This window comes from Delphinapterus leucas, chromosome 3 (genome assembly GCF_059928025.1).
Source record: "Delphinapterus leucas isolate spDelLeu-1000000601 "Yukka" chromosome 3, BTC_Dleu_Yukka2, whole genome shotgun sequence".
Lineage (NCBI taxonomy): Eukaryota > Metazoa > Chordata > Mammalia > Artiodactyla > Monodontidae > Delphinapterus > Delphinapterus leucas.
The window spans coordinates 25,793,930-26,082,287 of record NC_143131.1 but is presented as its reverse complement, the minus strand read 5'-3'; the positions used below and the strand labels follow the sequence as shown (position 1 = coordinate 26,082,287).

The 288,358-nt window shown below is 35.5% G+C and overlaps 1 long non-coding RNA gene across 1 annotated transcript; it reads left to right on the top strand.

Moving 5' to 3' along the window:
• Positions 1-73,224: 73,224 nt before the first annotated feature.
• LOC149749517 (uncharacterized) lies at positions 73,225-284,599 on the top strand. Its single transcript, XR_016392605.1, has 4 exons — positions 73,225-74,307; positions 153,316-153,488; positions 258,853-258,965; positions 262,994-284,599. It is a non-coding gene; the product is annotated as an uncharacterized LOC149749517 (long non-coding RNA).
• Positions 284,600-288,358: the final 3,759 nt, after the last annotated feature.

The window sequence follows — 288,358 nt, the reverse complement described above, 5'->3', positions numbered from 1 at the left end:
GGTCCATCCACCTCACTACAAATAATTCAATTTCGCTTCTTTTTATGGCTGAGTAATATTCCATTGTATATATGTGCCACATCTTCTTTACCCATTCATCTGTCGATGGACACTTAGGTTGCTTCCATGTCCTGGCTATTGTAAATAGAGGTGCAGTGAACATTGTGGTACATATCATATTTGTTTATACTCCTTTCTCTGACTCTAATCCTGCACAAAAGGTTTTATTATAGGCCTTTCCCCTTTGCTTATTTGTAACCTTTTTCTCTGATAGTGAACAGCCTGGCTCCCATCATTTATTTAAAATTGATTTACTTATTCATTCAACTCTGGTATACATCTAGAGATGTTTCAGAATGACTAAACCATAATCCAGTGAGGAACAGATTTGCCAACTAGAGTACAGTGTTTATATACAATTCCTTTTGTCTTTAGCCTTTTAAAAAATCCAGTTAAAACACTGCTTCCAAAGTAACTTCTGTGAATTCCTTTACCCCCACCTCTTTCAGTGAGGTTGCCTAATGCATTTGTAAGACAAATATAATTTGTCACCATCTGCATTCAATTCTGGGATCCCCTGATATTCTGGTTGATTTTTTAATTGAAATATTACATTCACTCTTTGTGGTGTAAAATCATACAGGTTTTGAAAAATGCATACAATCATGCATACAGTACCACAGAGACATTTCCATCACCCTAAAAATCTAATTGTGCGGCTTCTTTTTAGCAAACACCTCTTAACCTTCCTCCCATCTTAATTATAGTCTCTTTTACAACTGTACTTTTGCTTTTTCCAGAATTCCATATAAATGGAATTGTACAATATGTTAGCCTTGAGGTTCTGGCTTCTTTCACATAGCTAAATGTAACTCATGCATAGGTTGTGTGAATCAGTGGTTCTTTTAATTTTAATTACAGTTGTCCCTCAGTATCCAAGCGGGGGATTGGTTTCAGCACCATGGATTGGTACCAAAATCCACAAATACTCAAGTCTCATATATAAATAGCATAGTATTTGCATATAGTCTACCCACATCTTCCCATTTTAATTCCTCTCTAGTATACTTATAATACCTAATACACTGCAGATGCTATATAAATAGTTCCTGGCATACAGCAGTTTCAAGTTATACTCTGGAACTTTCTGGAATTTTTTTTCAATATTTTCAATCCACAATTGGTTGAACCCACAGACACGGAAGGCTGACTGTACTACATTGCAGTACATTGTATGGCTTACCATAGTTAATCTGTTGACATGTTGGCCATGTGACTGTATAACTTTTTGCTCTCAGTTTGAGGCAATTATGAAAAACATTGCCTATACACATTCTAACATAGATTTTGGTGTGAATATGTTTTCAACTCGGGTAAGTATCTAAAAGTAGGAATTCTAGGTCATATGGTAAGTCTATGTTTATGAGAAAATATCAAACTCTTTTCCAAATTGTGGAAATTTCATTTTCACCAGAAATGGCTGACAGTTCCTCTTGCTCTGCATACTCTCAGGAATTCATACTTTTATCTTTTTATCTTTTTTAAAATATTTTTTCTTCATTGCCCTTTTTTTTTTAACATCTTTATTGGGGTATAATTGCTTTACAATGGTGTGTTAGTTTCTGCTTTATAGCAAAGTGAATCAGTTATACATATACATATGTTCCCATATCTCTTCCCTCTTGCGTCTCCCTCCCTCCCACCCTCCCTATCCCACCCCTCCAGGCGGTCACAAAGCACCGAGCCGATATCCCTGTGCCATGTGGCTGCTTCCCACTAGCTATCTACCTTACGTTTCTAAGTGTATATATGTCCATGCCTCTCTCTCGCCCTGTCACAGCTCACCCTTCCCCCTCCCCATATCCTCAGGTCCATTCTCTAGTAGGTCTGTGTCTTTACTCCTGTCTTACCCCTAGGTTCTTCATGACATATTTTTCTTCTTAAATTCCATGTATATGTGTTAGCATATGGTATTTGTCTTTTTCTTTCTGACTTACTTCACTCTGTATGACAGACTCTAGGTCTATCCACCTCATTACAAATAGCTCAATTTCGTTTCTTTTTATGGCTGAGTAATATTCCATTGTATATATGTACCACATCTTCTTTATCCATTCATCCAATGATGGGCACTTAGGTTGTTTCCATCTCCGGGCTATTGTAAATAGAGCTGCAATGAACATTTTGGTACATGACTCTTTTTGAATTTTGGTTTTCTCAGGGTATATGCCCAATAGTGGGATTGCTGGGTCATATGGTAGTTCTATTTGTAGTTTTTTAAGGAACCTCCATAATGTTCTCCATAGTGGCTGAACCAATTCACATTCCCACCAGCAGTGCAAGAGTGTTCCCTTTTCTCCACACCCTCTCCAGCATTTGTTTCTAGATTTTTTAATGGTGGCCGTTCTGACTGGTGTGAGATGATATCTCATTGTAGTTTTGATTTGCATTTCTCTAATGATTAATGATGTTGAGCATTCTTTCATGTGTTTGTTGGCAGTCTGTATATCTTCTTTGGAGAAATGTCTATTTAGGCCTTCTGCCCATTTTTGGATTGTGTTGCTTGTTTTTTTGTTATTGAGCTGCATGAGCTGCTTGTAAATTTTGGAGATTAATCGTTTGTCAGTTGCTTCATTTGCAAATATTTTCTCCTATTCTGAGGGTTGTCTTTTGGTCTTGTTTATGATTTCCTTTGCTGTGCAAAAGCTTTGACGTTTCATTACGTCCCATTTGTTTATTTTTGTTTTTATTTCCATTTCTCTAGGAGGTGGGTCAAAAAGGATCTTGCTGTGATTTATGTCATAGAGTGTTCTGCCTATGTTTTCCTCTAAGAGTTTGATAGTTTCTGGCCTTACATTTAGGTCTTTAATCCATTTTGAGCTTATTTTTGTGTATGGTGTTAGAGAGTGATATAATCTCATACTTTTACATGTACCTGTCCAGTTTTCCCAGCACCACTTATTGAAGAGACTGTCCTTTCTCCACTGTACATTCCTGGCACCTTTATCAAAGATAAGGTGTCCATATGTGTGTGGGTTTATCTCTGGGCTTTCTATCCTGTTCCATTGGTCTATCTTTCTGTTTTTGTGCCAGTACCATACTGTCTTGATTACTGTAGCTTTGTAGTATAGTCTGAAGTCAGGGAGCCTGATTCCTCCAGCTGCGTTTTTCGTTCTCAGGATTGCTTTGGCTATTCGGGGTCTTTTGTGTTTCCATACAAATTGTGAAGTTTTTTGTTCTAGTTCTGTGAAAAATGCCAGTGGTAGTTTGATAGGGATTGCATTGAATCTATAGATTGCTTTGGGTAGTAGAGTCATTTTCACAATGTTGATTCTTCCAATCCAAGAACATGGTATATCTCTCCATCTATTTGTATCATCTTTAATTTCTTTCATCAGTGTCTTATAATTTTCTGCATACAGGTCTTTTGTCTCCTTAGGTAGGTTTATTCCTAGATATTTTATTCTTTTTGTTGCAATGGTAAATGGGAGTGTTTTCTTGATTTCACTTTCAGATTTTTCATCATTAGTATATAGGAATGCCAGAGATTTCTGTGCATTAATTTTGTATCCTGCTACTTTACCAAATTCATTGATTAGCTCTAGTAGTTTTCTGGTAGCATCTTTGGGATTCTCTATGTATAGTATCATGTCATCTGCAAACAGTGACAGCTTTACTTCTTTTCCGATTTGGATTCCTTTTATTTCCTTTTCTTCTCTGATTGCTGTGGCTAAAACTTCCAAAACTATGTTGAATAAGAGTGGTGAGAGTGGGCAACCTTGTCTTGTTCCTGATCTTAGTGGAAATGCTTTCAGTTTTTCACCATTGAGGATGATGTTGGTTGTGGGCTTGTCATATATGGCCTTTATTATGTTGAGGAAAGTTCCCTCTATGCCTACTTTCTGCAGGGTTTTTATCATAAACGGGTGTTGAATTTTGTCAAAAGCTTTCTCTGCATCTATTGAGATGATCATATGGTTTTTCTCCTTCAATTTGTTAATATGGTTTATCACATTGATAGATTTGCGTATATTGAAGAATCCTTACATCCCTGGAATAAACCCCACTTGCTCATGGTGTATGATCCTTTTAATGTGCTGTTGGATTCTGTTTGCTAGTATTTTGTTGAGGATTTTTGCATCTATGTTCATCAGTGACATTGGCCTGTAGTTTTCTTTCTTTGTGACATCCTTGTCTGGTTTTGGTATCAAGGTGATGGTGGCCTCGTAGAAGGAATTTGGGAGTGTTCCTCCCTCTGCTATATTTTGGAAGAGTTTGAGAAGGATAGTTGTTAGCTGTTCTCTAAATGTTTGATAGAATTCGCCTGTGAAGCCATCTGGTCCTGGGCTTTTGTTTGTTGGAAAATTTTTAATCACAGTCTCAATTTCAGTGCTTGTGATTTGTCTGTTCATATTTTCTATTTCTTCCTGATTCAGTCTTGGCAGGTTGTGCATTCCTAAGAATTTGTCCATTTCTTCCAGATTGTCCATTTTATTGGCATAGAGTTGCTTGTAGTAATCTCTCATGATCTTTTTTATTTCTGCAGTGTCAGTTGTTACTTCTCCTTTTTCATTTCTAATTCTATTGATTTGAGTCTTCTCCCTTTTTTTCTTGATGAGTCTGGCTAATGGTTTATCTATTTTGTTTATCTTCTCAAAGAACCAGCTTTTAGTTTTATTGATCTTTGCTATTGTTTCATTCATTTCTTTTTCATTTATTTCTGATCTGATTTTTATGATTTCTTTCCTTCTGCTAGCTTTGGGGTTTTTGTTCTTCTTTCTCTAATTGCTTGAGGTGCAAGGTTAGGTTGTTTATTCGAGATGTTTCCTGCTTCTTAAGGTGGGCTTGTATTGCTATAAACTTCCCTCTTAGAACTGCTTTTGCTGCATTCCATAGGTTTTGGGTCATTGTGTTTCCATTGTCATTTGTTTCTAGGTATTTTTTGATTTCCCCTTTGATTTCTTCAGTGATCACTTCGTTATTAAGTAGTATATTGTTTAGTCTCCATGTGTTTGTATTTTTTACAGATCTTTTCCTGTAATTGATATCTAGTCTTATGGCATTGTGGTCGGAAAAGATACTTGATACAATTTCAATTTTCTTAAATTTACCAAGGCTTAATTTGTGACCCAAGGTATGATCTATCCTGGAGAATGTTCCATGAGCACTTGAGAAAAATGTGTATTCTGTTTTTTTTGGATGGAATGTCCTATAAATATCAATTAAGTCCATCTTGTTTAATGTGTCATTTAAAGCTTGTGTTTCCTTATTTATTTTCATTTTGGATGATCTGTCCATTGGTGAAAGTGGGGTGTTAAAATCCCCTGCTATGAATGTGTTACTGTCGATTTCCCCTTTTATGGCTGTTAGTTTTTGCCTGATGTATTGAGGTGCTCCTATATTGGGTGCATAAATATTTACAAGTGTTATATCTTCTTCTTGGATCAATCCCTTGATCATTATGTAGTGTCCTTCTTTGTCTCTTCTAATAGTCTTTATTTTAAAGTCTATTTTGTCTGATATGAGAATTGCTACTGCAGCTTTCTTTTGGTTTCCATTTGCACGGAATATCTTTTTCCATCCCCTTACTTTCAGTCTGTATGTGTCTCTAGGTCTGAAGTGGGTCCCTTGTAGACAGAATATATAAGGGTTTTGTTTTTGTATCCATTCAGCCAGTCTGTGTCTTTTGGTGGGAGCATTTAGTCCATTTACATTTAAGGTAATTATCAATATGTATGTTCCTATTCCGATTTTCTAAATTGTTTTGGGATCGTTATTATAGGTCTTTTCCTTCTCTTGTGTTTCTTGTCTAGAGAAGTTCCTTTAGCATTTGTCGTAAAGCTGGTTTGGTGGTGCTGAACTCTCTCAGCTTTTGCTTGTCTGTAAAGGTTTTAATTTCTGCATCAAATCTGAATGAGATCTTTGTGGGGTAGAGTAATCTTGGTTGCAGGTTTTTCTCCTTCATCACTTTCAGTATGTCCTGCCACTCCCTTCTGGCTTGCAGGGTTTCTGCTGAGAGATCAGCTGTTAACCTTATGGGGATTCCATTGTGTGTTATTTGTTGTTTTACCTTTGCTGCTTTTAATATACTTTCTTTGTATTTAATTTTTGACAGTTTGATTAATATGTGTCTTGGCATATTTCTTCTTGGATTTATCCTGTATGGGACTCTCTGTGCTTCCTGACTTGATTAACTATTTCCTTTCCCATATTAGGGAAGTTTTCAACTATAATCTCTTCAAATATTTTCTCAGTCCCTTTCTTTTTCTCTCCTTCTTCTAGAACCCCTATAATTCGAATGTTGGTGCGTTTAATGTTGTCCCAGAGGTCTCTGAGACTGTCCTCAGTTCTTTTCATTCTTTTTTCTTTATTCTGCTCTGCAGTAGTTATTTCCACTATTTTTTTTTTTTTTTTTTTTGCGGTACGCGGGCCTCTCACTGTTGTGGCCTCACCCGTTGCAGAGCACAGGCTCCGGATGCGCAGGCTCAGCGGCCATGGCTCACGGGCCTAGCCACTCCGCGGCATGTGGGATCTTCCTGGACTGGGCCACGAACCCGCGTCCCCTGCATCGGCAGGCGGACTCCCAACCACTGCGCCACCGGGGAAGCCCTATTTCCCCTATTTTATCTTCCAGGTCACTTATCCGTTCTTCTGCCTCAGTTATTCTGCTATTGATCCCATCTAGAGTACTTTTAATTTCATTTATTGTGTTATTCATCGTTGCTTGTTTCATCTTTATTTCTTCTAGGTCCTTGTTAACTGTTTCTTGCATTTTGTCCATTCTGTTTCCAAGATTTTGGATCATCCTTACTATCATTATTCTGAATTCTTTTTCAGGTAGACTGCCTATTTCCTCTTCATTTGTTAGGTCTCGTGCATTTTTATCCTGCCCCTTATCTGCTGTGTGTTTTTCTATCTTCTCATTTTGCTTATCTTACTGTGTTTGGGGTCTCCTTTTTGTGGGCTGCAGGTTCGTAGTTCCCATTGTTTTTGATGTCTGTCTCCAGTGGCTAAGGTTGGTTCAGTGGGTTGTGTAGGCTTCCTGGTGGAGGGGACTAGTGCTTGTGTTGTGGTGGATGAGGCTGGATCTTTTCTTACTGGTGGGCAGGTCCACGTCTGGTGGTGTGTTTTGGGGTGTCCATGGACTTATTATGATTTTAGGCAGCCTCTCTGCTAATGGGTGGGGTTGTGTTCCTGTTTTGCTAGTTGTTTGGCATAGGTTGTCCAGCACTGTAGCTTGCTGGTCGTTGAGTGAAGCTGGGTCCTGGTGTTAAGATGGAGGTCTCTGGGAGATTTTCGCCATTTGATATTATGTGGAGCTGGGAGGTCTCTTGTTGACCAGTGTCCTGAAGTTGGCTCTCCCACCTCAGAGGCAGAGCCCTGACTCCTGGCTGGAGCACCAAGAGCCTTTCATCCACACGGCTCAGAATAAAAGGGAGAAAAAGTAGAGAGAATTAGTAGAAGTATAAAGAAGGAAAGGAAGAAAGAGAGAAAGAAAGGAGGGAAGGAAGGAAGGAAGAAAGAAAGAAGAAAAGAAGGAAAGAAAGGAGGGAGGACGGGAGGGAGGAAGGAAGGAAGGAGGGAAGGAAGGAAAAAAGATGGAAAGAAAGGAGATACAGTAAAATAAAATAAAGTATAATAAAGTTATTTAATTAAAAAATAATTATTTAGAAAAAAAAAGGGACAGGTAGAACCTTAGGACAAATGTTGGAAGCAAAGCTATAAAGACAAAATCTTACACAGAAGCATACACATACACCCTCACAAAAAGAGGTAAAGGGGAAAAAATCATAAATCTTGCTCTCAAAGTCCACCTTCTCAATTTGGGATGATTCGTTGTCTAAAGGAGGGAATGAAGGGAGGGAGGGAGGGAGGGAGGGAGGGAGGAAGGAAAGAAAGAAAGAAGGTAAAGTATAATAAAGTTATTTAAATTAATTATTAAGAAAAAAATTAAAAAAAAAACAATGGACGGATAGAGCCCTAGGACAAATGGTGGAAGCAAAGCTATACAGACAAGATCTCACACAGAAGCATACACATACACATTCACAAAAAGAGGAAAAGGGGAGAAAATCATAGATCTTGCTCTCGAAGTCCACCTCCTCAATTTGGGATGATTCGTTGTCTATTCATGTATTCCACAGGTGCAGGGTACGTCAAGTTGATTGTGGAGCTTTAATCCGCTGTTTCTGAGGCTGCTGGGAGACATTTCCCTTTCTCTTGTTTGTTTTCACAGCTCACAGGGGCTCAGCTTTGGATTTGGCCCTGCCTCTGAGTGTAGGTCGCTGGAGGGCGTCTGTTTTTTGCTCAGACAGGACGGGGTTAAAGGAGCCGCTAATTCGGGTGCTCTGGCGCACTCAGGCCAGGGGGAGGGAGGGGCACGGCGTGCGGGGCGGGCCTGCAGCGGCAGAGGCTGACGTGACGTTGCACCAGCCTGAGGCGCGCCGTGCGTTCTCCCGGGGAAGTTTTCCCTGCATCCCGGGAACCTGGCAGTGGCGGGCTCCGCAGGCTCCCTGGAAGAAGGGTGTGGATAGTGACCTGTGCTCGCACACAGGCCCCTTGGTGGCGGCAGCAGCAGCCTTAGCGTCTCCCGCCCGTCTCTGGGATCCGCGCTTTTAGCCGCGGCTTGCGCCCTTCCCTGGGGTCCGTGATTTTGGCCGTGGCTCGCGCCCGTCTCTGGGGTTCGCGCCTTTAGCCGCGGCTCGCACCCGTCTCTGGAGTTCCTTTAAGCAGCGCTCTTAAACCCCTCTCCTCACGCACCGGGAAACAAAGAGGGAAGAACGTCTCTTGCCTTTTCGGCAGGTGCAGACTTTTCCCCGGACTCCCTCCCGGCTAGCCGTGGTGCACTAACCCCTTCAGGCTATGTTCAAGCCGCCAACGCCAGTCCTCTCCCTGCGCTCTGACCGAAACCGAGCCTCACCTCGCAGACCCGCCCGCCCTGGCGGGTGAGCAGGCAAGCCTCTCGGGCTGGTGAGTGGCGGTCGGCACAGATCCTCTGTGCAGGAATCTCCCCGCTTTGCCATCCACACCCCTGTTGCTGTGCTCTCCTCCGTGGCCCCGAAGCTCCCCCCTCCGCCTCCCGCAGTCTCCGCCCGCGAAGGGGCTTCCTAGTGTGTGGAAACTTCACAGCTCCCTCCCACTGGTGCAGGTGCCATCCCTATTCTTTTGTCTCTGTTTTTTCTTTTTTTCTTTTGCCCTATCCAGGTACGTGGGGAGTTTCTTGCCTTTTGCGAGGTCTGAGGTCTTTTGCCAGCCTTTAGTAGGTGTTCTGTAGGAGTTGTTCCACGTGTAGATGTATTTCTGGTGTATCTGTGGGGAGGAAGCTGATCTCCGCATCTTACTCTTCCGCCATCTTCCCAGCACCCCCCTTCATTGCCCTTTTAATAGGTAGGTAGTGGTCTATCTTTGTAGGTTTAACTTCTGTTTCCCTAAAGACTAATATCATTAAGTATGTTTTATCATGTTTGGTGAAGTATCTGTTCAGATATTTCTCTGCTCATTTTTCAATTAGGTTGTTTTCAGTTTTAATTTTGTTGAGTTTTCAGTGTTCTTTATATATCTCAGATATAAGTCCTTTACCAGATATTTGAATCACAAATATTTCCTTCTAGTCTGTGCCTTGCATTTTCCTTCCCTTAATGTTGTCTTTTAAAGGATAAACGTTTTTTTAAATTTCTGATAAAGTCCAATTTATCATTTTCTCTTCTACAAATTATCATTGTAGTGTCATATATAAAAATATGTCGCCCAACTCACAGTCATGAAGATTTTCTCCAGTGTTTTCTTCTTAAGTTTTATAGTTTTACTTGTTAAATTTAGGGCAATGATCCATTTGGGTTAATTCTAATGTAAGATGTGAGACATATATTCAAGTTACTTTTGTTTTTCCTATATGGACGTCTAAATTGTTCTGGTATCCTTCTTAACAATACTGTCTATTCTCCACTGAATTTTCTTTAAAAGTTTTAAAATGATCAGTCTATATCTGTGTAGTCTTTATCTGCGCTCTCTAGTCTGTTCCAATGAGCTATCTGTCTATCCCTTAGCCAGTACAACAATCTTAGTTACTAAAGCTTTATATAGTAAGTCTTGAAATCAAGAAGTGTGAGTCCTCCAAATTTGTGTGTGTGTTTCAAGAATAATTTTGGCTATTCTAATTCCTTTGCCTTTTTCATCTTAATTTTAGAATCAGCTTGTTAAAAAATCTGGTATCTACAAAAGAGTTTGCTGGGATTTGGATTTGGATTGCACAGTATCTATAGATCCAGTTGCAGAGAGTGAACATCTTAACACTATTGTCTTCCAATCCATTAGGTTTTATTGATTTCTTGCATTAGTGTTTTGTAGTTATGAACATACAGATTATGTACATATTTTGGTAGATTTATACCTAAGTATTCATATTCTGTTTGGGGAGTGCTATTTTAAATGCATTGTTGTTGCTGTTTGTGTGAGTGTGTGTCTGTTAATAGACACTATTTTATTAGCACTTTTAGGTTCCCAGCAAGGTTGAGCAGAAAGTACACAAAATTCACATTACCCTCTGCCTTCACAAACACACAGCCGCCTCTATCAACATCCTGTGCCGCAGTGGTACACTTATTACAGTCGATGAACCAACGTTGGCGTATCATTATCAACCAAAGCCCATGGTTTACATTTGGGTTCATTCTTGATATTGTACATTCTGTAGGTTTTGACAAATGTATAATGACATATATCCAAAATTTTCATATCATGCATAATAGTTTCACTGACCTAAAATTCCTCTGTGCTCTGCCTGTTCACCTCTGCCTACCTCTGAACCCCTGGCAACCATTGATTTTACTGTCATAATAGTTTTGCCTTTTCCAGAATATCATTTACTTAGGATCATATGGTATGAAGCCTTTGCAAATTGCCCTTTTTTCACTTAGCAGTATACATTCCGTATCTTTTATATCTTTTATCAACTTAATAGCTCATTTATTTTCAATGTTGAATAATATTGTATGGGTATACCATTGTTTGTTTATCCGTTCATCTCCTGAAGAGCATTTTGGTTGCTTCAGAGTCTTAGCAATTATGAATGAAGCTGCTATAAACATTCATGTGCATATTTTTGTATGAACTGAATCTTTTTATTTCAAATTCTAATTGTACTCTTCTGGCATATAGGAATATGATTGAGATTTGTATGTTGATCTTGAATCCTGTAATCTTATTCAACTTGTTCGTTAATTCTAGCAATTCTTCTTAAATTTGTTAAGATTAAATTTTATTTTACTCATTTCTTTTCAATCTATATGCATTGTGTTTTCTTTCCTTTTGCACTGGCTCGCTCTACCTTTGTCATGTTGAATAGGAGTCATAAGTAAGAACATTTTGGTTCTGTTCCTTCTCTTGGAAAAAGCAATCAGTCTCTCACCAATAAAGTCAACTGTATCTTTATTCAAGATCATTCTGGCTAAAAATGAATCAATATTACTGGCCTTTTCAAAGAACTAGCTTTTGTTTTCATTGATTTCCCCTATTTTTCTGTTTTTAATTTCACTGATTTCTGTTCTAAACTTCATTATTTCTTACTTTTGCTTGCTTTATGTTTAATGTGCTTTTCTTTCTTAAGTTTCTCAGTAACACAAGCAACTTTTGTTACAGATTTTAGATCTTTTTTCAAATATAAAAATTTAATGCTATATATTTTCTTCTAATCACTGATTTACCTGCACCCCACAAATTGTGATATGTTGTATTTTATTATATTTTTACTTCAAAATATTTTAGAATTTCCTCTAGATTATCTTTTTAGTCTATGGGTTATTTAGAAGGATTGTTTTTAAATTTTCAAATATTTGGGAATTTTCCAGATATCTTTCTATTATTGTGTTCAGGTTTAATTATATTACATTTTAGGAACATATATAATGTACATTATTTTAAATTTGTTCAAGTGTGAATTATGGCCTTTCTTTCTGAATATTCCATTTGCACTGAAGAAGAATGTATATTCTGTTGTTGTTGGGTAGACTATTATACAAATGTCAATTAGAATAAGTTGGTCATTAGTGTTTTGCAGGTCATCTATATCTAAACTGATTTTCTGCCTGATTGGTCTCTCAGTTGCTGTGAGAGGAGTGTTGAAGTCTCCAATTATAATTGTGGATTTATCTATTTCTCTTTTCATACTTATCTATTTTTATCTCATGTGTTTTAAAGTTCTATTGTATATTACATACATAATTAGGATTGTTATACTCTTGAAAATTGAGCATCAGGCAATGACTCTCTTCAACCCTAACAATATATCAATCTTGTTTTCCCCAGGTTTTCAATGATTATTTTGGGTTTACAACATACATTCTGAAGTAATCTAAATCCACTTTTAATAATATTATGTGGCTTGGCTTACAGTGTAAGAATTTTATTATTTTCCCAATTAATCCCTCCCATCCTTTGTGCTGTTGTAATCAAACCTTTCATTTTTTCTCATGCTATGAACATAATACATTGTTCTAACTTTTGCTGCAAAAGTTAGTCTTCTTTTAGAGCAAAATTAAAACATTTTATTTTCATTAATTTCATTTCTGAAGCTCATCATCTCTTTATAGAGATCCATGTTTTGACTAAATTTTACTCTTTCTGGCTAAATAATTTATCCCCATCTTCTCTGTGGTAATCATGCAGGGAAAACCTGTAACAGGTTACAACTCCATACGCCTGCAGACCTCGGAGGCTTCACACTATTTCAGTATCCAACACTTGGCTTTTAGCACTTTGTTAAACATTTCTAGCTTAATCATTTTACTTATATGGCATTCCACAGTATTTGCCCCAAGAAAGCAAATCCTGGGGTTTTGTTTCTCTCAACAAACTCCTCTCGCCAGATTTAGAGTTAGTTGTTTGCCCTGTTAGGTCAGTTCACCCATGGCTTCAAAAAAAGATAATTTACAATTTTCTTAGCACTTTTTTTTTTCTTATAAGGATAGGAACAACAGTCACTCCAACTCTACATCTCTCACCTGAAACCAGAAGTTCGGTAATTTTGTTTTGAATATAGATATAAGAAAAAGTCAGTTTACTTCAAAGATAACAATATCTGTTTATAAAATGTAGGTTCACATATTGAGCCTTTCTACAATATAGTAAAATTTCCCTATAATTATCATAATCAGAAAAATATTATTAAAATTATAGGATTATGAATACAGTGTAGTGAATATTAAAGAAGAGGAATTAGAATGGAGGTTTGTAGGGGAAAATAGTATATTTGAGAATAAGTATTTTAAAATATGGTTATGAGAAACCATAGGAAAAAATGTACTTATTTCTAGCTGTTGCTATTTCAAAAAATTATTAGTATAAACACACATTAGTATAAAAAGCACATTTAGACAAATAGTGTCTGCTTTTTTTTTTTTTTTTTCTTTTTTGCTGGCATAAGAGCAAGAGAAATTTGGGCTTCACTGACAGCATTTTAGATTCTGTTTATGTTGTTTTCCCATGGTTCCAGCTCATACTTGTGGAAATGGGTCTCAAGAGACTTTAGAACCTTGGTTTTGTCAGTGACTTCTTGGAGTGATCTAGGGAGAAAAATCACTTAACCTTCCTTTCAGTCTTCTTTTTTATCTGCAAAAGGAGAATGGCAATAACTTTTTGTGTCTTCCAAGTCTGTTTTGATGACTGATGATATGGCATTCTATATTCTTTGGAGGCAGAATGATAGGTAAAAGTGCATGTGTGATAGAGTAAGATTATATGTAAAGTTTAAACACAAACAAAATTGGAAAAGTGTAAATAACTTCAGTATGAGTGCTTCAGCCCACTATTCAAACTCACTTTGATTTAACTCTGTAAATTGACTTTATCTCCCTTACCTACAACAATTACAGTTCTTACAACCACAGCTTGTCTCACACTAAGTAAACCTCAGAGGGACTGTTTTGCTGGTCCATCCACTGTCACAAGCTGACTGAGCATTAAAACTTCCACCTGCTGTGGAACAGCATGCTCCCAAGTCCAACTGCCAGAGTATAGAAAACCAGTGACACTGAATGGCACCAAGGGGAGCCTTTCTTCACCTGCTTACCTCCTAGAACCCTTGAGAAGGTCTGGGTTTAAACCCTCTTCAGAAAGACAACTAGAAAAGTAGGCATGTTTAATTTCAATTCAATCAGTTCTGTGTTCCTGAAGTTATGGAGATACTATACCATGATCTGTTTTATACTTTAATTGGTTGTACATTTTAATTATTGACTCTCGTGATACAGATTCTAACAATATTTTGTGCTGTTCGAAATTCCACTACCTTTTTATTATCTAATATAGTTCTTATTCTATTCTACAGCAATTGGGGAAGTTTCCAAGTAATTTTTTTTTGTAATAAATAAGGCAGCTTGGTCCTAGAAAGTGGGCAGAAGAGATGTGATGACAGCAGCTGGTTATTTTATGTTTTATTTTGTTTTGTCTCTCTATTGAGTTTAGTTGGTAGGACCACATCACTTGTTAACTGTTGACATCTCATGGGGAGTATGACTAAAGGAAAAAACAATTAATGCAATGTCAGGACAAGAAATGGGAACCAAGACTAAAATCTGAAACCAAGGAAAAATATATATAGAAAAAGCCATACAGTAAAGTGATCCTTGTCATAATGGAAGAAAAATGGTGCTATGAGATTATTTTAAACATAATGGTGTTTAATTAGTGTATGTGTATAAACAGCAACAATTTATTGTAAGCCAGATCTGCCAATATCAAACATGAAAAACATCATATTTTCTTATGGATCCTTTAGGCAATACTGATCATATAATTTATGTGTAATTTCACTTTTTTGGGTAGAAAATAGCAAGAAAAGCAAATATATTTCAAGTATATTAAGTGAATTTTTAAAAGTAATTTTAAATGAAAATAATTTGCATAATTTTAAATAAAGCATTAGTGATACACAGTTTAAAACATAAAAGATCAGTCCTATGTGCACTGGCTTCCCCACATTCAAGCCTCTCTCCCCAGCAAAGACTTGCAGTTTTTCAGTTGTTTCTTCTGATAGCACATGTTCCGATCCTCCCTCTAATATCATATATCCCTTCTCAATATTCTTTGCTGCCTTCATCTTCCTTTCATAGCTTTTTGATGTTAAAAAGCTCTTGTTACCTTAACACATCTGTTTTAAGATACTCTTGAAAATCCCTGTGTATTAGTCAGGGTTCTCCAGAGAAACAGAACCAATAGGATATATACCGTACAGGCATACCTCAGAGATATTGCAGATCTGGTTCCAGATGACCAAAATAAAGTGAATATCACAATAAAGTGAGTTACACAATTATTTTGGTTTCTAGGGCACATAAAAGTAATGTTTACACTAAACTGTAGTTTCTGAAGTGTGTGACAGATAGCATGATGTATAAAAATATCCATACATTAAAAAATATAAAACAAAAACAATTACAGTTGTAACTTCAAAGATCACTAATCACAGATCACCATAGCAAACATAATAATAATAATGAAAAAGTTTGAAATATTGCTAGAGTTACCAAACTCTGACACGGACACATGAAGTGAGCAAATGCTAATGGAAAAATGGTGCTGAAAGACTTGCAAGGTTTCCACAAATCTTCAATTTGTAAAAAAAACACAGTATCTGTGAAGCATGACAAAATGAGGTATGCCTCTATGTAGATATATAAGAAGGGATGTACTATAAGAATTGGTTCCTGTGATTATGGAAGCTGAGTTCCAAGATCTGTCTGAAAGCTGGAGAATCAGGAAAGTCAGTGGTGTAATTCAGTCCCAGTCCAAAGGCCTAAGAACCAAAGCAACCCTTGGTATAAGTCCTCATCTGAAAATTATGGGGAGGGTCGATAGTGTAAGTCCTGGTCCAAGTCCGGAGACCCGAGAACCAGGAATGCTGTTGTCTGAGGGCAGGAGAAGATAGATGTCCCAGCTCAAGTAAAAAGAGCCAGTTCTTCCTCACTGTGCCTTTTTGTTCTATTCAGGCCCTCAACAGATCAAATTATGTCCACTGTGTGGGTCAAGGTGATCTTCTTGACTTAGTCTACTGATTTAAATGCTAATCTCCTCTGGAAAACCCTCACAGACACACTTAGAAATAATGTTTTACCAGCTATCTGGGCATCTCTTAGCCCAGTCAAGTTGACACATAAAATTAAGCATTCACACTCTGCCTTACAGAACCAAACGCTAAGTCATTTGTCATGTGACAATGATTCCTTGCTCTGTAAAAAGAGGTTCATGACAAACTGTAACCTGTCTTTCTAGATCATGATATTCCAATGCCTTGACCACTTGTTTTCTGTCTTCCATCATCCCAATATTCAGTGTGAAGTTATTTGTGCATATCATCACTGTCAATTATATTGGCACTAAAAGAAGTAAAGTCACTTACCATTGAGAAGCAAGAATCTGTTCATACAAATCATGGTAGTAATTTGTAATTTGGGTTTTCCTCGTTTTCCTAGATATGAGAAATATATAATGTTGATCTTGTTCTTAAAGACTCAGGTAATATACAATTGAAAACTAAGTTCTCTGATTGGTAGTATTTTTATTTTTATAATATTACTTTTATAATTAAATGTGTCTTGCAAACTCAGTGGTATAGGACAGGTATAAGTTTGACTGAGGTACTCCGAAATCCTATAACTTAACTTGTCTTGTGCTTTTGTGTCAGATTATAAAGTCTGAATCTCTACTGCACTGACAAATAGTAAGATAAACAATACAGGCACAAAACATTGTCTACAGTCTTCTTTCAGCTGCTTAATGACCAAAGAATAAAAATGAGAGGAGTAGGAACAGAAGTAAATGAAGGCCCTCTGGACTCATTCTATTAGATAAAGCAACTTAACAGGGAGAAAAGTGATCACTTTAAGGTGAAGATAAACTTCTTGCAGCAAGTTTGATAAATTGTTATCATTCCAGGCAATTTGAGATAATGCAATCTCCATGTCCGAGTGGCGTAATTACTGTATACATTGTCAGCTGTCAGGAAATCAAGAGATCAGTCACCCAAAGACTTGGCTGGATCCACATGTATTATTTGAACCTGGGGTAAAAATCACAAAAACAAGAACAACAAAGATTAAAAAATAATAAAAAAGAAAAGAAGGGAGGTTAAATAATGAATATAGATGCTCAATTTCTGGCATTTAACCAGAAAAATGTTCAAATTCATAAATATAACCAAAAATCATTGTGAGGTTTATTTTTATATAACCCTATGGCATAAAATAAGAATGTAAAAAATATGAATGCTGTTTTTATAATTTAATATACAAATTAATTTGAATCAAAAGTTTTTATACTTTTGATGCAAATTAGTCTGGATTTTAACTTTTTTTAAGAAGTTACTTAATAGATAATGTCAAATATAAGAATCAAGAGAGGGGCTCTTTGGTGGGGCTAATTGCAGACTCTGGGAGGGCTCACGCCAAGGAGTACTTCCCAGAACTTCTGCTGCCAGTGTCCTTGTCCTCACGGTGAGACAGAGCCACCACCCAACTCTGCAGGAGACCCACCAACACTAGCAGATTCTTTCCTGATGTTGGTTATCACAGAATATTCAGTAGAGTTCCCTGTGCTACGCAATGGCAGAAGAGTAAGACGCGGAGATCACCTTCCTCCCTCCAGATACATCAGAAATACATCTACACATGGAACAACTCCTACAGAACACCCACTGAACGCTGGCATAAGACCTCAGACCTCCCAAAAGGAGAGGGGATTAAGAGTGCTGCTTGAAGGAGCTCCAGAGATGGGCGCAAGGCACGGCTATCAGCGCAGACCCCAGAGACGGGCATGAGACGCTAAGGCCGCTGCTGGCACCACCAAGAAGCCTGTGTGCGAGCACAGGTCACTCTCCACACCTCCCCTCCTGGGAGCCTGTGCAGTCTGCCACTGCCAGGGTCCCGTGATCCACGGACACTTCCCCGGGAGAATGCACGGCGTGCCTCAGGCTGGTGCAACGTCACGCCGGCCTCTGCTGCCGCAGGTTCACCCCGCATCCGTACCCCTTGCTCCCCCCGGCCTGACTGAGCCAGAGCCCCCGAATCAGCTGCTCCTTTAGCCCCGTCCTGTCTGAGAGAAGAACAGATGCCCTCTGGCGACCTAAACGCAGAGGTGGGGCCAAATCCAAAGCTGAGCCCCGGGAGCTGTGCAAACAAAGAAGAGAAAGGGAAATCTCTCCCAGCAGCCTCAGGAGCAGCGGATTAAAGCTCCACAATCAACTTGATGTACCCTGCATCACAGGAATACCTGAATAGACAACGAATCATCCCAAATTGAGGAAGTGGACTTTGAGAGCAAGATATATTATTTTTTCCCCTTTTCCTCTTTTTGTCAGTGTGTATGTGTATGCTTCTGTGAGATTTTGTCTGTATAGCTTTGCTTTCACCATTTGTCCTAGGGTTCTGTCCGTCCGTTTTTCGTTTGTTTTACTTGAAAAATTTTTTTTCTTAATAATTATTTTTTATTTTAATAACTTTACTTTATCTTACTTTATTTTATTTTATCCTCTTTCTTTCTTTCTTTCTTTCTACTTTTTCTCCCTTTTATCCCGAGCCGTGTGTATGAAAGGCTCTTTGTGCTGCAGCCAGGAGTCAGTGCTGTGCCTCTGAGGTGGAAGAGCCAACTTCAGGACACTGGTCCAAAAGAGACCCCACAGCTACACATAATATCAAACGGTGAATATCTCCCAGAGATCTCCATCTCAGCACCAACACCCAGCTTCACTCAACGACCAGCAAGCTACAGTGCTGGACACCCCATGCCAAACAACTAGCAAGACAGGAGCACCACCCCACCCATTAGCAGAGAGGCTGCCTAAAATCATAAGTCCACAGACACCCCAAAACACACCACCAGACGTGCCCCTGCCCACCAGAGAGACAAGATCCACCCTCATCCACCAGAACACAGGCACTAGTCCCCTCCACAAGGAAGCCTACACAACCCACTGAACCAACTTTAGCCCCTGGGGACAGACACCAAAAACAAAGGGAACTATGAATCTGCAGCCTGCAAAAAGGAGACCCCAAACACAGTAAGATAAGCAAAATGAGAAGACAGAAAAGCACACAGCAGATGAAGAAGCAAGATAAAAACCCACTAGACCTAACAAATGAAGAGGAAATAGGCAGTCTACCTGAAAAAGAATTCAGAATAATGATAGTAAAGATGATCCAAAATCTTGGAAATAGAATAGAGAAAATGCAAGAAACATTTAACAAGGACCTAGAAGAACTAAAGAGGAAACAAGCAACAATGAACAACACAATAAATGAAAAATACTCTAGAAGGGATCCATAGCAGAATAACTGAGACAGAAGAACGGGTAAGTGACCTGGAAGATAAAATAGTGGAAATAACTACTGCAGAGAAGAATAAAGAAAACAGAATGAAAAGAACTGAGGACAGTCTCACAGACCTCTGGGACAACATTAAACGCACCAACATTCGAATTATAGGGGTTCTAGAAGAAGAAGAGAAAAAGAAAGGGACTGAGAAAATATCTGAAGAGATTATAGTTGAAAACTTCCCTAATATGGGAAAGGAAATAGTTAATCAAGTCCAGGAAGCACAGAGAGTCCCATACAGGATAAATCCAAGGAGAAACACGCGAAGACACATATTATTCAAACTGTCTAAAATTAAATACAAAGAAAACATATTAAAAGCAGCAAGGGAAAAAAACAAGTGACACACAAGGGAATTCCCATTAGGTTAACAGCTGATCTTTCAGCAGAAACTCTGCAAGCCAGAAGGGAGTGGCAGGACATATTTAAAGGGATGAAGGAGAAAAACCTGCAACCAAGATTACTCTACCCAGCAAGGATCATATTCAGATTCAATGGAGAAATTAAAACCTTTACAGACAGGCAAAAGCTGAGAGTGCTCAGCACCACCAAACCAGCTTTATAACAACTGCTAAAGGAACTTCTCTAGACAAGAAACACAAAAGAAGAAAAAGACCTACAATAACAAACCCAAAGCAATTAAGAAAATGGGAATAGGAACATACATATGGATAATTACCTTAAATGTAAATGGACTAAATGCTCCCACAAAAAGACACAGATTGGCTGAATGGATACAAAAACAAGACCCATATATATGCTGTCTACAAGAGACCCACTTCAGACCTAGGGGCACATACAGACTGAAAGTGAGGGGATGGAAAAAGAGATTCCATGCAAATGGAAATCAAAAGAAAGCTGGAGTAGCAATTCTCATATCAGACAAAATAGACTTTAAAATAAAGACTATTATAAGAGACAAAGAAGGACACTACATAATGATCAAGGGATCGATCCAAGAAGAAGATATAACAATTGTAAATGTCTATGCACCCAACATAGGAGCACCTCAATACATAAGGCAAATACTAACAGCCATAAAAGGGGAAATTGACAGTAACACATTCATAGTAGCAGACCTTAACACCCCACTTTCACCAATGGACAGATCAGCCAAAGTGAAAATAAATAAGGAAACACAAGCTTTAAATAATACATTAAACAAGATGGACTTAATTGATATTTATAGGACTTTACATCCAAAAACAACAGAATACACATTTTTCTCAGGTGCTCATGGAACATTCTCCAGGATAGATCATGTCTTGGGTCACAAATCAAGCCTTGGTAAATTTAAGAAAATTGAAATTGTATCAAGTACCTTGTCCAACCACAACACTATGAGACTAGATATCAATTACAGGAAGAGATCTGTAAAAATACAAGTTCTTGGAAGCTAAACACTACTTAATAACGAAGTGATCACTGAAGAAATCAAAGGGGAAATCAAAAAATACCTAGAAACAAATGACAATGGAGACACAACGACCCAAAACCTATGGGATGCAGCAGAAGCAGTTCTAAGAGGGAAGTTTATAGCAATACAATCCTACCTTAAGAAACAGGAAACATCTCGAATAAACAACCTAACCTTGCACCTAAAGCAATTAGAGAAAGAAGAACAAAAAAAACACCAAAGTTAGTGGAAGGAAAGAAATCATAAAGATCAGATCAGAAATAAATGAAAAAGAAATGAATGAAACGATAGCAAAGATCAATAAAACTAAAAGCTGGTTCTTTGTGAAGATAAACAAAATTGATAAACCATTAGCCAGACTCATCAAGAAAAAAAGGTACAAGACTCAACTCAGTAGAATTAGAAATGAAAAAGGAGAAGTAACAACTGACACTGCAGAAATACAAAAGGTCATGAGAGATTACTACAAGAAACTCTATGCCAATAATATAGACAACCTGGAAGAAATGAACAAGTTCTTAGAAATGCACAACATGCCAAGTCTGAACCAGGAAGAAATAGAAAATATGAACAGAGCAATCACAAGCACTGAAATTGAGACTGTGATTAAAAATCTTCCAATAAACAAAAGCCCAGGACCAGATGGCTTCACAGGCGAATTCTATCAAACATTTAGAGAAGAGCTAACACCTATCCTTCTCAAACTCTTCCAAAATATAGCAGAGGGAGGAACACTCCCACACTCATTCTGCAAGGCCACCATCGCCCTGATACCAAAACCAAACAAAGGTGTCACAAAGAAAGAAAACTACAAGCCAGTATCACTAATGAACATAGATGCAAACATCCTCAACAAAATACTAGCAAACTGAATCCAGCAGCACATTAAAAGGATCATACACCATGATCAAGTAGGGTTTATTCCAGGAATGCAAGGATTCTTCAATATATTAAATCCATTAAGTGATACACCATATTAACAAATTGAAGGAGAAAAACCATATGATCATCTCAACAGATGCAGAGAAAACTTTCGACAAAGTTCAACACCCATTTATGATAAAAACCCTGCAGAAAGTAGGCATAGAGGGAACTTTCCTCAACATAATAAAGGCCATATATGACAGACCCACAGCCAACATCATCCTCAATGGTGAAAAACTGAAGCCATTTCCACTAAGATCAGGAACAAGACAAGCTTGCCCACTCTCACCACTCTTATTCAACATAGTTTTGGAAGTTTTAGCCACAGCAATCAGAGAAGAAAAAGAAATAAAACGAATCCAAATCAGAAAAGAAGAAGTAAAGCTGTCACTGTTTGCAGATGACATGATACTATACATAGAGAATCCCAAAGATGCTACCAGAAAACTACTAGAGCTAATCAATGAATTTGGTAAAGTAGCAGGATACAAAATTAATGCACAGAAATCTCTGGCATTCCTATACACTAATGATGAAAAATCTGAAAATGAAATAAAAAAAACATTCCCATTTACTATTTCAACAAAAGAATAAAATATCTAGGAATAAACCTACCTAAGGAGACTAATGACCTCTATGTAGAAAATAATAAGACACTGATGAAAAAAATTAAAGATGATACAAATAGATGGATAGATATACCATGTTCTTGGATTGGAAGAATCAACATTGTGAAAATGACTCTACTACCCAAAGCAATCTACAGATTCAATGCAATCCCTATCAAACTACCAAAGGTATTTTTCACAGAATTAGAACAGAAAATTTCACAATTTGTATGAAAGCACTAAAGACCCCAAATAGCTAAAGCAAACTTGAGAACGAAAAATGGAGCTGGAGGAACCAGACTCCCTGACTTCAGACTATACTACAAAGCTACAGTAATCAAGACAGTATGGTACTGGCACAAAAACAGAAATGCAGATTAATGGAACGGGATAGAAAGCCCAGAGATAAACCCACACACATATGGTCACCTTGCCTTTGATAAAGGAGGCAAGAATATGCAGTGGAGAAAAGACATCCTCTTCAATAAGTGGTGCTGGGAAAACTGGACAAGTACATGTAAAAGTATGAGATTAGATCCCTCCCTAGCACCATACACAAAAATAAGCTCAAAATGGATTAAAGATCTAAATGTAAGGCCAGAAACTATCAAGCTCTTAGAGCAAAACATAGGCAGAACACTCTATGACATAAATCACAGCAAGATCCTTTTTGACCCACCTCCTAGAGAAATGGAAATAAAAACAAAAATAAACAAATGGGATGTAATGAAACTTCAAAGCTTTTGCACAGCAAAGGAAACCATAAACAAGACCAAAAGACAGCCCTCAGAATGGGAGAAAATATTTGCAAATGAAGCAACTGACAAAGGATTAATCTCCAAAATTTACAAGCAGCTTATGCAGCTCAATAACAAAGAAACAAACAGCCCAATCCAAAAATGGACAGAAGACCTAAATAGACATTTCTTCAAAGAATATATACAGATTGCCAACAAACACATGAAAGAATGCTCAACATCATTAATTGTTAGAGAAATGCAAATCAAAACTACAATGAGATATCATCTCACACGAGTTAGAATGGCCATCATCAAAAAATCTAAAAACAATAAATGCTGGAGAGGGTGTGGAGAAAAGGGAACACTCTTGCACTGTTGGTGGGAATATAAATTGATACAGCCACTATGGAGAACAGTATGGAGGTTCCTTAAAAAACTACAAATAGAACTACCATATGACCCAGCAATCCCACTACTGAGCATATACCCTGAGAAAACCATAATTCGAAAATAGTCATGTACCAAAATGTTCATTGCAGCTCTATTTACAATAGCCAGGAGATGGAAACAACCTAAGTGCCCATCATCAGATGAATGGATAAAGAAGATGTGGCACATATATACAATGGAATATTACTCAGCCATAAAAAGAAACGAAATTGAGCTATTTGTAATAAGGTGGATGGACCTAGAGTCTGTCATACAGAGTGAAGTAAGTCAGAAAGAGAAAAACAAATACTGTGTGCTAACACATATATATGGAATCTAAGGAAAAAAAAAAAGAGGTCATGAGGAATCTAGGGGTAAGACGGGAATAAAGACACAGACCTACTAGAGAATGGACTTGAGGATATGGAGAGGGGGAAGGGTGAGCTGTGACAAAGTGAGAGAATGGCATGGACATATATACACTACCAAACGTAAAATAGATAGCTAGTGGGAAGCAGCCACATGGCACAAGGAGATCAGCTCGGTGCTTTGTGACCACCTAGAGGGGTAGGATAGGGAGGATGGGAGGGAGGGAGACGCAAGAGGGAAGAGATATTGGGATGTATGTATATGTATATTTGATTCACTTTGTTATAAAGCAGAAACTAACACACCATTGTAAAGCAATTATACTCTAATAAAGATGTTAAAAAAAAAGAATCAAGAGAAAAGAACATGGAATTTATGTCTAACCTTTATATATTTTTATATTTCTAACAGGTAAGTAGATGAGGATGATGTATAAAGGATTTAGTCATCTCTGATGATGCTATATGAAAGAGTACCAAGTCACTAAGATACTTTGTTTATAATGGTTAAGCTAGAAAATGTACAAGAAACAAAGTATCATTTGACTACCCAAAGATATCTTCTATATGTGGTAAATGAAAAAAAACAAAACAAAACAGAAAACCACTATCCATTACAAATGGGAACATTAAATACTGCATTATGACTTCATTTCACATGAATAACTTTCTCTAATCATTTAGGAAATTTTTAGAGGAAAGATATTATGCTCATAAAGAATGTGTTTTACTTGCTGAACAGACTCAATCTTCTCCTTACATGGAACAACCAAGTTTAAATGTTTCATCAGCAATTCAGTATAATTCAACAAGAACTAAATTCATCATCGTCTTCCCAGTAGTCCTGATCCATCTTCATGCTTCCTGTTTTGTTTAATGGTATCATCACTCACCCAATCAACAATTTCAAGATCTTGAACTCTTCATTAATTTTCCTTCTTTCTCATCATGTCAGCAAATCCCATTGGTTTGATCTTGACAAAGTATTTAACTTTCTTTTTCCATCAAAACAGCAATGTCTGGGCCAATGTTAAAACGTGTTTATATTGTCCCAGTATTTTCTTATAGACCAACTTATTTTGAAACATCCCTTTTTCTAATCTACCCTTAACATTGATGCCTTAGCAAAATTTTTCTGTTTCATCTGTATTAGTTAAGGTTGAAATTCAGCTTTGTGTCACAGAACCCTATAATATTTTTTAATGGGTATAGAAGTTTCTCTTTATAATGGTGTGGTGTGATGACATTTTCTCAGTTATCCTTGGACCTTTCCTCCTCCTATCTTCTTTCTCCACTCTCCCTTACATTATTGGAGGTGATTTGCTACTGTGAACATGATGCAAACTGAGGATGGAGAAAGGGGTTAAGGGTAGGGGCAAGCATTGCAGTCATGACTTTACTTCATATCCCTTTAGTTAAATCTTAGTTATATGGGCATACTTAAAGTTACAGATGACTGTGTAGTTGTACCAGCCTTGAGAATGCACCACTTGTATTTCCCTTTAAGAGAGAAATGTCTGGTGGTTCTCACTTGCCACACATTTGGGGGCTACCACAGTGTCCAAACAAAAGCCAAGCTTTTCCTGGGCTATTTGTAGCTAATGACTTAGCAATAAGGGCATCCTAGAGCTTGGCATTCCTGCCCAACATGAGACTTCTCTAAAAGACAGCCTTTGATCTGGGGCTTTCTGTCACCCTGGGGAGGTATTTTTTAGAGCTGCACTGCAGTCCTAAGTTCTTCCTACTCAGTCCTTCTTCTTTCTCTTAGTTCATAAATGTCAAACCTAAATCTCCATCTCAAGGCTCTCTGGCTACTTAGGTTCCCTCTCCCCTTTATCATTCACAGGCATTTCCCCAATAAATCTTTTGCACAGAAAATATATCTTGTCATCTGCTTTTCAGAGCACAAAAATTAGCCAGCAATAGCTGAACTTAAATCAGGAGTTCTAATATTATGAGAACAGGGGAGACCAATGCTGTCTTTGCTGTAAATAAGAAGTCTTCACTAGATTTCTAGATGCTACAATAAAGGTTTTTTTTAATAGCTTCAGATGAATACTAATTGTTGGAGCAGTAGTAGTTCATACATAAGAAAAAAAATTCTCACTAAAGCTCTATAAATATTAACACATAAGCAGCTCTGCTTTGGGTACCTCTTGAGTATGTATGGCACAATATAAAGTATTCTAAGTAAATAGATCCTGATATTAAATAAGCATTCATTCAAATGTCAAGTCTGCAATTGATTCCATGTGGGATTTTGAACAAGTTACTAAAGTTCCCTAAAACTGTTTCTGGATCCATTAAAAGTAGATATGAATAGTTCTCCTCCATTAATGTTATTATAAAGTATAATGAGATAATGAAGAATATAAAGGGCTTAGCAGATTGTCTAACACAGAGAAAGAATTTCTCCCTCCACCCACTATTGCAATAGTATTATTGTTCTTGCTGATGTTGTTATTATTATTATTTTCTGCAGCATCCTGAGCTATTTTTTTAATATGAAATAAAATCAGTTTTTAATATGAAGTTAATTAGAATTTGAAAACTGAAAGAGGCTATTTTCGTACAAGGTTGACTTTGACTAGGTACTAACATCAAATAAGCCATTAAGAAAACATTTTCTGCCCACAGTTTTTACTGAAGCCTGAGCAGTAGTTAAACAACAAAATCAAAGTGGATGACAGTTCCACTGGAGGACCGTTTCTGAGCTCCTCATGTATCCATTCACTCACAATAATTCATTTCACGAACATTCTTGAGTACCCAGCCCTTAAGGTGACAATCCCTGCTGCTGATTCTTCTACAACTCTGAGATGGAAAGTGGAGACCCTCAGGGGTGTAATGTCCATTTTCATCGCTAAAGTGGTTGAAGAAGAGGACAGTGGCATGGCTGGCCTGAGGTCACATTTGCCACTGAGCAGATACTAGGTCTCTTGATGAGTGGGTTCAGTGAATCATTTCCATGTAGCTTCTTTCCAGTGTAAGTCAGAAATGAATGTGATATTGTGCCTTCCTTCTGAAGACTGCTAGATTCTGTGAAACTCAAAGTGGGAAAATTGTAGAAAACCACTCTTGATCGCAGCTCTAAACTTTCACATGTAATTGCTGATAATGTTTTTCTTTGCCAAGTGACTTATATGTCACTTCAAGAATATTTGACCCTCAAACTAACACAACAAAGTCTTCCTTTTATTTCATGGGAAAATATAGCATGGAGAGTAGGAGTGTTTTTGTTCTTGTGAATGGTTTTGCCTACTGTTTTTGAATTGGTCGCATTATTGATTTGTCCATCAATGACTTAATGTAAGCATGTTTAGCTTAAATATTTTAACTTTAGAAATGGGTGTCACATAACATAAGCTTATACTAAGACTCCCAGAGCTGACATAATTCATGAAAGTGGCTGTAGAACAAGGGTTGTCAAGCTACAGCCATAGGCCAAATCTAGCCTGTTGCCTGTTTTCATACAGCTTACAAGCTAAGAATGCTTTTTGCTTAAAAAAACAATGAGCAGGACATTCATTGAGGATTGATATTGGGCTGCCAAAGGGATGAGAAGGAAGTAGGATGGGGCAGAGGGGGAAATTGAACTATAATGCCATCCTCTGTTGACCCCATGACGAGCTCTGGAGCTGGGATGGCCTTTCAGAGTTTTCTTGAGCAGGGATGAGTAGCTGTGAATGTGAGCTGACTCTGAAGGAGGTATAAATTTGAGCAGGGTAGCTTTCTTAGCTAAGGCAATCCTCAAAGAGCGATGATGCTTGAAGATCATCTGTCAGCCTCTCAGCAACTGAGGAACAAATTCTTCTCTCTCCTGAGGGGGCTCCAGACTGGTCTAGGACCTTTCTTAACAGTTGACCCAACACAATTCTGGTGCCTGTTTTCTAGCTCTGCCCTGTAGCTCCCTAGTTTCATGACATGGGGCAGCATGGAAAGAAAGACCCAAGGAAGAAAACAGCTAAAATGAGAAGGAAAAAACATTTCTCAGGAGAGCCAAATCTAAGCTAGATCCTCTCTAGAGCTAGAATATGACCAGATCTGCTCAGGGTGGGGATTGATTGTCAGTCTCAAGAGTGGAAGAGTCAAAAAGAGAGCAGACCCTCAGAGAGCACAGTGTACGGCCTCATATGCTTCCCTGATCATGTTAAGTATTCCACCCTTGGCAGAAGGGCTCTGTTAATGCCTGACCCTGTATCTCACTGGGTAAAGTAATGTAGTAGCAAGGAAGGGGAAGTCTGGAACTCCCTGTTAAAGTGGACCACCATTTTCTCTGTGTTAACACTAAATCTCTTTGATTAACCCCATTATTTCTACCCTACATTTCTTTTACTAATATAAGGAACTTTTCTCATTTGTTGGCAACTTTTTCCTCTTCTGCACAACTCACTTCACAGTTCATCTCATCTGGTAAGTGGTCAAGATCAAGGTTACTCTCACACTACTACTGGACTGACTGGTATCATCTCCTACCCGCTTGGAGTTTATGGTGTAAGTTTACAAAGGTAGAGCTAACTCTGAGGCAGCTGTGTTATCTTACCTTCAGGGATTGTGCTTTGTGTGTAATAAGCAGTCAGTTAATATTGAACCAGTACAACAAATAGATTCACAGAAAGATGAATGACTCAGTGACATTGCATGAATAGAGTGATCCATACAGGTGAACCAGAGATCTGGTTCAATACATTCTTCAACAACACCTAGTTATATGCTTTTATTATTATTATTGATTTCTTTCATTCTTTTATCTTTTTAAAGTCTAGAGCATGCCCTTACCAGAACATAGATATCAACATCAATTTTATCTAGAAAACTTGTACTATAGTGCCTATGTTTCTAGTTATTATTTAATATTTAAAATATAGCATTCTTACAGTCATTTTTGATCAGTCTAAATTTTTATAGAAATTATAACATCTGGATGGAGAAGGAGATAAGAAAGAGGGTTGACTTGAAGTTTGAAGTTGTTTATACTTATGGCTCCTCTGTAAAGGCTATTACTCCTCTTTTTTTTCCAACAGTTCTAGCATTTATTTTTTTAATTGAATGAAAATTCTTTAGTGCTTTACAGTTTTCAAAAGTTTCACACACATGATTTCATATAATCCCATAATAATGCATTTTTCCCCTACCCCTATATTGGCCCTCCCCCCTTCCCTCTCTCAACTGGTAACTACTAGTTTGTTCTCTATATCTGTGAGTCTGCTTCCTTCTTGTTTTATTCACTAGTTTGTTGTATTTTTTAGATTCCATATATAAGTGATGTCATACATTATTTGTCTTTCTCTGTCTGACTTATTTCACTTAACATAATGCCCTCCAAGTCCATCCATGTTGCTGCAAGTGGCAAAATTTTGTTCTTTTTTATGGCTGAATAGTATTCCATTGTGTGTGTGTGCATGCACATATGTGTGTGTGTGTATACCACATCTTCTTTATCCATTCATCTGTTGATGGATAGTTAGGTTGCTTCCATATCTTGGCAATTGTAAATAATGCTGCTGTGAACCTTAGGGTGCATGTAACTTCTTGAATTAGTGTTTTTGTTTTTTTTGGATATACACACAGGAGTGGAATTCCTGGGTCATATCATAGTTCTATTTTTAGTTTTTTGAGAAACCTCCATACTGTTTTCCACAGTGACTGCACTGATTTACATTCCCACCAACAGATTCCCTAACACAGAGGAAAAGTTTCTTCCTCCCACTGACACACTATTGCTATTGTATTATTGTTCTTGCTGATGTTGTTATTGTTATTATCATTATTTTCTACAGCACCTTGAGCTCTTTCTTTAGTCTGAAAATCCAAGTGCCTGGGAGAATGATCCCCCATGCACTTAGCCTGTGTAAAATTAGTGTTTGTAGCCTAGGAGAATAAAATCATGTTTGAGGCTTTATGAAAATTTTATGAGAATTTCCAGATACACTAGGAGCAACAGCTTTATTGAGATCCCTGAAGTTGTGTATTAGGAAATGTGAACAAGAACTAGAAAAATGAGGCTTGTCATTTATCATGTACAATCACCTCCAATGTGTTTTACAGACTGTTGAAGTCTTTTAGAGCTTAAATAACTTTTTTGATTCCTACCTTAGGTTGCTGGGAATCTGAATGAAACTCACTTTTTTACCTCATCATTGGCATTCCTGAATAAAACCAAGAGGGAAGCCTCAGAAGAACCAGTTGCTCGATGAATGGGACTGTAGGTAGTGAGAGCTGATCCTTGTGATACCAGAATGAAATAAAAGAGGCAAGGCATTTTTGATTCTTTGGGCACATTACCTAATACCTTTGTGCCTCAGTCCTCTTCTGTTAAATTAGGCTCATAATAATATTAATGGTAGTAGTAGTAATTCATAGGCTTGTTGTGAAATTATGTATTTAGACTGCTTATCCCCATGCCTGTTACATAGTAAGAGGCATTAAAGTGTCTGTCCCTGGACAAGATTTGAATGAAAATTAATTCTATACAATTTTATGTGTTATTTAAACTAGGAAGATGACCAAAATTTCTCTTGATAATTCTAGACAAGGGCTCTGTAACTTATCATTTAGGAATAACCTTTTCCTTCTCTGTAACTTTGAGGGGACTAGCTATGCTTAGATTGAACAGTAGTCCTTATCTTATTATAGATATATAGATATCTAATGCCTCAACAACTAAACTCATGTTCTGGTAAAGGCAGTTCAGCAAGCACCAAGCTCATGACAGAAGCCACATAATGTCAGTAACTGCAAGTTGTTTTCTAGATGCGTGTTACTAAACTTCTAAAGAGGAGGGCTTTTAATGGGGGCCAGACCAAGGCACTGAGATGTTATAACTGTGGCAGTTTCTTGAGGCAGAAAGAGAAGGCAAATGATAGCAGTTCTCCAGGGCCTTGAGCTCAAAGCCTCTGTGTTTTCCAACCTAAAGCTCACTGCTAAAGAGCATTTAGACAACTATTTCATAACATGGAGAGCAACCAGAAATAATGTCATATGTTGGCATATATACATCAGAAGAAATGATGGACACTTATTTTTTGTTTTAGGATAATTAATGGAGGCGCATAAATTGTCAGTGTGCAGGTCAGTTAATTAAGAAATAAAACATTATTAAAAACTGGAGAAGTTTGTACCATTTTTCTAGATTTCACATATATGTGTTAATATACGATATTTGTTTTTCTCTTCCTGACTTCCTTCACTCTGTATGACAGTCTCCAGGTCCATCCGCATCCCTGCAAATGACCCAATTTTGTTCCTTTTTAAGGCTGAGTAATATGGCAGAAATAGAGACACAGATGTAGAGAACAAGCGTATGGACACCAGTGGGGGGAAACAGGGTGGGGTGGTGGTGGTGGTGGTGGTGGTATGAATTGGGAAATTGGGATTGACATACATACACTAATATGTGTAAAATAGATAACTTATAAGAACCTGCCGTATAAAAAATAAATAAAATTTAAAAAAAACACAGAAGTGCTTCCTGTCTCCCTCTGCAATCATTGTCTCTGGTAGGTAACACTACCCTGCAATTCTATAATCTCAAAATTAAAAGTTAAATAAGAGGTATGTGGCAAATACTTTTTTAAAAAAAGGTTTGCCAAAATTATTATCATAAAAATTAAACTTAAAATCAAATATTAGTAGTAGTGATAAAATAGACCATGACCTGATAAAAGGAGCAATTCATCCCAAATTTAAAATAAAAGCTGTAGGGCTTCCATGGTGGTGCAGTGGTTGAGAGTCCGCCTGCCGATGCAGGGGATGTGGGTTCGTGCCCCAGTCCGGGAAGATCCCACATGCCGCGGAGCAGCTGGGCCCATAAGCTGTGGCCGCTGGGCCTGTGCGTCCGGAACCTGTGCTCCGCGGTGTGGGGGGAGGGCAGGCCACAACAGTGAGAGGCCCGCGTACCACACAAAAAAAATAAATAAATAAAAACACAAATAAAAAAATAAAAGCTATAATCTTATATGCCTAGCCACACAGCCTCAAAATAAATGACAAAGATTGACATGATTATCAATAAATTGACAAAGCCAAAACTATATAATTTCCTGTATTTAACTTCTTATTTTGGAAGTAGAAAGAGATGATTTTTGTTCATTTGTTTCTTTTTTTAATTTTCATTGAGTGGGGAGTGCTGATCACTCACTGTTATAAACCACTAGTATAAAATTTCTATCACTTGTAGATAGACCATAAAATTTACTAAAAGTTATTATTTGATTTTCTTCACAGAGCACCTTAAATCGTTAAAGTTTGTTAATATTTCCTACTCATCAGGAATATATATTAACTATTGCCTATAGTAATGATTTCAGAACATATGCTCCTGGAGTGTTGCCTAATTTGAAATAATACCCATTCATAGGGAGGGGGAAGGGTAAGCTGGGATGAAGTGAGAGAGTGACATGGACATATATACACTATCAAATGTAAAATAGATAGCTAGGGGGAAGCAGCCACATAGCACAGGGAGATCAGCTTGGTGCTTTGTATCCACCTTGAGGGGTGGGATAGGGAGGGTGGGAGGGAGACACAAGAGGAAGGAGATATGGGGATATATGTATACATATAGCTGATTCACTTTGTTATACAGCAGAAACTAACACACCATTGTAAAGCAATTATACTCCAATAAAGATGTTAAAAAAAAAGAAAGAAATAATACCTATACAGACACAATTCAGTAAGAATGTTACTTACCTTTTGACTCTGCAAATGTTGTTCAATCGGTTCAACTCCAATAAGTTTTCTTGAAACTACTTGAAGATATTCCTGCAATGTGGAACTTTTAAAGAACTACATATGATTTGATAAGTTTGGAACATATATATATATATATATTTTTTTTTTTTTTGCGGTACGCGGGCCTCTCACTGCCGCGGCCTCTCCCGTTGCGGAGCACAGGCTCCGGACGTGCAGGCTCAGCGGCCATGACTCACGGGCCCAGCCACTCCGCGGCATGTGGGATCTTCCCAGACCGCGGCACGAACCCGTGTCCCCTGCATGGGCAGGCGGACTCGCAACCACCGCGCCACCAGGGAAGCCCTGGAACATATATTAATGACTAAATTGTATTTATCCACCTACCTATCAAACATCTACCTGTCATCAATCTATTATCTATCTATGATTTATCCATAAAATTTCCTTATGCCTTGGTAAGTGTAAGTATAGCTATAGCTTGTTTTTTTATTTATTAATCAAGCATTTATTGATAAGTTACTGATGAAATTCTAGGCACTGAGGACAAAACAATGAACAATGAGTTACATGTCCATGTTATGGCTTTATGATTAACTATAAAACTTTGAGTTTACTGTGGTGCAGACTCTTTGGGTTCAGAACATGTCTTATGGTTCTTCTTCATGTACTTTTAAGTCCCTTGTTCTTCTGTAGCCAAGTATGGCCCAGAGTATTTTTGATGCAGTTGTCCCAAGTTGATACACTGATTTTTGCTGAATTCTTTAATCTCTTTATTTGTGTTTGCTCCAGTGTCAAACTTTGAAGGCTGATGCTTTCTATTGCAAGTGTACACACTTTATTAACTATGTTTATTGATCTACCTATTTCTATTCATATTCACTATTTTATAAAACATGAGAGAAATTTTATTGCTACTTACCTTCAGTATCAATGCATTCCTCATTATATCTTCTGTCTATAAGGATTGGGATATTACCTTCTACAAAATTTCTTTTGAATATATTATGTAAATAGTTTTAAGAACCTTTCTGGCATTTGGGAAAAAATAACACACCCATAGACTCATAATGAAAATGGCATGAACCATACATTTTTGTTATTCTTTTTCTATTGTTGTATTTCTTATTGTTATAAGTTGTTTCATTTCACCATTGTCAAACAACCCTCTATTTCCATTGCTGCAGCTAAAATTAAAAGCTCAGAGTTTCTCTCTTCAACTGTGTCATGTCCACAGATAAATAACATAATATTTATTAAGTCAATATACTTGAGATTCAGTGTCTTATTTTATTTTTTATTTTTTTTATTTTTTTGCGGTACGCGGGCCTCTCACTGTTGTGGCGTCTCCTGTTGCGGAGCACAGGCTCCAGACGCGCAGGCTCAGTGGCCATGGCTCACGGGCCCAGGCACTCCACGGCATGTGGGATCTTCCTGGACCGGAGCACGAACCCGTGTTCCCTGCATCGGCAGGCGGACTCTCAACCACTGTGCCACCAGGGAAGCCCCTCAGTGTCTTATTAACAAAAGATAACATAAGTCCTTTTAGAAATTTACTGAGATTAGTATTCCTAAATATACTGGAAAAAAAAAAAGGCAAAAATTGTTAAATTTTTCTGTGAAAAAATTATTTTTATTAAAACATTATATTATCTTTTAAATACTTTATATTTAAAATGAGGTCATTTTTTAAAGAAGTGAGTTAGATCTTATTTAATAAAACTTGTGGTAAACATATTTATTTAAAGAGGTCTCTGGCCTATTATGTCTCCTTAGGGGATAATTTTTTATTATTTTTCCCAATCTCCAGCTTTAGTAAGTATTGTCAAGGCATTTAGATTTTACAAATCTAGCTACATATAAGCTTTTATAAATAAAGTAAAACTGCACATTAATTAAGCTAATTACTCAGTGGGTTTTATAATAATGAGGGCTGTATTTTAATTCTTACATGGTTGAGAGAGACAGCAAATGTTTTCATCGGAGTATGAGGACATAATTTGATCTACTCTACATAATAGTTGCTATATTATGAAGAAGAGGTTTTAAATAAAGCTTTCTGTAAAATAAGTATACATTATACAGTGAGGGTACTAACTGCAATTTATTTGGGGAAATGCTGAAATATAACATGATGGTAAAGTAGAATGATATCTCAGAGTCTCAAAATACATGTAAAATTATTTATATCCATTTGTTTTTCCATTTACCTCTCTTTCCATTACAAGTTATTTACACTAACTCATAAGTTTTCAAAAATTAACAAGATATAATACATTAGATATGCAAGAAGAATGTAGTGAATAGAAATTCAGAATGGTAATTTAAAATAGTGACAGAATACAGTGCCAGAATTTTGACAAAGCCTGTCAAAATCCATTTTATAGTTTTGAAAAGAATAGATAAAGAACCCCAGGGAAAAAAGGACAAACAGTATGCAAAAGTAAAAGTAAGTATAATATGCTTAGTGAAATAAGTCAGACAGAGAAAGACAAATACTGTATGGTATTACATGTGAAATCTAAAAAATAATACAAATGAATGTATATGCAAAACAGAAGCAGATTCAGAGATAAAGAAAACAAACTTGTGGTTACCGAAGAGGAGAGGGAAGGAGGGGAGGGACAAATTAGGGGTATGGGACTAATAGATACAAACTACTATATATAAAATAGATAAGCAACAAGGATATACTGTATAGCACAGGGAGTTATAGCCATTATCTTGTAATAACTTATAGTGGAGCATAATCTGCAAAAATACTGAATCACTATGCTGTACACCTGAAACTAATATAATATTGTAAGTCAACTATACTTCAATTTAAAAAGTAAATCAAATGAATTAGAAAACAAGGGTCTTACTCAATATATCTAAAAAATATAGAATAAAACTGATAAACCGTTGGCAAATATAATCAAGAAAGGTTAAAATAAGAAAGAAGGAGGAAGAGAGGGAGACCCAAAAAGAGGAAAGGAATTCAAGGATAAAGGAACTCAAGTGAATACATTAGCACAGTCTCTTACTCAAAACCGTGAGCCCAGATGTATTTTGATATCAGAACTTTTGAGAATTTAGAAGTGGAATGTAGTGCATGTATTGTTATTGCATTTCTAACAAGAATCAAATGATTCATCATTTGATGATGAATATTATCCATAGACTGTAAAACCAGGCAACATTACACGTTATTTTAATAACCTATTATAACTTTGATACAAGTGATGCACATAAGGAAAATTCTTGCCAAATCCCACTGCTAAAACTAAATTCAGAATAATAATCAATTTCATTTTCATATAATATAATTATACCCCATGATCAAGTAAATATGTTTTAGGAATGCAAATGTAGTTCAGTATTAAAATATACAATTGATTCAGTAAGAAAATAAAATTTTTCAGTTAGTCTGTGGCAAAATATTTCTTGATAAAGTCACTGTAAGTTTATAAATAAATATGTTATCTTTGGCATGGTGAAGAGTATAAAATTCCAGATGACTTTTTAGCTTCTACAATATAGCAATAAGAGTTCCCTCATTAGAGTTAAAAACAAAGAAGTGTGATCAGTGATTGCTCTGCTTTCATTAAACTTTGTTTGAACATTTAAGCCGTGGAAGTACTGAGAATAGAAATTAAAATTCTAAGTAAAGGAAAGAAGGGTCAAATATTATTTTCTAAATTTGTAGATGGTATCTTTATAAAATTTAATATGATAAGTTAGGGGAGAGGAATGCAGTTATTCTTACACATAGAAGAGGTAACTGCTTTTTACCATAATCAAGAGTTGTTTTTTTTAACACAATCATGACAGTTAAAAAATATATCATATAAACATAATCCATTTATAAAACCAACAAAAGCATAAAACCCCTAGGAATTAACTTAACAATAAGCTTGAAGGATATGTAATACTTTTACACCAAATTAATTGATATTTTTAATTGATTTCAAAACTTCATAAGCATATATTTTAAATTATTCCTATTATCATCTTACTTGACATTGTGAAAAATCCAATTCAATTTGCATAAACAATTTATGAGAAGCTACACCAAGCTATAATATAAAATATGTAATGATAAGCAGGAACAGGAAAAAATGTTAATTGCAAAGTGAAAAAAACTCAGGGTATATAAATATATATATATAATGATGACAATTTTCAAAAAACATATATATGTTTTTATGTTTCTTATATATATTTTATATATGCTTGTGTATATATTACATAGGAACATATTTATATGGTGTTTTGTACGTTTGTGAGTGTATAAATTTAATATTAAATATATGCCACCCAAATTAAAGGCAAAGAAAACATACCAATGTATCAACATACTTGTCTTTGTGAGTTGGGATTATACATATTTTCAACTTTTTTTCCACTTTTTTGACAAAACATAATTTGTCTACAACAATCAAAATTGCTTATGTAAAATACTTAAAAGTTAATGCACATACAAAGTCATGGGCATAAAAAAATTCCATGCTAAAATATGTTTTATCCTTATTAAATATTATTTTTCCACATGGCTCTAACTTTCATGAAAGCTAATATAAATAAGTAATAATAACCAGTCTTTAATAATCACATTCATAGTGTTTTATTCAGGAAAAACACATCTATTAGTCACGTTGAAATTAGAAAAAGATTTTCCCTGAGGAAGCTCATAGAAAGCTTCCCCTGTAATTTCATTAATTGCATCTTTGCAAATCTTTACATAAAGTGACAATTTTCATGTGATTTTTTAAAGTAATGTTCCAAATAGTGTGGTATCATCTTCCAGTTTAATTCAGCAAAAGCAATTACAAGCTTGGCCAATCTAGCAAGGTCCAAATACATAGTTAACTGATGGTTAAAGTTAATCCAGGGATAGATTTATTAAAAGCATAATTGGTATATAAATACTATTTTATTGTAAATATGCCAATAATGTAGAAGGAGATAAATTAGAAATTGGAATTTTCTTTTTAAACTGATAAACATTTCCCTGAATACCATACCCTTTCCCAGTGGTAACCTGTCTTCAAGGTTTGCTGAGTGTGTCATTCTTGAAATTTTCTATGCATTTATCTGGTTTACTCACTAAATATATATAACATTTTGTTCAGTTTTTTACACTATATGTTTACCTCTAGCCCTATTTACTGATCTCTTTTGTCAAGAATTGCTATCATATTTTGCAAGTGCTTTTGCATTATCTCTCAAGATGGCCTTGTTGTTTTATTTTTTAATCTGTTAATATGTGGAATTGTATTGATATATGTGTTAATTATCCTCAAATTCTTGGATTAACCCTATTTGGTTATGTTGAATTAATTCTTTAAAACACTGCTGGAATTTATTTTCTAATGTTTTAGCTGGAAACTTTTAATCTGTCTTTGTAAGTGAAATTGGCTTGCACAATGGGGGTGTGTGTGTTGGTATCTGACTTATTTGGATAGCATGCAAATAATATCCTCATAGAATGAACCAGCAAAGATATTATATTTTCCACATTCTAAAATAGTTTATATGGCATGCAGTTATTTTTTCCCTGAAGATTAGTTTAAAAATATTTCACATATAAATTTTTAAAGAGTGATGATTTTAATAACATTTATCACAGTTACTGTAAACTAGTAAGAAAAAAGGAGGCTTTTGGTCCTGAAATGATTGGCTTTCTGTTTTGTCTTTAATCTTTCTACCCCACACGTATGTGCCATCCTGACCCTTCCTGACAGGAAGATGATAAAAGGAAAAATATAATTTAAAAAGATATATCTAGCTTAAGGTACTAGTAAGTGATGGCATTTTTACCTGGGGACTAACTTGTATTTTAAAATAAACAGAAGTTACACTTTTCATCACTTAGATGACTAGTTGTCCAGATCTGCCTTACTCTTCTCTAGCCATCATTGCCTGACAGGTTCTCATTGGCCCAGAGACTGTCTGTATCTATTTGTACTAAGTAAGTGAAGATAAAAATTTGACATGACTTTTTTTTCAAGAATGCATTCTCGTTTAATGAAAAATATTGGATTGTTGAGTACTCACGGACTAAATCTGAAGGACATTTTGATCAAACCATCCAAACTTCATTATAATCAAGTGGAACGTTTACTTCATTATTTCCTTTCCATAAAATGCACTGTTTTCAAATGCAAAGAAAGTTCAATGCTGCAACATTACTAGCAATTAATAAAGGCCTCATAAATTTCATAGTATCTATCATGACAATAGAGAAATTCCTACAAGTCTTCACATTCTCACTGTTGCCAATAGTGTAATTAAAGAGACAATGGAGCCTTTTATTAAAAAAAAATGAATTTCATAGTCAAGGACCAAACTGGTAGCTTAGCTGATTTTAGCAACCTTTATGTCTTATAAAAGTTCAAAGCACTGTCCTTTTTTCTCCATTGGTTTTATTGAATATTTTATGAAGGTAATTTTAAGCAAGTATCAATATGTATTTCACTCAGTGCATGCCTACAGATGCTGTGAGAGAGAAAATTCCGCTTCCTCCGTCTTCCAAAGCTGATATTATATTTGAATCTTTGTCAGAAACATCCATTGCCAATGATATATAAGTAATGTTGTGGTATAACTTGATGATACTTGAGTAACATTAATTTTTTCATCAGAATTTTTGTATTTTAAGCAAAAGTAATATTTCTCACTTGATTTTAACACACTTACTGTGTTGGTTCCTAGCAGAAAATATGCTTGGGCAAATTTTGAGTTGAAGAATGTACTTCCTTTTAAAAAATACTTAGAAAATAAGACATTTCTTTGAAATTAAAAAAGTATGAATTCAGTACTATATGACTAATTTGGAAGCTATGTAGAAAGCATTGGGTGTAGTGGATTTGAATTTCAGAGAAATACACAAAATGTATTTTGCGTTGTAATATGCTATGAGCATTTATAGCCCAAAACCCATGATGGAACTGTAGAAACAATGCATTGGCATTAAAACTTTATTTTCAGAGATTATAAAAAAGAAGAAACACTTACTTTCATATTCTTAATAGATAGAATTATGCATTCATCTCATCTACACATGTTATCAAGTAATTAAGATAAGAGGAACAGCAAATACAGCTGTTTCATTCAACTGAAAATTATATTCTGAATAGTTTAAACATTATTCTAATTAACCTATGTCTTAATGTCATGGTAAATATTATCAAATAGTACTGCACAATGTTCTATTTTATAATTGTCAATTAAAGGTTATTCATAAAAAAATGAAAGCAAAATTCAGTGAGGTGGATAGTTAAGACACCAAAACTTCTAAATATAAACATAGAACAATGCTGAAGGACTTGAATTTTACTTAAATTGAGTAGAATTGCTGTTAGTGTGAAACCAGTAATAACTGGTTATTAACCTTGAAGACTGGGTGAACAGAGGGTTGACTGTACAGGGCCTTTTGCTACTGAGCTGCAAAGTGTTACCAATTACCCTTCTGCTTCTTAGTGAAATTTAAAGTATAGATTTTATTTCTAAATTCTGATATGGTTTGGGATTTAGTTACCTTGGAGACTGCTTCTCTACCCTTGCCAGAAAAAGGATCATTTGAGGGTTCCCATTGTTTCCAGCTTAGAACAATTGAGAAATTACAGCATTTCTTTTGAAAGATACTCATAGTTTAAAATTTCCACTATTAAATGCATCAGCAGTATAAATTCCATATCATCAGTAACTGTGTACCACTGTTCATGTAATAGCCTACATCATTGAATGCATATTTGTGACTGGCACTGTCCTAAGGCTCTACATAGATAATCTCACTTAATTTCACAAGAGAATACTGGATTTGTTCATTAGTGCTAGCATTGTTTTGGTGGAGCCTTTAGGATTTTCTATATACAAGATCATATCATCAGCAAACAGAGATAACTACACACACACACATACACACAAATTCTATTGGTTGTGTTTCTTTGAGATCCCTGATTTATACATATGTCTTCTTTCTATTTTAACAGTTTTTATCTGTGCTGTAAATTTTTGATTGATTGCATGGGATGTGATTCTATTTATTATTTTATCCCCTTGAAAGAAAAGAATGTGGTTTGCTTTTAAAGCCTAACACAAAGATTACAATTCTGGGCTTGATTTTGAAGGAAACACATCCAGGGTGACGAAGATGAAAAAAAGGGAATAAAAGGAAAATGAGGCTAGAAAAGATACATAGCAGTAATCCATAAACAGAAACACCAAATTATTTAGTAGATGTTTGTTGCACTAGGCACATGAGACTAACTTATCTTAGAATTACTCATGGAAGAGAGAATTAAGGGAGAAGTGATATGCTTAGCTTTCTTTCTCTTATTACTGATTCATCAATATTAATTACAAAGGGATGCAACAACCCCAGACTTTATGGTTGCAATATATGTCTAATCAGGAAGCCATATTTGCTGCCCTATAGTGTAGTATTTTGTCCAAGAATGGATTTGAGATCCCATGAAAATGCAACCTCAAAGAAAAGAACAAAGAAGACATTCAGAGGAATTGAAGAAGTAACAGAGACACACATAACCTTGCCCAATTCAGTCCACTCATTGTGCCACTTAAATATTTTATGACTTCCCATTTTATCTTAGTTCTATATTCTCCATTTTTCCCTCATGTTAATACATCATCCCTACTTTATAAATCCAGGAGAAGTACGAGTCTAATTAGTCAGTCTCCTCCAAAATACCAGCTAATTATTGGGTTGGCCAAGCAGTTCATTCATTTTTTTCCATAAGAGGGCTCTAGTAGTGCTTAGTTGTTTTTAACTTCATTCGAAACAATTTTCTTAGATTGTATTATGACAGCTGTCATATCAGTGCATTTTTAAAAACTTATCAAAGTTGGTGAATTTTTGTGTAGCCATTTTAATATTGAAGATGGAAGAATAAAAGCAACATTTTCGGCATATTATACTTTATTATTTCAAGAAGGGTAAAAACACAACTGAAACGTAAAAAAAGATTCGTGCAGTATATGGAGAAGGTGCTGTGACTGATCAAAAGTGTCAAAAGTGGTTTGCGAAGTTTCGTGATGGAGATTTCTCACTGGACAATGCTCCACGGTTGGTAGACCAGTTGAAGTTGGTAGCGATCAAATGGAGACATTAATTGAGAACAATCAACGTTATACCACGTGGGAGATAGCAGACATACTCAAAATATCCAAATCAAGCGTTGAAAATCATTTGCACCAGCTTGCTTATGTTAATCACTTTGATGTTTGGGTTCCACATAAGTTAAGCAAAAAAAACCTTCTTGACCATATTTCCGCATGCGATTCTCTATTGAAACATAACAAAAAGTTCCGTTTTTAAAACAAATTGTGATGGGTGATGAAAAGTGGATACTGTACAATAATGTGGGACGGCAGAGATCATGGGGCAAGTGAAATGAACCACCACCAACCACACCAAAGGCTGGTCTTCATCCAAAGAAGGTGATGTTGCGTATATGGTGAGATTGGAAGGGAGTCCTCTATTATGAGCTTCTTCTGGAAAACGAAATGATTCATGCCAACAAGTACTGCTCCCAATTAGACCAACTGAAAGCAGCACTCGATGAAAAGCACCAGGAATTAGTCAACAGAAAACACATAATCTTCCATCAGGATAATGCCAGACCACATGTTTCTTTGATGACCAGGCAAAAACTGTCACAGCTTGGCTGGGAAGTTCTGATTCATCAGCTGTATTCACCAGATACTGCACCTTTGGATTTCCATTTATTTTGGTTTTAACAAAATTCTCTTAATGGAAGACTGTAAAAGGCACTTGGAATAGTTCTTTGCTCAAAAAATAAGAAGTGTTGGGAAGATGGAATTATGAAGTTGCCTGAAAAATGGCAGAACGTAGTGGAACAAAAAAGTGAATATGTTGTTCAATAAAGTTCTTGGTGAAAATGAAGAATGTGTCTTTTATTATTACTTAAAAACCAAAGGAACTTTTTGGCCAACCCAGTATCATTGCTTAGAAGTAAAATAGGCTCATCATTAGCTATCACTTTGGCTAGTCTGGCTTATTTGTTTAGAAGAGGGACCAAGGTTGTCATTCCCAAGGAGTCTGGTCTGTTAAATGCTATGTCCTTATTAGACAGTCGTTTTAGTTGTACCTTGATAGTCATTACCATATATGACACTATGTTTCATGTCATATTATAGTTATAATTATATAATATATAATTATAATTATAGTCATATGTTTTGGATTGATTTTTCTAGCCAATATAATAATTCCTATTTGGCCTATAAGACTAGTGACATGAAATTAAAGTCCCTAATTGGTAATACAATTTCCAATTTAGTAGAAGATCCTGTTGTATTCCTCTAGCAGAAATGTTTCCCATTTCTGATTTGAAGGAACCAGAAATTCTAACCCAGAAGAATATAATATTAGGGGGACAGAATCAAATTTTATAAATGAATCTCTGGGTATTATTTTAAGGGAGATAATTTCTACTCTTCACACATTCCCTTGGCTTCCAGAGGTGTGTATTATAGCTTTAGCAAGCAATTTTATACATTGGATTTTGGTTCAAGGTGTATACCAGGTCAAAGAGGACAGTGCCAGAGCCTGTGCCTTGGATGAGGTTTCACCACTGTGTTCCAATATTCTATCAGGTTGACTGTTTCCAAGAGATAGGGTTCAATGCTATGCATTGGTTCCAGGCAATATTTGTATGATACCACGTTGATACAATGGGTGTTTGAAGGCAACAGACTCTGATGCTGGTATGGATACTGTGAACAGGGAGGGTAAACCCTCATCTGGAGTATATGTCAAGCCCAGTAAAGACAAATTACTGCTTCCTCCAAGTTGGAAATAGTCCAATATAAATGACAGCCTTCAGGTGGCCAAAATAATAGTGCTATTTTGAGGCCCAATATCTGTCTCTGCTATCATTTTAAACATTCAGCAATGGCAGTAACTGAATCAGCCTCACTGAGAGAAATTCCATGTTATTGGACATATGAATATATTCCATCTCTGCCACCATGATCCCTCTGTTCATGGGATTTGGGGGCGCTCAATAGAGGAGTTGTCTGACACGCAGAATATGGGTGATCCTGACACATGATACTGTAGAAGATGGTGATTTCTGGCAGGTATTATTGTGACATGAAAAATCCTCATAGTTCATGTCCCTCCCATAGGTCCATCACGTATTTCTTCCCTGAAACTTGTTTTTAGTGATCCTGTCTTATTTAGTTCAGGTCCTGATGAAATGACCCTGAAATTATCCACAGTCCAGAAATTCATGTATGTAAAAACCCCAGACTACCTCTAATCCACAGGAAGTGGATAGAAAGGTATACTCCTCACTGCTCTCCTCACTGTGAAGATTTTCCTTCACTATTATATCTTCGAGGCATCCTTAAATGTGGCTCTTATATGTCTCCACTATTCATCTGACTACTGCCAATATATTGTGGAAACCCATCTGTGAATCAGTCCCAAGTCCCTTCTTTTTTATCAGTTGGCTGTAGGAAGGTTTTCATAAAGCCACAGATTTGCATTAAGGATGAGCAACAATACAGCAGAGGTAGTTGTCATGGGACTCTGTTCATGTAATTTACTTGTGCTTTCTAGACCTGATTAAGTCTGGTTTAACTAAAGGATGGCTGCAGGACACACATGACTTATTAACATGGTTGAGCTCATGGTGAGCATAAAAGTATCGATTAATTTGTGGTCCTGCTTAGGAAATCTTTCACTTCTAGGACGTGGTAGCATCCCAGGTGCTATAAACAAATAAAGAGTAGTTCTATGACAAAGAATGCATATTCTTTCCCCCAAACCTTAGAAATTATTGCTACTCTCATATTAGGGCTTGATATATATCATCTAGCATCCTTACTTTTCTTGGTATATCACTGAATATGCTACAGTGTACAACACAAGAAAAAGAAAAAGTTTACCATAGCCTGGAAATGTGGCTTTTTCCCTCTGGAACTTACTTTAATTTAGCAAACTTTCAGGTAACCCAGTGAATAGGTTGGAACAGTTTTCCAAGTGTAGTCATTGTTTTTCAAAATCTAGAGTTGTCAATCAATACCTGGGTCTTTTACTTAGTGGTTGGAGGTACAAGGATAAAGATCTTATCCATGTAAAAGGATAGTGAATATGTAATGAGAATATATATGTATCTTACATGGCATCTAGGGAACTTGACACTTCCAGCTCAACAGATCAATTTAACTTGATGTAATCAATATAGCAAATTACTGGTATCTTCTATGGATTATTGAGATCATAAATGCCCTATATACAGTATTATGTAGAAAGCAAGAGAGTTGATGTAATACTTACATAAAACCATGAAGGTGGAACTATCGTCCTTGGTCCTTACCATATAAACACACACACACTTAATGGAGATTGAAAATTTACTTATTTATTATTTTCCAAACCAATAGATGCACACCTAAATCTCCAATGATAATGTCTATAATAAGCTTTCCTAGTCAGGGTATCACATGTAGACATAGCAGTTTCAATTCAAAATCAGGCTACCACCTGTTAAATATACAGGAGTCCACGTTTATGTGCCATGATCCGTCACTGTTGTGCTAAAGCCATGTAAGCAAATTAAATGCCGATATCTAGGAATCACAACTACTACATTTTTCGTATCTTTGACAGTAATACACATCTCTTCAATAATTCCAGAAATGCAGTATTGCTGTTGATTTCATGCTTGTTGGAATGGGAGACAAGTTCAGTTCAGTTTCATTTGGCTCTCCTACACAAATTTGAAAAGCAAGACAAGGGGTGCTCTATCACTAACTGTGTTTTTTCCACTTATATATCAGGAACGGGATAAATATCCACAAATTTCATTATGAACCAGTGAGCACACTGTGAGTTGGGCTTGGGTCAGAACTCAGTTTATCACCTGACCTCCATATCTCTCATGCTAACAACTTGAGAGGGTATCATTTCTGTTTAATAGATGTTATTGATACCTCAGACCACTTATCTAGATGTTTTTGAAGTGTCTGAATGTTACACCAGGTCAGTGTCAGATTCAATAATTCTGTTGCTGATTCAAGACTCTTATAAGATACACGTATGCATGTGCACGTGCACACACACACACACACATTCATTCATTCATCTGTCATCTACCTATCTATATCTATAAATATTTTTTGACATAGCATTAAGTGAAAGAAGTGTGAGAACATTTCCCAGTTTGTGTATTTTCAATTTTCCCTTGTGAAGATTGATTTGCTATATTTATAGAAGCTTGAGAAGCTGGAGTTACTAGGTCTTCTTAATGATTCATACATTTTATCATAGTAAATATCTTTTAATCCCTGATAGTATTTTTGACTTCTTTTTCTGATATTATTATAACTAAATCCATTTCTTTTTGATCAGTATTCTCCCCTTAGATTCTTTCTGTCACTTATACTTCAGGCTTTCTATGTCCTGTTAAATTGGGTATGTCATAAATAAATAATAATAATTGTCTATTTAGCTAAATTAAATCTTACGTTTAATGTATTTATAGTGATTTTAATTTTAACATTTTTCTTTCTTAAGAACTGCATTGGATATTTTGCAAATAGATATAGACTTTTTCTTGATTTTGTCTTTATTTTATAAAATAATTTTATATAATTTCTTTACATTTAGAACTGATTTTTCAAAAATCACTGGATTTATTGAAGGATATGGTATGTCTATCAGTTCCTCTTTTTTTTAGCTGACTTTTTTTTATGTTTGACTTCATTTCATCTATAGTTCGTCTTTGATATTGAGGTCTTTTTTTTTTTCAATTTAGTTTGTTGAAATTCTGAAAGCTTAAGTAGAGAATAATTTCATCTAAAATAGGTTTAAATGTGCTTCTTCTGGGTTCCAAGGAACACTATTAACCTGGGAAACTATCTTGAACTTAGCTTCAATTTATCAATATATGATTTTTATGATTAGAGATCTACTTCTAATTTGAACTTCAGACCCAAGTGAGATCTGTAATTGCAAACGTGCAGGGTATATTATTATTAACCCCCAGCCACAGCATAAAAATATGATTTCTTACAGCCTTCCATTAGTGATAGGCACCTTTTTGTACCCTCCTGTTTTAGCCCCCAGTGAGACTCTACACTTAATATACAGGTGTAAGATTCATCGCCAACTTAGCAAAAGTCCATGATTTAGTCAGTTTTTCCTAAACTGATACTGAATTTGCTTCTAAGACAGTCTCAGATTTCTTTGACTAAAATCACTTCTCTGATTACAAGTCATCTTTTGTTGTTTTTATTGTTTTGTGTTTTATCTCTTTGGTGGGAGAACTTAATTGCCTGCCTTATCTTCTTACAATCTCAGCAATGTATTAACTTTTATGTTATTTTATCCTCTCTCTAGTAATACTGTGGACTGGTATTCTTTTTAAAGCCTACACTAATACACTTATTTATATATTTTGTAAAAGGTATGTTTATATTCTTAATATCATTTTTTTTTCTTTTTAGCACCTTGGTAAAATCCACCATGTACAGACAGACATAAGGAAGACCAGGAGTTTATTCATCATCAGAAACTCATCCTATTAGAAGCACCATGTGTTGGATAATGCGATAATATCTAATTGACCCAATCAGATTCTGTAGCAGATAGAATTCCCTTGGAAACAGACTCTAAGAATCTGAGATTTGTATGTAGTAGAGCTATTAATGTGTGTTCTTGGGAACAATATCTGTTAATAATACAGTAAAACAATGCAGGAAGAAATACAACATAGTTCTCCAAAGAAAATACATCTAAATTTAGTTGAATTTCCCTAATGTCTTGTAATCATGAAAAACTATATATGGAGTCCCTATGATTACTGTACTTACCTATGGGGTAGTACTGCTCTTATATTTCCATCAGTTCTATCAATCTTCATGTCCTAAGCCTTAATACATTTTTTTATCAAGAAATCCAGTAATTTCCTAGCGTCCTTACAGTAGATATGGTTGTTTGCTTAAGCCATAGCATTGCTTCCTTTTACTTACAACTCTGATTTTGATTAGATATCAACCTTCCCACAGGTAGCTTGGATATCCATAGGCTGTGGATGACACAATGGAAACCAATAATGTGCCATTCATCAAACATTCAGGTTAAGCTGTCATTCTACTTGTCAGTGATCTTTTTTTTTTTTTTCAGGAATAGAAATGCAGTGAAATTCAGATCACAGAGAATCATAAAGAAATTTGCTTTTGGAAAAATCATTTCTCTGTAATTAGCAATGATTTCCAGAAACATTTCTTCTTCTATCACTGATGTGAAGGAAAATGCAGGTAATCATGATCATTCTTGGCAGTAATTCTACAAGTATGTACAGAACCAATTTTAGGGTGGCATCAATACTGTGGCCAGGAGAGCTGAGAGATAGTAAAACTTGAGCCTTTATGAGCTCCTAAATTGATAAATTCTGAAGATTGTCTTTCTCCTAGACTTCTTCTGTATCAGCTTATTCATAGCAATCATATTTAAGCTGTTTGAATCAGAGTTCCTTGAGTCAGCATCCTAAATGAATAAAATATTTGTGTTAGAAATGGAAATCTGAAAATAACATTCTAAAATATGGAATTGAGTAAAATTGATACAAGGCAATAAGGATAATATTTTTCTGTCACAGGAATCTTAAAATACTAGTTATTCTACAGAAAAGTTCTGTTTAACTATTGCCTATTGTATATTGAGATGTATCAACTTTTGATGATGGCTGAGTCATCATGAATCCTAGTAGGAAATATTTATGAGATTGAACTAGGTTGAATCTTTTCTTTCACATTAGATAACACCTTAAAATATGGAGAAAACTTTTGTCTGCAAGTGACTCATATGAAATCTGAGTGAGAAAAATATGTCTCTGCTAAGAGAGGTCATCTTCACTTATGGATTATAATCAAAACAATTGGCAGTTTAGTAATCAGGGGCCTGGATGATTTAGAAAAACCTAAGGCTTGTAAGAACGATACTCTAAACGTTTGGGAATTTGAGAGAAAATAAGATTAGAACAAAACACTTGTCCCCCCAAACCTCTTCCAAGCACCTCCTGTAAAGCATTGTGTGACTGATGAAGGGCACAGTCTGATTATTGTGAAGATACAGCTGTCTAAAGCAGCGATATTCGTGCCAGAGGCAGTTGGTTAAATCATCTGGTAACTGAGACCAAGAGGAAAGGAAAGTGTTACATTAAGGTCTCATGGCACAGACAGAGCACAGAGCTTGTTATTATAAACCAGAGACTTCCAGATTCATAGGCCCAAATAATTGCTGATTGTGTATTAATGTAGTCATGCAGTTAATTGAAAACAAGTAGACTGTATAACTAGTTTTAAAAGAAATGTATACCAAAGTGACCCCAAGCCTGGTTAGAGTATATGATTGCTAAACCTTCTAAAGTAAACACTAGTCCCAAGAATTTTCACCTACAGAAAGTACGTTGCTAAAGCGGTGCAGACCCAGAAAAGAAATTTTACACTGTCCACTCTAAGGTCACAGAGACAACAGACATGGCTATACTCTGAGGGAGGAGGATAAAATCTCTCTGATTCACAAGCTATGAAAATCACTTCACTGACAGAACAGGAAGTTTTTTGTATCCCTGTCCAACAAGTAAAGTATATTATAGACAACTGCATATTTTCCCGTTGTCCACCTTTACAAAAGGGAGTTTTTTATTGTAATTATCATGCTTTTTACCACTTTGTGTACAGTTAAGGAAGATAAATCACTTTATCACTGGACCATTGGGAGCCATGTCAGAGGACTGAACACTGCCCAGAGATCTTGTACTTCAGAATAAATGCAGTAATTGACTTTGGATTTTCTCCCTTTGGGAAGGAATTAAGACATATTTCAAGTGGGCATGAATTTTTTTTAATGTATTGTAGAATGTGTGGAATGAAAATATGTATGTGGAATAAGTTCTTGGATAGCCAAAGAGCTTGTAATATTGGATTTTAACTGTTGCTTATCCATTTATATTCCATATGCCCCCTTCATTTCCCTACTAGAAACTGAATTCATTTTCCCCAAATATCCAGTTCATTCTATGAAGCTTATATAACTTAGTAGAGACTGAGTGGGCTCTGTTTAGTCTAAACCAATCACAATATTTATCTTTACACCTATCAGTGATTGGTTGGAAAATAGACATGGAATTTACTGAGAATTAAAAGAATTGGGAAGTCAGCTAAGGGCTTCTGGGAAAGTTCTTCTTTGCTCTTCAGTCAGGAACAGGAATAAGCCTCTAAAACTGATTGCTACTGGCAGTCACCTTGTAACCCTGAGGGCAACCAGTCTTAGCATAAAGCCAAGCTGAGGACAAAAGAGATAAAAGACAGATAAAACCAATGACTCTGATGACCTCATTAAGTCATGTATTCAGTGAGCTTAGAAATCTGCTCCAACTTCCAGTTTTATGAGACAATAGATGATCTCATTGTTTTAGCAAGTTTATAAAAAATTCCTATTAATTAATCCGAAAGCATTCTAAATAATATAATATTCCCCATCTATTCCTTCTGGAAAACCTAGAGGGTGCTTGTGAAGAGATTCTATATAGGACAGTTTTCCAGGGGTAACCACAGTAATTCCATACATCAAGCATCTCTGTGGCCTAGTTTTACAGAAAACTAAGTGCTTTTTACTCCATCTGTCCTCTTTTATGATAACCCCCTGTAAGACAAAATGGTCTATATATGACTGTACTCCATTTCTGGACTATTCAGGTACTTAGCCATGTGACTTCAGGTTTCCTTGAAGAGCAAAAAATTACACTGGGTATTTATTTCAGTGTCTGGACAGCTCATGATAAGAATATTCTATTTCATTTTAGTTTTGTCAATAGGGAGGGTTGTGTGCCCAGAGGAAAATGATAACCAAAACAGTATAATGTTTTCTCATGCTTGAGAATACTAATGCTGTTAAATATTTCTTCTGAAACACTATGTGTAATGAATGACTGGAATTCAATCCTAGGTGTAAACTTTAATTTACTCCATCTTTCCCCAATTTTTATACTTACATATTTTGTTGTCCTTTGCTTTTGTAAGTAATGCCTCTATAAGTATTTTTATACAAAATCAGTATTATTCAATAGAAGTATTTTTGAATTCCTATCTTGAGCAAGATGCTTATGTATTTCAAATTTAGTACTAGGTGTTCATTAGGAAATTTGATTCTTGATATCATGGAGCTTACAAAGTACTGAGGAGAGAGATGCGAAATAAAATCTCACAATAACATATTTTTCCGTGATGAATACTATCCAAAAAACGTATAGTATTTTATGAGACTAAGAGTGAAAGAACAAATGTGTTTTCCATTAAGAAAAAATCTGAGAGAGACCTTCAAGATTGCAGAGGAGTAACACGTGGAGATCACCTTCCTCCCCACAAATACATCAAAAGTACTTCTACATGTGGAACAACTCCTACAGAACACCTACTGAACGCTGGCAGAAGACCTCAGACTTCCCAAAAGGCAAGAAAATCCCCATGTACCTGGAGAGGGCAAAGAAAAAACAGAGACAAAAGAATGAGAACAGGACCTGCACCTCTGGGAGGGAGCTGTGAAGGAGGAAAAGTTTCCACACACTAGGAAGCCACTTCACTGACGGAGACGGGGATGGGGTGTGTGTGGGGGAAGCTTCAGAGCCACGGAGGAGAGTGCAGCAATGGGTGCAGAGAGCAAAGCGGAGAGATTCCTGCAAAGAGGCTCAGTACTGACCAGCACTCACCAGCCTGAGACGCTTTGCTCACCCGCCGGGGGGCTGGGGACTGGGAGCTGAGGATCGGGCTTCCGAGGTCAGATCCCAGGGAGAGGACTGGGGTTGGCAGCGTGAAGACAGCGTGAAGGGGTTAGTGCACCACAGCTAGCTGGGAGGGAGTCCAGGAAAAGTCTGGACCTGCCTAAGAGGATGCGCAAGGAGAGGCACTTCCTGCTCTGTGTGCCCACAGACGGCAGAGTACAGCCTAAGCAAGCTCCAGAGATGGGCATGAGCTGCAGCTATCATCTCAGACCCCAGAGTCAGGCACGGACCACTAATGCTGCCGCCACTGCCACCAAAAATCCTGTGTGCAAGCACAGGACACTACCACATTCCCCCAGGAGCCTGTGTAGCCCACCACTGCCAGTGTCCCATGATCCAGGGACAACTCCTCCAGGAGAACACAAGGCATGCCTCAGGCTGTTGCAATGTCAGGTCAGCTTCTCCCCCTGCAGGCTCACCCCGCATTCCAATTATGACTATCATACCTTTCCTCCTCTCAGACCTGAGTGATCAAGAGAGCCCTAATAAGCTGCTACTTTAATCCTTTCCTGTCTGGGCGGGAAACAGATGCCTGAGGGTGGCCTACACACAGAGGCAGGGCCAAAACCAAAGCTGAACCCCAGGAGCTGTGCGAGCAGAGGTTAGAAAGGGAAATTTCTCCATGCATCCTCAGGAGCAGCGGATTAAATCCCTGCAATCGACGTGATAAACCCTGCATCTGTGGAATACCTGAATAGACAATGAACGTTCCCAAAATTGTGGTGGTGGACTTTGGGAGCAACTGTAGATTTGGGGTTTGCTTTCTGCATCTGATTTGTTTTTGGTTTTATGTTTAACTTACTTTAATTTTTAGTGCTTGTTATCATTGGTGGATTTGTTTATGGGTTTAGTTGCTCTTTCTTTTTTTTTTTTTCTTTTAATGAGTGTGTGTGTGTGTATGTTTCTTTGTGTGATTTTGTCTGTTTAGGTTTACTTTTACCTAGGGTTCTGTCTGTTCGCTTTTCTGTTTTTTTTTTTTGTTTGCTTGTTTGTCTTCTCTTTTAATGAGTGTGTGTGTCTGTATGTTTCTTTGATTTTATCTGTTTAGTTTTGCTTTTACCATTTGTTTTGGGGTTCTATCTGTTTGTTTTTTTCTTCCTTTTATTTCAAAGCATGTGGATGGCAGGGTCTTGGTGATACAGCCAGGTGTTGGGCCTGGGCTTCTGAGGAGGGACAGCCGAGTCCAGGACATTGGAAAACCAGAGACCTCCCAGCCCCATGTAGTATTAATTGGCGAGAGCTCTCCCAGAGATCTCCATCTCAACACTAAGACCTAACTCCACCCAATAGCCAGCAAGCTCCAGTGCTGGATGCCCCATGCCAAACAACTAGCAAGACAGGAACACAACCCCACCCATTAGCAGAGACGCTGCCTAAAGTCATACTAAGTTCACTGACACCACAAAACACACCACCGGATGGAGCCCTGCCCACCAGAAGGACAAGATCCAGCCCCATCCACCAAAACACAGGCTCCAGTCCCCTCCACCAGGAAGCCTACACAGCCACTGAACCACCCTCACCCACTGGAGATAAACACAAAAATAGCAGGAATGACAAACCTGCAGCCTGCGCAAAGGAGACCCCAAACAGAGTAACTTAAACAAAACAAGAAGACAGAGAAATATGTAGCAGATGAAGAAGCAAGGTAAAAACCCACCAGACCAAACAAATGAAAGGGACATAGGCAGTATACCTGAAAAAGTATTCAGAGTAATGATAGTAAAGATCCAAAATCTCAGAAATAGAATGGAGAAAATACAAGAAATGTTTAACAAGGACCTAGAAGAACTAAAGAGCAAACAAACGATGATGAACAACAAAAGAAATGAAATTTAAAATTCTCTACAGGGAATCAATAGCAGAATAACTGAGGCAGAGGAATGGATAAGTGACCTGGAACATAGAATGGTGGAAATAACTGCCACAGAGCAGAATAAAGAGAAAAGAATGAAAAGAATTGAGAACAGTCTCAGAGAACTCTGGGACAACATTAAACACACCAACATTCAAATTACAGTGGTCCCAGAAGAAGGAGAGAAAAAGAAAGTGTCTGAGAAAATATATGAGATTACAGCTGAAAATTTCCCTGACATGTGAAAGGAAATAATCAAGTCCAGGAAGCACAGAGAGTCCCATACAGGATAAATGCAAGGAAAAACATGTCAAGACACATATTAATCAAACTATCAAAAATTAAATACAAAGAAAAAATATTAAAATCAACAAGGGAAAAGCAAGAAATAAATACAAGGGAATGCCCATAAGGTTAACAGCTGATCTTCCAGCAGAAACACTGCAAGGCAGAAGGGAGTGACAGGACATATTTAAAGTGCTGAAAGGGAAAAACCTACAACCAAGATTCCTCTACCCAGCAAGGATCTCATTCAGATTCAACAGAGAAATTAAAAGCTTTACAGACAAGCAAAAGTTAAGAAAATTCAGCATTACCAAACCAGCTTTACAAGAAATGCTAAAGGAACTTCTCTAGGCAGGAAACACAAGAAAAGGAAAAGACCTGCAATAACAAACCCAAAACAATTAAGAAAATGGTAATAGGAACATACATATCAATAATTACCTTAAATGTAAATGGATTAAATGCTCCAACCAAAAGACACAGACTGTCTGAATGGATACAAAAACAAGACCAATATATGTGCTGTCTATAAGAGACCCACTTCAGACCTAGGGACACATACAGACTGAAAGTGAGGGGATGGAAAAAGATACACCATGTAAACAGAAATCAAAACAAAGCTGGAGTAGCAATTCTTAAATCAGATAAAATAGACTTTAAAATAAAGACTATCAAGGGATCAATCCAAGAAGAAGATATAACAATTGTAAATATTTATGCACCCAACATAGGAGCACCTCAATACATAAGGCAAATGCTAACAGCCATACAATGGGAAATCGACAGTAACACAGGAATAGTAGGGGACTTTAACACCCCACTTTCACCAATGGACAGATCATCCAAAATGAAAATAAATAAGGAAACACAAGCTTTAAATAACAAATTAGACCAGATACACTTAATTGATATTTATAAGACATTCCGACCAAAAACAACAGAATACACTTTCCTCTGAAGTGCACATGGAACATTCTCCAGGATAGATCATAACTTGGGTCACAAATCAAGCCTTGGTAAATTTAAGAAAATTGAAATTGTATCAGGTATCTTTCCTTATCACAAAACTATGAGACTAGATATCAATTACAGGAAAAAAATCTGTAAAAATACAAATGCATGGAAGCTAAATTATACGCTACTAAATAACCAAGAAATCACTAAAGAGATCAAAGAGGAAATAAAAAAATACCTAGAGACAAATGAAAATGAAAACATAATGGCCGAAAACCTATGGGATGCAACGAAATCAATTCTAAGAGGGAAGTTTATAACAATGCAATCCTACCTTAAGAAACAAGAAAAATCCAAACAACCTAACCTTACACCTAAAGCAATTAGAGAAATGGGAAAAAAAAAAAACACCCAAAATTAGCAGAAGGAAATAAATCATAAAGATCAGATAAGAAAGAAGTGAAAAAGAAATGAAGGAAACAATAGCAAAGATCAATAAAACTAGAAGCTAGCCAAACTCATCAGGAAAAAAAGGGAGAAGACTCAAATCTACAGAATTAGAAATGAAAAAGGAAAAATAACAACTGACACTGCAGAAATACAAAAGGTCATGAGAGATTACTACAAGCAACTCTATGCCAATAAAATGGACAACGTGGAAGAAATGGACAAAATTCTTAGAAAAGTACAACCTTCCAAGACTGAACCAGGAAGATATAGAAAATATGAACAGACCAATCACAAGCTCTGAAATTGAAACTGTGATTAAAAATCCTCCAACAAACAAAAGCCCAGGACCAGATGGCTTCACAGGTGAATTCTATCAAACATTTAGAGGAGAGCTAACACATATCCCTCTCAAACGTTTCCAAAATAGAGCAGAGGGAGGAGCACTCCCAAACTCATTCTACGAAGCCACCATCAGCCTGCTACCAAAACGAGAAAAGATGTCACAAAAAAACAAAATTACTTGCCAATATCACTGATGAACATAGATGCAAAAATATTCAACAAAATTCTAGCAAACAGAATCCAACAGCACATTAAAAGGATTATGTAGCATGATCAGGTGGGGGTTATCCCAGGAAGGCAAGGATTCTTCAATATATGCAAATCACTCAATGTGATGCATCATATTAACAAATTGAAACATAAAAACCATATGATAATCTCAATAGATGCAGAAAAAGCTTTTGACAAAATTCAACACCCATTTATGATAAAAACTTTCTAGAAAGTGGCCATAGAGGCAACCTACCTCAACATAATAAAGACCGTATATGACAAACCCACAGCCAACATCATCCTCAATGGTGAGAAACTGAAACCATTTCCTCTAAGATCAGGAACAAGACAAGGTTGCCCACTCTCACCACTGTTATTCAACATAGTTTCGGAAGTTTTAGCCACAGCAATCAGAAAAGAAAAAGAAATAAAAGGAATCCAAATTGGAAAAGAAGAAGTAAAGCTGTCACTGTTTGCAGATGACATGATACTATACATAGAGAATCCTACAGAAGCTACCAGAAAACTACTAGAGCTAATCAATGAATTTGGTAAAGTAGCAGGATACAAAATTAATGCAAAGAAATCTCTTGCATTCCTATACACTAATGATGAAAAATGTGAAAGAGAAATTAAGGAAACACTCCCATTTACCATTGCAACAAAAAGAATAAAATACCTAGGAATAAACCTACCTAAGGAGACAAAAGGCCTGTTTGCAGAAAACTGTAAGATACTGATGGAAGAAATTAAAGATGATACAAACACATGGAGAGATATACCATGTTCTTGGATTGGAAGAATCAACATTGTGAAAATGACTCTACTACCCAAAATAATCTACAGATTCAATGCAATCCCTATGAAACTACCAATGGCATTTTTCACAGAAGTAGAAACAAAAATTTTACAATTTATATGGAAACACAAAAACCCTGAATAGCCAAAGCAATCTTGAGAAAGAAAAACAGAGCTGGAGGAATCAGGCTTCCTGACTTGAGACTATACTACAAAGCTACAGTAATCAAGACATTATGATACTGGCACAAAAACAGAAATATAGATCAATGGAACAGGATAGAAAGCCCAGAGATAAACCCATTCACATATGGTCATCTTATTTTTGATAAGGGAGGCAAGAATAGACAATGAAGCAAAGACAGCATCTTCAATAAGTGGTGCTGGGAAAACTGGACAGCTACATGTAAAAGAATGAAATTAGAACACTTCTTAACACCATACACAAAAATAAACTCAAAATGGATTAAATACCTAAATGTAATTCCAGACACTGTAAAACTCTTAGAGGAAAACATAGGCAGAACACTCTGTGACATAAATCACAGCAAGATCCTTTTGGACCCACCTCCTAGAGAAATAGCACTAAAAACAAATGGGACCCAAATGAAACTTAAGAGCTTTTGCACAGCAAAGGATACCATAAGCAAGATGGAAAGTCAACCCTCAGAATGGGAGAAAATGTTTGCAATCGAAGCAACTGACAAAGGATTAATCTCCAAAATGTACAATCAGCTAATGCAGCTCTATATCAGAAAAATAACCCAATCCAAAAATGGGTAGAAGACCTAAATAGACATTTCTCCAAAGAAGATATACAGATTACCAACAAACACATGAAAGGATGCGCAACATCACTAATCATCAGAGAAATGTAAATCAAAACCACAATGAGATATCACCTCACACTCGTCACGATGGCCATCATCAAAAAATCTACAAACAAATCCTGGAGAGGCTGTAGAGAAAAGGGAACCCTTTTGCACTGTTGGTGGGAATGTAAACTGATACAGCCACTATGGAGAACAGTATGGAGGTTCTTTAAAAAACTAAAAATAGAACTACCATATGACCCAGCAATCCCACTACTAGGCATATACCCTGAAAACCCATAATTTAGAAAAAGAGATGTACCACAGTGTTCATTGCAGCACCATTTACAATAGCCAGGACATGGCAGCAACCTAACTGTCCATCGACAGATGAATGGATAAGGAAGATGTGGCACATATATACAATGGAATATTACTCAGCCATAAAAAGAAATGAAATTGAGTTATTTGTAGTGAGATGGATCAACTAGAGTGTGTCATACAGAGTGAAGTAATTCAGAAATAGAAAAACAAGTACCATATGCTAACACGTATATATGGAATCAGGAAAAAAATGGCTCTGATGAACCTAGGATCAGAACAGGAATAAAGACGCAGACATAGAGAATGGACTTGGGGACATGGTGGGGGGAGGTTAAGCTGGGATTAAGTGAAAGAGTGGCCTTGACATATATACACTACCAAATGTAAAATAGATAGCTAGTGGGAAGCAGCTGCATAGCACAGGGAAATCAGCTCGGTGCTTTGTAACCACCTAGAGGGCTGGGATAGGGAGGTTGGGAAGGAGGTGCAAGAGGGAGGGGATATGGGGATATATGTATACATATACATATATGTATACATATAGCTGATTCACTTTGTTATACAGCAGAAACTAACACAACATTGTAAAGCAATTATACTCCAATAAAAGTGTAAAAAAAATTAAATAAAATGAAATAAAAATTAACAAAAAAAATCCTTTGAGAGGGACTAATGTTTTTACTGAAGTTTGAGTGCGTTGTTGAGGAGAGTGGGCTTTTCAGGGAGAAGAAACATCTTTCAATGATGTCTAAGTGTCGGAAAGAGCTTTCTGCACTAGAGAAGGTTGAAGAAATATACTGTGCTTGAAGAGGCAAGAAAGTATACAAGATAAAGGTGAAGAATTGGAAGGAACTAGAATATGCAAATCTCAGATTATGTGAGGAATATACTGGTGTAGCAATTACAGATTGCTTAATATAATAACTGTTTTACATACTTAAAAATATCTGGTGTAGGGAATTAGAATTTTACACAGTATTATTCTTAGTTACCAAGACATAATGTAACTCAACATCATTTGTCTAAGAAATTTATAAATAATAGATTGGCTGCAGTGTGTAGGGGGAGAATGTACCCAAAAGGAGCCCAGGTTTCTGATGTGTATAACTGGATAGGAAAAGCAGAGAAATGGTTGTTACAAAGAAATTAAGCATTTGATTTTGAAGAAAGAAAATGAAATGTGGTATAATATTTAGTATAGAGAAAAACAGAAGAGCCTTGTGTGTTGATACAGTTATGGTCTACTGGAAAATTCCAAGTGAAGAAACTAAAATACAATAAAGTAATAATGATTAGATTTTCTATGTATTTCTTTATAATAGCTCAGCAAACATTTTTCATAAAGGGCCAGAAAATAAATATTTTAGGTTTTGAAGCCATATGGTTTCTATCTCAACTCTAGAAATCTACCATTGTAGAATTGAAGTAAGCATAGTCTATAGGTAAAAGAATGAGACAAAACTCCACAGATGGATTGAAATTTAATTACGAAGTGTTATCTGGAACTCTATTTCAATAAATTTGAAAACATAATAATTTATGTGTAAAATACCAATCTTTATTTTAAATTAATTAGGATACTTGAATAGATCAATCACCTTAGAAAAGAGATGCAGAAAAAGATTTTGCATCTTTTTTTCAACATTCATTCATAATAAAACCTTTCAACAAAGTGTAGAAGGAACTTACCTCAACACAATAAATGTTGTATATGAGAAGCCCACAGCTAATATAATAATTAATGGTGGAAAATGGAAAGCTTTTGTTCTAAGATCTGGCACATGGCAAGGATGCCCTCCCTTGCCAATTCTATTTAACATAGTACTGGAATTTCTAGCCAGAGAAAGTAGATAAGAAAAAGGAATAAAAATCATCCAAATAAGAAAGAAAAAATAAAATAATCTCTGTTTTCAGATAATACAGTCATATCTGTAGAAAAATCTAAGGATTCAATAAAAAAATCTGTTAGTATAATAAACAAATCCAGTAAATTGCAGGGTACAAAATCACTGTACAGAAATCAGTCACATTTTCCACAGTCAATAATAATGTATTGCATATTTAAAAGTTGCTAAGAGAGTAGATCTTAAAAGTTCTAATCACAAGAAAAAAATTTTTTAACTTTGTATGGTGATGGATGTTAACTAGACTTATGGTGATGAGCTTTCTGCAATATATACAAATATCGAATTATTACATTGTACACCTGAAACTAATATAGTGTTATATGTCCATCATAACTGAAAAAAAATCAGTCATATTTCTACACATAAACAATAAACTGTTCAAAAAGAAAATTAAGAAAAATTTCCCATTCACAGTAACAACCAAAAGGATAAAATACTTGAGGATAAACTTAACCAAAGAGGTGAGACACAGTCAAATGGAAAGATATCCAGCGTTTGTAGATTGAAAGAATTAATACTGTTGAAATGTTTGTACTACCCAAAGAGATCTACAGATTCAATGCAATCCCTCTCAAAATCCCAATGACGCTCTTTGTAGAAATAGAAAAAACAATACCAAAATTCATATGGAACTACAAAAAACCCCAAATAGCCAAAGCAGTCTTGAGCAAGAAGTGTAAAGCTGGAAGAATGACACTTCCTGATTTCAAAATACATTACAAAGCTACAGTAATAAAAACAGTATGGAACTAGCATGAAAACAGATATGTAGAACAAAGGAACAGAGTAGAGAGGCCAGAAATAAATCCAGGTTTCTAAGGACAACTGATCTTCAACAAAGCTGCCAAGAACCCACAATGAGGAAATGATAGTTTTCTTTAATGAGTAATGCTAATAAAACTGAATATTAACATGCTGGAGAATAAAATTGGACACTTATACCACATATAAAAGTCAACTCAAAATAGATTAAAGTATTAAATGTAAACGTGGATCTATAAAATTACAATAATAAAACATAAGGAAAAAGCTTCCTGAAATGGGTCTTGGCAATGAGTTTTGGGATATGACACCAAAAGCACAGGCAACTAAATCAAAATAGACAAACAGGACTACATCAAACTAAAAAGCTTTGGCGCAGCAAGAGAATCACCAGAATGAACTGGCAACCTAAGAATGGGAGAAAATATTGCAAATCTTATATCTGATAAGGAGCTAATATCCAAAATAGGTAAGGAACTCATACAAATCAATAGCAAAAACACAGACCAATTTAAAAAATGGACCAAGGGCCTGAATAGACCTTTGTCAAAAGAAGACATCAGAATGGCCAAAAGTTACATTAAATGCTGCTCAATGTCACTAATCAAGGAAATTCAAATTTAAACCTCAATGAGTTGTCACCTCATACCTGTTAGAATGACTGTCATCAAAAAAGACAAAGAATAACACGTATTGGAAGGATATGGAGAAAAAGAACCTTTGTCCACTGTATGTAGGAATGTAAATTCATATAGCGATTATGGAAAACAATAAGGAGGTTCCTCAAAAGATTAAAAATGGGAGTACCTTATGATCTAGCAATCCCACTTCTACCTATACAGCATATCCAAAAGAAATGAAATCAGTATCTCAAGAAGATCTGCACCCCTATGTTTGTTGCAGTATTATTCACAACAGCCAAATAAGGAAACAACCTAAATGCTCATCAATGGATGAATGGGTAAAGAAAATGTAGATATATAATAGATTATTCGGCCTTAAAAAAAAGAATGAAATCCTGACACTTGTGACAACATTGAGGAACCTGGAGGACATTATGCTAAATAAAATAATCCAGATTCAGAAAGACGAGTACTGTGTGATCTCACTTAATATGTGGAATCTAAAATAGTCATGGAACTCATGGAAACAGAGAGTATAATGGTGAGTTCCAGGAGGCAGGGTGGGAGGAGGAAAGGGGGAGATGTTGGTCAAGGGGTACATAGTTTTAGTCATGTAAGATGAATAATTTCTAATGAACAGCAGTGTGACTATAGTTAACAATATTGTATTGTATACTTGAAATTTTCTGAGAGGGTAAATCTTAAGGGTTCATACCAGGTGCACACACACAAAAGCAAATGATAACTATGCAAGGTGATAGATATGTTAATTAGCTTAAGTGTAGTGATTATTTCACAATGTTTACATATATCAAAACAAAGCTGTACACTTTAAATATAAATAATTTTTATTTGTCAGTTATGCCTTAGTAAAGCTGGAAAAAATAACAGAAAAAGGAAATGAAGTAAAGATATTTGGACAGTTAATTTGTCTACAAACTTTATTTATTTTTTTTATTTGCTGTACGCGGGCCTCTCACTGTTGTGGCCTCTCCCTTTGTGGAGCGCAGGCTCTGGACGCGCAGGCTCAGCGGCCACGGCTCACGGGCCCAGCCGCTCCGCGGCATATGGGATCTCCCCGGACCGGGGCACGAACCCGTGTCCTCTGCATCGGCAGGCGGACTCTCAACCACTGCGCCACTAGGGAAGCCCCGTCTACAAACTTTAAATGGTAAGTAACTTTAATGATATTGAACCCATTTCAGTCATGAAATAAAATGTAAAACTTTTTTATTCATTTTGTAAAATAAAAATATAGCAACATAAAAAGATTAAGGTTAAAGCCCAGTTCTATATCAAATGTAATTGATATGTTTATATATACAACATAAATAATATAATAAACAGTGTACTGAAAGCATAATATGATAAACTAGAATATATTGCAAGACTGACAATTTAGCTCAATAACAGTAATACTATCAATACATCTCATAATATCCATAAAATAAAACATTAATATTTTCTCTAATATCCAGGCAAATTTCTTGGTATCATTTGAAATTTGTTTTTAATAAAATCTCCAAGCAAAATGGAAATTGTAATCAAAATCATTTATCAAATTTTAATAGCAAGCAACACTTTAGATAACAGGTCTCTAAATCTTCAGCATAGAGAAACCAGGATTAAGACAGAGAGGGATAGCATCCACATTATTATGCAATATTATTATAAATTTTCAGTTACAACCAATAAGATAACATGAAATAATCTTTATAAATTTTTAAAATGAAGAGATAAAATATATCTCTTTGATGATGTATTTTTGTACCTACCAAAACTAAGAGACAAGTAAATTCTTAAAAAAACTATTAAGGGATCTAGGAAAATTGAAGGGATGTAAAATATAATTTATAACTAGGTCTTGACTATTAGAAGTAGTAATAGGATTTTTTAATAATCCATTCAACACAGTAGAAAAGCTATGATACTTTGGAATAAACTTAAAGGGAAAGTACCCAACTTTTATGAAGAAAGTAATACAGTTTTATTGAAGGACATAAAACAAGACCAGAACAAAGGGACGGGGAAGGAATGTACCATATTGTTTGATGGAAACATAACATGTTTATGAAATCGTCTATTTTTCCAAAATTATATTAAAATTCAATGTGATTCCAATTTGAAATCAATTTTTAGAGTTATGCTGTGACCTTTATGCCAATGTGAAAGTTTTTCCTTGGTTGTTTGTTTACAAACTTGGAACTATTTATTGATTGTGAGGAGAAACTTATGTACAAACAAGGCATGAGGAGAAGGGGGAAACTGTCCAGTGCTGGCAAAGGTAGTGGGGACTGGAGAGTGGGCCTGACAATACACCAGAATCAGGAGAAGTTTTCTGAAAACTAGCTCAACTGCTAAACATGCTTCATGGGAACTAGGCTTCAGGACACAGTCCATGTGGAAGGGGGCAGACAAGGTTGGTTCTAGAAGCCAAGAAGTTTAACTCCAGTGGAGTCCCTTCAGTGGAGTCTGATCCACTGTGGTAGGGACATAACCCCCTCCGAGATCTACTTTCAATCATAGCTCCCTCTGTAATTTTATTACAAGGGACCTCCAGTCTTTGAGCCCGGGATGTTGGCGGTGGGTCAGAGCACCTTAACTAGCCACCAAAATTATTCAGAGAATGGTTAGGCGAGAATCTTCTAGATTTTAATGTGTAATATAGCTTAAAACAACTAACAAACCAAACTCAGAATCTACAGAGAAAATATCCAATCATAATGAGGATAAAGAAAGACAAAATCAGGAAAACTGAAGCTGAGAGAATTTCTGGCCAGTAGAATGGTATTAAAGGAAATACTAAAGGATGTTTTTCAGGCTGAAGGGAAACACCACCCATTGGAACTCATGTATAGACGAAATGAAAACAGAAATTTTTGTTATTAAAAAAAAAAAAAACAGCATTTTTCCTGCTCTTAATTTAGTTGAAGAACAACTATCTGTATTAAGCCAAAATAATTACAGTATATGGTATAACTGTCCCAGGCAATACAAAATAAATAAATAAATAGTGAGAAAAGAAATCAGTGAAATAAAAAAAAATACTCAACATAAATACAATTAATAGAGACAAAAGTTGTTTTTCCTGAAAAAAGTTAATAAAATTGATAGACTCCGAACGACTATTTAAGGAAAGGGAGAGACGGTGATCGTGATTACCAATATTAGGACGTAAAAGTATTTATTACTACAATCGTGAAGGATTGGAAGAAGAAGGCAGCCCAGGGCTTGTGTTGAACTAGAAATCAGAGTGGGGTTTGAGAAAAATCAAGTACTGACATTTCTGGTAAGACATTGATGATGAAGTTATCCTTAGATTTGGCAACGTGGCGTTTGGTGGGGTCCTCCAAAGACCACTTTTAATAGAGTAAGAGGAGCGATGTCAAACTGCAGTTGATTAGTTGAGTAGTGTTTAGGTGATCCTTTGAAAAAAAAATTATATGCAGATAGTTCCGTCAATAAGTTTGGCTGTGGAGTAGAAGAAAATACAGTCTACCTGGAAAGGAACATATAGTCAATATGAATTTTTTCCTTCTTTCTTTTAATTTTTTTTATTTAAAAGTAAACTAATGTTTACTCAACAGCAAGGAAATTGGCCAGCAGAACAAAAGAACATTAGTTCCTCTGCTCTGTAAAAGATATTTGGAGATAAATGACATCAGTTGTTTTTATTGTCTGAAAACCTTGCTGCAAAGAACCAATAATCTTGGTTAAATGTAAAAATATAATGTTATTTGTTGTGTGTTCACCTTCCTTTCAATAATAAGAAGGCTCTTAAGGATTTATAATTGTAGCTTATTGAATGTAACATTCACAGTGGAACTGACGGCCAGTTAGTCAAGGATCTGTTGAATTAAGTAAAACTGCAATTTACATGCTGTAAATAAAATGAAAGGGGAAAAAGCAGCATTAGTTAAGAGAAAAAGATTTTAAAATCTTGTAGGCAACTGACCTCTGCTTCAGATGAATGCATTTATGTACATGCAGATACATTTAAGTTTAGTAAATGTATCTTGAATTCCATGGATAAAATGGCCCAAAGTCTATAATTATGTTGTTCATTGTGTTAGGCAATTATTGTCAATTTTAATGCTTTGCCACTGTATCATGCCTTAGGCAAATACTCTCCATGTTCATGAATATTGGAGAGAGCAAGTCATAAATCTGTAAACTGAACATAAGCATCTTTCAAGCTGTCGGACCTCTTGCAGTGCTTGCAAAGCTTAACATATTTTAATCTGTGCAGTGCTGTTATTATTTGCTGCCTTCCGTCTTTCTGTCCATCTTCCTGCCTCCTGTCTATCCATCGATCCATCATTTTTTCCAATTAAGGGCAAGCTCGATGACAGACATGACAGGCACTCACTCTCCAATGCCACAGATTCTAAGTAGAAGTAATTACTGTGTATGAAGCAGAAGCTGTGCACCAATGTTGCTACCACAGGTTCCTATGACAGTCAACTTACTTGTTGAGTAATAGGCTTGGGTATGAAGTGAAGGGTGGGGAATACTGAATGCATTCTCAGCAAAGATTATGACAATCCTTTTCTATTTTTACCAAGTGAAAGTGAAATTTACGTTTCTCTGAATTGATAATTGAGGAGCTCATTTGATAATGGATACTGGGATACTCTGAATAAGGCAGCCCTGGAGGGGAAGAGTTTTGGAAAAATGCTACACGTTTTATGTACAGAAATATCCTTGACTTTCTCTTGTTATAGGACTTGTCATTAGAAATAAGAAAACTGTAACTTGCAGCTAAGCCATGATAATATCTATTTATTCAGCCATAAGTAAATTATGTATAAAATACTAGACACACATAATTTGTATATATCACCACATATGATTTGTCTATATTTAGTAAACTCAGAAGGTATTTTTCTGTTTGTAACCCTATTATAGAAGATGTACTAGTTTTTAAACCAATGTAGTAATCCTTGGCTCTTAAAAATAAAAATAGTGAGTTGGGTATCTGGTTAGAAATGCAAGTTTTCTGAGAGTCAAAAGAAAAATACATCCAAATTATATTTACTAATACAATTATATCAGAGTAGACTGCAGGCAATCATTTTACTTGGTCTGGTGTGATATAATTTGAAATATAATTTTTGTAAAGAAGCAGGAGATGCCACTTTTTACAGTGATATAATACCCAATGACAAGATTGTTGTCTGTAATATAATGTACCCAATTAAGGGGGCCTGGGATTTGCTTGGGGGAAATGACTGGTTCTGTGTTTGAGGCAGGAAATGTATAAGATGAATCTAACACATATTAAAACACCAGAAAAATTGGCTACTCAAAACTAATGGGGTCATGTCAAGAGGACCCAAGGGTCAGTCAGCTTGAATAGAATCTTTAAGCCAATGATAAGATAGTTAAAAAAAATTTTTTTTAATGACCTCACAGTTGATTAAAACTCTAAATGTAGAAAATGAGTTCATAGAGATAGTGATAAAAAGAAGAAAAAAGTAACATATCAAAATGATAAAATCATTAGAGTTTGCTTAAACATCAACTCATTACTCTCAAAATAGATAATGGTAAGGAAATACACATTTTACTATCTTTATGGTAGGAACTGTATTTTAGATAGTCAAATAGCTCTGAGGGTCACTGTTCTTAAAAATGAATTCTATCTCAAAAATGGAGAAGAAATGATCAAATTTAAATAGCTTTTTGCAATCTATATTGAAATAATGGATTTAGGCAACAGTCATGATGGTTACCATTGTACTAAGGTGGAATGCTAATGGGAAGAATTATAAAGAAGGAGTTATGTCATGACTGGAATGCAGTAATCAATCTTAGTATCAGAAGCAGGTTACCATGAAGGTAATTAAGCTTCAGCTTCAGGTTCCCTTATTTGCATATGTCACTTTCAAGCTCTGGGAGGGGCCAGAACAGTGTATGATGTTTGAAGAAATTAGTTAGGTTTTATGAATTTTAATTTTTGTGTCTGTAATTTCTTTACTATTCTAACTAAACATTTATATTTGTCACTTTTTTTGGAATTCTGTAGCCTTTTTGTTAAAGAAGAGACTTCAAATTGTAAAAGCTTCAGGCCTTAACTAATCTAAACTTACTCCTGATTAGAATCACTAGTCCTGAGACAAACATACTATGCTTCTCCATGTTATGCAACTGAATCACCCAAAATTATCTACACAGTATTCTTTTTTTTTTAATAATTCTTTATTTATTTATTTATTTTTGGCTGTGTTGAGTCTTCATTTCTGTGCGAGGGCGTTCTCCAGTTGTGGCAAGCAGGGGCCACTCTTCATTGCAGTGTGTGCGCCTCTCACTATCGTGGCCTCTCTTGTTGTGGAGCACAGGCTCCAGACATGCAGGCTCAGTAGTTGTGGCTCACGGGCCTAGTTGCTCCACAGCATGTGGGATCTGCCCAGACCAGGGCTCGAACCCGTGTCCCCTGCATTGGCAGGCAGATTCTCAACCACTGCGCTACCAAGGAAGCCCTACACAGTATTCTTGACAAAATTTTTGAAGTTTAATATATTCAAACTTTTATATCTAACTAAAATATTCAGAAAATATGGAGAAGGGAAAAAGTTAAACTACCTCATAAGGAAGCAATCAATAAAATCCAAAATTTGGAGTGTACTATAGAATAATTGCCTACATTTCTTTAAAATTTTAATAGAATTGAAAAACAAAAAATTAAAATGGAGGATTTTGCGTGATTTTTAAAAATTCTGATGTGATCAAAAACTGTGAAAATACATTTTTTAGAAGGTAAAGGAAATTGATTATGAATTGAATATTATTATATAACATTAGTAAATAAATTTGTAACAAGTGCTAATGTGATTGTGTTTATGTAAGAAATATTTTTATTACTATTTTTGAGATTCATATTAACTTTAAAGTTGTTTGGTTTAAAGAACACATATTAGGGGATAGATTTAAAACATGTTTTTTTTTTAAGCTAGATGATGTATTCATAAGATTTATTGACCTTTCTTCTCTGGTAAATATTTGAAAATTTTTATAATTTAAAAATATTTGTTAAATTTCCCCATAAACATTCTGTTTACTTACACCATGACCAAGTGGGATTTATTCCTGGAATGCAAGGGTGGTTCAGCATATGAAAATCAATGTAATATTGATACATCACATTAGCAGAAAAAACCAAACCAAACCAGAACAAAGCACATGATCATCTCAATGGATTAAGAAAGAGCATTTGACAAAATTTAACACATTTCATGATAAAAACACTCTAAAAACTAGGAATAGAAGGAAATCACCTCAACATAATAAAGGCCGTATATGAAAAACTCATAGCTAACTTCATACTCAATGATAAAAGATTGAAAACTTTTTCTCTTAATATCAAGAACAAAACAAGAATGTTCTTTTTCAACACTAATATTCAACATAGTCCTGGAAGTCAACCTGGGCAGTTAGACAAGAAAAAGAAATTTAAACGTTCCAAATCAGAAAGGAAGAATTAATCTTATCTCTGTTCACAGATGACATGACATTATATGTAGAAAACCAAAACAATTACACCCCCAAAAAGAGAAAAAATGAACTCAGCAAAGTTATAGGATACAAAATCAACAACGAAAATTAGTTGCATTTCTGTATGCTAACGATGAACAATCAAAAAGGAAATTAAGAAAACCATTCAATTTACAATAGCGTCAAAAAGAATAAAATACTTAGGAATAAACTTAACCAAGTAGAAAAAATATTTACACTGAAATTAAAGAAACAAATTTTGAAAAGACACAAATAAATGACGAGATGTTCCATATTCATTGATTGGAATATTCAATATTGTTAAAATGTCAACACTACCCAGAGTAAACTACAGATTCAATGCAATACCGATTAAAATCACAATGATTTTTTTTTTTTTTTGCAGAAATAGAAAAACCCATCCTAATGTTAACATGGAATTTAAAGGGACCTCAAGTAGTCAACTGGTTTTTGACAAGGATGCCAAGACTATTCAATGGGGAAAGAAACATCTTTTCAACAAGTGGTTTTGGGAGAAGTAGATTATCTGCATGCATTAAGAAAGGAAGTTATGCTCTTAACATATATAAAAGTTAACTGAAAATGGATCAAAGACCTAAATGTAAAAGCTAAAGCTATCAAACTCTTAGAAGAAAACATGGCAAAATTTCATGACATTGGATTTGATCATGCTTTATTGGATATGACACCGAAAGCTCAGGCAGCAAGAGAAAAAATAGATAAGTTGGACTTCATCAAAATTTAAAACTTTTGTGCATCCAAGGACACTATCAACAGAGTGAAGATGTAATCTACAGAATGGGAGAAAATATTTGCAAATCATATACTGCATAAGGGATTGATACCCAGAATACCAAAAGATGTCCTACACCTCAGTAATAAAAATACAGGGCAGTCCAATTAAATATAAGGGAATTGAGTGGACATTTCTCCAAAGAGGATGTATGGGTAGTGCGTGAGCATATGAGAGGATATTAAATATCACTAATCTTTAGGGAAATTCAGACTGAGAGCAGGATGGCATGTCACCTCACACACTTGGGACGGCTGTTGTTGAAACAAAACACAATAGCAGGTGTTGGCAAAGATACGCAGAAATTGGAGTCCTTGTGCTTTGCTGATGGGAATATGAAATGGTACAGTGGCTCTGGAGGACTGTCTGGTCCTCAAAAATTGTACACCAATTGCCATGTCATCCAGCAGTTACACTTCTGGGTATATACCCAAAAGAGGTTGGAGTAGGGACTTGAACAGCCACTTGTACACCTATGTTCTGGCAGCATTTTTAACAGTAGCCAGGAGGTGGGGGTAACCCAGGTGTCTATCCAAGGAAGAAAGGATAAACAGAATGTAGTTTATGCATACTGTTGACTATTGTTCAGACTTGAACGAGAAGGAAATCCTGGTATGTGCTACAGCAAGGATGAACCTTGAAGATGTTATGCTAGAAGAAGTAGGCCAGTCACAGAAGGATAAATGTTGCAACATCCCACTTGTGTGGGAATAGCTAGGGTGCTTAGGTTCATGGAGACAGATACTGTTACTTGGGGCTGTGGGGAGGAGGAAATTGGGAGTTGGTATCTAATGGGTATAGAATTTCAGTTGGGGAGCATGGAGAGGTTCTAGAGATGGATGGTGGTGATGGTTGCGCAGCAATGTGGGTACGCTTAATGCCACAGAGCTGAAGTGATAAGAATTGTGGATTTTGCCACAATAGAAAAAAATGAAAAAGTAACTATTAATGAAATATTTTTTAATTAAAAATACACAAAAGATATATAAAAATACTGTGTTTACCAAGAGGCATGCATTACTTCATATTTATCCTTTCACAGTTACAAACTCAACCTTTCTCAGTAATTTCTGGTGGTAAATATGGATTGATGCTTTTCACACTCATTAATCAATAATGTAGACTCCTGTGGGGACCTCCTTGAATTTTCACATGTACAGTATTACATCAGAAACAAGCACTACTGAAAGAAAAAATGAGGAAGAAACAAAAATAAAATCTTTATCATCTGTCCTTGCCACAGGTATATGCACTTACATTGGTAGCCAGCAAATTTTTCTTTAAAACTCCAAAGAGTAAATATTTTAGACTTTTCAGACCATACAGAGTTTTTTGTAACTACATAACTCTTCTGTTGTTGTATAAAGGCAGCCATAAACAATACATAAAGGAGTGAGCATGGCTGATTCCAAGAAAACTTTACCTACAGGAACAGTCATGGGCCAGCCCTGGGTAATTTGCTGACTGTAATCTTTACCATGTAGTAGTTTGATTGCCAAGAGCTCCAGCTTTTCTTTTGGCACTCAGCTGAAGCTAATGGCTAGAATAAATTTAACATAGGTATGCCTGTGAAGTGCACTGGGAGGCCTCCTCAATAATTGTAGCACTTATGATTGGTGTTGGAATCATCCCAGGTTTATTCCTCTTCCATTATCTTTAAATTAAGAATTGCCATGTGATTTGCTTTGGCCAGTGAAATGTGAACAGAGTATTATATGGATTTCCAATTGGAAAAATTGAAATACAGGTGCAACTTGCCATCTAACCTTTTGCCTGCTGCAATGGTTGTAGAATTACGTGTCCAGAATGAGTCTGTATCACCCTAGATTCCTGAGTGACAGTTATAAGCAGAAAGCCCCTGCAGTACCTCAATAGATATGCTTAACTGTCAAGAAATAAATTGTGACTGTGTTAATCCAGTGAGATTTTGTGGTTGTAAATTATCACAGCATAATTTAATCCATCCTGCTTGATAGTACACTATTTGATTAATAATTGTGTAATTTTAAATTTTCACTAATTGTAAATCATGATTTGCCAATATCTGAAGCAGCGATTAAAGGAGTTTTATGTGAAAGGGCATCGACAGACTCGTATCTGCATTGTAATTAGGGATTACAATGCATATTTTATAGTGCTGAAGAATTCTGGAAATCTACTATGTCTTTCTGAAGCTGACCTAAGCAGTATGACATAGGCTCTTTCAGCTCACAGCCCATATTTGATGTTTATTTGGAGTACCATAAATCTATATCAGTGCAATTCTTATAACTTCTGTTAAATCTTGACTATCAGTATGAAAATTAGGGATTACAATGAATATTTTATAATGCTGATTTTAATACTGAGGCATGTCAAAATAAAGTGATTTTCCTTTACACATAGAAGAAAATAAAGATGTCAGTCACATTCCTTCCCTCTGCCTATTGAGAAAGCTCATCCCAATTATAAAACATCATGCTTTTTATTATAGCTCTGTTTAACTGTATTTAAATAGAAAAACTCTAATGTATAAATTGATAAACATAACATGAATTCTAAAAATCAGGATCAAAGAATAAGTTGTATTGTGCATATTGCTAATTCATGTAGTTCCTTTCATTAGAATGTATACCTGACTTTATAATATTGAACTTATAACCCTTTATCATGAACATTTTTAAAATAAAATCCAAATATCTACAGCATGCCAGTTGGGTCTCTGAATTTTATGTACCTGATCATTCTGATACACAGCATTTGTCACCTTAGTTTAATGTGCAAAAAGCACTGAGAGCATCTTATTCCATTTTCCTTGCCACAGGTATAGACAAATGATGACAAGCTGTGAATCTAAAAACTGTCTTTAACGGTCTATTAGAACAGCTTGAATATTGAGAGTGAAAACATTTACTGATAAAATTTCTAACTCATGCCTTATTGGGGAATGGATGACAGAGGGAACGGACTCCTGGCAATCAGCACACACCAGAGAAAACATAAACAATGAATGTCTTTGCAACCTTTGTCATCTCCTATTTGCTTTACATTTGTCATTGGTTTTTAGTGAATAAGAGCTGTGTTCCAAGAAATCTCTGCAGGTTTCTTCAACTTCTCTCGTCTCTGAGCTTCCGCAACCAACACGTCTGCTTGAACCCATCAGCTGTGGTAAGTGTACATTTAGAGTCTTAAGGGAATCTGCAACTTGAGTGCAGGCAGCACCAAAGTAAAGATCCCACATGGCTTTAATACATTTATACATTTTTAAAATCCCATTCTAGGTAAATTTGTCCCTGAGATCAGTGTATGTGAAATCTCAAGTAAAGCCTTAAACATGTGCTTGAGACACTGGCAACAGATGTGACAATCCAGGGTGAGTCATTCAGTGCCAATTTAGTCAGAGACTGGGAATATCAATGATGTTATGCTTTAATTCAAGTAAATATATTATCTGAGTTACTTTTTCTTAGCAAAGTATCTGTTCAGCTTTTATATAGTTTACTTTGGCTTTAATTTTACAGCCTCCACTCAGTTCCACAGTTACTTAGGTCAACACCATTTTCCCCAAAACTTCTTAAGTGAAGTTATTTCATACTTGTAATATAGTTAGATGTTTTGTCACATTCTGTGTTCCATTGTGGATTCTCCAGAATATCTAAATGAATGTTTTTTTTAATTATGCATATTAAGGTTCACTCTTCGTGCTGTAAATTTCTGTGGGTTTTAACAGATGCACAGTATCATGTATCCACCACTACAGTATCATACAGGGTAGTTTCACTACCCTAAACAATCCTCTGTACTTCACCTATTTAACACTTCTCAGTCCCCAAACACCTGGCAACCACTGACTTTTTAAAATTATCTCTATAGATTTGCCTTTTCCAGAGTGTCATACAATCTTTCATGATTCTTTTTAGACTGGCTCCTTTCACTTAGCAATATGCATTTATAATTTATCCATATCTTTTCATGTTTGGTACCACATTTCTTTTTCTCATGGAATGACATCTCATTGTTGGGATGTACCACACCTGTTTATTCACACCTGTTAAAAGGAGATCTTGGTTGCTTCTGATTTTTGACAATTATGAGTAAAGCTGCTATAAACATTTGCATGAAGGTGTCTTTTAGGATCTTTATCTTTGATTTTCTATAGTTTGAAAATGATATGCCTACATGTAATCTTTTGATATTTATTCTGTTGGATGTTCTCTGAGCTTCCTGGATCTGTGATTTGGTGACTGACACTAATTTGGGGGAAATTCTCAGTCATTATTGTTTAAAACATTTCTTCTGTTATTTTCTGTTGTCTCCTTGTGGTATTCTTATACGTGTATGTTACACCTTTTGTAGTTGTCCCACAGACCTTGGATATTCTAGAGATTCTTTCTTCTGTCATGTCTAGTCTACTAATAACCCCATCAAAGGCTTTCTTCCCATCTCTGTTGCAGTGTTTTGCATTTCTAGTGTTTCTTTTGGGTTCTTTCTTAGGATTTCCATCTCTCTGCTGACATTATCCATCTGTTCCTGCATGCTGTTTATCCATTAGAGCTCTTAACATATTAATTATAGTTCTTTCAAAATCCTGGTATGATCATTCCCAATCCCTGCGATGTGTGGTTCCTTCTATCTCTTGTGTTTTCTTTGCCTTTTACTATGCCTTGTAATTTTTCCTGACAGCCAGATTTGAACAAAGAACTGCTGTAAACAGGCCGTTAGTAATGTGGTGGTAAGGTATGGGGGAAGGGGAAGTGTTCTATAATTCTATACCTATAATTCTGTAATCTCTACTAACTAGTTCTCAGTTGTTTAGTGGGTCAGTGCCTTTGGAGCTTCACGAGTGTTTTTCAGTTTTTGTCTCTCTCCTTAGGTGAATGAGGAAGGCTCAAGTGGGCTAGAGCTGTGTATTCCCCCTCTCCTATGTGGAAGGCTACAGCTGGCTACAGTTGGGTATTTCCCTTCTCCCAGGTGAGCTAGGCTCTGCTAATATAGCAGCCAATTAGACTCTGGTTAATTAATTTCTCCTGAGCGTTGGCCTTGTCAAGTAGAAGAGCCTGCTCTCTGGCATATTTCAAAATGGCTCCTCTTCCCTTCCGGCTGCTGACAGCACAAGGGGATTTTTCTCTGATACTTACTGTGAGAATCCAGTTGAGCTCCTGGAGGTAAAACTCACTAAAGTGTGGGAGCCCCACTATGACTGGGCTCCCCTGGAGTTTTTAACCGTCAGGATTGTCCACACTGAGCCTCCAGCAATTAGACAATTCCAGTTCAGGTTTTCCTGCTCCGGCACTGGTTCCCTTGCCAGTTTCTGCCCGCCAGACTCTGCTCAGGTGAGTCATGACTCTCTGTATTCACTTGTCTGACTTTCCAGTCCTGGAGACAGCAGTTTGCACTGTGTCCTCCCCCTCTGTTATGAATTCAAGAAGAGTTGTTGATTTTCCAGTCTGTTCAGCGTTTTACTGGTTGTTAGGACAGGGTGGTGACTTCCAAGCTTCTTTCATGTAGATCAAAAACCTGAAGTCTGCAGGGGTTTTGTGAATATGTTTTAAAATAAGTTGAGTAAATATCTAGGAGCATGACTGCTGGATTGTGTGGTAAGAGTATGTTTAGCTTTGTAAGAAATTGCCAACTGTCTTCCAAAGTGGCTGAACCTTTTGCATTCTTGCCGTCAGTAAATGAGAGTTCCTGTTGCTCTGCATCCATGTCAGCAATTGGTACTGTTAAAATTTTGTATTTTAAATCTTTCTAATGGTTGTGTAGTGGTATCTATTTGTTGTTTTAATTTGCAGTTCCCTAATGACAAATAATTTTCAGCATATTCCTGTTTATTTGCCATCTGAATGTCCTTTTTGGTGAGGTATCCAGATATTTTGCCTTAATTTTTTTTTTTTTATTGTTGAGTTTTAAAATTTCTTTCTGTATTTTGCCTACAATACCTTTATCAGACATGGGTTTTCCAAATAGCTTATCCCAATCTATGGCTTGTCTTTCTATTCCCTTAAAAGTTTACTTCAGAGCTTAGACATTTTTAATTTTAAAAATCCAACCTACCAAGTTTTTCTTTCATGGAATGCGCTTTTGGTATTGTGTCTAAAAATGTGTCACCAAGTTCAAGGTCACATAGATTGTTCCTTACTTTACTTTCATACTGGTACACCTCAGCATCTTCTTATTTGCAAACTTCCTTTTTAAGCATTGCAATTCAGTAAAAGCCCCCAAACCTGAAGATTTTTAACCTCCTAATTATCTAATCTTTAATTATTGGTTTTTCAGTCTGAACATGATATAATCAAAATATAAAGGACTTTCTACCAAAATAGTTCTATGTTTTTAAACACACTTAAGTTGTTTATAAAGCTTCTCTTCAAAAGCTTAAATATTGATATTTGAAGAGAGGTAGCAAAGAGAAAATTCACACTGCCATGTGGGAACTTTTATTTTATTATTTTGCTGTTCTAGTTTCCCATTAGTAAATTTCACTTTGGTAAATTTTTAAAACCACCACTTATTTTCTTTTCCAGTTTTATTGAGAAATAATTGATGTATATTACTGTATAAGTTTAAGGCACACAGCATGATGGTCTGAATTACATGTATTCTGAAATGATTATCACAGTGGTTTCAGCTGATATCCATCATCTCATATAGCTACAATAAAAAGAAAAGAAATAAGAAAAAAATTCTCATTGTGATAAGAACTCTTAGAATTTACTCTTTTAACAACTCTGAGATATCATACAGCAGTGTTAACTGCTATTAATTTTTTAATAAACATCTCTGTTAATTGAGATGAAGTTTAACACATTCCTGGACACAAGGTGCTGACACAACTTGGAATCCATGTGTCTTTTACATTGACTCTCGTTTCCAAAGGAATTTAACATACGAAAATTCTTATACATTTTGAGTTTGATGTTTTTTAATACGTTATAGATAAATAGACATAATAGATAAATTTTGATAAAAATTGAAGAATCAAAGAAACCCATGTATTCAGTACCCTAGAAACCTCAAACCAAAAGGAAATAGTAAACATGATCACAAAAGGAAATAATATGGAAGGAAAGCACAGGCTTTTATAAGTTGTCCTAGAATCATCTTCTCTTACATTATAACTTTAATGACTTTAAACTCATTTAATCTACATGTATTTAGTCAGCTTTTTTCAGTGATTATAGAACAATCTCTTAAATGATTTATGATTAAAATTGACTAATCTGGACAGGAAAATCTCTTTATATAATAAAAAAGTTCCATGTGAAATACTCTATTTAAATTAAGAGGAACAGTTATGGAAAATTCCTACCACGTAGTGACCTGGCACAATGAAAGTACTCAAATATGTTTACTGAATAAGTTATAAAATGATAATAAAAAGTTAGCAGAGCAAATAAAGATGAATAAATTAGATCCACATTTTTGAGTCTAGATTGACAAGATTATTAATATTTGCTTAATATCATTAGGTACTTGCTGTGTTTCAAGCTTTATTCTAATTACTCCTCCCAACACCCTTATGAGATAGTTGTACTTTATAAGAGCTTTGCCACTTCTGATAAATGTTTGCTTTCTATTTGATTCATATGTATTTCTAAGTTTGACTACAAGCCTATCAATATTTAAGATACTCATACCCATTGCATTGAATTAAAGGATTTGGGTGGCTAATCAAGGACAAGACATATGCTAGGAGGTGGCAGTAGCACACAAGGAGCTGCACTGTGGGCAGCACTCAGACAGGATGCATGTGAGGGGAAATCCCTCACAGCAGGAGACCTCTTAGACACAGCAGCCTAGGCCCACCATCCATAAAGGGAAGAGGACAAATAAATGACTGGGGAAGAGAGCTGGAGAGGAGGCTTAAGTGTCTAGGTGATGCCTGGGTCAGAGAGCTTTCAAAGCCAGCAGGGGCTTGGGATCTTTAAAGGGCCATGGTTTCCCTTATTTATGGCTAGTAGATGTTGGGTGCAGTTTCTTGGGGTTTGCAGAGAAGACTGGCTTCTAAATGACTAAAAGTAGGCCTATTGGGGCTATATTTAAAGCAATTGGATGTGTAAGAATTTGAGTTTAGCACCAGTAGGCTTTTGAGCTAACAGTCTAGACTGCTGTGATGAAGTAAAAACATGGGGGCCACAATAAACAGGGGACATCTTTGGCTCATTTGTATAACACCTATAGAGTAATATCTATTCATTCTTAAATATACAAAATAAAAAAGCATACATATTGCTGATTTTAAGTTGCTTGGGGTATATGTGTGTGTATATACATATAAATGTATATATTGCATGAGCTGTATTTTCAAGCACACGCACACACACACACATGCACGCATAAACCCTAAAACTATTAAATATGTGAACAAAGCTTTCTGCACACACTATCAAGTTTTCCTTAGGGGATTTTTTCCTTGTGTCTTTAGGGTTTAGGCAGTGGTATTAGGCAACTAGGGATGTCATAACAAAATGCCATAGAGTGGATGACTTAAACAACAGAAATGTATTTTCTCACAGTTCTGGAGGCTAGAGGTCAAGGTGATGGCAAGTTTGGCTTCTCCCTGAGACCTCTCTCCTTGGCTTCCTGCCTTCTGTGTCTTCATATGACCTTTTATTTGGTTTCTCTTCTTCTAATAAGAACACCAGTCTTATTGGATTAGGGCCCCATCCTTATGATCTCATTTAACCTTAATTATCTCCATAAAGTCCCTAGTTCCAAATGCAGGCACATTGGATGTTAGGACATCAATGTGTGGATTTAGGGGAGACATAATTCTGTCTATAAGTACACTTTACCTCTGGATTGCAATTTTGTATGATATATGTATTTAGATATAGAGCCAATAATATATGCCCTGCACGATTTCACTATTTTAATTGCATGTGTATTATATACCACATTTTTATTTAAACTTGGACAAGAATTGCAGGTTCATTTGGCTTATGAAATTCAGTTCATTTATAACCTGTTTCACACAGCACTTCAGAACAGAAAATTAACTTTCTTAGCTGAATAAAACCAAAATGGAAACAAAATTTTAGTTCCTAAAAGAGCTTTGTAAATGATTTTGTATTGCACATTTCATTTAATTTATTCCAACCAGGATTAAAATATGTTAAATACTCTTTTTGGTTGTGAAGATATTCACAACTATGAAATGAAGTGGCCATTGTATTCTTAAGAGCTCAACATAATTAAGACTATACTTTATTGAGATCAACCAATTCCATTAAAATATCACTAGAAATGAATAAATTGAAAGGATCCTCAGCGAAATGAGAAGGAATGATTATGAGTTACTGAAATTTGAGCTCTATGAAGGCAGTATTTTGTTGCTGTGGTTTTGTTCATCTATACAAATAGGAGCAAAATCTGGTAGCATTACATTGAAAAATAACTCTATATTAAGTTTACACTTCCCCACAAATATTTGGCAATGTTTAACATTGAATCTTCATGCCAGGAACTTTTCTAGGATTTAGGAATAGATCTCTTAATAAAATAAACTCCCTGCCCTCATAGAACTTCATTCTAGCATAGAGACAGAAAATGATCAAACACTTCCTTTAATTTGGGTTTCCGCTTTAGAGCTAGCCAGTGACCCTGACAGAAGTTTTTAAGTATTCAGTGTATAAAAGTATATCTATAATGTCTGAACTGTAAAGTTCACATACAATAATTGTACCTACAGTTGCTACATTTCAGGGCACTATCATGTCGACCTACTCTATATGACTAAAATAATCAGCAATACAGTTCAGTTGTAGTTTCTAAATGTACTAGTGGTGAACAGAGGACCAAAATGCAAGATGTCATATAAAAGAGTGGTAAAGAAATTAGTTTTTTGCTCTGTTTGACTCAGTTTTCTGCTGCGTACTTACTATGATATGAGACAATGTATTCTCTCTCTACAAAACTCAGGTGTTTCCTTTGTGAAATGAGAGAAATAATTAAAGGATGGCTCTGAGTATTATAGAAGATAATATGTGCATTGTACTTAACATGATACCTGGTATGTAAAATTCATTGAAATTCATGGTAGCTATTACTATTGCTAAAATGCAGATGTGTTGAAGGGGGCAAAAAGATGAGCTTTTTTTTCCATTTGGAGCAAATTTCTTAGATTTCACAACATGGATTAATTATTTTTAAATCAAACATTCCATTAGATATGGGAAATTTCCCATGACTACTATTATGATAGTAATCACCCTAGAAACTGATAACTTAATCTTAGCTGTTTATGTTCAGAAAAAAAAATTGAGAATATTTTGATGTATTGTTTGTTGGGGAGGTTTTTAGTAATTTCAGTTTTCTTGATACATTTGTATTCTCCATGTTTTATATGTGTTATTTTTGAAAAGTAAGAATGTAATTGGAGTGGCAGTTTACAGATAAGCAAGGAAAGGAGGCAGTTAAAAGTTTTTAAATAGTAAAAACTTTATAGTGGAAAAATTGGACAAACACTACCTCAGCCAGGTGGTCAAGGTCAACATCAACAGTGCTAAGTCATGTTCATAATATGTACCCTTGATATGACATGAAAGTGTCACTTTACTTCTATAGTTTTCCTTCCCAAAAATCCCAAACTCCAGTCTAATGAGAAAACATCAGTCAACTCTCAATTTAGGAACAGTCTACAAAATACCTGAACAGTTTTCAAATCTGTCAAGGTCTCCAAAATATACAAACAGCTCACATAGCTCAATATCAAAAAAGAAAAAAAATCAAAAAATGGGCAGAAGACCTAAATAAAAATTTCTCCAAGGAAGACACATAGATGGCCAAAAAGTGCATGAGAAAATGTTCAACATTGCTAATTATTAGAGAAATGCAAATCAAAACTACAATGAGGTATCACCTCACACCAGTCAGGATGGCCATCATCAAAAATTTTACAAACAATAAATGCTGGAGAGGGTATGGACAAAAAGGAACCATTCTACACTCTTGTTTGGAAGGTAAATTGGTACAGCCACTATGGAGAACAGTATGGAGGTTTCTTAAAAAACTAAAAATAGAGTTACCTTATGAGCCTGCAATCCCACTCCTGGGCATATATCCAGAGAAAACTATAATTCAAAAAGAACCAAGCACCCCGATGTTCATTGTAGAACTATTTACAGTAATCAAGACATGGGAGCAATCTAATGTCCACTGACAGATGAATGGATAATGAAGATATGGTGTATATACAATGGAATATTACTCAGCCATAAAAAGAATGAAATAACGCCATTTGCAACAACATGGATGGATTAAATATCATCATACTTAGTGAAGTAAGCCAGACAGAGAAAGACAGTTATCATATGATATTGCTTGTATGTGGAATCTGAAAAAACAAAGATACAATTGAGCTTATTTACAAATGAGAAATAGACCCATAGACATAGAAAACAAATTTATGGTTACCAAAGAGGAAAGGTGAGGAAGAGGAATAAATTAGGAGGTTGGGATTAACATATACATAGTTATATATTTTATATATAAAATAGATAACCAACAAAGACCTAGTGTATAGCACAGGGAGCTATACTCAATATTTTGTAATAACCTATATGGCCAAAGAATCTGAAAAACTATATATATATATATATATATAAGCTTCAGTTTATGTATGTATATAAACTGAATCACTGTTATGTATACCTGAAACTAACATGACATTGTAAATCAACTACACTTCAATAAAATTTTTAAAAATTAAAAAATAAACTTTCAAGGTCATCAGAAGTCAATAAAAGTATGATAATCTGTCACAGCTAAGAGGAGCCTAAGGTGACATTACAACTAAATGTAATGTGGTATCCTCAGTGAGTTCCTGGAAGAGAGAAAAGACATTAAGTAAAAATTAAGCAAATCTGATTAAAGTTTGGAACTTGTTAATAATTATTTAATAATTAACAATTTGGCTTCATTAATTGTGACAAGTGTACCATATTAATGTATGATGCTTTGATAGAGGCTACTGAATATGAACTATTTGGGAACTTTCTGTACCAGCTTCACAATTTTTCTGTAAAACTGTTCTAAAAAATAAAGTTTACTAATATATAATCAAAAAAATTTTTAATTCACATAGTTTGGATAGTTCAATGACAAAATGGTGGTGTTCAAAGAAGAAGTCTTGGAAATAAACACAAAATTAAAAGTCTACTTACAAAATGGATGGAACTATGCATGTAATTTTTCTTTGTAAAAATATCAAAATTTTGGAAATATTTACACAGTCAAAATAAAGGCAAAAGAAAATAAAAGTAAAAGCAGAAGATTTTTAAAAGTCATATCAAATGGATACTGTTGTCTACACTTGGCCAAAATTTTGCATCAAAATTAGTATTTTTATCTTGTGATTTTCTAAATATGTAACAACTGGTAGAACTTAGACCTGGCAAATAAGAGCAGACAGTAGTAAACAGTGCTCATAACTATATAACACCTAAATGTTAGAGTGGTATTTCTAAAACAGAATGTCAGCTCAGCCCAAAGACAAAATGTTTAGATTGAGTACCTGAAGTCTTGCTATGTTACACAATGGGAAGAAAATTATATTACAAAAACAGATACAATGCAAGTTTCCCAGACCAGATAATCTCAACAACTATAAAGCCCTAAATCTATACCAGCCATAAATGTAAAGGAAGGAAGGAAGGAGGGAGGGAGGGGCATCACAGCTCTTCCTGGCCTCACTACCTCACTTGCTGTCACTTGGGACTCCCCTTGCTCTTTGACTATGAAATGTGGTACATACATCTCCTCCTTTGGATAGCTTCCCATGCATCCTTCAAGACCTACTCAAAAATCACTTTTGCCAAGAAGTCTTTCATGAAACTACCAGAAAGAGTTAGCTGTCCCTCATCTGAGCCCCCATAGTATTGTGTTCATTTTGTCACTCCTTCAACAGATACTTAGCAATTACCTACTGTATTCCAGGCCTGTATTTGTATCTCTGTACCATCATTTCCTGAACTCTGACAGCCATGTCTGATTCCCCTGCTAGACTCAGACTAGTGCTTGGTGGTCTCCTCCTAAAATGAATGAGAAAATGGAATCAGCAGTTACTCCTCACAGCCTGCCTTGTTTGAGGTGTGTCCTGTTATAAACCATACGTTACAAATGTGAAAAATGAGACACAAGCATGCAAGGTAACATGTCTGAGGTAATACTGCTGCAAATTTTCTTCTTTAGCCTTTTGATACAATGGATTACATTGATTATTGAATGTTTAGACAGCTTTGAGTACCTGGGATAATCCTAGTTGGTTATGGAGTACATTCTTTCTATACATCTTTGGATGCAGTGAGCTATAATTTTGGTTAGGATTTTTGCAGCTACCCATGAGATATATCAGACTGTAGTTTTCTTGTCTTTTTCTGGTTTTGTTATTGGGGTAATTCTGGTCTCAAAGAATGAGTGAGGAAGTGTGCCCTCTGTTTTCTGGAGGATACTAAAGAGATTTGGGATCATTTCTTTCTTAAATGATTGGTAGAGTTCACTAGTGAAAAAATCTGGGCCTGGTGCTTTCTCTTCTGGAAGGATAATTATTGTTTGAATTTCTGTAATAGATATGGGCCTATTAAGATGACCTATTTCTCCTTGTGTCAGTTTTGGTATGATGTGTCTTTCAAGCATTAGTCCATTTCATTCAAATTGTCAAATTTGGGATCATACAGTTTTTCATAATAGTCTATTATATTTTTAAATGATGGTCCCTCTTTCATTTCTGGTGTTGGTAACTTATGTCTTTATATTTATTCTTAGCCTGGCTCGAAGTTTATAGATTATATTAATGTTTTCAAAGAACCACCTTTTTGTTTCATTAATTTTCTCATTGTCTCTATTGATATTTCTCTATTTCTTATTTTAAAATTCATTAATATCTGCTTTAAGTTTGTTATTTTTTCTTTCTTTTGGTTTATACTGCTCTTCTTTCTCTAGTATCCTAAGGTGAAAGCTTACATTTTTGGTTTTAGATCTTTATTTTTCTAAAAAATATCCATTCAATGCTATAAATTTCCCTCTAAGCATTGCTTTCACTGCATCTCATAAATTTTGATAGGTTTTATTTGAATGTTCACTAAGTTCAAATTATTTTTAATATCTCTTGGCATTTCTTTTTTGACCCATGTGTTATTTACAAATGTGTTGTTTGTTTAATCTCCAAATACTTTGGGATTCTCTAGCCACTTTTCTGTTACTGATTTCTAGTTTAGTTCCATTGTGTTCTGAGAGCATACTTTGGATGATTTCAATTCTTTTAAATGTGTTTGAGGTGTGTTTCATGTCCCTGAATGTGATGTATCTTGGTGAATGTTCCATGTGAACTTGAGAGGAATGTGCAGTTGACTCTTAAATAACATGGGTTTGAACTGGGCAGGTCCACTCATACCTGGATTGTTTTTAAGAAATATATAGTCAGCCCTTCAAATTCTTGGGTTTCGCATCTGTGGATTCAATCAACTTGGATTAAAATTTCCACTCATTTTACTACTACATTTTATATGAGGGACTTGAGCATCAGCAGATTTTGGTATATGCAGGGTCTCCTGGGACCAAACCCCCTCAGATACCAAGGGATGACTGTATTCTTCTGCTGTTGGGTAAGTATTTTATAAATGTCAATTAGATACAGTTGATAATGATGGTGGTTCAGTTCAACTGTACGCTCACTGATTTTCTGTAAGCAGAATCTGTCAATTACTGATAGAGGTCTGTTGAGATCTCCAACTATAATAATAGAGTTGTTTATTTCATCTTGCTATTCTGTTTTTGCCTCACTTATTTTGGTACTTTGCTGTTATGCACATACACATTAAGGATTAAGTCTTCTTAAAAAATTGACCCCTTTATCGTTATGTAATGCCTCTCTCTATCCCTGATAATTTTCCTTGTTTGAAGTCTGCTTTGCCTGAAATTGATATAGCTACTCCAGCTTTCCCTTCATTAGTGTTAGTGTGGTATAGTTTTCTTCATCACTTTACTTATAATCTATGTCTTTCTTTTTAAAGTGGGTTTCTTGCAGACAACATATAGTCAGTTGTTTTTTTATCCCTTCTGTCATTTTCTGTTTTAATTTTTTATAGTTGCATTTAATCCATTCACATTTAAAGTGATTATGTGTATAGTTGGATTAATCTCTCCCCTTTCTGTACTGTTCTCTATTCATTGCACTTATTTCTTTTTTTTTTTTAATATTCTATCCTTTTTCTGCCTTATCTGGTTTAATTAGGCATTTTAGATGATTCTGTTTTCTCTCATTTCTTAACAAATCAGTTATACTTCTTTTTAAAAAATGATTTTAGTGGTTGTCCTAAGGATGGCAACATGTATTTACAACATGTATTTATAAGTCCACTTCCGAATAGGTCTATATTATTTTATGAGTGTGTAGGTACCTTAAAATATTTCATATTCATCCCTTCTAACATTGATGTCACTCATTTCACTTATCAATAAGCTATACTCACCCAATATATTGTTGCTGTTGTTAGTTTGAACACTTATATATTAAATCAAGTAAGAAAAAGAAAAATAAAAGGGTTTATTTTACCTTTATGTGTTCCCTCTCTAATGCTCTTCATTTCTTTACGTAGATCTCAGTTTCTAACCTGCATCATTTTCTTTCTCTAAACTTAAAAAAAATTAAACTTCTTTAAACATTTTTTGAAAGGCAGATCAGATCTACTGGTAAAAAATTCCTCATTTTTGTTCATAAGTCTTTATTTCGCTTTTTTTTTTTTAACATCTTTATTGGGGTATAATTGCTTTACAATGGTGTGTTAGTTTCTGCTTTATAACAAAGTGAATCAGTTATACATTTACATATGTCCCCATATCTCTTCCCTCTTGCGTCTCCCTCCCTCCCACCCTCCCTATCCCACCCCTCCAGGCGGTCACAAAGCACACAGCCAATATCCCTGTGCCATGCGGCTGCTTCCCACTAGCTATCTACCTTACGTTTGTTAGTGTATATATGTCCATGCCTCTCTCTCGCCCTGTCACAGCTCGCCCTTCCCCCTCCCCATATCCTCAGGTCCGTTCTCCAGTAGGTCTGTGTCTTTATTCCTGTCTTACCCCTAGGTTCTTTATGACATTTTTTTGGTTAAATTCCATATATATGTGTTAGCATACAGTATTTGTCTTTCTCTTTCTGACTTACTTCACTCTGTATGACAGACTCTAGATCTATCCACCTCATTACAAATAGTTCAATTTTGTTTCTTTTTATGGCTGAGTAATATTCCATTGTATATATGTGCCACATCTTCTTTATCCATTCATCCAGTGATGGGCACTTAGGTTGTTTCCATCTCCGAGCTATTGTAAACAGAGCTGCAATGAACATTTTGGTACATGACTCTTTTTGAATTTTGGTTTTCTCAGGGTATATGCCCAGTAGTGGGATTGCTGGGTCATATGGTAGTTCTATTTGTAGTTTTTTAAGGAACCTCCATACTGTTCTCCATAGTGGCTGAACCAATTCACATTCCCACCAGCAGTGCAAGAGTGTTCCCTTTTCTCCACACCCTCTCCAGCATTTATTGTTTCTAGATTTTTTGATGATGGCCATTCTGACTGGTGTGAGAAGATATCTCATGGTAGTTTTGATTTGCATTTCTCTAATGATTAATGACATTGAGCATTCTTTCATGTGTTTGTTGGAAATCTGTATATTTTCTTTGGAGAAATGTCTCTTTAGGTCTTCTGCCCATTTTTGGGTTGGGTTGTTTGTTTAATTGGTATTAAGCTGCATGAGCTGCTTGTAAATTTTGGAGACTACTCCTTTGTCAGTTGCATCAATTGCACATATTTTCTCCCATTCTCACGGTTGTCTTTTCGTCTTCTTTATGGTTTCTTTTGCTGTGCAAAATATTTTAAGTTTCATTAGGTCCCATTTGTTTATTTTTGTTTTTATTTCCATTACTCTAGGAGGTGGGTCTAAAAGGATCTTGCTGTGATTTATGTCATAGAGTGTTCTCTCTCTGTTTTCCTCTAAGAGTTTTATAGTTTCTGGCCTTACATTTAGGTCTTTAATCCATTTTGAGTTTATTTTTGTGTATGGTGTAAGGGAGTTTTCTACTTTCATTCTTTTACATGTAGCTGTCCAGTTTTCCCAGCACTACTTATTGAAGAGGCTGTCTTTTCTCCATTGTATATTCTTGCCTCCTTTATCAGAAATAAGGTGACTATATGTGCATGGGTCACCTCTGGGCTTTCTATCCTGTTCCATTGATCTTGATTTCTGTTTTCGTGCCAGTACCATACTGTCTTGACTACTGTAACTTTGAGTATTGTCTGAAGAAGGGAGCCTGATTCCTCCAGCTCCATTATTCTTTCTCAAGGTTGCTTTGGCTATTTGGGGTCTTTTGTGTTTCCATATAAATTGTGAAATTTTTTGTTCTAGTTCTGTGAAAAATACCATTAGTAGTTTGATAGGGATTACATTGAATCTGTAGATTGCTTTGAGTAGTAGAGTCATTTTCGCAATGTTGATTCTTCCAATCTAAGAACATGGTTTATCTCTCCAACAGTTTGTATCATCTTTAATTTCTTTCATCAGTGTCTTATAGTTTTCTTCATACAGCTCTTTTGTTTCCTTAGGTAGGTTTTTTCCTAGGTATTTTATTCTTTTTGTTGCAGTGGTAATTGGGAATGTTTCCTTAATTTCACTTACAGATTTTCTATCATTAGTGTATAGGAATGCAAGAGATTTCTGAGCATTAATTTTGTATCCTGCTACTTTACCAAACTCATTGATTAGCTCTAGTAGTTTTCTGGTAGCATCTTTAGGGTTCTCTGTGTATAGTATAATGTCATCTGCAAACAGTGACAGTTTTACTGCTTCTTTTCCAATTTGGATTCCTTTTATTTCTTTTTCTTCTTAGATTGCTCTGGTTAAAACTTCCAAAACTATGTTGAATAAGAGTGGTAAGAGTGGGCAACCTTGTCTTGTTCCTGATCTTAGTGGAAATGCTTTCAGGTTTTCACCATTGAGGACAATGTTGGCTGTGGGTTTTTCATATATGGCCTTTAATATTTTGAGGTAAGTTCCCTCTATGCCTGCTTTCTGCAGGGTTTTTTATCGTAAATGGGTGTTGAATTTTGTCAAAGGCTTTTCTGCATCTATTGAGGTGATCCTACTTTTTTTCCCTCATTTTGTTAATATGATTTATCACATTGATTGATTTGCGTACATTGAAGAATCCTTGCATCCCACTCGATCATGCTTTATGATCCTTTTAATGTGCTGTTGGATTCTGATTGCTAGTATTTTGTTGAGGATTTTTGCATCTAAATTCCTTAGTGGTATTGGCCTGTAGTTTTCTTTTTTTGTGAAATCTTTGTCTGGTTTTGGTATCAGGGTGATGGTGGCCTCATAGAATGAGTTTAGGAGTGTTCCTCCTTCTGCTATATTTTGGAAGAGTTTGAGAAGGAGAGGTGTTAGCTCTTCTCTAAATGTTTGATAGAATTCGCCTGTGAAGCCATCTGGTCCTGGGCTTTTGTTTGTTGGAAGATTTTTAATCACAGTTTCAATTTCAGTGTTTGTGATTGGTCTGTTTATATTTTCTATTTCTTCCTGGTTCAGTCTCAGAAGGTTGTGCTTTTCTAAGAATTTGTCCATTTCTTCCAGGTTGTCCATTTTATTGGCATATAGTAGCTTCTAGTAATCTCTCATGATCCTTTATATTTCTGCAGTGTCAGTTGTTACTTCTCCTTTTTCATTTCTAATTCTATTGATTTGAGTCTTTTCCCTTTTCTTTCTTCATGAGTCTGGCTATTGTTGATCAATTTTGTTTATCTTCCCAAAGAACAAGGTTTTTTGTTTTATTGATCATTTTAATTGATCTATTGTTTCCTTCATTTTTTTTTCATTTACTTCTGATTTGATCTTTATGATTTCTTTCCTTCTGCTAACTTTGGGGTTTTTTTTTTTTTGTTCTTCCTTCTCTAATTTCTTTAGGTGTAAGTTTAGGTTTCTTATTTGAGATGTTTCTTCTTTCTTGTGGTAGGATTGTATTGCTATAAGCTTCCCTCTTAGAACTGCTTTTGCTACATCCCATAGGTTTTAGGTCATCGTGTTTTCATTGTCATTTGTTTCTAGGTATTTTTTTATTTCCTCTTTGATTTCTTCAGTGATCTCTTGTTTAGTTAGTAGTGTATTGTTTAGCCTCCAAGTGTTTGTATTTTTTATAGATTTTTTTCCTGTAATTGATATCTAGTCTCATAGCATTGTGGTTAGAACAGATACTTGATATGATTTCAATTTTCTTAAATTTACCAACGCTTGATTTGTGACCCAAGATATGATCTATCTTGGAGAATGTTCCCTGAGCACTTGAGAAGAAAGTGTATTCTGTGGTTTCTGGATGGAATGTCCTATAAATATCAATTAAGTCCATCTTGTTTAATGTATCATTTAAGGCTTGTGTTTCATTCATTATTTATTTTCATTTTGGATCATCTGTCCATTTGTGAAAGTGGGGTGTTAAAGTGCCCTACTTTTATTGTGTTACTGTCGATTTTCCCTCTTATGGCTGTTAACATTTGCCTTATGTATTGAGGTGCTCCTATGTTGGGTGCATAAATATTTACAATTGTTATATCTTCTTGTTGGATTCATCCCTTGATCATTATGTAGTGTGCTTCTTTGTCTCTTGTAATAGTCTTTATTTTAAAGTCTATTTTGTCTGATATGAGAACTGCTACTCCAGCTTTCTTTTGATTTCCATTTGCATGGAATATCTTTTTCCATCCCCTCACTTTCAGTCTGTACGTGTCCCTCAGTCTGAAGTGGGTCTCTTGTAGACAGCATATATATGGGTCCTGTTTTTGTATACATTCAGCCAGTCTAAGTCTTTTGGTTGGAGCATTTAAACCATTTACATTTAAGGTAGTTATTGATATGTATGTTCCTATTACCATTTTCTTAATTGTTTTGGGTTTGTTATTGTAGGTGTTTTCCTTCTCTTGTGTTTCTTGCCTAGAGAAGTTCCTTTCACATTTTTTGTAAAGCTGGTTTGTTGGTGCTGGATTCTCTTAGATTTTGGTGGTCTGTAAAGGTTTTAATTTCTACATTAAATCTGAATGAGATTCTTGCTGGGTAGAGTAATCTTGGTTGTATGTTTTTCCCTTCCATCACTTTAAATATGTCATACCACTCCCATCTGGCTTGCAGAGTTTCTGCTGAAAGATCAGCTGTTAACCTTATGGGGATTCCCTTGTATTTATTTGTTGCTTTTCCCTTCCTGCTTTTAATATATTTTCTTTGTATTTAATTTTTGATAGTTTAATTAATATGTGTCTTGGCGTGTTTCTCCAATAGTAAACTATCAGACTCTCTGTGCTTCCTGGACTTGACTATTTCCTTTCCCATATTAGGGAAATTTTAAACTATAATCTCTTCAAATATTTTCTCAGTCCCTTTCTTTTTCTCTTCTTCTTCCAGGACTCCTATAATTCAAATGTTGGGGCATTTAATATCCCACAGGTCTCTGAGACTGTCCTCAATTCTTTCCATTTTTTTTCTTTTTTCTGCTCTGCAGTAGTTATTTCCACTGTTTTATCTTCTGGGTCACTTATCTGTTATTCTTCCTCAGTTATTCTACTATGAATTCCTTCTAGAGAATTTTATTCTCATTTATTGTGTTGTTCATCATTGTTTGGTCTTTAGTTCTTCCAGGTCCTTGTTAAGTGTTTCTTGTGTTTTCTGCATTCTATTTCCAAGATTTTGGATCATCTTTGCTGTCATTACTCTGAATTGTTTTTCAGGTAAACTGCCTATTTCCTTTTCCTTTGTTTGGTCTGGTGGGTTTTTACCTTGCTCCTTCACCTGCCTCGTATTTCTGTGTCTCCTCATTTTGCTTAACTTACTGTTTGCGATCTCCTTTTCACAGGCTGCACGTTCGTAGTTCCTTTTGTTTTTGGTGTCTGCCCCCAGTGGGTAAGGTTAGTTCAGTAGATTGTGTAGGCTTCCTGGTAGATGTTACTGGTGCCTGTGTTCTGGTGTATGAGGCCGAATCTTGTCTTTCTGGTGGGTAGGACCACATCCAGTGGTGTGTTTTGGTGTCTTATATAAGACCTTATTATAATTTTAGGCAGCCTCTGTGCTAATGGGTGGGGTTGTGTTTCTGTCTTGCTAGTTGTTTGTCATAGGGAGGCCAGCACTGTAGCTTGCTGGTTGTTGAATGGATCTAGGTCTTAGCATTGAGATGGAGATCTCTGACAGCTTTCGCCATTTGATATTACATGGAGCCGGGAGGTCTCTCGTGGACCAGTGTCCTGAACTCGGCTCTTCCACCTCAGAGGCTCAGGCCTGACACCCAGCCAGAGCACCAAGACCCTGTCAGCCACACATCTGAGAAGAAAAGGGAGGGAGGGAGGGAGGGAGGGAGGGAGGGAGGGAGAGAGGGAGAGAGGGAGAGAGGGAGAGAGGGAGAGAGGGAGAGAGAGAGAGAGAGAGAGAGAGAGAGAGAGAGAGAGAGATATCCATCTCTTATTGGTTCTCTTACTCTGGAGAACCCTGAATAATACAGTAGGTTTTTGTAGTAGGAGCTTCTTCTGTAGGAGTTTTGATGAACTTCATGCTCAAGGATGTCCTTGTCTGTCATTACTGTTTAGTATTCAAAACATGACCTCTTTGTGTGGCCGTGGCTCTACATCTCAGGTTTAGTGTGATTGTAACTCTGTTGTCCTGCATGCTATAGGCCTTGCCTTCTGAAGTAACGATTCACTTTTAATACTATGCTATTTTGGAATATTGTTTTCTGAGATCTATTTACTTTGGATCCATTTACCCCTGGCATCTAAGCAATCTTTCTGTGGGATTCCTAGTGCCTCTATCTTCTCAGCATGGATTATGTCCTCAGCAGCTTTCCTTCAGGGTAGGTCTTTGTCTTTCTGAAAAAGACTATTCGTAGTACATTGAGTGATTCCTGGGGATTTAGGCTGTCATGGTTTGATTTCCTCTTTGCCCCAGTGTGCTTCCCTGGGTCTTTTTTTTTTTACATGTGTCAGAAACCTGGAGCCTGCAAGTTCTTCTTACAGTATTGAAGATTGTTTTAGATTCTTTTGAAATCAAGTTTTTGTTTGTTAATTCTGGGTTCCATGACCTGTATAGTCCCTCAGTGTTCACCTATGTCTTCTCTGCTACCACTGGGCAGCAGCTGACCAAGCAGGGATCTGATGCTGTGGAACAGTCTGGCCACACATTCACCCTCAGTGGTTCTTAGAGGATCTGGCCATATAGCTTCAGTGAATGTGTCATCTGTGAATTACTTATTTTTCTATCTCTTTTGATCTTTTATAAAAAGGTTTGGGGGGATTTAAAGATTGCTGCAGTGATGGTGCTGTTGTCAGTGGCTTATAAATAATTTTAGATCTCTTTTGATAATATTGACGTTATTCATTTTAGAAAATCCATGAAATTTATTATATATTTATATAGATTATATATAAACTTAGGCATATATTTATAAATTGTCATATGTTAGTTATGAATTATATATTATACAGTATGCATCATTCATAATACAACATTTTGTTAAATGTTAAATAATTTAACACACAACCTATGTTAAATAATTTAAATATGATTAATAATATCCAATAGCATTTTATACAATTTTATATTGACCTTACAATAATGTAATATATTTAATATCTGCACTCCCTCATTAGGCCATAAGCCATTTGAGAACTGAAATTTTATTTTATGAATCTTTATAACAAGTGACTAAAAACAATACTTGGTATGTATTAGCAATTAAAATATAATTTTTAAAGTGTTACAGTTCAAATTTGGAACATCTTATTACTTAAACATCACATTTTTCAACTGTCAACCTAAAACCTAAGAATAAATCAACAGTCATGTGCTGGAAAAATGAGTAATAAAAAAATTACAGGGAACACCATCAAAACATATTACATAAAAATAAATATTCAGATTTCACATATGAATCCCCATAGTTGAATTGATTTTGTATATATGCCCATGATATTTAATCACTCCTGTATATAAGACTAAAGTTTTCTGAAGAATTTCTAAAATAGCATATGAGATCAAAACATCTAAACTTTCATAGAGCAATTTTTTGCACAGATATTTACTTGCTAAGATACAGTAGCAGAGGAAATGTGACACTCATTGTTCTCTCCAAATTTTCACTTTAAATATATTTTGGGGGCTTCCCTGGTGGCGCAGTGGTTGAGAGTTCGTCTGCCGATGCAGGGGACACGGGTTCGTGCCCCAGTCCAGGAAGATCCCACATGCCGCGGAGCGGCTAGGCCCATGAGCCATGGCCACTGAGCCTGCGTGTCCAGAGCCTATGCTCCGCAATGGGAGAGGCCAAAACAGTGAGAGGCCCACGTACTGCAAAAAAAAAAATAATAATAATAATAATAAAAGTAAATATATTTTGGGGGTGGTGGTGGTAGAAAATAAATGTTTAACTTAGTGAAATATTTTCCTGTATATCATGTTACACCCAGTAAATTTGTAACACATTAGCCGAAGCTTCCTTAACGGAGTGCAGTTTGGGGAAGATGATATTTTGATAGAAAAAACATCCTGTATCTTACACAAAATTGATATTTTCTTCTAATTGATTACTAATATTTTTCTCAGTGTATATGGTAAATCAGTCCCTTAAATCCTATAATCTATATTAAATTTTTTCCTGAGGAAATTATACTTTACATAACCATTTTAATGTGTTCCTTCACATCTTTGAAAGTGTATATCAGATTCGACTTTCCACTTCTGTAGTTCCCCACTATCTGATAGCTGTTTTTTTCCAGCATCACACCATATTATTCTAATCCAGAAAGTTTGAAAGAAACATTTATAAATAGAACTCTCTTGAATATGTTTGCAATTTTTAGTACAAGTACTTTTGAAATTTACAGGTAAAAACTTCTGTAGACAAGTCTTTCCCATTCTTGGAGGACAAACCCTAGCACATTTTCAACAATTTATTTGACTTTCACTGCCTATTTTTTCCAAGCAGTCAATTTCTCTTTTTCTGCAGAGTCTGTGAATAGGACTACATTGTCAATTGAGAGGTGGCACAGATTTCCCTGGTTAGCTGCCCCCTTGCTCTTTTTCCAGTGCTGTCTCCAGAGAGAAATGACTCTAGGCCTCAGTAAAGAAAACACTCTCTGACAAATTGTTCCATCCACGTAGGAAGAGGACGGTAAGTGTCCATATGCAAACCTCCATTCGACTTCCTTCTACCTAATCGAGTTTGTGCTTTGTGTGACTGCACAAACCATTCTAGAATTCACAGAAGTATTTGAAAGAGAATGAACTTTCAGGGGCCAAAAGGATGGCCATTGGCTTCTATATGTGAAATTTGTTGGGCAGATGAAGATCATCTTTGGTACTCTGGTGTTAATTATTTCAAATTATATTTGTGGAACTTTGTTTTTTCTTTTCTTTCTCTCCATTTTGTGCATGCCTAAATGTCCAGGCAATATCAAAATATATCCTAATGAAAGAAGAGCAATAGTTACTTAGTAGAGAGAGGTAAGAAGTAATATAGAAACATCAATTTAAAAGAAAAGTCCTAGGGCCCATTTTGCTCAAAGCTAAGCCTATGTGAGTCTTTCTCTGTCATTTATCTCTCTCACAGAGGCTTACCTGTCTGTGAACAGGCACTGAGCATACTTAATGTAAACACAAGGTATTGTGTGACCTTCCCTGGTGGGTTTTTATTTTATATATCATTATAAATGAGCAATAAAATATATTGCTATTTAAAACACTAAGAATAGTGAATTTACAATGGGGCACTTGCAAAAGAAGAGGGCATCAATTCTCCAAACCCACCTATAAAATCTGTTAGTAACGACAGCCTTGATAATAGAAGTACATCAGAGGTTTTTGCTACTCAGGATTGTTGTTGAGTTGGTCTTTTTGGTAGAGTCTCATGGTTTGTGTTTCACATCAGTGTCTTAGTTTTTGTTCCTCGATAGTACACAAGAGAAATATATGTGTCTAAGGATTATACCCTTGCTTCAGATTCGATCTGCTCAATTTTCCACTGCTAGTATTGAAATTTCTGGGCTTTCTCTGATGGTTTAAGATGAGTACTTCATGCTTCTTAAATGTATATAAAGCATCTGCAGTATATTTCTCTAATATTGTGGTCTTTTTTTGAACCTATCACTATTAGAAAATACATAGCATGTTATAATTATATAATAACTAACATTTTTGATCCCGTGGTATTTGGCTTTGAGTTTTAGGAGATCATAAAATGCTTTGAAACAGGAGTAGATTTTCTTGTTTGTCATTAAGGTTTGATGGTTATTGACAAAGCAAACTTTATATTGTAAATTCTCTTGAAAGTGACAAACAACAAAATTTAGGTTTATAAATTCAGAGTAATCAACTCTCATCTTAAAGCAACACCACTGTTGACTAGCTAACAAATATGCTAAAGCACCCTCACAAAATCCCATATTCATTATTCCTCCTGGAAATCGCTTGGGTGATATTCATTTGGCCGATTTAAGAGTTTACTTACATGATTTTTGAGTCAAATGATTTTTATTTTGTTAAAAGTATTATGAACAGAGTGGTAAAAGTCATCTAGGACCTATAATGGTAAATGTATATATCAAATAATATTGTTTTACTGGAAAAACAATCTATACAGAATAGCTGTGGACCCAAGAATCTCATTTTTATGTACATAAAGAAGGTCTAACAATTTCTCACCATTTTACTGTAGGAAGCATGGTAACTTACACATGTCTTTATGTTAACTGGATCTACTTTTAGAAGAAATTAAAAACCAACCCATTTATCCAGTTTAAATGCTAACAACGCCCTCATTGGACATCATTATTATAGTACACCTGAATCCTACTGACACAGTATAAACCTATACGTCCTTGATAAGTGTTTCATATTCAGTCTTCTATACTTCTTGAAAGTATAAAAGTGGCTACACATAAGACAAATAAAAGTATCTATTACTCCAGGAATATTCTTAAAGCAATGGTTCCATGTATGTGGGTCAGTCTACTGAGTTTAAATTTTGATTTCACCCATTATTAAGTGTGTCATCTTGGAAAATTCACATGACTTCTTAAAATATCAGCTTCTTAATCTATAAAATTAGGTAAATCTAGTACTTAATTCCTGCATTATTGTAAAGGTTAAATATGGTAGAGTATATAACATTATTAGAACAAATCTAAGTGCATGGAGAACACACAATAAGTAATAATTTCTGAGCTTGTTCAGGCATTGGCTATGCTTTTCTTTCCAGGACCAAGACAATTACCAAATGGGACTCAAAGCTCTGTTATTTTTTAGAGCTAAGAAAAATTCTAGTAGAGATTTGCTGAAAAGATAGTGTCAGAAGCTCATTTTACCATTTTGGTATCATTTCTTTGGCACAGGGAAGTTGATTCTTTCCTCACATGCACCTAACATACCTTGTTTGCCTTTTGAACATTTATGCTGCTATTAAACATCAAAAATTCTATCACATGAAAATGCCTTCCTGGGAGGGTGTGCTGTTACTGTTGAATCATCTGTCTGTGGTATCATTAGGTACAAAAGCTTTGAAGTAAGACCTACAGCCAAAATTCTCACAGATGTTGCATGAAAACAGATTTCAAAAAGGATCTCTGTGCTCTTTCACAGGCAGGTAAACATCTGTGAGAGAGAAAAAAGAAAGCAGGAGAGACAGAGAGAAACTCACTTAAAGGCTTAACTTTGAACAAAACAGGCCTTAGGCCTTTTCTTTCAAATTGATGTCTCTATTTATATGACTTCCTGCCCCTCTACTAGGTAACAATTGAAGTCTCACTTTGTGGAGTAATTTACATTGACCTCTTCCTTAGCCCTCAATAGTTCTTTTTAAAGTGAGGTTTGTTTTCCCTAATGAGGATCAGCTGTGAGCAGGGGCGGCCAAAATAAAATAAATTCCCTTTAACAAGCTGTGCCTCTGCTTAGGCTGAAATTTGGAGAAGAGGAGAGGCCAAGAATACATAAAAGATATCGAGCCTGCTGGTCAACATTGAAGATCCTATAAATGCAATGTATTTAGACTCACCACATTTTTCTTTATTAAGGAATTATTATATTCCAAACACTAGAGCTACAAAATGAGGATAAACAAAGCCATGAAAAGAATGACTATCTTTGGTAGCTCTTGGGCCATAAATTAAACTTTCTCTATTTTTAATAAGTGTACAAAATTTAGATCAAGGTTCACTTTATTAAAATTATTTGTTTTTCTTTGTCTTTTCGTTTTATCAACTAGTGGTTTAGAAGTACTCATGCCATCACAAAATGAAGAACAAGAAAACAAAACTACAAATTAGAAAGGGTCAATCTATCAGGATTATAGCTTGATCTCTCAAAGCCTAGAGCTTACTAAAACCTCAAAATAATTTCATCAAACAATGTTATAACTGGAGATAAACAGCCCAGTTTTCTTTAAGTTTTCAAGTCTCTTGTCTTCTATTATTAGTCATATGATTTATTTTTCAAAAAACAAGGATCTATCAAATTGTGCCACTAAATCTCTTCTCTACTTTGATCTTCATTTATGCTTTAAGGCAAAACAGCCTATGTGATGCTCAGCTTTATGGAATGTAGATTCTTTACTCTTCATGTATAAGCCAAGCTTCCCTCACCTCCAAGCATTCTGGAACTGATTGATGGCAAGCCTACCTCAAAAAGTCTTTTCTTATCCTCGGTAAGAATATAACAATAAATAGGAAGAAATGATGATGCTACTGAAGCCTGTGAGCACAGCTGCTCATTTCATCAGTTCTGCTGTTACCTCTGGCTCAGAGGTTCCATTTTCTCTGCGTCTATGGGATGTGTCAGGACTGCTCTGACAGCAAGCCCCATAGGCACATGGCATAAAGCTTCTTGCTTTTAAAGCCGGCTTTTACTGGCTCACCAGTTGAGTGTAGTAGCAGTTCTAATGATAACTGGGGAGCTAGTAGAATAATCCAAAAAGTGCTGCCCTCAAATTCTGAGTTAATGAAAAGAAAACAAACTTAGAGTAAACACATCATACTCAAGATAAAAGAAAACATACTCTTCTAGTTAACACTAATTATAAGAATATTATTATCGTATTCTTTTTTCTTAAAAGCTCATGAGCTTTGGGTCAAAAAAATGTGGGTAGAAGTCCTGACTTTACAACCTATGAGCATTATGACTAGAGAAATTAGAATAATCCTATAATGTCCTTGAAATTCTTGAACTCAGCTACAAACCACTTGGTCTAATCATATGCCGATTAAGATTTTGTGATGTTTAAATAACATAATATGTATTCATGACTAGGATTATGAGGGACACAGAAGTAATCACTCAGCATGGATTTTTTTTGTCTTTAAAAACAAAAAAACATTAAAACTCTTTCTCTCTGCCAGGTTAAATATACCTACCTTAAAAGCAGGGGGTTCCCTGACTTCTTTCTCTATTTCTATAGATTTTGGTGTTTTATTGGCCATACTGAATTGAATCATGGCCCCCAAAATATAGGTCCATGCCCTTATATTCAGAATGTCTGAATTATTCCTAGTATGGCAAAAGATGTGATTAAGTTAAGAATCTTGAGAGGAAAAACTTATCTTGGATTAACCAGGAGGGCCCTAAATGCAATCACATTTATCTTTATGAGAAAGAAACAGTTTTGAGACAGACAGAAAAGGAGAAACACAAACACAGGAGGAGGAAGCTGTGTGACCCAGAGAGACTGGAGCAGTATAGCCACAAGCCAAGGAACACGTGGAGTCACCAGAAGTTGGAAGTGGCAAAAATAGATGCTCCGCTCTAGCTTTGGGAGGGAATGTAGCCCTGCCAACACGTTGATTTAGGACTTTTGGCCTCTAAAACTGTGAGACAATAAATTTCTATAGATTTAAGGCACCGGTTTCTGATGTTTTTATAGGAACCACAGGAAACTAATGCATTGCCATTTTATCACTTTGCGCATTCCAAGTGTATCTTGGCAACTTATCGATAGACTGTTACGACCTTGAAAGTGGAAATCACATCTTACTCCTCTTTGTGTAGAATTCAGTACCTCGCCCAAGTCTTTACACTTAGCAAGGTCTAGAACAAAATTCCCAAATGGATTAATAAATGCCACCATCAGTGAGAGAATTATTCTAGACCCAGTTCCTAAATACAATGATTAAGAATACTGATTTGGTGAAAAGTCAGCAAAATTGAACAATTATCTAGATATACCTTTTGGGGAAAGGATAAAATGAAACATGCATTTTAACACTGAAAAAATTTAAAAGTCACATAGTAAATAACTGTGATTGACCTATCTAAGAGATGAACTGACAATCTAAGAGAAAAATTCGTAAAAGGATTTTTGTATATTGTGTTGATTGTACTTCTGGTTTTTAGTCCAAATTTAATGAGCCTGAAAGTTGTTACTTGCTTCCTCACAACAGGAAAAGTGATGAATAAACTGAAAAGCAGCAACTCTTTTTAGAGTCATCAGGGAGCTAAAGCCACAAGGCAAACTGCTGCCCCTAAACCTGGAAAAATAGAATACAGAGAATCACAGCTTATTGGGAATATAAACCCAGAAGTGGAACAGAATCCCATCACTGGTGCCAATCCCAGTAGGAACACAAACTGTATTGACAGAGTGCTAGAGGCTCAGTGTGCACTAGCTTGAGAGTTAAAATCTCCATGTGGCCCCAATCTTTTATACATTTTACCTCTAGGAGTCCCATTAGATTCTTACTGTGAAGAATAGAGGAAAAATTCTCTCATACTTCTAGCAGGGGGAGGGGAAAAGTCACTATTCTGAAATATGCCCACATGTCCCTGTTCTTAACAAAGTGCACCCTCAAGGGAGACTTTTACCAGAGCCAAACAGTTTGGAATTTATCTAAGCCTAACCTCACTGGCAGAAGAGGAATACCCAACTCCAGCCCTCCAGCTCTTTGAAAGAGAAGAAAATCGTAGATGATATGTTTGAATACATGTTCAGGAAGTAGAAATACAATGAAAGAGTAATAACTGTTACAGCTGGTCAGAGAAGTTACCACCCAGAGTGACTGTTTAAGGCATCCTGGCCATTACCCAGTCAATTTGATAAAGAATCCAAGAAAGATTCAACACCAAGACCCAAGATAATTACTGAGGGATGGACTCCAACAATGTTACTGAGTTAAAAACAGGAAAGCATGAAGATCAGGAAACAAGGGATGGGACGTAGTGGAGGAAGTCCTAAGTTGAAGATGAATGGAAGTTCAAGGAAGAAGACTGCTGCATGAGTGGAGAACAGCCAGTTCAAAGTGTAACAGAAGAACCATCTGCAAGAAAATATTATAGTTGGGAAAAAGTCTAATTCTAGAAGGAGAATAGATCTCTGGATCATTTGGGGAAAAGTTTAAAATAGTTACAGAAAACAAGACAAAGGAAGCACTGAAGTATTTTCTCCAGGAAAACACAGGAGTGTACAGCAAAGACATTCAACTGTGTGCACAACTGGGTCATGCAGTGAACACACTTTACATGTTTTTTTTTTATATATATGTGTATTTATTTGTTAATTTTATTAAGCAAAGAGAAGAAAAGAGCTATTCTTGTTTCATAGGGGTGAATTTGTTTTTTAAAAAATAATATTCATAAAAATACATACTGCAGAGGTTTCAGCTTGATTGATAGTGATTTGCAGATATATCTAATCTACTGAACAATCTCAGAATTTCATAAACTTTTACTTGTGAAGAAACATTGTACATAAAACGGCCCTTTGTTAAATTTTGGCTTAGCCAGTTTTTGGTTTTTGCAGCAAAATTATTTGGTTAACGTATTAAAATACAACTATATGGTTTCTTTTTCAATTCTCTTTATCTAATCTTATGTTTTTTTCCCTTCAGTCTTCTACCTCATTACACTTTCCTCCTTTTATAATCTCATCCCTTTTTAAAATATGGAACTGATTCTCTTCTAAATAATACACAGTGAATATGTGCATAGATGGAAATTAATTGGGAGAGGTATTACTTCTAAAAGAGGGAAAGGAAAATAGGATAACAACATAGACATGTGCTTCCTGAACTGCCTTTTGTGTAATCTTTCTCTTCCATTATGGCACAACTATTTTTTTTTTCCTCTTCACTGTGTATACCTACATTCTGTATCATTTCAAATCCATTTTTTCTGGCACATTATGTTCCAACATAGTGCCATTTTTTTGTTCTTAAACAGATTACTTATTTCTTATATCTTCTTGGGTCTCACTTTGTTTCTTCCTCTGATGGGGAACAAAACACTTCAAGAAATCCATCACTGTGCTCTTAGAGTGGTTTTCCTTAGGCATTGTTTGAAGTTCTCAGTTTAACATGAAAAAAAAAATGATTCATATAAGTTATGCACATTGTTACATAAAAAATGCAAACTAAACATGAATATAGTATATTATACCTTCAGAATTCTCAGCTCAATCATGTAACGTTTATAAAGATATTATATATCAATCTTTCTTGTAAAATATATTGTCTAAGAAGTTCCACATCAATAATAATCAATTTATTACTAATAACTGACAAATAAATACATACCACTATTCTTTGAGGTCTATATTATTTTTTAAATATTTATTTGGTTGCACCAGTTCTTAGTTGCAGCAGGTAGCCTTCTTAGTTGTGGCAGGCGGGCTCCTTTGTTGCAGCACATAGGCTCCTTAGTTGCAGCAGGAGGGCTCCTTTGTTGTGGCATGTGAACTCTTAGTTGTGGCATGCATGTGGGATCTAGTTCCCTGACCAGGGATTGAACCCAGGCCCCCTGCATTGGGAGCATGGAGTCTTATCCACTGCACCACCAGAGAAGCCCCTGAGGCCTGTATTATTACATGCAATTTACATATGAGGAAATAGAGAGTTTAGAGATATGAGTAGTTGCTCTAGATGACACAGTTCATAAATAAGAAATGGTACTGAAATTTAAACATATAAATATTTAAACCCACACATATTTAAATCCAAATTTGGTGTATATATTAAATATTGATAGATATTGTAAATATTGATAAATATTGGTGGTAATCTATTACATTTCATGATAATTTACATTCTATAATATTTATTTGATTTTGACCATTTTTTAGCCTCACAATAGGCTGGCTGAAAGGAAATAAAGAAGATATCTTTTCTATTAGAATAAAATTCTAGTTTTTTAATCCATGATATGGAGTTGAAAACTAAAATTCAAAAGATCAATAATGTATGCATAATAATGGGTAATATTGGCTTCTTAAATTGTCAAAAGTAAATATGTCAGGATAAGCCCGTGTAAGATTTAATTATAGGCTCAAATAGATCCATCCCTACAAGCAGGGTAAAGCATTTTCACTGACAGACCAGGGAGTCCCTGTTATTGAATTCTGCTCAATACTAAAGAAACAGTCATCAGGTTGGTGACTTAAACGTTTAATTTTCTAAAGACACAAGAGTGAACACCCAGTGGAATGAGAATTGTGCACGCAATTACAATTTGTATTGTAGACAACAACCAAACACGGCAAAGTGACATAAAATAAGGTTTGCATGGACTGAGATATTTAACATGCTTTTGACTGAGAATGTCTAACAATGTAAATATATTACTTTTCCCTTGTGGATGTATACGTATAATAAAATTTAATGAAAAATCTCAATGGGTATTATGAAACTTAATTAAATAATTTAAAAATTAGTCTGGAGAGGAAGTTTAGGATCATTTACCATACTTCCCCCTTTTGTGGTCCAAGTCCCCACAATGCCTGCTCTTCTTTACTGGGATTTCCAGTCCATTCACATTTCGACTTCCTTCCATCATCTTCTCATTTCTGTTTCTATATTTTAAATCCCTTGGCTTCTGATTCCAACCTCTCTTTTCCTAGTGCTTGAGAAATTGTTTTGCCTGTTCTTCTTTCACAGCCTCAGCCCAGTTACACTTACTTCTGGACATATTCTTTAAACTGACTTCTCCAGGCCTACGCCAGCTGTAGGATTATAGGGAGAAAATCGAACATCCAGGTGGCTACACTTGTGAACTGCCTGCCTCCAATTGTTTGGCAAAACCACAGTCTCCTTCTGCTCACTCAACCTCACAATCACTGGGGAAGGATCTAAGTTTTTTAATCCTTCCAGGCCTTCATTCCAAAGCCTCATTTCTCCTTTTTTTTTTTTTTAAACATTTTTATTGGAGTGTAATTGCTTTACAATGGTATGTTTCTGCTTTTTAAAAAAGTGAATCAGCTATACATATATATATATATATATATATATATATATATATCTCCCCACATATCTCCTCCCTCTTCAGTTTCCCTCCCACACTGCCTATCCCAGCCCTCTGCGTAGACACAAAGCACAGAGCTGATGTCCCTGTGCTATGCAGCTGCTTCCCACTAGCTATCTATTTTATATTTGGTAGTGTATATATGTCCATGCCACTCTCTCACTTTGTCCCAGCTTACCACTTCCCTCTCCCCATGTCCTCAAGTCCATTCTCTACGTCTGCATCTTTATTTCTGTCCTGCCCTTAGGTTCTTCAGAACAAATTTTTTTTTTCTTTTAGATTCCATATATACGTTTTAGCATATGGTATTTGTTTTTCTCTGTCTGACTTCACTCTGTATGACAGTCTCTAAGTCCACCTACCTCACTACAAATAACTCAGTTTCATTCCTTTTTATGGCTGAGTAATATTCCATTATGTATATGTGCCACATCTTCCTTATCCATTCGTCTGTTGATGGGCACTTAGGTTGCTTCCATGTCCTGGCTATTGTAAATAGAGCTGCAATGAGTATTGTGGTACATGAATCTTTTTGAATTATGGTTTTCTCAGTGTATATACCTAGCAGTGGAATTGCTGGGTCGTATGGTAGTTCTATTTTTACTTTTTTAAGGAACCTCCACAGTGTTCTCCATAGTGGCTGTATCAATTTACATTCCCACCAACAGTGCAAGAGGGTTCCCTTTTCTCCACACCCTCTCCAGCATTTATTGTTTATAGATTTTTTGATGATGGCCATTCTGACTGGTGTGAGGTGATACTTCATTGTAGTTTTCATACTTCATTGTAGCATTTCTCTAATGATTAGTGATGTTGAGCATCCTATCATGTGTTTGTTGGCAATCTGTATATCTTCTTTGGAGAAATGTCTATCTAGATCTTCTACCCAATTTGGACTGGGTTGTTTGATTTCTTGATTATTGAGCTGCATGAGCTACTTATACATTTTGGAGATTAATCCTTTGTCAGTTGCTTCATTTGCAAATATTTTCTCCCATTCTGAGTGTTGTCTTTTCATCTTGTTTATGATTTCCTTTGCTGTACAAAGCCTTTTAAGTTTCATTAGGTCCCATTTGTTTGTTTTTATTTCCATTTCTCTACGAGGTGGGTCAAAAAGGATTTTGCTGTGATTTATGTCATAGAGTGTTCTATGTTTTCCTCTAAGAGTTTTACAGGGTCTGGCATTGCATTTAGGTCTTTAATCCATTTTGAGTTTATTTTTGTGTATGGTATTAGGGAGTGTCCTAATTTCATTCTTTTACATGTACCTGTCCAGTGTTCCCAGCACCATTTATCGAAGAGGCTGTCTTTTCTCCATTGTATATTCTTGCCTCTTTTATCAAAAATAGGTGACCATATGTGCGTGGGTTTATCTCTGGGCTTTCTATTCTGTTCCATTGATCTTGATTTCTGTTTTTGTGCCAGTACCATACTGTCTTGATTACTGTAGCTTTGTAGTATAGTCTGAAGTCAGGGAGCCTGATTCCTCCAGCTCCCTGTTTCCTTCTCAGGCTTGCTTTGGCTATTTGGGGTCTTTTGTGTTTCCATACAAATTGTGAAATTTTTTGTTCTAGTTCTGTGGAAAATGACATTGGTCGTTTGATAGTGATTGCATTGAATTTGTAGAGTACTTTGGGTAGTATAGTTATTTTCACAATGTTGATTCTTCCAATCCAAGAACATGGTATATGTCTCCATCTGTTTGTATCATCTTTAATTTCTTTCATCAGTGTTTTATAATTTTTTTTTTTTTTTTTTTGCGGTATGAGGGCCTCTCATTGTTGTGGCCTCTCCCATTGCGGAGCACAGGCACCGGACGCGCAGGCTCAGCGGCCATGGCTCACGGGCCTAGCTGCTCCGCGGCATGTGGGATCTTCCCGGACCAGGGCACAAACCTGTGTCCCCTGCATCGGCAGGAGGACTCTCAACCACTGCGCCACCATGGAAGCCCTCTTATACTTTTTTGTATACAGGTCTTTTGTCTCATTACATAGGGTTATTCCTAGGTATTTTATTCTTTTTGTTGCAGTGGTAATTGGGAGTGTTTCCTTAATTTATCTTTCAGATATTTCATCATTAGTGTATAGGAATGCAAGGGATTTCTGTGCATTAATTTTGTATCCTGCTACTTTACCAAATTCATTGATTAGCTCTAGTAGTTTTCTGGTAGCATCTTTAGGATTCTCTATGTATAGTATAATGTCATCTGCAAACAATGACAGTTTTACTGCTTCTTTTCCAATTTGGATTCCTTTTATTTCTTTTTCTTCTCTGATTGCTCTGGTTAAAACTTCCAAAACTATGTTGAATAATAGTGGTGAGAATGGGCAAACTTGTCTTGTTGCTGATCTTCATGGAAATAGTTTGTTTTTCACCATTGAGCACGATGTTGGCTGTGGGTTTGCCATATATGGCCTTTATTATTTTGAGGTAAGTTCCCTCTATGCCTACTTTCTGCAGAGATTTTATCATAAATGGGTGTTGAATTTTGTCAAAAGCTTTTTCTGCATCTATTGAGATGATCATATGGTTTTTATTCTTCAATTTGTTAATATGGTTTATCACACTGATTTGAGTATATTGAAGAATCCTTGCATTCCTGGGCTAACCCCCACTTGATTATGATGTATGATCCTTTTAATATGCTGTTAGATTCTGTTTGCTAGTATTGTGTTGAGGATTTTTGCATCTATGTTCATCAGTGTTATTGGCCTGTAGTTTTCTTTTTTTGTGAAATCTTTGTCTGGTTTTGGTATTATGGTAACGGTGGCCTTGTAGAATGAGTTTGGGAGTGTTCCTCCTTCTGCTATATTTTGGGGCAGTTTGAGAAGAATAGGTGTTAGGTTTTCTCTAAATATTTGATAGAATTCGCCTGTGAAGCCATCTGGTCCTGGTCTGTTGTTTGTTGGAAGATTTTTAATCACAGTTTCAATTTCTGTGCTTGAGATTGGTCTGTTTATATTTTCTATATCTTCCTGGTTCAGTTTCGGAAGGTTGTGCTTTTCTAAGAATTTGTCCATGTCTTCCAGGTTGTCCATTTTATTGGCATATAGTTGCTTATAGTAATCTCTTATGATCCTTCGTATTTCTGCAGTGTCAGTTGTTACTTTACCTTTTTCATTTCTAATCCTTTTGATTTGAGTCTTCTCCCTTTCTTCTTTGATGACTCTGGCTAATGGTTTATCAATTTTGTTTATCTTCTCAAAAAACCACCTTTTAGTTTTATTGATCTTGGCTATCATTTCCTTCATTTCTTTTTCATTTATTCCTGATCTGTTCTTTATGATTTCTTTCCTTCTGCTAACTTTGGGGTTTTTTGTTCTTCTTTCTCTAATTGCTTTAGGTGTAAGTTTAGGTTGTTTATTTGAGTTGTTTCTTGTTTCTTGAGGTAGGATTGTATTTCTATAAACTTCCCTCTTAGAACTGCTTTTGCTGCATCCCATAAATTTTGGGTCATTGTGTTTTCATTGTCATTTGTTTCTAGGTATTTTTTGATTTCCTCTTTGATTTCTTCAGTGATCTCTTGGTTATTTTGTAGTGTATTGTTTAGCCTCCCTGTGTTTGTATATTTTAGTTCTTTTTCCTGTAATTCTTATGTAGTCTCATAGCATTGTAGTCAGAAAAGATACTTGATACAATTTCAATTTTCTTAACATATACCAAGGCTTGATTTGTGACCCAAGATATGATCTATCCTGGAGCATGTTCCATGAGCACTTGAGAAGAAAGTGTATTTTGTTTTTGGATGCAGTGTCCTATAAATGTCAATTAAGTCCATTTTGTTTAATGTATTTAAATATCAATTAAGTCCATCTTATTTAATATATCATTTAAAGCCTGTGTTTCCTTATATATTTTCATTTTGGATGATCTGTCCATTGGTGAAAGTGGGGTGTTAATGTCCCCTACTATTATTGTGTTACTGTCGATTTCCCCTTTTATGGCTGTTAACATTTGCCTTATGTATTGAGGTGCTCCTATGTTGGGTGCATAAATATTTACAATTGCTATATCATCTTCTTGGATTGATCCCTTTATAGCTTTTATTTTAACGTCTATTTTTTCTGATATGAGAATTGCTACTCCAGCTTTCTTTTGATTTCCATTTGCATGGAATATCTTTTTCCATCCCCTCACTTTCAGTCTGTATGTGTCCCTAGGTCTGAAGTGGGTCTCTTGTAGACAGCATATATATGGGTCTTGTTTTTGTATATATTCAACCAATCTATGTCTTTTGGTTGGAGCATTTAATCCATTTACCTTTAAGGTAGTTACTGATATGTATGTTCCTATTACCAGTTTCTTACTTGTTTTGGGTTTGTTATTGTAAGTCTTTTCCTTCTCTTGTGTTTCCTGCCTAGAGAAGTTCCTTTAGCATTTGTTGCAAAGCTGGTTTGGTGGTACTGAATTCTCTTAGTTTTGCTTGTCTGTAACGGTTTTAATTTCTCCGTTGAATCTGAGTGAGATCTTTGCTGAGTAGAGTAATCTTGGTTGTAGGTTTTTCCCTTTCGTCACTTTAAGTATGTCCTGTCACTCCCTTCTGGCTTGCAGAGTTTCTGCTGAAAGATCAGCTGTTAACCTTATGGGGATTCCCTTGTGTGTTATTTGTCATTTTTCCCTTGCTGCTTTTAGTATTTTTTCTTTGTATTTACTTTTTGATAGTTTGATTAATATGTATCTTGGCATGTTTCTCCTTGGATTTATCCTGTATGGGACTCTCTATGCTTCCTGGACTTGATTGACTAATTCCATTCCCATATTAGGGAAATTTTCAACTATAATCTCTTCAAATATTTTCTCAGTCCCTTTCTTTTTCTCTTCCTCTTCTGGGACCCCTATAATTCAAATGTTGGTGCATTTAATGTTGTCCCAGAGGTCTCTGAGACTGTCCTCAATTCTTTTCATTCTTTTTTCTTTATTCTGCTCTGCAGTAGTTATTTCCATTATTTTATCTTCCAGGTCACTTATCCATTCTTCTGCCTCAGTTATTCTACTATTGCTTCCTTCTAGAGAATTTTTAATTTCATTTTTTGTGTTGTTCATCATTGTTTGTTTGCTCTTCAGTTCTTCTAGGTCTTTGTTAAACGTTTCTTGTATTTTCTCCATTCTATTTCTAAGATTTTGGATCATGTTTACTGTCATTACTCTGAATTCGTTTACAGCTAGACTGTTTATTTCCTCTTCATTTGTTTGGTCTCATGGGTTTTTACCTTGCTCCTTCATCTGCTGTGTGTTTCTGTCTTCTTATTTTGCTTAACTTACTATGTTTGGGGTCTCCTTTTTGCAGGCTGCAGGTTTGTAGTTCCCATTGTTTTTGGTGTCTGCTCCCAGTACCTAAGGGTGGTTCAGTGGGTTGTGTAGGCTTCCTGGTGGAAGGGACTGGTGCCTGTATTCTGGTGGATGAGTCTGGATCTTGTGTTTCTGGTGGGCGGGACTGCATCCAGTGGTGTGTTTTGGTGTGTCTGTGACCTTATTATGATTTTAGGCAGCCTCTCTGCTAATGGGTGGGGTTGTGTTCCTGTCTTGCTAGTTGTTTGTCATAGGGTGTCCAGCACTGTAGTTTGCTGATCGTTGAGTGGAGCTGGGTCTTAGCATTGAGATGGTGATCTCTGGGAGAGCTTTCACTCTTTGATATTATGTGGAGCCAGGAGGTCTCTGGTGGACCAATGTCCTGAACTCAGCTGTCTCAACTCAGAGCACAGGCCTGATACCTGGCCATAGCATGAAGACCCTGTAAGCCACACAGCTCAGAAAATAAGGGAGAACGAAAGTGAGAAGGAAAGAAAGAAAGAAAGAAAGAAAGAAGGAAAGAAAGGAGGAAAGAAAGAAAGAAAGGAGGAAAGGAGGAAAGAAAGAGAAAAGGAAGGATGGAAGGAAGGAAGGAAAGAAGGAAATAAAGTTATTAAAATAAAAATTAAAATAATTAAAAAGTAATTAAAAAAGAAAAAGAAGAAAGCGGAGAGCAACCAAATGAAAACACATATCCACCAATGATAACAATTGCTAAAAACTATACTATAAAAAAAAGAAAAAGGAAAAGAAAATAAAACAGACAGGCAGAACTCCAGGATAAATGGTAAAATCAAAGCTATACAGACAAAATCACAGAAAGAAGCATACACATGCACAATCAAAAAAAGAGAAAAAGATAAAAAATATATATCTATTTTAAAAAAAACGGAAGAGAGCAACCAAATCAATAAACAAATCTACCAATGATAATAAACTCTAAATACTAAACTGAGATAAACATAAGACTAGAAACATAGATGCAGAAAGCAAACCCCAGGTCTACAGTTCTTCCAAAGTCCACATCCTATTTTGGGATGATTCCTTGTCTATTCAGGTATTCCAGAGATGCTGGGTACATCAAGTTGACTGTGGAGATTTAATCTGCTGCTCCTGAGGTTGCTGGGAGAGATTTCCCTTTCTCTACTTTGTTCTCGCAGCTCCTGGGGTTCAGCTTTGGATTTGGCCCTGCCTCTGTGTGTAGGTTGTCTGAGGGCGTCTGTTCTTCACTCAGACAGGACAGGGTTAAAGAAGCGGCTGATTAGGGGGCTCTGGCTCACTCTGGCCATGGGGAGGGAGGGGTGCGGAGTGCATGGCGAGCCTGCAGCGGCAGAGGCCGGCATAACGGCATAACGTTGCAACAGCCTGAGGTGCACCATTTGTTCTCCCAGAGTAGTTGTCCCTGGATCATGGGCCCCTGGCAGTGGTGGGCTGCACAGGCTCTCGGGAGGGAAGGTGTGGATAGTGACCTGTGCTTGCAGACAGGATTCTTGGTGGCTGCAGCAGCAGCCTTAGCATTTCATGCCCGTCTCTGGGGTCCACGCTGATAACTGCAGATCATGCCCGTCTCTGGAGCTCGTTTAGGTGGTGCTCTGAATCCCCTCTCCTGATGCACCCTGAAACAATGGTCTCTTGCCTCTTTGCCAGGTCCAGACTTTTTCCTGGACTCCATCCCAGCTAGCTGTGTGGCACTAGCCCCCTTCAGGCTGTGTCCACGCAGCCAACCCCAGTCCTTTCCTTGGGCTCTGACCTCCGAAGCCCAAGCCTCAGCTCCCAGCCCCCACCTGCCCAGGCGGGTGAGCAGACAAGCTTCTCGGGCTGGTGAGTGCTAGTTGACACCGATCCTCTGTGCGGGAATCTCTCCGCTTTGCCCTCCTCACCCCTGTTGCTCTGCTCTCCTCCGTGGCTCCAAAGCTTCCCCCCCCACGACCCCCCGTCTCCACCAGTGAAGGGGCTTCCTAGTGTGTGGAAACCTTTCCTCCTTCACAGCTTCCTCCCACTGCTGCAGGTCCTGTCCCTATTCTTTTGTCTCTGTTTTTTCTTTTTTCTGTTGCCCTACCCAGGTACGTGGGGAGTTTCTTGTCTTTTGGGAGGTCTGAAGTCTTCTGCCAGCATTCAGTAAGTGTTCCGTAGGAGTTGTTCCACATGTAGATGTATTTCTGATGTATTTGTGGGGTGGAAGGTGATCTCCACATCTTACTCCTCCACCATCTTGAATGTCTCTCATTTCCCCTTTACTTCAAGGTGACAAGATTATTCCACCTACTTCACACAGAAAAATAGAATACATTAGGAGATAACCTCTTTAAACTCATCGCACTAAATTTCCAAATAGGAACTAAATAATTTTAGGAACTAACTAACTAAATCCCACATAGAAACTCATAATTTTTACACCTCTCCCATAATTACACATTGAAGGCCATCTTCTCTATTAGTGCACTGAATGAGGTAGTATTTTCAGGAAGCTCATACTATCCATTACTTATTATCTTACATGAATTGCCTAACCCTGCCTGTCTGTTACGTACTTTCAACAGCTTTTAAAAATGCTCTTCATATATCTCTCACAAAGAACATGTTTTTTCAAAAAACCCTCAGAATATATATGGTAACCCTCTGTACTCTCTGTGCAACTCTTCTCTAAGTCTACAATTCTCTCAAAATAAAAAGTTGAAGAGAATTTTACCTCCTCTTATCAATATTGTCCTAATTCTCCATACTTTTTCATAGACAAACTTTGTGAAGTTTTTTCTCAACTCCTTTCATTTCCAAACTATTCTGGATTTTATGGTTAATGCCCCAGGGACCACACCAGGGATTTCCATCCAGTAAATCTAATCAGCAATTTTATTTATTTATTGTTTTTTTTAAGCTTTTATTATAAACAAAATACAGATACAGAAAATTTTCTGTACAGAAGCTACAAAACATTACTGTTGATATATTACTAGTCAACCATTATTTATTTATTTTTTTTTAACATCTTTATTGGAGTATAATTGCTTTACAATGGTGTGTTACTTTCTGCTTTATAACTATAACTAATTATAATTGACAAGTTTCATTTATTTTTTTTCCTGATTTAGCTAAACATCTTGATGCAGTGAAGTTTTGTTCAAATTTGAAAAAAAAAGACCGTTGTTTCTTTAAATGTGTTTGTAATTTTTATGCCCCTCCCACTGTTTTTCTTGGTCTCCAGTTATATGTATGTCATACTGCTTCATATTTTCCCACAGATCAGTTAGGCTTTTTTTTTTTTTTTTTTTTGGCCTTTCAAGGCTTCAGTTAGAATAGTTTATTTGTTATATCTCTTTAGTAATCATTTTTTCTACCATTCAATCATATAAAAATGACATCCCATTAAAAATTCAATTTATTTTATTTTTTATCACTCTTAATTTCTTCTGGTTCTTTTAATTTCTTCCATTTCTCTCTTCATTATGTCCCTGATTTTCTTCACATCCTTATGTATATGGAGTATGTTTATGATGCTATTTTAAAGTCTTTCTCTGCTAATTCCATCATTTATGCTATTTCTATTCACTGATTTTTACCTTGGTTATGTGTCACATTTCCCTGCTTCATGCATGTCTAGTAATTTTTTATTGGCTATCAAACAATTTATATGACTGATTATGGGATTTTGTTGTATCGTCAAAGAGTTGTAGACTTCTTTTCTGATTGGCTGTTAACTTATTTACAAAACAGATTGATTTTCTGAAGGCTTGCTTCTAAGAACTTTTCTTGCAAGTCTAGAGTACCCTTTACCTTTGAGCTAATATACTCTACCTCTAAGGTGTTGTACTTAATAGATTCACTATTGAATGCCCTGTTTATTTCATAAGATCTTTCTGCTCTAGATCCTAGGAACTCAAAACAATTTCTTGCTTTGTGTGATATCTAGATTTAATTTCTCACTTGCTGAAAATTGTCTTCCTGGCTTCTGTGACTCACCTTATACATCTTCAGATAAATACTCAGCTGAAGATTCAAGAAGACTTCCATAAAGACTTTGGGAACTCTTTCCCTTCCTATCTTCCTTCATTTGAATACCCTTCTTTGTGAATTTTAGCAACTTTTCTTCCTCAAATTTTGATCTCTGTTACTGGAACTCAACCAAATTTTAGGGCTCTATGTTTATTGTTTAGTACGTTCTTTATATGCGTGTGATTTAGTCAAACTACAACTTGGCTGATTGCCATAAATAAATACTTAGTCTTCTTTATGATATTCTTTTCTATGGTATAAAACAAATTTTAATCATTACATTTTAATATTTTCTTATCAATTTATACTTACATTGCATAATGATCAAATATTTTAAGAGCTTTTAAGAAACATTATCTTAGTTTTTCATAAATTAGTGTTTTCTGAGCTTTTTAAAGAATATTTTTCAGTTTTAACTGACTTTTTTGGCATGGGTTGATATACCCTCCTGCTAAGAGACACAGACTAAATAATAACAATGAGGGGTATGCTAATGATTATAAAAATTATGATAGTGATAATAATAACACAATGTTTAAAAATATTATACAACTATTTTATAAATTTTTTAGATTTTGGAAAAACGTTCATATTTCAAGTTTTCCATAAATTTCATAAATTGAAATTTTAGAAATGGAAAATGATTATTAAATTATTCTTATTGGATAACTTTACCCCCCCAAATTTGAGAGTCACATAAATTTTGTAATTATTATATTTATTTAAAGGCATTTCTAATCTCTTCTATCTTTACCTTTCATTGTTAGATCTTTTATATAATAACTTCTTCACATCTGGAATTTATATTTATGATTTTCATGGTTTGGAGGGGTGTTTCTGTGAGATTTTTGTAAAAAGAAACTTCAAATGTACATTTGAAAATATCTTTTAATTGCATCCACACGTGAATACCTGATGAATAATGTAGTTTTTTTCATCTTATTATTTTCCATTTATTCACAGTTGATGTCCATTTTTATGGAGAGCATCTTGTAGAAATCCTCAGTGTTACTTCAGTCTCTTTCTCCTTATTAATCTGCTTAGCTTGTTTAGTTTTTTTCATTACTCTTAAACAATTTTTTTTCCTTTTATATATGTATTTTAAGTCTTTATTGGAGTATAATAGCTTTACAATGGTGTGTTAATTTCTGCTTTATAAAAAAGTGAATCGGTTATACATATACATATGTTCCCATATCTCTTCCCTCTTGCGTCTCCCTCCCTCTCATCTTCCCTATCCCACCCCTCTAGGTGGTCACAAAGCACCAAGCTGATCTCCCTGTGCTATGTGGCTGCTTCCTACTAGCTATCTATTTTACGTTTGGTAGTGTATATATGTCCATGCCACTCTCTCACTTTGTCACAGCTTACCCTTCCCCCTCCCCATATCCTCAAGTCCATTCTCTAGTAGGTCTGTGTCTTTATTCCTGTCTTACCCCTAGGTTCTTCATGACATTTCTTTTTTTCCCTTCATTCCATATATATGTGTTAGCATACGGTATTTGTCTTTCTCTTTCTGACTTACTTCACTCTATATGACAGACTGTAGGTCCATCCACCTCACCACAAATAACTCAATTTTGTTTCTTTTTAATGGCTGAGTAATATTCCATTGTATATATGTGCCACATCATCTTTATCCATTCATCAATGATGGACACTTATGTTGCTTCCATCTCCTGGCTATTGTAAATAGAGCTGCAATGAACATTTTGGTACATGACTCTTTTTGAATTTTGGTTTTCTAAGGGTATATGCCCAGTAGTGGGATTGCTGGGTCGTATGGTAGTTCTATTTGTAGTTTTTTAATGAACCTCCATACTGTTCTCCTTCGTGGCTGTACCAATTCACCTTCCCACCAGCAGTGCAAGAGGGTTCCCTTTTCTCCCCACCCTCTCCAGCATTTATTGTTTCTAGATATTTTGATGATGGCCATTCTGACCGGTACAAGATGCTATCTCATTGTAGTTTTGATTTGCATTTCTCTAATGATTAATGATGTTGAGCATTCTTGCATGTGTTTGTTGGAAATCTGTGTATCTTCTTTGGAGAAAAGTCTATTTAGGTATTCTGCCCGTTTTTCAGTTGGGTTGTTTATTTTTTTATCATTGAGCTGCATGAGCTGCGTGTAAATTTTGGAGATTAATCCTTTGTCAGTTTTTGCATTTGCACATATTTTCTCCCATTCTGAGGGTTATCTTTTGGTCTTGTTTATGGTTTCCTTTGCTGTGCAAAAGCTTTTAAATTTCATTAGGTCCCATTTGTTTATTTTTGTTTTTATTTCCATTTTTCTAGGAGGTGGGTCAAAAAGGATCTTGCTGTGATTTATGTCATAGAGTGTTCTGCCTATGTTTTCCTCTAAGTGTTTCAAAGTTTCTGGCCTTAAATTTAGATTTTTAATCCATTTTGAGTTTATTTTTGTGTATGGTGTTAGGGAGTGTTCTAATCTCACACTTTTGTATGTACCTGTCCAGTTTTCCGAGCACCACTTATTGAAGAGGCTGTCCTTTCTCCACTGTACATTCCTGCCTCCTTTATCAAAGATAAGGTGACCATATGTGCGTGGGTTTATCTCTGGCCTTTGTATCCTGTTCAATTGATCTCTAGTTCTGTTTTTGTGCCAGTACCATACTGTCTTGATTACTGTAGCTTTGTAGTATAGTCTGAAGTCAGGGAGCCTGATTACTCCAGCTCTGTTTTTCGTTCTCAAGATTGCTTTGGCTATTCGGGATCTTTTGTGTTTCCATACAAATTGTGAAATTTTTTGTTCTAGTTCTGTGAAAAATGTCAGTGGTAGTTTGATAGGGATTGCATTGAATCTCTAGATTGCTTTCGGTAGTAGAGTCATTTTCACAATGTTGATTCTTCCAATGAAAGAACATGGTATATCTCTCCATCTATTCATATCATCTTTAATTTCTTTCATCAATGTCATGATTTTTTGTATACAGGTCTTTTGTCTCCTTAGGTAGGTTTATTCCTAGATATTTTATTCTTTTTGTTGCAGTGGTAAATGGGAGTGTTTTCTTGATTTCACTTTCAGATTTTTCATCATTAGTGTATAGGAATGCCAGAGATTTCTGTGCATTAATTTTGTATCCTGCTACTTTAACAAATTCATTGATTAGCTCTAGTAGTTTTCTGGTAGCATCTTTAGGATTCCTTATGTATAGTATCAAGTCATCTGCAAACAGTGACAGCTTTACTTCTTCTTTTCCGATTTGGATTCATTTTATTTTGTTTTCTTCTCTGATTGCTGTGGCTAAACCTTCCAACATTATGTTGTATAAGAGTGGTGAGACTGGTCAAACTTGTCTTGTTCCTGATTTAGTGGAAATGCTTTCAGTTTTTCACCATTGAGCATGATGTTGGCTGTGGGTTTGTCATATATGGCCTTTATTATGTTGAGGAAAATTTGCTTTATGCCTACTTTCTGCAGGGTTTTTATCATAAATGGGTGTTGAATTTTGTCGAAAGTTTCTCTGCATCTATTGAGATGATCATATGGTTTTTCTCCTTCAATTTGTTAATATGGTGTATCACGTTGATTGATTTACGTATATTGAAGAATCCTTGCATTCCTGGAATACACCCCACTTGATTGTGGTGTATGATCCTTTTAATGTGCTGTTGGATTCTGTTTACTAGTATTGTGTTGAGGATTTTTGCATCTATGTTCATCAGTGATATTGGCCTGTAGTTTCCTTTCTTTGTGAAATCTTTGTCTGGTTTTGGTATCAGGGTGATGGTGGCCTCATAGAATGAGTTTGGGAGTGTTCCTCCCTCTGCTCTATTTTGGAAGAGTTTGAGAAGGATAGGTGTTAGCTCTTCTCTAAATGTTTGATAGAATTCGCCTGTGAAGCCACCTGGTCCTGGGCTTTTGTTTGTTGGAAGACTTTTAATCACAGTTTCAATTTTAGTGCTTGTGATTGGTCTGTTCATATTTTCTATTTCTTCCTAATTCAGTCTCAGCACATTGTGCATTTCAAAGAATTTGTTCATTTCTTCCAGGTTGTCCATTTTATTGGCATAGAGTTGCTTGTATTAATCCCTCATGATCTTTTGTGTTTCTGCAGTGTCAGTTGTTATTTCTCCTTTTTCATTTCTAATTCTGTTGATTTGAGTCTTCTCCCTTTTTTCTTGATGAGTGTGGCTAATGGTTTATCAATTTTGTTTATCTTTCAAAGAACCAGCTTTTGTTTTATTGATCTTTGCTATTGTTTTCTTTGTTTCTATTTCATTTATATTTGCTCTGATCTTTATGATTTCTTTCCTTCTGCTAGCGTTGGGGTTTTTTTTTTCTTCTTTCTCTTATTGCTTTAGGTGCAAGGTTCGGTAGTTTCTTCGAGATGTTTCCTGTTTCTTAAGGTAGGATTGTATTGCTATAAACTTCCCTCTTAGAACTGCTTCTGCTGCCTTCCATAAGTTTTGGGTCGTAGTGTCTCCATTGTCATTTGTTTCTAGGTATTTTTTGATTTCCTCTTTGATTTCTTCAGTGATCCATTCATTATTAAGTAGTGTATTGTTTCGCCTCCATGTGTTTGTAGTTTTTACAGATCTTTTCCTTTAATTGATATCTAGTCTCATAGTGTTGTGGTTGGAAAAGATACTTGATAAAATTTCAATTTTCTTAAATTTACCAAGGCTTGATTTGTGACCTATGTTTGATCTATCCTGGAGAATATTCCATGAGCACTTGAGAAAAATGTGTAATCTGTTGTTTTTGGATGGAATGTCCTATAAATATCAATTAAGTCCATCTTGTTTAATGTATCATTTAAAGCTTGTGTTTCCTTATTTATTTTCATTTTGGATGATCTGTCCATTGGTGAAAGTGGGGTGTTAAGTCCCCTACTATGAATGTGTTACTGTCGATTTCCCCTTTTATGGCTGTTAGTATTTGCCTTATGTATTGAGGTGCTCCTATGTTGGGTGCATAAATATTTACAATTGATATATCTTCTTCTTGGATCGATCCCTTGATCATTATGTAGTGTTCTTCTTTGTCTCTTTTAGTAGTCTTTATTTTAAAGTCTATTTTGTCTGATATGAGAATTGCTACTCCATCTTTCTTTTGGTTTCCATTTTCATGGAATATATTTTTCCATCCCCTCACTTTCAGTCTGTATGTGTCCCTAGGCCTGAAGTGGGTCTCTTGTAGACGGCATATATATGGGTTTTGTTTTTGTATCCATTCAGCCAATCTGTGTCTTTTGGTGGGAGCATTTAATCCATTTACATTTAAGATAATTATCAATATGTATGTTCCTATTCCTATTTTCTTAATTGTTTTGGGCTTGTTATTGCAGGTGTTTTCCTTCTCTTGTGTTTCTTGCCTAGAGAAGTTCCTTTAGCGTTTGTTGTAAAGCTGGTTTGGTTGTGCTTAACTCTCTCAGCTTTTGCTTGTCTGTAAAGGTTTTAATTTCTCCATGAAATCTGAATGAGATCCTTGCTGGGTAGAGTAATCTTGGTTGTAGGTTTTTCTCCTTCATCACTTTAAGTATGTCCTGCCTGTCCCTTCTGGCTTGCAGAGTCTCTGCTGAAAGATCAGCTGTTAACCTTATGGGGATTCCCTTGTGTGTTATTTGTTGTTTTTCCCTTGCTGCTTTTAATATGTTTTCTTTGTATTTAATTTTTGACAGTTTGATTAATATGTGTCTTGGCATGTTTATCCTTGGATTTATCCTGTATGGGATTCTCTGTGCTTCCTGGGCTTGGTTAACTATTTCCTTTCCCATATTAGGGAAGTTTTCTACTATAATCTCTTCAAATATTTTCTCAGTCCCTTTCTTTTTCTCTTCTTTCTCTGGGACCCCTATAATTCGAATGTTGGTGCATTTAATGTTGTCCCAGAGGTCTCTGAGACTGTCCTCAATTCTTTTCATTCTTTTTTCTTTATTCTGCTCTGCAGTAGTTATTTCCACTATTTTATCTTCCAGGTCACTTATCTGTTCTTCTGCCTCAGTTATTCTGCTATTGATCCTTTCTAGCGTATTTTTAATTTCATTTATTGTGTTGTTCATCGGTGCTTATTTCCTCTTTATTTCTTCTGGGTCCTTGGTAAATGTTTCTTGCATTTTGTCTATTCTATTTCCAATATTTTGGATCATCTTTACTATCATTATTCTGAATTATTTTCCAGGTAGACTGCCTATTTCCTCTTCATTTGTTAGGACTGGTGGGTTTTTATCTTGCTCCTTCATCTGCTGTGTGTTTTTCTGTCTTCTCATTTTGCTTATCTTACTGTGTTTGGGGTCTCCTTTTCACAGGCTGCAGGTTCATAGTTCCCATTGTTTTTGGTGTCTGTCCCCGGTGGCTAAAGTTGGTTCAGTGGGATGTGTAGGCTTCCTGGTGGAGGGGACTAGTGCCTTTGTTCTGGTGGCTGAGGCTGGATCTTGTCTCTCTGGTGGGCAGGGGCATGTCTGGTGGTGTGTTTTGGGGTGTCTGTGGATTTATTATGATTTTAGGAAGCCTCTCTGCTAATGGGTGGTGTTATGTTCCTATCTTGCTAGTTGTTTGGCATAGGGTGTCCAGCACTGTAGCTCACTGGTTGTTGAGTGAAGCTGGATGTTGGTGGTGAGATGGAGATCTCTGGGAGATTTTTGCCATTTGATATTACGTGGAGCTGTGAGGTCTCTTGTGGACCAGTGTCCTGAAGTTGGCTGTCCCACGTCAGAGGCACAGCACTCACTTCTGGCCGCAGCACCAAGAGCGTTTCATCCACACGGCTCAGAATAAAAGGGAGAAAAAGTAGAAAGAAAAAAGAAACAAAGAGCATAAAGTAAAATAACATAAGATAAAATAAAATAAAGTTATTAAAATAAAAACTAATTATTAAGAAAAAAAAATTTTTTTAGTAAAACAAAAACAAACAAACAAAAATGGACGGCAGAACCCTAGGGCAAATGGTGAAAGCAAAGCTCTACAGACAAAATCTCACACAGAAGCATACACATACACACTCACAAAAAGAAGAAAAGGGGAAAAAATAATAAATCTTGCTCTCCAAGTCCACCTCCTCAATTTGGGATGATTCATAGTCAATTCAGTTATTCTACCAATGCAGGGTACATCAAGTTGACTGTGGAGATTTAATCCACTGCTTCTGAGGCTGCTGGGAGAGATTTCCCTTTCTCTTCTTTGTTTGCACAGCTCCCGGGGCTCAGCTTTGGATTTGGGCCCACCCCTGCCTGTAGGTCGGAGGAGGTCGTCTGTTCTTCACTCAGACAGGACGGGGTTAAAGGAGCAGCTGATTCAGGGGCTCTGGCTCACTCAGGCCAGGGGGAGGGAGGGGCACAGAATGTGGGGCGAGACTGTGGTGGCAGAGGCCAGTGGGATGTTGCGCCAGCCTGAGGCGCGCTGTGACTTCTCCTGGGGAAATTGTCCTTGGATCCCAGGACACTGGCAGTGGCTTGCTGCACAGGCTCCCTGGAAGGGAGGTGTGGAGAGTGACCTGTGCTCGCACACAGGCTTCTTGGTGGTGGCAGCAGCAACCTTAGTGTCTCATGCCCCTCTTTTGGGTTCGCGCTGTTAGCCACGGTTCGTGCCCATCTCTGGAGCTCCTTTAAGCAGCGCTCTTAATCCCCTCTCCTCGCCCACCAGGAAACAAAGAGGGAAGAAAACGTCTCTTGCCTCTTCGGCAAGTCCAGACTTTTCCCCAGACTCCCTCCCGGCTAGCCTTGGTGCACTAACCCCTTTAGGCTGTGTTCACGCCACCAGTCCTCTCCCTGCAATACAACCGAGGCCTGAGCCCTTAAACATTTTTAAAACTAGAATATATCTAGGTTTTAATAACTTTTCACCAAATTCTTGTCTACAGCTAATCATGAGAGTTAATTTTTTCTTTTATCATTGTTTTTGTCCTCTGTCAGCTCTGTTTATTCCAAGTGTAGTTCTGATTATATCTAAGTGGGATCTCATATATACTTCACCATATTCAAGTATCACAATTGTTGAACAGGCAATCCAACTTAAAAGAAGCAATAGGTTTTTAATATAATACTTTGTTTATGTGGCTTGTAAAAAGAAACTGAACAGAAAATACAGCATGCTCAGCATCTTCATCTCATCACTTGACCCTGGAGCTACCTGTGTGTATAGGTTTCTATACTCTTCATTAAAATGGGGGCACATGGCTCTGCTGACATGAGAGTTAAGGTGTATGCAAATCACTTTGACACACAAAAACCACAGTCTAAGTTTCCAACAGATTATTTTTTATGAGGTTCTAACATGCACACATTGTATGGCCTCATGCCTGCTCACAGTAACCCATGGCCAGATGCATTTCTATAGATCAGGGATTTTACAGCAAGCAAGGCAGTTTTGATATTTCATATTTGTCTTAATTTTTAAATTTCCAAACAAACATTATTTTGAAAAGATTATTGTGAAAAACAGACCCAGATGTTATTGTCCCAGGTAGTTCTAGGTCAAGTCAAACCGGATTTCATTCCATTACTTTCAGATGTTATTTTCTCCCACTTCATACTTCTCTTTTTACTGCTATGGTGAAATTTATTAATTTTGTATGATGTTACCATCTTCATAAACCCTTTGGATATATTCCATCTTTATGCTTCTTGCTCTAATTTCATGGCTGTTAAATCATGTTGAGAACCCACATTTTTTTTTCAATAATTGTCCCATCTCATTGTAAACTATCTTTAAGGACTTATTCTCATTCACCCTTTAATTGTAGTATTTTTTAATTATATGCTTATCCAGTTGTCTGCACTTTTACAGATCCAAGTTTATTTTTTCTTTGGTGGAAATTGATATAAAACATCCCTTGACTCTTTCAGATAATTAGAAAGGAAAAGAAGGATTTAAATTAACTATAGTTTTCTTTCATGGGTTTATAGATTTATATATCTGAGAGAAATATATGCAGAACCAAATCTTAAAGCAGGGCACATAAAGTCCTTTATAAAATTTATTGAACTCAAAAAAGTTATAACACATACCTGGAACTAACTGCTAAAAAATCTACTATATAACATAAACACACCTCCTTTTTTATTGAAATATAGTTGATATACTTTATTATATATAGCTTTAGATGTACAGCACAGTGATCCAATATTTTTATAGATTATACTCCTTTTAATGTTATCATAAAATATTGGCTATTTTCCCTGTGCTATACAATATATCCTTGTATCTTATTTATTTTATACTTAATAGTTTGTACCTCTTAATGTCCTACCCCTATCTTGTCCCCTCCAACCTTCCCTCTGCCCACTGGTAACCACTAATTTATTCTCTATACCTGTAAATTTATTTGTTTGTTTATACTCATTCATTGGTTTCATTTTGTAGATTCTACATACAAGTGATAACAGTATTTGTCTTTCTCTGCTGTCTTAATTCACTAAGCATAACACCCTCCAAGTCCATGCATGTTGTTGCAAACAGCAAATTTTATTTATGGTTATTATTCCATACTCTGTGTGTGTGTGTGTGTGTGTGTGTGTGTGTGTGTGTGTGTGTGTGTGTGTGTCTATCACTTCTTATTTATCCAATCATCTGTTAATGGACACTTAAGTTGCTTCCATATCTTGGCTATTGTAAATAATGCTGCTGTGAACATTAGGGTAAATGTAACTTTTCAAATTAGTGTTTTTGTTATCTTTGGATATATACCTAGGAGTGGAATTGCTGGTCACATGGTAGTTCTATTGTTAGTGTTTCGAGGAAACTCCAAACTGTTTTCATAGTGGCTGTACCAATTTACATGCCCACCAAAGGGGTACAAGGGTACCCTTTTCTCCACATCCTCACCAATATTTGCTATTTCTAGACTTTTTGATGATAGCCATTCTGACAGGTGTGAGGTGATATCTTATTGTGGTTTACAATTGCATTTCTCTGCTGATTAGCAATGTTGAGCGTCTTTTCATGTACCTGCTGCCACCTGTATGTAGTCTTTGGAAAAATATCTATTCAGGTCTTCTGCCCATTTCTTAGTTGGCTTTTTTGTTGTTGTTGTTACTGACTTGTGTGTAGTATTTATATATTTTTGATATAAAATCGTTATCAGTCATATTATTTGCAAATACTTTCTCCTATTCAGTAGTTTGTCTTTTTGTTTTGTTGATGTTTTCCTATGCTTTTAAGTTTAATTAGTTCCCAATTGATTATTTTTACTTTAGTTTCCTTTGTTCCAGAAGACAGATTCAGAAACATATTGCTACAATTTATGTCAAAAATGTTCTGCCTACGTTTTCTTCTCGGAGTTTTATGGTGTCTGGTCTTAGATTTACGTTTTTAATCCATTTTGAGTTTATTTTTGTACATGGTGTGAAAAAATATTCTAATTTCTTTCTTTTCCATGTAGCTGTCTGGTTTTCCCAGCACCACTTATTGAAGAGACTGTCTTTCCCCATTGTATGTTTTTGCCTCCTTTGTCATAAATTAACTGACCAGAAGTGCGTGGGTTTATTTCTTGGCTCTCTATTCTGTTCCCTTGATTTACTTGCCTATTTTTATGCTAGTATCATGCTGCTTTGATTACTGTAGCTTTGTAATATGGTCTGAAGTCAGGGAGCATGGCCACTTGAGCTTTGTACATTTTTCTCAAAATTCGTTTGGCGATTTGGGGTCTTTTGTGGTTCCATATAAGTTTTAGGATTATTTGGTCTAGTTTGGTGAAAAATGTCATGGGTATTTTGATAGGGATAGCATTAAATCTGTAGACTGTGTTGGGTAATATGGACATTTTAACAATATTAATTCATGCAGTCCATGAACAAGGTATCTCTTTCCATTTCTTTACATCATCTGTCATTTCCTTTATCAGTATTTATTAGTTTACAGAGTATAGGTCTTTTCTCTCCTTGGTTAAGTTTATTCCCATGTATTTTATTTTATTTTTTGATGTGATTTTAAATGAGATTGTTTTCTTGCTGTATCCTCCTGATTGTTCATTATTAATGTATGGAAAAGCAAAAGATTCTTATGTATTAATCTTATATTCCGTAACTTTACTGAATTCATTTATTACTTCTAATAATTTTTGAGTAGAGACTTTATGGTTTTCTATATACAGTAGCATGTCATCTGCAATTAGTGAGTTTTACTTCTTTCCTTCTAATATGGATGCTTTTTATTTCTTTTTCTTTTTTGATTGCTGTGGCTAGGACTTCCAATACTGTATTAAATAGAAGTGTCAAGAGTGGGCATCCTTGTCTTACTCCTGATTTTAGAAAAACACTTTCAGCTTTTCCCATTGAGTATGATATTAGCTGTGGGTTTGTCATAAATGGCCTTTATTCTGTTGAGATATGTTTTGTCTATAGCAACTTTGATGAGAGTTTTTATCATGGGTGGGTGGGAGGTAGAGCTGGAGATGAATGGTCTAGACAGAGCCAGATGTGAGCCTGGATTTCTCCTATACTTAGTGGCCATCAGTCACCTATCAGGGATGGGTGCAGGTCCCAAGTTGCTGGAGCAGAAGCCCTGAGGGTCAGGTCCAAGCTGGCTCCGTTCCCTCAAAGTGTGTACTCTCCCTGGCAACAGCGCCTTTGCCCAGAAGCAGCACTGAAGCAAGAGGGGCTGGAGTGGGTGCCTGGTGCAAGCCCGGGCACATACTGGGCTAGTTCCAGCTCACCATTCAGAGCTCCAGATAGCTCCCAATCCACCATCTCTGCGAGTGTCACCAATGGCTGCCCTTGCCCTTTCAGATGCAGTGCCATGTCCAAGGAGGCTCTGTGCCCCCAAGTGGGCACTCCTCCATAATGGCAGCATTTGCCCTAGTGGGGAGCTGTGCTGGAGCTAAAGGGGGCAGAGCTGGCACTCAGCATGGATAGAGCACATGCTGGGATGATCCTGGCACACCAGTGAGACTTCCAGACAGTTTCAGTCTGTTTCATCTACCTTGTTGCTGGGAATAAGTAGTAAGTAAGCATTTGCATGTTCTTCACAAGTGAAGTCTTGGTTTCTTACAGCCTTTCTATAAGTCCCACTGGCTTTAAACCAGCTAAGGGGACTCATCTTTCTGGAGTCAGAGCCTAGGGCTGGGGTACACATGTGGTTGGAATCCCTCACTCCTCTGAAAAGTTCTCCAAGCTTGTGATACACTGCATCCCTTCTGTGTCCTATCCTAGGTGCACAAGTCCTGACGTGATTGCTTCTCTTTTCCTACCTGACTCCATGTAGATCTTTGTCTACAGCCTTGGTTGTAGAGATTCCTTCTGCCATTCTCCAGTTTATTTTCAGTGAGTGTTGCCCTACATGTATGGTATTTTTGACGTGTTAATAGGGGGAGGTGAGCTCTACATCCTTCTACTCTGCCATCATGACCTGCTTTTTTTTTTTTTGGTATTAATAAGGGTTACTAGGGGATGGACAGACCTTCTGCTGTTTTCCTATTTTAGCAGCCCAACCAAGTGTAAGTGCTGAGAAGAAGGAAATATGATATTACATCCATCATCAGTGCTCACAGGGGTGCTAGTAAAATTCTGATGAGTCTGCTCCATGAACTGATTATCTCGAATTTCCTACTTCAAATATTCATGTATTAATATTGCTGTCATTTGAATAATTCTAATTACTTTTCACTAGGCAACACTAATATCTCTATCATTATCAAAATTAACCATTGTTTTGGTATCTTTATTTGTATGATTAATCACTTAAGAGATTCAGACATTTAATAATCAAATAACTAATTTGTGTTGAGTACTTTCATTTATTTCCATTTATGGAAGAAGAAATTGAACAACTCGTGTATCATGTACATTTATAAATTTCCATTCTCATACTTGTTTAATCTGAAAATTGAATCTAGGCTCCCTGAATTCATGATTAACATGCTTTATCTACTACTTTCCAGTGTCAATAGAAATTTGTCCCATTTAAAAAATCTTCTATTTCTAAAATCAGTAGGAATTTGGATTGGGATCTATCAGTAACTATCAAAAATCATGTGACATTTGGAAGACCTAAAATAGAATTCTTTATTTTTCATTAAAATGTTTCATTTTATAGAATATAGTATAATACTTAAAGCTAAAATATTATTTTTTTCTAGGTAGTTCCATTACCTGGAAATGTCACTTTTTAAACATTTAAACGATGATTTAGAAAGAAGTCAAGACTCATCAAATATCATATTTACCTGTGCTTTTAAGACAATTGATCAACTTTAATTTTCTTTTCTTAAAATTTTTATTTATTTATTTATTTTTGGCTGCATTGGGTCTCCGTTGCTGCATGCAGCTTTCTCTAGTTGCAGTGAGCAGGGCTACTCTTTGTTGCAGTGTGTGGGCTTCTCACTGTGGTGGCTTCTCTTGTTGCAGAGCACAGGCTCTAGGTGCACGGGCTTCAGTAGTTGTGGCACATGGGCTCAGTAGTTGTGGCTCATGGGCTGTAGAGCACAGGCTCAGTAGTTGTGGCACATGGGCTTAGTTGCTCCAAGGTATATGAGATCTTCCCAGACCAGGGATCGAACCCGTGTCCCCTGCATTGGCCTGCAGATTCTTAACCACTGTGCCACCAGGGAAGTCCAACTTTAATATTCTTATACCAACTTTAACATCTGCAAACTTTCTTTGTACAAATTTCACCTTTTGATACTCAAAACATAAAAGTATCAAATTTTATCAAAATATAACTAATTCAACCAATTAAATTTTAGTACATTTTAAAATTCTCAAGAATTTTCTAATTTTTATTAGTTTTACATTTTTATTATAACATTTTAAATGTATTTTGTATTTTCAATGCAATTTTCAATTCAATAATGAATAAAATATAGCTCCTCTCCTCTGGGAGCTCTCTATATAATTGGAGAGTCAGACAGATAAATGGATAAGAAAACAGTGTGTTATTTGCCATGCAGAATAATTATGGAAGGTGCAACAGTAATGTTAAGAAAAAAGAGGCTAATTATTGGTATTTGATAAAAGTCAGAAATCCCTTTGTGGTGGAGACATCTAACGTGAATTTAGAACATGATTACAGTTTACCATGAGAAAAAATATATAGAATTAATTATCTAGGAGTAAGTAGATTCACATAAAAGAGGGAAAATGTCCATGTCCATAATGCAGACACAAAATGCATGATATACAATGTGAGCATTTATAAGTCTCTATACAAAAATTATTAATAGTGACAGCACTTTGACAACTTTCAGCGTTAAGAATGTTATTCTCTGTCAATAATATGTTTTTAAATAGAAAGATAGAATAAAGCATTTGAATATGTTTAAAGAGATATCATTCTGATTACTAACTCTAAAGATAAATGTAACAAATTTATAATAAAAGCAACTTAAAGCCCAGAGTGGCTTCCTGTCAACAATATTTATTCTTTAAGGAATGCATGGAAATGATAATGGATTAAAAAAAAGAAAAAAAAACTTAAAAAGTACAAAAATATAGGGAAGTCTGTTTGCTTTGCATCTTACTGTGGACACATTCAAAGAACACTGGCAGAGACAAGAATAGTGAATTAAAAAAAGAAACAAACACCCTGAATTGAAAGAAACACTCTATTCTATCCAAAGAACTTAATTCTCAGATATTATTAAAGACATAAAATAAGAAAAGATATTTTTCTCTGATGAGATTAACAAAAATTAAAACAAGACAAAACCTAGTGTTAGTTCAGGCTCTTCCAAATATTTGCGTTGAGAATTTAAATTGGTACAGTACTTTTGGAACACATACCCTTTCCCTATTAATTCTGTTTTGGAAATTTACTTTGAATGCATTGTCTCACATATGTGTTTTTATATTCAACATTAAACAATATATAACTGATATCATGCAGACAAAACAGGTTACTATTATGAGAGAGAGTAAATTGAAGAACCTCTGTACAGTCTACTGGTGTCAGGATTTCATAAGAGTTTTTGTGCTTTTTTTTTTTCAACATTTTAACTCTCACATGCAATTTGCATAATTTACCTGTATAAATTAATAAATTAAATCTTAAATGTAGCTCTCCCTCGGATTCACAAGACAAAATTCATGAATCATATCCAAAACCATGAAGAGTTCTGCAGACAATACTCAAAGTGTTTTGCACATCCTGACTATATGGAGTCCCTTTAATAATTATTAATATCAAAGATAATTAGTGGTCTGTGTAATGCACTTTGTGAAATACTGAGCTATATCACAAGCCTTATGAAGACATTTATTTTAAGTAAAAGTTAAGGACCCCTTTCAGGAATTCATCATCCCAAACAAAATAATATACATTGGTAGAGAAGAAGTCTCTTCTTTTTCTTTAATAAACAATCCTAAACTGGTCAAATACATAAGCACATACGTGGAGATTCTTGAATCTCCAAAGTAAATCTATAGATGTAGTGCAAGAAGGGCAGTATGGGACACAATTACTGTGTTCACTTCATCCTAGGACTAATGAAGCATGAGAGAAATAGTTGTGCACACACATCAATTTGTCATCTTTACATAGCTGCATTGGAATTTTCCTATCTGACACTCTCAAGGTTGGATGAAAAATCACATATATCAACAATATTGAGTACAGAATATGCATAATTGGAGGTCAACTTGTGATTAAAGTTAAAGCCAGATTGGATTCACATCATAGACCATAAATGACAGGTTCAGAAGTAAAATGTTATACATTATTTATTTGTGTTTATCAAATTATTATAATAACATTTTAATAAAATTTATAAAATTCATTGATCTGTATTTTCTAGATATTTTACATGGATGTGTATGACTTTGATAATAATGAAAAAAGAAAAAAGGAAAGATGTACTCATTTTAGAAATATTTTCCTCAAAAATAATTTTAAAATGTGTTAGAATTTAAAATCCTCATGCTACACTGATGTCACACGCATAAGAATGATTTTCATCTTAACAAAACATGTCAAATGTCTGTTTTCTGTGCCAAGATCTTTACCCTGTGGTGCCTTTGTTTTATGGAGCCATGTCTTTCAAAATATCTGTACCTGTGTCTCTTGACTTTATCATAATGCTTGCATATAAGTAATGATCAATTATCAGTTTAAAAACGATATAAGAAGCAAATTATTGTTCCAGTGATTGCCAGTTACACCAACTTTGTGTGATATACTGTGGTACACACATGTTATGAGGTACTGTGATGGTTAATTTAATGTATCAACTTGAATGGTCTAAGGGATGCCCAGATAGCTGGTAAAACATTTTTTCTGGGTGTGTCTATGAAGAAGTCTCATGAAGAAATAAACATTTAAATCAGTAGATTGAGTAAGGAAAATCTGCTTTACCAATGTGGTGGTGGATGGGGACATCATCCAATCCATTGAGGCCCCAAATAGAACTAAAAGGCAGAGAAGGGGCAATTCTCACTCTCTTAAGATGCAACATCCATTTTTCTGCCCTTGGACATCAGAACTCCTGGTTTTCTTGCCTTTTGACTGAATTATACCACCAACTTTCCTAGATCTCCAACTTGCAAACCCCATGTAGTCAGATATCTCAACCTCCTAAATTACATGAGCCAATTCCCATAATAAATCTCCTCTTATAAATCAATATATCCTGTTTCTCTGGAGACGTCTGATGAATACAGATGTCATCCAAAAACACCATTCTCTCTAAAAAACCTAATCTTAATACATATGTATATTTTGTCTATTTCCTGAAGACTGTACAAGCATTGCAACTAATGAATTCCACTTATTAGTATTTAGTACAAGAATCAAATACATAAAATTTATTATAGTTCATTTTAGCTTGGACTCACTGCTTTGGAGGAGGAAATACATGAAATGAAAATGCTAAAATATTTTGAATGAGTAGAATTAGAATACAGCTCTAGATTTCTCATTAAGTTCATGTTGGGAAAAAATACCAAACTTTTAAGCAAATATTGCAAATTAAAATATTTGATTTCATATTCTATAATGACTACTGGTTATATTTTCTAAAAGTACTGTTTGTGTATACTTTGTGAATTTGATGCTATGTAATGTACTGAAGAAAGGAGAGGTATTGTATCAAAATGCTTTAAGAAGCCTGGAACTAAGTATATTTTCAAAATGTTCATGTGAAGGAAGTAACTAAAACTGTAATGTATTTTCATAAAATGTTTTAAATACTTTGCTCAGGAAAATCTTACTGAACTGAAGAGAATAATAATTGAATTATAATTGCATGCCTTTATAAACCAAGATACATTTACTGGCTATGTGTAAATATTAGAATAAAACATTAGGTTGAGTTTTTTCTTAAACTTTACGGAATATTTTCAGTTCTCTAAATAGAAAACTAGTTACCAGATATATCTTATATAGAGTGTGGAAACATATTTTCAATTTTGAAGTATAAATGGGTAATTTACATGAATTAATAAGGAAAAAATGTAGCTAGAGAGGAAGGCCAACTTTTAAAGCTACCAATTCAGTTCTACCAGGTTTTGTTTTATTTAGACTCCATTGTTATTCTCCCATTCTTTAGTTTTGTTAAGGTTTTTCCAAATTTCAAGATTGTCCCCACTGACTAATCTTATTAGGAAGTTTTATTTTGTTTTTACTACTGATTTCTCTGCTCCTTGACCGATGGTAGTATTATTTATTAATGCAATTGTTATTATATTTAAATGTTTAAAGGTATAGTAAGTTAATAGTACTTTGAATATTCAAAGTCAATAAATGCTTTAAAAGTTTATATATTTCATATATATTTCAGTTGTTTTCATAAAATTTATAACACATTACTGATAATCAAGGAATTCCCCTATCCCAATCATTTTCTTAACTTCCATAGGCAACCATTTATATGCTTTGGGCTTGAGTCTTTTTCATCTCTTGCTCTATCCCTATTTATCTATCTATCTACCTGCCTACCTACCTATCCTCCCTATTATCTATCTCTGTGTCTATAACTATATCTTATATACATATATTTATCTGTATATGAATTTTTGTATCATCTATCTGTATCTCTGTATATATAATCTATATATTTAAATGTCTATCTACAGAACCAGTGCAGATTTATATAGTCATATATAAGTGTTTGCTCTTCTGATGAATATTCAATTCATCTTCAGATGGTGCTATTGTATTATGTTTCAAATTTACTTTTTTAAAAAAATTCTTAGATTAAATGTTCGTATCTTTTTATCATTCTGGTTTCTCTTATGTATTTTTTAAAATCATTTGTTAATTTTTATCTGCAGTTTGTCATTTATATTGACATACATACTTTAAAATAATTACTGGATGACAATGTTTTACTGTTTTATGTATTTTCTATCATATATATAAACGTGTAGGGTATGTTTTATCACTAAACCCATAATTTTGTTTAATTTGAAAAATCTACTTATATTTGTATATGCTGTTATTATTGAGTGTTGTTTAATTCATCCTTATACTAGGCATAAATTTAATATTCCATGTTATTTATTTTTTCATCTGTTTTTAAATTGAAGTGTAGTTGATTTACAATATTGTGTTAGTTTCGGGTGTACAGCAAAGTGATTCAGTTAAACCTATATACGTTCTTTTTTAATATTCTTTTCCATTAAGCTTTATAGGAGGATATTGAATATAGTTCCCTGTGCTATACAGTAGGACCTTGTTGTTTATCCTTTCTGTATATAATATTTTACACCTGCTAACCCCAAACTCCCAATACATCCCTCCCCCACCCCTCCTCCCCATTGGCAATTACAGAAGTCTGTTCTCTATGCCTGTGAGTCTGTTTCTGTTTCATAGATAAGTTCATTTGTATCATAGTTTAGATTCCACATATAAGTGATATCATATGGTGTTTGTCTTTCTGACTTACTTCACTTAGTATGGTATCTCTAGTTCCATCCATATTGCTGCAAATGGCATTATTTCATTCTTTTTTTATGGCTGGGTAGTATTCCATTGCATATACGTACCACATCTTCTTTATCCATTCATCAGTCGTTGAATGCTTAGGTTGTTTCCATGTCTTGGCTATTGTAAATAGTGCTGCTATGAATATAGGGATGCATATATCTTTTAAAATTATAGTTTTGCTTGGATATATGCCCAGGAGGGGGATTGCTGGATCATATGGCAACTATATTTTTATTTTGGGGGGGACCTCCATACTGTTTTCCATAGTGGCTACACCAACTTACATTCCCACCAACAGTGTAGGAGGGTTCCCTTTTCTCCATACCCTCTCCAGCATTTGTTATTTGTAGACTTTTTAATGATGGCCATTCTGACCAGTGTGAGGTGGTACTGCATTGTAGTTTTGATTTTCGTTTCTCTGCTAATTAGCGATGTTGAGCAGCTTTTCATGTGCCTGTTGGCCATCGGTATGTCTTCTTTGGAGAAATATCTATATAGGTCTTCTGCCCTATTCTATGTTATTTCTGATTATTTTTTTCACTTTTAGGCTTTTAATGTGTCTTGTATGTATTTTGTGATTCCAATTATGCTTTTCACAATAAAAGCCAATACATAAAATGTAAAGAATAATATCTAATTTCCCTAGTATGTCTGTTGGTATAAATATGAACAGATTGCATATGTTTAAGTCTGTGAAGATTTTTATTCTTTTCTGGTGACAGTGTCTATTTTTATTAATTATACATTCTTCTAAATTACCATACTTTATATGTCTTGATATTAGATAGGGCATGTCTGTGTGTTAATTTGTTCTTTTAGAGTTATTTTGAGTAGTCATGCAACTTAATAATTCCTTATGAAATTTAAAATTCCTAATTAAATACATTTTTGTTAAATTTTATTAAAATTGTGTTAAGTTTATAAATGAGTTTGGTAGAAATTGACATCTAAACAACTTGTACCTTTCAATCTCACACAAATTTTTTATCTTTCTCTTATTTGCGCTGTGTGTTAATATCTTATATTTTGTTAGATATATTCCTAAGCATCATTTATTTTGGTGCTTTCATTAACATAATCCCTTTTAAATTAAATTTTCTGATTTTAATTGCTGGCAAGTAGAAATGTTATGGATTTTTGTATGTTTGTCTGACTTCTGCCACAACTGATAAACTTACTTATTAATTCAAATATTCTGTCGTTGGATTCTCTTGAATTTACTGTGCTGAAAACTTTATCATCTGTAAATCACTGCAACTTTTTAGTCTTTACTTTCTACTCTCCATGCTTTTTAGTTGTCCTCTCATCCTCTCTCCCCTCATTCTTCTCCTTATCCTCCTCTTTCTGCCTTATTTTTTAAACCTTATTATATTTAATAAGGACTTAGGAGTTAAACTAAAATATTAAAGAGGTGGAGGAATATAGAGTATTTTTAATCTCTAACATGTTAATACCCCTTTGGTCCTTATTGTCCTTTGTCCTCTCCTTACCCCTCCTCCCCTTTTTTCCCCTCCTCCCTAGAATATTATTATTTTTACTAGATGTAGTGTTTCCATTTCATTTTTTTCTTTGATTCAATAAAATTTAGACATTTTATTTTAAATTTCAGACAAATATATTTGAGGAGGTAGGACTACTTAGGTGATTTAGGTTTGTAAATGTTTTTTGAAAATAATGTTCTGTCTATACTTATTTGTGTGCAAGCTTTTAATTGTGCTCTTCAAATATATTCTACATTTTCTTACTATTTCAAAGCAAGGAATTTTAAAACTTATAGTTTTGTGAATTTTTCACATCTCTACTGAATTGTCTCAGAATTTCCTTTTTGTATTTCAATTTAAGCTATATTTGGTGCATAAAATATTTGTGATTATTTTATCTTTATGGATTTTATTCATTTAATCATTAGTTAAATATTCACTCTTACTCTCACTTATTTTTATCTCAGTTATGTTGTGCTGCAGTTGATAGTGATATACAAACTTTTTTGAGAGTTGGACATATTTGCCAGGTACATAGATAAATATAGATATACATATTGATATTATTTATTTGTTTAAAGTTAATACTTATTTAGCTAAGCAATGTCGTGACCAAGTTCTTTGTCATTGTGTCATGTATCTAATTTTGCATTTCTGTTTCTTTTTTTCTTTTTTCTAAGGCTCAACATTCTGGGTTTCCTATGGGGAGATGTTTAGAGTTTTATTTATATAACGAATTATTACTTCAGAAAAAAAAGTCAGAATTTTCAAATACATAGAGATCATTACTGATTTATCTATACTAAATTTGTGGACAGCTTATCTATTACATAAAGTATTTTATGTCTATAGTTATAAGTGATTGACAGGTCCTTTTTTTTAACAATTTTTTAAAATTTTGGTGAAATTTAACAAAATTTACCATCTTTAACCATTTTAATTGTACAGTTCAGGGGTATTAACTATACTCACTTTTTTGTGTAACCATTACTACCAACCATCTCCAAACTCTTTTGTTTTGCAAAACTGAAGCTCTGTATCCATTAAATACTAAATACCTGCCCATTCTCCCCTTACCCCTGCCCCTGAAAACCACCACTCAACTTTCTGACTGAATTTAACTACTCAAGGTACCTCATATAAGTTGAACCATGTAGTATTTGTCTTTATGGGAGTGGCTTATTTCATTTAGCTTAATGTCCTCAAGGTTCATTCATGTAGTAACTGGGTGTTGGAATTTTCTTCCTTTTTAAAAGTGAATAATTCCATTGTATTTGTACACCATATTTTCTTTATACACATCTCTGTTGATGAACACTTGGCTTGCTTCTACCTCTTGGATACTGGGAATAATGCTGCTATGACCATGGGTGTACAGATATCTCTGAGACCCTGCTTTCAATTTTTTGATGTATATACCCAGAGGTGATATTGCTTAATCATATGGCAATTCTATTTTTAAGTTTTTACGGAAGTGACATACAGTTTCCCACAGCTGCTACACTATTTAACATTCCCATCAACATTATACAGGATTCCAGTTTCTCCACATCCTCATCAGTACTTATTTGCTGTTTTGTTTTGTTTTATAGGGTTTGAGGTAATATCTCATTGTGGTTTTTATTTGCATTCCCTAATGATTAATGATATTGAGCATCTTCCCATGTGCTTGTTAGCCATTTGTATATCTTCTTTATAGAAATTTATTGAAATGTTTTGCCCATTTTTGAATCAGGTCGTTTATTTTTTGTCATTCAGTTATAGACAGTCCTCTTGGTTTTCATTTCAAAAAGGTTCTTGTAGAATACAATATACATGTGCGTATATACATCTATGTTATATATATAGAGAGAGGATAGTGTTTTAATATAATAATAGAATATGATAAGATGATATAGCTACATTTAAATTGCACGAAGGTTATTATAATACAATGGAATACTAAATTTTCCAAAGAAAATAGTAAATGGTATATGAGGATACATAGTTTCTGAAATATGAAATAAATATAACTGAAAATATTTTCCTCAGTTACCAATTTAATTCATTTTTTGTAAAGAAGTACTAAACGTATGCTGCAATAAAAAAATTTTTTGGTCAAAACTCAGGGGCCACTAAGAAATGTAATATACTCATTTTCTTTTATCTTGCATTTTTTTCCCCTTCAAATATATTGTGATTAAATAAACACTACAAATATATTCAAGTACTAAAATATTGGATTACTAGTATGTTAAATTAATATAAATGAAAGCATAAATTCATGGATTTGAAAGTAAAAATTACATTGATCCTTACACCAAAGAATAGCATCTTTGAAAATATCACCGTGATAACAGAAAAAATAATGAAAATGAATTAGAAAATAATATATTCACTTAGAGTAATAAAGGGGATGGACTTCCCTGGCTGTCCAGTGGTTAAGTCTCCACGCTTCCACTGCAGGGATCACAGGTTCGATCCCTGGTTGGGGGACTAAGATCCCGCATGCCACGCAGTGCAGCCAAAAATATAAATAAAATTAAATAATAAAGGAGAAATGAATGCAGATGTAAACATTATAAAATAGTATATTTAATTTGATATAAGCACATTCTAAAATATCAAGTAGATGATTTGACAAGAAAATATAAATTTTAAAAAATTGTGTGAAGCAGAAGCAAACCTGGATGGAATCTGTAATGTATAATGATCATAAAACCAAATCAAAACCAAACAGAAATATAAAACCAAACAAAAGCTTAGTATATTTTATGACAGAAAGCTTAGGATTGGCCCCAAGACATTGAAATTTAACTGACCTCAACTAATCCTAAATTCTGCAATTAAAATTATGGGGTTTTTTTAAACATACTTCACAGTATTGAAATTAAAAAGAGCTTAGAATAATTGGTGAAAATAGAAAACTCTCAGATGTCTTTCATTCTTACCGTCATCCATCTGTGAGCCACATCAAAAATTACACTTAATTTGAGGTCACATTTTCTGACTGATTTCCCTAATGTAGCAAATTTTATATTTATGACTATGCAAGTATTATCTACAACATGGACATTTGTATGGTCCAGTGGTTAAAGATACAGGTTTCCAAGTCAAAATGTCTGATTAAATTTTTGCTTTGCCACTTATTCTCCATGTGAACTGAAGCAGATGTCTTAAGTTTCTAAATCTGTGTATTTTTATTTATATTATAGGAGCTATGATGATAATAAATGGCCATCTTTCATAGAATTACTGTGAAGACTAAAAGAGTTAGCATACATGAAGTCACACATACTCTGAAAAGTTCATGGTACAAAAACACATCTAGAAAAGAGGATTGACTAGCACAAGATTTGGGGTGAACGGGGGTCTAAAGCTCAGATCTACCGCTTACTAATTCTTATGGGCTAATTGCACTATAAATTTGTGTGTTTATATTTAAAAAGGAAATATTTATTTCATTTCCCAAGGATTGTTTTGAGGTTTTAATGATTTAATTCATGCAAAGGGCTTAGTACAGGGACTAGTAAAGAAAACAAGTCAATATCAACTACTGTTTAAATAAATTATAACCATCAAAATATTGTTTTTGCAATACCTTCCTTTTATTCGCATGTACCTCACCTCACCCTCACTGTAAACCCAATTCATGTTTCCCACTGTGTGTGGCTGCAAGCTGTATGTACATGACTGGTTGAAGGGTGATTATGAGAGCACACACACATAGACACATAACACAAGTATAAGACACAATATTTGTGTGTGTGTACATATATTTACTTCATACAGATTATGAATATATTCATCTAATTTATTTGAATTCTTCCTGAGCTACCTCACAGTAGGTATCATGACATGATACTCAATTCAGGCTGTGACTTGGAATTATTCACTCATACACCAGTATGATTAAGCAGTCTTATGGTATGTCAGTTTGATAGATTTTGTAAGTTACTAAAATTGTTACTTATTTTACATTCCCTAGTTTTTTTTCCAATTTTTTTAAAATTGTTTTAAAACATTTTCAAGTATTTAGAAGAGATTTATAGGCAAATCAATAGTTTTGCAAACATCATTCAAGGCTTCTAATATAATTTGCTCCCAGTTCTAGAAACATCTGTCATTTGATACAATGTTTTATGTTAATTCATGGAAAAAAGAAAAATATCACATAAAATGGGATATATTTTATTATAATAAATTATGGAAACATAGTTTTATGGAACCAACTTAAATACTTACTGGTATTGTGAACAAGTTTAGGAAGATAAACGCCAATTTTTTTTTTCTTTGCGGTACGTGGGCCTCTCACTGTTGTGGCCTCTCCCATTGTGGAGCACAGGCTCCAGACGCACAGGCTCAGTGGCCATGGCTCACGGGCCCAGCCGCTCCGCGGCATGTGGGATCTTCCTGGACCGGGGCACGAACCGGCGTCCCCTGCATCGGCAGGTGGACTCTCAACCACTGCGCCACCAGGGAAGCCCTGATAAATGCCATTTTTAATGAGGAGTTTTCTCACAATTGTGTTATGAAGCTAAGTACTACATGAATATGTCAGAACCCAACAAATTTTATACGGAGTGTTTTTCACTGGGTAAATTCTAGAAGTTCAGAATGAGATCACTATGTCTCCTCATTAGGGTTTTAAAAATACAAAATTTACCTAATTTACCTATGTCATGATTCAAGGACACTTCATAAGAATGACATTTAAAAGAATGAAACATGGAATTTAGTTTTAGACAGTAAAACAGAAACTTTTCCTTTTTAGTTAAATTACAATAAACTATATTGTTAATGAAAGTTTACCTAAACTTTGTTAAATTATCAAGCCTACAGTTTATTTTTAAATGAATCATATTTTACATTATTCATCACATACAACACATAGCACCTTAATTTTATACTATTTTAGAGTTATGAGCCACTTTGAATAATTTTCTTAATATTCTATAATGTGTAATATATACTTGTTTAGCTATAATGGTCATTCTCAATGTGTTTTAAAATTCATGTCAATCAGTTTTTAATTTCTTCTAAAGAGAGGTATATGTTTATGATCATATAATTGCTCTAAATTGTGTTTAATGTTATAGAAGATTGAAATAAGTTAAAGACCCTGAATAGCCAAAGCAATCTTGAGAAAGAAAAATGGAGCTGGAGGAATCAGGCTCCCTGACTTCAGACTATACTACAAAGCTACAGTAATCAAGACAGTAAGGTACTGGCACAAAAACAGAAATATAGATCAATGGAACAGGATAGAAAGCCCAGAGATAAACCCAGGCACCTATGGTCAGTTAATCTATGACAAAGGAGGCAAGGATATACAATGGAGAAAAGACAGTCTCTTCAACAAGTGGTACTGGGAAAACTGGACACCTACATGTGAAAGAATGAAATTAGAACATTCTCTAACACCATATACAAAAATAAACTCAAAATGTATCAAAGACGTAAATGTAAGACTAGAGACTATAACACTTTTAGAAGAGAACATAGGCAGAATGCTCTTTGACATAAATCACAGTAATATCTTTTTGGATCCACTTTCTAGAGTAGGAGAATGAAAACAAACAAATGGGATCTAATTAAACTTAAAAGGTTTTACACAGCAAAGGAAACCATCAACAAAACAAAAATACAACCCACAGAACAGGAGAAAATATTTGCAAATGATACAACTGACGGGATTAATCTACAAAATCAACTATACTTCATTAAAAAATTAATTTAAAAAATTTTTTGTAAGCATCAAAAAAAAAAGATGTGATACATATACACAATGGAATACTACTCAGCCATAAAAAAGAATGAAGTAATGCCATTTGCAGCAACATGGATGGACCTAAAGATTATCATACTAAATGAAGTAAGTCAGAGAAAGACAAATATCATATGATATCACTTGTATGTAGAATCTTACAAAAATGATACAAATGAATTTGTTTACAAAACAGAAACAGACTCACAGACATAGAAAACAAACTTATGGTTACCAAATGGAAAAGGTGGGGGAAGGATAAATTAGGAGTTTGTGATTAACATATACACACAACTATATACAAAATAAAAAGGACTGACTGTATATAGCACAGGGAACTATACTCAGTATTTTGTAATAAGCTAAATGGGGAAAGAATCTGAAAAATGATATATGTATACCTGAATCACTTTGCTGTACACGTGAAACTAACACAACATTGTTAGTCAACTATATTCCAGTGTAAAATAAAAAATTTTTAAAAATCAAATAAATGGGTTGAATGCAATGGTTTATTAAATATGAATATTAAAATAGAATGATTTACTACATATTATAATATGTACTTCAATAATGCAGTGCATAAATGTAAAAATATTTTCAAAATATGTTTGGGTGTAAACTGTACCTAACATTTAAGCTTGATGTCAGGCCAGCTCCATTTGTTTACTAGGTGCTCTATTATTCAAATCAGAAAATAGAAAAGAAATGAAAGTCAACAAAAGTATGCTTTCTGAATCCAGGCAGGATATATCTGAATGCAGAGATCACAGTTTACTTACCAGGTGAATATGCCTGTAACTGGAACATTGTTATTTATCATTCCAGGGTAAAGCTTGGACAATCATGTTGTATTGCTTCAATTGCTTCACCAATGCTCCAGCAATGCTTTGTAACAAACACTCCCAAGCTCAGTAGTCTCAAATAACACATTTTTCTCTATTACAGGTCTATGTATTAGTAGAGTGGCTCTGCTTCAGAGTACTGGCCAACTTGGTTTGGCTTTGGGCTGCAGTAGGTTTCAGGTCTGTTCCTGGGTCTCTACATTCTCTTTGTACCAGCAGCTAGCTAAGCATGCTTTTTTCATGACAGATCATTAAAGCACAGACTGGAAACAAACAATGCTTCTTAAAGCCCTGGCTCAAAACTGGCCTGTAAGTCTGCCCATATTTTCTTGCCCAAAGCAAGTCATGTGAATACAGACAAATCAGTGGGACTGAAAAGTACATAAAATAAAGCATGTGGAGCATTAAAACTTCACATGGCAAAGTGTGAACATATAATTCCAATACAGGGAGGATAATAACCCACCTCCCCCCTCACACACACACAAACCTAGTCATTCTGTCCAAATTTAGGAATCAGACAAGAAGATATACCTCCTCAGTAGTGGAGTGAGGAAAAAGTTAGTAAGAGGCTTAAGGTTATTAACGTATCTCTGTTCACAATATAAAAATATCAATAACAGGGAAGAAAAATTCCCCTTTAAAAACTGGTATATAATTATTGCTGTACTGAGTAACAATGATAATACAATCAGCATAAAAACAAGTTTGATTTAAATAGGGCCTTTTCAGAGAGTCAGGAAGGATAAATTCATCTTAACTGAAAATGAGAGACAATGATTATTTTAGATGTCAAAGATCACACACATTGCAATTTCTACAGGCCTCATTCCTTGACAGCTTAAAGAAATTTAGAGGAATTGAAACAAAGATTCCTTCGAGCCCCATTGTTCTACTTTGAAGTTATTACATCACAGATTTTGCTCTAAAATTTATGTTGGGACTAAGATCCTTTACAGAATTTGGACTTTTAACAAGAAAATACTATTCCAAGATGCATTGTGTGTGAGTGAATTGATTGTCTCATTTTTGGATACTGCTATTTGTGTTATACTGCAGGAGAATTTAACTGGACAAAACAGTGGTATTTACGTTGTCAGATTATCAGCTCAAACACTTTTCAGGGATGATAGTTTTTAAAAAAACTTAAATGAGGCTAAAAAAGGGAAAAGTAAATATAGAAGCAGATTAAGTTTTTCTTAAATGCCTTTTTGGAGCGTATTTTAAAATAACTCCTGGAATGAATAATATATAATATATATATTATATATATATATAATATACATAATATATCTAGATAGAAGCAGAACAAAGAACCTACCCCTGAATCTTTGAATAGATTAGAATCTTTGTTCTAGATTAGCATCTTTTTTCATTTACCTGCTTTAAAAGTTCCTTTCCTTTCAAAAACCGACATAAAACTAACTGACTTCCTACAGCACCATTCACAAAAAACTTTTCATAAAGTAAGCAAAAATAGGTGATTGTGATTGATGAAGGTTAAATTTTGCCTGTAGCAACAGATTTTTTTTTTTTTTTTTTTTGCGGTTATGCGGGCCTCTCACTGGTGTGGCCTCTCCCACTGCGGAGCACAGGCTCCAGACGCGCAGGCTCAGTGGCCATGGCTCACGGGCCTAGCCGCTCCGCGGCATGTGGGATCTTCCTGGACCGGGGCACGAACCCGTGTCCCCTGCATCGGCAGGTGGACTCTCAACCACTGCGCCACCAGGGAAGCCCCAGATTTTTGTTTTAAATAAAGATTTTTGCTGAAACTTTTTAAAGATTATAAACTACTTTTGTTTTATTAAGGTATCCGTATCCATTCAATACTGAGAATATTGATATTTTAAAGTTAATAAATTTTATCAGCAACAAAATATCACTTGTTCATTTAATATATTAACATTTTTTAATATCTTTATTGGAGTATAATTGCTTTACAATGTTGTGCTACTTTCTGCTGTACAACAAAGTGAATGAGCTATATGTATACATATATCCCCATATCCCCTCCCAATTATATCTCCCTCCCACCTTACATATCCCAACCCTCTTGGTGGTCACAAAGCACTGAGCTGATCTCCCTGTGTGATGCAGCTGCTTCCCACTAGCTGTCTATTTTACATTTGGTAGTGCATATATGTCAATGCTACTGTCTCATTTCGGCCCAGCTTACCCTTCCCCCTCCCCTTGTCCTCAGGTCCATTCTCTACATCTGCATCTTTATTCCTATCCTGCCCCTAGGTTCATGAGAACCTTTTTTTTAGATTCCATATATATGTGTTAGCATATGGTATTTGTTTTTCTCTTTCTGACTTCACTCTGTATGACAGACTCTAGGTCCATCCACCTCACTACAAATAACTCAATTTCATTTATTTTTATGGCTGAGTTCCATTTATTTTTATTTATTTTTATTCCATTGTATATATGTGCCACATCTTCTTTATCCATTCATCTGTCAATGGACACTTAGATTGCTTCCATGTCCTGGCTATTGTAAATAGTGCTGCGATGAACATTGTGGTACATGACTCTTTTTGAATTATAGTTTTCTCAGGGTATATGCCCAGTAGTAGGATTGCTGGGTCATATGTTCCTTGCTAATAGGTATTTCAAAAGGGATATATTACAATGTATGACATTCACAAAAATATAGCATGAAGAACAGAACAATTACTTAAAAGAAACACAAAAAGTCCTTGTACTTAAAGATTTTGCAAATTCTAAAAATAAAATGGTATAATGTAGTTAATCATGAACTAAATGGTATTTTTATGCAAACAGATGGAAGGATTCCAAACACAGTTTCTTGTAACACTCCTAAATAGAAATTAATGGCAATATCTTCGCTGCATTCTGGTGGTTATTTTTTTTAACAGAAGTAGATTGTAGATTAATGGATGGGCTTCATAATTGTTACAATAGCTTTTTTTTCGTATTTATGCTTTTGGAAGCTATTACAAAATTGATTGCTAAACTGTGATATGTTGAGAATGTATTATCTACCATGCTCTATGCTAAGGGTTAGCATACAATTGGTGTTTTGATGCTTTTCAGGAGACTTGCAACTTTTATAATTTGCTTTAAATCACACAAGTAAGGATTAGTGTACATATTCAAACTCATACTCTAGCTATGTTATTATAATCCCTGTGTAATATAACTTAGTTCCCTGCAATAAACATTGCCAGATGACATAATGATTGTGTTTCCAAAATGATTTAGATATGCATTTGTCAATGAAGGTGATTTCCATCAGCACAAATTCACTGCGCATCTATACTGATTCTTTTTACTGTCATTAGATAAACAAAGAATAACTATACCCATAATAGATGTGGCAAAAAAATGAAGGTACTGGGCACTCTGTAGAAAATTAAAAATAAAAGTTATCTTTTTGCTAAAAACAAACCAATTACATAGAAGGTATTTTCACATTGCACCAAGATAATATTCATTAAGGCTATCAACATATCCTTAAAGAGGCATTCTACATCTAAGTAAATTTGGGAAACACTGAATTAAACACATTTAAAACTCTTGCAGGAATTTTCAGAGCACTTAATATGCAAACTCATAAATGTATGTCACTTAGAAGTTAATATAATATTCACCATACCTCCAATTCAAATTGTTATAGAATCACTGTTTCCCTCCTCACATTTTTTTAATCTCAAGGAATTAGAGTTTCACCAGTACATGCATTGCAGTTAGAGGAAGACTGGGATGATATAAGAAGACTTCAAGGCAGAGGTTGAAGAAGTTGGGAAAATGGTTAAATTCATCTAATTGGAAGGAAGAGCATAGACATTTCAGCTATTTTGTAATGAAAAACTCAAAGACGGTGAAAAAAATATTACTTGATTAGAAGAAGGCTTCTGTGTAAGAACATATTATTTCTGCTGTCATCGAGATAAATGTCAGTGGACAGTGAGGAAATGAAATGTTGAATATAGATTCAAGGAACAATAAATGAATAAGGCGTCTCAAAACAGAGTAATAAAGTGGAGAAAATATTGTAATAAAATTTGTATTATATTTAGTAATAAGTATCAAGGAGGTGGAGAAAAAGACAATAACACATGTAAAAGAGAAAGGGAATAAATTCTAGATCAAGGACCTCGAAGGTGCCTATCTTTGGAAAGGGTATGGGATGCTGCTTTCTATGAAGCAGAAAGGCACTAACTCAGAGGTTCTCACCTATGACCACTTGCTCAGCAGCTGTCACCTGGAGACTTGTTTGAAATGCAAACTCTTAAGGCTCTGTCTTAGCTTGATTTGCGATAACAAATTTCCATAGACTAGAGGGCTTAGACCAAAAATATTTTTTCTTACAGTTTTGGAGGCTACAAGTTCAAGATCAGGGTGCTAGCATGAGCAAGTTCTTGGTGTAAGCCTTTTACCTGGTTAAGAGAGGGCTGCTTTCCTACTTACCTCTAGAAGTGGAGGGGTGGGTACCTGGAAATCTGTGTTTTTACAAGCCCTTCCAGGTGTGTCTATTTTTTCTTTAATTTTGAGAACCAATGCATTTAATGTTAATTCTGAGGGTATATTGATGTTTTCAAAAAGATAGTGTATCTTCAAAGCATTTGACATGAAAAGCTCAGAAAATATAATGATCAAAGCTTCAGCCTTGGGCTTCCCTGGTGGCGCAGTGGTTGAGAGTCCGCCTGCCGATGCAGGGGACGCGGGTTCGTGCCCCGGTCTGGGAGGATCCCGTGTGCCGCGGAGGCTGGGCCCGTGAGCCATGGCCACTGAGCCTGTGCATCCGGAGGCTGTGCTCCACAATGGGAGAGGCCACAGCAGTGAGACGCCCACATACCGCTAAAACAAAAAAAAAGGCTTCAGCCTTTAAGAAAGATTAGATTAGGTCATTGATTGAGAATGAGCAAGAGTGAGGATTAAGGACTCCTATGAAATGCAATGCAATTTTTACAAGATATAAATTAAAGGAAAGAGGAAGATACCAGTGAAACAAGAAAAGATGAAGTATTTGATTTACTTAAACTAGTTTCTCAGAAAGTGTTCTGCAGGGACTTCACTGGCAGTCCAGTGTTTAAGACTCTGCATGGGTTTGATCCCTGGTTGGGGAACTAAGATCCCACAGGCCATGCAGTGTGGCCAAAAAAAAAAAATCTACAGCCTAAAAGCATGAATGTTGAAAGCAAACAGAATGGATGACACATAATCAGGTGTATTTCTTTTTTTACTGGCTTTGCTGGGGTTCTCCAGAGAGCTTGTGATTCTGTTGTGCTATTAGCATTGAAAATAACAAGCATTTTTAAATTGGATTATTTTGCTATTGAGGTTGTATGAGTTATTTATATATTTTGGATACTCACCCCTTATCAGATACATCATTTGCAAATATTTTCTCCCATTCTGTACTTTGCCTTTTCATTTTGTTGATCATTTCCTTTGCTACGCGGAAGCTTTTTAGTCTGATGTATTACACTGGTTTATTTTTATTTATTTATTTTTTTGCAGTACGTGGGCCTGTCACTGTTGTGGCCTCTCCCGTTGCGGAGCACAGGCTCTGGACATGCAGCTCAGTGGCCATGGCTCACGGGCCTAGCCGCTCCGTGGCATGTGGGATCTTCCCGGACTGGGGCATGAACCCGTGTCCCCTGCATCGGCAGGCGGACTCTCAACCACTGTGCCACCAGGGAAGCCCCTACACTGGTTTATTTTTTATTTCATTGATTGTGCTTTACGTGTCATATAAAACAAAAAATCATTGTCAAGACCCTGTCAAGGAGATTTTTCCCAGTGTTTTCTTCTAGGATTTTTAAGGTGTCAGGTTTTACATTTAAGTCTTTAATCCATTAGAGTTAATTTTTGTGAGTATGTAAGATAGACGTCTAGTTTTATTCTTTTACATGTGAGTTCCTGATTTTCCCAGCATCATTTATTGAATATACTGTCTTTTCTCCATTGAGTATTCTTAGCTCCTGCTATCACCAAATAGACGAGACAGCAAATGCTGGCAAGAATGTGGAGAAAAAGGAACCCTTGTGCACTGTTGGTAGGAATGTAAATTGGTGCAGCCACTATAGAAAACAGTATGGTGGTTTCTCAAAAAACTAAAAATAGAACTACCATATAACTCACCAATTCCACTTCTGGGTATATATCTGATAGAAACAATATCACTATGTCAAGGAGATACCTGCACTCCCATTTTCCATTATTTACAATATCCAAAACACATAAACAACCTAAGTGTTCATTGAGAGATAAATGAAGTAAATGTGAGATATATACCTACACACATAGAGAATGAAATATTATTTAGTCATAAAAAAGCAAGGAAATCCTGACATTTGCAACAACATGGATGGAACTTGAGGGCATTAGGCTAAGTGAAATAAGTCAGACAGAGCAAGACAAGTACTGTAGGATCTCACTTGTATATGAAATCTATAAATAACTAAACTTATAGAAAAAGAGATCAGATTTGTGGTTGCCAGAGATGGGGCATGGGGTGGAAGAATTGGGTGAAATTTGTCAAAAGGTACAAACTTCCAGTTATAAGATAAAGAAGTACTGGAGATATAATGCACAACATGATGGCTATAATTAACACTGCTGTATGGTGTATTTGAAAGTTAAGAGAGTATACCTAAAAATTCTCATCACAAGGAAAAAACATTTGTGAATATATAAAGTGATGGATATCAACTTATTGTGGTAATCACTTTGCAATATGTGTATTCAAGTCATTATGCTGTAAATGTTAAACTTATACAGTGTTGCATGTCAATTATGCTTCAATGAAAGTGAAAAAAAGAAAGAAAGGAACATTCATACAATCCTGACTCGTTAGAGGAAGGCGTGAAATTAGAATCTGAATGATGTCTGAGAATATAGGAGGGGACTGAGATTTAGATTTCCCCACAAATGCAAAAACTAGATTCCTTAGTTGAGATGCTGTTTTCAGATATAAGGATACTTAGGTTATCATTGATGAAACAGTTCCAGGTGATAAAGACCTATGTGGTGCCACAGTGTTAATGAATAATTTCACTAGGCTTTGGCCAACTGTCATGGGACTCAGTCAATTTCTAAAACTGTATATCTCCTTGTTTACAGTTTCCTTTGCTGTGCAAAAGCTTTTAAGTTTCATTAGGTCCCATTTGTTTATTTTTTTTAATTTCCATTACTCTAGGAGGTGGGTCAAAAAAGCTCTTGCTGTGATTTATGTCAAAGAGTGTTGTTCCTATGTTTTCCTTTAAGAGTTTTATAGTGTCTGGTCTTACATTTAGGTCTTTAATCCATTCTGAGTATATTTTTGTGTATGGTGTTAGGGAGTGTTCTAATTTCGTTCTTTTACATGTAGCTGTCCAGCTTTCCCAGCACCAGTTATTGAAGAGACTGTATCTTCTTCATTGTATATCCTTGCCTCCTCTGTAATAGATTAGGTGACCGTGTGTGTGTGATTTTATCTGTGGGATTTCTATCCTGTTCCATTGATCTGTATTTCTGTTTTTGTGCCAGTACCATATTGTCTTGATAACTGTAGCTTTGTACTACAGTCTGACATCAGGGAGTTTGATTCCTCCAGCTCTGTTTTTTTTCCCTCAAGATTGCTTTGGGTATTCAGGGTCTTTTGTGTCTCCATACAAATTTTAAGATTTTTTGTTCTAGTTCTGTAAAAAATGCCACTGGTAATTTGATAGGGATTGCATTGAATCTGTAGATTGCTTTGGGTAGTAGAGACATTTGGATAATATTGAATCTTCCAATCCAAGAACATGATATATCTCTCCATCTGTTTGTGTCATCTTTGATTTCTTTCATCAGTGTCTTATAGTTTTCTGAGTACAGGTCTTTTAACTCCTTAGGCAGCTTTGTTCCTAGGTATTTTATTCTTTTTGTTACAAAGGTGAATGGGATTGTTTCCTTAATTTCTCTTTCTGATCTTTTGTTGTTAGTGTATAGGAATGCAAGAGATTTCTGTGCATTAATTTTGTATCCTGCAACTTTACCAAATTCATTGATTAGCTCTAGTAGTTTTCTGGTGGCATCTTTAGGATTCTCTATATATCTAGTGTCATCTGCAAACAGTGACAGTTTTACTTCTTCTTTTCCAATTTGTATTCCTTTGATTTCTTTTTCTTCTCTGATTGCCATAGCTAGGACTTCCAAAACTATGTTGAATAATAGTGGCAAGAGTGGACATCCTTGTCTTGTTCCTGATCTTAGAGGAAATGCTTTCAGTTTTTCACCATTGAGAATGATGTTCACTGTGGGTTTGTCGTATATGGCCTTTATTATGTTGAGGTAGGTTCCTTCTATGCCCACTTTCTGGAGAGTTTTTACCAAAAATGAGTGTTGAATTTTGTCAAAAGCTTTTTCTTCATCTATTGAGATGATCATATGGTTTTTATTCTTCAGTTTTTTAATATGGTGTATCCCATTGATTGATTTACACATATTGAAGGATCCTTGCAGCCCTGGGATAAATCCCAATTGATCATGGTGTATGATCCTTTTAATGTGTTGTTGTGTTCTGTTAGCTAGTATTTTGTTAAGGATTTTTGCATCTATATTCATCAATGATAGTGGTCTGTGATTATTTTTTTTTTGTAGTATCTTTGTTTGGTTTTGGTATCAGAGTGATGGTCACCTTGAAGAATGAGTTTACAAGTGTTCCTTCCTCTGCTGTACTTTGGAAGAGTTTGAGAAGGATGGCTGTTAGTGCTTCTCTAAATGTTTGATAGAATTCACCTGTGAAGCCAGGTGTTACTGGACTTTTCTTTGTTAGAAGATTTTTAATCACAGTTTCAATTTCATTACTTGTGATTGGTCCACTCATATTTTGTATTTCTGTCTGATTCAGTCTGGGTAGGTTACACCTTTCTAAGAATTTGTCCATTTCTTCCAGGTTGTCCATTTTATTGGCATAGAGTTGACTGTAGTAGTCTCTTAGGATGCTTTGTATTTCTGCAGTGTCTATTGTAACTTCTCCTTTTTCATTGCTAATTTTATTGATTTGAGTCCTCTCCCTCCTTTATCTTGATGAGTCTGGCTAAAGTTTTATCAATTTTGTTTATCTTCTCAAAGAACCAGCTTTTAGTTTTATTGATCTTTGCTATTGTTTTCTTTGTTTCTATTTCATTTATTCCTGCTCTGATCTTTATGATTTCTTTCCTTCTACTAACTTTCGATTTTGTTTGTTCTTTTCTAATTGCTTTAGGTGTAAGGTTAGATTGTTTATTTGAGATTTTTCTTGTTTCTTGAGGTAGGATTGTGTTGCTATAAACTTCACTCTTAGAACTGCTTTTGCTGCATCCCATATGTTTTGGATCATCGTGTTTTGGTTGTCATTTTTCTCTAGGTATTTTTTGATTTCCTCTTTGATTTCGTCAGTGATCTCTTGGTTATTTAGTAGTGTATTGTTTAGCCTCCATGTGTTTGTGTTTTTTACATATTTTTCCCTGTAATTTATTTCTAATCTCAGCATTGTGGTCAGAAAAAATGCTTGATATGATTTCAGTTTTCTTAAATATACTGAGGCTTGATTTGTGACCCAAGATGTGATCTATCCTGGAGAATATTCGATGTGCACTTGAGAAGAAAGTGTAATCTGCTTTTTTCAGATGCAATGTCCTATAAATATCAATTCAATCTGTCTGGTCTAATGTATCATTTAAAGCTTGTGTTTCCTTATTAATTTTCTGTTTGGATGATCTGTCCATTGGTGTAAGTGAGGTTTTAAAGTTCCCCACTATTATTGTGCTACTGTCGATTTCCACTTTTTTAGCTGTTAGCATTTGCCTAATGTACTGAGGTGCTCCTATGTTGGGTGCATATATATTTATAATTGTTTATCTTCTTCTTGGATTGATCCCTTGGTCATTATATAGTGTCCTTCCTTGTCTCTTGTAACATTCTTTATTTTAAAGTCTATTTTATGTGATATGAGTATTGCTACTCCAGCTTTCCTTTGATTTCCATTTGCATGGAATATCTTTTTCCATCCCCTCACTTTCAGTCTGTATATATCCCTAGGTCTGAAGTGGGTCTCTTGCAGACAGTATATATATATATATATAGGTCTTGTTCTTCTATCCATCCAGCAGGCCTGTGTCTTTTGGTTGGAGCAATTAATCCATTCACATTTAAGGTAATTATCGATATGCATGTTCCTATTACCATTTTCTTAATTGTTTTGGGTTTGTTTTCGTAGGTCCTTTTTCTTCTCTTGTGTTTCCCACTTAGAGAAGTTGCTTTAGCATTTGTTGTAGAGCTGGTATGGTGGTGCTGAATTCTCTGGGATTTTGCTTGTCTGTAAAGCTTTTAACTTCTCCATCTAATCTGAATGATATCCTAGCCGGGTAGAGCAGTCTTGGTTGTAGGTTCTTCCCTTTCATCGCTTTAAATATATCATGCCACTTCCTCCTGGCTTGTAGAGTTTCTGCTGAGAAATCATCTGTTAACCTTATGGGAGCTCCCTTGTATGTTATTTTTCATTTTTCCCTTGTTGCTTTTAATAATTTTTCTTTGTCCTTAATTTTTGTCAATTTGATTAATATATGTCTTGGTGTGTTTCTCCTTGGATTTATGCTGCCTGGGATTCTCCGCAATTCCTGGACCTGGTGGCTATATCCTTTCCCATATTAGGGAACTTTTTGACTATAATCTCCTCAAATATTTTCTTGCATCCTCTCTCTCTCTCTCTGTCCTCCTTCTGGGATCCCTATAATGCAAATGTTGGTGCGTTTCATGTTGTCCCAGAGGTCTCTTAGGCTGTCTTCATTTCTTTTCATTTTTCTTTTTTCTTCTGTGACAGTGAATTCAAACATTCTGTCTTCCAGATCACTTATCTGTTCTTCTGCCTCAGTTATTCTGCTATTGATTCCTTCTATTGTATTTTTCATTTCAGTTATTGAATTGTTCATCTCTGTTTGTTTTTTTAATTCTTCTAGGTATTTGTTCTTTAATTCTTCTAGGTCTTTGTTAAACATTTCTTGCGTCTTCTTGATCTTTGCCTTCATTTATTTTCTGAGGTCCTGGGTCATCTTCACTATCATTATTCTGAATTCTTTTTCATTTAATTGTCTTTCTGGGGTTTTTTCTTGTTCCTTCATCTGGTACATAGCCCTCTGCTTTTCATTTTTCTGTCAATGTGGCTTTCATTCCACAGGCTGCAGGACTGTAGTTCTTTTTGCTTCTGCTGTCTGCCCTCTGGTGGATGAGGCTATCTAAGAGGCTTGTGTAAGCTTCCTGATGGTAGGGACTGGTGGTGGGTAGAGCTGGGTTTTGCTCTTGTTGCCAGAGCTCAGTAAACCTTTAATATGCTTGTCTGCTAATCGGTGGGGCTGAGTTCCCTCAGCCTGTTGGTTTTTTGGCCTGAAGTGACCCAGCACTGCAGGCTACAAGCTCTTGGTGGGGCTAATGGCGGACTCCAGGAGGGCTCATGCCAAGGACTTCTTCTCAGAACTTCTTCTGCCAGTGTCCTTTTCCCCACAGTGAGCCTCAGCTGCCTCCTGCCTCTGCAGGAGACCCTCCAACACTAGCAGGTAGGTCTGGCTCAATCTTCTATGTGGTCACTGCTCCTTCTCCTTGGGTCCTGATGCACACACTGCTTTGCGTGTGCCCTCCAAGAGTGGAGTCTCTTTCCCCCAGTCATGTAGAAGTCCTGTGGTCAAATCTCGCTAGCCTGCAAAATCTGATTCTCTGGGAATTCCTCCTCCAGTTGCTGGACCCCCAGGTTGGGGAGGCTGTTGTGGGGCTCAGAACCTTCACTCCAGTGGGTGGGCTTCTGTGATATCATTGTTCTCCAGTTTGTGAGTCACCCACGCAGCAGTTATGAGATTTGATTTGATTGTGATTGCCCCCCTCCTACTGTCTCATTGCAGCTTCTCCTTTGTCTTCGGATGTGGGGTATCTTTTTTGGTGAGTTCCAGTGTTTTCCTGTTGATGATTGTTCAGCAGTTAGTTTTGATTCCAGTGCTCTCGCAAAAGGGAGTGCTGAGAGATCTTATACTCTTATACTTAATTGGCTAAAATAACTTTTACTCTATTTTCACAAGCTAAACACATTGAAAATTCATTCATAATCTTTCTAAATCCCAAATAAAATTGTCAAATTGGTTTCTATAATTGTGTAAATTCATCTTCTATTGTTGATCACTCATGTTGCAAATCTTAAAGAATCTTATACATTCACTCTCTTTCTTCCACATATGCATAGTCAAAATTTATCATCAGTTTACTATTGGCTTCTCATTTCTATATCCAATGCATTGCTCTAGTTCTGTCTTTACTCATTCCATCTGTTCTAGTGCATTTTTTTTTTAAATCATTGTTTCTAACTTTCAATCTCCTTCATTGAATACTGGCAAATATATTTTCATAAAATTCGTTTCTAAAAGCACTCCTCTGTAATAAGAAACCTGAAATTTTTCTCTTGGTATATAGAATATATTAACAGCAAGTAGCCATGGAATTCAAGATTCTCTAAAATCTAACTGAACTTTCCTCTCCACCTTTTGCTCTTATTGTGTCTTCATGTAAATTGTGTTATTCAGCCAAGTCAACATCTTTATTTTTTTATTCATCCCGTTCTCTGCTTTTGTCCATGCTTATTAACTCTGGCAGAAAATACCTCTCATTGTTCTTTCCCTGGAAAAGAATTGCCTAATTTTCTTTTTAATCAGAAGTTAATTTGTTTCTTTTGTATCTCATAGCATTTAAACATTTTATACTTCTTATTACATTCTGATCTTACTACAGTTTTATAAACATACCTTTATCTCTTGTCAAAATGTTTCTTTCTTGAGAGTTGAAATGTATCAATTCCTACATATATAGTTGTATATATAGTATAACTTTTAAATTTCATTTGTTGTCAAGCAAAGGAAATGTTGGGTAATTGTCTAAAATCTTTTTTTTAAGTCATTCTTCTGATATTGATGAGTAACAATGTAATATTCACATTCTTGTTCTTTAAGTGGAAGGATTTCAGTACCCATTACACCATTACATACATGGAAAGTATTGATAGTTGAATTACTATGTTAGTTAGAAGACATAGATAAATGCCAAATAAAACCACACCAGTAAGAATTTTAAAACTGAAAATATGCAAGACAAACACAATAAAATGTTATGTAATGTGTACAAGTAAAAGTGTTGCTAGTCTTCTGAATGCATTCCTCAGAATAAAGGGAGATTTCTATTGAAGTGTCATTGGCATTCATATATCCGGAAACTTTAATTGGAGTAACTATTATTTATACTTATTTATAACCAAACCACAATAGCCATTGTTTACAAGGTTAGAGTTCAAATCACTTTATGAAGAAATGCCACAGAAATACAAGTTTGTAAACTATATTTCATGTAGGTACATGTCTGTGTATGCTTGGAAATATGAGAGAAGTAGTTTGCATGTAAATCCTGATATTTCTACGACTGAAATGAAAAAAAAATGTTTTTTGATAGAGAAGACAAAAGCATCAGAGTGGTATTCATTTTTCTAAAAATATGTTTAAAATATTTACAAGTCCTTCATCAGATTTATGTTTTATGAATATTTTCCCCAGCCTCTGGCTTCTCTTTTCATTTTCTTACTGGTATCTTCTGAAGAGTAAAACTCTTTAAACTTTGTCTTTTCATGGTTAAAGTTTTATGTATCCTAAGAAAATTCTGCCAAACCACTGAATTAAAAAATAATTTCCTATATTTTAGAAGTTTAAATTTTATTGATTCTATGATCCTTTTAAGGATAAACTTTGTAGTTATATGAAGAAAGGATTAGCTCAGGTTCATTTTTCCACATGGGTATCCAACAGTTCCAAAGCAAAAAATAAATGTTTCATGATTCAACCACATTATATGTTTTGTTAAAAAACCAGTTAAACACATATATGTGTGCCTATTTCTGAGCTCTCTACTCTGTCAATTTTGATGTATAATTATATCTTTATAGTTTTATAAGTCTTGAAATTAGATATTAGACCTCTAAATTTGATCTTTATTTTCAAAAGAGTTTGGCTATAATAAGTTCTTTGCATAACCCATATACATTGTAGAATCAGCTTACTAATCCTTACAAAAGAATTTCCTGAAATTTTGATTGAAATTATAATGAAGCTATAGAATTATTTGTTGATAATTGTTATTTTAATAATATTGGATCTTCTGATATGTATTATATATTTTCACATTCAGGTTCTCTTTAACATCCTCAACAATGTTATATAATTTTTATATACAAAACTTTGCCACATTTTAAATTTATCTCTGAGTATTTCATGTTTTTGATACAATTACAAATGGTATTTTTTTCAATTTCACATATTTTGTTATGGGTATATAAAAATGTATTTTTTGTTGCCTTAGTAAACTTCTACCTTGCAGCATTTATTTATTAGTTTAGATAACATTTTTGAGGATTCTTGATGTCATTCTCCATAAAAGATAACACCCTCTGCAAATAAAGAGAGTTTAATTTCTTTCTTCCAACTATAAACTTTTTATTTCTTTTTCTTCTCTTATTGCACTGGTTAGAAAATTATGTACAATATTAAATATAAACGTTAAAAAAAATCCTTTGCTTGTTACTGATCTTAGTGGAGAGATAGTTCACCTTTCACCAATAGAAACGGTTTTAACTATAGGTAAACCAAGTTGAGGATATTCCCTTTTATTCTTACCTTGCTGAATATTTTTATCACAAATGGGTATTAATTTGTTGTCAAAAGCTTTTCTCTATTTACCTTTCATTGATATTTTGGTTTTCATTTTATTTTCCTACATTTACTTTTTGTTTAGATTATTATATTTTAGTGTCTTGAACTAGATGATTAAGACACTGATCTTATATATCTTTTCCTTTTTTTTTTTTTTTTTTTTGTGGTACACAGGCCTCTCACTGTTGTGGCCTCTCCTGTTGCAGAGCACAGGCTCTGGACGCGCAGGCTCAATGGCCATGGCTTACAGGCCCAGCTGCTCCACGGCATGTGGGATCCTCCCGGAACGGGGCACGATCCTGTGTCCCCTGCATTGGCAGGCAGACTCTCAACCATTGCGCCACCAGGTAAGCCCTATCTTTTCCTTATTTAATTGAAGTATAGTTGATTTACAATGTTGTGTCAGTTTCAGGTGTACAGCAAAGTGATTCAGTTATACATATATCTATTCTTTTTCAGATTCTTTTCCCATATAGGTTCTTACAGAGTATTGAGTAGAGTTCCCTGTGGTATACAGTAGGTCCTTGTTGATTATCTATTTTATATATAGTATTGTGCATATGTTAATCCTAACCTCCTAATTTATCCCTCCCCCCCCACCTTTCCTCTTTGGTAACCATAAGTTTGTTTTCTGAGCCTGTGAGTCTATTTCTGTTTTGTAAATAAGTTCATTTGTATCATTTTTTTAGATTCCACATATACGTGATATCATATAATATTTGTCTTTGTCTGTCTGACCTACTTCACTTAGTATGAAACTCTCTAGGTCCATCCATGTTGCTGCAAATGTCATTATTTCATTCTTTTTTATGGTTGAGTAATATTCCATTTTATATATGTACCACAACTTCTTTATCCATTCATCTATTGATGTGCATTTAGGTTGCTTCCATGTCTTGGCTATTGTAAATAGTGCTGCTGTGAACATGGGGGTGCATGTATCTTTTCAAAGTATGGTTTTCTTCAGATATATGCGCAGGAGTGGGATTGCTTGATCATATGGTGGCTCTATTTTTAGTTTTTAAGGAACCTCCATAGTGTTCTCCAGAGTGGTTATACCAATTTACATTCCCACCAACAGTGTAGAACCTTTTCCTCTACACCCTCTCCATCATTTATTATTTGCAGATTTTTTGATGATGGCTATTCTGACTGGTGTGAAGTGATACCTCATTGTAGATTTGATTTGCATTTCTCTTATAATTAGTGATGTTGAGCATCTTTTCATGTGCTTTTTGTCCATCTGTATGTGTCTTTGGAGAAATGTCTATTTAGATCTGCCCATTTTTTGATTGGGTTTTTGTTTTTTTGATATTGAGTCACATGAACTTTTTTACATTTTGGAGATTAATCCCTTGTTCATTGTTTCATTTGCAAGTGTTTTCTCCCATTCTGTGGGTTGTCTTTTTGCTTTGTTCATGGTTTCCTTTGCTGTGCAAAAGCTTTAAAATTTAACTAGGTCCCATTTGCTTATTTTTGTTTTTATTTTCATTACTCTAGGAGGTGGATCCAAAAAGATATTGCTGCAATTTATGTCAAACAGTGTTCTGTGTATATTTTCCTCTAAGAGTTTTGTAATATCCAAACATATTTAGGTCTTTAATACATTTTAAGTTCATTTTTGTGTATGGTGTTACAGAATGTTCTAATTTCATCTTTTTCTTGTGGCTCTCGAGTTTTCCCAGCATCACTTATTGAAGAGACTGTCTTTTCTCCACTGTATATTCTTGCCTCCTTTGTTGTAAATTAATTGACCCTAGGTGTGTGGGTTTATTTCTGGGATTTCTATCCTATTCCATTGATATATAAGTCTGTCTTTGTGCCAGTACATTACTCTTTTGATTACTGTAGATTTATAGTATTGTCTGAAGTCAGGGAGCCTGAGTCCTCCAGCTCCATTTTTGCTTCTCATGATTGCTTTGGCTATTCAGGGTCTTTAGTGTTTTAATGCAAATTTTAAGATTTTTTTTGTTCTAGATCTGCAAAAAATGCCATCAGTAATTTGATGGGAATTGCAATGAATCTGTAGATTGCCTTAATGTAGTATAGTCTGACACTGATGAAAGAAACTGAAGATGAGACAAACAGATGGAAAGATATACCATGTTCTTGGATAGGATATATATATATATATGTGTGTGTGTGTGTGTGTGTATATATATATATATATATTATATATATATATATATATATATATATTCTTTTTCAGATTTTTTTCCCTTATGACTTATTACAAAATATTGAGTATAGTTCTCTGTGCTATACAGTAATTGGTTATCTACTTTATATATAGTAGTAAGTATTTAATGCTATATGTTTTCTTCTAAATAGAACATTAACTTCTTCCCACACATTTTGATGTTATGTTTTCATTTTCGATTTTATTAAAAATGCATTCCAATATCCCATTCATCAATTTGTTATTTAGAAGCATGCTATTTAATATCCAAAACTTTGGGGATTTTTCAATATCTTTTGTTGATTGCTGGTTTATTTTCACTGTGGTAAAAAGAATATTCTTTTTCATGCTTTCTTATTTACTGAAATATAGTTATGGCTCAGAATATGGTCTATTTTGTGATCTATGTACACATAAAAGAAATGTGTAATCAGCTGTTGTTTGCTGGAGTGTTGTATAAATGCCATTTAAGTTAGTTGGTATTGATCAAATCATCATTTGCCCTTAAATATTTTTGTCTACTTGTTTTTATCAATTATTGTGAGAGGAGTATTAAAAGTCTCTAATTATAATTATGGCTTTATTTCTCTTTTCATTCCACTTTTTGTTTTCATTTACTTTGAAATTTTAGGTGCATGTATATTTTAAGATTTTGCCTGTTCTGGCTGAACTAAACCCTTTGTCATTATGATATATCACTCTGTATTTCTGGTAATATTTACTGTCCTGAAATTTTATTTGCCTGATGTTAGTTTAGCTTATCCATCGTTCCTTGGATTGTATCTATGATTATCTTATTATATCCTATTACTTTTAATAGAATGTCTTCCTTATTTAAAATGGATTTATATAAATAGCATATAGTTGTATCTGACTTTTTCATTTAGTCTCACAAACCTTTTTAACTAGAGTCTTTAGACAATTTATATTTAATATAAATATTAGATATTAGCCTAAATCTAGATTCTTGCTTGCTATTGTCTATTTCTCCATTTGTTTTTTTCCCTGCTATTCCCTTATTTGCTATTATTCCTTGTTTTAATTTTTATTACTCTAGGGTTTACTTATCACAGTAATAGATGGTAATACTATGTATGTCATAAGTTCAAAAACACATGATAATTGTTTGCCTTTAAACAATCATATTTTAAAGAGATTAAAAATGAGAAAAAAATTTTTATATTTGCCCACATACACCTACATGTTTCCATTTTTTATGCTCTCACTTATTGAAATACAAATTTTATATGGGATATTTTGTCTCCTTTTTTAAAGAATTTGCTTTAACTTCTCTTAATGCATGTCTGTAATGATTAATTATCTCAGATTTTGTTACTCTCAAATGGTCTTACTTCAACTTGATTTTTCAATAATATTTTTGGTAAGTATTGTGTTCTGGGTTAACAATTTTTTTTCTTTCATTAATTTAAGATGGTATTTCATTTTTTTCTCATCAGTTTGATTTTTATGAGAAATATGTTATGACTATGCTCCCTGTATATCATTTTTGCTCTGGCTGCCTTTATGAATTTTATCTTTATGACTGGATATCAGTAATTGGATAATGCTATTTTCCTTATGTTTCTTTCATTTGGGATTCATCAAGTTTCTTGAATCTGTGCCTTTATAAATTTTATTTAATTTGAAAAAATTTCTGGCAAGATTTCTTTAGATACTTTTCTGCCACCTCCCTCTTTTGTCCAAGGGTGCTCTAAGGATTTTTTTTTATTATTTTCATTATTTTTCTATTTTTGATTCATTTTTTCCACAGTATCTAATCTTCTTTTATCTGATCAGATTTATCTACATTTCAAAATTTCAGATATTGTATTTTTAATCTCTAGAATTTTTATTTAGTTTATTTATATATCTTCTATTTTTTCTCATTATGTGTATCATTTCCTCTGCATCTTAGAACATATTTAAAAGATCATTGTTTTAAGGTTCCTTTCTGTTCTAGTTCCATAATGATTCTTATTTCTTTCTCTTTTCATTATCTTAATTTTCTTGCTTACTAATCCCATTTTCCTGCTTTTTTACATGCTGAATAAATTTTGACTGGACACTAGAAATTCTAAGTTTTACATTCTTAGTGTTTGATTTTGCTTTATTTCTTCAAATTGTATTATGTATATTTTTTTGAATTTTATTTTATTTTTTATACAGCAAGTTCTTATTGGTTATCCATTTTATACATATTAGTGTAGATATGTCAATCCCAATCTCCCAATTCATCACACCACCACAACCCCCCCCACCACTTTCACCCCTTGGTGTGCATACGTTTTTTCTGTACATCTGTGTCTGTATTTCTACCTTGCAGACTGGTTCATCTGTACCATTTTTCTAGGTTCCACAGATATGTATTAATATATGTTATTTGTTTTTCACTTTCTGACTTACTTCACTCTGTATGACAGACTCTAGATCCATCCAAGTCTCTACAAATGACCCAATTTCATTCCTTTATTATGGCTGAGTAATATTCCATTGTATATATGTACCACAACTTCTTTATCCATTCATCTGTTGATGGACATTTAGGTTGCTTCCATGACCTGGATATTGTAAATAGTGCTACAATGAACATTGAGGTGCATGTGTCGTTTTGAATTATGGTTTTCTCTGGGTATATGCCCAGTAGTGGGACTGCTGGGTCATATGGTAGTTCTATTTTTAGATTTTTTAAGGAACCTCCGTACTGTTCTCCATAGTGGCTGTATCAACTTACATTTCCACCAACAGTGCAAGAGGGTTCCCTTTTCCCAAACCTTCTCTAGCATTTTTTCTTTGTAGATTTTTTGATGATGGCTATTCTGAGCAGTGTGAGGAGATACCTCATTGTAGTTTTGATTTGCATCTCTCTAATAATTAGTGACGTTGATCAGCTTTTCATGGGCTTCTTGGCCATCTGTATGTCTTCTTTGGAGAAATGTCTATTTAGATCTTATGCCCATTTTGGGATTGGATTGGTTGTTTTTTTAACACAGAGCTACTTGAGTTATTTATATATTTTGGAGATTAATCCTTTGTCCACTGATTCGTTGGCAAATATTCTCTCCCATACTGAGGTTGTCTTTTCTTCTTGTTTATGGTTTCCTTTGCTGTGCAAAAGCTTTTAATTTTTATTAGGTCCCATTTGTTTATTTTTGTTTTATTTCCATTACTCTAGGAGGCAGATCAAAAAAGATCTTGTTGTGATTTATGTCAAACAGTGTTCTTCCTATGTTTTCCTCTAAGAGTTTTATAGTGTCCAGTCTTACATTTAGGTGTCTAATCCATTCTGAGTTTATTTTTGTGTATGGTGTTAGGGAGTGTTCTAATTTCATTCTTTTACATGCAGTTGTCCAGTTTTCCCAGCACCACTTATTGAAGAGACTGTCTTTTCTCCATTGTATATCCTTGCCTCCTTTGTCATAGATTGGTTGACCATAGGTGTGTGGGTTTATCTCTGGGCTTTCTATCCTGTTCCATTGATCTATATTTCTGTTTTTGTGCCAGTACCATATTGTCTTGATGACTGTAGCTTTGTAGTATAGTCTGAAGTCAGGGAGTCTGATTCCTCCAGCTCCGTTTTTTGCCCTCAAGACTACTTTGGCTGTTCGGGGTTTTTTGTCTCCATACAAATTTTAAGATTGTTTGTTCTAGTTCTGTAAAAAATGCCACTGGTAATTTGATAGGGATGGCATTGAATCTGTAGATAGCTTTGGGTTGTATAGTCATTCTCACAGTATTGATTCTTCCAACCCAAGAACATGGTATATCTCTCCATCTGTTTGTATCATATTTAAATTCTTTCATCAGTGTCTTATAGTTTTCTGCATGCAGGTCCTTTGTCTCCTTAGGTAGGTTTATTCCTAGGTATTTTATTCTTTATGTTGCAAAGGTAAATGGGAGTTTTCTTAATTTCTCTTTCTGATATTTCATTGTTAGTGTATAGGAATGCAAGAGACCTCTGTGCATTAATTTTGTATCCTGCAACTTGACCAGATTCATTGATGAGCTCTAGTAGTTTTCTGGTGGCATCTTTAGCATTCTCTATGGATACTATCATGTCATCTGCAAACAGTGACAGTTTTACTTCTTCTTTTCCAATTTGTATTCCTTTTATTTCTTTTTCTTCTCTGATTGCTGTGGCTAGGACTTCCAAAACTATGTTGAATAATAGTGGCAAGAGTGGACATTCTTGTCTTGTTCCTGATCTTAGAGGAAATGCTTTCAGTTTTTCACCATTGAGAATAGTGTTTGCTATATGGCCTTTATTATGTTGCGGTAGGTTCCTTCTATGCCCACTTTCTGGAGAGTTTTTAAAATAAACTGGTATTGAATTTTGTCAAAAGCTTTTTCTACATCTATTGAGATGATCATATGGTTTTTATTCTTCAGTTTATTAATATGGTGTATCCCATTGATTGATTTGTGTGTATTGAAGAATTCTTGCATCTCTGGGATAAATCCCACTTGATCATGGTGTATGATCCTTTTATTGTGTTGTTTGATTCTGTTCACTAGGATTTTGTTGAGGATTTTTGCATGTATATTCATCAGTGATATTGGTCTGTAATTTTCTTTTTTTTTGTAGTATCTTTTTCTGGTTTTGGTATCAGGGTGATGGTAGCCTCATAGGATGAGCTTGGGAGTGTTCCTTCCTCTGCAGTTTTTTGGAAGAGTTTGAGTAGGATGAGTGTTAGCTCTTATTTAAATGTTTGATAGAATTTACCTGTGAAGCTGTCTGGTCCTGAACTTTTGTTTATTGGAAGATTTTAATCACAGTTTCAATTTCATTACTTGTAATTGGTCTGTTCACATTTTCTATTTCTTCATGGTTCAGTCTTGGAAGGTTATACCTTTCTAAGAGTTTGTCCATTTCTTCCAGCCTGTCAATTTTATTGGCATAGAATTGCTTGTAATAGCTCTTAGGATGCTTTGTATTTCTACAGTGTCTGTTGTAACTTCTCCTTTTTCATTTGAATTTTATTGAGTCCTCTCCCTCTTTTTCTTGATGAGTCTGGCTAATGGTTTATCAATTTTGTTTATCTTCTCAAAGAACCAGCTTTTAGTTTTATTGATCTTTGCTATTGTTTTCTTTGTTTCTATTTCATTTATTTCTGCTCTGATCTTTATGATTTCTTTCCTTCTACTAACTTTCGATTTTGTTTGTTCTTCTTTCTCTAGTTCCTTTAGGTGTAAGGTTAGATTTTTTTGTGTGATTTTTCTTGTTTCTTGAGGTGGGCTTGTATAGCTATAAACTTCCCTCTTAGAACTGCTTTTGCTGCATCCCATAGGTTTTGGATCATCGTGTTTTCATTGTCATTTGTCTCCAGGTATTTTTTGATTTCCTCTTTGATTTCTTCAGTGATCTCTTGGTTATTTAGTAATGTATTGTTTAGCCTCCATGTGTTTTTTACGTTTTTTCCCCTTTAATTGATTTCTAATCTCATAGCATTGTGGTCAGAAAAGATGCTTGATGTGATTTCAGTTTCCTTAAATTTACTGAGGCTTGATTTGTGACCCAAGATGTGATCTAACCTGGAGAATGTTCTGCGTGCACTTGAGAAGAAAGGGTAATCTGCTGTTTTTCGATGGAATGTCCTATGAATATCAATTAAATCTGTCTGTTCTATTGTGTCATTTAAGGCTTCTGTTTCCTTATTACTTTTCTGTTTGGATGGTCTGTCCATTGGTGTAAGTGAGGTGTTAAAGTCCCCCACTATTATTGTGTTACTGTCAATTTCCTCTTTTATATCTGTTAGCAGGTGCCTTATGTATTGAGGTGCTCCTATGTTGGATGCATAAATATTTACAGTTGTTATATCTTCTTGGATTGATCCCTTGATCATTATGTATTGTCCTTTTTTGTCTCTTGTAATAGTCTTTATTTTAAAATCTATTTTATCTTGTTACTTCAGCTTTCTTCTGATTCCCATTTGCATGGAATATCTTTTTCCATCCTCTTACTTTCAGCCTGTATGTGTCCCTAAGTCTGAAGTGGATCTCTTGTAGTCAGCATGTATATGGGTCTTGTTTTGGTATCCATTCATTGAGCCTGTGTCTTTTTGTTGGAGCATTTAATTCATTCACATTTAAGGTAATTATCGATATGTATGTTCCTATTACCATATTCTTAATTGCTATGTGTATGTTTTTATAGGTCCTTTTCTTCTCTTGTGTTTCCCACTTAGAGAAATTCCTTTAGCATTTGTTGTAGAGCTGGCTTGATGGTGCTGAGTTCTCTTAGCTTTTGCTTGTCTGTAAAGGTTTTGATTTCTCCAACAAATCTGAATCAGATCCTTGCCAAGTAGAGTAATCTTGGCTGTAGTTTCTTCCCTTTCATCGCTTTAAATATATCACGCCACTCCCTTCTGCCTTGTAGAATTTCTGCTGAGAAATCAGCTGTTAACCTTATGGCAGTTCCCTTGCATGTTATTTTTCATTTTTCCCTTGTTGCTTTCAGTAATCTTTCTTTGTCTTTAATTTTTTGTCAATTTGATTGCTATGTGTCTCAGCATGTTTCTCCTTGTGTTTATCCTGCCTGGGACTCTCTGCGCTTCCTGGACTTGGGTGGCTATTTCCTTTCCCATGTTAGGGAAGTTTTCAACTATAATCTCTTCAAACATTTCCTCAGGTCCTTTCTCTCTTCTCCTTCTGTGACCCCTATTACATGAATGTTGTTGCATTTAATGTTGTCCCAGAGGTCTCTTAGGCTGTCTTCATTTCTTTTCATTCTTTTTTCTTTATTCTTCTGTGGCAGTGAATTCCCCCATTCTGTCTTCCAGGTCACTTATCTGTTCTTCTGACTCAGTTATTCTGCTATCGTTTCCTTCTACTGTATTTTTCATTTCAGTTATTGTATTGTTCATCTCTGTTTGCTTGTTCTTTAATTCTTCTAGGTCTTTGTTAAACATTTCTTGCATCTTCTTGTTCTTTGCCTCCATTCTTTTTCCGAGATCCTGGATCATCTTCACTATCATTATTCTGAATTCTTTTTCTGGAAGGTTTCCTATCTCCACTACATTTAGTTGTTTTTCTGGGGTTTTATCTTGTTCCTTCATCTGGTACATAGCCCTCTGCCTTTTCATCTTGTCTATCTTTCTGTGAATGTGGCTTTTGTTCCACAGGCTGCAGGATTGTAGTTCTGCTTGCTTCTGCTGTCTGCCCTTTGGTGGATGAGGCTATCTAAGAGGCTTGTGCCAGTATCCTGATGGGAGGAACTGGTGGTGGGTTGAGCTGGGTGTTGCTCTTGTTGGCAGAGCTCAGTAAAGCTTTAATCTGCTTGTCTGCTGATGGGTGGGGCCAGGTTCCCTCCCTGTTGTTTGGTTGTCCTGAGGTGACCCAACACTGGAGACTACCAGGCTCTTTGGTGGGGCTAATGACGGACTCCAGGAGGGCTCAGACCAAGGAGTATTTCCCAGAACTTCTGCTGCCATTGTCCTCATCCTCATGGTGATCCACAGCCAACCCCCATCTCTGCAGGAGACCCTCCAACAGTAGCAGGTAGGTCTGGTTCAGTCTCCTATGGGTCATTGCTCCTTCTCCTGGGTCCTGAAGCACACACTACTTTGTGTGTGTCCTCCAAGAGTGGAGTCTGTGTTTCCCCCAGTCTTGTCGAAGTCCTGCAAATAAATTTTCCTAGCCTTCAAAGTCTGATTCTCTAGGAATTCCTCCTCCAGTTGCCAGACCCCCAGTTTGAGAAACCTGACCTGGGGCTCAGAACCTTCACTCCAGTGAGTGGACTTCTGTGGTGTAAGTGTTTTCCAGTTTGTGAGTCACCCACCCAGCACTTACGGGCTTTGATTTTATTGTGATTGTCCCCGTCCTACCATCTCATTGTGGCTTCTCCTTTGTCCTTGGATGTGGGGTATATTATTTGGTGAGTTCCAGTGTCTTCCTGTCGATGATTGTTGAGTACTTAGCTGTGATTCTGGTGCTCTCGGAAGAGGGAGTGAGAGCATGTCCTTCTACTCTGCCATCCATTTGTATTATTATTTTTTATGCCTGGAAGTTAATTTTCACACCTTTGTGGCTTGAATTAAGCTTTGTTTTGGCAGGTTCCAAACAGTTTTTATTTAATTTCTCTTTGTCTTAAGCCATTCTGAAGACTCTAATTAGATATAACATCTCTTCACTTGGTCCATTGTGCAACACAACTATACAAAGCCTTCTGTGAATTCTGATCATTGTTTGTCTACTGCTTTCAGGTAGTTAGTTCCTCAGCAGTAAATCTTAGGACACTTTGTCCTACTCATTTGCAACATTTTCTTTTCTGGAAGTGCCTTCACGAGTCTGAACTCCAGCCTCTTTCCTTAACTCAGTGAGTCTCTGTTTTGGTCTCTCTGTACTGTGGTCTGGAAACTGCCTTCAGGCAGTGCACTAGAGATAATTCCTGGGCTCTTCTCACTTTTTTTCTTCTCTCACTGGTCACAATCTTGTGTTGCCTGTTGTCCAAAGTATGGTAAACTATTATTTAATATTCTTAGTCCTTGAAGGTGTTTTCCACAGGAGGACAATTCCAATAAAATTCAGCTCTTTATTTTTGAAATAGGTTTGGCTTAGATTTTCAATGTTAGTACCATCCTCCCAGTTGCTAAAACCTTGGCCATAGTTTTGAATATTTTTTCAACCTACTTCCAGTTCTACCTTTTGCCTTTACCTCTTAACAGCTTCCAAAATGGCCATTTCTTCCCCTTTTGTTTGCCTAAAGTCCATTTTGCACTATTTTCAAGACTTCCTGCTAGATCTAGAATAAGATAAAACTTATCTATAAAATTTACATGATTTGAGCCCCAGTCTAGCTTTTCTAACCCATATTTTCCAATTCTTGTCCCTATTTCATAATCTTCATTGGTCCTTGGTGTACTTCTGCCTGGAATGTCCTTCTACACATAACCCAATATTGGACCCTATACAGGCCTTAAGACGAAATTTCAACTGTATAATAATAATGAATATATATCAAAATATTGGGGAGTGCAATACTATAAACAAACAAAAAATTTTAAATTCTGATCAATACAATATTGCATAAATTACATGAGTAGTAATTATATAATAAATATGAGTACTAATCATATAGCTCTAGAAAAACTAACTTGATATATTAAAAAGGATTACTGGCCCAAAAGTGATTAACACTCTTAGCCAGAAACACACACACACACACACACACACACACACACATCTTCTTTATCTTTTTTTCTTTTGTGAAAGACACAGTAGCCATTAGAGTATTAATTCAGAATATAAATAATATACATATATTGTATACTCAAATAGAGAGATACATTCAGAGTATATAATATATATGAGATTTGATATGGCTTGCTATGTCATATAGGCCAGCAGTCCCCAACTTTTTCACACCAGGGACCGGTTTTGTGGAAGATGGGTTTTCCACGGATGGTGGGGGGCAGGGGAGAAGGTTCAGGCAGTAAGGTGAGTGATAGGGGGGATGGTTCAGGTGGTAATGTGAGGGCTGGGGAGCAGCAGATGAAGCTTCCCTTTCCCGCCACTCACCTCCTGCTATGTGGCCCAGTTCCTAACAGGCCATGGACTGGTACCTCTCCACAGCCTGGGGGTTGGGGACTCCTGATATAAGCAAGAAATGAAAGAGCCAGCATGTAAAATTAGCTGTACAAAATTAACTCTTTCTGCCACAGCACTCTCCTTTATTCATTTTATGTCTGTTATGCTTACAGTACATTTTGAATAGAAAATAGAAGAAAAGAAAGAAATTAAATACTTAAATTGTCTGAAATAAATTGATGCTAAATTTATGGGCCAAATCTATAAGAGAAAGTGAGATATTTTTGTTTCTTTCATTTGCTTTCATGTGTACAGAGTCACATTAGATAATAGTCATATCTCCATGTTGTTGCCCCCTTCTCTGCAGTAAATATCTTTTGTGCTTCTTTTGTAAAGATTTTATAAACTCACATGGGAGTTCAGTGTCAAAGAGCCCAAGTTCATTTTTTATTTATTCATTTATGTGTATTTTTTGTTATGTATTTGCTTCTTTCAAAGGCAATGAGAAAGTAATGATAAGAATGCAGAAAACTATAAGACACTGATGAAAGAAATTAAATATGATACAAACAGATGGAGAGCTATACCATGTTCTTGGATTGGAAGAATCAACATTGTGAAAATGACTCTACTACCCAAAGAAATCTACAGATTCACTGCAGTCCCAATCAAACTACCAAAGGTATTTTTCACAGAACTATAAAAAAAAATTGCACAGTTTGTATGGAAACACAAAAGACCCCAAATAGCCAATGCAATCTTGAGAAACAAAAAGGGAGCTGTAGGATTCAGAATCTCTGACTTCAGACTATACTACAAAGCTACAGTAATCAAGACAGTATGGTACTGGCACAAAAACGAATACAGATCAATGGAACAGGATAGAAAGCCCAGAGGTAAACCCACACACAGATGGTCACCTTATCTTTGATAAAGGAGGCAAGAATATACAATGGAGAAAAGACAGCATCTTCAATAAGTGGTGCTGGTAAAACTGGACAGCTACATGTAAAAGAATGAAATTAGAAAACTCCCTAACACCATACACAAAAATAAACTCAAAATGGATTAAAGACCTAAGTGTAAGGCCAGACACTATAAAACTCTTAGAAAAAAACATAGGCAGAACACTCTATGACATAAATCACAGCAAGATCCTTTTTGACCCACCTCCTAGAGAAGTGGAAATAAAAGCAAAAATAAACAAATGGGACCTAATGAAACTTAAAAGCTTTTGCAGAGCAAAGGAAACCATAAAAAAGACAACCCTCAGAATGGGAGAAAATATTTGCAAATGAAGTAACTGACAAAGGATTAATCTCCAAAATTTATAAGCAGCTCATGCAGCTCAGTATCAAAAAAAAAAAACCCAATCCATAAATGTGCAGAAGACCTAAATAGACATTTCTTCAAAGAAGATATAGATTGCCAACAAACACATGAAAGGATGCTCAACATCACTAATCATTAGAGAAATGCAAATCAAAGCTACATTGAGGTATCACCTCACACCAGTCAGAATGGCCATCATCAAAAGACTTACAAACAATAAATGCTGGAGAGGGTGTGGAGAAAAGGAAACCCTCTTGCACCTTTGGTGGGAATGTAAATTGGTACAGCCACTATGGAGAACAGTATGGAGGTTCCTTAAAAACCTAAAACTAGAACTACCATACAACCCAGCATCCCACTCCTGGACATATACCCTGAGAAAACCATAATTCAAAGATTCATGTACCAAAATCTTCATTGCAGCTCTATTTACAATAGCAAGGACATGGAAGCAATCTAAGTGTCCATCAACAGATCAATGGCTAAAGAAAATGTGGCACATATATACAATGGAATATTACTCAGCCATAAAAAGAAATGAAATTATTATTTTTCATGAGGTGGATGGACCAAGAGACTGTCATACAGAGTGAAGTAAGTCAGAAAGCGAAAAACAAATACCATATGCTAACACATATATATGGAATCAAAAAAAAAATTGGTTCTGAAGAACATAGGGGCAGGACAGGAACAAAGACGAAAATGTAGAGAATGGACTTGAGGACACGGGGAGTGGGAAGGGTAAGCTGGGACGAAGTGAGACAGTGGCATTGACATGTATACACTACCAAATGTAAAATAGATAGCTAGTGGGAAGCAGCCACATAGCACAGGGAGATCAGCTCAGTGCTTTGTGTCCACCTAGAGGGGTGGGATAGGGAGGGTGGGAGGGAGATGCAAGAGGGAGGAGGTTAGGGGATATATGTATATGTACAGCTGATTCACTTTGTTATACAGCAGAAACTAACACACCATTGTAAAGCAATTATACTCCAATAAAGATGTTAAAAAAATTAATAAAAAACAGAATAAAACAGGTAAATAACTGTCTATGGGCTTGAAAACACGAAGTGCTTTATATACATTATCTAAAAACCTGACAACAACTGTACAAAGTAGTGCTACTTGGCAGATAATGATATATATGGTTTCAGTCATTGTAAACTGTGGAGGTAAAAAGAAACAAAACTAAAACCAATAAACTAACAAGTCTGCTGGATTTAATACAACAGCACTAAAATTTAAAGTCACATAGCAAATATTTTATAACTATAAATGGAGTATAAACTTTATAAAATGTGAATGACTGTTTTGTACACTTGTAATTTTATAATATTATACATCAACTATATTTCAATTTAAAAAACAAGTTTTTTGGGCTTCCCTGGTGGTGCAGTGGTTAAGAGTCCGCCTGCCAATGCAGGGGACACGGGTTCGTGCCCTGGTCTGGGAAGATCCCACCTGCGGCAGAGTGGCTGGGCCCGTGAGCCATGGCAGTTGAGCCTGCGCGTCCGGAGCCTGTGCTCTGCAACGGGAGAGGCCACAACAGTGAGAGGCCTGCGTACTGCAAAACAAAACAAAACAAAAAACAAAAGTTTTTAAAAAGTAGCCTCTTATTCTGCTCAAAAAAAAAAAATAATAATAAAGTCACCTACCTTGGTTGTGCCAGAGACTTGTTCTGTTAATTATATTTGCATCTTCAGTTTACTGCCTGTTTCTCAAGATTCCCAGTCAATTTAGCAGATGATGCTGTGAAAATATTCCCAGCAAATTATAGTTCTCTTTCTCAACCCAGTTCTACATCAGTTGGAGTATAGCCAAAAGAGTCAGTCAGCGGGAGCCAAAATATCAGTTTTATCACAGAAGAGGTGGAAGAGACTATGGCTTAGGTGCAGGACAAGAATGAGGTGTCTAATGTGGAACTCCTATATTAGACACACCCCTTATTGGTAGGCCACACTGGAACACTTCCTGCTTCACTCACTGGAGAAAGCAATTGCCTTTACCCTCAAGCTTAGGAGAGATCAGATGCACTGCATCTTATTCTCTGCATCTTGACTTATTCAAAAGGGAGGGAGAGAGAAGTTCAAAGTTCCTAACCTCAAATTTACTAAAGAGAAAACTCTTCTTCAACCAAGATGAACTGAATAAAGTAGGATTGAGAGCCCCAAAAAGCCAGAGGAAAAGTGTTTTCCTATCTCTTCGACATGTTATGTGCTTAATTCACTTTATTGAATGAATAATAATCTTGTTTTCAACCTGTGGCTTGAAATAACACATTCTGAAGTATATTATAATTATATATCCATTATTGATACAAGAAATCATGGAAGTAAATATGTACTCATTTGTTTCTAAAATAGCTCATAAACCTCTCTAGACACTTATATAATATTGAAAACAGAAAGCAGTACTGTATTTTGAGGGAAAAAAAGCAACAATATGATGCTTCCTTCAGGGAGAATGAAAAACTATTAGAAACATCAAGGGTCAAAAACACTAAGCCACCAGTTATTAAAAATTATTTACCTCTTGAACTTTTGGTGGGAAAATCCACTGCCTGTGGAGATATAAGAATTTCAATCACAGAACTAATGTCCTGAGAATTCGTTTGATTTACTCTAAAATCTCAGAAGATTGGGCACATTTTAAAAGTTTTTAAGTCAGAATAAACTATATCAGATTGTTTCTTTTAGGTAAAATACAGAGATATAGTAGTTTTTGGTCATATGTCAAGACTTAACTCGTAAGTTACCAACTTATATTTTAGCCAAGCTATATATACTCTTTTTAAAAATGTTAGAACTGGTGTGATATTGATTATGTGTGTGTGTATTTGTGTGTGTGAATTCACTTTTGTTGTTCCTCTCTTTTTATATATCCAGAAACCTCATGAATAATATCTGACTGGTATATCTTTTTTATTTATTCCTTTATCTTTCTTGTTTGTGGTGTGCTTTTTTTTCTTTTTTTGTATTTATAATATTGTATTTTGTATTTATAATAATGATTCAATAATTTAAATATGAATAATATTTTAGTTAATGCATATTCTTTTCATTCACTTTCTATCACTTCATAACATAGTGGTAAACATTGCAGCTTAAATGTACAAAAATTTACAGCGTGATGATAAAGCCTTTGCTCAGTGTAAAATTTATAGCCATAAATGCCTATGTTAAGAACAAATAAAATATCTCATAACAATAATCTAACATACCACCTTAATAAATTGTAAGAAAAACAAGTGCAAACTAAACCCAGAGCAAGTAAGAGGAAGAAAATAATAAAGGTTAAAGAGGAATAATTTAAATGAAGATTATATGGAATTTTTTTGGCTAAACCCCACATACACTAAGAAATACATCTTAACTCATGATCCAGTGTATATGTATCTTTCTGTCTCTCTATACATCAATCTTTGCCTCTATTTATCCATCTATCCATTTTCCTATGAGTCCATCTATCATTTACATACAGATGTATTTAACTATTCATTTATAGATAATTCCCTCTTGTTCATACTTTTTTTAAGTGGTTTCATTATTTGTTTTAAATTTATCTATAATCACCACTTAAAATGTCTTAAGCTTTCATTTTTCACAATTATCCCATTTTTATTGAAATATATGTTTCAGTTAACATACCATAATCATAGAGCTTGAGGTATATTCAGTTAATACACTCATATATTCAGCCCCTAGATCAAGAAACTGAATAGTACAGCATCCTGGAAGTCTCCTATGTCATTAAACAGTAATCTGACTTTAATGACATAGGTTAGTTTTACCTGTTTTCATTGTTATATGCCTGGAACAATAATGGTATATACTCTTTTTCTTATATTTATACCATCTTATCCACTCTTACCCCCTGCCTCTGGTAACTGCCAATCTGTTCTCTGTATCTACGGACTTTTATTATTTTTTTTAAAGAGTCCTCATATAAGAGAGGTAATATGGTATTTGTCTTTCTCTGATTTATTTCACCTTGCATAATGGCCTTGAGGTCCATCTATGTGCTCGCAAATGGCAAGACTTCATTCTTTCTTATGGCTAAATAATATTCCACTATATACATATACGTGTGTGTGTGTGTGTATACATACACACACACACACACACACGCCATGTCTTCTTTATCCACTCATCCATCCGTGCACATCTCACCAACACTTGTTATTTCTTGCCTTTCTAATAAGAGCCATCTAACAAGTATGAAGTGATATCTCATTGTCATTTTGATTTGCATTTCCCTGGTCATTAGTGATGTTGAGCATCTTTTCATATACCTCCTGAACATCCCTATATCTTCTTTGTAAAAATATCTATTCAGATCTTCTGCCCATTTTTTCAGCCAAATTGTTTGTGTTTTGTTTTTGCTATTGAATTGTATGAGCTCTTTATATATTTTGGATATTAGCCTCTTATCAGATATATGATTTGCAAATATTTTCTCCCATTCAGTGGGTTGCCTTTTCATTTTGTTAATGGTTTCCTTTGCTGTGCAGAAGCTTTTTAGTATGATATAGTCTCACTTGTTTAGTTTTGCTTTTGTTGTCATTTTTTTTGGTGTCAAATCCAAAAATCCTTGCCAAGACCTAGGCCAAAGAGCTTACTACCCATGTTTTCTTCTAGAAGCTTTAAGGTTTCAGGTCTTATGTTCAAGTTTTTAATTCATTTGAGTTAATTTCTGTGTATAGTATGAGATAGTGGTCAAGTTTTATTCTTTTGCCTGTGGCTGTCAAGTTTTCCAACACCATTTATTGAAGAGATTGTCCTTTACCTATTGTATATTCTTCCTCCTTTGTCATAAATTAATTCACCACATATGCATGGGTTTATTCTGGGCTCTGTATTCTGTTCCATTGATCTATGTGTCTGTTTTTATGCCAATACCATACTGTTTTAATTACCATAGCTTTGTAATATAATTTGAAATCAGAGCACATGATGTTGCCAGCTTTGTTGTTCTTTCTCAGTATTGTGTTGGTTACTTGGGGTCTTTTGTGTTTCCATAAAAAATTTTAGGATTACCTGTTGTATTTCTGTGAGAAAAATGCCATTGGAAATTTGATAGGGATTGCATTGAATCTGTAGATTGCTTTGGGTAGTGTGGACATTTTAACAGTATTGATTCTTCCAATCCATGACCATGGAATATCTTTCCATTTATTTGTATCTTCTTCAATTTATATCATTAATGTCATACTTTTCAATATACAGGTCTTTTACCTCCTTGGTTAAATTTATTCACAGGTATTCTACTTTTTTGATGCAATTGTAAATGGATTGTTTTCTCCATTTTTCTTTCTGATAGTTTATTATTAGTGTATAGAAATGCAACAGATATTTGTGTATTGATTTTATATCCTGTAACTTTACTGAATTCACTTATTAGCTCTAAATTTTTTTTAAGGAGTCTTTAGGATTTTTCTATATATAATATGTCATCTGTAAATAGTGACAGTTTTATTTATTCCTTTCCAATTTAGATGTATTTTATTTATTTTTCTTGCCTAATTGCTCTGGTAAGGTCTTCCAATACTACCTTGAAGAGAAGTGACAACAGTCGACATTCTTATTCTGTTTCTGATCTTAGAGGAAAAGCTTTCAGCTTTTTATTGTTGAGTATGATGTTAGCTATGGGCTTGGAATATATGGCCTTTATTGTTTTGAGGTATATGCTGTGTTGAGAGTTTTTACCATAAATGGATGTTGAATTTTATCAAATGTTTTCTCTGCAAATATTGAGGTGATCATATGAATTTTATCCTTCATTTTGTTAATGTGGTGTATTACACTTACTGATTTGTGGATGTTGAACATCATACGTCTCTGGAATAAATCCTACTTAATCATGTTGTATGATCTTTTTACTGTATTTTTGGATTTGGTTTGCTAATATTTTGTTTGAGGATTTTTATACCTCTGTTTGTTCATTAGGGATATTGACTTGTAATTTTATTTTTCTATGGCATCCTTGTCTGGTTTTGTTATCAGGGTAATGGTGGCCTTATAAAATGAATTTGGAAGAGTTCCCTCTTCTATTTTTTGGAAGAGTTTGATTGTATTAATTCTTAGTTGAAATTTTCGTAGAATTCACCAGTGAAGCTGTCTTGACCTGGATTTTTCTTTGTAGGGAGCTTCTTCCCTAGTGATTCAATCTCCTTAATGAGTAATCAATCTATTCATATTTTCTAGTCCATCATAATTCAATCTTCATAGGTTGTATATTTCTAGGAATTTATCCATTTATTTTAGATTGCCCAATTTGTTGATATATAATTGTTAATAGCAATCTCTTATGATTAATTGTATTTCTGGGATATTATTTGTAATCTCTCCTGTTTCATTTCTGACTTTATTTATTTGAGACCTCTTTTTTCTTGGTGAGTCTAGCTAAAGGCTTGTCAATTTTGTTTAGCTTTTCAAAGGAACAGCTCTTGGATTCATTGATCTTCTCTATTGTCTTTTTACTCTATTTCATTTATTCCTTCTCTAATCTATGTTATTCCTTCCTTTCACTAACTTTGGGCTTCATACTTTTTCTAGCTCTTTAACGTGTAAAGTTAGGCTGTTTATATGAAACATTTCTTGTTTCTTGAGGTAGACATTTACAATTATGAACTTCCCTCTTAGAAATCCTTTTGCTGCATCCCACAAATTTTGACATATGTCCATTTATTTTTGGTCTCAAAGTATTTAAGCGTTTTTCTTTTGAGTTCTTCTTTGACACATTTTTTGTTCAGTAGCACGTTGTTAAACAATCTCCACATATTCGTGGATTTTCCAGTATTCCTTATGTAAATAATTTCTAACTTTGTATTATTATGGTCAGAAAAGGCGACTGATACGATTTCAGTTCTCTTAAATTTATTAAGAATTGTTTTGTGGCCTAAAATATAAGGTATCTTAGAAAACATTCCATGAGCACTTGAGAGGAATGTATATTCTGTTGCTTCTGGATGGAAAGTTCTGTATGTATTTGTTAAATGTGTCTGGTCTAATATGTTGTTTAAGGACAATGTTTCCTTTTTTTTTTTTTTTACATCTTTATTGGAGTATAATTACTTTACAATGGTGTGTTAGCTTCTGCTTTATAACAAAGTGAATCAGTTATACATATACATATGTTCCCATATCTCTTCCCTCTTGTGTCTCCCTCCCTCCCACCCTCCCTATCCCACCCCTCCAGGCGGTCACAAAGTACCGAGCTGATCTCCCTGTGCTATGTGGCTGCTTCCCACTAGCTATCTACCTTACGTTTGGTAGTGTATATATGTCCATGCCTCTCTCTCGCCCTGTCACAGCTCACCCTTCCCCCTCCCCATATCCTAAAGTCCATTCTCTAGTAGGTCTGTGTCTTTATTCCTGTCTTACCCCCAGGTTCTTCATGACATTTTTTTCCCTTAAATTCCATATATATGTGTTAGCATACAGTATTTGGCTTTCTCTTTCTGACTTACTTCACTCTGTATGACAGACTCTAGGTCTATCCACCTCATTACAAATAGCTCAATTTCATTTCCTTTTATGGCTGAGTAATATTCCATTGTATATACGTGCCACATCTTCTTTATCCATTCATCCGATGATGGACACTTAGGTTGTATCCGTCTCTGGGCTATTGTAATTAGAGCTGCAATGAACATTTTGGTACATGACTCTTTTTGAATTATGGTTTTCTCAGGGTATATGCCCAGTAGTGGGATTGCTGGGTCATATGGTAGTTCTATTTGTAGTTTTTAAAGGAAGCTCCATACTGTTCTCCACATTGGCTATATCAATTTACATTCCCACCAACATTGCAAGAGGGTTCCCTTTTCTCCACACCCTTTCCAGCATTTATTGTTTCTAGATTTTTTGATGATGGCCATTCTGACTGGTGTGAGATGATATCTCATTGTAGTTTTGATTTGCATTTCTCTAGTGATTAATAATGTTGAGCATTCTTTCATGTCTTTGTTGGAAGTCTGTATATCTTCATTGGAGAAATGTCTATTTAGGTCTTCTGCCCATTTTTCGATTGTGTTGTTTGGTGTTTTGTTATTGAGCTGCATGAGCTGCTTGTAAATTTTGGAGATTAATCCTTTGTCAGTTGCTTCATTTGCAAATATTTTCTCCCATTCTGAGGGTTGTCTTTTGGGCTTGTTTATGGTTTCCTTTAATGTGCAAAAGCTTTGAGTTTCATTAGGTCCCATTTGTTTACTTTTGTTTTTGTTTCCATTTCTCAAGGACGTGGGTCAAAAAGGATCTTGCTGTGATTTATGTCATAGAGTGTTCTGCCTATGTTTTCCTCTAAGAGTTTGATAGTGTCTGGCCTTACATTTAGGTCTTTAATCCATTTTGAGCTTATTTTTGTGTATGGTTTTAGGGAGTGATCTAATCTTATACTTTTACATGTACCTGTCCAGTTTTCCCAGCACCACTATTGAAGAGGTTGTCCTTTCTCCACTGTATATTCCTGCCTCATTTATCAAAGATAAGGTGACCATATGTGTGTGGGTTTATCTCTGGGCTTTCTATCCTGTTCCATTGATCTATCTTTCTGTTTTTGTGCCAGTACCATACTGTCTTGATTACTGTAGCTTTGTAGTATAGCCTGAAGTCAGGGAGCCTGATTCCTCCGGCTCCATTTTTCGTTCTCAAGATTGCTTTGGCTATTCGGGGTCTTTTGTGTTTCCATACAAATTGTGAAAGTCTTTGTTCTAGTTCTGTGAAAAATGCCAGTGGTAGTTTGATAGGGATTGCACTGAATCTGTAGATTGCTTTCAGTAGTAGAGTCATTTTCACAATGTTGATTCTTCCAATCCAAGAACATGGTATATCTCTCCATCTATTTCTATCATCTTTAATTTCTTTCATCAGTGTTTTATAATTTTCTGCATACAGGTCTTTTGTCTCCTTAGGTAGGTTTATTCCTAGATATTTTATTCTTTTTGTTGCAATGGTAAATGGGAGTGTTTTCTTGATTTCACTTTCAGATTTTTCATCATTAGTGTATAGGAATGCCAGAGATTTCTGTGCATTAATTTTGTATCCTGCTACTTTACCAAATTCATTGATTAGCTCTAGTAGTTTTCTGGTAGCATCTTTAGGATTCTCTATGTATAGTATCATGTCATCTACAAACAGTGACAGCTTTACTTCTTCTTTTCTGATCTGGATTCATTTTATTTCCTTTTCTTCTCTGATTGCAGTGGCTAAAACTTCCAAAACTATGTTGAATAAGAGTGGTAAGAGTGGGCAACCTTGTCTTGTTCCTGATCTTAGTGGAAATGCTTTCAGGTTTTCACCATTGAGGACAATGTTGGCTGTGGGTTTGTCATATATGGCCTTTATTATGTTGAGGAAAGTTCCCTCTATGCATACTTTCTGCAGGGCTTTTATCATAAATGGGTGTTGAATTTTGTCGAAAGCTTTCTCTGCATCTATTGAGATGATTATATGGTTTTTGTCCTTCAGTTTTTTAATATGGTGTATCACGTTGATTGATTTGCATATATTGAAGAATCCTTGCATTCCTGGAATAAACCCCACTCGATCATGGTGTATGATCCATTTAATGTGCTTTTGGATTCTGTTTGCTAGTATTCTGTTGAGGATTTTTGTATCTATGTTCATCAGTGATATTGGCCTGTAGTTTTCTTTCTTTGTGACATCCTTGTCTGGCTTTGGGATCAAGGTGATGGTGGCCTCGTAGAATGAGTTTGGGAGTATTCCTCCTTCTGCTACATTTTGAAAGAGTTTGAGAAGGATAGTTGTTAGCTCTTCTCTAAATGTTTGATAGAATTCGCCTGTGAAGCCATCTGGTCCTGGGCTTTTGTTTGTTGGAACACTTTTAATCACAGTTTTAATTTTAGTGCTTGATATTGGTCTGTTCATATTTTCTATTTCTTCCTGATTCAGTCTTGGCAGGTTGTGCATTTCTAAGAATTTGTCCATTTCTTCCAGGTTGTCCATTTTATTGGCATAGAGTTGCTTGTAGTAATCTCTCATGACCTTTTGTATTTCTGCAGTGTCAGTTGTTACTTCTCCTTTCTCCTTTTTAATTCTATTGATCTGAGTCTTCTTCCTTTTTTTCTTGATGAGTCTGGCTAATGGTTTATCAACTTTGTTTATCTTCTCAAAGAACCAGCTTTTAGTTTTATTGATCTTTGCTATCTTTTCCTTCATTTCTTTTTCATTTATTTCTGATCTGATTTTTATGATTTCTTTCCTTCTGCTAACCTTCGGGGTTTTTTTGTTCTTCTTTCTCTAATTGCTTTAGATGCAAGGTTAGGTTGTTTATTCGAGGTGTTTCCTGTTTCTTAAGGTAGGATTGTATTGCTATAAACTTCCCTCTTAGAACTGCTTCTGCTGCCTCCCATAGGTTTTGGGTTGTTGTATGTCCATTGTCATTTGTTTCTAGGTATTTTTTTATTTCCTCTTTGATTTATTCAGTGATCACTTCGTTATTAAGTAGTGTATTGTTTAGCATCCACGTGTTTATATTTTTTACAGATCTTTTCCTGTAATTGATATCTAGTCACATCTCATTGTGATAGAAAAGATACTTGATACAATTTCAATTTTCTTTAATTTACCAAGGCTTGATTTGTGACCCAAGATATGATCTGTCCTGGAGAATGTTCCATGAGCACTTGAGAAATATGTGTATTCTGTTGTTTTTGGATGGAATGTCCTATAAATATCAATTAAGTCCATCTTGTTTAAGGTATCATTTAAAGCTTGTGTTTCCTTATTTATTTTCATTTTGGATGATCTGTCCATTGGTGAAAGTGGGTGTTAAAGTCCCTTACTATGAATGTGTTACTGTCGATTTCCCCTTTTATGGCTGTTTGCATTTGCCTTATGTATTGAGGTGCTCCTATGTTGGGTGCATAAGTATTTACAATTGTTATATCTTCTTCTTGGATCGATCCCTTGATCATTAAGTAGTGTCCTTCTTTGTCTCTTGTAATAGTCTTTATTTTAAAGTCTATTTTGTCTGATATGAGAATTGCTACTCCAGCGTTCTTTTGGTTTCCATTTGCATGAAATATCTTTTTCTATCCCCTCACTTTCAGTCTGTATGTGTCTCTAGGTCTGGAGTGGGTCTCTTGTAGACAGCAAATATATGGGTCCTGTTTTTGTATCCATTCAGCCAATCTGGGTCTTTCGTTGGGAGCATTTAGTCCATTTATATTTAAGTTAATTATCGATATGTATGTTCCTATTCCCATTTTCTTAATTGTTTTGGGTTTGTTATTATAGGTCTTTTCCTTGTCTTGTGTTTCTTGCCTAGAAAAGTTCCTTTAGCAGTTATTGTAAAGCTGATTTGGTGGTGCTGAACTCTCTCAGCTTTTGCTTGTCTGTAAAGGTTTTAATTTCTCTATCAAATTTGAATGAGATCCTTGCTGGGTAGAGTAATCTTGGTTGCAGGTTTTTCTCCTTCATCACTTTAAATATGCGCTGCCAGTCCCTTCTGGCTTGCAGAGTTTCTGCTGAAAGATCAGCTGTTCACCTTATGGGGATTTCCTTGTGTGTTATTTGTTGTTTTTCCCTTGCTGTTTTTTTTTTTTTTTTTGTGGTACACGGGCCTCTCACTGTTGTGGCCTCTCCCGTCGCGGAGCACAGGCTCCGGACACGCAGGCTCAGCGGCCATGGCTCATGGGCCTAGTTGCTTCATGGCATGTGGGATCTTCCCGGACCGGGGCATGAACCCGCATCCCCTGCATCAGCAGGCGGACTGTCAACCACTGCGCCACCAGGGAAGCCCCCTTGCTGCTTTTAATATATTTTCTTTGTATTTAATTTTCGATAGTTTGATTAATATGTGTCTTGGTGTATTTCTCCTTGGATTTATCCTGTATGGGACTCTCTGTGCTTCCTGGACTTGATTGACTATTTCCTTTCCCATATTAGGGAAGTTTTCAACTATAATCTCTTCAAATATTTTCTCAGTCCCTTTCTTTTTCTCTTCTTCTTCTGGAACCCCTATAATTCGAATGTTGGTGCATTTGATGTTGTCCCAGAAGTCTCTGAGAGTGTCCTCAGTTCCTTTCATTCTTTTTTCTTTATTCTGCTCTGCAGTAGTTATTTCCACTATTTTATCTTCCAGGTCACTTATCCGTTTTTCTGCCTCAGTTATTTTGCTATTGATCCCATCTAGAGTATTTTTAATTTCATTTATTGTGTTGTTCATCATTGTTTGTTTCATCTTTAGTTCTTCTAGCTCTTTGTTAAATGTTTCTTGCATTTTGTCTATTCTATTTCCAAGATTTTGGATCATCTTTACTATCATTATTCTGAATTCTTTTTCAGGTAGACTATTTCCTCTTCATTTGTTAGGTCTGGTGGGTTTTTATCATGCTTCTTCATCTGCTGTGTGTTTTTCTGTCTTCTCATTTTACTTATCTTACTGTTTGAGTTCTCCTTTTTGCAGGCTGCAGGTTTGTAGTTCCCGTTGTTTTTGGTGTCTGTCCCCAGTGGCTAAGTTTGGTTCAGTGGGTTGTGTAGGCTTCCTCGTGGAGGTGACTAGTGCCTGTGTTCTGGTGGATGAGGCTGGATCTTGTCTTTCTGGTGGGCAGTTCCACATCTGGTGGTGTATTTTGGGGTGTCTGTGGATTTATTATGATTTTAGGCAGCGTCTCTGCTAATGGGTGGGGTTGTGTTCCTGTCTTGCTAGTTGTTTGGCATAGGATGTCCAGCACTGTAGCCTGCTGGTCATTTAGTGAAGCTGGGTACTGGTGTTGAGATGGAGATCTCTGGAAGATTTTCGCCATTTGATATTATGTGGAGCTGGGAGGTCTCTTGTGCACCAGTGCCCTGAAGTTGTCTTTCCCTCCTCAGAGGCACAGCACTCACTCCTGGCTGCTGCACCAAGAGCCTTTCATCCACACAGCTCAGAATAAAAGGGAGAAAAAGTAGAAAGAAAGAACTAGTAGAAGAAGGAAGAAAGAAAGGAAGAAAGAAAGAAAGAAAGAAAAAAAGAAAGGAAGGGAGGAAGGAAGGTGGGAGGGAGGGAGGGAGGAATGAAGGAGGGAAGGAAGAAAAAAAGGAGATAAAGTAAAATAAAATAAAGTAAGATAAGATATAATAAAGTTATTAAAATAAAAAAATAATTATTAAAAAAAATAAAAAATTTCAAAAAAACGGACGGATAGAACCCTAGGACAAATGGTGGAAGCAAAGCTATACAGACAAAATCTCTCACAGAAGCATACACATACACACTCACAAAAAGAGGAAAAAGGGGAAAAAATTATAAATCTTGCTCTCAAAGTCCACCTGCTCAATTTGGGATGATTCATTGTCTATTCATGTATTCCACAGATGCAGTGTACATCAAGTTGATTGTGGAGCTGTAATCTGCTGCTTCTGAGGCTGCTGGGAGAGATTTCCCTTTCCCTTCTTTGTTCTCACAGCTCCCAGGGGCTCAGCTTTGGATTTGGCCCCGCCTCTGCGTGTAGGTCGCTGGAGGGCGTCTGTTCCTCACTCAGACAGGACGGGGTTAAAGGAGCCGCTGATTCGGGGGCTCTGGCTCACTCAGGCTGGGGGGAGACGGGCATGGAGTGCGAGGTGAGCCTGCGGCAACAGAGGCCGGCATGATGTTGCACGAGCCTGAGGCGGGCCGTGCATTTTCCCGGGGGAGTTGTCCCTGGATCCTGGGACCCTGGCAGTGGCGGGCTGCACAGGCTCCCCAGAAGGGGGGTGTGGATAGTGACCTGTGCTCCCACACAGGCTTCTTAGTGGCAGCAGTAGCAGCCTTAGCATCTCATGCCCGTCTCTGTGGTCTGCACTGTTAGCCGCAGCTCGCGCCTGTCTCTGGAGCTCCTTTAAGCAGCGCTCTTAATCCCCTCTCCTCTCGTACCAGGAAACAAAGAGGGAAGAAAGTCTCTTGCTTCTTCGGCAGCTCCAGACTTTTCCCCGGACTCCCTCCCGGCTAGCCGTGGCGCACTAACCCCTTCAGGATGTGTTCATGCAGCCAATCCCAGTCCTCTCCCGGCGCTCCAACCGAAGCCCGAGCCTCAGCTCCCAGGCCCGCCCGCCCTGGTGGGTGAGCAGACAAGCCTCTCGGGCTGGTGAGTGTCGGTTGGCCCTGATCCTTGCGGGAATCTCTCCGCTTTGCCCTCCATACCCCTGTGGCTGTGCTCCCCTCCGCGGTTCCGAAGCTTCCCCCCCTCCGCCACCCTCAGTCTCCGCCCGTGAAGGGGCTTCCTAGTGTGTGGAAACCTTTCCTCCTTCACAGCTCCCTCCCACTGTTGCAAGGTCCCATCCCTATTCTTTTGTCTCTGTTTATTCTTTTTTCTTTTGCCCTACCCTTGTACGTGGGGGGTTTCTTGCCTTTTGGGAGGTCTGAGGTCTTCTGCCAGTGTTCAGTAGGTGTTCTGTAGGAGTTGTTCCACGTGTAGATGTATTTCTGGTGTATCTGTGGGGAGGAAGGTGATCTCCGCATCTTACTCTTCTGCCATCTTCTCGGGAGCCCCAATGTTTCCTTTTGATTTTTCTGTCTGGATGATCTATCCATTGATGTAAGTGGGGTATTAAAGTCATACTATTTTTGTATTTCTGTTTCTCACTTTAGGTCTGCTAACATCTGCATTATATATTTAGGTGCCTATGTTGAGTGCCTATATATTTAGAAATGTTATATTCTCTTGTTAGATTGACCACTTTATTATTATGTAATGCCCATCTTTTTCTTTTATTACAGTCTTAAAGTCTATTTTGTCTGATACAAGTACAGCAACTCCATCCATTTACATGGAATATCTTTTTCTGTCCCTTCACTTTCAGTCTTCCGTGTTCTTACATCTCAAGTGAGTGTCTTGTGTGCCCCTTAACTAATTACTGTAGTGAGTAACCCACTACCTTTAGTATATATTTACCTACAATTGAGATTTATTCTTTCATATGTTTTCTTGTTACCAATTAATACCCCTTATTTCCAGCCCAGTGAAGTCCCTTTCACATTTCTTATAAGGTTAGTTGAGTGGTGATGAACTTCTTTAGCTTTTGCTTGTCCAGAAAACTCTTATCTCTCCTTCAATTCTGAAATTTAACTTTGCTGGGTATTCTTGGTTGGAGGTTTATTTTTCTGTCAGCCCTTTGAACATATTGTGCCACTCCTTTCTGACCTGCAATTTTTGCTAAAAAAATCTGCTGATAATCTTATGGGGATTCTCTTCAACATAACAAGTTGTTTTTCTCTTGCTGCTTTTAATATTCTCTCCTGTCTTTAACTTTTTACTTTTCAATTATGTATCTTGGTATAGATCTTTTGGGGTTCATCTTTTTGGAACTCTCTGGGTTTTCTGGATCTGGATGTCTGTTTCCTTCCCTAGTTCAGGGAATTTTTCAGCCATTATCTCTTCAAATAAAATTTCTGTAACTTTCTCTCTTCTCATTCTGGAACCCTAAAATGCAAATGGTAGTCTGTCTAAAGTTGTCCCATAATTCCTTTAAGCTCTCTTCACTTGTTTTTATTCTTTTTTCTTTTTACTGTGCTGGGTACAGTTTACTGTGCTGGGTGAGTTCTACTTCCTTGCTTTTTGGTTGCCTAATCCTTTCTTCTGCTTCCCACTGAAGGGCAAAAAGATGCAGGAAAATGTTGCACAGTGGGCTAATACTTTTGGACAGAATCAGGAAGTGTTTTATATCTCATTTGCCTATATTTTCCTACTCAGAATTCAATTATATGGCCCCCAACCTAACTACAAGAAAGATTTGGAGGGTCAGACTTCTGTATACCCAAGGAGATAGTGGTTTGGATACATCTTATTATCTTTTATAGAGCATTCTGGTTACCAGATCATTTTATTCTACTTTCACACAGAACATTCTCACCCCTTCCTGAGAGAGAAAATATAAAGTCCTAACTGGTCACTGATTATTGTTTAGAGTTCATGCCTCCAGGTGGCACCAGATCTAGATATCACTCCTTTTAGTCTGCAGACCTATAAATTTAAAAGGCAAATTATCTTCCTCTCTCCAGCAAAAACACCCAGAATGTAGTGATGGAGCAGGCACAGGATACACAAAACAATCACTCCCATTTGGAAAGGCAAAGAACTGGAGGCATACAACATCAACTGGAAATCAACAATGTAAATCCCATAAGGAAGAGAGTATAATCAACAATGTAAATCCCATAAGGAAGAGAGTGTAATAAAGCTCCCAGATACACACACTGGGGCTGAAGGAATTACCTTGATTAAACTCTGCTTCTGCTCACTGGAAGGAACCTGTTGTCCACGTTCCTTGTGAACTCTTGTTCTGACCTCTGAGAACTCCTTGTTCATTACTCTCCTTGGCCATATCTGAACTGGGGAATGGAGACCACCTCCTAAAAGAAGGTTGGGGCCGAAACCTATAAAATTCTTGTAAATTTAGTCTTTTCTGGGTGAACTAATGGTTTCTTTGATAAATCTGGAAAAACTTAACTGCTGGTCCACCATTAAACTGGTGGTTTCTGCCACCTAAAATTTCTTTCTGTGCACAGATATCAAGCTCATTTTACTTTCTTGCTTTCTGGCCCTCTAGCTCCCTCATTTTCTTATGCTTCACCAAGTCTGCTATTGAACCCCTCTAGTGTTTTTTTAGTTCAGTTATTGTATTCTTCAGCTCTGTGACTTTTGTTTGGTACTTTCTTATATTTTCCAACTCTTTGTTGAAGTTCTCGCTATTTTCATCCATTCTTGTCGCCTTTTAGGTGAGCATCTTTATGACCATTATTTTGAACTCTTTATGAGGTAAATAACCTAGCTCCGTTTCATTAACATTTTTTCCCTGAGGTTCTCTCTTGTTCTTTCATTTGCAATATACTCCTATTTGTTTATTTTGCTTGACTCTGTGTTGGTTTCTATACAGTAGATGAAACAGCCACTTCTCCCAGTCTTGGAGGTGTGGCCTTAGGTAGGAGATGAACCTACATGAGGCCCTACCCCAGCTCTTTGTTCAATCCTGCCCCAGCTCTTTGTTGTCTCTCAAACCTTTGTGCTTGTCCCAGCAGTCTATTTTATTTTTAATAGCTCCCTGTAGTTGAGGATGTGCCAAGACCTGTCAGTGTCCTTAAGGGGAGGATCTTAGCGCCTAGCTTCAGGCTGATTGGAAGCCAGACCCTCACATAGCAGCTTATTAAAGCATGCAAATAGAGACAGTCCTGTGGAACTGTAAGCATAAGCCCTGATGGTCTCCAGAGCTAGGCATCTGGTGGTGTCCCCTGGGTGGCAGTCACAAAAATTGGAGCTCCACACAAGTGTATAAGCTCTTTTCTGTGCAATATCAGTGATCAGGGGCAAAACAGAGGGAGAGTGCAAAGATAGCACCCACACCCTGAGGTCTCTAGAAAGGATTGCAGTCAGACCCTAGAGGCATGTTTGTTACGAGCCTGCCCCTCAGGCCACAGCTATGATGATGAGTTCATAGGTCTTCTTTATAGAAAGAGCTCCTGGGTCTGTTGCTTCTTGCTGTGCCCTGGAGGTAGATGCTGTTTAAGAACTTTTTTCTGTTGGTTACAATCCTGGGGACCCACAGCCACTGGCCACCAAAGCCATGTGATGTGATGTAGAGGTGCCCCTGACAGAAGCCACAATAATTGGGGCAGAGATACTGTTGATCTGGAACATAGCAAAGGGAAATCATGAGCATGGTGCCTGCCATTCTACATCCCTAGAGAATATTCCGGCAGACTCCTAATGTGTGTGTTAAATTATATGCCTTCCTCTAGGACAATAATATAAGCAGGTGAGTTTCCTTCATTTTAAGTCAGGGTAAGACCAGCTGCCTCAGACTCATTTCTCAGATTGCTACAATCTTGTGGATCTCAGGACATGAGCCCCATTGGTTTTCAAAGGTAGATGTTTTGGGGGCTTGTCTCTCAAGTGCAGGTCTTAAAAACAGAGGTTCCTGATGTGGGGCTCAAACTCTTCATGCCCCAGAGAGAAGCTCTGGGTTTTGGGGTTTTTCCTGATTGTGGGTCACAGTATCAGGAGTGGTGTTTATGGTGAGATTGTGTCCTAGCCTCCTGTACCCACTTTGATGTGGTTTTCTTCTTTTTTGCCCAGTTTGTAGTTGTCACTCAGCCAGGCTTTAGCTTTTCGTAGGAGTAAATTGTTCCATATGTAGCTGTAGACTCAGTGTGTCCATGGAAGGAAGTGAGTTCAGGATCTTCCTATGTCACTATCTTTGGTATATGCTTTTCTGTGTCTAGCTTCTTTTACTCAATATATTGTTTGTGAGATTTATCCATTGTTTTTTGTGTTGTGTTTTTTCATTTTTATTGCTGTATGGTATTCCATTGTATGAATATGACATGGTATATTCATGTTCTTTAGTGTTGATGGACAGCTGGGTGGGGTTCAATTTTTGGCTATCACAGATAAGAACGTTCTAAACATTTTAATGCATATCCTTTTGTGTGTGCATGTGTGGAGAGGTTTTTTTTTTGCATATTTGTAGAGTGTGGGAATGCTGGGTCATAGGATATGCATATACTCAGCTTTAATAGAATTTTTTTTTTTTTTTTTTTTTTTTGCGGTACGCGGGCCTCTCACTGTTGTGGCCTCTCCCGTTGTGGATCACAGGCTCTGGACGCGCAGGCTCAGCGGCCATGGCTCACGGGCCCAACCACTCCACGGCATGTGGGATCTTCCCGGACCGGGGCATGAACCTGCGTCCCCTGCATTGGCAGGCGGACTCCCAACCACTGCGCCACCAGGGAAGCCCTAATAGAATATTTTAATGTAGATCAGACTATGGGTCTTCTCTGCATAAAACTTTCAGATGTTTTCCATACTAGTTTACATATATTATACTATAAACTCTTTTCCATATTCCATGCAGCTCTGCCAAACTGACTCTTGTCTACTTCTGCAGCCTCCTCTCATGCTACACTTTCCCTTGGCCCAGGCTTGTTAGCATCCTTTGGTGATGTTTCTGGACGCAGGGCTTTTGCACATGCTCTTCCTTCTGATTGAAAGACTCACTGCTCCTCTGTCAGTCTCACTACTCAAAGTTCCAGCTCCTTCTCATCATTCAGATGTTCACTAAAATGCCACCTCTTTAGAGAGGTCACTTCCTCCTTTTATAGTACATAATTTTATCTGACTTCATAGCACTTGTGAAAGGTTGTAAATATATATTAAAGTGCAGGCTGTCTCTTGTTTGTTTCTGTCTCCTACTGGAATGTATGCTCCATAAGGGAAGTGGCCAGGCTTACATGGATGTCAAACCCACTGGAGATGTTTCATGATTTCTTTCCCACACCATCATATGTGGAGCTCTAAACTGAACTTTAAAAAGCCATGCCTTTTTCTTTTCCTGTTTTAATGCTATAAAAGTAAGCATAATAAAATGAGCCCTAAGATTTGAGGTTAAAATTACATGAGTTCAAGTTTTAGTTCTGTCACTTACCATATATATGTTCGTGGGTAAATTACTTCATTTACTCAAGTTCTTCACCTATAAAATATTAATGCACTATACTGTGTAACCTGGTTCTACCCAGGCTTCATTGAGTCATTAAAAATAACAAAAACTGGTATGAATAACCCAGTTCCTATTCCCTATTACCCCCACAGTCAATGGTTCAAGAAAGTTTCTTTACAGTGTTTTAAGTAGTCCCAGCAGCATTTTGTGCACTGAGTCCACTAACTACATAGTGGACGTAGTGCCATTTTGCTCAAGGTTTGTGATAGTCTATTGTGAAGTGGGCTAGAAACACTAACTCCATTTTTTCTTTTATGTTCACCACATGTAGATAGTTTATCAGCCATGCTAACTGTGTCCTGATATCATAAAGAGGTTTTGTGTGTTAGGCTTGGCTTCTTCTCTTGAGATTGCATTAGATATTTCTTAACAACTCAATGATTTGTAATAAATGCATAAAGTTGCTCAATAATCAATTATCACAACAATTCAGTTTTAAACCTTTTTCATCATCCCCGTATTTCCATGGAGCCTGTTTACGAACAATCTATACTCTTTACTACAGCCCTAGTAAAACACAAGTCTGCCTTCTGTCTTTAAATTTGCCTTTTTCTGAACAGTGAAAAGTTCACAAAAATGGAATCATAGAGTATACATTCTTTTGCAACTGGCTTAGTCTAAATAATACTATTTTAGCAAGAGTATTTTGAGATATATCCATGTTGTAACATGTATCAGTATTTTTTAATTTCAATATAGTATTCTATTTTATGGATACATCACATTATATTTGTGCATTCACAACCTGACTGGCACTTTTTTACAGTTTGGGCTATTATGAATAATGCTGCTATGAAATCTGAATTTAAGTCTTGCTTTGGACATATGTTTTCATTTCTCATGGGTAGATTCCTAAGACTGGAATTACTGGGTAAGTTTATGTTTAAGTTGTAAAGAAATTGTTAGACTGTTTACCAAAAATGTCTCTAGCATTTTACATTTCCATCAGCAACTTTTAAGGAATCCAGTTTCTTCTCACATCCACCAGCACTTGGTATTGCCTGTCTTCATTGTAGCCATAAAAGTGAGTTTGTCATTGTGGGCTTAATTTGCATCCCTTAACAAGTAATGAGATTGTTCACCTTCTCTTGGGTTTATTAGCCATGTTTATGTCTTCCTTGGTGAAAAGTACATTTGGCATTTTGTCCATTTTCAATTGAGTTTCTTATTATTGAGTTGTAAGTAATATATTCTGGATACAAGTCCCTTGTCAAGTATGTAGTTTGCAAATATTTTCTCCCAATGTGGGGCTTGTGTTTTCATGTCTTTAATGTTATGTCTTTTTAAAAATTAACTCTAATTTATCATTTTTTAAAATTTCCAGTTAATATATTTGGTGTCATATCTGAGATCTTTTTGACTACGTCAATGTTACAAATATTTTATTTTATTTTTTCTTGGACTCATAGTTTTAGCTTTTAGCACTAGTATTAATGTGTTTCTTTGTGTATTTCTTATAACTTTTTGAAAATAGCATCATGTCTTCTGAGAGTAAAGAAAGTTTTGCTTTTCTTTAACAATGGAGACTATTTTAATGATTTATAATAATAATAATTATTTTTAGAGAAGAATTATTATAGACAAATAATTATTATAGAGGAAAAGCAGTCCTTCATCAAGAATGATGTTAGATGTAGGTTTTTGCAGAAGTTTCCTTCTATTCCTAGGCTTTTGAGAATAACTTTTTGAGGCATAGCTTGACTAAAACTGTACTTATTTTATTTCTATAATGAATGGAATGCTATGCTATAGTTATTTGGGGAGTTGGGGAGGAGTACACCTGCTGTGAGGTGTTGTACGCAGATTCCTTGCAGATAGTATGTTAAACACGATATTGCCCTGGGTCTTTGGTGCAGGCCCACACTCTATCCATATCTGATTGCTAAACCAAGTGACTTAGTCATTCAGTATTTATGAGATAAAGGATTTGATAAGTCAGGCCCAGTTTTTCTGTATTTATTTACTGAAATAGTACTTATGATAATTATTCCAACTATTGACTCAAATACGTCTCTCACATATGAATCTGTAATGTGGCCTTCCAGACTTGGAAGATCTCTGAAAATGTTCTTAACTTTATTGGAGTTTTCTTCTGTAAGTCTTCTATTCATTTTTCATTAATATATTTCCATCTGCTTTCTCTCTATCCATATTATTCTGAATTTATGGCCAGCTAATAGTAAGATGTCTTAGATGGGGTTCTCTAGAAGCAGACCCTGAGATGCCAACACATGTGCAAGTGATTTATGAACAATATGTTTCAGGAGAAGCTGGCAAATAACATAGTAAGCAGGATTGGGAAGGGTAGAAGCCAAGTAGGTGGTGATTTCATGCAAAGCATTAGCCTGAGCCTGGCAGGAGAGCTCTAGTGTGAGTTAAGCTTCAGGGTTAGTTCCAAATTCAGAAAAATAATTCAGGCTTTTACATTCCCTCATTGACTAAGGCTCACCATTGAGGGTTGGAGACCATAAACTACCAGGAGCTACAAGATCTCTGCATTTAGAAGTAAAGCAGGTCCAATAGCCAAGGACAGTCCTCCAAAGACAGTATTAGGCACAGGGCGTTAGAAGGAAATGCATACAGAGCTGGGATGTGAGCCCACAGATAACAAAAAGAATCCAAGGGATCTGGGTGGGATACTGACAATGCCCACTACATTAGATTTTCATGCCTCACCTTATTATTGGGAATTCTTACTATCTTTTTTAAACATAATTTATTTAATCTTAAAATTGTGCTGGCTTCAACTATATTCCAGGAGCCAAGTGAGGTATTTCACACATAGTATTTCCATTTTAATGAAAAGCGTTTTGCTAATATAAGTATTTAAAAAATAGAATGTATTCCATTATGCATAGAGGATTACTAATAAATGAAAGAAATTGAATATAAACACCAGTATTGGATAGGAGATAATCTATATACTGTCCTCAAATCTAAAATTCAGATACTTTCTCTCTAAAATTATGAAACATATTGGAGAATTTATATTACATAATTTATTGCATGCCTTTCAAAGTAGGAAACAAAACATTGCAAGTTTTGGGTTTTCCTCCTATCAGAATAACCAGATAGATATTTACAAATTAAAGCATGAGGTACAGAGTTCACAAATGAGTGTTACAAAGACTCTTAGACCAACACTGTAATAGGTACATACCATAACTGCTCTTTGCCATTTGAAAAAAAAGTAATTGTGTTTATTAGTTTTTGGTTTTGGAGGCCTTTATAGCTTGAATACATATTTTGTAACTGAAAATGTTTTAATCCTCTAAACAAGTAATTATTCTGTTCAATTATTTACTTTTTTATTAAGAAGTTGACTGGTCATGAATCTTTTCTCTCATACATTGAAATCTGCATATTTATTTAAGAAATTATATTTAATCTTCTCAGTGTTGGACAGTTAGAAATGCTTGCTTATAACATGTTGAACTCTGTCATATGCTAGGGGTGACAAATTTATAAAGAAAATTGAATAATGTTAAGCTTCAGTACTCTCATTTTAGCAGAGTAGAAGTGTGTTGATGTTGAATAGATAGTACAGTATCATTTAAAATGTAAGTTATAAAAAAATCACGTTTAAACAGAAAACAGGAGGGGGAAAGAACAATAGCATAGAATACATTTAGTAAAAAGACCCTTTGGTATTTTGCAAGTAGATAGAAGCCCATCAACTTAATATGGAAAAGTGATTAACCACATTGTCAGAAAGAGCTACTTTATGGCAACATCTAAAAGGATGAATGAGGCAGGTGCTATTGGGATCAGAGCAACGAGCTTTGTTTTCCTTTTATACGGTCTGCTGTTTTTCCGTATCCATATGTTGGTGCCCACATTTGTAGATATTTCCATACCTTCATCATTGGTAAAATTCTATCAGTATGTACTTAGGAATCATTAAATTTGCTTTACAAGACTGGAAAACTATGCTTTGAGCTTCATGAAGTGTCAACAGCATAAAGATGGAAAAATGATAAACTTCAAAAAACATATATTCAGAATCAGCCTCTTATAGTTGATATTACAGTCCAAAGAATTGACACCATGTTACTTGTCAAAGGGAATTGTTCATAGCTGTATAAACTGAAAAGATAAAAGTGAACAGGGAGTGATGCTCATTGAGAAATTGACTTTAGGAAACCAGGGAGAAAATTCTGATTAAAGGAGCCACTGGAAGACATTGAATGCACAGTACTTGGAATTGCCTAACAAGGGACATCACATGTCCTTGTCCTCTATCAGTGCCTAGAAGGACAAAAACAAAAGTGATAAATAAGTTAGATAACTCATAGCTAAACATAGGTCAAAAACCAAGAACTTCTATAGTTTTTGAAAAGAATGGGATTAAATGAACTAAATTAAGGAAAAATGCTTATAAAAATATTGGAGGTCTTAAAGATTTGTCTATTTCAATAATTTTAAATTTTATTTTTTAATTAATTTTAATGAAGTATAGTTGATTTACCATATTATATTAGTTTCGGGTATACAACATAGTGATTCAATATTTTTATAGAATATATTCCATTTAAAGAAATAATGACTATATTTCCCTGTGCTGTACAATATATCCTGGTTTCTTATTTATTTTATACTAAGTAGTCTGTATCTCAATCCCCTATCCCTATCATGCCCATCCCCATTGGTAACCACTAGTTTATTCTCTATATGTGTGAGTCTGTTTCCGTTTGGTTATATACATTCCTTTATTTTTTAGATTCCACATATAAGTGATAACATGGAGTATTTGTCTTTCTCTGACATATTTCACTAAGCATAATACCCACTATGTCCAACCACATTGTTGCAAATGGCAGAATTTCATTCTTTTATATGGCTGAGTAATATTCCATCTTGTTTATTCATTTTCTGTTGATGGACACAGGTTGCTTCCATATCTTGGCTATAGTAAATAATTCTGCTATGAACACTGGGTTGCATGTATCTTTTCAAATTAGTGTCTTCATTTTCTTCAGATATATACCCAGGATAGTAATTACTGGATAATATGTTAGTTCTATTTTAAGTTTTTTGAGGAACCTCCGTGTTTTCCATTGTGGCTGCACAAGGTTACATTCCTACCAACAGTGTAGGAGTGTTCACTTTTCTCCTCATTCTTAACATTTGTTATTTGTAGACTTTCTGATGATAGCAATTTGACAGATGTGAAGTGATTTATCATTGTGGTTTTGATTTGAATTTCTCTGATGATTAGCTATGTTGATCACATTTTCATGTGCCTGTTGGCTATCTGTGTACCTTCTTTCAAAAAAATGTCTATTCAGGCCTTCTGCCTGTTTTATAAATCGAGTTGTTTGTTTTTAAATTTATTTTGTTGAAGTATAGTTGATTTACAACATGTTAATTTCTGCTGTACAGCAAAGTGATTCAGTTATATATGAATATATACATTCTTTTTCATATTTTTTTTCCATTATGGTTTATCACAGGCTATTGAATATAGTTCTGTGTGCTATACAGTAGGACCTTGTTGCTTATCCAGTCTGTATATAATAGTTTGATCTGCTAATCCCAATTCATACCCTACCCCCCCGCTTGGAAACCACAAATCTGTTTTCTGTGTCTGTGAGTCTGTTTCTGTTTCATAGATAAGTTCGTTTGTGTCATATTTTATACTCCACATATTAGTGATATCATATGGTACTTTTTCTGACTTACTTCACTAATTATGATAATTTCTAGGTCCATCCATGTTGCTGCAAATGGCATTATTTTTTATTTTATGGCTGAATATTATGCCATAGCATATATGTACCACATCTTCTTCATCCATTGATCTGTCGATGGACCTTTAGATTGTTTCCATGCCTTGGCTATTGTGAATACTGATGCTGTGAATATAGGGGTGCATGTAACATTTTGAATTATAGTTTTGTCAGGATATATGCCCAGGAGTAGGATTGATGGATCATATGGCAACTCTATTTTTAGTTTTTTGAGGAACCTCCATACTGTTTTCCATAGTGGGTGCACCAATTTGCATTTCCACCAGTGCAAATGATGATCATTCTGACTAGTGTGAGGTGTAGTTTTGATTTACATTTCTCTAATAATTAGTGATGTGGAGCATGTTTCCATGTGACTCTTGGTGATCTCATTTGGAGAAATGTCTATTTAGGTTTATGCCCATTTTTCAATTGAGTGGTTTGTTTTTGTTATTTAGTTGTATGAGCTCTTTGTATATTTTGGAAATTAAGCCCTTGTTGGTTGCATCATTTGCAAATATTTTCTCCCAGTCTTTTTGTATTGTATGATAGGTTGTCTTTTTGTATTATTTATGATTTCCTTTGCTGTACAAAAGTTTGTAAGTTTGATTAGGTCCCATTTGTTTACTTTTGCTTTTATTTCTATTGCCTTAGGAGACTGGCCTAAGAAAAAATTGCTCTGATTTATGTCCGAGAATGTTTTGCATATATTCTCTTCTGGGAGTTTTATGGTGTCATGTCTTACATTTAAGTCTGTAAGTCATTTTAATTTTGTTTTTGTGTATGGTGTGAGGGTGTGTTCTAACTTCATTGATTTACATGTAGCTGTCCAGCTTTCCCAACACACTTGCTGAAGAGACTGTCTTTTCCCCACTGTATATTCTTTCCTCCTTTGTTGAAGATCAATTGACCATAGGTGTTTGGGTTTATTTTTGGGCTCTCTATTCTGTTCCCTTGATCTGTAAGTCTGTTTTGTACCAATACCATGTTGTTTTGATTACTGTGGCTTTTGTAGTACTGTCTGAAATCTGGGAGGCTTATGCCTCCTGCTTTGTTATTTTTCCTCAGACTTTCTTTGGTAATTCTGGGTCTTTTATGGTTCCATATAAATTTTAGGATTTGTTCTAGTTCTGTGAAAAATGTCATGGGTAATTTGATAGGGATCATATTAAATCTGTAGATTGCTTTGGGTACTGTGGCCACTTTAACAATAATAATTCTTCCAATCCAGTAGCATGGGGTATCTTTCCATTTCTTTGAATCATCTTCAATTTCTTTATTGTTTTATAGTTCTCAGCACATAAGTTTTTCACCTCCTTGATCAGATTTATTCCTTTCTTGGTGCAACTTTAAAAGAGATTTTTTTTTTTTTTAACATTCCCTTTCCAATGTTTCATTGTTATTGTAAAGAAATGCAACTGATTTCTGTATGTTAATCTTGTATCCTGCTACCTTGCTGAATTCGTTTATTCTAGTAGTTTTTGTGTGGAGTCCTTAGGGTTTTCTATATAGAGTATCATGTCATCTGCATATAATGACAGTTTTACCTCTTCCCTTCCCATGTGAATACATTTTCTTTTTCTTGTCCGATGGCTGGGACTAGGACTTCCAAAACTGTGTTGAATAGAAGTGGTGAGAATGGGCATCCTTGTCTTGTTTCAGATTATAGCAGGAATGCTTTCAGCTTTACACTGCTGAATATTATGTTGGCTGTGGGTTTGTCAAATAGATTTCATTACGTTGAGATATGTTCTCTCTATACTCACTTGGATAAGAGTTTTTATCGTGAATGGATGTTGAATTTTATCAAATGCTATTTCTGCATCTATTGAAATGATCATGTGGTTTTTGTCTTTTGTTGACGTAGTGTATCACACTGATTGATTCACGTAGGTTGAACTGTCCTTGTTACCCTGGGATGAATCAAACTTGGTGGTGGTGTATGTCAGTTTGCTAACATTTGTTGAGAATTTTTGCATCTATAGTCATCAAAGATATTGGCCTGTAATTTTATTTTTTGTATTTTCTTTGGTATCAGGGTGATGGTGGCTTCACAGAATGTCTTTGGGAGTGCTGCCTCCTCTTCAGTCTTTTGGAAGAGTTTGAGAAGGCTTGGTATAAGTTCTCCTTTGTATGTTTGGTAAAATTCACCTGTGAAGCCATCTGGACCTGGACTTTTGTTTGTAGGGAGTTTTTAAATTTTTTAAATTACAGATTCTATTTCACTTCTAGTGATCACTCTGTTCAAATAATCTATTTCTTCCTGATTCAGTTTTGGTGGACTGTAAATGTTTAGAATCTTGTCCATTTCTTCAAGGCTGTCCAATTGTTGGCATACGGTTGTTCATAGTATTCTCTTATGGTTTATGCAGTTCTGTGGTATTGGTTATTGTTTCTCTTTTTTCATGTTTTATTTTGTTTATTTGGGTTATTTATCTTTTCTTCTTGGTAAGCCTGCCCAGAAGTTGGTCAATTTTGTTTACCCTTTCAAAGAAACAGCTATTGGTTTTATTGATTTCTTTTTCTATTGTTTTTTAAATATCTTTTATTTCCTCTGATTTTTATTATTTCCTTCTTTCTGCTAAATTTAGGTTTTGTTTGTTCTTCTTTTTCTAATTATTTTAGGAGGTAGGTTAGGTTGTTTATTTGAGATTTTGCTTGTTTTCTGAGGAAGACCTGTATCACTATGAACATCCATCTAAGAACTGCATTTGCTGCATTCCATAAATTTTTGTATGGTTGTGTATTCACTGTCATTTATCTCAAGGTATTATTAAATTTATTCTTTGGTTTCATCGTTGGCCCTTTGGTCTTTTAGTAGCATGTTGTTTAGTTTCCACGTAATCATTTTGTTTTGTTTTCTCATTTACTTTTCTGTGGTTGATTTCTAGTTTCATGCCACTGTGGTAAAAAAAAATGCTTGAAATAATTTCTATACTCTTAAATTTTTCTGTGCCCTAGTATGTGATCAGTCCTAGAAAATGTTCCATGTGCACTTGAAAACAATGTGTATTCTTCTTTTTTCTGGATGTAATGTTCCAAAAATATCAATTAAGTCTAATTGTTCTATTGCATCATTTAGGATCTCTGTTGCCATATTGATTTTCTGTCTAGAAGTTCTGCCACTGATGTGAGTGGGGTGTAAAGTCTCCTACTATTATTGTATTCCCATCAATTTCTCCCTTTATATCAGTTAGTATTTGTTTTATGTATTTGGGTGCTCCTATATTGGGTGCATATATATATGTTGACAAGTGTAATATCCTCTTCTTGTACTGATCCTTTTATCATTATATAGTGTTCTTCTTTTTCTTTCTTAATGGCCTTTGTTTTGAAGTTTATTTTATATCATATGAGTATTGCAACCCCCAATTTATCATTTCCATTTGCATGAAGTATCTTTTTCCATCCCCTCATTTTCAATCTATGTGTGATCTTTGACCTAAAGTGGATCTCTTGTAGGGAGACTATTGTAGGCTCTTATTTGTTTTAATGCAATCTGTTACTCTATGTCTTTTGGAGTGTTTAGTCCACTGACATCTAAGGTAATTATTGATAGATATGTATTTATTGCCATTTTAAACCTTGCTTTCCAGTTGATATTGTATTTCTTTGTTTCTTTTTGTTTTTTCTTTTGTACTTTGATGCCTTCCTTTTGTATTATGTTTGTGTTCTTTTTTGGTTTCTGTGAACCTATTGCATGTTTTTGATTTGTGGTTACCCTGTTTTTCAAAAATGTTAACCCCTTGCTATATCTACTTGCTTTAGACTGATAGTCATATAGGCTCAAACACATTCTGAAAAAAAACCCTACATTTTCTTACTCTCCTCCCCAACATTTTATGAGTTTGATGTCCTCTTTTAAATCTTCATGTTTATCATCTTGCTGTTCATTGTGGTTACCATTGCTTTCACAAATTTTTTTTTGATATTTTCTTTTTTTAATCTGTATACTGGCTTAATTTAAGCGATATACTTTCCAATTGTGCTTTTCTCATTCCTATAGATTCTTGCTTCTTTTCCATTTAGAAAAGACATTTCAATATTTCTTTTAGGATAGATTTAGTATTGCTGTATTCTTTTAGCTTTTGTTTGAGAAATTCTTTATCTCTCCTTCTATTCTAAATGTTAATCTTCCTAGGTAGAGTATTTTAGATTGCAGAATTTTCCCTTTCAAGACTTTGGATATATTTTTTCCCTCCCTTCTGGCATACAACAGTTCTGTAGAGAAATCGGCTAATAGCTTTGTGGGGGTTTCCTTGTAATAAACTCTTTGTTTTTCTCTTGCTGCTTTTTGAATCCTCTCTTTAACTTTTGCCATTTTAATTATAATATGTCTTGGTGTAGGTCTGTTTGGATTTATCTTGTATGGGTCCTTCTGTGCTTCCTGTACCTGGATATCTGTTTCCTTCTTTAGGTTTGGGAAGTTTTCAGCCATAATTCAACTACATTTTGGATCCCCTTTTATCTTTCTTCTCCTTCTGGAATCACTATTATGCATAGACTGGCAAAGTTGGCTTTCTGTCTGCTGTTCTGATTGGCTGATTTCCATTATTCTATCTTCCAGATCACTTATTCCTTCTTCTGCATTATTCATTCTGCTATTCATTGCCTTTAGTTCAGCTTTCATCTCTGCAAATGAATTTTCTAATTTTCTTGGCTCCTCCTTATAGTTTCTAGTTCCTTTTTATAGTAATCCACATTCCTGTCAATAGCTTTTCTTAATTCCTTCAATATTTTCATTATCTCCTTTTTGAACTCAGTTTCTATTAGACTGAAGAGGCTTGTTTCATTGTTTGTTTCTTTCAGGGGAATTCTCTTGATCTTTTCATTAGGAGTGGTTCCTCATCTTCTTCACTTTACTTTTATTTCTCTTACTTTATGAGTTTAGGAGAAACAGTTATCTATTGTGGTCTTGGAGGGCTATTTTTGCATGGGAACATCCCTGTGTAGCCTGCACGGGTTTAATGTTTTTTGGTGTGAGGGCTGTTTTTAGTTTGGATGCCTGTGACCTCCTTTCTCAGTGTGTGTTGGCTGTTATCCCCTCATTCAGGGATGTGACTATTGTGGTGTCTAGCTAGAGCTTGCACTGAATGTTGAATGGGACCTCCTCTTCGCTCTATGGTTGTCACAGCCCTGTTGGGGGCAGGATCTTCTCCCTAGTTGTTGGACTAGAAGCCCCCATATCTGTTTGTGAGCTGTGGTTTGAAGTAGGCAGGATTGGAGCACTCCCAATGAGAGAGAAGCCACTAAGTATTCCTCTGCTGGAGCTGTCCACTGGGGAGTGTGCTCTGTGGTGTCACCTATCACCCGCCTCACAAAATACACTGTTGTTGGCACTTCCCTCAGACCTGCCTCAACTGTGGGAATGCCAGAAATCGTCCCTGGTGTCCCTCAGGTGTCGCTTTCACAAAACCATCAGTGCAGATCCATAGGCACAGATCCACTGAAATCAGGTAACAGGGCCACAGTTGTTGCACACTTGGACCCACCATGGGAGCTATGGAAACAGCCCAAACCCTGGCCATGCCTCCATACATGCACGCCCTATAAGCCCACAGATTCTAAGGCCAGACCTGTCCCAGCTGTGGGAGTACCCATTGTCCACTTGGATGTCCTGCAGGTGCAGATTTTACAAAGCTGGTGGCAGCAGTGTAAATCTGTGGATTGCATAGCGATGGGGAAAGGGCTCAGATTTCAGCCCTGCTTCCTAAGTTGAATGGCCCCTGGAGATCAGCTCTGATTTCAGCCCCACCTCTGCCTGTGGGCAACATGCTGGCACTTGCACTTGTGTGCTCCCAGAGCTTGTAGTGGTGGGACCAAGCTGGCTGAGAGCTCACTGAGAAAGAGGCTGTTATGGCAGGTCCTGCCCCTCCCTTCACAGGCCGCTTAAAAATGGTATTTCACTTCTATGGCAGGCCCAGGCTTCTTCTGCATACACCCGTGATTGCAGCCTGTACCAAACTCCAGCCCCTTCAGGCTGTCTCTGTGCAGCCAATCCGAGTCCTGTCCTCTAATACCCGAGTTTCAGCACCCAGCCCCCACCCACACCAGTGGAGGCACTTATCAGGCTAGGGAGTGCAGGGTGGTGGCACGGACCGTGTGTGCAGGTCTCTCTCTGTTCTGCTTGCCGAAACTGGTTGCTGCACTTTCCTCTGAGCTTCTGAAGTTCTCTTTCTGTCCCAGCTGATCTTGCTGCCAGTGAGGGGGCTTCCCAGGTTGCAGGAATCTTTCCTGTTTCACAGCTCCCTTCCAGGGGTTCAGGTCCTGTCCTGCTTCCTTTTATTTTCTTTCATCCTACCTGGATACATGGAGATCTTTCTTTTACTTTTATGTATCTGAGATCTGTCAGGATTCAGTAGGTATTCTGTGAGAATTGTTCTGCATGTAGATGTATTTTTGAAGTATTTGTGGGAAGACATCCTTCTATTCTTCCGTCTTGACTGGAGCCCTCTGGTTGTTTTTTTGATAATGAGTTGTATGAGATGTTTATATATTTTAGATATTAATCCCTTATTGGTCATATCATATGCAGATATTTTCTTCCATTCAGATATTTTGTCAGTGTCTTCCTTTGTTGTGCAAAACCTTTTAAGTTTAATTAGTCCCCATTTGTTTATTTTTGCTCTTGTTTCTTTTGCCTTAGGAGATAAATCGTTGCAATATATATTTTTTGGATCTATGTCAAAGAGTGTTCTGCCTTTGTTCTCTCCTAGGAGTTTTATAGTTTCTGGTCCTATATTTAGGTAGGTCTTTAATCCACTTTAGTTTTGTATGAGGTGTGAGAAAATGTTCTGATTTCATTCTTTTTCATGTAACTGACCAGTTTTCCCAGCACTATTGAAGAGACTTTCTTTTCCTGCCATATATTCTTGGCTCCTTTTGTAGATTAATTGACCATAGATGTGTGGGTTCATTTCTGGGTCTCAGTTCTGTTCCATTGATCTGTGTGTCTGTTTTTGTGCCAGTGCCATGCTGTTTTGATTATTGTAGACTTGTAGTATAGTCTGAAATCAGGGAGCATGATAATTTGAGCTATGTACTTTTTTTCTCAAGATTGCTGTGGCAACTTGAGGTGTTTTGTGGTTGGTTCCATATGAATTTTAGGATTATTTGGTCTAATTTGGTGAAAAGTGTCATGGTTATTTTGTTAGGGATTGCATCAAATGTGTAGATTGCTTTGTGTAGTATGGACACATTTAACTATTAATTCTTCCAATCTAAGAACACAGGATATCTTTCCATTTCTTTGTATCATCTTCAATTTCCTTCATCAGTGTTTCATAATTTTCAGAGTTTAGGTTTTTCTCCTCCTTGGTTAAGTTTATTCCTAGGTATTTTATTCTTTCTGATCCAATTTTAAACATGATTTTGTTCTGCTTTCTCTTTTTGATAGTTCATTATTAGTGTATAAAAAAGCAACAGATTTCTGTACATTAATTTTGTATTCTGCAGCTTTACTGAATTTCTTTATTAGTTCTAATAGTTTTTGGATAGAGACTTTAGAATTTTCCACATATAGTATAATGCCACCTGCAAATAGGATTTTACTTCTTTCCTTCCAGTTTGGATGCCTTTTATTTCTTTTTATTGTCTGATTGCTATGGCTAGGACTCCCAGAACTATGTATGTTAAATAGAAGTGGGAATCCTTGTCTTGTCCCTGATTTTAGGGGAAAAGTTTTCAGCTTTTCACCATTAAATATGTTAGTCGTGAGTTTGTTGTAAATAGTATTTATTATGTTGAGACATGTTTACTCTATACCAATTATGATGAGAGTTTTTATCATGAATGGATGTTGAATTTTCTCACATGCTTTTCCTTTGTCTATTGAGATGATCATGTGAATATTCTCCTTCCTTTTGTTAATGTGGTGTATCACATTAATTGATTTGCAAGTGTTGAACCATCTTTGTGACCCTGGAATAAACTCCACTTCATCATGGCATATATATCCTTTTTATATATTATTGAATTTGTTTTTCTAATATTGTGTTGAGAATTTTTGCATTTATATTCATCAGATATATTTGCCTATAATTTTCTTTTTTGTAGTGTCTTTCTTTGGTTTTGATATCAGAGTGATGGTGACCTTGTAGAATGAATCTGGGAGTATTCCATCCTTTTTAATTTTTTAGAATAGTTTGAGACAGATAGGTATTAGTTTTTCTTTATATATTTGGTAGAAGTCCCCTGTGAAGACATCCAGTCCTGGACTTCTGTTTACTGGGAAGTTTTGTTTTTGTTTTTGGTTTTTTATTACAAATTCAATTTCACTACTAGTGATCGGTCTGTTTACATTGTCTATTTCTTCCTGATACAGTCTTGGAAGATTGTATGTTTCTAGAAATTTGTCCATTTCTTCTAGTTTGTCCAATTTGTTGGCATATAACTGTTCATAGTATGCTCTCATGATTTTATTTTGTATCTCTGTGATATTGGTTGTTATTTCTCCTCTTTCATTTCTTATTTTGTTTATGTGAGTCCTCTTTTTTCCTGATGAATCTGGCTAAATTTTTCTCAATTTTGTTTATCTAAAAGAAAAAATCAGCTCTTTGTTTTACTGATCATTTCTTTTTTGTGTGTGTGTCTCTATTTTATTCATTTCCCTTCTTATCTTTATTATTTCCTTTTCTCTGCTGACTTTGGACTTTGTTCTTTTTCTGATTCATTTAGATGGTACTTCATCTTGTTTTTATGACGTGTTTTCTTGTTTCTTGAGGTAGGCCTGTGTCACTATAAACTTCCATCTTAGAACTGCTTTTGCTGCATTACATGAATTTTGGAAAGTTGTATTTCCATTTTCATTTGTCTCAAGGTATTTTCTGATTTCCTCAATGAATTCTTCATTGACCATTGGTTTTTTAGTAGCATACTGTTTAGTCTCCATGTGTATGTTCTTTACCCATTTTTCTTCCTGTAACTGATTTCCATTTTTATATCATTTTGGTCAGAAAGGATGCTTTGATATAATTTCTATCCACTTAAATTTGTTAAGACTTGTTTTTTGGCCAACATGTTGTCTATCCTTGAGAATATTCCATGCATGCTTGAAAAGAATGTTTATTCTGTTTTTGTATGGAAGTTCCTATTAAGTCCAACTGATCTAATGTGTCATTTAAGACCACTGTTTCCTTATTGATTTTCTATCTGGATGATCTGTCCATTGATGTATGTGGTGTACTGAAGTCCCCTGCTAATATTATTGTCAATTTCTCCCTTTATGTCTGTTAATATTTACTTTTAGTTAGGTGTTCCTGTATTAGGTTCATATATAACAAGTGTTATACCCTCTTCTTTTATTGATCCTTTTATCATTATGTAATATCCTTCTTTGTCTTTTGTTATAGCCTCTGTTTTAAAGTCTACTTTGTCTGATATGAGTACTGCTACCATGCTTCTTGTTGTTTCCATTTACATGAAATATTTTTTTCCATTCCCTCAACTTTCAGTCTGTGTGTATCTTTAGCTCTGAAGTAAGTCTCTGGTAAGCAGCATTATAGATGGGTCCTATTTTTTTCCCCAATAACCACCTTTTGTCCATTGAAAAAAATTTAGCCCACTGACATTTAAAGTGATTATTGATAGGTGTGTACTTATTGCCATTTTTTTTAAAACTTGTTTTCTGGTTCTTTTTTGTAGTTCTGTTTTTTAATTCTTTTTCTAGTTTCTTCCTTTTGGTTTCATAATTTTAAGTAGTATATTTGTGTTCCTTACTGTCTAGTTTTTGTGTATCTATTGTAGGTTTTTGATTTCTGGTAACCATGGGATTCATATATGTTGATCTATAACTATGTGTTTTAATCAGGTAATCATTTCAGTTTAAAAACATTCTAAAAGATTTACAGTTTTAACTCCCATCCTCCACATTTTGTCATATCTTTATCTCTTTACTGATTATTGTAGATGATTTTACAAATTTTTGAGTTTTACTTTTGCGCTATTTAACTGGCTGATCCTCAACCTTTACTATATATTTGCCTTTACTAGTGGGATTTTTTTCATTTCCTATATATACTTACTTCTTATTATAGCCTTTTCATTTCCAGTCAGAGAAGACCCTGTAACATTTCTTTTAGGGTAGGTTTAGTATTCATGAACTCTTTTAGCTTTTGCTTGTCTCAGAATTTCTTTATCTCTCCTTCAGTTCTAAATAATAATTTTGCTGGGTGTAGTATCCTAGGTTAATTTTGCTGGGTGTAGTATCCTAGGTTGCAGGTTTTTTCCTTTAAGCTCTTTGAATATAGCAAGCCACTCCATTCTGGCCTGAGAAGTTTCTGCAGAGAAATCAGCTGATAACCTTTGGGGGACTCCCTTGTATATAACAGTTTTTCTCTTGCTGCCTTTAAAATTCTCTCTTTAACTTTTGCCATTTTAATTATGGTATTTCTTGGTGAGGATCTGTTTGGGTTCATCTTGTTTGGGATCCTCTGTGCTTCCCACACCTGGATATGTTTCCTTCTTCACGTTTGGGAAGTTTCCAACAATAATTTTATCAAATACATCTTCTACCCCCTTTCTTCTCTCTTCTCTGGGTCAGTGCTGCCTTTGTCCCTAACAGCTGAGCTCTCCTCTTGGCCACTGCACCCCTCACCCTAGTGTGGAGCTGTGCTGTGGAGTAGGTGGGGCTGGTGCAGGTGCTTAGCATGGATTGTTGAGAAGGCTGAGGGCAGTCCCAGACACAGTCAGAGACCTAGATCACTTATGATGCACTGCCTGAGTAAGCACCAGTAATTGTTGCCCTTGCCCTGCTCAGATGCAGCTCCTGGTCTGAGCTGCCTTTGTCCCTCACAGCTGAGCTTTCCCTGCAGCAGTGGCAGCCCTTGCCCCAATGTGAACCTACGTCATGAGCAGGTGGGGCATGAGTAGGCACTCATCTCAGGCTGGGGTGCACACCAGGGTGGTCTTAGGAGACCAGCCTGCATCCTGTGCAGTTTCAATCCACTCTCTCCACCCTGTTTCAGAAGTAAGCGAGCATGTGTGCACTCTCATGAGCAGAGTCCAGGCTTCCCACAGCTCTCCTGTTAGTCCCACCAGTCCTCCAACCAGCCAAGGGGACTTGTTTTCCAGGTGTCAGACCCCAGCCCTGGGGCACCCAGTATGTGACTTGAGCCAATCACTCTCTATGGGAGATCTCCACTTGTGTAACCTCCCTCCTCTTCTGAGTCCCCTCCCAGGTGCACAGGTCCAAATCTGATCAGTTCTCTTCCCTTCCTTACCTAATCCTGTGTGGATCTTTCTTACAGCCTTGGCTGTACAGGAGTCTTTCTGCCAGTCTACAGTTAGTTTTCAGTGAGAATCATTCCACATGTAGATATATTTTTGATGTTTTTGTAGGAGGAGGTGAGTTTTGCATCTTCCTACTCTACCATCTTCATCTCCACAATAATTTCAAATTTTAGTTTGATCACTCTGACCAATACATTAGTGTAAGAAAATTCAGGATCCCAATTAGGTAATAATAGCAAATGCCTACATTGCACTTACCATGTTTTGGTCACTTATTCTAATCATATTACATGAATTAACTCATTTTAGTTCTCACAATAAAAATAATTAGAAGAAATTCGGTAATAAAAACTTATCCTCCTTGGCTTCAACTTTTTTCATACCATGACTTTGGCTGTTATCTTTGTTTAATTAATTCTGTGTTGGATGTTATGACATAATTTGTAAAGGACTCTAATGACAACAGAGCCTGTAAGTCACTAATCAGCTGACCTTAGAGGCTAAGTGTGCTTTGTTTTCCCTGTGTCCCTGTAAAAAGGAAAAAAAGTAAAGTAGCCTCAAAAGGAAATTTTCTTTCTTGTCTGTCTGAAAGATGGATCACTTGTGTAATAGTGTGCTAGAGCTGCCGTAACAAAATATCAGGAACTGGGTGGCTTGAACAACTGAAGTTTATTGTCTCAAAGTTCTGGAGCCTGGAAGTTCAAGATTAAGGTGTCAACAGGGTTAGTAACTTCTAAGGGCCTCTCTCCTTACATTAAAGACAGCCATTGTCTCTCTGTGTCTTTTCACATTATTTTCTCTCTGTACTTGTCTCTGTCCAAATTGTTTTCCTTTTCATAAGGATACCACCCACATTAGATTAGGGCTTACCCTATCCACCACATTTTAACTTAATTACCTCTGTAAAAACTATCTCCAAATAAGGTCACACTCTGAAGCACTGGGGATTAGGACTCCAACATTTGTTGGGGGGGAGGACACATTTTAAATTACAACAACTTAGCTTAAGATATGAGGAGTACTATTACTTTAACATGAAACATCTGAAATCTCGCATCCTTGTGCCTCCAACTAGCCTGTTTTATCTTCACCATTGATTTGTGTTTCCTCTATCTTTTCTATTCTCTATCCCAAATTCCTTTAATTGATAAAAAACAAGACCCCTGGGCACCAAGTGTCTACACTAATCTATTTGTCAGTCCATCATGAGAAGAAAAATGGTTAAATATCTTCAAAACAGAATACTAAGAAACATTTTTAAAATGAGAATAATTTTCATCCAGGACTAAATAAAACAAGGAAAGTAAGGCAGAACTTAGATCAGGCTATATCTTATACTTTATCATTAAAATTTGATTAGACTAAAGTTGCAAGGTTGTGAAAACAGAGGGATGCATTAATAGGATACTTTAGTACTAATTTTTATGATTCTTTTAAGCAATATTTGGTAGACTTGAAAGCTAATGGAACTTTCTGTCTCTCTCTCTCCCCCACTCCCTCCCATTCTCACTTGAATGGAATAAAACTTTAAATAGTAAATTTATTTGGAAAAATAAATAAGTTAGAATAATGAATTTAAGGTTTGGGAGATTTCTTAACTGCAGCTGAATTAATTAGGAAATATCATTGCTTTGACTTCATGTAACCATTCACTATCCTTTTTTGCAAGTAGAATATGTGTGTTATCCCTGTATATTTTAACTGAAATTGACCTCAAACTGTGTTCCATAATGTATTTTTTATGGTTCCTAGTCATTTATTAAAAGTATAACACTTTGCCATTATCATACTTGTGATTTTTAAAAAATTTCTATTGCAGTGTAGTTGATTTAAAATGTTGTATTAGTTTTTGCTGTATAGCAGAGTGAATCAGTTGTACGTATACATATATCCACTCCTCTTTAGAATCTTTTCCTGTACAGGTCATTCAAGAGTATTAAGATGAGTTCCCTGTGCTATACAGTAAGTCCTTATTAGTTATCTATTATATATATATAGTAGTGTGTATATGTCAGTCTCCCAATTTATCCCCCCCAACCCCGGTAACCATGAGTTTGTTTTCTGCATCTGTGACTTTATTTCTGTTTGGTAAATAAGTTCATTTGTACCATTTTTTTTACATTCCACAGGTACGTGATATATTTGTCTTTCTCTGTCTTCACTTAGTATGACAATTTCTAGGCCCATTCATGTCACTGCAAATGATATTTCATACTTCTTTTATGGCTGCAATGAACATTGGGGTGCAATGTATCTTTTCAAATTATGGTTTTCTCTGGATATATGCCCAGGAGTGGGATTACTGGATCATATGGTATCTCTATTTTAGTTTCTTAAGCAAACTTCATACCCTTCTCCATAGTGGCTGTAGCAATTTACATTCCCACCAACAGTGGAGGAGGGTTCCCTTTTCTCCACACCCTCCCTAGCATTTATTGTTTGTAGATTTTTTGATGATGGCCATTCTGACCAGTGTGAGGTGATACCTCATTGTAGTTTTGATTTGTATTTCTCTAATAATTAGTGATGTTAAGTATCTTTTCATTTGCTTTTTGTCCATCTGTGTGTCTTCTTTGGAGAAATGTCTATTTAGAGTTTCCACCCATTGTTTTGATTGGGTTTTTTTTATATATATATATATATTGAGCTGCATGAGCTGTTTGTTTGTTTGTTTGTATATCTTGGAGATTAGTCCCTTGTCTGTCACTTCATTTGCAAATATTTTCTCCAGTTCGGTGTCTTTTCATTTTGTTTACTGTTTCCTTTGCTGTGCAAAAGTTTTTTTGTTTTGGTTTTGGGATTTTTGGCTGTGCTGCATAGCATATAGGAATTTAGTTCCCTGACCATGGATCGAACTTGTGCCTCCTGCAGTGGAAGTGCAGTCTTAACCACTGGACCACCAGCGAAGTCCCCGTGCAAAATCTTTTAATTAGGTCTCATTTGTTTATTTTTGTTTTTATTTTCATTACTCTAAGAAATGGGTCAAAAAAGATCTTGCTGCAATTTATGTCAGAAAGTGTTCTGCCTATGTTTTACTCTAATAGATTTATAGTATCCAGCCTTACATTTAGCTCTTTAATCCATTTTGAGTTTATTTTTGTGTATGGTGTTAGGGAGTGTTATAATTTCATTCTTTTACATGTAGCTGTCCTGTTTTCCCAGCACCACTTATTAAAGAGGCTGTCTTTTCTCCATTGCATATTCTTGCCTCCTTTGTCATAGATTAGGTGACCATAGGTGCTTGGATATATCTCTGGACTTGCTATCCTGTTCCATTGATCTATATTTCTGTTTTTGTGCCAGTACCATACTGTTTTGATGACTGTAGCTTTGTGGTATAGTTTGAAGTCAGGGAGCCTGATTCCTCCAGCTCCATTTTTGTTTCTCAAGATTGCTTTATCTATTCAGGGTCTTTTGTGTTTCTGTACAAATTTAAAAATTTTTGTTCTAATTCTGTGAAAAAGGCTATTGGTAATTTGATAGGGATTGAATTGAATCTGTAGATTGCTTTGGGCAGTATAGTCATTTGGACAATATTGATTCTTCCAGTCCAAGAACATTGTATATCTCTCCATCTGTTTGTGTCATCTGTGATTTTTTTCATCAGTATATTTTTTCTTTTTATTGGAGTATAATTGTTTTACAATATTGGGTTAGTTTCTGCTCTAGAACAAAGTGAATCAGCTATATTTATACATATATCCCCACCCCACCCCTCTAGTTCATCACAGAGCACCAAGCTGAGCTCCCTGTGCTACACAGCAGCTTCCTACTAGCTATCCTTTTTACACATGGTAGTGTATATATTTCAGTGTTACTCTCTCAGTTCATCCCACCCTCCCCTTCCCTCCCCCTGTGTCTACAAGTCTGTTCTCTACATCTGTATCTCTCAGTATCTTATAGTTTTCTCTGTGCAGGTCTTTTGCCTCCTTAGGTAGGGTTATTCCTAGGTATTTTATTCTTTTTAATGCAATGGTAAATGGTATTTTCTTAATTTCTTTTGGTGAATTTAAGAAAATTGAAATCATATCAAGCATCTTTTCTGACCACAGTGCTATGAGATTAGAAATCAATTACAGGAAACCTTTTCTTCTCAAACTCTTTAAAAGAATTAATTGCAGAGGAAGGAAGACTCCCAAGCTCATTCTATGAGGCCACCATCACCCTGATACCATAACCAGATAAAGATAGATAGCACAAAAAAAGAAAATTACAGGCCAATATCACTGATGAACATAGACACAAAAATCCTCAACAAAATACTAGCAAACAGAATCCAGCAACACATTAAAGGGATCATACACTATGATCAGGTGGGATTTAGCCCAGGGATGAAATGATTTTTCATTTTCCACAAATCAATGAGTGTGATACATCACATCAATAATTTGAAGAATAAAAACCACATGATCATCTCAATAGATGCAGAAAAAGCTTTTGACAGAATTCAAAACCCATTTATGATCAAAATTCTCCAGAAAGTGGACATAGAGGGAACTTACCACAGCATAATAAAGCCATAGTCAATAAACCCAGAGCAAACATCAATCTCTGTGGTGAAAAGCTGAAAGCATTTCCTCTAAGATCAGGAACAAGAAGACAAGGATGTCCATTCTTGCCAGTATTATCCAACATAGTTTTGGAAGTCCTAGCCACAGCAATCAGAGAAGAAAAAGTAATAAAATGATCCAAATTGGAAAAGTAGTAGTAAAACTGTCACTATTTGCAGATGACATAATACTATGCATAGAAAATCCTGAAGATGCTACCAGAAAATTACTAGAGCTCATTAATGAATTTGGTAAAGTTGCAGGATATAAAAACCATACACAGAAATCTCTTGCATTCCTAACAACAAAAGAAAGATCAGAAAGAGAATTTAAGGAAACCAATCACTATTTTAACATATTAATCAATAATTTATTTTATTCTTACTTTATAAAGGAGATTTTGTTTCTTTATAAAGGAGATATAGTTTAGGAATATTATCCAGTGTAGACCTTTTTAATATCTCTATGCCAAACCCCTGATTTAGTATTATTGTTAATAGGACTTACCTTAAAAATTAAAAGTAACAATAGCAAGCTGGTTATGGAGTAACAATGCCACACTCCCTTGTATGACTTATCAAGAGGATCCTATGAGAATTAACATAATTCATAAGTATACTGTCAAAAGCTCAGAGATAACAGAAGTAAAACCAATGAATCACTGAAGTAGTAATTAGTAAAAGTTTGTTGTGCACACACCAAAAAGATAGTTTGCGAACCAAGCACACTCAAAGCAAAACATAGAGGCTCATAGGCAATTGTTATAAAGCAGTTTAGTGAGAAGACAGTGACTGCTTATTCTTCATTGATTGGTTATAATATTAGAATTTAAGTGATAGGGAATTGGTTAGTTGTTACCTCTTATCAAGCTTGAGAAAAAGTTTAAGTCTTGCTTATGATTTGCAGAAGCAGAAACAAGAAATGAGTCAGGTCAAGTTAGTAATTAAGCTTTGTTGGTAGGGCTAAATTGGTTTTGTCTTTTCAGGGAATTTTCAAGTTTGGTCTCCTTTTTATTTTAACAATACTTAGCACATAAATTATAAGTCACTATGCATTACGTATTTAGTAAAAATAGACTGAAGACAATTTAATTTTGGATTTTTTAGTGATTACAATTTTGCAAAAAGAAAAAATGTACTGTTTAACAATTGTAATTTGATATTTTCCACTTTAAGATATAATCATGTTGGAAACAAGAAAGTGGGTAAAAATAATATCTCACAAAACAGTGATGTATGTGATTTTTAAAGTCGCTTTATAAAGAAAATACTTCTTGTAAAACTGATTTGTTGTTTACCATACACAAAGGCCAAGGGAAGAGAAGGTAGATTAGTTTATTATTATTCCACATTTTCTACATCTATTTGACAATAGAATGTTTTTCTCTTATAATACATGTAACAAAATTTCACATCACAGACCTTAATTCAGGAAAGGAGAAAATAATTATAAAACATGAGTAGACTGTTCCTGAAATAAAACTAGTAGAAGTGAAATAAGCAACGTGAGAAAAATAGTCTTCTTCTTGCAAGGTTCCTAGAGCTGCCTACTGCCAATTCCTAGCATATAAAATGGAAATAAGGAATCAATATTATAATAAATCTGACTTGTAAAAAATTAATCTTTATGAAAGTATTTGAGTAGGTAGGACTACCACTGGATAGGGTCAGGAGGGTGGACCCACTGCCCTAGTGAGGTAAGAAGACCAAGCATTGAGCCACAGAGTGTTATTCTCTGGTCTTGGCACCTAACAGAAATTGCTATACTGAGTTTTGGACTTCCTTGAGACCCTTGACTTTTTTTTCCTTCCTATTCATCCCTTTTAAGGTAGGAATATCTACCCTATACATATCTCCCATTATCATTTGAAAGCAGATAACGTTTTTCTAGGTTGGCAGGTCCATGAGTAGAAAACAATTTTTCCCCACAATGGACCGTATCAGAGCTTCACCCATGTCTGACTTAAATTATTTAGAAGATATACAATTTGAGACTTTTGAATTAATTATATTGAGATGGTATTTTGAACTTAGAGTTGATACTGGAATGGATTAAGACTTGGTGACGATGGAATAGTATGAATATATTTTGTATATAGAAATAATGAAAATTTGGAGGGAACAATGGAAGAACTGCACTGGGTTGAAAAACTCTCCCCCAAAATTCAAACCATCCTAAATGTGCAAACGTGGCATTATTTGGAATAGGATCTTTGCAGATGTAATCAAGTTATGATGAGGTCATATTTGATAAGAGTGGACCATAAATCCAATGACTAGTGTCTTTGTAAGATAAAGGAGAAGGATATGTGAATGCAAAGAATAGAATCATACAGAGAAAAGACGGTCATGTGAAGATGGAGGCAAAAATTGTATGAGCCAAGGAATGACAAGGACTGTTAGAAAACCACCAGAAGCTAAGAAGAGGCAAGGAAGCATTCTTCCCTGGAAACTTCAGAAAGAATATAGTGCTGCTGACACTCTCATTTCAGATCAGACTTCTAGCCTCCAGAATTGTGAGAGGACAAACTTGTGTTGTTTGAAGTCATCTAGTTTGTGGCAAACTGTTATGGCAGCTCTAGGAAACTAATGCACTGTTCATCCCTCTGGTTTCAACTGACATTGAATGTCCTCTATGAGCCTTCTCTAATAGTCACAAAACTAAGTGCCTCTCCATAGTACGTCTCATTTTCCCTTTGCATTGTCATTCATAGCACTGAATATATTATATGAAAGATCTGTTAATGAGTGTATCTACTACTCTAGTGTGCCTCAAGCTGACAAGTATCTTATCGTTCTTTGCAACACTAGCACCTAGGAAATTTCCTGTCACTAGAACAAAGTTAAAAAAAAGAAAAAAAACTACAGAGAATAACTATTTGGTTACGGTACAATCACCATGCAACAATCTGTAAACATATGAAGTGTACACTTCAACAGGCACATTCATATGTCAAAACTCAGCAAAGGGTTACATAATCAAGATACCACACTGGTTGAGTAAAACATTTTATAGTTTTGATGAAACAAATCTTTATAATTTATCAGTGAAAGTAGAATGATTTTTGTCCACTGGTGTCCTACATTGGCAATGATATAAAGTACATATCAAAATAATATGAAATATTAACTTGATCATTAAAATAGAAAAGGCTTGTACTAAATGTAATTTATAATACATTTTGACTAGTATTAATGGAGATCACTTTGCAAATGAAATGTGTTTGCTATTTGGCTAACAATTTGCATCTCCGTATTAATTGATTGTGAAAGATAAATATACAAAATAAAAAGCTCATTAAAGACAGATTCACTCCATTATTTTCTTAATTATTTTTAACTGTTTTATATTCTCTTTGCAGAAATATAACTTTAAATTTGCAAATATTTAAATGCTTATTTTCTTCACAGTTTATAGAAGAGCATCACACAGTGCAGTCACACATAAAATGCTTAAAGAGTGCAAACCCACATTTTAATTATACAGTATCAGCTAAGATAACTCAATAATATCAATAAACTTACAAAACAATTTCAGGAGAAATGTAAAACTCTATTAGAGTTTTAAAATCAAACAATAGATTATCAAATGGCAAAAGGAAGATAATTTACTGGACTGAAATTTGATAAAATTTGTAAATTAAGAATATGTAATTATAAAGCATGATATAATAATTTTCACAAAATAAATCATTTCTCAGCTCCATTCCTTTTGCTTTAGATTGAATTCAGACAATCTATTACTAAAATTTTTTCTATTTTATGAATGTTACCATTTTTGCTTTTACCTCATGACTTACTTCAATTACAATTTAAAATATATATCTAACAGGACTTCTGGTTTCAGTCCTAACACATAAAGAATATTGAAATCAAACCTTTAATACTCACAACAACAACAAAAACCCTGAAAACCAATGTATCTTTTTGGACTCAACATGGACTAGAGCTTACAGGGCAAATCACCACTGCAAAGTCTAGAAACACAGGTGAACCCACGTAGTCACAGCAAAGATCTGCTTATCTGGAGAAAAAAGTTACAGGAGCCATAAAATGGTAGGGCCCCTTTAATCATAATATTGCTGAACTGCTAGAGACTGAGTATGGAACCAGTGTGAGTGAGAAACTCCCGGGTGCTACAGTTTTAAGGGAATCCCAAAATTTTGTGGGCTTTAACCTACAGAAATACACACAAGTTCTCACAATAAAGAGTCAAGAAAAATTTCCTCCTGGTGTTAGGAGTGGAAGTGGGAAAAGTAGGTCCTTAGGGCTACTGTAAAAAATCATTACAAATGTGATGGCTTAAAACAGTAGAAATTTACTCCCTTGCAATTCTGAAGTATTGAAGCTGAAAGTTTCAGTGACCTAAAATTAACGGTTACCTGGGCCATGCTCCTTCAGGAGACATGAGAGGAGAATCCATTTCTTCCCTCTTCCACCCTCTTCCAGCTTCTGGTAGCTGCTACATTCCTTAGCTGTGACCACATCATTCCAATCTCTGCTTCTGTGGCCACATTGCCTCCTCTTTTATATGCCTCTCTTATAATGACACATATAATTGAATTTAAGACCCATCTGGAAAATCCATGATAAATCTTCTTGATGTCAGTATATTAACTTAGTCATATCTGCAAAAAGCCCTTTTCCTTATAAGATAACATTTACAGATTCCATGAATTAAGACCTGATATCTTTGGGAGGCCATTATTCCATTACAACACTAAGCATTTTGAAATATGCACAGAATAGTCTCTATAACAATGAGCTAATCCATAAGAAAAGACTTAACTATAGTCTTATCCCACCTGGGGAAGAACATTTATCCCAAACCAGCCCCATTTAGTTTTCCTGTCTCACATAAATGGAAAGAAGAAAAAACTATTCAAATAAACACTTGTAAAGGTCACAGCTCAGAGACATAGGCCTTTGGAAACACTGAGGTTTAATTATAAGATTATAGAACTTGTTCCTTCCCTCATACCATACCACCACACCAACATTGCTCTAGTATAGTAACAGTGGATTATAGCTGAAACATTCCAAGATGCAGACTCACTGAGGAGGAGTAATTAGAGAAGCCCAAAACTAAGATAAAAACAAGGACACAAAATGAAGGCTGTGGAACCTCTAGTTACAGACAATATTAAGAGGTCCAAATTCTATCTGTATTAACGTAAATCCTCACTTTAGTGGCCTCTGTAACTTAGTTCCTATTGCCTGATATATGTCCTACTTTCAATAAAAAATTAAAAGACATTGTAAAATGCCAGAAAAATTAGTCTGCAAGGAGAAACAAGCTTAAGGACCAGACTTACACATGATATAAATGTTGAAATTATCAGCTAGATAAAATGACAATGTTCAATGTGTTTAAGGTTCTAATGAAAAAGTAGATCAAATGCAAGAACAGATGAATACTATAAACAGAAACATGAAAACTGTAAAAAAGAATCAAAAATAAATGTTTGTTAGAAATAAAAAGCAGTGTATCATACCCATAACTTTGAAGGACTCATCCGTAGGATGGACATGGTTAAAGGAATAATCAGTGAGCTTGGTCAATAGAAACTTCCCAAACTGAAATGCAAATAGAAGAAAATTTAAATAAAAGGATGCAATGTCCAAAACAGTGGGACAATTACAAAGGTGGAACATAATCATAATTGGTATACTATAAGGAGAAAAAAGAACATAGAATTATTTGAATTAATGCTGATTGAGAATATTCCAAGAGCAAGGATAAGACAGTGAACCTAAAAAAAAAAAAAGAGAATCCGAATAATTAAAGAACAATAAAGTACATCTAGGATTATCATACTCAAAGTGTAGGAAACCAGATGTAAAGAAAATCTTGAAAGGAATTAGAGAAAACAAATACACTCAAAACAAATACATTTAGAGTAACATGGATAAGAAACTCATGGGGCTTCCCCCCAAAACCATACAATCAAGAAGAGAATAAAATGAAATATTCAAAGTACTGGAAAAAACCCTAGAATTCTATAACCAGTAAAATTATCTTACAAAATTGAAGGAGAAATAAAGACTTCATTAGAAAATAACATAAGTAAATAAATTACTGAAGAAACTCATTGCCAGAAGACTTATATGGAAGAAATATTAAAAATATTCTCCAGGATTGAAAATAATTAGGTCAGAAATTCAGATCTACATTAAAAAGAAATAGTGTACAAGGAGAATAAATGAAGAGAAAATGAATTATTTTTTTCTTATTCTTAATTGATCTAAAAGATAATTTTTAATGTAATTATAATAATCATGTATTAGGTGATTATATCATAAAATATGTGAAACAAATGACAGCAATGTAGTAAAGGAGATAAGGGAGAGAGAGAATAATCTGCTATATCTGCACTACAAGTGAATTTAAAACATTATATATATATATATGATTTAAATAAAGAAGTCTAAATAAAACTTGACACTACAAAGTAGAAATCTCAAAAGAAATTTTTTAAATCTGAACTAAATTAAAATGAAGATAGAACATCAAAATTATGGGATGTAGTAAAAGTGGTGCTAAGAGGAAAAATTTTACCATTAAATACATATATTAGAAAACAAGAAAGAGCTAATCAATAACCTTAGTGATCATCTTAGGAAGCTAGGAAAAGAACAGAAATTTAAGTCTAAATCAAGAAGAAGAAAAGAAGTAATAAAAATTAAAGGAGAAATTAATGAAACTGAAAACAGAAAAGAATAAATCAAGGAAACCAAAAGTTGGCTCTTTGAAAAGTTCAGTAAAGTTGATAGATAACCTCTAGCCAGGGACAGAGAACAAATTACCTGTATCAAAATTAAAATAATGAAATGGGGGCATCACTGCTGATTCCACAGGTATTAAAAGGAAAGACATAGAACGCTATGTACACTGTATGCAAACTTATTTGATAACTTGGATAAAATGTACTTATTCCTTAAAAGATATATATTACTAACACACAGAAAAGGAGGAATAGATAATCTGAATAGGCCAGTAATTACTATATGTAGACAGAATGATTTTAAAGTTGACACTAAAAGGCAAAAGGTTTAGAAGTGTCAACACAATGCTCAAGAAGAACAAATTTGTGTACTCACGTTCTCCAGTTTCAAGAGTGATTATAAAGCTATAGTAATCAACATGAGTGAATTGACACATAGACCCATGGCAACAGACTCACACAAATACAGTGAACTAATCTTTGCCAAGTATCAAAGGCAATTCAATGGAGCAGGGATAGTTTTTTCAACAAGCAATTCTAGAATAATTGGATGTCCATAGGCAAAAAAATAAATCTAGGAACAGATTTTACACCATTCACAGAAACTAACTCAAAATGGATCGTAGACCCAAAAGTTAAATGCAAAACTATAAAACTTCCAGAAAAAAATAGAGAAAAATCTGAGACATTGACTCTTTTAAATAAGTTCTTAGATGCAACACCAAAATTATAAACCATGGAAGAAAAATTAATAAGTTTAACTTTATTAACTTAAAATCTACTATTTGCAAAGGCACTATTAAGTTGAAAAGACTAGCCACATATTGAGAGAAAATGTTTGCAAAACATATCTGATAGAGAACTTGTACCTGTATACAAAGAACTCTTAAAACTCACCAGTAAGAAACCAAAAACTTCAATTCAAACTTGCAAAATATGTTAATAGACACCTCTCCAAAAAAGATATTCAATGGTAACTAATCATATGAAATTATACTCAAAATTATTTCTCATTAGGGATTTGCAAAATACAGCAATAATATAACACATGTGCCTATTACAAAGATACCTATTACAACTGCTAAAATCCAAAAACTAGCAATACCAGTTGCTGATAAGCATGTGGAGTAGTAAGAACTATTTATTATTCTAATTACATGATATTCTGGAAAAGGTAAAACTATAAAGATGGTAAACAGATCAGTGGCTGCATGGGGTCCCCATGAGTATGTGGGAATAGGTTGAATAGGCGAAATGCAGAAGAATTTTACTGTGGTGAGACTATGTCCATAGGACAGTAATGGTGATTACATGAAACTACAGATTTGTCAATACTCAGAATTTTAGAGCATAAAAATTGAACTTTAATGTATGAAAAAATGTTAAAGTCCTATAGAAGATCAGGGGATTCCAGGATAGAATGCAGAATATTAAAATCAATAACTGTATTAGAAATGCACTAAATAACTTCACTGGAAAGTGTACAAGAGATTAGCAATCCAAGTAACTTTGGAAATGAGTGTAATCCATAAGACTAAAGGTAAAGAAAACTGCACATAAGAACTGTATCTAGATGACAGTCATTTCTATCAACTAGAAATGACTGTCAACTGGGGTGTGGGTTAATAATTCTGATACTAAAATACACATATACTAGCATTCAAGAATTAAGTAAATGGGTGGAGAATGGTAGGAATCAGTTTCCTCACTTTGGAAATAGGAACTTACAGATAGAGAAGGATGCTAAAATGATACATGTGGTAATGAATACTGATGTCTCTGACTCTAATCAACTCATGCTTAACTTGATGTGAATACCATTTAGAAATATATATAGATCTCTACATACATAGAATTGTATTGTTTGGCACACAGTTGAGCTGGAGAAAGATCTGAGCTGCCAAATATTGGAGTAATTGATTAAAAACAAAAAGCCAAAATGAAAGTTAAGGCTTTAATCACTTACTGCCATGATAAAAGCAAGAATCTAAACAGGAGAAAGTACAAGCACCCCCATTTTGTTTTCCCCCAACGAATGGTTTGCCAGTCAAGGGTCAGATGGCTCAGCAGAGACATGAAGGAATCCTCTCACTGTGGAGGGATCCTTAAACAAAAAGTTTTTGCAGATTCATGAACCCTGAGGCTGGGGGTAGGGGGAGCTAAGATAGTAGGAAGAAAAGAGAGGGCTACAAGTAGAAAAATACTGAGTATTGAGTCAGATTCAGGAAACGTGTCTTCAAGGTATATCCCCCTGCTCCTCTGATAAGGAGGTGCCTGAGGAAGACCTTGGCTGAGGACTCCAGGTAAAGAAACCTAGGGATGAATGCACCAGGCATTCAGCATTGTGTATTTTATCTTGTCCTACTATCATCCTTCTCTCTATGTTCTAGACTAAAAAACCAACAGCCTAAAATTACAGTGAAAAGCAGCAGCATGACAGCATTAAACCTGCAAATGGGATAGAGCTCTTTCAAAGCCTCATTCTCATCAATATTTGACCTGCCTGGTAATTCCCTAAAAGATGCACTTAAAAGGCTTGTATTTATTTGACCTAAATCAGAGTTAACCAATTGCAAGATAAATTTTCTTGGTGGGCATTTGTTGAAAACAATCAGTGGCAATTGTTTAACATTACCAATGTCTGAGACAGTAACAACTGGGACAAACAATAGACTAACAAAAAGACTTAAATGGAAAAGCTGGGAAAATGAGATGTCCATACAGGGCTTTGAGTAGCTTTGACATATTCCTAGAAGGCTATGCACATGTGAAGTTCCGAGTGCTTGGCTGAGGGTTGCATGCAAGACATAGTCCATGTGCAGAAATCCTCAGCAAAGAATGGAAGCCTAATTAATCACAGACATTTAAGGGATTCTCTGTAAAATCATTAGCTGCCCAATAAGGTAAACAAGCAGAAATTTAAGTGGCAATGCAATTACAAAATTTTACATAATTCAGAAAAGTCACTAAACAAACAGCAAAAAACAACAAATGCTAGAGGAGGAAATATCTGATTTCCAGAATTGCCATATTATATTATTTAACAAATGTATTTTAAAACACAAAATATAAAAAGAAACAAGAAAGCGTGGCCCATAAAAGGAAAATAAAGTCAATAAAAACTGTCCCTTAGGAAGCCAGATGTTGGACTTACTAGACAAAGATAGTGAATCAGTTAAATATGTTCAAAGAACTTACAGAAAACATACCTAAATGCTAAAGCAAAGAATTATGTTTATCAAATATAGAATATCAATAAATCATTAGAAATCATAAAAAAGAACCAGAGAGAAATTCAAGAAGTTAAAAGCACAATAAATAGCATGTAAAATTCATTAGAAGCCCTCCAGAGTAATTTTTACTTGGCAAAGGAAAGAAACAGCATACTTGATGAGAGCTCAACTGAGATAATCTCAGTTATCTCAGTTAATCAATAACAGATTATGTTACTCAGATAGTCTCAATTATTTTAGTCCAAAAAATGGAAAGAAAAAAGCATTAAGAAAAAAATGAGAGTCTCTGAGATCTGTGGTGAACTATGACATGCACCAACATAGACTTATTGTGATGAACAGAATGAAAGGAGCGAGAAAAGTGCATAGAAAGAATATTTGAAGAAATAATGGACCAAAAGTTCACAAGTTTGATGAAAAACAACAGAAACAATAAAAGCCAGCAGGCAGTGGGATGACATAGTCAATGTAATGGAAAAAAAGTTTGTAATTCAATAATTTTATATCCAGAACACCTATCCATCAGAGGAGAGATTTAGGGATTCTCAGATAAACAAAAACTGAGAATTTCATTGCTAGCAGACTTGCTAGCATTGATAATTGATAATTATCAATTGATAATTGATCATAATGATAATATTAGGAATCCTTCACACTGAAATAAATGACACTAGACAATTCATAGAATCCACTGGAAGACAAAGTTACCAATAAAGGTAACTACATACATAGATTTTGCAGCTCTTTTTTCTCCTATATGAATTAAATGACAGCTACATAAAAGCAATATTTATAAATCTTTGTTGATTGCATTGTAGCGTATAAAGATGTAATTTGTATGGCAATAGCCACACAAATAAGAAAGAAACAATGAATATAAAGGAAAAACATTTTGTATACTATGGAAAATGTTAGTATTAATTGAAGAAGACTGTTATAATTTAAGATGTAAATTGTAAGAGCTAGGACAACCATTGAGAAAATATCTGAAAAAACATAGTGGGGCTTCCCTGGTGGCGCAGTGGTTGGGAGTCCGCCTGCCAATGCAGGGGGCGCGGGTTCGTGCCCCGGTCCGGGAGGATCCCACATGCTGCGGAGCAGCTGGGCCCGTGAGCCATGGCCGCTGAGCCTGTGCGTCCAGAGCCTGTGCTCCACAGCAGGGGAGGCCACTACAGTGAGAGGCCCGCATACAGCAAAAAAAAAAAAAAAAAAAACATAGTGAATTAAATAACAGGTGAGTGAAAATGGTAAACTAGAAAAACACCTGTGTGATACAAGAGAAAGCAGTAATTGAAGGACAGAGGGACAAATGGGACATAAAACAGGTAGAAAGCAAATAACAAAATAGAGGACATAAATCCTACCTCATTAGTAATTATGTTAAATTTTAATGGATTAAACTTTATAGTCAAACAGAAAAGACCTGCAGGATGAATAAAAATACAAAATCTAACAATATGTTGCTTTCAGGAGACACATTTTAGACTCAAAGACACAAACAGAATGAAAATAAAATAATAGAAAAAATATTTCATGCAACAGTAATCAAAAAAACCTGGAGTGACTAATATCAGAAAAAAATAGACTTTAGCACAGAAATTGTAACTAGGGACAAATGGGGTCCCTAGATACATGGGGTTTTAATGTTAATGGGGTCATTTCATTAAATTATGTAAGACTTGTAAACATATATGCACCTAATAATAGATTTCCATAGTACATAAACCAGAAATATAAACTTAAAGGGAAATAATTTAACAGTCACATCTGAACATGTAATTCCTCATTTCTGATAATGGATTAATTGTATAGGAAAAGGATCAATAAAGGTTTGGAAGACTTGAACTACACTACAGACCAAATAGACATAAACATATCCACAGAACACTCTAGCAACATCAGGAGAATACACATTCATCTCAAGTGCACACGGAATATTCTCTTAGATTATATGTCAGGTCATAAAATGTCTCAATAAATTTAAAATAAATTAAAATCATATATGTTCTTCTAATAATAGAAGAAATTATGAGAACCTGAATAATGTTTTCCAAAATAACTACTGGGTAAAATAAGAAATCACAAGTGAAATTATAAAATAATTTGAGAGGAATGGAGAGGAAAATACAGCACATCAAAACTTATTGGATGCTAATAAAGCATTGTTTATGAGAAATTTATTGTTCTAAATGTTATTTTAAAAATTCTTTCTTAAATCAATAACCTAATGTTCTCAATTAAGAACTAGAAAAATAAGGGTAAACTAATCCCAAAGCAAACAGAAGAAAGGATATAAAACAAGAACAGAGATAACAGAATAGGTGTTATATAAATAAAAGATGAATTCAACAGAACTAAATGTTAGTTCTTTGAGAAGATCAGCTAAACTGACAAATATTTAGATGAACTAACCAAGATAAAAAGGGTGAAGACTCAAATTTCATAATCAGACATGAAAGAGGGGATACTACTACTGACATTATAGAAATAAAAGGGATTATATGGGAACACTATGAATACTTGTATTCCAAAAATAATAGAAAATCTAAATGAAATGGAGAAATTTCTAGATGAACACAAACAACAAAAACTAACTCAATGAGAAAAAGACAATCTGAATATGCCTGTAAGTAATGAGATTGAATTAGTAATCAAAAAATATTCTACAAAGAAAACCCTTAGACAAGAAGATTACTGCAAAACTATACAAAATATTTAAGAAGAATTAATGCTGATACTTAATCTTTTCCAAAAAACAGAAGAGGAAGAAACATTTCTTATCTCATTCTATGGGTGCCCTATTCCCCTGATAACAAAACCAAAGATATGACAAGAACAGAAAGTTTTAAAACAGTATCTCTATGATATAGATGTAACAATCCTCAATAAAATGTACAAGCCAAATCCAGAACAATATTAAAAGGATTATACACTATGACCAAGTGGGATTTGTCCAAGAAATACAAGATTGTTTCAACACATGAAAATATACAAATGTAAAATACCATGAAAATAGAACAAAAGACATGAAAATGGTCTTAATAAGCAATGAACAAATTTTGACAAACTCACAGCAAACTTGATAATTAACAGTAAAAAACCAAAAGTTTTCTTCCTAAAATCAGGAACGAGACAAGAATGTCCTCTCTTGCTACTTCAATTCAAAATTATTCTGTAGGTTCCAACCAAAAAAATTAGGAGAAAATAAGGAAATAAAGAAAACACATTTCTAAAAAACGCATTGCTAAAATCACACTTAATAGGATTGGATTTGTTTCCCCTAAGGTCAAGAACAAGACAACAATGTCTGCTCTCAGTGCATCTATTTTATTAAATCTTGTAATATAGGTTCTAGCCATTAAAAAGAATAGGAATAAAAGGCAACTAAATTGAAAAGAAAGAGCTAAAACTATCTCTATTCACAGATAACATGATATTGTGTATGGGAAATCATAAGGATCCTCAAAAAATAATTAGACCTAATAAAGAAATTTATCAAAACTTCAGAATACAAGATTAATAAACAAATAAATTGCATTTATATACACTGTCAAAAACTGTCAGAAAATAAAACCAAGTTAACATTTTCATCTATAATAGCATCAAAAAATAAAATATTTAGATGTAAATTGAATAAAAGTAGTACATGATTTTCATGTAGGAAACTACAGAACACTGTTAAAAGACATTGAAAACTAAAATGAATGTAAGGGCATACTGTGTTCATGGATTGGAAGACTTAGCATTGTTAAGATATCAAATCCCTTAATTAATCTACAGAGTTAACACGGACTGTATCAAAACTCCAGGTGATTTTTTGCAGAAATTTCTAATCTGTTACTAAAATTCATATAGAATTGCAGAATACACAGAATAGTCAGAACAAACTTGAAAAACAAATTAAAAAGCCAAACAAAAATATTTAGAAGTCTCACTTCCTGATTTTAAAACCTAAGACAAAGCCACAGAAATCAAGACTTCATGGATTAGCATAAGGATAGATATACAACAATTAAATAAAATGTAGAGTGTAAAAATAGTCATTCATTTATGTTTAATTAATTTTTCCTAGGGTATCAAGACAATTCAGTAGGGAAATAATAGTTTTTAATAAATGGTTCTGAGAAACTGGATATACATATTGTATATATGCAAATGATGATGTTGAATCCTTACCTTACACAATATACAAAATAAACCTCTAGATGAATCAAATTATAAGAACTAAAATTATAAAACTCCTTAGAAAATATACACCTGAATCTTTCTGTTGTTGGATAACATGATGGTTTCTTTTATGCAACATCAAAACACAATCAACAAAAGAAAAATTAATAAATTTAGCTGCATCAAAAAAATTTCTTTCTAATATCTGCAAATCAATCCATCTGATACACCACATTAACAAGTTGAAGATTAAAAGCTATATGATCATCTCAATAGATACAGAAAAAGCTTTTGGTAAAACTCAACATCCATTTATGATAAAAAAACTCTAGAAAGTGGGCATAGAGGGAACATATTTCAACATAATAAAGCCCATATATTCAAGCCCACAGCTAATGTCATACTCAAAGGTGAAAATCTGAAAGCATTTCCTCTGAGATCAGGAACAAGACAAGGATGCCCACTCTCACCACTTTTATTCAACATAATATTAGAAGTCCTAGCCATAGCAATCAGACAAGAAACAAAATGAATCCAAATTGGAAAGGTAGAAGTATCAGTAAAACCATTACTGTTTGCAGCTGTCATGATACTATACAGAGAAAAGCCTAAAGATGCCACCAAGAAACTAGTAGATCTCATCACTGAATTTGGTAAAGTTGCAGGATACAAAATTAATACACAGAAATCTATTTTCCTTTTATATACACTAACAATGAACTATCAGAAAGAGAAATTAAGGAAACAATCCCATTACAGTAACATCAAAAACAATAAAATACCTAGGAATAACCTACCTAAGGAGGTAAAACACCTGTATTTGGAAACTATAAGACACTGGTGAAAGTAATTGAAGATGACACAAACAGATGGAAAGATATACTGTGTTCATGGATTGAAAGAATTAATACTGTTAAAATGTCCATACCACCCAAGGCAATCTACAGATTCAATGCAGTTCCTATCAAAATACCAGGGGTATTTTTCACAGAAATAGAAAAAATAATTTAAAATTTTGTATGGACACACAAGAGACTCCAAATGGTCAAAACAATCTTGAGAAAGAAGAACAGAACTAGAGGAATCATGCTCCCTAACTTAGACTATACTACAAAGCTACAGAAATCAAAACAGTATGGTACTGGCACCAAAACAGACACATAGAACAATGAAACAGAATTGAGACCCAGAAATAAATGCACAAACTTATGGTCAGTTAACTACAACAGAGGAGGCAAGAATATACTATGTAGAAGACAGGCTCTTCAATAACTGGTGTTAGGAAAACTGGACAGCAACATGTAAAAGAATGAAATTACAACATTCCTAACACTGTATATAATAATAATTCAAAATGGATGAAAGATCTAAATGTAAGGCTGGAAAGGGAATAGAAGGGAACATAGGCAGAACCTTCTTTGACATAATCAATTTTTTAAAAATCTGTCTCTTAAAGCAAAGTAAATAAAGCAAAAATAAATGTACAAGCTTTTGCACAGCAAAGGAAACCATGAACAAAACAAAAAGACAACCTAAGGAATGGGAGAAAATATTTGCAAATATGACTGATAAGGGATTAATATCCAAATATATAAACCACTCACACAACTCATCAAAAAAACAACTTGATTTAAAAATGGGCAGAAGCCCTGAATAAACATTTTTTCAAAGAAGATATACAGATGGCCAACAGGTACATGAAAATATGCTCAACATCATTAGACATCAGAGTAATGCAAATCAAAACCACAATAAGATATCACCTCACACCTGACAGAATGGCTATCATCAAAAAGACTACAAATAACAAATGTCGGTGAGGATGTGGAGAAAAAGGAACCCTCATACACTGTCAGTGGGAATGTAAACTGGTGCAGCCACTATGGGAAACAATAGAGGTTTCCCAAACAACTGAGAAAAGAACTACCATATGACCCAGTAATTCCACTCCTGGGTATATATCCCCCCAAAATGACAACACTAATTCAAAAGAATACATGCAATCCAGTGTTCATTGCAGCATTATTTACAGTAGCCAAGATATGAAAGTAACCTAAGTGCGCATCAACAGATGAATGGATAATGAAAATGTGGTATTATGTGTGTGTGTGTGTATACACACACACACACACATATATACATACATACCATGGGCTACTACTCAGACATAAAAAATAATAAAATTTTGCCATTTGTAACAACATAGATGGACTTGGAAGGTATTATGCTAAACAATATAAGTCAAAGACAAAAACTGTATAATATCACTTATATGTGAGATCTAAAAAATAAAACTAGTGAATATAACAAAAAGGAAACAGACCCACAGATATAGAGAACAAACTAGTGGTTACCAGTAGGTAGTAGGAAGTGGGAAGAGCATGATGGGAGAAGGGTGTTAAGAGGTACAAACTACTATGTATAAAATAAATAAGCTACAAGGATATATAGTACAACACAGGGCATATAGCCGATATTTTATATTAACTATAAATGGAATATAACCATTAAAATTGTGAATTACTATGTTGTACACCTGAAAGTTACAATATTGTACATCAACTATAATTCAATTAAAAAATTAAAAATAGGGCTTCCCTGGTGGCACAGTGGTTGAGAGTCCGCCTGCCGATGCAGGGGACACGGGTTCATGCCCTGGTCCGGGAAGATCCCACATGCCATGGAGTGGCTGGGCCTGTGAGCCATGGCCACTGAGCCTGCGCTTCCGGAGCCAGATCCCACATGCTGCGGAGTGGCTGGGCCTGTGAGCCATGGCCACTGAGCCTGCGCGTCCAGAGCCTGTGCTCTGCAACAGCAGAGGCCACAACAGTGAGAGGCCCATGTACCGCAAAAAAAAAATTAAGTTAAATTAAAAATAAATTTTTAAAGTGTGCTTCAAAGACACAATCAAGGATGTGAAAATATAATCCACAGAAGATGATATTTGAAAATTACATGTCTGATAAGAGGCCAGTGTTCAAACTATATAAAGAAATCTTACAAATCAACAAAAAGACAACTCAATTGAAATTGAGCAAAAAATTTGAAGAGACATTCTTCCAAGGAAAATTTATAAATGATCAATAATCACATGAAAGAAAGCTCAACATCTTTAGTCATTAGCAAAATAAAAACTAAAATGTGGGTGTGACATCACAAACAATGGCAGATTAGGAAGTTCCAAGAGTCAGTCTTAACACCAAAACAGCAATTAAATTGTAAAAATTATAAGAATCAACTATTTTGGAACTCCAGAACCTGATCAGACACTTAGAGCAACCAGGGGAGTGCTTGATGAAGGGAGAGTCTGCATTACTCTGGTAAGAGAGAAGAGTGTGCAAACCTGCTACCATTCACCATTTCTCAGGTTTAGTCTGGCCATAAGGATGGTGGCCTACATTCTTAGAATGGCTGGTGTCAGAATGGAGAGTAAAAAGACAACCTACAGACTGGGAGAAAATATTTGCAAATGATTTGGCCGACAAGAGCTTAATTCCCAAAATATACTAATAAAACAGCTCACACAGCTCAGTATCAAAAAAAAAAAAAAACCCAATCAAAAATGGGCACAAGACAAAATTTCTCCAAAGAAGATATACAGATGGCCAACAGGCACATGAAAAGATGCTCAACATAACTGATTATTAGAGAAATGCACCCAGTCAAAAATGGGCAGAAGATCTAAATAGACATTTCTCCAAAGATGACATACAGATGGCCAAAAAGCACATGAAAAGATCATGTCAACATCACTAATTATGAGAGAAATGCAAATCAAAACTACAATGAGGTATCACCTCACACCGGTCAGAATGGCCATCATCAAAATGTCTGCAAACAATAAATGCTGGAAAGGGTGTGGAGAAAAGAGAACCCTCCTACACTGTTGGTGGGAATGTAAATTGGTACAACCACTATGGAGAACAGTATGGAGGTTCCTTAAGAAACTAAAAATAGAGCTACCATATGATCCAGCAATCCCACTCCTGGGCATATATCTGCAGATAAAGCATTACTCAAAAAGACACATGCACCCCAATGTTCATTGCAGCACTATTTACAATAGCCAAGACATGGAAACAACTAAATGCCCATTGACAGATAAATGGATAAAAAAGATGTGGTACATAGTACAATGGAATATTACTCAGCCATAAAAAGGAACAAAACAATGCCATTTGCAGCAACATGAATAGACCCAGAGATTATCATACTAGGTGAAATAAGTAAGACAGAGGAAGACAACTATCACATATTACTCATATGTGGAATCTGATTTTAGAAAATGATATCAATTAACTTATTTACAAAACAGAAACAGGCACACTGATTTCAAAAACAGACTTATGGTTACCAAAGGGGAAATGCAGTAGGGAGGAATAAATAAGGAGCTTGGGATTAAAATACACACAGTACTATATATAAAATAGATAACCAACAAGGACCTACTTTATAGAACAGGGAACCCTACTCAATATTCTGTAATAACCTATATGGGTAAAGAATCTGAAAAAGAATGAATATATGTATAACTGAATCACTTTGCTGTACACGTGCAGCTAACACAACATTGTAAATCAACTATGCTTCAATTTAAAGAAAGAAAAGAATGGAGTGTAAAAACCTTGTCCTCCAAAATTGGGGTTGTGTGTTTTGGTGAATTTGTCATTTTCAATGCATCAGTGTAGGCTCGTGCTTTTCTTTTGGCCTCCTCTGCTGGCAGCAGCTTCCCTGGCACTATCTACTGTAAGATTCAAAGAAACAAACACACTTTTAATTAAATTATTTATACATTTACTTACGGCTCCAGGCATTTAAGGACATCCCTTGTAGGTAACAGCCTGACTGAAGAGATAATGGAACAGAAACATCAGTGATCCTTCACAACAATATATACAGACTAGGCAAAATTAGTTTGGAAAGTCACTATACAAATGGATGACTGCATCCCTCAACAAGTGAAAAAAAAGCAGTCCCTGATGAGGGGGTGAATGTGATTTCCAGAGTTACCACATTAATGATGCTCAAAACATCCAGTTATCATTTAAAAATCACAAAGTGTACAAAGAAATAGGAAAATATGAATCACTCACAGGAAAAGACACAAACCATCCCTTAGGAAGCTCTGACATCGACATTACTAGCCAAAGAGCCTATATCAACTATCTTAAATATGCTCAGTGTGCTAGGAAAAAAAAAAATGGGAAAAGAAAGAAACTTAGGGAACAGATGTATGTACAGATAGAGAATGTTAACAAAGAGAAATTGTAAAAAGAGCTAAATAGAATTTCTGGGCCTTAAAGTATAGAATTCTGGAACTGAAAGTAAAATAATTAAAATTAAAAGTTCACTAGAGGGATTCAACAGCAGATTTGAGCAGGCAGACTAAAGAATCAGGAAAATTGAAGATAATAAGACACTCCAAAGAGCAGGCAAAGAAATTAAGAAAAAATGAACAGAACCAAGGGACCTGTTGGGTACCACACAGTGCACCAATATATGGATCACTGGAGTTCCAGAAGGAGAAGAGAAAAAGTGGCAGAAAAAAATTTGATGAAATAGTGGAAGGAGACATTCCAACTTGGATGAAATCTATGAATACACACATCCAAGAAGCTCAATGAACTCCATACATGAAAAACTCAAAGAGTCTGATACATAGACATGTTATCATCAAATCACCATAAGACAAAACAAGGAGAATTTTTAAAGAGAAAAGTGAATCATACATCCAGGGGCCATCAGTATGATTAAAAGTTGATTTATCACCAGGAATCATGGAGACCAGAATAAATGGGATGACATAAAGTGTTTTAAGTTTAAAACAAAAACAAACAAAAGACAAACAAGTACTCTGTATCTGGAAAACCATCCTTCAAGAATGAGAGAAAAATTAAAACATTCTCAGATAATCAAAAGCTAAGAAATTTTATTATTAGTAGACCTCTCATATATTAAATGCTAGAGGCAGCCCTTGACACAGAAATGGAATGATACTAGCCAGTAATCTGAAGCCATATTAAGAAATAAAGGACTTCAATAAAGGTTACTGTACAGTAAGTCCCCTACATACGAACCTTCAAGTTGTGAACTTTCAAAGATGCGAATGTGCATTCAGATGTCCAATCACGTAAGTTAGTTCACATGTCTGGAGTACATTGTCATATGTGTGCATCCTCTACAAGTGGTTGTGCTTTTGTGTACTTTACTTTTGTGTGAAAAGTATTATAAACCTATCATGGTTCAGTACTATATAGCTGATTGTGTTAGTTGAGCACCTAGGCTAAATTTGTTGGACTTAACGAACAAATTGGACTTACGAATGTGCTCTCAGAATGGAACTCATGTAGCAGACTTACTGTATATGTAAATATGAATGTTAGTATTATTTTACATTTAGTTTATAACTCCTCTTTATTTCCTATATGACTGAAAGGCAAATACATAAAATAATAATTATAAATCTAGATTAATATTCACACATATATAGCATTAATCTGTGAGAATAACAATATAAAGGAGGTAAGAAGGAGATGTATAGGAACAAAATGTTTGTATACTATTGAAATTTAGTTGGTAGAATTCAAACTATTGTTAACACACACACACACACATAAAAGGAAAGTAGAGGGGGATCAAAATTTTACACAGCAAAAAATTAACTAATTACAAAAAGACAGTGATGGAGACATTGAGGAACAAAAAAATATACAACATACAATAATAAAATAGCTAAGGCAGAAAGAAGTCCTTAACAGTAATTACTTTAAAAGTAAATGTAATAAATTTTTCAATTAAAAGGAAGAGATTTAGGAATGGATTAAAAAATAAGATCCCTCTATATACTGTCTATAAGAAACTCTGTTTTAGATATGAAAACAGACAGAAGTTGTAAGACTAGCAACCTATTATGAATTTGTCAAGTTAACCTTTATCAAGGGGAGGAGAAGGTGCCAGACAGTGCGTCACCATTCAACAAAAGACCACAAGAGGAACTGAAATAGAGAAGTTTATTACTCACAAGTCCTGGAGGGAGTATCTGGTATAATCTGAGGGACCTGAAGGGGAGATCAAGACAGAGTACAGAAAGAGAGAGGCAGGACCTGGAGCACATGCGTTTATTAGAGTACATGGATAGAGTGCTTTGGGGTTCCTGGGCTAGGGCTGGATTGGTCAATTCAAACTAAAAGAGCAGGGTTTTGGTAAGTTATATGGTCTTACCTAGGGTAGCATAAACAAATGGCAGTGGAAGGCAGAAGAGACTGTTTAATCACAAGGGCTGCTGAATCATATAAGGAACTTACATTTGCTTGTGGCTCTGCAGCCTGCTGTTTAGGGCATGTGCTTGAACGAGGGGGCTAGTGTCAGTTTAAAGTCACTGCAGGTTTCTTGGCCAAACAAAATGGACACCAAAGCAGTAATACTATGGAGTAGTTTAACCAAACTCTTGACACAATCCTATTAAAAAAGGGACAGGGCTTCCCTGGTGGCGCAGTGGTTGAGAGTCCGCCTGCCGATGCAGGGGACACGGGTTCGTACCCCGGTCTGGGAAGATCCCACATGCCGTGGAGCGGCTGGGCCCGTGAGCCATGGCCGCTGAGCCTGCGCGTCCGGAGTCTGTGCTCCGCAATGGGAAAGGCCACAACAGTGAGAGGCCCGCATACCACAAAAAAAAAAAAAAAGGGACAAAGCCTTTGGGTTAAACATTATCCAAAGAAGATATACAAATGGCCAATAAGCACATAAAAGATATTCAACACCATTAGTTATTAGGGAAATGCAAATGTAAACCACAATGAGATAGCACTTCAGACCTACTAGGATAGCTATAATTTTTTTAATGCAAATTAAAAAGTTTTGACAAGGATGTAGAAACATTGGAACCCTCATTTATTGCTTGTGGGAATATAAAATGTTACAGCTGTTTAGAAAATCAATTTGAAAATTCCTCAAAATGTTTATCATAAAGTTACTTAATGGTCCAGCAATTCCCAGAAAGTCCACCAAAAAACACTGAACACATAGGTCCACACGAAAACTTATGTACAAATTTTTACAGCAGTACTTTTCATAATAGCCAAAAGGTAGAAACAATCCAAATATCTGTCAATTGATGAATCTATAAATAAAATATGGTATATCCCTATAATAATGTTATTCAGTCATAAAAATATAGGAATTATTGATAGATGCTACAGCAACAATGAATCTTGAAAATATCATGTTAAGTGAAAGAAGCTAGACACGAAAGGCCAGACATTGCAGGATTCTGTTTATATAAAATGTCCAGAATAAGCAAATCTATAGGGATAGAAAGTAAATTATCAGTTGCCAGGCAGAAGAGGGGTATATGGAATAGGTGCTAATGGGTACCTCATTCCTTCTGGGGTGTTAAAAATGGAGAATTAGATAGTGGTGATGGTTACACAACTTTGTGAAGGTACTAAAAACCATTAAATTTTACACTTTAAAAAGGTAAATTTTATGCTATGGGAATTACATCTCACCTTATATATATGTAAATAAAGTATGTATGAAACAATCTGTATATATTTTCATATATATACACATATATATGAAACAAAACTAAAACTAATAATTGATATGTTTACCCCTCCATAAAGTTGAGAGAGAGGTTGCATATCCAGAATGGCCACTAATGCTTAATCCTACATCATGAAGATGGTCCTAGCCATGAGAATCTTTGTGTTCTGTATTCTGTGTTAACTAAATAGGTATGAGAATGATTGCCATTCTGAGATGTCAAGATGTGAGGTATGATTGGCTTTATATACTTACAAAGCTGATGTACATGCTTTGGAGCTGGTGATGTTCTTAAGTGAGGGAAGATATAAAAGATCAATTTCCTTGTTCAAAAATGCACAAGTATCCATTAATCATCTTTCTGAGATTAAAATGGATTAGAGGAGAATATTTTTCTTTTAACCCTAAAAACAAATGTTCCTCGAGTCCACTAGAGGAAAATTAATTTTACTGCATCTCCTTAAACATTTTCTTAAAAAATTTTTTAAGTATTGCACCTACACAAATACAGTGTTTTGATTTCATTCCAGAGGTACAATTTATAAATCTTATAACCTAATAAATATATAAGCATGCATTTAACAAGTTAATTTTAGAGAGACATAGTGTCAATAACCATGTCCTTATGTGATTTCTAAAAAATAATTCAGTCTGAATTTCTTTACACTGCTTAGATTTCCCATGTTAGAAAATCTGTTTTAAAAATAGCACTTAGTGTTCTAATTCTCCTAATTTAGTGTCTGGAAGCTGCCCACTTGCAACTATGTAAATACCAAACTATTCCATCTTATTATCAATTGCTTCATTAGTTTTCTGCAGGTTAAATGCATTTTAGATCATACTTTCAAGTTTCATATTATATCAGCAATTTTCTAGCTCATATTTAATACAAGCAATTTAATCAAAATGTTGCAAGTGTAATCAGAGTACAGTGATGGACATTTTTTCTTTATTAAATATCTTGCACCTCCCACAGCTTATAGTACATAAAGTGTTCATTAGTTCCTAAACAGTACCTCTGTGTTTTCACATTAATGCAGCTAATATTTGGATGTGATGGCAGGGGAAATAAAACAAGACCTCGTAATTGCCATCACATTTCTAGACTCTTCACAATTCACATCTTATTCTGAATATTTATTTATTTCAATAACAGCACCATTTCTCTCAATAGGAAAGCTGCACTAACCTCTGAACTGATTTCCTGCTTCCATGTTTGTCTTGCAACTCTCCCTACTCCACCCCAGAACTCTTCTCCATTTAGGGTTCTGACTATCAAGTTAAAGATGTAAATGGGATCATGTCATTCCACTACTCAAAATCTTCTAGTCACTACCTATTTTTGAATAAAATCAAAATCTTTCGATGGCCTACAAGCATGGATGTTATCTGCACCTCCTCATGATTCTGATTTTATTACCTTCCCACTATTTTAGATATACAGTAACCTTTATTTTTTGGACATTAAGCCAAATTTGACAATAAGCCCATTCCCTCCTACACCAGTTCTGCTTCCTCTGCCTGGAATTATCTTCTGATATCTACTTAGAGTACTACATCACATCATTTTACTCCATGATATGCTCAAGTAGCTCATTAACAGTGAGGCCACTCCATTCCTAAGCAATTTTACATCTCATAGCTTATGTTCTTTTCCTTGTGTCGATCTTATTTTCAGCAAGCTTCTTCCCTTAGCCCTAGGGTAGCTACAGCAATGTCAAGCGTAATGTCACTTTAACCTCCTATCTAGTAGGAAGAATAAGTAGGTGTCCTGAGTCTGACTTTCTCTTACACTAATGATAACAGGATGAACTGTGGTCAAGGGGATAGGATGATTTTGTTCTTTTAGAAAAAAAAAAATTGTCTGCTTGTGAAATTGAGAACAGGTTAAGTCCATCCAAACTGAGTGAGCTAAAGATGAGGAATAGACAGTTTCCCACAGAGATGAATATATTCTTTTAACAGTATGTGAGTTGATTGAAGACAGGAAGAAATAAACACTTTGGTAAATCAGTAGTGTGCAAATATCCTACTAAAACTAAAAATGTATACATTTAAATAAAGATAATATTTCAGAATTCCAAACTTTTATAAGCTTATTGGAGAAATATTGGAAGATCAAGGAAATCAGTGTCTTGTTTAACTCAAAAACCTAGAGAAAATTTTTATTAGAATTTTGATACATATGGACAATACAGATACTCTAAAGTGCTTATTTGCCATTTGTGTAAATTTTGGTTTGTCCGTTTTAATTAAGGTTTGCTACAGTTTTACTCTTAAAAAGTATAATCTCAAATAATATATTTTGGCACTAAATTTGAAAACATAAAGAAAACTTTCTTTGCTTTCGTTCATAACAGAAATAATGCTATCTTGTTCACACTCCTTTTTACCACTCTTTTCAGCCTTTTTTCTCAAGAATTACGTTTTCTTATTCTTGTACATTCAGTCATGAATTTCTGTCTGCCTTAATTTTACTTGTCCTTCTACGAGAGATCTAAAGAAGCAAGCCCATCAAAATAGAAGAGTATCAATAAACTATCACCAGCCTTTACAGGAAAAAGTTAGTGTATTTGCCTATTCCGTGTCCTTTTTCGTAGCATATCTGAGCAATGATTATATTAAAAACAGGCCCAGAGTTAGGCAGTAATATTGAAAATGACGGTAGGAAAAGGAAGTAAGTTTGTCATGGAGAAAACACTAGCATGGACTAATCTTCTGTTCATAACAGGCCTGGCTGGAATGTGGTTGGTGTTCATTTCTGTTATGTTTATTTTCTAATTTCCTGAATAGCTATCACCTTGAACATTCTTTTAAAGATAGAATTATTATTGGAGGAATATGAAAGTTGTTTACTTTCTTTACCTTTTATTCTTTTTTATAGAAAAATTATTTATTTATTTATTTAGGTATATATATATTTTTGGCTGTGTTGGGTCTTCGTTGCTGTGCGCATGCTTTCTTTAGTTGCAGTGAGTGGGGGCTACTCTTTGTTGTGGTGCGTGGGCTTCTCATTGTGGTGGCTTCTCTTGTTGAGGAGCACGGGATATAGGTGCATGGGCTTAGTTGCTCTGCAGCAGGTGGGATCTCCCTGGACCAGGGCTCGAACCCATATACCCTGCATTGGCAGGCAGATCCTTAACCACTGTGCCACAAGGGAAGTCCCTACTTTTCTTATTTCACCTTTTTTTTTCCCTTAGGAAAAAGATAAAGACAAAGATAGGAAAAGTATAAATTATTTTTAAAGACATCTCATACATTTATTAAGTGATCTGCACTCTTCAAGTACAGAGATGTGTCATATTATTGCTTTAAGTAAACACTCAATGTACATTTTAAAAACTTGGTTTAGTTTAGTTTTCTTCAACTAAAAAAATTAAGGATTCATAGTTTTCATATTTGGTAGATGAATATTATGCTATTAGGAGCCAAGTAATCTTGAAATATCTGAGTAAATTTATTAAGTGAACAAAACTGGGCCTTTTAATCATTTGCAGTTAGGGAATAAGAGGAGATCACAGCTAACTAAAAGAAAGATTATTTCCCAATCATCTCTTTCTCAGCCCAATATATTCTTGTATAACAAAAGATGCTGCAGTGGTGATGGATTACGTGTCCCAGCAATGTCCCACACAAGTGTTGTCAGGTTAAAGGAAATTTTACTGACCTCCTGTCAAGATGCAGGAATAGCAAAATACACGCACAAAAGCTAATCCAGAGAGTAACCTGCAGGTTCTCTCTTCTTGGCTTCTCAAATGCACAAGTAGGTGATGAGCTCCCTGCCATCTTGCTTACGTTTCTTTGAATTGACCTTTATTCACAATTACTTTAATATTCCATTCCCTGAGTTTGTCTTTGATCCCCCTCCAGAAGGAAGCATGAATGTGCACTTCCAGTTCCAAGGTATATGTAAAACTATCACAAAATCCATAATTTTATGCTCATTACTTTCCTGTTTCAGTTATACAGACCCTAAATTCTCTAATCTAATCCTAAATATGCCTGTAAAATGAATTAAGAAAAAAAAGTAACTCACGTTTATTAAATTGGGAGATACTAGTAAACACAAGGGACCCTCACTCTTACCTGTGATTGTAAGATTTCTTTGCTATAATGTAGCCCAAAGCAATAGAGGGAAAAAAGAGAAAAAAAAAAACCTGAGTCAATAAGTGTTTTGCTTTTGAAAAATAAAGATAAACATTATGTACTTCCATGCAGCTGTCAAACAACAGAGAAAACTGACTTAATTAGGATAAACTCAAGGTCAGTTTACAGGGCTAGGCATTGATTACTAAAATGTCACCTATTGACCTTCTCAAATAATTAGATTCTCCATTTAAATATTCACTGAGAATACATTTTAAAAGGCAAAATAACTGCCATTAAACCATTCTGTTTTATTTGAGGTCTCAGACACTGTTTTGTCACCTCCATAGTGTGCTGTTAGTAATTTAAATAATTAAGCTTTGGAAGATTGGTATGTTAATTTAATTAAAACTTCTCTGCCAATTGTTCTTCCTGTTTTTTTGCCATGTCTTATTGCCAGTAATTTCATAAACTGTGGAAGCCGTGAGGAAAGAGTTTATAATCTGCAATGAATTTCTCTTTCTGTTGAAAATGAGAACGATTATAAAATTTTTTTTAGCCATTTATCCAAGATGGCAATACACTACACCCAGCATTATAGGCCTGTAAGTTTGAAATCTTTCAGTGATTTAATGCTACTGTCCTCTTCCAGCTCCATGGTAACCTGATTATACTGCCCTGAAGTAGTAAACATACTGCCTGGTATCTAAATACGTGCAGAACTTTTGCCAAAGTCACAGCATTTACTTACGAATTTCAGTGGTGTCGGTCAGGGGAGTGTCAGTGAAAGCCAAGGCTTTAACTTGAGTCTTGATACTGATCGCCAAAAGAACTTGGTTGGAGACAATGTCTTTAAGTCATAGATTTTGCAAGTGAATTAGCAAATTAAAGGTGACAATATGAATTTTTTAAAAGTCTGAATAAATGCAAGTGTAGGCAGTAACCCAACCTAGGAATCAGAAGACCCAGAACTAGGCCGTGTTCTATACTTTGAAACTTTGGAGAGAAATACATTTACCTTCCAGAATTTATTTACAGAGATTTTGATTTAATATGAAATAAGAAAGCATAGGACCTACTATAAAATGCAAATATAGTTAGGTACTTTTTTTTTTTTTTTTGCGGTACACGGGCCTCTCACTGCTGTGGCCTCTCCCGTTGCAGAGCACAGGCTCTGGACGGGCAGGCTCAGCGGCCATGGCTCACGGGCCCAGCCGCTCTGCGGTATGTGGGATCCTCCCGGACCGGGGCACGAACCCGTGTCCCCTGCATCGGCAGGCGGACTCTCAACCACTGCGCCACCAGGGAAGCCCAGTTAGGTACTATTAACAGATGGGAAAAGCGGCTTAAAGAAATACAGTATTCAATACAAGTTAGTAATTGGGAGGATAAGGGGGTTTAATACCAGGCCATTGGATGTCATACATAAGCCACAAGCTTAACTTTTTACACAACATTATATTTGCTCCAAACTGATAATTTGGGGGTCAAGTAGTGGAGGTAAAGAAAACTCAAAATGAATAAGTCATCTCAAATATTCCACTTTCTACCTTTCCCAGAAGTGACCTAACTCTATCTCTTACTGGCCAGGGCCATTCACTCTGGTGCCCACTAGAGAGATCATGGGATCACTCCCTGCTCCATCCACAATAGTCAAAGCCATCTTAGCTATCTTTATTTACGCAAGGAAAAAAGAAGGTAACAGTGAATCTATGAAAAAAAAATCTTTGAAAACATGGGAAAAGAGGGTAAGCCCAAGCTAAGTGTTTTGTAATCATTTTAATTCTAAAGTTGGCTGATGAATTAAAATATTATGAATTATTTGACACGCTTACAGTGAAGAGACCTCTCCCCTTGAATACGGGCAAACTGTGTGACTGCTTTCACCCACTGTATATGGGGGAAATGATGTAGTTCCATCTTCTGGGCCCAGACTGCTTTCACTTTCTGTCTCTTACGACACACATCTTTAGAACCCAACTATCACGCAGTGAGAAGCCCAAGATACACTAAGAGCCATGCAGGGACAGTGCATTCTGCAACTCTAGCTGAGCTCACAACCAACAACCAGGAGTGGTTCTCAGCAATGTGAGTGAGACATCTTGGATATCCTGCCATGTTGGACTTAAAATGGCTCTGTTCCCAACTACTCTTCAACAGCATTCACAATGAAAGGCATCAAGCAAGAACTGCCCAGCTGATCCTAGTCAACTCAGAGAAACATGATAGAAAATAATACATCTTTTGCTTTAAGCCATTACATTTTGTGCTGTCTCAAATAGCAAAAGATAACTGGAGCAGGTTATCATACACCCAGTTATCTATCCATCACAGCAAGTGTAATGCTTTATACCAGCTAAAATATACTTGCACCTGGCATGGCCCAACTCTGGCATCTGTTTAAAATTTGTTACCCAGGATCCTGTCATAACTTGACCTACAATCAGTATCTTGATGTGCCTCAACTATTTTGGATTTCTCTATGAAGAACTTCTGCAGGCAGTTCAAACTTAAGTAAATTTTACCTTCCTTCACCTTGTCCATTTCTTCCTATATTACTCTCTCAGGTTAATGGAAATAGATCTTTAGAGGGTACGTGACTCTGAAATTCTGTTACTTTTTGCTTGAAATGTTTTTGGAATCTGACCTCTTTCTATTCCCATATATTGATTAAAGCGTTTCATATCCAGAGTTTCTCTGTCCAATTTTCCACTTAACCAATTTATCTTCTACATAGTTCCTTGGATTATTTTTCTGGAAGCAAAATGTAATAACGCCATTACTACACTTAGTTGATTCATTGTAGAAAACATTTTTTTCCCTCAGTCTGTAAGATGCCATGTAAAAGATGCACTGGACAGATCTCTGAAGGTTCAGACTTCTGGATAGAGATTCAGAGAGCCAATACATGTTTTTACAGGAATAAAGCCACATTAAAAAAAATAGTAAGAAGAAGAAATCCTCAGGTAATATTAATGATGACAGATACTGTTCTAAACATCCCACATATTTTTACTCATTTAATCATCACAATATTTTTATTAGGTAGGTACTATTATTATCCCACAGAGGTTAAATAATTTGGACCTATTGCACACCTATATCCCTTTAGAATATGAATGGTTGATAAGCATTTGAAATCTCTAACAGTTTTCATAGATGTCATGAGATTTATGAAATACATGAAAAAAGCAAATCATATAGATTAGGAAATGTAGGTCTGCTTCAAAAACATCATAGTATATAGATGTCAGGTTGCTCCATCAAAGCATAAGAGTATACTGGACAGGATTTCAAAGTCATCTCCAGAGCTAGGAAAATTTTTGAAAGCATACATTTTCATAAAAGGAGGAATTTTATGGGAGCAGCTTCTGTAAAAATGAAATAAATGGTATAGAAGGTGTGTCCTAGAATATAAACTCATGATACTGGTCAATTTTTATTAGCACTTCTCACCTTTTTTTCCCCTAAATGTGCATAGGTAAAAAGATACATATTAGAACCCAGAGTAAAGGATGTGGGTCACAATATCTCTTTATTCTGTCCCTCCTGATGTATGTTACATGTATTACACATGTATAGTAGAAGTCATAGAAATTTCATTTTTTTTCTGAGATTTTTGACTCAACTCTGAAATTTGTGGACAATAGGAACTCTTGAAAAAGAGTAACCCAGAAGCTGACAGTGTCACTCACCCTCAAGCCTTGCTGAGAAATACACTAACTCCTTAACATCACTTCCTTCACCCCATCCTATCTATATAATCAGAAGAGACTGGATAATCCATATAATCAGAAGACTGGAATTCACTGATAAAGGGAAATCATTGGACTCGGTTGAATATGAATAATGAAAATAAGATTTTTCTTATACTTGAAAATTAAGATATAAGAAGGGTGATTTGATATAAAATGGCTGAAGAAATGATGAAGTGACATATAAAGACTTCTATTTTAACAGAGTCCATATTTTTTAATATATTAGTATCAAATAGTATAGAGCAGTTTAGGAATAACAAACAATAGCACATGTGACAACCCAGTTCTCCACATATTTCTCAAGGTATATTTTCTTTTTAAATTTCTACTTTAGTTTGTTTGAGAATTAGCTCCATAACTTTATATGACATAATACCACTACTTTTTTATTTTATAAGAGAGTATTGATCCCTACTATGGAAGATGGAAATTCTAACTCACTTGGCATTTCTCCATTGCTGACCTCAAATATGTTTGAAAGTTATAATATTAATTTCCATTCTTGTATTTAATGGAAATATATCTTAAAATTAATGTTTTTTTGTCTAAGTTACCTTTGCATAGAGTTAATTATTTAGTTCTAAAAAAAAATCAGCCTGACCCAGAATCAAATTACTTTCCATTGCCTACAAGCTATAGCTTTCAACAATTTTAGCTGATCCTTTTGGCATTTTTTCCCCTATCTCTAAATTGCATGCTTATCTTGCTACTCTTTTTTGTATGTTTTAATCACTAATTACATTAATCTGTGAAATACATGAGTTTATTCTACCTTTTCCATTTCTCTGATTTTTCATCTTCCAAGCCTCTCAAAGCTGATATATTGTAAATTTTGTTAGGTCACTATTCAGTCATTATAATGTTATTACCACATGAATATGTCCAGCAATGCTTCATTCTTTCATTTAACAACATTCAGTAAGTGCCTGTTATGTGCTAGACAATCTTCTAAGCATTTAAGATACATTGGTGAGTGAAAATAGATTAAAATGCTTCACCTTATGGAGTTTACATTAAAGAGAAGAATATAAACAATAAACACAATAAGTAAATTTAAGAGAGTATTGGAAGGTGATAAATACTATGGCCAAAGTAAAAAGTGGAGCAGAAAAAAGGGTATCTGGAATTGCCTGTAAGAAATGTAGGATACAAAGTAAATAGGGAGCCAGGCAGTGAAAGTGACACTTGAGCAAAGAAGTGAATGAAATAAAAGGATCAGCCATGCAAATACATTGGTCAAATCATTCTAGGCAGAGAAAATGGTGAGCGTTAAGGCCTCTTTGGCTGGAACACGTCTAGATTAAATCCAGGGATTTAGCTAACAGGTTAGTAGTGTATGTGGTGTGGGAGAAAATAAAAGGCTAGATCATGAAAGGCCTTGTGAACTATTGTCCAAACTTTGGTTTTATCTATGAGGGGAATGAGAAACCATTGCAATATTGTGAGCAGGTAAATGCTCATACTTAAAAAAAAAAAATCAACGTGGCTGCTCTGTTGAAAATGGAATGCTGGGCAGCAGGTGAAGGAGTGGAAAGAACAGTGATTAGATCACAGCAAATAAAAAATGATGGTAGAACAGACTCAGAGATAGCAGCTGAGATGGTGAGAGGTGCTCAGATCTAGATGCATTTTAAATGTGAGCAAACAGGATTTTCTAAGTGATTGGACATTAAAAAAAAATGAGGATTCAAGCATGACATCACAGTTTTTGTGATGAACACTTGGAAAGTTGGAGTTGTCATAAAATGAGAGGCATGGCCTCAGGAGGAGCAGACTGAGGTGAAAAAGAAAAATAGGATTCATCTTTACATATGTTGAGTTGAGATGCTGGACAGATAAACTTGCAAGCTGAGGCTGAGACAAAGGCCAGTATTACCAGTGTAATCATGGAACTTAGAATATAGATTAAATGCATGAGACTGGAAGAGAACACCAAGGAAATGAAAATAGAAAACTTCTGAGTATTAAGCCCTGGGACACTTCAACATTAAAAACAAAATGGAGAAAGAAGGAAGAATCAGCATAGATGACAAACCTACAGCTAACATCATACTCAATGGTGAAAAGCTGAAAGCATTTCCTCTAAGATCAGGAACAAGACAAGGATATCCACTCTCACCATTTTTATTCAACATAGTTTTGGAAGTCCTAGCCACAATAATCAGAGAAGAAAAACAAATAAAAGGAGTTCAAATTGGAAAAACACAAGTAAAACTGTCACTGTTTGCAGATGACATGATACTATACATAGAAAATCCTAAAGATGCTACCAGAAAACTGCTAGAGCTCATCAGTGAATTCAGTAAAGTTGCAGGATACAACATTAGCACACAGAAATCTGTTGCACTTCTATACACTAACAACAAAAGATCAGAAAGAGAAATTAAAGAAACAATCCCATTTACCATCACATCAAAAGGAATAAAATACCTAGGAATAAACCTACCTAAGGAGACAAAAGACCTGTACTCCAAAAAGTATAAGATGCTGATGAAAGAAATTGAAGATGAAACAAACAGATGGAAAGATATACCATGTTCTTGGACTGGAAAAATCAATAGTGTCAAAATGACTATCCTACCCAAGGCAATCTACAGATTCAGTGCAATCCCTATCAAATTACCAATGGCATTTTTCACAGAACCAGAACAAAGAATATTAAAAATTTGTATGGAGACACAAAAGACCCTGAGTAGCCAAAGCAATCTTGAGAAAGAAAAACAGAGCTTGAAGAATCAGGCTCCCTGACTTTAGACAATACTACACAGTTACAGTCATGAAAACAGTATGATACTGGCACAAAAAGAGAAATATAGATCAATGGAACAGGATAGAAAGTCCAGAAATAAACCCATGCACCTATGGTCAGTTAATCTATGACAAAGGAGGCAAGACTATACAATGGAGGAAAGACAGTCTCTTTAATAAATAGTGCTGGGAAAACTGGACAGCTACATGTAAAAAAATGAATTTAGAACATTCTTTAACACCATACACAAAAGTAAACTCAAAATGGATTAAAGATCCAAATGTAAGACCAGATACTATAAAACTCTTAGAAACATAGGCAGAATGCTCCTTGACATAAGTTGCAGCAATATCTTTTTCTATCTGTCTCCTACAGTAATAGAAATAAAAACAAAAATAAACAAATGGGGCCTAATTAGACTCAAAAGCTTTTGCACATCAAAGGAAACCATAAACAAAATGAAAAGACAACCCACAGAATGGGAGAAAATATTTGCAAATGATGTGACTGACAAGGGATTAATCTCCAAAATATACAAGCAGCTCATGCTGCTCAATATCAAAAAAACAAACAACCAAGGCAAAAAATGGGCAGAAGACCTAAATAGACATTTCTGCAAAGAAGACATACAGATGGCCAAGAGGCACATGAAAAGATGTTCAACATCGCTAAATATTAAAGAAATGCAAAACAAAACTACAAGATATCACCACACACCAGTCAGAATGGCCATCTTCAAAAAGTCTGTAAACAATAAATGCTGGAGAGGGTGTAGAGAAAAGGGAACCCTCCTACACTGTTGGTGTTAATGTAAATTAGTACAGCCACTATGGAGAACAGTATGTAGCTTCCTTAAGAAACTAGAAACAGCTACCATATGATCCAGCAATCCCACTCCTGGGCATATATCCAGAGAATAACATGGTTTGAAAGGATACATGCACCTCAATGTTTATTGCAGCACTGATTACAATAGCCAAGACATGGAAGCAACCTAAATGTTCATCAACAGAGGAATGGAAAAAGAAGATGTGGTACATATATACAATGGAATATTACTCAGCAATTAAAAACAATGTAATAATGCCATTTGCAGCAACATGGATGGACCTGGAGATTATCATACTAAAGTGAAGTAAATCAGACAGAGAAAGGCAAATATCATATGATATGGCTTATATGGGGAATCTAAAAAGAAGATATAAATGAACTTATTTACAAAGCAGAAACAGACTCACAGACTTGGAGAATGAACTTATGGTTACCGGGGGGAAGGGTGAGGGGTACAAAGATTGGGAGTTTGGGATTAACATGTACACACTACTATAGTTAAAATAGATAACCAACAAGGACCTGTACAGCACAGGGAACTCTGGTCAATATTTTGTAAAAACCTAAATGGGAAAAGAATTTGAAAAATAATAGATACAAGTATATGTATGACTGAATCATTTTGCTGTACACCTGAAACTAATACAACATTGTTAATCAACTATGCACCAATACAAAATAAAAATTAAAAAAAAAGAAAAGAAAAAGAGACTAAGAATGAGTTTCCAGAGAATAAGAAAAACTCAAGGAGTGTGAGCTGTCTTGGAAGCAGAAGAGGGACATGTATGGATGAAGAGAGTGATAAACTATCAAATTATGTTCCTAGTTTTCTGAAATGTTATGTTGATATGGTTTGCCATAGGTCTCCATTGATTCATTTGTTGGCACTCTAGGCCTGTCAATCTTCCTTTCTTTGGCTCTGCGAACTCCTCTCAATGTTCTCTCTTCTAAAACTTCTTTTATTTCTGTGTATACTTTGCAGATGGATTGTTTGAATTTTTTGTTTTTGTCACTTTCTAATAATTTCCATTTCATGTTTTCTATTTTATTAGAGATCTCTTGTTCTTTTATTTAATGTTTCAAATTATTTTTTGTCCTCTGAATATTGCTTTTAATGGCATCCACTTGATTAATTAATGCTGTAACTCTTTTTTAATGCCCAGAAGCTGGCCATTTTATCTTCCTGAACAGTTTCTGATCTTTACCAGCTGTTTTTATTATATCCTTTTTTGTTTATTGCAGTCTCAATCTATTACAATAGAGGCTTTTTGGTTTCATTGTTTGTTTTTTAAAGCAAAGTTCTAGTGATCCCTGGTTGTTTTCTTATCTTTAAAAGCAGGGTTATAAAAACACTGTTTGAAAATTCTGCACTTACAGATGGGGCTTCTTTTCTGTGGTCATTACTGAGGTATCACCTAGCTGAGCCATTTCAGTAGGGAATCTCTATGTCAGAACTTTTAGTCATTCTTTGAGCTAGTAAGGTTTTCTAGCTTGGAAGAATATATGCCTGGCTAAGTGCTCTCAAAAGTTGTACAGTTGTAGCAGGAAAAGACATTAGTGGGTCCCAACATTTATAATATTGGTATGTAAACTTTCCTTTAAACAACCATACCTGTTATCTGTCAGTCCAGGGCCTTTAATTACCCTCTTCAGAGAATAATGCTTAGTTTCTTCTATACAGAAGTGGAATCATCCCCAGGTTGCATGGAATGAGGCAAGTGAAACATGGGTATAATTTCCTTTTAGATATACTGTCAATCAATCTTCCTGTTTTCATATCAAGTTCACCCCCACTTACATGTTTGTTACAGCCAATTCCAGAAACTTATGGGAGTTCAAACCCACAAATCAGATTGCTCCTCGGCACACTATAGAGTTTCCAGAACATTGTTCCTGATTTTTCCTCCCGTTTCCTTTTTAATTTAGTCCTTAAAACTTACTCAATCGGTATATTAGGAAGGTTTTGTGAGTTTGTGTAGGTTAAGTGCTGTCTGACATGATGTCTCCTGTAACATTTGAAACTTTAATATGATACGATATTTGTGTATTTCCTTTCATTTTTGCCTTATCATCCATGTTACTCAAATTAGCAACATTCTTAACTTTACACTAACACTTATATCCTGTACTGAAATTATAATACTTATCACTTTTCTAAGTTTCCTAAAAATACTAGAAAACCATAAACCTGATTTAATCAGATTTATAGTAACTTTGTCATGTCCTATTGTTTTCTTTCTTTCTTTCCCTATGAGTATTTTAAAATTAGCTCCAGAATATTCGAAGAGAATGTTTTTAGCATCACCAAAAAGTGGATTTACTTTTCTTACATTCAACTAATTTCTTAAAACCATTCTAAATTATAATGCAGTGATTTATGTTCATTTTTTATTTGGTTGATTGTTTTTGTTATTTATGGAGGTTTATTTGCCCTCTCTGCTAATGGAAATATGAATAGTATGCCTTTTACACATTCTCATAACAGTTTCATCATTATACCTATTGCATAGAATCCTTTTTATTTCTGGAGATATCCACCTGTGAGACATGTCATGTGGAACCAAAATGCCCATCTTCCCCTTATCCTTTTCATAATTAAGTATGCATTTCTTTGAACAGAATTCCTTGGTCTGTTTATATTGTACAGACATTTTTGTTCTACTTTTGGAATTTCACATCATTTTTTTCTAACCCTGGTGGTCTTTCTTCCCTGACTGATTGTTAATCTAATATTTCTGTGATCCTATTAAGTACTGTAAGGTAAAAGAAAACCCGTAGAGTTTATTCAGTTTTACTAACAGTAACTCATGTACCCTTAGCTTCTTCAAAAGGCTAAAGGGACAGAGATTAGACAATAGCGACTTTCCAGAAATAATCACGTGATCTGACATTTATTGCTAGGACAGTTAATATAGTCTAGTTCCTTATGTCAGGAATAATTCAGTATATATGTGGCACTTCATATTTTCACAATGATCTTCAATCATTAATAAAACATTTCCCATGACATTCCTGTCAGAGAGGTCAGTATAACTATCAGTAACAAGAACCTCTTAATAACAAAATAGTAAAAGAGTTACCATATCCTCTTTGTTTCTTGGTGTTAATTTTTAAGCATGTAAAATTTGAGCATTTATTAAATCCATTGACAATATTGCATTAGATTCATAAATTTTCAGTAAGGATGAGTTACTTTAAGTGATATTGTGAAAAGCTTAAGAAGTTATAATTCCCCTTTCAAAAGCAGGCTGCATTCAATAAAGTCTACTAATAAACATATAATAAATCTACTCTCAACTAAGGACTATTTGTTTAATTCAGAGAGGAGAGAATTCTAGAATATCTAGTGTTAGCAATGCCTTGCCCAGAATTGAATAATGTAACAGAGATTGATTAGAGGTTAAAATCATATTTGAGAAAGACTGTTGTTTTTCAAGTCAGTTTAATGAAAACCTAAGTCAGCATTTTGCAAATAGATATTGAAAAATAGTAGGCAATATACCCAGATGTTGATGAACTAAGACATCTGGCAAACATTATGTTCTTGTGCTCAGTTACCACACAATAAAATTGCTACAAAATTTTATTTTTATCTTGGCTTCATAAAGAGACTTTGGAAGTACACCCTCTATTTTTATTCTCCAAAGCTATCTGTACCTGATTTTTTTGTTTGTTCTCTTTTTATTTAATGCAGGGTAATCAATAATAACATTTATTTCTAAGTAGAAATATAAATATTCAGAAATATTTTTTCTTTCTTGGCAGGTTTTTTTTGTGACAAATTTGTTCATTTCATCCCATATGTCAATTGTCTTCCCAAAAAGTGATACTAACATATTATTTTCTAATATTTGTATTTTTACAGGTAAATCCACTTTTTCATTCCTAATATTTTTAATTTGTGTTTTCTATTTTGTCTGTGATCAGTCTTTCTTGGGTGTAGTTACTGTAGCAATTCTTTCAAGTAAACAAATTTTGGCTTTAAAATTTTTTTCTATATCAAGGGTTGGCTTTTCTTTTCCTGTAAATGGTTAGATAGGAAATGTTTGGGGCTTTGTTGACCATACAGTCTTTATTGCAACTACTCAAATCTGCCATTTTAGCATGAAAACCATCATAAAACACATAAATGAGTAAGCATGGCTGTGTTCCAATAAAACTTTGTTAAAAAAAACAAACTTCATTGTTGTCATGAGTTCAGTAAACATTTGGTAACAGAAATACCAGTGCTTCTTTGAAACATCTCTGTGCAATGTGTCACATCATCTACCTGAATTTTAGAAGTAAAAACTAGCAGGACTTGGCTTAGAGGATGATTCCAAAGTTTCTGACAATGAAAATCAGAACCTATAACTTTCTTTCTTAAAAATCTCCAATCACCACTTGCTTCTCATTTTTAATTAGAGTAAACCTACTGGCTCACTATGGTCTTTAAAACTCTACATGATCTAATTTCTTTGGACCTTGAGTCAGTCTCCCTCAATAACCACTTTCTAACCACACTGACATGCTCTTTATGCCTTGATACAGCCAGTTTATAGTTACTTGGCTCCTTTTGTCCTTCTGACTGACCCGCTCTTCCTTCATGTCTCTGTTTATCTGGCTTGGGTGTAATGTAAAGGCTAGGACCACTGGCCTACCACCAGACCATTCTCATATCTCACAAATTTGACACCTAGAGGTCATTTGTAACATTCCCCTTTCTCCATTTGGCATTTTTAATTTAACTTTATTTTTTTGGTAATAATCATGGGATGAAATAAATAATGATAGTGGCCAGAAAACAAATGTAGGCAGTGAATACTTTCTTTACTGAACTTCATATCTATAATCATGTACTAAATTAGAATTTAAAATAAATAATAATTTCAATATAAAAAAGAAAATAAGAAATGGATTAATGTTCTTTAGTTACAAATATGCAGTTCCTGAAAAAAGAAGAAGAATAAAAAAAATGCAGAGAGCAGCCATGCTCATGGAACCCATGGAAGCCAGCATCATGACCAATTACCTGTTGACTGAAACACCAGGCCTGCCTGCTTGCCCACAGATCCCTTAGCAGCTGGTCCACCCATGGTCCCTGCCACCTGGCCCACCAGAATCTCTGGCCTGGGCTGACTGTGAAGGGCTTTCCCTTTCTAGGCCAATCTGCAAAGACCAGAATTGGTGACTATTTCTTCAAATGTGCAAGCATCAATAAAAGGATACAAAGATCGATAGAATTAGGAAAGCATGATTCTACCAAAAGAGCAACTTACATAAAGCACCAAAGAAATGTTATTGAATTGCCTGAAAAACAAGAAACAAAAAACGAACAATCCTCTTAAAGAAGTTCAGTCATCCATTAGATAAAAAACTAAATGATATCAGGAAAATAATACATAAACAAATGAAAAGTTCAACAAAGATATAGAAACCATTAAAAAAAAAAAGAACCAAACAAATTCTGGAACTGAAGAATAAGGTGTCCGACATAAAAAATTCAACAGAAGGCTTCAAGAGCAGACTTGGTCAACCAGAAGAAAGAATCAGTGAAGTTGATGCCAGATCATTTAAAATTATCCAGTTAGAGGAAGAAAAAGAAAAAAGAATTAAAAAAATAAGGAAGACAGTCTATGGAACTTATGGAACATGATCAAGTGAACCAATATATTCATCAGATGAATTCCAGGAGAAGAGAAAGAGAAAGGGGCAGAAGAGTTATTTAAAGTAATGTTGGCTGAAATTTTCCCAAATGTATGGTGAGCAACCAGCTTCATGAAGCCCAAAGAACAAAAACTGAGGGAACTGGTCACTAGACTTGACTTAAAAGAAGTGCTAAAGGGACTTTTTCAAATTGAAACAAAAGAAAGATAAACAGCAACAAGAAAGCATTTGAAAGCTCCCTATTAAAGTAAATATATAGTCAAATTCAGAATACTCTAACATTGTAATGGTGGTGAGTAAATCCCTCTTATCCCTAGTATAAAAGTTAAAAGACAAAAGTATTAAGAATACCTATAATCCAAAAATTTGTTAATGAATATACAATATAAAAAGAAGTAAATTTTGACATCAATAATAAAGTGGGGGAGGAGTAAAATTGTTGATTTTTTGCATGTGATTATAGTTGTTACCAGCTTTATTTTAACTATTTATATAACTATAAGAAGTTTTATTCAGACTTCATGGTAACCACAAAGAAAAAACCTACAGTAGATACAAAAAAAAAAATCAAAATATATCATTACCAAAAAGAATCACAAAGGAAGACAGTAAGAGATGAACAACAGAACTACAAATCAGACAGAAAACAACAAAATGACAATAGTAAGTCCTTTCAATTATCTGTCAATAATTACTTCAAACATAAGAGGATTAAACTCAAACAAAAGATAAAGAGTGGCTTAAAGTACTAAAAATAAATAAGATCCAACTGTATACTGTTTATCAGAAACTCAATTTAGATTTAATGACACAAATGGGCAGAAAATAAATAGATGGAAAAAAGATATTCCATGTAAATGGTAATCAAAAGAGAGTAGCAATGACTGTAATAATATAAGACAAAATAAACTTTAAATTTAAAACTCTCACCAAGAGACAAAGAAGGTCATCACATAATGATAAATGTCAAATCGACAAGATAAAAAACATATATACATATATATATGTATATATATAGTTGACCCTTGAACAACATGAGTTTGAACTGTGTGGGTCCACTTATATGCATATTTTTTTCAATAAATATAGTACTTGCATTTTTATTTTTACAGATCTTTAAGTGTGTGGGAATAGTTTGTGATTGATAAAAGATCACAATATGCAGAATCAAAAGAAATTAGAATTTGAGTCCTGATTATATCCAAACTGCTTCAACTTCCTGGCCTTGGGTCAGTCATTTATCAACCTTTGCTTCTGAGGCAGAGATAGCAGTATGCAGATTTTCAACTGTGTGGAGGGTTAGTGCCCTTAACCCCACATTGCTCAAAAGTCAATTGCACATCCAACATCAGGGCCCCTAAATATAGAAAGCAAATATTGAAAGATCTGAATTGAGAAATACACAGTAATACACCAATAGTAGACTTCAGTACCCCACTTTCAATAATAGATCATCCAGAGAGAAAAGTCAATAAGGAAACAACAGGCTTGAACAATACTATAGACCAAATTTACCTAATAGATGTACACAGAATATTTCACTCAACAACAGCAGAATATGCATTCTTCTCAAGAGCACACAAAACATTCTCCAGGATAAATCACATACTAGGTCACAAAACAAGTCTTAACAAATTTAACAAGATTGAAATCATTTCACATATCTTTTTCCAACCACAATGGAATGAAACTAGAAATCAAATTGGAGGAAACAGAAAAATACAAAAATACATGAAAATTAAACAGTATACTCATGAATAACCATTGGATCAAAGAAGAAATCAAAACAGAAATAAATCTTGAGACAAATGAAAATACAATGTATCAAAACTTATGGGATACAGCAAAAGCAGCGCTAAAAGGGATTGTTTATAGTAATAAACACATACATTTAAAAAAGACTAATTTCAAATAAACAATTTAACTGCACCTCAACATGTAAAGAAACTAGAAAAAGAACAATCTAAGGTCAAAGTTGGCAAAAGGGAGGAAATATTTAAAAATAGAGAAGAAATAAAGGAAATAGAAAATAGAAAAACAATAGAAAAAAACTGCTAAAACTGAGTTGAACTTTTGAAAACATAAAAATAATTAATAGAAACTTAGCTAGACTAACCACGTAAAAAAAGAGAAAAGACTCGAATAAATAAAATCAGAAATGAGGGCTTCCCTGGTGGCATAGTGGTTGAGAGTCCACCTGCCAATGCAGGGGACACGGGTTCGTGTCCCGGTCTGGGAAGATCCCACATGCCGCGGAGCGGCTAGGCCCGTGAGCCATGGCCACTGAGCCTGCGTGTCTGGAGCCTGTGCTCCGCAACGGGAGAGGCCACAGAAGTGAGAGGCCCGTGTACCGCAAAAAAAAAAAAAAAAAAAATCAGAAATGAAAGAGGAGACGTTACAACAGATGTCACAGAAATTTTAAAAAGATCAAGGCAAATTATTATAAATAATTATATGCCAACACATAGGATGACCTACCAAAGACTGAATCCAGCAGAAACAAAAAGTTTAAAAAGACCAACAGCAACATAGGAGATGGAATTAGTAATCAAAAACTTCCCAACAAAGAAAAGCCCAGGATAAGATGACTTCCCAGGTGAATTCTACCAAACATTTAAAGAAGAGTTAATACCAATTTTTCTTAAACTCTTCCAAAATATAGAAAAGCAAACACTTCCAAACTCATTCTGTGAGGCCAATATCACCCTGATACTAATGCATACCACAAGAAGACAAAACTATAGACCAATATCCCTGATACACATGTAGGCAAAAATTTTCAACAGAATACTAGCAAATGGAATTCAACACCACTAAACATACAGGATCATACACTATAACCAAGTGGGATTTATCCCTAGGGTGCAAAGATGATTCAATATACAGGAAACAGTCAATGTGATATGCCACGTTAACAGAATAAGGGATAAAAATCAGATAATCATCTTGATAGATACAGAAAGGACATTTGAAAAAATTCAACACACTTTTATGATAAAAAAATTTCTCAGCAAATTAGGTATAGAAGGAACTTATCTCAACAAAATAAAGGTCACTTATAATAAGCTTACAGCTAAATTATACTCTATGGTGAGAAACTGAAGGCTTTTCCTTTAAGATCTAGAACCATAGAATTATACCCACTCTCACCACTTTTATTCAACATAGTACTAGAATAACTAGCCAGAGCAATTAGATGAGAAAAAGAAATAAAAATATCCAAATTGGAAAGAAGTAAAATTATTTCTGTTTGCACGTGGCATGACCTTATATATAGAAAACCCTAAAGAATTCCACCAAAAAATACTGCTAGAATAAACAAATTCAGTAAAGTTGTATTATACAAAATCAATATAGAAAATCCAATTGCATTTCTATACACTAAGAGCAAAATATCTGATGAAAGAAATTCAAGTAGACACTAATAAATGGAAAGTTATTCTCTGTGCATGCATTGGAATTACCATCTAATATAGGAATCTCACTTTTTGTTATATATCCAAAGGAACTGAAACCAGGATTTTGAAGAGATATATGAACTCCCTTGATCATTTCATCATTATTCACAATAGCCAAGATATGGAAACAACCTAAGTGCCTATATGTGGATGAATGTATAAAGAAAAGAGAGTATGTACATATGATAGAATATTAATCAGCTTTAACAAAGAAGGAAATCCTGTCATTCACAACAATGTGGATAATCTTGTAGGACATTATGCTAAATGAAATAAGCCAGAAACAGAAGGACAAGTACTACTTTATACTACTTAGATTAGGAATCTAAAATAGTCAACTCAGAAGCAGAGAGTAGAATAATTGTTCCCAGGAGCTACAGGTGGGGGTGAATGGGGAAGCATTAGTTAAAGGATACAAAGTTTCAATTATATGAATAAGTACTAGAGATCCACTGCACACTATAGAGCCTATAGTTAACAATACATATTATACACTTCAAAATTTCTCAGAGGGTAAATCTTGTGTTAAATGTTCTTACCACAAAACAATGACAGTAATAATAAAGAGGTCATGAGGAAACTTTTGGAGATAATGGTTTGTCTAGATCACATATTGTGGTTATGGTTCTACAGATGAATATTTATCTCTAAACTCATCAAGTTGTATACATTGAATATGAACAGCTTTCATATATATAAATGAAACCTTACTAATGTGGTTTCAACAAATATAAAGAAGTGTTTCCAAAAGAATAACCTCCACAAAGCTCAGAGAATGATTTGCACATATACTGACAGCTTTAGTGCAAATCAAATTGTTTTTTCATCTTTATGAATACTGAGCTATTATCCTTTCGTTGAAAACTACTGCTTAAGCACACTAAAATATCAGACTATAGGGTGTGGGGACAGGAACTGCAACTGACTGAAACCAAGTGGAACAGTTTCAAATTATTATGTACTGGCTCTGAAAACAAAGGTTTATGGCTGAAAGTGGTAATGTGTGGGAGAGGCTTATAACTGGGGATTCTCTAAATCAGTTTTCATGTAAATTATAATATTTACTAAGGAATAAGTAAAATGTATAAATATAACCTGCCTGTATATTACTAAAATCAACATTACTGACAACAATCACTTAGAAATTAGGACAGCAGAAGGTTTTTGCAGGTGATAGTATTTTATCACTGACAATAATTCTGTTTAGATTTATCAGTAGTGCTGATAACAAAAAGTAGACTAGTGTTATTTGGTTTTATTATTGTTTTTACATGCAGACAATGCACCCCCTTCATTTCTGCACCCAGAGCAGTACTACTCCCATTATAGGACCTTTGCCCCATTACCTTGCCTTTATTATGCCACTGAGTAGAAGGGTGACTCAAATCCAGGCCCTATCATTTACAACAGTATGACTGTAGGAGAGATATTACTTAACTTTCTGTAAGTGGGGAACTTTTTTCTCATATGATTAGTGTGAGAACTAAGTTAGTACATACATACACATATATATGAATATAAATATTCATTTGAGTATTTATATACTTGAGAAGATATGTCTATTCACACATGAATATTTATATACAAATATGCTATCTGTTGTCTGTGGTATACACACACACACACACACACACACACACACACAGATAATTTGGACTATTTTACCAAACCATACATTGTAATTCTAATTCATAATCATTCTCATATTGATATCTTGTTTTATTTAATTATTTTTTTCTATATGAAATTATATAATTACAATATTATGTCTATACCATTATGATATATTAATCATTATATCACATATATAATTATTTTCTCTTTTTATAGCATATGCACATGAAATCAATCCTTAGCAATCCTTATCTGTCTTTTTACCATTTAGAATGATGTTTGACAAATAGTACAAAAGTACAAACTCAAATATTTCTTGAATTAAACAGTGCACATATATATGTAGAGAGAGAGAGACAAAGAGATAGCAAGAGAGAGACAGAGAATGATACAATTATATAAACACCTGGGCCAATAGCTATGCCATTTGTTGGTTAGCATTAGAAGAGGGCCAGGTTTTAGGGAAGAGTAAGAGTTTTGTTTTGAACCTGGTTTAAGTATTACTAAGGACAGGATTAAGAAGATATCAGTGATAGAGGAATAAAAGTAGACATGAGTGCTGACACATTATTTAAAGAGAAAGAAATTTTAAGGAAATAAGACATCGTATTACTAAGGACAGGATTAAGAAGATATCAGTGATAGAGGGATAAAACTAGACATGAGTGCTGACACATTATTTAAAGAGAAAGAAATTTTAAGGAAATAAGACATCAACTGTGCAACAAGATGATGAGAATTCTAGTTAGAAAACTTTCCATTTGGTTTAGCAACATGGAGATATTAGCAACAGTAGTGATGATGGATTTGTAAGGGTGGAAGCCAGATGAGAAAGGGTAAAAGAGTAACTGATAGATTAGGAAGTAGAAGTTGTTTGTAGAAAACATTTTCGAGAATACTAATAGAGAGCCAATCAATATGGCCATGGCTGGAGGAAGATTTTTTATAATGATGCTTTTAATAAAAAAGAGCTACACTGGTCAGTAAGGTAGAAACTGTTCACAGTGCCTATTGAGAACTGGAAAAATTGAGATGTGCCATAAATGTAAAACACATACCAGATTTTGCAGACTTGGTAAGAAGAAAATAAAGTAGATTGTTTCTTACACATATCTTCAGTGCATATCAAGGTGATAATATTTTTAATATGTTGAATTAAATAAAATATATTATGAAAATTAGTTTTTCATGTTTTTCTTTACTTTTTAATGTAGTTATATATGTGGCTTGCATGATATCTCTATTGGACAGGGCTGATGTATAATATATTTGAATGCCTAACTCAGTTGAAGGAGAAATAAGAAAGGAAGAGGAAAATATTCTCTCAAATTCTCAAGACAAAGAGAAGATGAGATTGTGAACAAGGTAGACTGGATTTGATCTCTTTTTTTTTTGCGGTACGCGGGCCTCTCACTGTTGTGGCCTCTCCCGTTGCGGAGCACAGGCTCCGGACGTGCAGGCTCAGCAGCCATGGCTCACGGGCCCAGCCGCTCCGCGACATGTGGGATCTTCCTGGACCGGGGCACAAACCCGTGTCCCCTGCATCGGCAGGCGGATTCTCAACCACTGCGCCACCAGGGAAGCCCTGGATTTGATCTTTGAGAGAAGGTAGGGAATGCATATGGATACAGGAAGGCTTCTTGAATTATTGGGGGAAAGTCAAAGGTTTATGTATGCTTTCTGTGTGTAGTATTTGTGCCAGTGTTTCAGTAGATTGCTTTAATGTGGTTTGGATCCAAGATGCAAGCTGTAGTGGACATATAATAGGGTGGCCCCTCATGATCCCCATGCCTTAGTATTCACGCCTTTTATAATTTCCTTTAGGTGTGGGTGGGATCTGTGACTTGCTTCTAGCTAACAGAGTATGATGACAAAGTTGAGATTTTGCCAATGTAATTAAAATCGCCAATAAATTCTATTAGAATTAATCAGATGAACACCCTTAAAAGAAGCGCTGGGACCTCCTTGAGGTGAGATATTGCCCTTGCTGGCTTGATGAAGTAGGCTGCCACGTGGAGGAAGCCCACTTGCCAAAGAACTGTGGATGGCCTCTAGGAACGTTAAGCATCTTCTAAGACTTAAGAGTGGCCTCCAGCCTAGGACTAGCAGAAAGCCAATGCCCTCAGTTACACAGTCACAAGAAACTGACTCTTACTAACAACATGAATGATCTTGGAAGTGGATTCTTCCCTAGTTGAGCCTCCAGATGAGGATGTTATCTGGCTAATAACCTGATGGTAACCTTTTGAAACCCTGAACAGAGTAGCCAGGGAAGCCATGTTTGGACTCCTGACCCACAAATACTGAGAGATAATAAATGCAGATTGTTTAAAATCACCAGGTTGGTGCTCATGTGTAACACAGCAACAGAAAAATAATAAAAAGGCTTCTTCAATTAAACAGTTTGAATGGTGCGCATCAGAGTTCTACAGACCTGAGTTCTAGTCTGAGATGTAGTGTTTAAATATTTTTTAATCTATGCACTTCCCTGTTTTAGATCACTTTCTTCTTCTGCAAAACAAAAACAAAACATTCTGGCCTAAATTAAATCTTTATGATTATCTCCAAATCCAACATTCTATTATTGTTCAATTGGTAAATATTCAGAGAATAATTCTCAATGGTCATTTTCTACAACTTTCAGAGCCATATTAAAACTTGGCACTTAAACTTTTCTGCAACTTTATACCATCCACAGACATTGGCAACAGACATATAATGAACAAAACAGTGTGCACCAAAAGAATAAATATATAATTAATATGATAAAAATGTCATACAAATCCATTATTTAATTTGTATTTGGAAGTTTGCCAACAATGACTTCTGAAGATCTTTTTGGAAAGAAAAATCTACTGGTGTTTTATATTAATCTTAGATTCTTAAGTGCTTAAAAGCTTGAGTTTTCTTTAAAGTAAATAATACCTAACCATGAAAATGGAATATTATAGTAGGCATACAACAACATTTTCAATACAAGAAACAACTATTTGTGCCTTTCTAAAATTACCCAGCCAAACCTGTATCACCTGGTAAAAATAAAAAACTGCTTCTCAGCCCTAGAAGTTGAGTCTGATTATGAAGAGACTCAGCTACTTTCTTCCCTTCTTATAGATGTGTCAAATTACAGATGAGCTTACATTTTAATAGCAAACTTAATGGGAGGGTCTTAGAGTAAAATGTACACACACACTTCATAAAAGCAACTGGCAGATTTTAAAAATGAATGATGGTAAATAATAAACTCAAGATAGCAAGTATCTTGTAGGGTGGTACCGAGCCCTATATTTATTCCTGTCAGAGTTAATATTTCCATTGATGATCTATAAAAATAAGTAAAGCATCCCACTAACCATATTTTCACGTGAAATTACATTGAAGGAACGCGTGGAGGGAAGAGAAACAGTGCAAAACAAATAGACTGTGACAAGATCATAGCAAACCCCTCTAGTTGTTGACAGTGTAAAACTTCAATCTAAGAGTTCTTCACACAAATCAGAGTAGAAATGAATGCCAATGGGGTCAGTGATGATTTCATTATTTGGAGCTGAAATACGAAAAGGCATGTGAGAAAAATATTGGAATGTGTCAAAAGATGATTCATTATTGTACAAAAATTTAACACAAATATATTCAGGAAGAAATAGAAAGGAAACACAACAGTATGTTTTCTAACTTGAAAATGAACTGTAAAATTTGAAACAGTAGATCTGCAGAAATTAAATGGCCTAACATATGAATTTGTTTGGGTGGGAAAAAGAACCATGAGGCCTGAATTAGTCACAAAATCACTCCTTATGTCATCTGTTATATATAAACTAAAATAACAACATCATTTTTACATTGTGAATGAGGAACTGTTTCTGATAAGTGTAAAGCACATTTGGCACAAAGTTGGGTTCTTCTGGAAATAGGGTCTTGTGTTTATTCCTATACTTGAAAGCAAACATTGTACTTTCTTTTTCTTTGGGAAGTTAATATTTGTGATACATAGTTTCTTCTATCCTTCCCAGGTATTTATAAAATAAAATTATACAACAGTATTTGCCCTCTTTCCAACAACATTACTCTACGAAACAATAACTTTTCAGGTACCGTTCATGAATGAACGGTTGCCTTCAGGAATTAGAAAGAGAGATACTTGGAATGAGGTGAACTCCATATTTTCCCAGCTATGCTTCCTAGGGTAAGTAGCTAAATTTCTCTGAACTTCTGTTTCCACAACAAGAAAATGGAAACTCAAATAAGTTAATTTTATCTGCAAAAGTACTGAATGCATATAAATGATATGTATATAAAATGTTATGGCAACTACATTTCATCCTATTCAGGCAAAAAATACATAAAGTGCTAGCCATCAATGGCTGGGCTGACAATTACTACCTCTATAGCCAATGCATTTCCTTTTTTCATAACCTGCTTCCATCTGCCTTCTACTGATTGTGTGAGCAAGTTGATTGTTTCCTCATACTCTCCCCTGCTCTTCCTCCATGCATCTAAAAGTTGTAGAACAACATGAGAGCCAAGAAAGCAGTTATAGAATTTCCCCCTTGAGCAAAGGTTTTTAAAGTTAAAATCTTAAAAATTGAAAGCAAATTAAAATCATAAGGATGAAAACATAAAACACCAATGACATCACATTCTTTCTTTAGACTTACTGTAGAAACACACAATCCAAACTTTCCTGTTTTGCAATAATCATCAAAATTGGAATTCAAAACAGGACATGTGAAGCAAGTTTTGTGAAACTATTATGTATTATTTCTATCATATTATCATATCAAACTTCTGTCAAAGTTTCTGATCATAGGTACAAGAAGAGATGGGGGAAAGGGAGATAAATGTTCTACTTCTTTTCTTCTACCCTTTAAGATTTAAATCACTTTAAGGTAAAGCAATAAAAGTTATCTAAAGTGGCTTATACACAGTGATGAAACCAGACTACTTCTAATATATCCATGCATTTGAATCTTTTGCAGAGGGTTCATTAATCTTATATCTCTCTCATCTTTCTTTCTTATAATAGCATTTTTGACTAATATCTGTTCATGATTTACTCACTAACTGAATGTAGACATTGATATCTTTGAGACAAACAATCCTAGGCTGGTTGATTTAGTTACTTATTTGGCAATTATTTAATATTCCTAAACAGTTGTTCGCTTGTTAACAAAATGAAGATATTAATAGCTTTCAGTTCTAGATAAACCCTAAGCCAGTTAAAGGTACAGGGTCTGATGAGCGGCATTGGAAAAAAACATTTTCATAGCCTTTTCTATTTAACTACATCAAATAAACTGATATAGTTAAATAGAAACTGATCAAATAAACCTATAAAATCTAACCTTCAAAACAATGACTTATTTATTAGGAAGCAGTAGATGATGGGAGAGTACTGAGTCCCAGTCTTAACACTGGGCGGAATGGCCTACTGGTTGAGTGATAGTGTGCCACCTAACTTCATTCCTTATCTTCCAACAAATAGGCATTAAAAATAAGTGGCCCCAAGGTAACCAAGCCATAGTCCAAGCAAAAGCACTGAACTTATCACCCGACACATAATTCATAAAGGAATACATCTACTCTAAGAGAATATGTCCACAGTTTGAGATTATCTAATAAGAGAAAAGTGGAAATTAGGAGATATTGGAAAATCATACATATTTTTTGCCTTGTCCACTGTTTTTCTTTCCTTGATAGAATCCAATGTTATTCTGAATATCTATTAAATAATTAGGTATTTTTATAAGGGTTAAACAACAACAAAAACCTCACTTGAAAATGAGAATAAAATTTTTGTTATCGCGTAAAGATAGCCATACTAGTAATATAAAGAGCAGGAACCAATAAGAAACTATTTATAAGGTAGTACAACCTTGAGCACTGGCACTTTGGCTTTTCATTATTTTCCTAAGGTGACCCACTTGGACCAACCTTAATTAAGAATTGTACCCTCATAAAATAGATATTACCTTGATTACTATGCATGGAATGTCAATACTCATACTCCCACTTGCTATTTGTAAAGGGATAATAATCAAAACATATTTATTCTGAAGCTATAAAGAAGCATAAAGCTGGAATGCATGGTAAGGTCATTTTGTCTATTTTCTTTTTTTATGTGATTGCAATTAAAATAAATGACTAAAACTCTCCGTTTGAAAAACTTTAGAGCATATTTTTCACCTTTTTAAAGCAATGTCAAAACAATACCACAGGAAAAAAATGTGAGCTTAAAAACATTTTTATCGTATGTGTGTTATAATTTGACTCATTTTTTCCCCATTGTTCTTAAAAAGAAGTTTTAATAATCTTCCAAAATTATTTTCCATTTTTAATACCCCCAAGTCCTACATATGCCATGTGAAAGAATTTCAATCTAAAATGGAACCAGAGAATATAAAATGGAAAATCTTCTACATGTGTCCTCAGGAAAACAAAACTTAAGAACTGAGATACTGATTTCCCGTAAATGTCTGATTTACAGAAAACTGATAGTATTGGAATGTTCTTAAATGATAGGAAGTTGGTCAGGGAACCTTGGGAAATTTTGCTTATGGTTTCCAGAGGCATGAACAAGAAATGACTCTGGGTGAGTTGGTCTCATAAATTAAGCTGAACTGAGCTTTGTTTGTGGACTGGGCTGGTTTTGTCTCCTCAGAAAATTTCAGAAATGGTCTCCATTTGTTTTTTTATTTTAGCAGACTGTAACTGAACTCTCACTTCTTTATACTCCCTGTCCATAAATACAGCATATCCCAAATCCTCAACGACTCATCTGCAGCTTGCTACAGTTTATGTGTTCTGAACTGCAATTCTGCTAATCCTAAATGAATCTCGTCTTTTTGACAATTTTGAGCTTGCCTCATTTTATCTTTTTTTTAGGTAGACATTCCTTGGCACTGGAAGTGGGATCCAAAGGAGATGACCCCCAAAGGACAATGACCCTCAGAATTGTGTGAAGTACCCGCACAAAAGCCCTTGAGCTCATTGCTTATGTGAGTCATTGTCTACTTTTGGCTTGGTGATTCTCCTCTCAGATTCTGGTCTCCCTCCATTCAGTTGAGCTTTCTGACTTTGTTAAGGGTCTGTTGAAAGGTTTTATCGTTTTTGGTGAGTCCTTGTTTGTTTTCTTGTAGGAAACATGCTAGAATTTCAGTGTAATTCCTTTGGAATGCTAGAGAGCAAAAATTAATTCTGTCAGTGGGCATAGGTTGAGCAAGTAAATGCTGTTAGAGTGCTTGCCACCTCCCTTTAGAGACTTTGGTCTCTAAGGCAAAGACTTATGTGAGAGCACAAATTGGTCACAGACACTGGTCACAAATGTCAGGCCAGACTGACATTAGGTCATCTGCCAACTGCAAGACAATTTACATGTAACAAGGGACAACTGGTCACAGGTCGAACAACTAGGGCGAACGCTGTCTTCCAGGAGAAAAAAAGAGAAAGACAGTATGTATCCCATGAAAGGCACACTGTAAAACAAAACATAACTCCCAACCCTGAGCACACCCATTAGGCTATTTAGGAATTCTTCTTTTCCTCTCAAGAAAGCTTCTGAGATATGAGATTCCAGTCATCCCAGTGCTCTTCAGGGATCCTAACTGATTTTATGTTAAAAAATTATGGTCTCTCCTCATGTGCATTTTTGACTAGATGGTCCATTCTTACTAAAGATAACATAGAACTCCAATGGCTGTTATGAAGAACTTTCAGTCTGCCCGAACATGATTTTCTCCAGACTAGAAAGACTGCGGCAATAGAATTAAACAATCTGAGTTGGATAACTATTTTAATTGGTACCTAGAGGCTTCTAAATATGTTCAGGATTTTAAAATTACCTCTTTGTAAAATATTATTTCTAAGTTAACTGAAAGAAATAAACAAAGGAGATAAACAGGCAGCTAAGGCCTCTTCCTTGGTGACATGAGCCAAGGTTCCCCTAAACCCATTACTCTCCCCTCTCTATATCCACCTTTGCCTTCTTCAAACCCCCTTTCTTTATCTAGACTCCCCTTCTTCTCTAGTGAGTAAACTTTACCAACTGAGCCAATTAAAACTTTCCCTTTTAAAATTAGGTCTTCTGGGGACTTCCCTGGTGGTCCAGTGGTAAAGAATCCACCTTACAGTGCAGGGGATGTGGGTTCAATCCCCGGTCAGGGAACTAGATCCCACATGCCATGTGGCAACTAAGCCCGTGTGCCACAACTACTGAGCTCTCGCACCTCAACTAGAGAGCCTGCGTGCTGCTAACTACAGAGCCTATGTGCTCTGGAGCCCATGCACCACAACTACAGAGCCCACGTGCCCTGGAGCCTGCATGCCACAACTAGAGAGAGAAAACCCACATGCCGCAACTAGAGAGACGCCTGCATGCTACAACAAGATTCTGCATGACTCAACGAAGATCCTGCGTGCTGCAACTAAAGACCTGATGCAGACAAAAATAAATAGAAATAAATAAATAATAAATAAATCTTAAAAAAAATTAAGTCTCCTGAGGATCCTGCTAAACCATTAATTAATTTTGTTCCACGGACCAAAGTGGAACTTGGAGGTATAGTAAACTATTTTCCCAAGGTAACTGGGGATCCTCATAGATTTGCCAAATCAGTATTATAATTCAAACTTAACCTGATTTCTCCGATCTTTATCAGTTAATCCACATGCTTATTGGAGGAGGTCAAGCCCAGCATTGAACGAAAACTGCTTATTGGGAAAGCCCCAAACAATCTTTGAAATTCCAAGTCAGTCAGCCAATAGCTCTTTTATATGACCAAGCTCCTGCCATACCCCAAGGCTACATCTTGCCATCCTGAGAGCTTTCCATAAGCCAGTGCATGGGAACAAAATTAACGCATGCACCCAAAAGCCTGTTGAATCTATTCATGATTACTACAGCAGAATCCAAATTGTTTTTAAAGAAAATATGGACTCCCTATATACATTGCATCTAGCAGGGTGGCCTTTATTTCAATGTTTTAGTTAAAACAGAGATCTATCTCTGTTAATCAAGAGAACCCACACAGAATGAAAGATAATGTCCACCCTGAACTTGTCAATGTAGCTAACCAGTTAACCCACACCCCAGAAGATGTTTCCAGAAAAAGGGCAACTAAAATTTTACATCTCTGACTTCAACAGATGGAATCTCCCAAGCAGACTCTTCCTAACTGATTTTGTCATTATGGTTAAAAAAAAAACAAAAAAAACCCCAAAACCTGGCCATTGGAAGAGAGACTGCCACAAATTTTTTTTAAAAGTCTAGACAATTACAGCTTTCCAAGACCCAAGGGTCAAACTCATCCCAGTGATGGGACTCCAAAGAAGCACATAGACTGTTCCCATTTTACCATTAAATAGACTGGGGAAACTACTCTCCAGATCCGGTAAAAATCCCTTACATATCAATTGACACAGGAGCTACTCTATCAGTTCTCAACCCTGCTACAAATAAACAGTCCCTTCAAATAGTGGGGAGTTCAAATTAACCACAATGTGTCTTTATTTCTCAATCTATACCCTTTTGTTTGGGACCTTTGAAAGATAAACACCTGTTTTTCCTCAGTGATTAGGCTCCTGTTCATTTATTAGGATGAGATTTCCTAGAAAAATATCATGCTGCCATTTCTTTCTCTTGAAAGAGAGAAATAAATCTTGTTAAACTCTCTTGAATTTAAGTCCCTTGAATCTAAGCCCCAAGAAAATCCAAACCTTTTCTCTCTCACATGTACTTTACAAGCCATAGAAGAACAAATTTCAGGTACATCTCTGTTACTAAATTTAGTGTCTCCTAGTCTATGAGCAAAATCTTCCACAGACATATACAGAAATCATATTGCTTTTCACTATGTTAAGATCCAAGTCAATCCCTCAAAACCTCTCTCCAAAATTAATCAATACCCTATAAACAAAGAAGCTTTACAGGGCATAAGACTTATCATAGATGACTATAAAGCACAGGAACTTATTATCCCTTGCAGTAGTCCTTGTAAAACCCGTTTTACCTATAAGAAAACGTAATGGTCTAGAATGAAGATTTGTTCAAGATCTCCATGCAATACATAACATTGTTATTCCTCACCATCCTGTTGTTCCTTATTCCCATACATTATTAGCATTATTCCCTCCTGAAAGCAAATTTTTCATCGTGATCAATTTATGCAAGGCATTTTTCAGTATTCTAGTTGATGAGGCTGGCCAATATATTCTTGCTTTTACCTTGGAAGGACAATTTATCTGGACAGAAATGGCCCACCATTTTTCTAAAGGTCCTTCTTACTTCTCACAAAATTTAAATGCTGACCTCGATGATACAAAATTTTCTGGAGGCTCTACCATACTACAGTATGTAGATGATTTACTTCTCTACTCACCCTCTCAAGCCTCCTCACAAGAAGACAGATTTCACTGTTACAGCTCTGTCCAATATTTAGGATATTTAATATCAGAACAAGGATAACACCTAGATGCTGATAGGTTTCATGGCATCTTGAGCTTCCCAAAATCTAAAACCAAATGTCAATTATGAGGTTTTCTTGGGCTAGCTGGTTATTGTCACAATTGGATTCCAAACTTCTCTTTAATGGCCCAGGCTTGTATATCTTACTAAAAACTATTAAACCTGACCCTGTTATCTGGAAAAACCAAGATGATCTAGCCTTTAAAATCTTAAAGGAAAGCTTAATAAATCCTCTTGCCCTTGGATATACAAACTATAAACTACCCTTTTTTCCTTTTTGTTTATGAAAAAGAGGGTAATACCCTCAGAGTACTTACTCAAAACATGGGGGCTACCACAACATCTAGGTTATTACAACCAACAATTAGATCCCACGACCCAACGTTATGCTTATGCCTTAGGGCTACACCTGCTACTGCCTTTCTGGTAAAGGCCACTAAGGAAATAGTCTTAAGGTCCTCTTTGACCATCTTTGTACCTCATGCTGTCAAAGCTCTCTTGAACTCATATCATTCCCAACATTTTTCAGCTAGCTGTCTTACTTCTCATGAAATTCTCTTGCAGGACCGGCAAGATGACAGAGGAGTAAGATGTGGAAATTACCTTCCTCCCCACAAATACATTAAGAATACATCTACATGTGGGACAGCACCTACAGAACAACTACTGAATGCTGATAGGGGACCTCAGACTTCCAAAAAGGCAAGAAAATCCCCACGTAACTGGTAGGGCAAAACTAAGAAAGAAAGAGGAAAGGAATTGGGATGGGACCTGCCCCTCTGGGAGGGAGCTGTGAAGGAGCAAAAGTTTCCACACACTAGGAAGAACATTCACTGGCGGGGACTGCGGGGTAGCTCTGGAACCTCAGAGGAGAGCGCAGCAACAGAGGTGCAGAGGCAGAGCGGAGAGATTCCCACACGGAGGATTGGTGCAGACCGGCACTCACCAGCCTGAGATGCTTGTCTGCTCACTTGCTGGGGTGGGTGGGGGCTGGGTGATAAGGCTTGGTCGTCAGAGGTCAGAACCCAGGGAGAGGACTGGGGTTTACTGCATGAGGACAGCCGGGGGCCGGCTAGCGCGCCAGAGGTAGTTGGCAGGGAGTCTGGGAAAAAGCCCGGGCCTGCCAGAGAGGCAAGAGACCTTTGTTGTGGGGTGCTTGAGCGGCCCGCCATAGGAACTTCCTGCTTCACACACTCACAGACAGCAGGGCAACACCTACGTGAGCACAAGCACAAGCCGTGGCTGTTATATCTGACCCCAGAGGCTGCCGTCCACCGCTGCTACCAAGAGTCCTGTGTGCAAGGCAGGTCACTGCCCACACCTTCCCAGCAGCCTGTGGAGCCCACCACTGCCAAGGGTCCTGCGATTGGGGCCAACTTCCCCAGGAAAATGCACAGCACGCCTCAGGCTCCTGCAGCTTCACGCTGGCCTCTGCCCCAGAAGGCACTCCCTGCACATCCCGATTGTGACTGCCATATCCCTCCCTCTCCCCAGCCTGAGTGAGCAAGTGAGCCCTAATCAGCTGCTGCTTTCGCACCCTTTTGCCTGTGCAGGGAACAGATGTCTGAGGGCAGCCCACTCCCAGAGGTGGGGCCAAAACCAAAGCTAAACCCCAGGGGCTGTGCAACCAAAGAAGAGAAAGGGAAATCTCCCTGTGCAGCTGCAGAAGCAGTGGATTAAATCCCTGCAATCGGCTTGGCAAGCCCTGCGTCTGTAGAATACCTGAATAGACAACAAGTTTTCCCACAATTGAGGCTGTGGGCTTTGGGGGCAAGTACATGTGGGAGTAAGGTCAGATCAGTCTGAGCTGGCCCCACAGTGCCCACAGCAGGTCCAGAGACCTACCTAGAAGTACTGGAGGACTTCCTGTGGAGGCAGGGATTGGCTGTGGCTCACTATGGGGGCAAGGACACTGACAGCTAAGGCCACAGGAAAATATCACTACTTTTTTTGTTGTTGTTCTTTTTGTATTATTCTTTTAATTTTAATTTTTTATTTACTTTTTTATGCTTTTACTTTTAGTATATTTTTATTCTATTTATTCTTTTCCTATTTCTATTGTAATTTTTCATTACACTGTTTTTTCCTTGTTTGTTTTTTCCTTTGTTTTGCTTTGTTTTCATTTTATTTTTAACTATATTTTACATTTTTCTATTTTTACTTTACTACTTTGTTGTTATATATTTTTTCTTTTGTTTTCATCTTTCATCTTTGCATTTTTTTGATTTTTGTGGGTTAGTTTTATGCTTTCATTGCCTTTTTTTAGTTTGCTTTCTGCATTTGATGTGTTTCTGGTTTTATGTTTTTTGTAGATTTTAGTGTTTGTTTTCATTTTTGGGTTTGTTTATTGATTTGGTTGCTCTCTTCTTTGTTTTCACTTTTTCTTTTCTTTTTGTGAGTGTGTGTGTATATGTTTCTTTGTGTAATTTGTCTGTTTAGTTTTGCTTTTACCACTTGTCTTGGGGTTTTGTCTGTTCGTTTTTTTTTGTTTGTTTTTTCTGGTTTCTGGGGTTTTTTGTTTGTTTGTTTTCTTCTTCCTTTTCTTCCACACCATGTGGCTTGTAGGGTCTTGGTGCTCCAGCTGGGGGTTGGGCCTGAGCCTCCAAGGAGGGAGAGCTGAGTCCAGGATTTTGGACCACCAGAGAACTCCCAGCCCCATGGAATATTAATCGGTGAGAGCTTGCCCAGAGGTCTCCATCTTAACACAAAGACCTGGCTCCACCCAATGGCCAGCAAGCTCCAGTGCTGGATGCCTCATGACAAACAGCTAGCAAGACGAGAACACAACCCCACCCATTAGCAGACAGGCTGCCTAAAGTAATACTAAGCTCACAGACACCATAAAGCACACCACCAGAAGCGGCCCTGCCCATCAGAAGAACAAGATCTACCTCCACCCACAGAATGCAGGCACCAGTCCCCCCAACCAGGAAGCCTACACAAGCCAGAGGGGACAGACAACAGAAGTAAAAGGAACTATGACCCTGCAGCCTGCAGAAAGGAGACCCCAAACACAGTAAATTAAACAAAATGAGAAGACAGAGAAATATGCAGCAGATGAAAGAGCAAGGTAAAAACCCACCAGACCAAACAAATGAAGAGGAGATCTACCTGAAAAAGAGTCTACCTGAAAAAGAATCCAGAGTAATGATAATAAAGATGATCCAAAGTCTCGGAAAGAGAATGGAGAAAATACAAGAGACATTTAACAAGGACCTAGAAAATCTAAAGAACAAACAAACACTGTTGAACAACACAATAAATGAAATTAAAAATTTTCTAGAAGGAATCAATAGGAGACTAACTGAGGCAGAAGAATGGATAAGTGAGCTGAAGGATAGAATGGTGGAAATAACTGCTGTGAAGCTGAACAAAGAAAAAAGAATGAAAAGAACTGAGGACATCTATCATTGGACATTTAGGTTGTTTCCATGTCCTGGCTATTGTAAATAGTGCTGCAATTAACACTGCGGTACATGTGTCCTTTTGAATTATGGTTTACTCAGGGTATATGCCCAGTAGTGGGATTGCTGGGTACAGATGAACCTATTTGTAGGGCAGGAATAGAGATGTAGAGGAAGAGAACGGACATGTAGACACAGTAGGGGAAGGAGAGGATGGGACGAACTGGGAGATTAGGTTTGACATAAATACACGACCATGTGTAAAAGAGATAGCTAGTGGAAACCTGCTGTATAGCACAGCGAGTTCAGATCAGTGCTCTGTGATGACCTAGATGGGTGGGGGGAGGGGAGAATGGTGGTCCAAGAGGGAGTGGATATAGGTATACATATAGCTGATTCACTTCATTGTACAGAAGAAACTAACACAAAATTGTAAAGCAATTTTACTCCAATTAAAAAAAAAAGAATTGAGGATGGTTTCAGAGACCTCTGAGATAACATTAAATGCACCCACATTTGAATTATAGGGTCCCAGAAGAAGAGAAAAAGCAAGGGTCTGAGAAAATATTTGAAGAGGTTATAGTCGAAAACTTCCCTAACATGAAAAGGAAATAGCCACCCAAGTCCAGGAAGTACACATTCCCGTACACGGTAAACACAAGGAGAAGCACACCAAGACACATATTAATCAAACTATCAAAAATTACATGCAAAGAAAAAACATTAGCACAGATTCCTGTACACGTTAAACACGAGAAGCACACCAAGACACGTATTAATCAAACTGTCAAAAATTAAATGCAAAGAAAAAACATTAAAAGCAGCAAGGGAAAAGCAACAAATAACATACAAAGGAATCCCCATAAGGTTATCAGCTGATTTTGCAGCAGAAACTCTGCAGGCCAGACGGGAGTGGCAGGATATATTTTAAATGACAAAAGAGAAAAACCTACAACCAAGATTACTCTAACCAGCAAGGATATCATTCAGATTCAATGGAGAAGTTAAAACCTTTACAGAGAAACAGAAGCTAAGAGAATTCAGCCCCATCAAACCAGTTCTACAACAAACGCTAAAGGAACTTCTCTAAGTGGGAAACATGAGAGAAGAAAAGGACCTACAAAAACAAACCCAAAACAATTAAGAAAATGGTAATAGGAACATACATATAGATAATTACCTTAAATGTGAATGGATTAAATGCTCCAACCAAAAGACACAGACTAGCTGAATGGATACAAAAACAAGACCTGTATATATTTTGTCTACAAGAGACCCACTTCCGACCTAGGGACACATAAAGACTGAAAGTGAGGGTATGGAAAAAGATATTCCAGGCAAATGGACCTCAAAAGAAAGCTGGAGTAGCAATACACAAATCAGACAAAATAGACTTTAAAATAAAGACTATTACAAGAGATAAGGAAGGATACTACATATTGATCAAGTGATCAATCCAAGAAGAAGAAATAACAATTGTAAATATTTATGCACCCAATATAGAAGCACCTGAATACATAAGGCAAATGCTAACAGCCATAAAAGGGGAAGTTGACAGTAACATGCTAATAGTATGGAACTTTAACACCCCACTCACACCAATGGACATATCATCCAAACAGAAAATAAATAAGGAAACACAAGCTTTAAGTGACACATTAGACCAGACGGACTTAACTGATACTTATAGGGCATTCCATCCACAAACAACAGAATACACTTTCTTCTCAAGTACACAAGGAACATTCACCAGGATAGTTCACATCTTGGGTCACAAGTTAAGCCTATGTAAATTTAAAAAAATTGAAATCATATCAAGCATCTTTTCTGACCACAACGCTATGAGACTAGATATAAATTACAGAAAAAAATCTGTAAAAAACACAAACACATGGAGGCTAAACAACACACTACTCAATAACCAAGAGATCACTTAAGAAATCAAAAATGAAATCAAAAAATACCTAGAAAAAAATGACAATGGAAACAGGATGACCCAAAATCTGTGGGATGCAGCAAAAGCAGTTCTAAGAGGGAAGTTTATAGCAATACAATCCTACCTCAAGAAGCAAGAAAAATCTCAAATAAACAACCTAACCTTACACCTAAAGCAATTAGTGAAAGAAGGGAAAAAAATACCACAAAGTTAGCAGACGGAAAAAAATCATAAAGATCAGATCAGAAATAAATGTAAAAGAAATGAAGGAAACAACAGCAATGATCAATAAAACTATAAACTAATTTGAAAAGATAAACAAAATTGATAAACTATTAGCCAGACTCATCAGGAATAAAAGGGAAAGACACAAATCAACAGAACTAGAAACAAAAAAGGAGAAGTAACAACTAACACTGCAGAAATACAAAAGATCATGAGAGACTACTACAAGCAACTATATGCCAATAAAATGGACAATTGGAAGAAATGGACAAATTCTAAGAAAAGTACAACCTTCCAAGACTGAGCCAGGAAGAAATAGAAAATATGAACAGACCAGTCACAAGCAGTGAAATTGAAACTGTGATTAAAAATCTTCCAACAAACGAATGCCCAGGGCCAGAAGTCTTCACAGGCTAATTCTATCAAACATTTAGAGAAGAGCTAACACCTATCCTTCTCAAACTCTTGCAAAATATAACAGAAGGAGGAACACTCCCAAACTCATTCTAGAGGCCACCCTGATACCAAAACCAGACAAAGATGTCAAAAAAAAGAAAATAACAGGCCAGTATAACTGATGAACATAGATGAAAAAGTCCTCAACAAAATACTAGCAAACAGAATCTGACAACACATTAAAATGATCATTCACCATGATCAAGTGGGGTGTATCCCAGGGAGACAAGTATTCTTCAATATAGGCAAATCAATCAATGTGATACACCAAGTTAACAAACTGAAGGATAAAAACCATATGATCACCTCAATAGATGCAGAAAATCTTTTGATAAAATTCAACACCCAATTATGATAAAAACTCTCCAGAAAGTGGGCATAGAGGGAACCTACCTCAACATAGTAAAGGCCATATATGACAAACCCACATCCAACATCATTTTCAATGGTGAAAAACTAAAAGCATTTCCTCTAAGATCCGGAAAAAGAAAAGGCTGCCCACTCTCACCACTATTATTCAACGTAGTTTTGGAAATTTTAGCCACAGCAATCAGAAAAGAAAAGAAATAAAAGGAATCCAAACTAGAAAGAAGAAGTAAAAGTGTCACTGTTTGCAGATGACATGATACTATACATAGAGAATCCTAAAGATGCCACCAGAAAACTACTAGAGCTCATCAATGAATTTGGTAAAGTAGCAGGATACAAAATTAATGCACAGAAATCTCTTGCATTCCTATGTACTAACAATGAAAAATCAGGAAGAGAAATTAAGGAAACACTCCCATTTACCACTGCAACAAAAAGAATAAAATACCTAGGAATAAACCTACCTAAGGAGCAAAAAACTGTATGCAGAACACTATAATACACTAATGACAGAAATCAAAGATGATACAAACAGATGGAGAGATATACCATGTTCTTGGATTGGAAGAATCAACATTGTGAAAATGACTATACTACACAAAGCAATCTACAGATTCAATGCAATCCCAATCAAATTACCACTGGAATTTTTCACAGAACTAGAGCAAAAAATTTTACAATTTGTATGGAAACACAAAAGACCCCGAATAACCAAAGCGATCTTGAGAAAGAAAAATGGATCTGGAGGAATCAGGCTCCTCAACGTCAGACTATACTACAAAGCGACAGTAATCAAGACAGTATGGTACTGGCACAAAAACAGAAATATAGATCAATGGAACAGGATAGAAAACCCAGAGATAAACCCATGCACTCATGGTCACCTTATCTTTGACAAAGGAGGCAAGAATATACAATGGAGAAAAGACAGCCTCTTCAATAATTGGTGCTGGGAAAACTGGACAGCTACATGTTAAAGAATGAAATTAGAACACTCTCTAACACCATACACAAGAGAAAACTCAAAATGGATTAAAGACCTAAATGTAAGGCCAGACACTATAAAACTTAGAGGAAAGCATAGGCAGAACACTCTTATGACATGAATCACAACAAGATCCTTTTGACCCACCTCCTAGAGAAATGGAAATAAAAACAAAAATAAACAACTGGGACCTGGTGAAACTTCAAAGCTTTTGCACAGCAAGGAAAACATAAACAAGACAAAAAGGAAACCCTAGAATGGGAGAAAATATTTGCAAATGAAGCAACTGACAAAGGATTAATCTCCAAAATACACAAGCAGCTCAATATCAAAAAGACAAACAACTCAGTCCAAAAGTGGGCAGAAGACCTATATAGACATTTCTCCAAAGAAGACATACAGATGGCCAACAAACACATGAAAAGATGATCAACATCACTAATCATTAGAGAAATGCAAATCAAAACTATAATGAGGTATCATCTCATACTGGTCAGAATGGCCATCATCAAAAAATCTACAAACAACCTACAAACAATGCTGGAGAGGGTGTGGAGAAATGGGAACCCTCCTGCACTGTTGGTGGGAATACAAATTGATATAGCCACTATGGAGAACAGTATGGAGGTTCCTTACAAAAACTAAAAATAGTACTACCATACGCCCCAGCAATCCCACTACTGGGCATATACCCTGAGAAAACCATAATTCAAAAAGATACGTGTATCACAGTGTTCATCGCAGCACTATCTACAATAGCCAGGACATAGAAACAACCTAAATGTCCATTGACAGATGAATGGATAAAGAAAATGTGGCACATATAGACAATGGAATATTACTCAGCCATAAAAAAAGCAAAATTGAGTTATTTGTAGTGATGTGGATAGACCTAGCATCTGTCATACAGAGTGAAGTAAGTCAGAAAGAGGAAAACAAATACTGTATGCTAACACATATATGTAGAATCTAGAAAAATGGTACTGATGAACCTAGTGGTAGGGCAGGAACAAAGATGCAGACATTGAGAATGGACTTGAGGACACAGTGGGGGAAGCGGAGGCTGGGACATAGTGAGAAAGTAACATTGACATATATACACTACCAAATGTAAAATAGATAGCTAGTGGGAAGCTGCTACATAGCACAGGGAGATCAGCTCAGTGCTTTGTGAAAACCTAGAGGGGTGAGATAGGGAGGGTAGAGGGAAGGCTCAAGAGGGAGGGGATATGTGGATATATGTATGCATATAGCTGATTCACTTTGTTGTACAGCAGAAACTAACACAATATTGTAAAGCATTTATACTTCAATAAAAATGTATAAAAAATATTCTCTTGCTAACCAACCTCCATGTCACTCTCATTCATCATAACAACCTCAATCCAGTTACTCCTTTTCCTCCTTCCATGGACAAAACCTCCCATATCTATTTGAGTTTGATGAATCACCTATCAACCCCTTGTAATGAGTTATAAGAAACCCACTTGACAAATGTTGATTGTTCATGGTTTACTGATGGCTCTTACTTGAAAAATGAAAACGGCAAATATTGTGCTATATATGCAATATGAACTCCTTTTGAGGTCTTTGTGGCTGCACCCCTACCTTTGTCCACTTTAGCCCAACAAGCTGAATGATACGCTTTTATTCAAGCATGTATTCTAGCAGAAGGTAAAATTGCAAACGTCTATACTGGTATTTGTCATGCCTTGGAGTAGCCCATGATCTTGGAATGTTATAGAAACATGATTTCTTTACTTCCAGTGGAGACAAATTTTAAAATGGTCCTTATGTCCAAAAGTTGAGTTGCCATACTCTGGCATGCAGCTTTGGCTATTATTAAAGTCCCTGGGCATTCTCTCTGGAATCCAAAGTAAAGCACCTCACTGATATCTCTGCAAAAATGCTGCTCTTATAGGATCCACAGACCAAACCTCTCTCATGGTCCAGAAAACTACTTCCTCTAGTGACAACCTAAGAGAATTCACCAGGGAAATACAACAACTGGCCCCTGAAGAAGAAAAAGAAAATTGGAGATCTAAGGTCTGCTGGTATCATGAAGAAAAGAAACTCTGGTTCAGACCCAGTAACAAACTGGTCCTTCTAGAAAATTTAACATTTCTATTACTATTATACCTAAATTAAATCATTGGCCTACTGATAAAATGATAATGTCATGAATCAGTATTGGTGGGGAAACATTGATAAGGCTGCAGAAAGCACTTATCTTGCTTGTTCCATGTGTTCTAAATTTAACCCAGGGAAACCTATCCAAACTATTCCTGGATATTTTCACTTACCCAATGAATCATCTGAGATTTGGGAAACGGATTTCATGCAATCACCCCCACTCATGAATGTTCTGCTAATGGTTTGTATATTTTCACATTGGACTGAAGTTTTTCATGAAGATATGTGACTGCTTCTTCTGTAGCTAAATCCCATTAGAAAAGGTTACTTCCAGTTGGGGAACCCCCCCCTTGAACTTCATAGTGATTGGAGAATCCACTTTACTTATCAAATATTTTGACAAGTCTGTGTTGTCTGGCCAGTTCTGTAGCACCTTCATTGTGCGTATCATGCTTAGTCTTCAGGACTGGCCAAGCATACAGATCTAATTATTAAGATTCAGTTAGCTGAATTAGTTGAAACCCTCCAAATACCCTGGCCAAGAGTATTACTGTTGGTTCTTCTAAATCTTAGATCTACTTCCCTCAGGATGCAAAAACTTATGTCTTTTGAAATAATTACAAGACAGCTGATGCACTTAGCCTCCCACTTCTTTTGACCCGCAGCTAATAAAGAAGGCTATCTTTCAATTTTGCAAAGGCCTAATCAAGCCCATAGAAAATAACCATGCTCTGATTAGGCAATCTTTCCACAGTGCACTTCCAGGAGACGAAGATGTCAAACATCACACCTTACAGCCCAGAGGTTTCATCTGTCAGACAAAAAGACTCTTCTTTAACCTTGCTGGAAGGGACCCTGCCTTAGGTGATATTAACTAATCCTGATGCAGCCAAACTTCAAGGATTCATGTGTCACAACTAAAGAAGCCCCCAAATCTGAAGAGACATGTATACTAACTTGTGACCTAAAGCTGAAAATTTCTAGGGACTGAAGTAGATGGCATGTGAAGTAGACAGCTTACCTAAGATATATGGAGCAGGCCTGCATAACTTATATTTTTTTTCTTCTCATAGAGTGAGAAGAATCATGTCATGTCATTCAGGCCTTCAATTGTTCTTTCCCTTGTTTTCCTACTGCCCTTTAGTTTAGCTTTAGCACATCCTTGTATCCACACCTTACAAAAATTCTCTGATTCTACTAAACTTACTGATGGTTAGATTTGTGCCAGAGTAAACAATACTCATGATGAACATGGACTGGTGGTGTAGCTTCTGTCTTTAGAAGGACAGTAAAACATGTGGTAAAGATGTAGGATTTTCCTTTGGTAGCTTTGAAACCGCACATGTCCTCCCTTCCAGAAGATTGGCACCAGATATTATGGCTTTTCATTGGGTACCCCCAACTCGTAAAGGAATGCCCCTCACTCAGGTCTGGACTCTTATCCCAAATTTTTCTTTATGTTTCAAAAACAATGATGAGCATGGCAAAACTCTAGGGTATCTCCCACTGAAAAATCGTAACTGTAATATTTTATATATCTTTGGGAACATGAATTCACTCCCCATTGGAATATACAAGCTTATATCATCTCCTCCCTTAATGTAACTCCATAATGGAAATGAAAACAGTAATAATACTGGGAAAAGAGAAGCTGATGTTCTCCCACTCAATGGTATGTTACTGGGAATTGACCAAAAATCTGGTGAATGGTGGAAACTTAATTAAACTTGTTTCTCCCCTAAAGATCTTCCAGACCTCCACCAAAATCTTACTTATACTAGATCAGTTCAGTTGTTCAGATCTACAGAAATTTAAGGTGCTCAAATAAACATTCTCATAATGTGAATGGACCAAATTATCATGTGCTCTGTATAATAAGTATATTTATGATCATGAGACGCCTTCTTTCATTCCAGGAAAAGGAATCTAAGCAAAGGGACCCAATTATGCCTTATCCTTACAAGACATTGGGCATTTTTTTTTCATGTGGAAAAAAATGTATACTCTATCCTTCCTCTTAATTGGAAGGTACACTGTGTGATTGTTGCCCTCACGCATGATTCCAAAATTAGAAAAACTCTTCCTTCTACTTCTTATATACCTAATCTGGGATTTTTCTCTTATTAACTTAAAAAGATACATCAGAGCTGGGAAGGTTATAGTTTGGGTGAATGACTAAAAATAACAATACAGTAGACAGAAAGGGCTTGGGCATGCATTCACCAAAAGCTTTTTCCTTAGGTTGGAACAGCAGAATTTGAAAACGAATTCACAATCCTTTTATAGTTATGTCTACCACTTTCAGTGCTTCTGTCCAAGCTTTTAAATATCAACAAACACAAATAAATAGCCTTTCAAAAGCAGTACTAAAAAACCTCAGAGACTGAATATCTCCTCATTGCTCAGCAAGGGGGAACTTGTGCCCTACTTCACCAAGAATGTTGTCAATAGCTCAGGAAAATAACACAAGAACTAAAAATAACAAAGGACAATACCAAGCAGAAGTTGGCCAAGCTCCTGAACCCTGGGACACTTTTGATCTATTAAACATAAATAGGGAAACTGGTTGAGAAGCATATTTCAATCGATAGCTATCATTGGGCTTCTGGTCATCAGTTTATTTCCACTATTTTTTAATAGTAAACAAATACCTTCCTCACAAATGTATGTACAAATTTAAATTCTTTTCCTTTCAAAGGCTTTTCCTGAAACTCGACTGACCATGGAAACTAAACCATCCACCATAGAAAGACATAACTGAGATTCTTCTTTTTTCAATCCTTTCAAATGAAGCCAATGAAACTCCCCATCATTTTCCTCCTCTGTGGGACAAGACATCTGAGCATGATCCTCCTCAGCTTCATGAGAAAAATACCTGAGGACAGCTCTCCTCAGATCCATGGGACATATAATGCAATCCACCTAAAAAAAACTATACCTTTGACAAAAATTAACAGCTGAATGATACTTGATCAGAGATGCTTTTCGCAAAAGATCTTGAACAAAAGGGGAAAATGCGAAGGAACGAAACCAGAGAATATAAAATGGAAAGTCTCACACATGTACCCTCAGGAAAACAAAACTTAAGGACAGAGAGATTGACTTCCTGTAAGTGCTTGATTTACAGAAAACTGATAATATTGGAACTTTCTTAAATGACAGAGAGTTGGTCAGGGATTACCTGATTACCTAGCTTTGTTAAATGACAGGGAGTTGGTCAGTTGGTCAGACATTACCTCATATCAACCTTGAGAAACTTTGCTTATGCTTACCAGAGGCATGAGATGACCCAATCAGGTTGGTCTCAGAAAATAAGCTGAATTGAGCTTTGTTTGTGTGACTGGACTGGTTTTGTCTGCTCAGGGAATTTTCAAAGCAGTTCTCCATTTGTTTTTTATTTCAACCAACTCTCATTTAACTCTCCCCTCTACGTTCTCTGCACATATTTACAGCCTACCCCAAACCCTCAGCTGACTCACCTGTATCTTGTTATTTGCATGTCCTGAATTACAATTCCTCTGCTATTCCCAAATAAACACATTTTTGTTTTGACAATTTTGAACTTGCCTCATTTTACCTTTTTGTTTAGGTCAACAGCCAGAACTGCTAGCAATCATATATTGGAATTAAGCACATTTTATCTTAATTAAAGCTCCTTCCTATTTTTAAAATTTACTTCAGCCAAAACTTTAGAATTAGAATTTCTAACAAATATTTTAGAAATGGAATGTAATATTTAAAATTTTAACTTTGGTCTTATTAGTTATTAGATTGATCACAGGGATTTCAATCTTAATGAAAAAGCACTCTGCACCATTTAAATTCTGGGTCACTTCAGAATTTAATAGCATTATTGTCTGTTTATTTGAAAAAACACAATTTGGGGGCATCACAGTTTATTGTTTCCCATGTTCTTACTTATATATTGAATCCCAAACTTTATATTAAAATGTAATCTTTTTAATAAAGCAGGGAAATTAAAATGGCCAGATTTTAGATTAAAAATTATTCTTATTAAAACACATATATAAAGTATAACTGAAAATCCTGAAAACAATGAAATACTGAAAAAAATCATTGTGTCTAGAAGGACAATCAAAAAATAAAATTTAATTTTTTGTATGGAATGTTACACAGATGGCCTTTTTTGTAGAAAGGGTTGGTTTTCATTAATACTATGACAGTTTTACATAGTGTCATATTTTTATTAATTTTTTACCTCATATTTCAGATCAGCCAAATTTTCTAGTATGAAAATATTCATCCTGTAGAGAATAAATTTAATCTTACCTTAAATGTTGAAAATTCTGAAAATAAAAATTATGTAAAACTCTTCAAATATATTGAATGTAAACTCAAAAAGATATTAACAATTATATCTTTTATTTTAAATTATGGTTTTGTGGAACTGAATGTTACATTGCTTCAGCCATTTCAGAAATTAGTTTTATTATACAGTATATTTAAAATAACAAATGACTTTCTGTATATAAAAGCATGTGTTTTTGACACTAACAGTGAAAAGTGGCATCTCATGTTTTTATTTGCTTTTCCTCAAGAGTAATGATGTTATAGTCTTTCATGTGTTTTCATTATTAAAGCTTATGTTATGATAATAGACTTGTAAAACTTATATGTAATGGATTTATTTTAAAATTATTTATTTTGGGGTAGAAAATATTTAATTTTTAAAAATAAATTTCAACAAAGTATAATTTATGTTCAGTAGTTCTTTTAGTTTTACAAATGTCCACTGAAATCTCTGACACAATCACATATAGAATGTTACATTTTGTAGACCATCCCTACCACCCTCCATGCCTGGAACGACAACTGCTCTGCTTTTGACTAGAGGTTAATTTGTACTTACTAGAATTTTATATAAACGGAAGTATATAATATGTATTTATTTATGTCTTTCACTAATATAACTTATCGGTGTCTTCAAGTATATAAGTAATTCATTTATTTTTATTGGTCAGTATTATCCCATTGTCAGATATACATTTTGTTCATCCATTCATCTTTTGATAGGTATTTCAGTGGTTTTAAATTTTGGTTGTTGCAGCCAAAGCTGCTACAGAAATGCATGTACAAGTCTTTGTTAAAACATACCTTGTCAGTTCATTTGTTTATATACTTAAGAGTGGAATGGTTGTGTCACAAGATAACTGTGTTTTACTCTTTTCAAAAATTGCCAAACAATTCTTCAAAGTGGTTTTACCCTTTTACATCACTGGCAAGACTGTATGAGAGTTCTAGTTGCTCTAAATCCTTGTAAATTCTGGGCATTGTTTGTTTTGTTATTATAAAAGATATGTACTAATACCTTAGTGTGGATTTAAATTGTGTTACTGAAGAATAATGTTGAGAATCCAATTATGTGGTTTTTGTTCATTTGTTTATCATTCTTATGAATTGTCTCTTCAAATCTTTTGCTCGTTTTTTAAAAAATTTGGTACGTTTGTTTTTTTAATATTTAGTTGAAGTATATATATATATATATATATATATATTTGACACATGTCAAATAATAAACTTTTATATCTAGGAACTTTCTTACCTGGAAAGAAGACAGAAAGCACAGGTAAGTTTGTATGTGTGAAATCATCTCCTTAAAGATAGAAACATACAAAGGAATTTGTCCTTTAGATCATTATGCAATACCAATCTTTTTAAAATTCTAACAGTGCATTATTTATAAGTTGACAAGGTGGTAATAAAATTTTTATTAAAATAAATTATCAAGAATAGTTAAATAACATAAAATGATACATAGGATTTTTAAAGCTAGAATAGTAAAACTGTCATGGTGTGCAGTGATACCCATGGAAAAGAATGTGTAGCTCAAAAACAGACATACACTGCAGATGGTATGTGTGATATACAGCATATTGGGCATTGCAAATCAGTAGGAAAAAAGATGGTTTTGATAAACCATAATAGGATAATTGGTTATCCATATGGCAAATAAATATAATTAAATATCCTTCTCATGTTAAATATATTTTTCTTTAAATACTTGACTATGAATAGCAAAATAATTTAGACAGAATGAAGAAAAATATGTTATTAAGAGAGTTAAGAATTTTTTAAACTGACCAAAAAAAACTTTCTCTTGAAAGACTAGCAACAAATAGAAAGAAGTGCAAACAGCTCATAATGTGACAACAGATTACTATCCAGCAATATGAAGAATTTACAGAAGTTCATAGATGACAATTCAAAATCCAATAGAAGAACAAGTGAAGAATATCTTGTAAATGCAAATTTTATAATAGGAAAACTTAATGGCTAACTAAACATACAAAAACAAAATTTGTTAAATGCAAGATAAAAAAATAACCATGTCACACCCATTAATAGATGTATGTGTGTGTGTATATATATATATATGTATATATAGTACCACAATATGCCAACTGTCTCACCAATACAAAGTATTGACACAGAGAAAGAAACAGGGGCACTCATAGATCACTTAATATGTTGGAGAATAACTTGGTAAAAGAGTTTACTTGAAAATTCACAGGCCTTATGGCAGAACAGTTGCAATTATAAGTACATAGTGAAATGTGCATATGAGTCCGAAGAACCATATATGATGAAATTACTGAGACACGTATTTAAAATAATGGCCAAAACTTCAATATCCCTTTGCAGAAAGATAAATAAGTAAATCAAAACATGCTCATGTATATGAGTCTCACGGATGGAGACAAGTTGGCAGAGTAGAAGGATGTGAGCTTATCTTTTCTTACAAAAATATCAAAATCACAATTAACTGCTGAACAGCCATTGACAAAAAAGCACTGGAATCTACCAAAAAAAGATATCCTACATCCAAAGACAAAGAAGCCACAATGAGACGGTAGGAGGGACGCAACTGTGATAAAATCAAATCCCATACCTGCTGGTGGGCAACCCACAAACTGGAAAATAATTATACCACAGAAGTTCTCCCATAGGGTGAAAATTCTGAGATCCACATAAGGCTCCTCAGCCTGGGCATCTGGCAATGGGAGGAGGAGCCCCCAGAGAATCTGGCTTTGAAGGCCAGTGGGAATTCCACAGGACTGGGGGAAACAGAAACTCCACTCTTGGAGGGTGCACACAAGGTCTCATGCACACCAGCACCTAGGGAAAAAAACAGTCACCTCATAAGAGACTGCACCAGACCTACATGCTAGTATTGGAGGGTCTCCTGCAGAGATGAGGGGCAGCTGTGGCTCACTGCAGAGATGAAGACACAGGTAGTGGCAGTCCTAGGGAGTACTCATTGGCGTGAGCCCTCCAGAGGCCACCAATGTCTCCCCAAGACCTGGCCCCACCCAACAGGCTGTAGGCTCCAGTGCCAAGATGCCTCAAGTCAAACAACAAACAAGGCAGGAACACAGATCCCCTCATCAGACAGGCTGCTTAAAGTCTTCCTGAGCATAGTGTTGCCCACCAGAGGGACAATATGCAGCTCCACCCACCAGTGGGTAGGTACCAGACTCTCCCACCAGGAAGCCTGCACAAGCCTCTTAGACAGCCTTATCCACCAGGGGGCAGACAGCAGAAGCAAGAATAACTACAATTCTGCAGCCTGTGGAACGGAAACCGCAATCATAGCAAGTTAGATAAAATGAGATAGCAGAAAAATATGTTCCTGATGAAGGAGCAAGGTAAAACCCCAGAATAACAACTAAGTGAAGTGGAGATAGAAAACCTGCCCCCAAAATAATTCAGAGTAACGATAGTAAAGATGATCTGAGGTCTTGGAAAAAGAATGAAGGCAGAGATCAAGAATATACAAGCAATGTTTAACAAAGACCTAGAACAACTAAAGAACAAACAGAGATGAGTGATACAGTAACTGAAATGAAAAAATACACTAGAAGGAATCAATAGCAGAATAACTGAACCAAAAGAACAGATAAGTGACCTGGAAGACAGAATGGTGGAAATCACTACTGCAGAACAGAATAATAAAAAAAAATGCTTGAAAAGAATACAGTTTCAGAGATCTCTGGGACAACACTAAACACACCAACATCTGCATTATAGAGGTTCCAGAGGGGAAGACAGAGAGAAATGACCTGAGAAAATACTGAAAGAGATAATAGCTGAAGATTTCCCTGACATGGAAAAGGAAACAGTCACCCAAGTCCAGGAAGTGCAGAGAGTCCCAGGCAGGATAAACCCAGGGAAGAACACACTGAGACACATAGTAATCAAACTGACAAAAATTAATGACAAAGAAAAAATATTAAAAGCAACAGGGAAAAGCAACAAATAACATACAAGGGATTTCACATAAGGTTATCAGCTGATTTCTCAGCAGAAACTCTGCAGGCCAGAAGGGAGTGACACAATATTTTTAAAATGATGAGAGGGAATAACCTACAACCAAGAATATTCTACCCAGCAAGGCTCTCATTCAGATTCAATGGAGACATCAAAAGGTTTACAGATGAGCAAAAGCTAAGAGAATTCAGCACCACCAGACCAACTTTGCAACAAATGCTAAAGGAATTTCTGTAAGTGGAAAGTAAAAGGCCACAACTAGAAACAAGAAAATTATTAATGGAAAAGCTCACCAGTAAAGGCAAACATACAGTAAAGGTAGGAAATCATCCACACATAAATATGATATCAAAACCAGCAATTGTGACAAGAGGAGAGCACAAATAAAAAATATTGCAAATGCATTTGAAATTAAAAGACCAGCAACATAAAACAATCTTGTTTATACATAGACTGCTATATCAAAACCTCATGGTAACTGCAAACTGAAATTCTACAATAGATACACACACAAAAGGAAAAGGAATCCAAACACAACACTAAAGTTAGCCATCAAATCACAAGAGAACAAAAGAGAAAGGGGAAAAAAAGACCAAAAACAAATCCAAAACAATTAACAAAATGGCAATAAGAATATACATATTGATAATTACCTTAAATGTAAATGTTCCAACCAAAAGACATAGACTGGCTGAATGGATACAGAAACAAGACCCATGTGTATGCTGTCTACAAGAGACCACTTCAGATCTAGGGACACATACAGACTGAAAGTGAGGGAATGGAAAAATGTATTCCATGCAAATGGAAATCAAAATAAAGCTGGAGTAGCAATACTCATATCAGACAAACTAGGCTCTAAAATAAAGTCTTTTACAAGAGACAAAGAAGGACACTACATAATGATCAAGTGATCAATCCAAGAAGATATAACCATTGTAAATATATGCTCACCCAATATAGGAGCACCTCAATATATAAGGCAAATACTAACAGCCATAAAGAGAAATCAATGCTAACATGATAATAGTGGGGCACTTTAATAACCCACTTTCATCAATGGACACATCATCCAGACAGAAGACAACCAAGGAAACACAGGCCTTAAATAACACATTAGACCAGGTAGAATCCATTGATATTTATAGAGCATTCCATCCAAAAGCAGCAGAATACACATTATTCTCAAGTGCCCATGGAACATCTTCCAGGTTTGATCACATGCTGGGCCACAAAGCAAGCCTCGGTAAATTTAAGAAAATTGAAATCATACCAAGCTTATCTTTTCCAGCCACAATGCGATGAGATTAGAAATAAACTTCAAGAAAAAATCTGTAAAAACACAAACACAAGGAGGCTAAACAATATGCTACTAATAACCAGTGGATCACTGAAGAAATCAAAGAGATAATTAAAATAATACTTAGAGACAAACGACAGTGAAAGCACAATGATCTCAAATCCTATGGGATGCAGCAAAAGTAGTCCTAAGAGGGAAGTTTATAGCAATACAATCTTACCTCAGGAAATAAGAAAAATCTCAAACAACCTAAACTTACACCTAAAGCAACTAGAGAAAGAAGAACAAACAAAACCCAAAATTAGTAAAAGAAATCATAAAGACCAGAGCACAAATAAATGAGATAGAGATGAAGAAAACAACAGAAAAGATCAATGAAACTAAAAGCTAGTTCTTTGAAAAGATAAACAAAATTGATAAACCTTGAGCCAGATTCATCAAGAAAAAAAGGGAGAGGGCTCAAGTCAATAAAGTTAGAAATGAAAAAGAAGTTACAATGGACACCACAGAAATACAAAGCATCATAAGAGACCACTACAAGGAGATATATAGCAATAAAATGGACAACCTAGAAGAAATGGACAAATTCTTAGAAACATACAACCTTCTAAGACTGAACAGGAAGAAATGGAAAATATGAACAGACCAATCAAAAGTACTGAAATTGAAACTGATTTTAAAACTCCCAACAAACAAAAGTCCAGTATCAAATAGCTTCACTGGAAAATTCTATCAAACATTTAGAGAAGAACTAACACCTATCCTTCTCAAACTATTCCCAAAAATTGCAGATGAAGGAACACTCCTAAACTCATTCTGTGAGGGCACAATCACCCTGATACCAAAACCAGACAAAAGTACCACAAAAGATAAAATTATAGGCCAATATCACTGATGAAAAGAGATGCAAAAATCCTCAACAAAATACTAGCAAACCGAATCCAACAACACATTAAAAGGATCATACACTATGAGCAAGTGGGATTTATCCCAGGGATGCAATGATTTTTCAATATCCGCAAATCAATCAGTGTGATACATCACATCAATAAATTGAAGAATAAAAGTCACATTATCATCTCAATAGATGTAGAAAAACCTTTTGACAAAATTCAACAATTTATAATAAAAACTCTCCAGAAAGTGGGCATAGAGGGAACACACCTCAACATAATAAAGGCCATATATGACAAACCTAGAGCTAAAATCATAATCAATGGTGAAAAGCTGAAATCATTTCCTCTAAGGTCAGGAACAAGACAAGGATGTCCACTCTTGCCACTTTTATGAAACATAGTTTTGGAAGTCCTAGCCACAGCAATCAGAAAAGAAAAAACAAATAAATGGACCCAAATTATAAAAGAAGAAGTAAAACTGTCACTGTTTGCAGATGACATGATACTATATCCTAAAGATGCTACCAGAAAACTACTAGAGCTCATCAATGAATCAGTAAAGTTGCAGGATACCCAGAAGTCTGTTGCATTTCTATATACTAACAATGAAAGATTGAAAAGAGAAATTAAAGAAACAATCCCATTTACCATCACCTCAAAAAGAATAAAATACCTAGGAATAAACCTACCTAAGGAGACAAAAGCCCTGCAGTCCAAAAACTATAAGACACTGATGAAAGAAATCAAAGGTGACACAAACGGATGGAAAGATATTCCATGTTCTTGGATTGTAAGAATATTATCAAAATGACTATATTACCCAAGGCAATCTGCAGATTCAATGTAATCCCTGTCAAATTACCAATGGCACTTTTCACAGAGCTAGAACAAAAAAGTCTTAAAATCTGTATGGAGACACAAAAGATCCTGAATAACCCAAGCAATCTTGAGAAAGAGAAACAGATGGAGCAATCAGGCTCCCTGATTTCTAACTATACTACAAAGCCACAGTCATCAAAACAGTATGGTAGTGGCACAAAAACAGAAATATAGATAAATGGAACAGGAAAGAAAGTCCAGAGATAAACCCACACACCTGTGGTCATCTAATCTATGACAAAGAAGGCAAAACTATACAATGGAGAAAAGAAAGTCTCTTCAATAAATGGTGCTGGGAAAACTGGACAGCTTCATGTAAATAAAAAAAAAAAATGGATAAAAGACCTAAATGTAGGACCAGATACTATAAAACTCTTAGGGGAAAACATAGGCAGAATGCTTTGTGACATAAATTCCAGTAATATTTTTCCTTATCTCCTAGAGTAATGGAAATAAAAACAAAAATAAACAAATGGGGCCTAATTAGACTCAAAAGCTTTTGCACATCAATGGAAACCATAAACAAAATGAAAAGACAAACCCATAGAATGGGAGAAAATATTTGCAAACAATGTGACCAACAAGGGATTAATCTCCAGAATTTACAAGCAGCTCATGTGGCTCAATATCAAAAAGCAAACAATCTAATCAAAAAGTGGGCAGAAGACCTAAATTGACATTTCTGCAAAGAAGACATGCAGATGGCCAAGAGTCACATGAAAGTTGCTTAACATTGCTAAGTATTAGAAAAAGGCAAAGCAAACTACAATAAGATATCACCTCACACCAGTCAGAATGGCCATCATCAAAAAATCTGCAAACAATAAATGCTGGAGAGGGTGTGAAGAAAAGGGAACCCTCTACACTGTTGGTGGGAATGTAAATTGGTACAGCCACTATGGAGAACAGTATGGAGGTTCCTTAAGAAACTAAAAATAGAGCTACCATATGATCCAGCAATCCCACTCCTGGGCGTATGTCTGGAGAAAAACATGGTTTGAATTGATACATGCACCCAATGTTCATGGCAGCACTGCCCACAATATCCAAGACATGGAAGCAACCTAAATGTCCACCAAAAGAGAATGGATAAAGATGAAGTGGTACATATATACAATGGTATATTACCCAGCCATAAAAAAAGAATGAAATAATGCCATTTGCAGCAACACAGATGGATCTGTAGATTATCATACTAAATGAAGTAAGTCAGACAAAGTCAAATATATTATGATATCGTTTATATGTGGAATCTTAAAATAATGATACAAATGAACTTATTTACAAAACAAACAGACTGACAGACTTAGAGCATGAACCTTTGGTTACCAGGGAGGGAGGGGTGGGGGTAGGGATAGATAGGGAGTTTGAGATTGACACGTACACACTGCTATATTTAAAACAGATAACTAACAAGGACCTACTGTATAGCACAGGGAACTCTGCTCAAGATTCCATAATAACCTAAATGGGAAAGGAATTTGAAAAAGAACTGATACATGTATATGTATAACTGAATCACTTTGCTGTACACCTGAAACTAACACAACATTGTTAATCAATGATACTCCAATATAAATAAAAATTAAAAAAAGAGATTCCTTAAAAAAAATAAAACATACACATCTTGACATTAAAATACTGAAAAAAAATCCATGTTCCAGAAGGATATCAACAATATATTATTCATATGAAGTTTATAAATTAATAGAAGCCTACTATGTATTTTAATTAACATTATTTATATATGAGTTCATTAAGTTACTCTTTATTAACACATTTATACATATTTATAGTAATAATATATAAGTGAATTCCTAAGAAGATGAAAAACATGGAAATTTATAGAAATGAGGGGAATTGTAGAGGAGTAGGAATAGTTATCTAAAATCTATGAGAGTGAAAGGAACTGTAATTGCTAACTCTAATTTTTCTTCCTTTTTTTTTTTTTACAGGCATATAAATGCCAATAATTTTTAAAATCTCATACTTGGTATGTGCCTGAAAGTTACCAGCCATACCTTTTATTTATTTGAATATTATTTTATAAGATTGCAATTAACATTAAAATGGAAACAAAAAAATGTGTAGACATAGATTTTTATAGAGCGAGTTCCATGGAGGCCAATGCAAGGAGGGGAGACATTTTGAGAAAGAATTACTTTGAACTTGACTTGCAAGTTGATAACTGTTGGGGAAGGGAGTTTAATGCAACATAAACTAAGAAATATTATATTATTTCCTTCTAGCCTTTCAAATGTTTCAACTGAATTTAGTAGTCTAAAACTTGGCACTGAAGAGCTAGTAAATAAAGATATTCATTAAATTCAGCAAATAAGTGGAACCCTTTTTCCACTTGATGACAAGGTAGATAATCTTCATGCTTCCTGAATTCTCCCTTAGGATTGATATTACTGGAGGTGTGTGTATGTTGGTGTTATGGCCCCACTGGGTCATTACTTTTCTAGTTTCATTACTTCATTTGTTAGATCTGCTCTCAAAGGGTCAGTTTACTGGTTGAATTTTGTCTCAATCCGATGCCAGCTTTAGTATGTCAGAGCTGTTACAATCCCTGAGATTGGTTTTAACCCCAGCTCTGACTTTGTCTCTGTGCCAGTTTTTTCTATCTGCAAAATGGGGACAACTACAGTAGAAGGTTAATGCATGCAAAGGTGTTAATACAAGTAATATTATAAGAGTGAGAGTCTTATAAGAGTGAGTGGCATGCTCAATAAAAGTAAAAAGAAAACAATCATATTCGTGGGGGTTCTCTCAGTCATTCTGTATTTCTGTCTGCAACTTCTTTTTCTAATGACTGGAGCAAAGCCAGGTTTTCAATACAATATCCTCTTTAACTTTATCATATTACTATTATAAATAGAGAGCTTATCCTTTTTGGTTCAAATCCTTCAGTGTTTCTTAGAAATATTTATGACAATGATAAAACTCACAACATTTCACTGGGCAAGCTGCCTCTGATATATTGTGTTTTCTAGACTTAAACCTACTGCAAGTTTGAATCCTCTTTGGTATGAGCTGTGCTTTTATTTCTCAAAGGGCAAGAATACATCACTGTATTATTTCTAAGAATGTCTTTTATATTAAATCTGACACCAGCCTTTCCTTTACTCATACAGAATGATGTCACTTCAGAAAGCATTTGAAGACTTGCATAAGAAACATTTCAGGGAGGAAGATACATAGTAAAATTGTGGAGGTAAAAATGGATTTAGGTATTTTCTGCTTTTTACAATACTGGAATAGCTTGTAACAGATTAATTCAATTGCTGGAAAAAAATAGGTATGTTCGTTAAATTAAAAGAATATTATTTGTGGGCATCAGAGAGATACAAAGCTAGAGTAGATTTGATGGACTAAGTCCTAAAAGAAGAAAATACATCATTGTGAGTCTGATACTCTGCACCACTTTTTCACTTAGGTAACTGCCAATTCATAAGCCAAATTATCAAAACACAGTAATATAGATCCATCTCACCACCATAGCCAATTAAATGTTGGCCAAAGAAGCTAGAGAAAAAAGAACACATAAGGCATGAGTACACTTATATAAATTTAAAGGATTTTTTGTTGGTAGGAGTAATTATTTTAGAGAGAATGAGGTTTAGTTCACAGGAGGGTTCATATGAGAAGAATCTGGTATGCTAGTTATGACCAATTTCTCCATCTACTGATAGCTAGATGGGTGTCCTTCCTTGTGAAAATACACAATTTGTGAACTCTGTATGTCTGACTTTAGTAAATATGCCACTAATAGTTAAAATTTTCCATTTGTCAATGTTAGGAAACAAAATCTTGTGTCCTAACTAGTGCTTGGTTCAGTGCAATGACAATATGCACATTCAGTCACAGTAGTTAATAGAAAAAGAGACTTACTTTTTCTTAAAAGAAAAGGAAATAAACTTTATCTTTTGATAGATAACTTAGGAAATTAGCTTCATGAATTCTTTCTCTCCTTCACCTGTCTGCCTGCCTTCCTTTTTTTTCTTTTACTCTTTCAACAAATATTTCTCATCTACACTCTGCCAGATGCTGTACATAATATCTGGGCATTCTGTCATCATTGAACTATTTTTGGTGAGATGAGAATCTCAATTTACAAAATAAGACCATGGAGAAGAAATCTATCAGATAGAAAGTTCAGACAAAACATTTGTAGGAGAAGTGAGAGACTCTAGTGCTATATAAGTCAAGGGAGGAAAGGATTGAAAGAGGGAGCAATTATTTGAAGGAAGGGATGTAGATATTTTAATTGGAGAGATGGGGAAAAATGGAGAGGAAGGTGGAACTACTAAATGGGAGGTTAGGCAGTCAGTAGTCAGAACCCTAAATGGAAACAATGTTTTCAGCAAGTTAGATTTGAGCTAAAGATGTATATGCGGTTCTGTGGTTTAGAGTTTGTGATTGCTTGTCTTTAGATCAAAGAGAATGGAACATGTACAGGCATACCTCAGAGGTATTGTGGTTTGGTTCCAGACCACTGCAATAAAGAAAATATCACAATAAAGTAAGTCCCAAATTTTAAAAAATTCCCCAGTTCATATAAAAGTTATTTTTACACTATAATCTAAGTTGCAGTAGCACTATGTCTAAAAAGACAATGTACATACCTTAATTGAAAAATACTTTATTGCTAAGAAATATTAAACATAATTTGAGCCTTCAACAAGTTGTAATCTTTTTGCTAGTGGAGAGTCTTGCCTTGATGTTGATGGCTACCAACTGACCAGGGTGGTGGTTGTTGAAGGTCGGGATGGCTGTGGCATTCCTTAAAATAAGACAATAATGAAGTTTCCCACATCAACTGACTCTTCCTTTCATGAACAATTTCTCGATAGCATGCAACAGTAGACTTCTTTCAAAATTGGAGTCAATCCTCTCAAACCCTACCACTGCTTTATCAACTAAATTTATCTAATATTCTAAATCCTTTGTTGTCGCTTGAACAATCTTCAGAGCATTTTCACCAGGAGGAGATTCCACCTCAATAAAACACTATCATTGCTCATCCATAAGAAGCAACTCCTTATCTGTTAAAG